Raw genomic sequence first — 288,358 nt, 5'->3', positions numbered from 1 at the left:
ACGGCTTCTCGAAGATGGACCCAAAAGGCAAGGGGCAGTCAGTCACCCTTCACAGGGCGGACAACCAGCACATGTGCCCGATGCGGGCTCTGGGAGTCTATATGGGAGCAAGGGGTCAGGAGGAGCAATGCCTCTTTGTACATGCCAATGGTAGCCACTTGTCTCAGTATCAGTTCTGGGCCATGATGAAGAAAGCCTTCAACGCAGCCGGCGTTTCCACATGCCACCTATCATCACACTCTTTCAGGATCAGTGCAGCATCTGCAGCAGTGGGTATGGGCTACTAGGGTACTGCTATACAGTGATTGGGCCGATGGCGGTCCACAGTCTACTGCAAATATGTACATTGAGAGTGGGGGTGGGTCGCCGCACCATTGCTGCATCGTATCCCCCCGCCCCCCTTTTTCATTCACAGTGTTCTCTCTCCGGTACAGGGGTGAAGTCTCCGGCAAAGTGGGCCAGAGTCTTCGTCTTGGGCCACTCCTTCGTATTCTGGGCCCTCAAATGGACACAAGGCACAGAGCCAGGAACACAGATGGGCCTGGGGTGATGGGCCTCCATGCGAGGACAGCAGGGGATGTGAAGGACCCAGCTGCTGCCGATGCTGTGGGAGTACCTAGAGTACCTAGAGGAGAATCCAGCACCAGATATCCTGCTCTTGCATTTAGGGGGGAATGACATAATTAGTCAGTCAGGTATTTCACTGTCGCAACAGACTGCGCAGGATCTAGAGGTGGTCCTTACTTGGTGTCCAGGCATGGTCCTTCTGTGGGCCGACATCACACAGTGCAGGGTGTGGAAAGGGGCGCTCAGGCAAAACAAGGTGGACAGGGCTAGGTGGGGGGTTAACGGGGCAATGGCTCGCTTCCTGGTCGCTAGGGGAGGTGGATGTATCCCGCATGATGACATCCTATTCTTGCAGCCCGCCCTTTACCAGGGGGACGGGGTCCACCTATCAGCCACGGGCATGAGGCTTTTCATCGATGACTTGAGGCTGGGATTGGCAGTGGTTCTTTTGGGTCTGTGGGGTGCGGGGCATTAAGCTAGGCTAACGCCCACCATGGCAGGTACAGTGTGGTGGGGAACAGCTAATAAAATGGGTGTGGCACCTTAGGTAAGCCTTGTACATCAAGGAGGAGGGGTGGATCCCTTGAGGCTTATCAGATCAGGGATGCTGCTTAACTCCTACCTCTCTGCAGGCGATATCCTTTCCATATGGCTGTGCAGCATTGGAGGGGTGGTGTTTGTTATTGGAGACCTAACCTTAGGTCAGCAAAGAAGGCCCCCCCCACCTTGGAGTGGAGGAGCTACCTGGAGCCAAGGTGCTATTGCCATGGTCATTTAGATGATTGTGGCCACGGACGTGGCTTGCCTGCTAGGGACCTCACTGTAAGCTGGAGGAGAGCCAATCCCAGCTGATACACCTTGTAGACATGATACAACTAAGCCTCAATAAAATGGCCAATTCCATCATAGCAATGTCTCCATGTCTCCTTGAGTCTGGGTACAAATACAGTACGTAAACCCGGCTTCAATGTGTGTGTGAATGGGACCATGAAAACCTAAGGAATGACAGCATGTGTTAGGCCAATGGTCTTCACTCTGGCCTGGTTCACACAATCATTCAAATTGAGGTTTAAAGTTGGCAACCAACATTAGCAGGATTGTGTGAACCTATGCAAAGATTACCAGTGGGTTCACATGATCAAACTAATGTCAGTAACTGACTTTAAACCTAGGTTCAAACAATTGTGTGAATCAGGCTACTGTCCATCTTTTTCTTTTACCTATAGCCAATCAGATGCCCCAGGGACAGACACAAACAGATCAGTTTGGCCGTCTCCATTCTATATTGCCTTGTAGCCAATGAATTTTAATTCTATTTTATCTGCTTCTAACATACATACATTTACAAAAAGTTTCCAAAGATATTTTTGAAAGACACCACTGTGGAATTGAAGCAAAAGAATTATCAGACTTGAAGCACAATCCTTTGGGTTAGAATTGCTGACATTCTGTTGCCCAAATATAGGACACGTGGGGGGTGGGGTGTCTTGGGGTGGGGCCATCTTAGGGGTGGGGCCATCTCAGGGCCATCATTTCTGTACCCATTGGCATGACCCCATGTGGGAACTCCAACCTCTGCACCCCACATTTCAGAATCATTAAAAAAAGGAGAAAGAGAATTCAAATAATCCCACATTGAGCCAAGCTGTAGGCATGCATGCAGAGGAAGCAATCATGGTGGCAGAGGAGACCAAACACAAAAAGAATGCATTCCAAAAAAGAAAGTGCACAGCCACACTCCATACAAGGAGGGCTTTAGGCTGGCCTGGGGAGGGGGTGGGGAATGTGGGAGGGGGGCAGAATCGGCTCAATAATCCTGGGGCTCCATGGCAGGAAGGCAGGAGAGATCGCATGAGACAAAAGGGGCACTGAAGAAGGCCTCCTACTGGCCAGTGACGTAGCCTAGGCATCCAGCCCAAGCCCCTCAGGAGTTCCTGTCCTCGACCAGCCTTCCAACCTTCGGGGCTGCCTGCAGTGGCTGCTGGGGGAGGATAGTGGCCACAGTAGTGGCGAGAGACCTCCCTCACTCTCGCTGCATGGCCCCAACCACCATTCCTGCCTCCCCTTGCCTCCTTTCCCACCCATCCATGCTGCTCCTCCTCCCAGAGTGCAATCCTTCTGTCCTTTGAGCATGCTGATGGTGATGGAGCGTGCTGCCCCTTTAGAAGCAGGCAGCACATGCTGCAGAGCCAAAACACAGGGAGGGGGGATGTCATCCCAAATGGGACGTCCCCTTTTTTCGGGAAGTACAGGATGTCCTGGCTAATCTGGTTCTGTTGGCAACCCTACTATGCGTCTTCATTCTGCAGAAACTCCCACTGAGTACAAAGGTGCTTACTTCAAAGTAAGTGTGCATAGGAAGGTTGCCAAAGGTTCTGGGGTCTGCCCTGAGAGTATGTGAGGCAGCAATCTTGCTGAAGGTGAGCAGGATTGGGTCTGACCTGAGAACTCCATGTATGTTGCCTTGAGTTTCTGCATCAAAGAAATGCAGGATATACATCTAAAAAATTAATTTATATCAGTGGGATTTATATCAGTCACGCCTAAGATCTGGGGTAATGTTTTTATTTTTATCTGAAACAGGGTTTTTGAGGAGCATTTAATGGTTGAAGTGTTTTATTCCCTGGAAATATGCTCGGTAGCACCAGAAAGATGTGAAAGAACATCCTGAACAAACGTTTTGCTGAAAACTGAATTTAAGAAACTATCTGTGTGACAGTTAAGAAAAACATTCTGGGCTTAATCCCATTACCTGGGAGAATATTTGTTATATTCCAAGCACTGACTATTTCTGAAGTGAGCAATCAAGAGAATAATTATGTGCTGTTACTGAACAGATCAGAAGTGGGATGAAAATTATTTATTTCTAGGGTATAGAAACAAAAAGGACTTATTTTTCCTTTGCGGTTGGGTATGATATTCAAAATATTATTAAACAAAAGCCCACTTTACCCAATGTACTGTCTCTGTTGTGACACCTCTGATACCTCAGAGCCGGGCTGATTACTAATATTAGTATTCTCAGGGGCCTCTATTTTTTTGGAACTAGAGTAGCAGCTGAGACACTGAGCTGTGAACTCATAAATTAAGAGGAGAAAAAGGAGGCCAGTACCAAGAAGTGAACCTGACTAGGATGGTAGCTCAGTGAGAGAGTGAGGTGATTTACACAATCAAATCCATGTCCTATGCAGGTTTGGGAGCTGTGTGTGCTCCCAGTTTTTGGTTGTGTGGAAGCAAGGTAGGAGGAAAACCTGAGAAGTGATTGAGGCTATTCCCACGATCCCTGGAAAGTGGGCTAAGGGAGCTTAGCCCGCTTTTCAGGGATCGTGGGAACCGCCGGGCTCACAGAAGTGATTGTGTGGAAGCAAGGTAGGAGGAAAACCTAATTTTTCCTCCTACTTTGCTTCTACACAATAACCTCTACCCCTGTTTTCTTCTTACCTTGCTTCCACACAACCAAAAACTGGGAGCACACACAGCTCCCAAACTCGGGTCGAACACAGTTTTTGATTGTGTGAATGACCTCACTGTGTGTAGTAGGTTTTGCTGCTCCTACCTGAGGTTTGTAGCAGCCTACAGTACATCTGAATTCTGAACTTAAGGCTGCATTCGCTGAAACCGGAGTTGAGGGAGGAAGCTCCTCCCTCTCTCCATTCTGATTGGCTGCCGTGGCTGTCCTTCATGCAAAGGAGGAGGCCCAGCAGTCAGTTCCCCCACCTGCACAGCCATTTCCCTCTCCTCTCTACAAGCTCCTTGACTGCAGTTTGGGTACTGGTCCTTACATCCTAATGCAGACAGGTAAGCTTGTGGTGGGGGTCAGGCAGTATCATGGGTCCATTGGACCCTCAGTTCCATGTTACATGTGAATGAGGCCTATGACTCTCAAGCCCTCTTCAGGCATTAAAAGATGGGATGCTGTGCCTGCATACAGTCTCCCAGAAGCATTCCCACAAGCCCTGCCCCACACTGACACACTCAGAAGCTTCACCCAGACACAGAACATACTTAAAGAGTTTGTCTTCGGAGCAATAGCAATAGCAATAGCACTTACATTTATATACCGCTCTATAGCCAGAGCTCTCTAAGCGGTTTACAATGATTTTAGCATATTGCCCCCAACATTCTGGGTACTCATTTTACCGACCTCAGAAGGATGGAAGGCTGAGTCAACCTTGAGCCCCTGGTCAGGATTGAACTTGTAACCTTCTGGTTACAGGGCGGCAGTTTTACCACTGCACCACCAGGGGCTCATGGTTACAATTCGGAGACAAATGTTGTGAGCAAGAAGATGTGCTCATTCACATGGCTGTTTGGGGGTAGGTTGGAGGCCAGGAGACCTCCTATCCCCATCAGTAGCACATAAGCAGCACCTCCATGTGGGTCTGCAAACCCAGGAAACAGACGAGCAAGACAGCGGCTGGATCTTTCATTGAACTCTGCAGCTTCATATCTCACCCCTCTATGGGAAGACCTCCAAAACCACTCCTGCCTTCCCAGCACGCTTTGCAGTATCAGCAGACTGGAAAGCTTCATGACATCAGCAGCTGTGCTCCCATTGGCCAGGAAGGAGCAGGAGGAAGACGCATCCATACCAAAGCTGCTCCTGCTTCAGGATCATAGAGTGTGCTTTGCAGGCAAGCATGTCCATTGCTGGCAGCCACTGTAGCCACAGTTTTCTATGGTTTCTGTGCAGGAGAAGGCAAGCAGGTTGCCATTCGGCTGGGAAGAAGAGACACGTTAGTTCTCACGACCAAATAATCAAGGTAGGAGGACTATCCTCTCCTTCCCCATCAGTTAAAAACTGGGTGCAAGAGCTGGGTAGCCCTACTGGAAACAAGTGCTGGAGGGATTTGCATGGGTTCCGATGATCATGCAAATGTGTGTAACTCACCTCCTTCCTACCCTGATATTAATGGTTGTGTGAACCCACATTCTTTCGGTGATCAAAAGACTGGCCCTGCACAAGTCTTTTTCATAGGAATAGAGGGAGAGAAAGAGCTCAGTTGAGCCTTATGGGGAACCTTTCCATGTACACACCCTGCAAATTACACATTTGGGAGGGGATGATTCATGTTCTAGGTTACTTACTCATTTACCGCTGGATCCCAACCACTGGGCAATTGGTTCTGTTTCACAGAAATTGTATCTTTTTCACTTAACTGTTCTCTGTGTGAGCCTGCCTGCTTTGAATATGTGGGGTTTTCTTTCTTCTCATCATCATCATTATTATCCCCCACAGTTAGATAACTAGAACTTACATGCACCTGGGAAAGCTAATTAAAGAGATTTCTAGGCACCAGTATCAATAATTCTGGTCCTGGCTTGTGTGAACTTGCATTTCTGTGATTTTTGTGTTCTGCAAATATTCTTACAAAAAATAAATTACTTACAGAAAAATGAATAAAACAGGAAATGAAGCCTTTCAAAGAGGAGAAATATGTCTGAATAGCTGAATGTAAACACTTTTTAACAGTAATTACCCAGCATTAATTATCATAATCGTTTGATCTAATAACAGAACACTCTAAACTTTATTTTATTCCATCTCTCTGAGGTCCAGAAAGGAGTCTTTGTGTAATGCTAAAGATGGGAACTGGACCTTCTGCATTTATGAAGTTCTCAGAAGTTAATCCAATTAGTGACAGCATCCACTTTTGATTTCTCATTTTGTTCTCAAGGCCAGACCAAAACAATAAGCAAAAAACCAAGCATCCATCCAAGCAAAGGTCTGTTTAACTGAGAACAGTGGTGCATTAAGGTTGAAATCCTAGTTTTATTTACTTAGGAGTAAGCCACGTAGACTTTCTGGATAAATGTATATAGGAATGGGCATGATCCTGCCAAAGGAAAGCACTCTAAAGTCCCATTTGTTTTACTGGGAAAATTACATATGTGCTCAATTCCACCCACCCACCCCACCTCCCAGTGAAAGAAATAGGACATTACAATGAGGAGATTCTCACAATCGGGCAAAAGTGGGCTAAGGGAGCCTAGCCCACTTTTGCCCGATTGTCTGCTGCCACAGGAGCCATGCAGCTCCCAGCAGCAAACCCTCCTAATTCCCCCTCCCCATAGACGAGGTTAGCAGAGAGAGTGCTCCACTAACCCCATCTTTTTGATTGTGTATTGCCACTGTGCGGCTCTGTGCCATGGCAACACATGAGGAGACTCCCACTGGGAGGCTGAAACAAGCCTCCCTGGGGGTCTCTCCAGGATACCCCATGCGCTCATGTGGGGCATCCTGGAACTTCCAGGGGCCGCGTGGCCCCCAATCCCTACAGCCCCCGCCAGCTCCATGATGGAGCCAGCAGTTGTGTGGGCAGCTGATCTGGCCACCCAAGCCTGTTTGAAGATTGTCTGCGGGGGGAGCGGGCTAAGCCCACTCTCCCCACAAACCCTTTTAAGGCGGGTCTCACTGATCATGAGACTTGCCTCAATGTATATTTTCACTGGATGTGTAACCCATGTTTAAATATTAATTTGGTGAGCAGTGTGGGTGCAATCCAAAGCAAAATTATATGTAAGTAAATCCCATTAAAATTCATGATATGGTCTTCCAAACAAATGTAGCTAGGAGCTGCATAAGGAGATAGATTTGCAGAAACAAAGTGTCAGTTCTCTTATACAAAGGCAATAAAACCAGTTCATAAGAGTGTGTTGACTATCCATGCTTTCTGTTGCAGAGAAATTACTTATGCTCTATAAGTAATTGAACAGGAAGCAACTTTAAGTAAAAAATAAGAATTTGATGTTTGTTACTAACTAAAACATAGGTTAAGTAAACAATGAACAAACTAATAGTCCCTTGTGCCGGGAGAGGGAGAACCTCTCAGTTTGAATTCAGGACAGCAAATTAGGAGTGGGCGAACAAACCCAGACTCCTCCCCCAAGCCAGTACACATGATAAATTCAAATAGACAAGCATGTCCTATACAAAGAACAGAGATAATGCTATACCAAATCCCAACACCTTCTGTACTTTGAAGCCTTTCCCCTGCTGCACCAGCATTCATTGCATCTGAAGAGGCAAGCATGGAACCTTGGGAGAGTTTTATCCCATGTTCTAGAACCTAGCTTCCACAATGCAGGAAGAAACTCCCTGGGTTCCGCACTCACTCAGCAGAAAGGTTCTGAACACAGAGAGAAGAGGGGACATTGGTGCAGGAGGCGTGGCTCGTCAGTGTTCACACATTTCTTCCTCTACCTAGGTTCAGGTCAGGGCTGGATTTAGACACAAGCTAAGTAAGCTACACCTTAGCGCCTCACATTACAAGGGGCTTCTAAATACCAAAAATTGATTAAATTTCAAGTTTTACATAATTGGTTAAAAAACAGAGAAAGGGGGGGAAAGACTCTAAAACAGCTATTATCGTTCTGATATGACAAAAAATATGTATATGGCTACACAATGGTTTATCATATTGAGTCTATAAATATGGGCCATGAACACTAAATTATTTCAAAATTTTATTAGATCAGGGCCCAGTTTACACCAGCACACATCATGCTTACAGGCAGTGTTTGCCTCTTCAGGCGAGCACTGCTGTAACCATGAGCAGTACAGAATAAGTGCCAGGGCATGACATCCAGCTCATTTTGTAATGCTATGGGGCCTTTTAGCTATGACATAGCTTAGGGCCTCAGTGTGTCATAATCTGGCCCAGGTTCAGGCTGAATGCCTAAATGGCTAATACGGTACAATACCATATTTACCCAAATTGAAGATCACTCTGAATTTAAGATGGCCCCCTTAAAAAGTAGAAGTTAAATACAGGTCATACCTGCATTTACCTGAAAAGAACAGGACTCTGAATTTAAGACGACCTCCTGATTTCAAATATCAAAAAACTTGGGCAAAAATCTAGTCTTGGATTCAGGACAATACAGTAACTAGAGTAATAACACATGGAAACTAATAGCAGCCCATAAATAACGATTTGCCATACCGAGCTCCTTCAAGGAAATGTGAGGCAATGAGATGGATAGATGGGTGGACAGATAAGTGGATGGAGAGGTGACTTATGGGGGGCGGGAATGGAGATGCCTGGGGAGAGGGTGATCAGTGGGGCAGGACAGGAGACTCATCCACTTCAAGTGAACTGTTCAGGGAGTGAATCTGCCAGCCCCGGACGATGCTCTCAGAAGCATTAAACGGCTCCATCAACCAAATTATTCTCTTGAGGGATGAGTATCTGGCCTTTTAAAAGGATTTAGAGGATGCTTTGTAATAGTTGGCCTTACTGTCAATTACCCTGCACGTAGAGATATGGTGATTAAATGAGAAGCTGATTAAAGACCATTTGGACTTGGAAATGTGGTTTCTTATCCAGATTATATATTTATGTGCATATATATTGGGATTCCCAGGAAACCTGAAAGAGTATTTACGGTACTGTTTGTTGCAGTAGTTCTCAACGATGGGCGTATGTATTAGTGTTATGAGTAATTAAGCAATGTATTTCTTCTCTTTTCTTTTTCAGATGCATCTTGACTGTAGTTCTTGTTACCAACAATCCCTTTCCCAATCTTCCCCCCTGTTGCTTCCTCAGCAGGGAAGATTCTCCTAACACAATCAAATTAACTAAAATAAATATTATCTTTCTTTAAAAGCTTCTTCAGCAGCCCTTACATTCTGCAGAATCCTTCAAGTATCTTCTCCTCAAGAACTCTTAGCCTGGATTCTGCTACCATGATTCCAATCCTTTATTCAGACTCATGTGGACTAGAAGATTGGTGTATATTCATCTGTTTCTTGAGGTGCCACATTCTGCTCTCTTCGCCCTTTTGTTGGGAATGGCGACTCACAATAACTTCTACGCTGGGAATGATGGGAGATGTAGTCCAACAACATCTGGGGACCCATATGTTTGAGATCCCCTGCTGTGGAGCAATTGTCTCCCTGCTGGGTGGGTTTAGTGGATTTCTGGTTATTTTGGCTGTTGTTACTCTTCCTAATTTGCTTGATCCTGCTAATTGAGTTGGATCCTGACTTACGTAGACAAATTCTTCCACTCATATAAGGGAAATGGAAATTCCGCCAACTACCACTTCCATCCACAACCCACTCTATTCCTGGGGCTCCCCTGACCCTTGGAATCACTTTTTGGGGGAGACTAGAGGCTTCGGGGGGGGGGGATAGAAAAGCCCAATCCCGTAAATGGCTTATTGATTGACTGAATCCAAACCATTGCTTTTTATTTTTTATGTTTTGCTTTTTTAAAAGTATTGAACTATGCATACAGGATATAATTCATTATGGTAATAAATATTAAATAATAATAAAACATAAATTTCTCACACTGCGGTAGAAGAGACATGCAGTTTTGCCCAGTGTGTGTTTCTTCTGTCCCCACCAGTGTTCCCTCTAACAGGGATCCCCAGATGTTGTTGACTACATCTCCCATAATCCTCAGCCAAGGCCATTGCAGCCAGGGATGCTGGGAATTGTAGTGAACAACATCTGGGAATCCCTGTTAGAGGAAACACTGCTCCCCACGACACATGTAAAATACTGATCTAGGGTCAGGATCCAAACAGCTGCTTCATGCATGCCAAAGTGTTGAAAAGAAGCCCACTTTACATATTATCAATCCTTTGGTGTTGCCAACCCCCCCTCCAAAACAAACAGTTTTCCATGCACCATTGTGAGGAGAGGGAGCTGCTGTTAGGAACATAGGAAGCTGCCATATACCGAGTCAGACCATTAGTCTGTCTAGCTCAGTATCGTCTACACCAGGCCTGCTCAACTTAGGACCCCCAGCTGTTTTTTGGACTACAACTCCCATAATCCCCAGCCACAGTGGCCAATAGCCAAAGATTATGGGAATTGTAGGCCAATATCTGCAGGAGGGCTGAAGCTGAGGAGCCCTGGGGCAGCGGCTTCTCCAAGGTTGCAGGCAGGAATCTCTCTCAGCCCTATCTTGGAGGTGCCAGGGAGGGAACTTGGAACCTAGATGCTCTTCCCAGAGCGGCTCCACCCCCTGAGGGGAATGTCTTGCAGTGCTCACACACCAAGTCTCCCATTCACATGCAACCAGGGCAGACCCTGCTCAGCAAAGGGGACAAGTCATGCTTGCTACCACAAGACCAGCTCTCCTCCCATAAGGATATGTTTGAGAAGGGCAGGCCAGAGTCAGGAGTCAGCATCACTGAGCAGCTGCCAAGTATCCAGGAATATATGAGCCAACTGGGGTGGTTGGTATCATCTGGAGCAAAGTTTCTTAACCGTGGGCCCTCAGATGTTTTTGGACTACAACTCCCATCATCCCCAGACATGGCCTTTGTGGCTGAGGATGATGGGAGTTGTAGTCCAACAACATCTGGGGGCCCAAGGTTAAGAAATCCTGATCTAGAGGGATGAATGCTTACTGTGATTTTCAACTGGCTTTGCAACCCTAGAGATGGAAAATAGGTATAGCATTGCCGTACTTTTAGCTTCCAGTATGTTCTCATGCTTTTCTTGTCCTGACCATCAGGCTTGCAGTGGCCAAATTTGCAATGACATTTTAAAAGCTTTAAAGACCTTTAAGAACACACAAAACTACTATACAATGTTATCCATGTCATCAGAGGAATGGAAATGACAATTGGCAGGAATGTCCTCCAAAGATTACTTCATGGAGAGAGAACTACAATCTGTTCACTGTTACCCTAACCATTTCCTCTATGCAAATCCTACCTTAACCCTTTCTTCTATGGAAAATATGACCACAGTTTTATTTATTACATTTCTATGCCACCTCATACTGGTGTCTTTCGGCAGTTTGCAAAATAAATGATAAAACCAGAATTTAAAAACAAACATTAAAACCGTTTAAAATGTAAAACAATTAAAAGCAACAGCAGAACAATCATAAACCAACTTACAGCTGATCAAAGGTTTGATGAAATAAATGTGTCTTGAATGCTCTTTTAAAACCTGGTAGAGATGGTGACGTTCTGACAACAGGGAACTCATTCCAGAGCCTTGGGGCAGCTGTAGAAAAGGCCCTGCTGAGTTGCCACAAGACGTGATAGGGGCAACCGAAGGCAGACCTCTCCAGAAGATCTTAATAAGTGGTGGGGGTTGTGAAGCAGAAATCACTCTCTTAAATACCCTGGGCCAAAACCATTTAGGGCTTTATTGGTAATCACCAGCACTTTATATATTTGCCCAGAAATGTATCGGCAGCCAATGTAATGCTTTCAAAATAGGAGTAATATTCATTCATTCATTTGTTCATTTGTTCATTCATTTATTCATGTATGTATTTATTATATAGACTGCCCCATCCAAAGGCTCTGGGCGGTGCACAAGAGACATAATATGGTCTCTTTGGGTTGCCCCAGAGACCAATCTGGATGCCGCATTTTGTACCAATTGCAGTTTCTGCACTATGTATAATGGCAGCCCCACATAGAGTGCATTGCAGTAGTCAAGCCTGGGGGGGAGGGTAAATGATTTTACCATAATTGTTTGGGGCTAGAGATAAGCAGACCCTGCTTAGCTAAGGGGACAAGTCACGCTTGCTACCACAAGACCAGCTTTCTCACACAGGATACCTCAGCAAGCATGTAGGAACCAATCCTAGTCCCCACAAAGGAAGACTTTGCACTTGGTCAAGATGGGCCACTGGCATAGGCAGAGGGCTAAATTTGCATGCTCAAAGCTCCAGAGTCAATCCCTGGCATCTCCAGTTAGGGTTCTCAAGTAATCCGGGCTGGGAAAGAAAGACCTCCCCCCAAACCAGGGGTCCTCAAATGTAGATATTGCTAGACTACCACTCTCATAATCTCCAGCCACAATGACCTTTGGCTATTGTGACTGGGGATTATGGGAGCTGTAGTCCAACAGTATCTGCAGGGCCACATTTGAGAACACATGCCCTAAGACATTAATGAGCTCTTGCCAATGATCCAATGGTCCAATAGTCTGCATTATATGTTCATTACTTTCTCAGTTCCTTCCACTTCAGAAACACGGTTGGAGGACAGGCTAGAATTTTTTGAAATATAAGTAAATGAGGAAATAAAATCCACAGCCCCATCTGCTGACTCTTTATGAGCTCCTTCATAAATAACACGTTGAATACCAGGAGTCCTTTTTAAAAAGAGCTTCCTGGAAAAATCTGGATTGAAACTTCCATGGATGTTTGAATTCACTCTTGGTGAAGATTCCATAGGCTTTTGGATCAGTGCAGAGCTGATGAATGAGTATCCAGATGATTCAATAGCTGCATTCGCATGTAACATGGAACCACAGTTTAATAGGCCTACAGTTGCACTGATGTTAAATCCAAATGTGGGAAACCAGAGTCCGGCGCAGTGAAGAAACTGAGGTTTCAGAATTGGAACTCCAATCGGAACCCTCAGGTTATAGTGAGTTTCATTGCCACAACCCGAGGTTCCAGACAGCCTGTGGTATGTCCAGGGCTGCTGTCCCAATCAGAGCTGTTCCTCTCAACTCCAGCATGATTGGCTGTGCAGGCTGTCCTTCAGTAAAGAAGGAAGCCTGCACAGCCAGCTCCCCCACCTCTCTGCAGTCTCAGTGACTGCTCTCCTCTATGTCCAAATTGGGAAAGTGGAGGGAGGGGGAACGGAACTGTGAGTCCATTGGAATAATGGACCCACAGTGGCCAATGTCTTCTTTTTTGTGCTGCACTTTACCATCTCTTACTAGATTTCCCACAGAGCCACCTAATGGTGCAGTGGGGAAGTAACTTGCCTAGTGAGCAACAGGTTGCTGGTTCGAATCCCCGCTGGTGTGTTTTCCAGACTATGGGAAACACCTATATTGGGCAGCAGTGATATAGGAAGATGCTGAAAGGCATCCTCTCATATTGCATGGTAGACAGCAATGGTAAACCTCTCTTGTATTCTACCGAAGAAAACCACAGGGCTCTGTGGTCACCAGGAGTCGACATAGACTCGATGGTACAACTTTACTTTACTAGCTTATCCTGTGCCTGTTGCTTGCACACAAATACAATGGCTGACAACTGGACAAAATTTACTCGAGGAAGTCTCACCAAATTTTAACTTTTTAAAATTTTAACAGGTCTCTCAGACCTGTTCTTTAATGTGCTATGGGATTGCCTTTCCACTACATGACCTGTTGGTTGCCAAACAGAAGAATCCGTTTACTAAGTGTTAGAGGTGTCATGCACAGTTTAGTAATCTGCTAAAGTGGTTTTGGGTAGAATGTAGTCCTTAATGGAGATTCAGTACTATGTGTATACACTGTTATCTGAAGAGAAAATGGGAACTAATGGTCTAGACTGTGCAAGTCGGAGGCTTCATTAATACCTTTTTAATCTTTTTTTTTACCTTTATCTATAAATGGGATAAAGCACACACGTTTGCTAATTCATTATTTAATCCAAATGAAAGATTAGTAAACATTTGCACAGGGCTTTAAAAATACATGCTGACATTTAAAATTTTACTTGTTACTGGGAGGGTAGGGCTCCCAGGTAAAAAGATGCCAGCTAATCAGGAAAAAACCTACCAACCTGAACTATTCTTCTGCCTTTAACAGCACATTAAGGTGCAGAAAATGTAGCAGTTTGAGCTATTTACAGCATTAAAATAAATACTGTCACCTGCTAATATCTGAATGGGAGACAACATGTGAGCACTGTCAGATATTCCCCCTCGCAGATCGGGCCGCTCTGGGAAGAGCACCTGCATGCTTGCATGCAGAAGGTTCCAAGTTCCCTCCCTGGCATCTCCTAGATAGAGCTGAGAGAAACTCCTGCCTGCAACCTCAGAGAAGTCGCTGCCAGTCTATGTAGATAATACTGAGCTAGATGGACCAATGTTCTGACTCAGTTGAAGGCAGCTTCCCATGTTCCTGGCTGCTAAAGGCACAGCTAGAGCACCCAGTTCAAAAACTGGCAATTCTTGGAAGCGTGAACATGCAGGGTGTGGCAGTCTCCACCCCTGACTTTTGGCATTCATCAGAATTTCTGAATTGAACCCTGGTACATCTTTAAAAATACAAAGTCCAAGGATCTCATTCACAAATATATATTGTAAAATTGCTGGCAAAAACAAAGTCTCTTAAAAAGTCTCAAATTGTAGTCAAACTCTTTGATCCCGTAGATTAGGGGTAGGCAATGTGTGACTCTTCAAATGTTGCCAATCTACAACTCTCATCACCCCCCCAGCCAAAATTTGTTACCACTAGGGTTGAAGGGAGATGTAGTTCAGCATCATCTGGAGAGCCACATGCTGCCTATCCCTGCTGTAGATCTTTAGTTCTTTTCAGACCTGTAGGATGAGCTAGACCCATTTTGACCTTGGGTCTTCTTCAGTGGCTTCCTAAATCATCATCATCATCAAACAGTAGAGGAGGAGAAAAGAGGCCTTGAAGAATATATCAAGGACAGTGAAGAAGATGCACTTAAAATGGTTAAGAATGAGAAACTATTCAACACCAATGAAACAAAGCAGGCCTACAAGAAAGAACAAGTCAAGAACCGAGCAGAAAAATGGAGAAATAGCCCCTGCATGGTCAATATTTGCACAATATAAGTGGAAAATCAGACATCACCAAGACCTGGCAATGGCTTAAGAATGGCAACTTGAAGAAAGAAACAGAGGGTTTAATACTGGCTGCACAAGAACAGGCACTAAGAACAAATGCAATAAGAGCAAAAGTCGAAAAATCCACCACAAACAGCAAGTTTGTAAAGAAGCAGATGAAACAGTGGACCACCTAATCAGCTGTTGTAAAAAGATCGCACAGACTGACTACAAACAAAGGCATGACAAAGTAGCAGGGATGATACACTGGAACATCTGCAAAAAATACAAGCTACCTGTAGCCAAACATCGGTGGGACCATAAAATTGAAAAAGTTGAAGAAAATAAAGATGTAAAAATATTATGGGACTTCCGACTACAAACAGACAAACATCTGCCACATAATACACCAGATAACTGTAGTCAAGAAGAAAGAAAAACAAGTCAAAATAATCGACAAAGCAATACCAGGGGATAGCAGAATAGAAGAAAAAGAAATAGAAAAAAATCACCAAATACAAAGAAATCACCATCAGCCAATTACAAAAAGCAGCTTTACTGGGAACAGCCTATATTCTGCAACGATATCTATAACAATTGACAATAAAATTCTGGCATCCCAGGTCCTTGGGAAGGACTCGATGTCTGGATAAAACAAACCAGTCAATAACACCTGTCTGACTGTGTAAACAAGAAATAATTTGATTTCTATACTGCCCTTCCAAAAATGGCTCAGGGCAGTTTACACAGAGAAATAATAAATAAATAAGATGGATCCCTGTCCCCAAAGGGCTCACAATCTAAAAAGAAACATAGGATAGACACCAGCAACAGTCACTGGAGGTACTGTGCTGGGGGTGGATGGGGCCAGTTACTCTCCCCCTACTAAATAAAGAGAATTACCACAGTAAAAGGTCCTTCTTTGCCAAGTTAGCAGGGGGTCCGTGCCATACATGTGCAAAATTCTGTGTAGGATCCATTTATCCCTCTTGAGGAGAGATTTTTCATAGATATTCTCGCTACTTAGTTACTCTGATGGAAGCTTCATGATAACCTCCACTGGGAACGGCTGTTACTGGAACATAAATAACCAGCCAGTCTGTCATGCTCCAGATAATGTCATCTGCAACTGGTTCCAGAGGTCTCCCTGCAGCTGATGCCCACTGAGAACCCTTAGCTCCAGGTATCCCTGAAACACCATGCTTGCAGCTATATCAAGGGCTTGAAACCTAAGTACTGTGATGGTTTCTGGATGTCTTCCCTCTGTAGCCTTAGGAAGGGGGCAGGGTGGTGAGAAAGGGTTCCGGAAACATTGGCAGACCATCTGGATCTGATCTGAAATAGATCAGGGGCTCCAAATCTGTGGTACTCCAGATGTTGTTGAACTACAACTCCCATCATCCCCAGATACAGTTTATTGTGGCTGGGGATAATGGGAGTGGTAGTTCAGCAACATACGTAGTACCACGCATTGGGAAGCTCTGAATCAGAATTTCATGTGGGGCAGATTACAGAAATCCAATTCTTGAGCTCCATCCCATTTTTGGATTCCACCTTATCACCCAAACAGACCCATACAATTTGTTTCTTGCTTCTGGTAATAAATTCAACTTAAATAGCAACAATTCATCAGGCTCCTTTTTTCCCTTTTCCTGGCATGAACTGAGAGGATCCTGGGAGCAATTAAACTATGCTAGTGAGTTCTTATTCTTTGTTAATGGCCAATAAAGCACTCGTGCAGCTGATGGTATTGGAATGCTTTCTAGCAGCAAGGGAGAGAAGCATTACAGTTAATGCCTTGGAGCAGTGCAGTTCAATGGGTTGGCTTGGTTCACAGGAGACTGGTGGTTGCTGGAGGGAGATATCTTATTCTCTTGCAAGCTGGCTTCTCCTTTTCCCATGAACATAGATTGTATTTCCAGGTACAATATGCTTTCCACTCTGTATTATCAAGCTTTTGCAATGGCATGGTAACCTATTTATTTATTTATTTATTAGATTTATATAACGCCCTTCCAAAATGGCTCAGGGCACTTCACAGCATGATAAAAACAATTAAAACAAATTAACAATTAAAATCAAACTATTAAAACACAATAAAACCAATAAAACAGCTAAAAGCCCTGAAAATCAGGGCAACAATTTCAAACAATTTAAAACAGTTAATCATTTAAAACCCTGGAAGGCCAGGCCAAATAGGTAGGTTTTAAGGGCTCTCCTGAAGGATGGCAATGATCTCAAATTACAAATTTCTGCCAGGAGTGCATTCCACAGCCCAGGAGCAGCTACAGAGAAGGCTCGCCTCTGTGTTGCCACCAGACAAACTGGTGGTAACTGGAGACGGACCTCCTCAGATGATCTTAAGGTGTGGTGGTGATCATGTAAAAGAAGGCACTCTCTTAGATAACTCGGACCTAAGCCATTCAGGGCTTTAAAGGTAATAACCAGCACTTTGTATTTTGCCCGGAAACATATCATCAGCCAGTGTAGCTGTTTCAAAATAGGCATAATATGGTCTCTCCGGGTTGCCCCGGAGACCAACCTGGCTGCTGCATTCTGAACTAACTGAAGTTTCCAGACTATGTACAAAGGCAGCCCCACATAGAGCGCGTTGCAGTAGTCGATCCGGGAGGTTACCAGCTGATGCACCACTGTTTTGAGGTCATCTTCTCCAAGGAATGGGCACAACTGTCGAATCAGCCAAAGCTGATAGAAAGCAATCCTGGCCATGGCCTCCACATGAGATACCAGGGTGAGGCCTGGGTCCAGGAATATTCCCAAGCTGTGCACCTGCTCTTTTCGGAGGAGTGTAACCCCATCCAGCACAGGAAGATCTAATTCATCCCTCAGATTCTGAGCCCCCACAATGAGCACCTCCATCTTGCTTGGATTCAGCTTCAATTTGTTCTCCCTCATCCAGCCCATTGCTGCCTGTAGGCAGGCATTTAGAGAATGAGTGCCATTTCCTGAAGATGAAAAGGAGAAGTAGATTTGGTTGTCATCAGCATACTGATAACACCCAGCACCAAATCTCCTGATGACCTCACCCAGCTGGTTTCATGTAGATATTAAAAAGCATTGGTGACAGAATAGAGCCCTGGGGGACTCCATATAGCAGCTCCCGTTTTGAGGGGCAACTGTCACCAAGCTCCACCATCTGGAATCTACCTGAGAGATAGGAGCGGAACCACTGCAAAGCAGTGCCCCCTATCCCCAACTCCCCCAGGAGATCCAGAAGGATACCATGGTCGATGGTATTGAATGCTGCTGAGAGATCAGAAGAACCGGCAGAGTCACACTCCCTCTGTCGATTCCCCGGTAAAGGTCACCCATCAGGCCGACTAAGGCTGTCTCAACCCCATAGCCAGCTCTAAAGCCAGTTTGAAATGGATCTAGATCAGGGGTTCTCAACCTTGTGTCCCCAGATGTTATTGGACTTCAACTCCCATAATCCCCAGCCCCAATGGCCTTTGGTTGGGGATTATGGGAGTTGAAGTCCATCAACATCTGGGGACCCAAGGTTGAGAATCCCTGATCTAGATAATCAGTTTCCTCCAAGACTGCCTGGAGCTGGTCAGCCACCACCCTTTCAATCACCTTGCCCAACCAAGGGCCTGTAACTGTCCATCACTAAGGGATCCAGAGAAGGCTTCTTTCTTTAGGAGTGGTCTAATGGCACTACTCTCAGAATTGTCAACTGAGCTGGCCCCAACTCATTCATCAGAAAGGGCTGAGAACTAACTGAGGCATTCAAAGGACTAATGAGCAAGAACCCTCACTAGTTTATAGCTAAACTGGGTAAATGGCATGATATGAAACTGCCTTATACTGAGTCAGACCATTGATCCATCTAGCTCAGGATTGTCTACACAGACTGGCAGTGGTTTCTCCTTAGAAGTATCTCTCTAAGCCTTATCTGAGAGAGATAAAGCCTCTCTCTCAGCCATATCTTGGAGATGCCAGGGAGGGAACTTGGGACCTTCTGCATGCAAGCATTTGGATGCTCTTCCTAGAGAGGCCCCATCATCTTACAGCGCTCACACATGTAGTGTCCCATTCATTTGGGGTTTTAAAAAAGAGAGGTAGACATTGACTTTTCTCCCACCCCATCTCTTTATTTAACCCCCACATCCCCCCTTTTCCAGTACTGGTAAAGGGGAATACTTACCGGATTTCCCTTTAACAGTATGTCCTCAAACCTCCAAACCTCCCCTACAAACTGGGCTCAAATTCAAGCCAAACTGGGCCCAGTTCAGGTGTATACAAAACTGGACCAAACTCAGTTCAGCTCAAGTCTGGTTCAGCTCAAACCAAACCAGTTTTTTCCGGTTTTGTGCACATCCCTAGTGGCAGATGCAATGTATCTTATTCTTTCATTGATGAGGAAGTTTGGGACCCTGCCTAAATCGGTTTGGCGCTCTATGCCTGTTATGGATTGTTTGATGAGTGTTTTTATTTATCATATTTATTTATCATATATTTATTGATCATATGTTATACCGTCTGATATGTACATCTCTAGGCAGTGTACAAATTTTAATATTAAAAATTATAGATCAAAATACATAAAACACAATAAAAACAATATAAAACAAATTATTAGAATCATTAAAATAAATTCTAATTAAAATCTTGTGAGAATGGGAAAGTCTTGAGGGTCTTGAGGGTTTTTCCTGTTTGCTTTTCCTGTCTGTAGCCTGTGGCAAGTAAGAGGGGAGAGGAGAGTCACAGGGACAACATTTTTATAAGAAGTGTCCATTTCCAATTAGAATGGTAGCTGTCCTGTAGTGTTAGGTGGGTTAGACCCAATGGGATGAGGGATAATCTTAGCCAGTAGTTGAGTATGGCCATCCAAACTCTGGCCACCACTTTCACCATACCTGTCTCCAGATGTAGGCTAGTGTTAAAGAAACACAATGGTTCTTGGAAAACTGTTCTTAGGAATTTGGACTGGACAAGCTCTAGTGGGGCAAAATCAGAAAAGGGGCCACCATAGAGGAGTTGTGCCAGTGGCTTGGCTTCAAACAGTTAAGAGCTGTCAGTATATAGTGGGCTCCTCTTGAATGGAAGAACTTTAGGATGGTTAAAGCATCCAGGTGGCTTTATCTTGGGCAGGTTCAGGAAGCAGATCTTGCTTTCATGTCAGGGCTGCTCAACTTTGGCTCTCCAGCTGTTTTGGGACTACAACCCGCATCATCCCCAGCCAGAGTGGCCAACAGCCAGAGATTATGGGTGTTGTAGGCCAACATCTGCAGGAGTGCCAAAGTTGAACAGCCTTCTGGTGCAGGCAGGCACACACTGAAGTAAATTAAAGAAACCCCTGCTTACACGGAGCTCCCTGTGCTAGTTGGAGCTCCATGTGTGGTGTGTGAAGAAGGTCCTTGATTAGAAGCAACTGACTAGAAACCAACCGGAGCCTTTTGCTCTGTTATGGTGCTTTTCCAGCTTGAAAAATTACCTGGAACTAGTAATTGGCTTTATTCCCCCTCTCCTCCTGGGGGTACTTCTTATTGCTTGGGGGCTTGTCAGAATCTTTTCAAATATCTTCCTTTAATGTAAATAAGAAGCTGTAGGACCTGTCATCTCTGAAGCCTTGACTATAATATATAAACTTTGGGAATATGCCCAAGCTCAGAAACAGATTAATTGGAGTGAAGGATGTGTGTATAAAATATGTACAAAGGGAACTTTCTGAAAAATACCCACTGACAAGAGCGGAACAAAGGCACAGGCTACACTTCCTCCTAAATTATCCATGTTTTCAGCTATTGCTTCAGTCTTTCTGCATGAAACCTGACTATAAGCACAAAGCTTACAGCTGCCAAAAGGGAAGGCAGGCAAAGGAAAACTGGTCCAGGGCAAAGTCTGAAGGCACATCGTCCACAAATAGTCCACAAATGTTGATGGCCAGCATAGCCCACAAATGCTGGTCACCAGTACTATCTCAGGGAATGAATGCACGGGGTGATTTTTGGCAACACCTAACTCCCTAGGGATGAAAAATAGATGATTCAAACATTTCAGAGCACTGTGGCAAACCATGGGATGTTTCTTGCCCTGGACCTTCCACAGATTCATTTAAAAATCCTCCGGTAGAGCTGCCACCTGTCTCCTATGAGACAAAACTAACTTTAAAACCTTCTCTGTTCTTCTCTAGAATCAGGGTAACTCGAAATGTAGAAAAATGCATTAAACCCTCTTTAAAGAGTGTGTAGGCGGAGCACCTTAAGTGGCGCAGTAGGAAAATGCTTGACAAACAAGCAGAAGGTTGCCAGTTTGAATCCCTACTGGTACTATATCGGGCAGCAGTGATAGAGGAAGATGCTGAAAGGCATCATCTCAGACTGCGCGGGAGGAGGCAATGGTAAACCCCTCCTGTATTCTACCAAAGAAAACCACAGGGCTCTGTGGGCGCCAGGAGTCAGAATCGACTTGACGGCACACTTTACCTTTAGGCAGAGCAGGCACTTAGGGAGACAAAATGAAGCATGTTTCCAGCCCAGATCAGGTTTAAAACAATCGAAATCTAGTATATTTATGTAGATATAACAGGCAGGACAGTTTACAGGGAAACAAGGAAAAATGGTTAAAATGCACAAGTGATGTAACTTTCTTGCTGTCTGGTGTTAGACAGGAGGCTCAGTAGATCTTAAGTTGCCATTCAGAAACCAAAAGCTTGCATCATGATGAAATCTACATGTGCCTAGAAGCCATGCAACATGGTTTCAGCTAACAAAGCTAAACTCACACACAAGTTACCTATGGAAGCAGCAATCAAGGGTCCCTCTGACGACAAACCCCACCAAACTATCCTAACACAAAAGCTGCTTGTTTCCTTTATAGGGAAACATTTGCAAATTTAGCATCTAATGTGGAAAAGAGGTAAAGCCAGCTTCAAATTAAGTTCTTCTTCTTGTAGATGGACAAAATATCCTAGGATCTGATTGCTCAGACACTTATTTCAAAAGCTTACTGTCTCCCTTGATAGTAGCAGATTCCTGAGACAATAGGGGGGGCCCATTTGCATCTTGGGTGTTTAAGAACATTTTGAATCATTTCCTGGCCTATGTAGGTTAACTGATTCACCATAGGCTAGTGTGAGAAACAAAATACACAGAACAGCCATGCCAGGCTAAAATGTCTTTTAGAATTGAGGGAAGTTCTGCTATGAAACTTAAATGAGTTTTTACGCTGACTAAAGGCCCATTTCCTTACAGGGACCTTGTCATTGGTTGGAGATAGTGGCTGTCCTCCCCCCGCCCCACCATTTATGAGTTGTGTGTGTGTGTGTGTGTGTGTGTGTTTGTGTCCTAATAACTTTTGTGTTTAGTCTCTGACAACCCAAACTTTCAGAACATGGGAAGGGGTCCTAGGAGACATTTATGAGGCTATTCCCCCCAGCCCTTCTCATTCACCATAATCATTCAAGATGGTAGCCACTCAAAGTATAAGCACCAAACTTTTACAATTCATGTCTTGACAATGTAATGTAAGCCCAAATCACCAGATATCCTGGGATATTCTGATGGGAGTGTTATGGTCCCATTCCTCGTGCTGAAACAAGCTAGAGGCCAAACCAAGTATAAGTACCATTCCTTTAGAACAGTGATTCTCAAACTTGGGTCCTCAGGTGTTATTGGACTTCAACTCCCATAATCCCCAACCAAAGGCCACTGAGGCTGGGGATTATGGGAGTTGAAGTCCAATAACACCTGAGGACCCAAGTTTGAGAATCCCTGCTTTAGAACATGTCATTGAAGTCATTCACTCAATCAAAAACTTTGTTCTACCTGGGTTTGGAAGCTATGTGTGCTCCCAATTTTTGGTTGTGTGGAAGCAAGGTAGGAGAAAATACTACCCAGGTTTTCCTCCTACCTTGCTTCCAGTCACTTCTACCCAGGTTTTTCTCCTACCTTTCTCCCTAGAAATGATGCTACATCACAACGACAACAGCTACTACCATATTTACCTGCATAGAAGATGGCTCCTTTCAAGATAGCTAAAACTCAGATTGGGTTTTCTGGAAAGCTGGCTGATTGATGAGGTAACACTCTTCCCATCAGTTCTTAGTCTTTTTCTTTTCCAGTCCCTCCATCTGACCTATTGATTCTCCCCTACAAACACTGCTCCAACATTGCATTATCTTGGCAAATGCAGAACCGGGATTTTGCGCTTACATAGTCAACACTGTAATTCCACCTGGAGTGTCTTGTATGTTGACTTCTCAAGCAGGCTACATCTCTAATCAGTAGATTGATCAACTGAAGCTTTCACTGACTGGTGAGGGCAAATTTTAATCATAAGAGTGGTGAGGAGGCGGCTCTCATTTCTTGTAAAGGACTGCTTCAATTCTTGTGTGTTACTTTAACAGGGATTGAAAGAAAATCTTAAAGATGGCTTTATAATATTTGTCTTAAACAAAAAGGCAGAAAGTTAATCACACAATATTAAACACAGGTCAACAATAGAGATTAAAATACAAAATACTGAACAGAAGATCCAGTTCTGACCTTCCTTTCAGTAATGCGTAAGAGACGTTTAGGTTTTTGGTTGTTGTTTTACCACTGAATATTACAATGAGAAGTGTTCTAACACTGACTGATGTCCAGATATAAATTATTCATGAATAAACCCATTGAAATGAATGGGACAATTTAGTCCTGACTAACTTGTCTCCTTAATTTCAGTGGGATTACTTATGAGTCTGGCTGTCAGCTCTGTGTTCAGAATTTTTAAAAGGCACCTATATTGAGGTGTTGGTATAATACGATTTAATTTAATTTCAAAAGCATTTTTTCCAACTCTCATCTAATAGAAGTATTTTTCACCCTGCTTTTTCTCTCCTAAAGGTAAACTGTGCTGTCAAGTCAGTGTCAATTCCTGGTAACCACAAAGCCCTGTAGTTATCCTTGGTAGAATACAGGAGGGGTTTACCATTGCCATCTCCCGTGCAGTATGAGATGATGCCGTTCAGCATCTTCCTATAGTGCTGCTGCCCGATATAGGTGTTTCCCATAGTCTGGGAAACATACCAGCGGGGATTCGAACCGGCAACCTCAGGCTTGCTAGTCAAGTCATTTCCTCTACTGCAGCATCAAAAGAGGAATTCTCAGGAGGGAGAGTCTGGAGGTGCCCGGGTTGTATTTGCCATTTGAGATTATATATTCTCATAAACTGCATATACACAAGTTCCTCTCTGGACATCACAGCAGCAGTGTGAACATGTAAATACCAAATCTTCCACATGTTGAGACCCATGTGTTGGTACAGATATGTGAGATTCATTACTTCCATGACATGCACATTGTGATGTCATGAATCAGGTTCATAACTTCCATGACAGACATGTCGAGATGTGCCGGAGCTGTTGGCTTAGAGACCAAACTAGGGTTGGGAGCAACATTTATCCAAAGTGCAATTTTTTTAAAAAAAATCCAAGCTTGCGCCTGGGGAAATTGTTGGAGAATTTTCTCAGATGGTTCACTCATGTCCCCAGCAAACATACCAGAGGTAAAGGTAAACGTAAAGTGTGCCGCCGAGTCGGTGTCAACTCCTGGCGAACACAGAGCCCTGTAATTGTCTTTGGTAGAATACAGGAGGGGTCTACCATTGCCTTCTCCTGCACAGTATGAGATGATGCCTTTCAGCATCTTCCTATATCGCTGCTGCCCAATATAGGTATTTCCCATAGTCTGGGAAACATACCAGTGGAGATTCAAACCAGCAACCTCTTGCTTGACCCAGGTGCATCCTAGTTTTAACAGGAAGCTGTCTGAAGCACTTCCTGATTAGGACATCCACTAAAACACAGATGTATGCATTTCGCTTGTCTGTGCACATTTACCTTCTTGCCTGGAGTCACATTCCATGACATTTAGAAGCTTTCATAGAGTGGGGCAAAACCCTCAGAACTGGGAATTTGACAGCATAATTGCAGTTATGTATTATATTCATTGGTGAGGACTGGGGAGTAGCAGTCGAGTCTGCAGGAAGCATCTTTGGTAGAGGGAGGTGAAATGAATGCAATTGATCAGAATCTAGGCTCTAGAGCAGGACTGCTCAACTTCAGCCCTCCTGCAGATGCCGGCCGACAACTCCCACAATCCCTGGCTATTGGCCACTGTGGCTGGGGATTATGGGAGCAGTAGTCCAAAAACAGCTGGGGGACCAAAGTTGAGCAGGCCTGCTCTAGAGGAGCCTGGACTATCCACCCCACTTCCTCATTGTCACCAATCACTTTTACATCATCTAACATCATGCAACTTTTGCGTGGCTTCAATTTTTGAATGGCACATAATTCAGCTGCTTACTCTGACCCATCCAGGGTGCTGCTTGTAATACAGCAATATCCCCCACACCCATCCCAGTCCCACCCAAAGCATCTGTGTGAACGATCTTGAAGTCTCAGGTGAGAGAATGAAACCTGAGACTATCAGTCTAACAAATAGGAGCTCAGAGCAGAGACAAAGAGATGGATAGGGAGGGGTCCCCAACTTGCTATCTCTACTCCTAATGCCCCGAGTAGTCATTAGGATTTCAGGTGCAGAGAGTTGATGCCCGCTGGAGTTTGTGTCTCCAGCAAATATCTCATGTATTTATTGCTCCAGCTGCAATTTTCTTTTAGATCTGCACGTTTTGGGGGTGGAGCTGCACATTCTCCATGTGGTTGCACGTGGTGCCTGAGACCTCTTCATTGCCCAAGCAGATGCTTGATGCTGCTGCTCTTGTGCCTCACCACATGGAGTAGGTGCATCCAGAACTTCTTTATTCTGGCCCTGGAATCATCTCACATTGATGCATACTCAACTTTTGGAAGAAGAAAAAATAATCATGGAAAGCAGGTTGTATGCATTCAGATTGATTGATTGATTGTTAGATTTATATACTGCCTTTCATTAAAGCAATCCCATGGCGGTTTACAGCAAAAAATTTAAACACAAGATGGTAAAAAAGACAAAATTAAAATATTAAGTGGGGGGAAAATTAAACAAATCTGATTAAAAATTTAAAACAAAAGCATAAAAGCAATACAGACTATAAAGAGCAGCAGCAGAGAATCAAATAAATGCCTGGGCAAAAAGCCAAGATTTTACACTTTTTCTAAAAGCTGTGATGGAGACCAAGGAGTGAATAGCCACAGGGAGAGCATTCCAGAGTCTGGGGGCAGCAACAGAGAAGGCCCTGTCCCGCGTGCACGACAACCGAGCCTCCCTCATTGTCGGCACCCAGAGCAGAGCCCCCTCAGATGACCTTGTCAAGTGGGCAGCAACCCCTGGGAGCAGGCAGTTCCTCGGGTATCCCGGGCCCAAACTGTTAAGGGCTTTAAAGGTCAAAACCAGCCCCTTGAATTGGACCCGGAAACAAACTGGTAGCCAGTGCAGCTCTTTCAAAATGGGTGTGAAGTGCTCCCACCGGGAAGCTCCAGATAAAACCCTAGCTGCCTGTGGATTCAGTGTTCATGACTAGCATGGCCACCCATGTCCTGCTGTGCTGACACTTTCCAGTCAATTGGCCCTTTGGCATTCATATCTGACTGTCTTTTCCCAATTTACTTCAGAGAGACAATTCTGGAACCACTAAGCCATTGTTAGTCTCTTCAAGGGAGTCGCTTTCCTCCTTTGTAAAGTAATTCAGTTGATGTATTGCTGGAGGGATGTTCTGAATCCAGGTAGCATTTGCAGACAGTTTCCTTGAGTAATACCAGAAAGGTTGCATATATCTCATGCCTGAAGGGTTACCTGCATCAGCAATGTACTTTTAATGCAACCTAATTACACAAAATTGTGGGTAGTGAGAACGAGGTAGGAGGAAATGAATTGTGAAAGCCCTGTTTGCAGACAGATTTCAGCTTCACTAGAAAAATAGAGATTAGAATTCCCTAATGCTGGCAAATCAGCAAAGCCATCAGATCTCTTCAGGGTACTTTAAAATAATTTATATAATATTCACATTAAAGAAGTGAGGATTATGAGGTGTGTGTGTGTGTGTGTGTGTGTGTGTGTGTGTGTGTGTGTGTATGCATGCATGCGCGTACATACATTTGAACATAGGAAGCTGCCTCATACCAAGTCAGACCATTGGTCCATCTTATTCAGTTTTGTCTACACTGCCTGGCAATAACTCTCCAGGTTTACAGGCAGGAGTCTCTTCAAGCTCTACCTAGAGATGCCACGGAATGAACTTAGGACCTTCTGCATGCAAAGCAGATGCTCTTCCACTGAGCAATGGTCCCATCCCCTAAGGGGAATGTCTTACAGTGCTCACATGTAGCCACCCCTCCAAATGCAAACCAAAGTGGACCCTGCTGATCAAAGGGGACAATTCATGCTTGCTACACTAGACCAGCTCTCCTCCCCATGTGTTTCATGTATGCAAATAGAAATAGCATTTAGAAATAGAAATAGAATGAAATAGCATTTCTTTCATATATATTCAATATTTAAAAAAAAAAAAACCCTCCAGTTTAAGGTGAGAGTTAAGATGGGCTTACATTTTCACTTGTGCTCTAAAAAGCATGGAAATTCCAATTTAAGTTTCCCATCTTTACTTCCAAGCCATAGAAGCTGTAAAGACTTTGTACAGTCTTGTATATCATGCTGGCTTTAGAAATGAGGCTCCAAGCACCCACACTTTGCCTTGGTCCTTCAGCTGGACATTGGGCTGGGGGAGGATGCATCCAGGCAGACATTCAACAGGTGCAGCTCCCCCAATTAGTTCCTAGAGTTGCCCCTGATGAATTTCTGCCTGATGCATCCCTACAAGGCACAGTGCTACCCCAAAAGGCCATCTATTTACCAGCAGTCCTATAATAATCTTCAATAGATTCAATAGGCTGTTTCAATCCTGGAAACTTGTCATGGTTGACACCAGGTAAAGTCCTGGCAAAGTGTAGGTGCATGGAGCCTCATCTCTAAAGCGAAGCATGATATACAAGACTGTGCAAAGTCTTTACAGCTTCTGTGGCACAGAAGTTAAGGTGGGAACCTTAACTTGCAATTTCCATTTTTTTTTAAAGAGGACAAGTGAAAATGTAAAGCAGCTTAACTCTCATTTTAAACTGAAGGTTTTTTAATGTGTGTGTATGTGTGTGTGCACGTACGCATGCTATTGTGCACACTTAGCAAGAAAAATATAATATCTGTCTATCACATATCTCCCCAAATGCTCCATATATACTATATTAATAATTCTTGCCACCTTATACCTTGTTATAAGGTAGGCCAGGATTACTAGCCTCATTAACAGATTGGAGAGCCATTGGTATAGTGTTCCTTTTCTAGCTTGTGTTTTAAATGGTAAATTGTTGAAAACTGAAAGCCGTCCAATATCTATAGTTCTATATCAGGAGAACTGATATATCAGTTCTATATCAGGAGAACTGGGGTTTTCAGCTTCTGTGAGAATGTTCTTGACACACGGTTTTTTTTAAAAATTACCCACACACAGAAAATGAGTATGTCAAGAATATGTCTAAGCTAAACTCTTTCATCCTAACATGCCTGTTTTCTGTATGTAGTATGCTATATTCAGGAACAATGAACTATGTCTCTCACAGCACTAGAACCAGGGGTCATCGCATGAAACTGATTGCCAGAAAATTTAAGACCAACAGAAGGAAGTATTTTCACACAACATATAATTAATCTATAGAATTCTTGGCCACAGGATGTGGTGATAGCCACCAACTTGGATGGCTTTAAACGGGGCTTAGACAAATTTATGGAGGACAAGTCTCTCAGTAGCTATGAATCCTGATGGCTGTAGGCTACCTCCATGTCCAGAGGCAAGATTTATTTATTTTATTTATTTAGTACATTTATATACTGCCCCATACAAAAATGTCCCTGGGCAGTTCACAATATAAAACCATTAAAACATTAACATAATTAAAACAATTTAAAATACAATTAAAACTCTAAAACCAAAGCTATAAAACTATAAACTAAAACTAAAGCCCTGACAAAACAGGTATGTTTTCAGGTCCTTCTTAAAAACATTCAGAGAAGTGGAAACTCTAATTTCATTAGGAAGCACATTCCAGAGGCCCAGGTCAACTCTAGAAGAGGCTTGGTTTCGAATCGCCACCAATGGAGCCGGTAGCAACCGCAACCAGACCTCCCCAGATGCTCTTAACAGGCGGTGGGGTTGATGAAGAAGAAGGCATTCTCTTAAATACCTCAGTCCCAAACTGTTTAGGGCTTTATAGGTAATGACCAGCAATTTGTATTTCACTTGGAAACTTATTGGCAGCACGTGTGGTTCTTTTAAAATGGGTATACTATGATCTCTTCAGGCAACCCCGGATACCAACCTGGCTGCTGCATTTTGTACTAACTGCAATTTCCAAACTGCATACAAAGGCAGCCCAATGTAGAGTGCATTGCAGTAGTCAAGCCTGGATGTTAACAGCACAAGCACCACTGTTTTAAGTTCATTTATCTCCAGAAATGGACGTAGCTGGCGAATCAGCCAGAGCTGATAGAAAGCACTTCTGGCCATTGCCTCAACCTGAGAAATCAGGGAGAGGTTGGGGTCCAGATGTACTCCCAGACTATGTACCTGATCTTTCCAGGGGAGTGCAACCCCATCCAGAACAGGCAGATATAAACCACCTCCTAAGTCTCATATTCCCACAATGAGTATCTCCATCTTGCTTGGATTCATCCTCAGTTTGTTCTCCCTCATCCAGCCCATTAACACCTCCAGGCGGGCATTTAGGGAAGTTAGGCCATTTCCTGATGAAGTTGACACAGAGAAATAGATTTGGGTATCATCAGCATACTGATAACACCCTGCACCAAATCCCCTGATGATCTCTCCCAGCACTTTCATGTACATGAAATGTTAAAAAGCATTGGCAAGTGGGAAGTCAGTATTTACTTATGTGTAGAATTAGATAAATGAATGTAATTTGAATGTAAAAGCTATTGTAAAGTCCAATACAAATTTTAAATGCAAAATAAAGGGGGGGGGAACACTGGAGACAGTACGGAACCTTGTGGGACTCCAAGGCTCTTGTTTTGAAGAGCAACAGTCTCCAGGCAACACCATCTGGAATCTACCCAAGAAGTTGAAGCAGAACCACTGCAAAGCCATGCTCCCACTCTCAACCCCCTTCAGGCACCCCGGAAGGATACTATGCTCGATGGTATCAAAAGCTGCCAAGAGATCCAAAAGGATCAACAGAGCCACATTCCCCCTGTCAATTCCTAATGGCAAATCATCCAACAGGCCATCTCAAACCCATAGCCTGCCCGAAAGCCAGTTTGAAATGGGTCCAGATAATCCACTTCCTCCCAGACAGCCTGGAGCTGAAACACCACTAGCCTCTCAATCAACTTGCCCAACCATGGGAGGTTGGAGACCAGCCTTTAATTGCTTCGTTCTGAAGGATCCAATGCAAGCTTCTTCAAGCGTGGTCTAATAATTGCCTCAAAATACCAGTTGCAGGGGAGCAATAGCAAGAGAGAGGGCATGCCCTCATCTCTTGCCTGTGGGCTTCTCAGAAGCATCTGGTGGGCCACTGTGGAAAACAGTTTGCTGGATGGGGCAGGCCTTAGGCCTGATACAGCAGGGCTGTTCTTATTTTCTTATTGTCCTCTTAAGCTCAAACCAGCCTCCCTCTCTTCCATAGGAGATATTCCATGCAGACCCTCTTAGGAGGCATATTATAAGGAGCTATGTATTAAATTATCAATCAAATTATCAAAATTTATGTAGCGTCTGAATTTAGCAGTCAAGGTTCAAGAGATAAACACATGCAGAGCTTTTGTGTGAGGGGAAAATATTTCAAGATATTACCTCCCCCCACCTGCAGTGCTCCAAAACTAAAACCAAACGCTATGAAAACAGAAGTGAAGCTCAGTTTTTATTTTCCCAATGAAGACAGTGTAGCTTGCTCAGGGTAGTTTGTTGAAAAGAAATGGAAAACCCTGTGGCAGGATCCTTTATTTAAGTTCTTACACTCACAGGTTATATGTTCTCCTGAGTGTTACCCTTTCCTTGGAAGGGTATAACCTGGGTTTGAACGTGATGTGTTCCAATCTCTTGGACTGAACAGGCAAGCAGTATCCTGGGAATACAACTTGGCCTTTGCTTCAACTAGGAAAAAAGAAAAACTTTTCCTTACTGATTGTCTAAACACAAATTGTGTCTACATCCAAAAGGAAAAAGGAAAAGGCATATCAAGGTAGGTGGCAATAACGGCCAGTATGGACAGGATGGTGGGGCAGTAAATGAGCCACAGGTGCTATTCATTCTTGATCTCCTCTCCTTATTTCACCCACCGGCAGATTAACCCTTATTTGCTTGGTTCCCCAACCCCCATACTGGCTGCTAGTGGAAGATGGATATTACTAGTTGTGACTTAAAAGGGGAAATCCACTGACAGCTTTGAAATTAGGCACCTAATAATTATTAGCACATTTATATATATACCTGAGCCCTGAGGTTACCTTATTGGATCAGGAGGTGAGGCTTTCACAAATGGAATTTATCGGACATTTACGTAAGAATGTACGTTGGGTCCTTCTGAATCAGACCAAAGTTCTATCTAGACCAGCTTCCTGTTGCTCAGGTGCCTCTGGGAAGCCCAAAAGTGAGAGATGTAGGCAAATAGACCTCTCTCACTGGCTGTCATTCAGGGCAAGGAAGCATTGATGCAATGACAGAGCAACCTAACAGAACTTTCGACTAACACTACCAGGAAAGAAAGAAATTGGCAATTTTGACACCCTTCCATTCCCCCGGAAGCCCTCTGTGCCACCGGAAATATGTCCCTGAGGGTTGTATAGCCCATGGGGACATATTTTCAGGTTGCACAGAGGACTTCCTGTGGAATGGCATGACAAAAATGGTTGCTTCCCTGCTACACCAATGCAATGTTGAGGGAAGTTCTGTTAGGCTGCTCCTGGGCTGCCTTGGTGCTTCCTTGATCTGAATGTCAGCCACTATTGCAACTGGCATTCAGAGGCATCTATACCTGTAGGTAGCATATAGTCAGACTAACCAATAGCCACTGACTAGTAGCCACATGAAAGACAATCTACCCTATCCCCTTTTTAAAGCCACGTTGTGCTTTTTCATGTTGTTAGGGTTTGGAACATTCATTTCCCCATGAGCTGAGGAGCAGTCATCAACTAAAACTGATTTAATAATAACCACAATTATTCTTTTTCTGAAAGAACTTCTGAAGGGTTTGGAGAAAATGAGAATTAAGTTTTACCACAAGAAAAGGGTGGATTCAAGCTAATCATGCTCATGAACATAGGAAACTGCCTTATACTGAGTCAGACCATTGGTCCATCTAGCTCATCATTTTCTACTCTGGTTGGCAGTGGCTCTTCAAGGTTTCAGGTAGAAATCTCTCCCAGCCCTACCTGGAGATGCAGATGCTTCTCCACTGAGCTATGGCCCCACCCCCTAAGGTGAATATCTTACAACAGACAGAGCTGACATTTAGTCACCCATCCAAATGCAAACCAGGACAGACCCAGCTTAGCAAAAAGGACAATTCATGCTTGCTACTGCAAGACTAATGGTGCAGCGGGGGAAATGACTTGATTATTAAGCCAGAGGCTGCAGGTTCGAATCCCTGCTGGTACGTTTCCTATATTGGGCAGCAGTGATATAGAAAGATGCTGAAAGGTATCATCTCATACTGCATGGGAGACAGCAATGGTAAACCCCTCCTGTTTTCTACCAAAGGCAACCACAGGGCTCTGTGGCCTCCAGGACTCAACGGCACACTTTACTTTTATCCCAAGACTAGCTCGCCTCCCCGCTGGGGCTCATAAGGCTGCTGTCTTAAGCCTACTCATCTGGAAGCAAGTCACATAGAAATCTATGGGACTTGGTTCCTGTGAGCAATAAAACTGAGAAAGATTAAAGACATGGAGGGGTTGCGGGTGCGGGGAACCTTTCAAAATCAGTAGACAGTCGGGAGAGCTGCAGGAAGCTATCCAGCGTGCTGAAATATCCCCGAAAGGCTTTGAAGCCGACGAAGACGTTTTTGTTTTCACTGCTTCCTCCTAACCGTTTCCGGTTTGACTATGAATCTTGGTATCAATATTATCTTAATCTGGAGTTTGGGTTATATGCATTGGCGCTTTTACATGCAGCGACCAGTTTAATAAATCCGGTAATTCTTACATGATCAAGTTGTCAGATTTCCCAAAGAAGAAGCTTGTCGCACTTTAAAGACAGACACTTGCTTTCAGCATAAGCTTTTGTAGCCTGGAAGTGGTCTCCATAGAAAGATTGGTGGGTGTAAATTGAATTATGACAAACCAGGGACATGAATTGTGTGCTAAAATCCTGCGAATTCCTTCCTTAAACGTAGATTGTAGCACGCACACCCGCGGTCTTTCCCCAGCCAGCTGTACATTCAGCATGTATTCTGGCGAGGTCCTGTCCCCTTGTTAGAAGAACTTCCAGTCCCAGCTCGCAGTAAATCCACGAATGTTTTCTGTTTACCTTAAAAGATGATTTCTCCGCCTGGGTAAATACACTCTGCAGCTGAATCTGAAAAGATTTTAGGGGTCAATGTCCATGGCCCCGACCCGTGCCGTTCACTTACGCTCTCATATTGTTTGAGTATGCCATGAAAATACCGAGTGCACCGAGACAGCCGGTTAAAATCTGTTAGGCTACTCAAATACGTTGCTTGTTTACAGAGCTATTCCTCTTAGACTCTCCACTCCGCACATGCATGTTCTGCTAAGGAGGGACCTCCCCGCTCCTCGCCTTCTCCCCCCTTCCCCAGCCAGTTGCATCCCCTCCCCATTTTGCCATTTATTTACAACTATATTAATAACGATCCACAAGCCTGTGCTACATATGTTTTTGCATTTCAGGCGACTGTGCAGCCCGATTCTGTGCATGTTTACCCCGGATTAACTTGACTGGGTTCAACGTTAACTCCGAATTAACTCCATTGATCTTCCTCCCAAGTGAAGCATACAGATAGGACTGCAGCCTTGCGATCCAGTCCAATACACATTTACCTGGAAGTTTTTCACACGGGTCTTTTAAAACCCTTTAACTCGCATCATTCCAGAATGGAGGGGGTGCGTTCACATTTCGGCCAGATTTTCCCAGAAATCCCTACGAGTTATCGGGGAGCCGTTTACACACAATTCGAGTGTTTTGCTGCGCATTAGAGTAAAGCCCCATGTATACCCGGGATAAACATATCCACTATTTGCGTCGGTTTGGGGGGGACAACCTCGAGTTCGCAGTAAAGCCTCCCAGTAATCTCGCAGTAAAGCCAGCTGTGTTGGAGAGAAATCCCACAACATCCCACGGAGTTTACTTTACAGGGAAGACGATGACCCATCTTTTTAGGGGGGCTTTTAAAATGGCTTGTTTGCAGGTTACACCTGGTGGGCCTTTAATGGTTAACTCTTCAGCTTTTGAATCCAGTTTTAACTGGGTCCTGGTTTTAGTTTAGATTTTTTTGTGCTGTTTTACTAATGTGAGCTGTCCGGAACAGTTTCGCACTGGAGGAGCTGAGTATGTCTCTCTGTCTGTCTTGTCTGTCTGTAGGAAGGAAGGAATCTGGCAAGCAAGCGCTCCAAGATCGCAGCTTCGTGACCAAACCGGACATTCAAAGTCAAACAGCAAAGTGTTAACAGCATTTGTGGACAGGGAGCTTTTATTTCTGTTTCTTTTACTACATTTCTTTCTTTCTCTCGGGGGTCCCGTTTCTATGCCTTTGTCACCCCCACGATCCTTTGCTTTCTTTCTTTCGCGAGCGGGGAAGCAAAACGGTTATTAACGTGAAATGCTACTCTCCCCCCCCCGCCCTGCCCCGCCTCCCCAAAAAACCCGCGCCGCGCTGCGTCCTCTTCTGAATCTGCCACCGTCCGGCCAACCATCACCCACGCGCGGTCCCCAGTGATTCCTGGCGCCCCGGGCTTGCTGTGGGACTCGAGAGGATGTCCAAAAGGGCAGTCATCGGGGGTGGCCGGGAGACGAGAGTGCGGAGGAAAGACTACTCCGGCACTTAACGCCCAGAGAGGGTGGGGGGAGGAGCTTTCCGCTGGGCAGTGAGACAGCCAGACGCCGATGGTGAATCGGCTGCCGCCTGGATAGGTCGCCCTTCCACGACTATGGTGGTCCAAGGTCCCTCCGCAGCTGGCCTTCATCCACTTTCTAACTCTCGCCCGGACGCAGCCTTGAAAAGATTCTCTGTCCAAGGTACGGAATCAGTGGCTGGGTGGCAGCGGTGGCATCTCCATTCATTTGCATGAAAGATCTCCCTCCGCTCCACAGCTTTGCTTGTGGTTGTTTACATTACATGACGGCGCGGTCTCCTTTCCAGTACTCAGCTCTGCCATTCACTCATCCCTTCGGTTGGTCCACATCATGGAAATCACTTCGTTTCGCAGCACTCGATTACCCAGTACTGGCAGTTGAGAGTTTTAGCCCACTCCACTAAAGGAGGAGGAGGAGGAGGAGGAAAAGGGAAATGACCCTGCTCTCCATGATGGGAGATTCCTGGTGGATCCTCCACACATGCAGGTCATTGCAGCTTGAAGTGGCACTCAGTGGCCAAGTGATGAACTTGTATGTGTGAACACAGAGATGTCCTTTTCAACCTGTGGACAGAACTAAGAGAAGCGATCAGACATACAAATAATTGAATGGGTGGCAGAAGGTCCTAGGAGGGTCACTCCCTGGCATCTCTGAGTAGGGCTGGGAAATTCTCCTGCCTGAAATCTTGGAGAACTGCCACCATTCCTACATTCTACGGAATGTAGTGAGGGCAGAGAAAATGCTGGCAGTAAATAAGTTGTTGCCATTTATTAATAAAAACCCCAAAAGTTATAATAGGCACTGGCTGACATCCAAACTGAATTACTTCTGAGTAGTCCTGTTATTATTGTTGTTATGGATATTTATATATCACTTTTCAGCAAAGAAGTTCACTTTGAGAACTTCTAACTAATTGACTTAGTACTTCTAACCAACTTAGTTAGTTGGTACATTTGTATAGTGTCCTATTTTTAAAAAAAGTCCCTGCGCAGTTCACAATATAAATTGTACTTCTTTATAAATTGCACTTCAATATAAATGGTACCTTGTGCTTCTTTTTAGATTGTGAGCCCTTTGGAGGACCATCATCTTCTTTTTTTCTGTGTAAAGACTAACTAACTAACTAACTGTAGACACCAGCAGCAACTGTTGGAGGGATGCTGTGCTGGGGTTGAATAGGGCCAGTTGCTCTTCTCCGGCTAAATATAAGAGAATCACCACTTTTCAGAGTGCCTCTTTGCCCAGATAGGAAAGGAACTGAAATCCATTCTGTTGAAATTAAGCAATCCTTTAGAGTAACTCCTGAGTGGTGCCTTTGAGTAACTTAGTCTGGGTATCAGTCACTGAAATTTAATTCAGTGGAGGATTTTTAATGCTCTGAAAGAGTTCAGTGCATTGAAGGAGCAGAAGGTACAACAGGCAACTGCCTTATACTGAGTCAGACAATCAGTCCTGTCAGACTCCCAGGGGATGAGGTGGGCTCCTAGCCCTTCTTGAACTCCAGAATGACCCCAAAAGGGTCAGCCTCAAGAACAGCCGGGGAGGAGGTTAGCTTGTCACCTGCATCCTCCTCCTGGCTTGCTTCATTCAGCCAGTTCCCTCTCCTGGAGAACTCCTGACTCCCATACTCAGAAGCAGCTCCTCCTCATCAACTGCCTTGTCTTTAAATACCCCAGTGCAGAGCTGACAGGGCTTAAAATCTACTTCCTGCCCCGCCACTTCTTGACCTTGCTTCCTGTTTCCTGACACACCCAACCTACTCATCTTCCTAGAGCTCCTTCCGGCAGCTCTCCCTGCCTTGCTCCCTCAACCCCACTGGGATCCAACCAGCCTGGGCCTTTCTCATCCCCACTCCCCTCTAAGGGAATGAAAGCCAGAGAGGAGGGATGCCATGCCCTTCTCCGGGCTCCACAGGGCTACCCAAGTGACCAGGTAACATGGCATCCTGACAGGTCCATCCATCTCAGTATCCTCTACTGCGTGCTGATTGGCAGCAGTACTCTGAGATTTCAGGCAGGAGACTTTCCCAGCCCTACCTGGAGATGCTAAGGATTGAACCTGGGACCTTCTGCATACAAAATAGATGCTCTACCACTCAGCTACAGCCTCATCCCCCATGAGATGGGGAAAGGAGAAGGCCAGGAGGAGATACATTGCAATGCAGGTGCTGAAAGCATTGCAGGAGTTAAATGTCAGGTTGGAATTTTAACTTAAAACCAGTGAAGGGGTGAAATTCGAGAACAGAGTTATTCATCTCCTCTATAACATATTCCCAGTGCTTTGCACCTCTAAACTCATCTCTGAGTAATAGGCAGGGGAAATAAATTGAAAGCAGGACTGAAATAAAATGCAGCAAAGAAATGAAAGGTAGAAACCAGGGTGGAATTAGGTGTAACGAACAAGTTAAACCCAATACTGTGCACTGATGGGATTAGAAAATGGTAGTTAATTACAGCTCTAGAGAACATTTAGATGTGTGATGGAGGTAATGTTGCCACATGGAAAATGAACTGGGGGGAAACCCCAAACACCCACTAAGGTAAGAATATGTTTTTTGGAATAGTCTCCCAGTTTGATAATGCTCCTGAAATGCATCTTGCCCATTGTGAATGCCTAGTAGCAGTGCCTCCAGAAGGAGCTTTTGCAGTAGTCTTGAGAAAACACTTCTGGGAAGGTCAGATGGGACAGCTCTTGGGGGGAAGAGAGATGGTGACTGTCATTCTCTAGCTAAGCTGCAGTCAGAAACTCTATTAAGTATCTCTCCCTCCCAAGGATCGTGCTTATGTTCCGGTTAGATAGCCTTAATAGTGCTGCCTTCGTTGCTCTGGGGTTTCGCAGTCAAGAGCTTGAGGCATTCAGATGAAGGAACCGTTTCCAGAGTTTTATGGTCATTCAGATGTCCTTGAATCAGCTGCATTTCTCCCCTCCTACAAAAGCTCCCCACCTTCACAAATACCTATAATTTTCTTTTGTATCAAACATTAAAACAAAAATCTCAAGATCACATTTGCAATAGGTTGACTGATTTCCCAAGCTGGAGAAAAAGTCAACAAATATGTCTAATTCATAGCCAGTATTCCTGTTCGGTGATGGGTATGGAGTTTCCCCAAGGCTGTGAGTCTGTGCACACTTATGATCATAGGAGGCTAACTTAAATTGAGGCAAACTATGATGGGTACAAGCCACCTACTGGCACAGTGGGGAAATGACTTGATTAGAAAGCTAGAGGTTGCCGGTTCAAATCCCCGCTGGTATGTTTCCCAGAAACACCTATCTCGGGCAGCAGCGATATAGGAAGATACTGAAAGGCATCATCTCATACTGCATGGGAGATGGCAATGGTAAACCCCTCCTGTATTCTACCAAAGACAACCACATGACTCTGTGGTCGCCAGGAGTTGACATCAACTCCACGACACTTTACCTTTTACCTATGATGGGTCCATCTAGCTCAGTATTTTCTCTTCACTGGCAGTGGCTCTCCAGGGTCCTGGAGTGGGACCTTTCCCAACTCTGCTATCTGAGGCCCAGAGGACCTGGCTCAGACGGAACCTTAGACCATCTGCATGAAGACTGTATGCTCTACCACTGATCTGTGGATCCATCTTGCTTGAGATTTAGCCTAATTGAACCAGTGGGACTTTGGAGTAAACATATTGGGCAGGGGTTTCCAACCTTGGGACCCCAATGTTGTTGGATTACAACTTCCATTATGAAGAGCAAGGGTAAATAACCAAGATCAGAGGTGCACAGCTCGGAATCAACCATGACTTATAAACATCAACCACCATCAATTGGAATCAACCACCACTTATAACCAGTAACCATCTTATTTATTTATTATTTCTCTGAGTAAGTGGCCCTGAGCCATTTTTGGAAGGCTGGTATAGAAATGGAACGCATGACTTAACTGTGAGGGCTAAGGTCAATTTTCAGCACATTAATTATGGCACTAAAATGAATTATTAAAAATATTAATGAAAGTGAGGTGGCAGAGATGAGGGGAAAGGGAATGAGGGTTGGTGTCAGTGGGCTCCATCCCAGAGGTGGAATCAGTAAGACAGGTGGGTTCACCTGGTCTCAAATCACCAATTGCATTGAGTCGCTGCTGATCATCAGCAGGACAGGCCAAGAACTCTTCATGGCCCCTGCTGTGTTGCTGCAGGATATTCCTCCCTGAGGTCCATCAAAAAAGTTCCCACAGGCCGAATCCAGCCCCAAGGCCTTACAAGAGGTTTTGCAGGCTGGACCTAGAGTAATCAGGTAGAGCAGGGGTCCACTCCAACCTTGGGTCCCTGATGTTTTTGAACTACAGCCCTGATCATCCTCAGCCACAATGGTGAGTATGATGGAAGTTGTAATCCAACAACAATGAGGGACAAAAGGTTAATAAGCTCTAAAATAGAGAATTGGGCTGTATGCATGAACAGTCAGTTTCAAATAAGGACAAGGAAGAAGTGGGTGGAGAAGAGAACTGCAGCCTTGTAGAAAATCTTTTCCAGGCACTGGAACACATACTATACAAATGGCTAGAGAGAGACCGTCATCCATCACCAACTGTGAGAGTCCTGGTCTGGGGAAGACCTCGTGGTTGTCAAATTCACGATTGACAAGCAATTGAAAAGCATTGTAAATGGGGGATTATGGGAACCATGGTAGCTAAAAGACCTAAAAATAAAGAACGAATTTCCAAAAAATCATCAGGAATCCCTTTCAATCCCCAATGGACAGCAAGAGGAGTGAGGGGGGACCCCCAGAAATCACCCCCAACCCCCAGAAACTGTGAACCACCCCCAAATTAAAAAAAAAATCTCGCCAAACCGTGGATACTTGGGTTGCAGTCGGTGAGACTGGTCACAATTTCTCTGTCTCAGTCATTCAAAACTGTGATCAGGACTATCATAACCACCTCCTGCCCCCGATTCACTTCCCAACAGCCTCTGGGAAGAGCACAGAGACACCATCCATGCAATGCGTATGCATTAAAACCTGAGCAAGCATGACTCCATTCTTGTCAGCATGCTTCTGGCAACTCATGAGTTGTAGCATAGTGGCTAAGAGACCAAGCTATTGATCAGGACTTCTCTGGTTTGAATCTTGCTGATGCTATGAACTCTTTAGGTGGGCTGATGGTAGGAAAGCTTCTCATTCTCAGCTGCAATATGGTGGTGATATTTTTTACTTTATGGCAAGAGTTTATGGCAACCTTGGGTACCCAGATGTTGTTAGACTACAATTCTCATCCTCTCCAGCCACAAGGCCATTGTGATTGGAGATGATTGGAATTGCAGTCCAACAAAGGCCACTATGGCTGATGGGAGTTGTAGTTCAACAATATCTCAGAACTCAAGGTTAAGAACCCCTCTCTTTCAACAGTCCCTGGATTCTTGTAGGGATGGCTAATGCATTCAAAGTGTTTTGCACACTCAAAAAGTGCTATACAGATATTAACTATTATAATGGTGCCTACATTAATAGAGGTTCTCTTAACTCGGAGGGTGCTTGTAAGGATTACAACAAGGACATTTGCATGAAGTACTTCAAGCACTTGAAAATGCTATACAAATGCTAATATTATGAATCTATTTCAAATTTCTCTCTCTCTCTCTCTCTCTCTCTCTCTCTCTCTCACACACACACACACACACACACACACACACACACACACACAGATGCACCAACTCCACTAGATTTTACCAAAAAGGAAATATTTACTTCGCAATCTACAGTATTTCTTTTGGGGGATTTCACGTATAGTCAGCCTAGTATGAATAGGAATGGCAGGTCTGTACTGCACATTTATACAAATTGAATAACAATTTAACTATCATGGCAGTGACCTAAGAATCCCAGGAATTGTGTTTTTGGTAAGAATACTGCAAATTATTTGTTAGGAATGTTTGTCCCCTCTAATAGCCCTGCAGTTTGTAGGGATTCCTAGTCAAAGGGAATTGCTAGTAATCCAGCTGGCATCTGGTTCCCAGTCTTGCTTAATTGATTTTAATATTTAAATGATAATTGTTTGTAAACCACTCAGAGACAAAAGTTTTGGATGATAAATAAATAAATAAATAAATAAATAAATATTGTTGGACTACAGCACCCATAATCCTCGGCCACAGTAGTTCTGGTATAGATAAGCCCCCAAGTGCTGGGTCTGTTGCTTTTCATTCAGGGCTATTGTGCCTGGGGATGATAGGAGTTGTAGTCCAAGAATCTCTGAGGACCCAACTTTGAGAAATCCAGTGCTAGGCAATGCTGGTGCTCCTGATGTTTCTGAAGCTGGACTGTAAGCTCTTTTGCTGCAGTCCAAGACACTATCGCAAATAGTGCAAGTGGTAATATACTGCGGAAACTGCCCTGTTATCCAAATGATTGTTCCTTAGAAGTTGGTGCTGACGTCGGCTTTTTCATTTCCTGCCTCTCTGATTCAACTGAAAATCATAGCAGGCCCACAATGTGCATTCAGTTTTAAAATGGCTCTCTCCTGCTTTCTATATTGCATAAAACGACACTCACAAGTTATACTGGCAGAACAAAAAAAAAACCCCCAAAACCACCATTCTGAGTATCACTCATCCAAAGCCTCTTTAATTCTGCGAATTCAGTGTTTTAAAAATTTGTGCTGAATGCACTATAAAGAGAAGTTGTTACTTAGTGGTAGCACACATTACTTGCACGCAGAAGGTTCCAAGTTCAATCCTGGCAGCATCTCCAGGTAGGGCTGGGAAAGATTCCTGCCTGAAAACCTGGAAAGCCACTGCCAGTCAGAGTACGTCAGGGCTGCATATCTTTGACCCTCTTGCAGATGTTGAATTACGACTCCCATCATACCTGCTTATTGGCCACTCTGGCTGGGGATTATGGGAGCTGACATCCAAAAACAACTGGAGGGCCAGAGTTGTGCTGTCCTGGTGTAGCCGATACTGAGCTCGATTGGACCAATAATCTGACTCAGGATAAAGCAGCTTTCTGTGTCCCTATGCTGAAGATTGGTGCCAATGTATCCGTAAAGAAGAGTGCATTCCCATTAGTCTGAGCATTCAATTATCTGAGTGTTTCTGATGTCCCCTGGAACATTTGGATGAATGGTGCTGTGCTGTTATACTAATCATGATAATAACAGCACTGAAAACAATTCTGTAATGATGATCTTCACATAAATTAATACTACCTACAGGCCCATTCCCCTGACAGTTTGCCAAAGCAGTTTCTTTACTTACTTGATCAGCTCCTTAGCAAGAAGAGGAAACAGTAGCACATCTCTTAAGGCCCGCTCCGAAAGATGGATTTCATCTGAACAGGCCTGCAAAGCCAGCAGCCCACTAAACCTAATCCAGCAGCTCATCTGTCATGCATTGCAACCTACTGATTCCCGAAAGGCAGCAAAATTAGGAGGCTGGTTGAGCCTATCATGGGTCAGCATGAGTGTTCACTCTAACAGGGCTTCTCAGACGTTGTTCACTACAACTCCCAGCATTCCCAGCTGCATTGGCCTTTGACTGGGGATTGTAGGAGTTGTAGTCAACATATGGGGATCCCTGTTAGAGGGAACACTGGTCAGCATTAGGGATGTGCAAACCGGTTTGATGATGAACAGATTTGACATCGAACCAGTTTGGTTTGATGGCTCGATGTCGAGCCGAACCCCACCCCCAGTTCAGCTTCACATCAGACTGAAACACACACACCCCTGGCCATTTGGGGCGGGGGGGTGGTGGGTGGGTTGGAGCTTTTTCATCAAAATATTTATTTATTTATTTATTTATTTATTTATTTATTTATTTATTTAGTGCTTACCCCCTCCAGGGAGGCTTCTCCAAGACCACGAGGAAGGTCTCCGGAGGTTCTCTTGAGGTACTCCGGGGGTCCCCAAACCAAACCCAGGGGTGGGGGTGAGGGGGTGCCACACCAAATTGGCCTGGTCTGGTTTTGGTACCGTTCGGACTCAAACCAAACCAGGCCAGCCAGTTTTATGCACACCCCTAGTCAGCATCAGTGTTCTCTGTATGAGGGAACCGCCGCTGTTGTTGACTACAGCTCCCAGAATCCCTAGAAGCAGTGGGCTTTGGCTGAGGATGCTGGGAATTGTAGTCAAGAACATCTGAGGTTTTCTGTTAGAGGGAAAACTGGCCAGCATGCATGACTAGTGTGTGGATTTTGGTTTGGTGGCTCACGGATCAGTGGCAGCCGATCTGGGTGGGGCAGAAAATGAGCCACAAGTGTGGCTCATTTCCATTGGCCTCACTGCCTCCTGGTTGCCTTGCTCCCCCTTGTCTCACCTGCCACTTCGTTAACTCAGGCACACTAGCTGGTCATTTCCCAGGTTAAGGAACGGGGCAACTGACCAGCCCACATGCCTGGGGTTAACACAGTGGTGGGTAAGATAAGAGAGACTGAGGCAGTCTGAGTGGGTGAGGAGAGTGGAAACAGGCCACACCTATGAATATGAATACGTATGCAATGAGTATTTCTATACCGCTTTTCAGCAAAAGTTGACCTGGTCTTGTGGTAACAAGCATGAATTGTTCCCTTTGCTAAGCAGAGTCTACCCCAGTTTGCATTTGAATGGGAGACTACATTTGAGTATTGTAAGAGATTCCTCTCTGGGAATGGGGCCACTCTGGGAAGAGCATAGTTTCCATGTTCTTTCCCTGACATCTCCAGATAGGACAAGTTTTTTTATTGAACCAACAAACTACCAAAGCATACAGTACGTTACCAAAGCACAATTACTGTATATACAAAGTGGTTGTTTCTACATCATATATCTACAAAGATTTACACACAAGGTTTTGGTAACCAACAGGGTTATAAAGTATATGCAGGCAGTATTGTAACTTGGCCGGGGGTGGGGGGTGGGGGTGTTACAAGGCACATCAGGTAATGGGGGGCGGGTTACGTCCAACATCCATTTCCATAATTTGTCCCATTGCTGTTTAGAAGAGATACACTTGTCTTTCTGCACATAACCATACACACTTTTCCAGAAGAAATTTACTGTCTCATCATACAGGAGACCTGTCCTCTTTTTCCATATGGCAATCCTAGACTCCTAGTCTGGCATGCTAACAGGCTTTGCATATTTCCCCTGTAAATATATGCTTAGGATGCAATCCTATTCACTCCCACTGAAGTAAGTGGTGGTTACTCTTGAGTAAACATACATGGGATCAGTATGCAAGGATTCTGGCCTTACTCCCCAATCCTAACCACATTTACTCAGAAGCAAATCCCACTTTGTTCTTTTCAAGGAAGCCGGCAGAGAATAATAATAATAATAATTATTATTATTATTATTATTATTATATTTTATTTATTCGATTTCTATACCGCCCTTGCAAAAATGGCTCAGGGCGGTTTACACAGAGAAATAATAAATAAATAAGATGGATCCCTGTCCCCAAAGGGCTCACAGTCTAAAAAGAAATGTAAGATAGACACCACACCAGGAACAGTCATTGGAGGTACTGTGCTGGAGGTGGAAAGGGCCAGTTACTCTCCCTCTGATAAATAGAAGAGAATCACCATGTTAAAAAGGTGCCTCTTTGCCCAGTTAGCAGCCGTTAGTTACGTTGGTGCTTCATGTTCGCATGTGGGCTTTGCATTCTGACTATTTCATGTGCTGGTATATTTGTGCAGCTGTTTGAACATGCTGTGAGCTCTTTTCCACCCACCCAAAAAATACCTCCCCACTTTGCTGTTCTAGGAATAGCTTTTCCATTTCAAAATAGCTGAGCTTACAGGCAGCTGAGGGCTTGGAGTCACGGGTGCACTTCAGCACGCGGATGGTTTCCTTCCACTCAGGGGAGGGCTGTTTCACACCTTGCGCTAGAAGAGGGGTACTGATCCTCTCATAAGGATTTGAGGAGTTTCCCCCTCATTTTACTGGGAGGAGAGCTGGCCTTGTAGTAGCAAGCATGAATTGTCCCCTTTGCTAAGCAGCACCTGCCCTGGCTTAGGTTTGAATGGGAGATTACATATGAGCACTGTAAGGGATTCCCTTCAGAGGATAGGGCTGCTCTGGGAAGGGTATCTGCATGTGAGCATGCAGAAGGTTCCAAGTTCCCTCCCTGGGATCTCCAGATCTGGCAAAGAGAGACTCCTTCCTGCAGCCTTGGAGAAGCCACAACCAGTCTGTGTAGATAAAGGAAGATGCTGAAAGGCTTCATCTCATACTGAGATGGCAATGGTAAACCTCTCCTGTATTCTACCAAAGACAACCACAGGGCTCTGTGGTCATCAGAAGGCGACACTAACTCATTGGCACACTTTACCTTTAGATGGACCAAGGGTCTGACTCGGTACAAAGCAGCTTCCTATGTTCCTACTGAACTCCCTCTACCAAGCCTAATAAGCCATATCTCCCTCCCCAAAATGTCTTTCTTACACCCCTCATCCCCAATTTTAAGTGGGGGCTTGCTCCTCAAGCTAGGGCTTCCATGTGGAAATGAGGTCTCCTGTAACCTGAAGAAATGCACAGAAGAGAGGACTTCAGCAGGTGCCGCTTGTCATGCAGTGGGAAGAAAAGATGCACCTGCTGAAATTCCATCCTCTGTGCATCTCCTCTGTACATCTCTCTGCATAAGAGGTACAGGAGACCTGTCCTCTTTCCCATGTGATAGCCCTACCTCAAGCTTTCCCTCTGCCTGCGCGTTCGTGCACACACACAAACACATACATGCCCTCCTTCAGCTAGAACATTGTACAGAAAAAGAGAAACTGGATCCAGAGGTATTCTTCTGCACGTGCAAGAGCTTGCATGACTTTGGGTGCAACAAAAGCACACAGACTGCTATAGAACCTGTTCTAGTTGCATGCGTGGGCTTTTGTACACGTGTTTGCAGAATAGCACTAGTGCTATTTTTTCCTTCTGTTCACTCTTCCTTGTGGGGTGTGCAGAACTGGTTCGAGTAGAACCAAGTTTGACTCAAACCAGGCTGGTTCTATGGGTTCAAACTTGGACCAGCCTCAGAAAAAGATGGCCAAGGCTCAGGCCCCTCTCTTGGGGCGAACCCATTCCAGGGCGCCCTGCCCTTCACAAAGAGAACTCTCCCCAGGGCTCCTGCTGGTTCCTCCGGGATCGGTTGTGTTACCACACTGGACACCTCGCGGGGCCCGTCTCCGCCACTCCGCCACATTCGTGGATCTGAACCTGACTCCCTTTTGATCGGCCGAGGGCGACAGAGGCCATCACCCGTCCCTTCGGAATGGTGCTCACCTATCTCTTAGCACTGACTGACCCATGTTCAACTGCTGTCCACATGGAACTCTTCTCCTCTTCGGTCTTCAAAGTTCTCGTTTGAATATTTGCTACTACCCACAAGATATGCACCCGTGGCGGCTCCACCCAGGCGCACGCCCTAGGCTTCAAGGCCCACCGTGGTGGCCCTCCTACTCGTCACGGCGTAGCCCCCGTGGCACGCACCACCGGCGATGGCTGGGTATGGGCCCGACACTCCAGCGCCATCCATTTTCAGGGCTAGTTGAATCGGCAGGTGAGTTGTTACACACTCCTCAGCGGATTCCAACTTCCATGGCCACCGTCCTGCTGTCTATATCAACCAACACCTTTTCTGGGGTCTGATGAGCATCAGCATCGGGCTCCTTAACTCGGCGTTTGGTTCATCCTGCAGCGCCAGTTCTGCTTACCAAAAGTGGTCCACTAGGCGGATCGCATTCCATGCCCAGCTCCACGGCAGTGAGCCAGGCTTCTTACCCACTTAAAGTTTGAGAATAGGTTGAGATCGTTTTGGCCCCAAGACCTCTAATCATTCACTTTACCAGATAAAACTGCGTGGGTGGGTAGACGGTCACGAGCGCCAGCTATCCTGAGGGAAACTTTGGAGGGAACCAGCTACTAGATGGTTTGATTAGTCTTTCGCCCCTATACCCAGGTCGGACGACTGATTTGCACGTCAGGACCACTAGATCTCCACCAGAGTTTCCTCTGGCTTCGGCCTGCTCAGGCATAGTTCACCATCTTTTGGGTCCTAGCACATGCGCTCATGCTCCACCTCCCCGATGGGGCAGGCAAGACGGGCCAGTGGTGCTCCCTCTGCTCGGCGGCCTCAGGATCCCACCTCAGCCAGCGTGTGCTGGCCCTCACCTTCATTGCACCACAGGCTTTCGTGCCAGCCTCCAACTCGAGCGCGTGTTAGACTCCTTGGTCAGTTTTCATCTCTCCTTTTGTGAGGAGAAGGGGGCTCTGGGGCATCTTGAATCTCTTACAGATTTGGTGTCCCTGGGTGGGCCTCGATCAGAAGACCTTCTGCCCGGCGCCGCTCCTGTGGGGGGCCCAAGTCCTTCTGATCGAGGCCCACCCAGGGACGCCAAATCTGGAAGAGATTCGAGATGCCCCAGAGCTCCCTTCTCCTCGCAAAAGGAGAGATGCAAAGCCTGGAGATGCTCGAATAGAGCAATACTGGTTCTTGCCAAAGGTTGGCTGTTATGTTCCCTCAAGATTCATGAAATCACGTGGACAAAGAGATTAAAAGGTTAACAGTGTTTATTTCTCACCCAAACCTAAGCGGTTTTCAGCAGGCAGGAACAGCAAACATCTCTGATAGAAAACCAAAGTTAACAGCTCAAGATCAATAATACTTTTCCTGTTTTCTCTTTTTGTGGTCATACCATGTGGTTAAATCTCTCAATTACCTCCCCCTCCTCCTTGCCTCGGGTGAGCTTCGGTTAGTTCCTAATTTTCTTCTCTTCTTCTCTTTTCCTCTGCTTGCCACCTCACAAACCCTAACTTAGTGTGGTGCAGTGACTAGAGTGCTGGACTAGGACCGGGGAGACCTGAGTTCAAATCCCCATTCAGCCATGATACTAGCTGGGTGACTCTGGGCCAGTCACTTCTCTCTCAGCCTAACCTACCTCACAGGGTTGTTGTGAGGAGAAACCTAAGTATGTAGTACACTGCTCTGGGCTCCTTGGAGGAAGAGTGGGATATAAAATGTAAACGTACATGTACATTTGACCGGCCACCCACACATCATTTCTTCCCCACTTTTCCTAATAAGGATTGGCTGAAAGAATCTTGACCATTGATGACCTATATTCCAATTTGTCACCCCCCTTGACATATAAATTTATTGGTCAGGTCCTGAACGTGCGTAAGGGAAACTTTTAGGACCTGCATCATGGATGCTACGACCAAATCATGCAGAACGTTGCGGTGGGCACATTTAATTCTTGACCTTGTTTTCAGCAAAATTGAGGAAGGGGCTCATCTGAAATGGGGAACTGACCTGTCATGCCCCTATAGAAAATATATCCTGACATTTTCAAATCGCAAGATACACCTAAATTTGGTGAGGAGTGTGGGAGGATCTGAAAACTTGTCTGAACATGATTGAAAACAGCTATTTGGAAAGCTGGAAACACCTATCACCAGCTATCACCAGACAGGTCAAGGAACATACCTGCTTGGTGACCCTGAAACTAATGCCAAGCACATAGGCCAATTTAATCATAGAATAAAAATGTCCTCTGCTCTTTCTTACAGCCACTGAAGTCAGTGTAGACCTCCAAAATGGCTGCTGCGCCGGAGGGGGAAGACCCGAACAGGCTGAAGAGCCGGCTGAACGGCTGGTGGTGGCATAAAGCAAGGCTGGTGGGGGGAGGGTGAACCTCCACAGACCACCCCATCTCCAACAACTCCCCCAGAGGGAGTAAGAAAAAAATAAATAATAATAATATTTTTTTTAAAAAAAATTCAAAATGTTCACGAACCCCCCCCACCCCCGACCAAACCGAACTGAGGGGGCAGGGTGTTCTAGCGGGTGCTTGACCAAACTTGCCCAGTCCAGTTTGGGTCCAGACTCAAACCGTACTGGACCAGCCGGTTCCATGCACACCCCTAGTAGACAATACTGAGCTAGATGGACCAATGGTCTGACTTGGTAGATGGCAGCTTCCTGTGTTCTTATAAGCTTAAATAACACATTTAAGATTCAAGCCACTGACAAATTCCCCTGAGCACCCCAGCCGCTGCCCATGTATGCATGTACCAAAGAGAAGGGGAGCTGTTCCAGAGCACTACCACACTCCCATTCAATTTGCTGGGTGCTTGCACAGGAGAACTTCTCGGTGGATTGTGCTCTTAGTGTTCTAGAAAGAAACCAGTTTGTGTTGATAGCAGATGTTGCAGCAGATTTAAAAGAACATTGTTTACCAGAGAGCCACAGGGTGGCGGGGAGATATGGCTGCAGAAACTGCTTATGAATGCAACCTAATTAATAATTGCTTCTGATATGAATTCAGGAGTGGAGGAGGGAGGAAAGCAACCTTCTTGTCGTCTTTCTTAGACTACAAGACAAAAGGCTATATATAAAGCTCAGAGGTCAGGGTTGGGCTGGTTTGGATGTAGCAGAGTTCCACTTTTTAGTTTGTTTTGCTGGGATAACTATAGTCTGCATATTTAAATGTGTAAAGAAAAAGTGCATTCTCAGGATTGCTGTACAATTTCTGTGTAAAATAGATGTAGATCAGGGATAGGTATCACATCAGGTAGCTCTGGGGCTCCTGGTAGCTTTCCAGGCATTTGGGCTTCTTTCTCCCTCCATCCCTTTCCAGCCAACACTGCAAATCTAATGGGCTGGCTGAGAGAAGGCATGGCTAGGCAGTTTTTAATCTTTCTCTCTTTGAGTGACAAGGGCTACTTTTACTTTCTCTCCCAGATAATTTCTCTCCAGCTTCTTCTTCTTCTTCACAAGGCAGCCTCTCTTCCTATCCTGCAGCAAACTTCTAATGGGATTTGGAGAATTTGATGTTAAAATTCCTTGTTTTGTAAAAGTCAATTTTTGGACAAGCCAGACCGCCATTTTGTAACTGACTCCATCTCCCCAAGTCACTATTTCATAACTCCCCAGACCTTGAGGAGGAGGAGGAGGAGGAGAGGAGGAGGAACAGCAGGAGCAGGAGCAGGAGGAGCAGGAGCAGGAGCTCCTAGAAGCTCTAAGTCTGCTCATCCCTAATATAGATGATCCACCAGAAACAGGCCCCCAAACCAAGTCGCTCAACCTGTTGAAATTAGGAGGAGAAACCTTTCATAGCACGGGATAAGTATTATTAACTTCTGCAGACTGAAGATCAAGCTTGTGTTAAAGGCACAGTGTAGGTGCTTTTAGCCAACCCGTGCTGATGGGGGCGGGGAATGCTGGCAGGGCCTAGGGGAGCTGCTGCTGGCCTGCCGCCGAGGAGCTGTGCCGCCGATGCGGCGTGTAAGGTAACCTCCCGCTCACCCCCACCTGCCTTTTTTCCAACCCCGTAGGGTTCCTCTGATACTTGTAAAGTGGAATCCTTACCAGATTCCCCTTTGCAAGCACTAGAACCCAGTCAAACCAGGTTGAACTGGTATGACCCGGTTCTAGGCACAAACCGAACCACTGGCCAGTTCTGATGAACTGGTTTGCTGATCAGGCAGTTCCAATTCAGTTCAAACATGAACTGAACCACCAGGAGTGGTTCTGTGCATACCCCTAATAAGAACATAAGAAGAGTCCTGCTGGATCAGGCCAAAGGCCCATCCAGTCCAGCATTCTGCCTCACATAGGGGCCAACCCTATGCATCACATAGCGAGCCAGTGTGGTGTAGTGGTTAGAGTGCTGGACTAGGACCGGGGAGACCCGAGTTCAAATCCCCATTCAGCCATGATACTAGCTGGGTGACTCTGGGCCAGTCACTTCTCTCTCAGCCTGACCGACTTCACAGGGTTGTTGTGAAAGAGAAACTTAAGAATGTAGTACATTGCTCTGGGCTCCTTGGAGGAAGAGCGGGATATAAATATAACAACAACAACAACCAGGTACACTCGAGGAGCCTGCAAGCAGCAGAAAGAGGGCAACTTCCTTCTCCCATGGTGCTCCCTAGAACTTGGTATTCAGGGACATGCCACCTCTAATCCTGAAGGAGGTATATGGCTATCAAGACTAATAGGCATTGATACCCCTATCCTTCATGAGATTGTCTAATCACCCTTTAAAACCATATCGATTGGTGGTTTTCCATCCTTAAAACCATCCCTGCGGTTTCTACCTTTCCAGAGCTTGCCACAACTACCTCTTTTTGGGGGGAATCCCCTGCCTTGTGTTTGGTTGTTTAGCCATTTCTGCTTTGGTGGAACATTTCCGCCCTACCAAGTGGTTTCCCTTTTTACCCTCTTGACTTCAAGAGAGAGATTCCTCAGTCCTTAATGCCTCGTCTTTATAATAAACCTGGCTCTGGGTGTGCTAAGCTATCCTAACTACCCACACCTATTGATTAAGGCTTAGCTTGTTGATTACTATGGTCAATGCACAAGCACAAGCTGCCACAACATTCCTTCAACAGGAGCAAGCACGGAGCAAAAAGCTGGGAATGCTAAGGGCAAGTGTGTGACTCCATGTAATCTGCATTCCCCCTGAGCTGGAGAAATGTATGAAGAATATATTACATTTTTAGCACATTTATATGCCCATTCCTTCAAGGAGCAAAGTGTGATATATGCTGAGTTCTGGTCCACTCCTTGGGTTTTTTGTGCCCTAGTCAAAGTATGACTTCAGTGCTCACCCCTGCACATTCCATTACATTTATATTCTGTACCATGCAGAATATAATTTGCGTTGAATGTTGCAGGGTCATACTTGGCAGCTGTCTCTGGCTGCTGAAAAGGGGGCAGTGGGGAAGCAGACTATGTGTAAGATGTGCCTCTTTAAAAATGTGTAAGATGTGCCTCCACAGCTGCCTCTTGCTGCTACCCAGCTCCATGCAGAGTCCAGCCCCACCAAGCACTCCGCCTCCCTCCCTCAGCTGTCTGGTGCGCATGCGCAGCGACCATTTGAGGGCTCCGTCTGGCAACATTTTTGACCAGGCTGGCCCCTCAAATGGCTGCTGTGCATGCCCATCAGCTGGCTGAGCAGCAGGGGTGGGGCATGCCCCGGAAGTGGACTCTGAGGAGAGCGGGACAGTGGTGCAGGGGGGTGGGTGGGACATTTTAAAAATGTTTAAAGGTATCATCTGCTTCTGCACTACACCCCTCTGCCCCGACCACTACTGAGAGCTGCAGTGGCTATTCATGGTGGGAGTGGTGATGCCTGTACCTACAACCCCCCAGATTTGGTGGTGTGCATGGACCAGCCCCGACTGGATCCATATATCTTATCTTATCCTCAGGAGAACATGACCTCTTGCAGGTGGTGATGTAAAAAAGGGGGTGATCCGGTAACTAACCTGCTAACTGGACAAAGAGGCACTTAACTTTGTACACTGCCTAGAGATGTCTATAACAGGCAGTATAGAAATATGATAGATAGATAGATAGATAGATAGATAGATAGATAGATAGATAGATAGATAGATAGATGATTCTCTTTATTGAACAGGAGGAGAGCAACTGGCCCAATCCATCCCCAGCACAGCATCCCTCCAGTGGCTATTGCTGGTGTCTATCTTATGTTTCTTTTTTAGATTGTGAGCCTTTTGGGGGACAGAGAACCATTTTATTTGTTTGCTTATTTCTATGTAAACTGCTTTGGGAACTTTTCCTGAAAAGCAGTATGTAAATATTTGTCATAAAAACTTGGCTTTTTATCCAGGCCTTTACATGATTGTTTTATTGCTGCTTCTATGTGTTTTCATCTGTGTACAGTTTTTATGTTTGTATTTTATATATTTTAAATCAGATTTGTTTTCATATTTTTAGCTTAATACTTTTGACTGTCAATTTTATTATATGTGTTTTAACGTTTGTAAACTGCCTTGGGATTGTTTTTAGTGAAAGACGGTATATAAATTTAGAACAATCAATCAATGATAAATAAATAAATAAATAAATAAATAAATAAATAAATAAATCTGTCGTAAACTATCCGATAGAATAGGGGTTCCTTGCCTTAAGTCCCCAGAAGTTGTTGGACTACAGCTTCCCTCATGCCATGGCCATTGTGGCTGGGGGTGATGGGAGTTGTAGTCCAACATCTGGGGACCCAACACTGGGAATCCCTGTTGCAGAAAACACTGCAAACATTCACAGGGTGGATCCATTCTTCCCTTTACTAATGCTGGCTGTGATCATTTCTTTGGAAGGATTTGGGGACAGTAAACCAGGGCTGTCCTGAGGGCTTTTGGTGCCCTTGGCAAAGCACAACAACTTTGGCATCTCCAGAAAGCATTATATTCTGCAATGTACAGGATATAATTTTAGGAACATAGGAAGCTGCCTTATACCGAGTCAGACCATTGGCCCATCTAGCTCAGTATTGTCTGCATAGACTGGCAGCGGCTTCTCCAAGGTTGCAGGCAGGAGTCTCTCTCAGTCCTATCTTGGAAATGCCAGGGAGGGAACTTGGAACCTTCTGCAAGCAAGCATGTAGATGTTCTTCCCAGATTAGACTGAGAGCCTGTTGTAATCTTTAAATAGCACAAGACTTTTTGAGTTTCTTCCTCTATCTCTTTCCCCTTCCGTATAAGCAGAAGGATGTATGTACAGTAAGTCACTTGCCCTCAAGGAAAAGCAGAAGGAAAAAAGGAATGAAATCTGAGCACACAGATGGGGGCAAGGCTTGCAATACTTCTTAATCTGCCTCACTGTAGAAAACACTGATTTGTGCATGTGATTATTGAAGTCTAATTAATTCTACGGGAATCAAGGTGTGCAATCAAATATTCACAGCACTCGCTGGAGAGAGCAGAAGTATGGGTGGTTTCCCACCCTGCTCATTTTACTCTCAATGATGACCTTGAATAAAGCATTTTGCAAGAGGAGAAGTGCCGGAGTGGATTGAAATACCTAAAGAATGTTCCTCCCATCCTGTCCATGGAGCTCAAGATGAGCAATAGCAGTTGTGCATAAAGAGATAGAGCTTTGGAAACTGCCTTATACTTAATCAGACCATTGTTCCATCTAGCTCAGTATGAGGTCATTCATACAACCAAAAACTGTGTTCTACCTGGGTTTGGGAGCTGTGTGTGCTCCCGATTTTTGGTTGTGTGGAAGCAAGGTAGGAGGAAAACCTGGGTAGCTTTTCCTCCTACCCTGCTTCCACACAATCAGTTCCACCCAGGTTGTCCTCCTACTTTGCTTCCACGCAACCAAAAAACTGTGAGCACACACAGTTCCAAAACCTGGGTAGAACACCGTTTTTGATTGTGTGAATGACCTTTATGTCTACACTGACTGGCAGCAGCTTTCCAAGGTTTCAGGCAGGAGTCCTTCCCAGTCCTACCTGGAGATGCCAGGGATTGAACCTGGGACCTTCTGCATGCAAGCAAATGCTCTACAGCCTCAACGCCTAAGGCGGGGTTTCCCAACCTGTGGTATTCCAGATGTTGCTGAACTACAACTGCTGCAATCCCCAGCTATAATTTATTGTGGCTGGGAATGATGGGAATTGTAGTTCAGCAAACTCTGGAGTATCACAGGTTGGGAATCCCTGCCCTATCTCACAGTGCTCACATGCAGTCACCCATCCAAATGTAAACCAAGGCAAACCCTGCTTAGCAAAGGGGCCAATTCATGCTTGCTGCCTCAGGATTGGCTCTCCACCCCAAGCAGCATCCTGTTCAGTGGGAAAAGAGGTGTCCAGGACTTCTTAATCCACTTGATTGCTGCTGCTTTTGGCCACAGAGACCTTGTGACTATACCTGGGAAATGGAGGATCAGAACTGATTTGCTAGATCAGGGATTCTCAATGTTGGGTTCCCAGATGTTATTGGACTTCAACTCCCATAATTCCCAGCCAAAGGCCACTGGGACTGGGGATTATGGGAGTTGAAGTCCAATAACATCTGGGGACCCAACGTTGAGAATCCCTGTGCTAGATCACACCAAGGTCTGTCATGTCCCGTTTCCCATCAGTGGCCAAGTAGATGTAGTTTATAAACTAGACATCAAGATGACAGACACCCACAACATTTGTATACAGTCAGGCACACTAAAGGGAGGGACCTCATCAGAATTACCTCTAACAGAGAATTCCAGAGGTTGTTGATTACAACTCCCAGCATCCCCAGCTGCAATGGCCTTTGGCTGGGAATTTTGGGAGTTGTCAACAACACCTGGGATTCCCTGTTCCTGGGAACACTGGTTCTTATCATCCCATTTCCCCTTTATCCTCAGTCTGGGAAAGCACCTTACAGGCTACTCCTGCATCAGGTATGGCTGCTGGTGCCCCAACATAATGGTGCAGTGCCCCCCAGCCTGAGAGATGAAGCACTTCTCCTCCTTAGCTTGCTAAATGGTACAAGCCATAATCGAGACATTATGTTGCAGGTACATACAAGTGTCTGCAGACATGTACGTGTGGATGACTGCACATGCATTCATTTAAAAAATGAATCTGAGTACAGCTCCCCCCACCCCCTTGACTGCAGGGTACATCTAGGAAATGTACTACTGTGCATGTGTTGGGCGTAATGTGTGATTAACTGGCTCGTCTAGTGACTGAGTAGGCCTTCTCTGTTGCTGCCCCGAGGCTTTGGAATGCGCTCCCAAGTGAAATAAGAGCCTCCCCATCTCTGACAGTTTTTTAAAAAGTATTTAAAGATGCATCTGTTCACCCAGGCTTTTAACTGATACTGTTTTGATTGTTTTTAATGTTGTTTTAGAATATTGTTTTAAAAATATTAAATTGCTGTGTGTTAAATTTCTTGATTTTGATTTTAATTAATATTTTAATGTTTTATCTTGCTGTAAACCACCCAGAGACGTAAGTTGGGGGCGGTATAAAAATATGTAAAATAAAATAAAATAAAATAAATAACTTGAATGTGTGCAAACAGTTATATATGCAGTACACAGACTGTACGTACATTGTTAAACAGAATGTTTGGATAAGATGGGCTTACAAAGTGATGATACTGTGCTGAGTTACTCTGGTAAGTGGTGTGTCTGTATTCGTGGCTGCAACCTCTTTCATCTAAATCAAGAATGGTCATTTTGTTCATGGGAGTTGGTTGGTTCCCTCTAGCCTACTGTTTGGTTGCCCCACCAGCCATTTGGTTTGGCCCACCAGCCAGAATAATATGGAGGCCCGCTTCTAATCCAGCCATCAGGTCCCATCCAACACAAAATTGGAGATTATCCAAGCGACTTCTGTATCACTTGATAAGTCTCTGATGTGATCTGCCATTCGCTGATGGGAGGGGTGTTTGCTAGTTAGAGAGAAGGAGTAATTTGCATGGCGCTTGTGCATTGCTAATCAGGGAACAATGTTAGCCTGTTCCAAAGGAATGTGAAAGATAATGCTGCTTCCCCAACCAACTGACAGCCTACAATGGGAAATAGGAGGAACTGCCTGTTCCACTGTGCAAAATGGGGAATGGGCCAGACACATTGCAGCTAAGGATATAGCCCATGCAGAGTGAGGTATGCAGCCCACGCAGAGTGAGGGATGCAGGCAAGAACTGAATACTGTTCATACAGAGTGAGGAATCTGAGAAAATTCTCTGTTTCTTCTTGGATAAATCCTGAAATTATCCTTCAAATTTCATTTTGGAGAAATTTCAGTTCCAGCTCTGTTTGGCTGTCTTTGAATAAACCACAGTGGGTGTCTGTTCTGATAAACTTCAGTGTTTCCCCTCAGAATCAAGAACTCATTTAACCCATGAAAAGATGTGGGATCTCGGCCTGTGTACTATTTCATTCTGTGTAAGAAAATCATTGGAGCTGATCTTTTTTTATTACAAGCATATAGTAACGCAAACACCAGGCATTTATTTAAATATTTAATCTAGCTCACTCCCAGGCAAAGGGGTAAATTCCCTAAAGCCAAGTAAATGCTTCTTTCAGTCTAATGACTATTAATTAAAAGGGAATGGTTTATAACCAAGGAGAATAAACTGTTCACCAAAATGGATCTCCTCACCTTAATTTGTTTGTCATGATGCCAAGAATGTAATCTCCATGAATATTTCAGCACAATAAACTGTGTTTTCTTTTAAAAGCACACAACTCTCCTGGATTTAGGGGAAATAACATTTTGTGGGGTTTCCCCCTTCTGATAAGGGTCAAATCTTCATAAGCACTGCTGGATCAGTCAATAGGAGAGATATAGGCATGGTGGGGTGTGTGTGTGTGTGTGTGTGTGTGTGTGTGTGTGTGTGTAAGAGAGAGAGAGAGAGAGAGAGAGAGAGAGCTGTAACTGCTTTCTAAGATTTGCTGGAATTTGGAGGAGACCAGGGATGCCAAAAAGTTGTGGTGGGCCCTGGGACCAAAAGTGAATATGGATCTCTCAGCCCACCGCCTTCTTCACTCCCCCCCCCATATTTGCTACAAAAGAGTGGGCTATTTCCCAGTTGGAGGTCCCCTCTCCCTCAGGAGCCCTGGACATTGCCCCTACCCCCAATCAATTATAGCTATGCCCCTGGAGGAGACTGAATATATCCCAGAGGATGAATACATCCCAGCTGAGAACCCTCAGCGCCTAGATCCAACAGATCCTGAGCAGCCAGAGCTTGTTGCTGTCTCTCCTGCTGTTACCTCCTCTTCCTCAGTGTCGAACAGGTTCAGAATCGAAGCTGTTCACATGTCAGCCCAGCCACCAACATCATGACTGAGTCCTTTGTGTGGCGTTGAAGATGGTAGAGGTGGGTGCAGGGAAGGGAACAGACTGGGGTATAGGGAGTAATAAGGTCCAAAAGACTGCGTGAAGCAAGGTCATGGACAGTAATAGGTAAGACTGCGGGATTGTAAAGGTAAGGCTAAGGAATTTGTGCGGGAAGGGAAGTCAGAGAAAGGATCAAAGAAAAGGCTTCCTATAGTGTGAGTGGTGGGAGTAGTGAATCATTCGTGCAGAGATGTGCCAAGGAAAGGCCAAAGAGGGAAAAGGCTGCCATAGTCAAGGCAGGAGATGAACCAGAACCAGAGTTTCAGCAGAAACAACACAGAGGCTGACAAGGATGTACTGAAGCAGTGAGAGAGCAGCCTAACAGAATAATTGTACCAGTGTGGCAGGAAAGTGGCAATTTTTGATGCCCTCCCCTTCCCCAGGAAGGGGCTAGGCAGCCCACTGCGACCTGTTTTGGGGTGCATAGAGGGTTTCCTGAGTCCTTCCACAGTGCAGCGGTGCAGTTAGTTGGGACATTCTGCTGGGTTGCTTTCTCGTTGCACCCGTTCAGCCTTGCTTGGGATGTCAGTCGGAGTTTTTGGAACCTCAGATATTAATGCATTTATTGTGGCCGGAGCTGTCATGGACTAGACCCCACACAGCATCAGAGGCATAGTGTTTTAGCAGAGGATAGAAAAGAATCGGCAGCCGATAGAAAATAGGCATCAGTGGCGGCACCAGGGAGAAAAAAATTGAGGGGGACAAAGAAGGGGCAAAGTTTGTTTATGGGTGGGTGAGCTTTGTCCCACATATTAGATTTCTGAAATAGAAAGGGGGGCGGTGGGGGGGTTCAAAACACTTGGGGGGGTACTTGATGGAGTCACCCTTGATGGGCAGATTTTCACCATGTCGGCTTGCACAGGATTGCGGGGGATGAAGACTTCTCGATGGGAACTCTGCACATGCTCAGAGCTGAAGTACTCTCTAAGATTCTTACTGGACACCGGTCAAGTCAGAACCTTTGACTTGACAAAGTGACTCAAGCTTCTAAGGAAGTCCCTGGTCTGGGTGGGGGTGGGTGGGGGTATTCTCTTGGGGACTATAGCAAAGTGTGTGGAGGGGGGGGGGGCGGGGGGAGACAAACAAACCCAATACCCAAAGCCCACTTTGATCCTGCTAGAAAAGTCACAGTACCGAACTCTGATGGGGAGATGGCGCGGTGGGGTGGAGAGGAGGAGGGGGCGCAGTCCCTCCAGTTCGGAAGAAGCACCAAATCAGCGAGCAGAGCGGCTGCCATTGGCGGAGAGGCGGCTAATCCCGGCAGAGAGGGGAAGTGGCACAGCTCCTTCTTGCCAGCGATTGCCGCCTGCTGCCGCCGCCGCCGCCGCCGCTCCTCTTCTTGCCTCTGCGAGCTCCGGCGAACTGACTGGCGCGCAGTAGAAACAGCGCCGAGGCGAGCAGGCGGTCGCCGCCGCCACCACCGCCGGAGTCTCTCTTCCCAGCCAGCATGCAGCGGGCCAGCGGGACGCTCTCCAGCCCAGACGCGTTCGCCTCCTGGGCGCTCGCTCTCCCGTGAAGGTGGAAATGTGGCTTCATTCCCTCGGGGGCTGGGCAAAGGGTAGGGGGAGTTTGAGCATACAGAAACAACTCCGCTCCAGAGGCGCAGCCCTGTAAAGCCTGCCTTGGCAGATTCTGACTGAGATGCCCCTCGCTTTGGGGCTGAGGATCGGCCGGACTAGATAGAAATCGCAGCTTCCCTTAGCCAGCTTGTGGGTGTGTAGCCGTGTGTCTCTCTGTCTGTGTGGCGGTTTCAGCTCGGACTAGGGATCGAGCAAAAGTCAAGGGAGAATATGGTGTATGTGGGGGGAATCTCCCCAGAGAGCTCGTTTGAGCGCTCCTTTGGGGAGGAGCCGGTCCTCCTGTTGCCCACGGACTTGCCCGATCCTCAGTCCTGGGATAAACTGGGATTTAGGCAGATTGGACCTCGTGTGCCAGTCGCACGCCGTGTGTGTGTGTGTGTGTGTGTGTGTGTGAACGGGTGTGTGTGTGTGTGTGTGTGTGTGAACGGGTGGGCTTCGATTCGAAGCGGAGCCGAGCCATGCACTTGGGCTGAAGTGGCTTCTGGCTGGAGCTGGGAGCGCGGCTTAGATCCCACACCGTCGATTTCGCTAGACTAGAGGGGGCGGGGGTGGGGATGAAATCTTGCTCCTACAAAACACCCTGGACTTTATGGACGGGGGCTGTTCCGTTTCTTTCCACCCCAAATAATCTGGCGCAGCTAAATTAAGGATTGGGCTGTCGGTGACGAGTCAGCAACATTCTTGCTGTACGGCACGATTCTGTGCTGATTACTAATAATAATATTTACTCAAAACCAGCCCCTGCCTGAGGTCAGTGGGGCTTTCTCGCAAGTAAGCATGTCTAGGTTGGCAGCCTGAGTGCTTTGGTCCCCACCTCCAGCGCAGCACCAACTAATGTCTTTTTTTTTTTTTAATCCCATCCATCCCTCCCCTTGTCTGCTCCTCCCCCTTCTTGGAAAGATATGGAAGAACAGGATACAGAGACTGCTGCTGGATTCTGACTCTTTAGCAGCCTGAGCCTGCCTCTTCACTCCCATCTCCGCCTAAACAGACGTCTCATTTTGCCAAGAAACCTGCAAGCCCATGAAAAGGGATGAAACTTCTTGTAACTGGATTACAGGTACGATATTCTCCTCCACCCCCACTTCTCTCCCTTAGGAAATCTTGTCCTTCTCTTCTGTTTGGTGCTTTTGCTTTTTGACCCACATCCCGTTTCTAGATTCATGAGGTCCGGCAGTTTGATTCTCAAATTCTTTTCTGCTTCATGCATCTGATGCAGCAGGCTCATATTGAGTAATGCCACATCACTGAGTCTTCTTGCATTTTTTTTTTAAAAGCCTCTATCAAAGGTAGGCTGTACAAACTACAAAATAAGGAAGCAACTTTCAAAACCAAATTGGAATCAGGTTCTTATGGTTTAGGAGTTAGGTAGGCTTTGGAGTTGCACAGACAAAAGGAGGCAGGTCCAAAGGTTTTTAAAAACCTGGGCGTTCTCATTTTTAAAAACCCAATTTTGGTTGCTTGAAGGGGAAACTTTCCAGGGCTTTGGAAAGTAAGATGCTCACTGATTTAAGAAGGATGGAGGTGGTGATGAGAACAAGGCACAATCCAGCAGCCATTTAGCACTTTTAAATCCCATCCGTTTCAATGGGATAACTTAACATACTGTGCAGCCAGATGCTATGCATGCTTGCCCCAAAATGTCCCACCGAATTAATGTGTGCCTTCCAAATCACTAGGCTGGATCAGGATTGCAGCCATCAGAGTGCTTCATGTGACTTGGTTTGTCCTCAAAGCTTGCTTGGGAGTCTAAATAAGACTCCGTGGAGTCTAGACTAGATGGATCCAGTGGGGAGGCCCCATAGCTCAGTAGCAGAGCACACACTTTCTCTACTGACGGTCCTAGAATTAATCCCTGCGCACCTCTGTTGATGAAAGGGTCACAAGAAGTAGGGCTGGCAGAGACCCCCGCCAGAGGGTTGTTTTTTTTTCCAGACGGAGTAGACAGGGCTAGGTGTGTAGATGGTCCGATTCAGTGCCTGGCTTTCTGTGTCCATAGCAGGCAAGCAGAGATGTGTCAGTTGCTTGTAGGACTCTTATGGCAGTGGTGGTGGTGGGGGAAGAGGTAGGCAATCCTGGCAGATTATGTCATTGCTGCATTCCCACAGGAAAAGGCATTTTTAATTGTGGTGGTGTGTTCTTCCTCCTCTCGCCTGTGACTGTGTTGCTGGCAAGCAGGGTTTCCCCCTTCCTCCCTGGTTGAAATTGCCCATCTAAGGCATACGGTTTAGAAACAGAGGGATTGGAAAGAGTAATATTTAAAAGGCAGTGATGGAGACTGGACTAGCCTTGTGGGAGGAAGCGGAGTGGACCAGTGAGGCTGCCTTGCACAGAGTTAGACCATTGGTCCATCTTGCCCGGGACTGTCAACTCTGACTGGCAGTGGCTCTCCAGGGTTTGCTCACCGAGCTACACGTTATGTCGAGCGCATCAGTGGCTCTTGCATACTTGGCATTTTAGCAGCTGAGGAGTCCAAGATGGGGACCACGGTGAGGAGGAAGGGGGAAATCCACTCTCCTAATTAACACAGAGCTGCTAGTTAGGAAACGAAATCTAGACACCCCAGAGCCAAGGGTGTGCTAAATTTAATACTGAGGGAAGACAGGGAGGAGATCTGCTCTTGCAGTCAAGGTAAAGTGTGCCTCTGGTCGGTGTCAACTCCTGGCGACCGCAGAGCCCCGTGGTTGTCTTTGGGAGAATACAGGAAGGTTTTACCATGGCCATCTCCTGTGCAGTATGAGATGATGCCTTTCAGCATCTGGACATGAATAGTTCCCTTTGTTAAGCAGGGTTCACCTTGATTTGCATTTGGATGGGACTCCACATGAGTGCTGTAAAATATTCCCCTTAGGGCAGCAGTTCCCAAACTGGGAGCCTCCAGATGTTGCCAAAGTACAACTCCCATCAGCCCCAGCTATGGCTGGGAAGATGGGAGCTGTAGTTCAGCAACATCTGAAGCCTCCCAGTTTGGGAACCGCTGCCTTAGGGGATGGGACCAGAGTTCGCTGGAAGAACGTCTGCATGCTTGCTTGCAGAAGGTCCCAGGTTCACTTCCTGGCATCTTCAGGTAGGGTTGGAAGAGACTCCTTCCTGAAGCCTTGCAGCTCTCCTGCCAGTCAGTGTAGACAATATTGAACTAGATGAACCAATGGTCTGACTCAATATAAGGCAGCTTCCTATGTTCCTAGTGTAGCCTGGCTCTCAAGTGGAGGTCTTTCCTATCACTTGCTACCTGATTCTTTTAACTGAAGCCATCGAGGATTGAACCCAGGTCCTTCTGATGCCAAAGCCAGCTGCTTTGCGATGGTGTTGTGGCCTTTCCACCTGTGGGTCACGCTAAAACAAAGCAGAGATTGTCATCTGAAGAAAGAAAAGGGTGAGTTCTCTGGACCATTACACATGTTACACAATTCCTATCTAGAAAGCATTCTCGTGCAAGAATGAGTGTGCATGCGACTTGTGGGTAGTTATGTGTGATGGGTACGCATGCATGAATTTAGGAAGTTGTAGCCAATTTGCATCCAAATACATATGTGCACAGTGATCACATTCATCTGTCTACATGCCGGTAGACAGCAGCTACCTACCCTCATCCCTCCGATGCATTAGGACCCCTGCTAACTTGGCAAAGAGGCACCTTTTAATGTGGTGATTCTCTTTATTTAGCAGGGCGGGAGTAACTAGCCCTATCCACCCCCAGTGGATAGTACTTCCAGTGACTGTTGCTGGTGTCTATCTTATGTTTATTTTTAGGTTGTGAGCCCTCTGGGAACAGGGATCCATCTTATTTATTTAGTTATTTATTTATTCCTCTGTGTAAACTGCCCTGAGCCATTTTTGGAAGGGCGGTATAGAAATCAATCAATCAATCAATCAATCAGTGCTTTCCAGGGAGGAATTTTGTCGCGTGTGCAATGGATCACTGGTTTGGTGTATATGGGTTTGATCTTACCTGAAGATCACGGATGCACCCTCTCACCTGCTTTACCTTATTAATTAAATTAGATTAATTACATTATTATACCGCCCCATCCAAAGGCTCTGGGCAGTGCACGACAAAAGAAGCCCAAAGGCTCTGGGTAGTGCACAACCTTCAAAAGAACACAAGAAATAGAAGCAAAGATCCTTTAGATATAAATGGAGAGTTGGGGAAGTTCGAGTAGCATATGTTGTATGAAAAGATGTTCCTTGAGATTACGTGAGAAGGGAAATACAAAAGCAGCGAGGAGATTGTGAAGAGGTGGTTGAAATGAAATTCTATGAATATAGGAAAGTGCATTGCTCAATTCTGTCTCCCTTTCTCCTACCCCCACCCCACCCCCTGCCCCATCTATCCATGCAGTTCCTATAGCTGATTCTTTGCATGGAGATCATGCATCAGGGATGTCTCAGTGTTAATCCAGCAAAGACAACTGAGAATGGAAGGATATGTTCTGGGGGCTATCTTCCACTTAGAAGCATCCATTTGCTTATCAGTTTCTTTGGAGCTACTCTGGAGTAATAGAGTTGAGGACTGTAGTATATCAGTCATGGAAAGGTGCCTCCTCAGGCACTGAGGGGAGGGGGAGAAAGGACAGCATTCCCCCCCCCTCCCCTCAATGACAGCTACTATATCCACGGTTCTCCCCCTGCCTTGTGTGTTAGTCCAAATTTTGCCTAGATGGTAGGGACATTTATTTACTTAGTTGAATCTTCGTGGTTTCTTGGTTGTATCGCACAGCCACATAAATAGTTTGGATTTATTTCACTTGTTTAAACAAAACAAATGGAGAGAAGTTTCTGATCTAGAGTGGATTAATAAAATTTGGAAGGCAAGGATTATTTAAGAATGTCAGATGGGAGTCTTGTGTCCTCAGTTTGTTCAATGCATCCAAGCTCACTCAGCTGCTGCAGAAATCTGCCTTTCCTCTTTTTCTTTCCAACATGGAAAGGTCTCCCCAAATGTACCTTTGGGGACACCTGGGGAAGGTACCCATACCCCCAAGCAGCCATGCACAAAATGATGCATTTCTCTGGCATTCCCACCATTTTTCTGCTTTAATCAAAGGGCAGTGTAGCTGATGGGTAGATGCCACACAAAGCAGGGCATGAGAGTCGGTCTTGTGGGAGCGAGCAGGAATTGTCCCCTTTGCTAAGCAGGGTTCCCCGTGGCTTGAATTTGGATGGGTGACTATGTGTGAGTGTGATCTGCTGTATGATATTCCTCTTAGGGGATGGGGCTGTAATTCTCTGGCGTCTCCAGGTAGAGCTGGGAGAGACCCCTGCAAGAAACCTTGGAGAGCTGCTACCAGTCTGTGCAGACAATCCTGAGCAGGGTTCTCTCTAATCTTTTTCATCTGTGTGCAGAATGAGTTTTGTTCGGGGTGGCAGTATCAAGGCAGTGTGTGCGTACCTACATTTAGAGTGGGACCTCCCTGATTAAACCTGAGCGGGATCTAAAATTAACTGAGTGGACATCAAAAATTGTGTGAGTGCACACCCAGGGAGTGCTGATCTTGCATGTTGATTAGTATTAGTGCAGATGTGTGTGCTGGTACAGATGTGCGATTGGTGATTGGTACAGATGTGATTGGTGCAGATGTTTGTACTAGTACATACTGCCTGTGTGATCCATTCATCCCCCTCCTTTCTCTGCAGCAGATGGATTGTTGCCCAGGGTATTTCCTGATGATAACCCACAATGATCTCCATGGGGTGGATGGGGGTGGGGAGAGACAGAACATGCTCATACTAGCTGCTCTTCTCTGCTCTGCCATTTGTATGTCTACATGTGTGGCGGGGGGAACTCAGTGTGAATGGTCTTCAAGATGTGACTCCATAGGCATAGATTCTCAAGACCAATAATAACTCCTATTGTCTACGGGGGACATTAGGAGTAGAGTTAGAGAGAGTAGGACTGTCGTTCTCTGTTTGATGTTGTATCTCTGCTCTGAGTCTCTGCTGATTGGTAGACTGATACTCTTAAGACACTCCCTCCTTTTTTGTTCTCTCTGTTCTCTCTTCGTCCCTTCCACCATGATGCAGCTAGTGCAGGGTGCAGCTTTTTTCTATCTAAGTTTGTAACTTCTTCAAATAAACCTTTGCTTGTTTTAGACTTTAAACAGTTGCCTCCAGATCTCTTCCCTGAGCTCTGTACTCATCAGACTGGGTTCCTCTGCTAAATAAGGGATTGACTCAAATCCTCCCCTACAGATGGACCCGAAACTTACAGAGGCATTGAAAGAAGTGTTCTTGTTTCAATTCCATCTTATTTCACCAGTGCGCTCTCCATCCTTCCCACTAGCTCAGATGTGCCAAGAGAGATCCTGGCTTATCACAACCAGGAAACACTTGGACCAATGACTGAGCCAGGATCAGTGCAGCCCATCTTTTTGATCCTTCTCTCTTCCTATGTATTTGCTTATTTGCAGAATATCTTCTATGTCAGGGTTCCCAAGCTTGGATCCCCAAATTCCATTGTGGCTGGAGAGGATGGGGGTTGTAATCCAACAACATCAGGGAATCCAAGTTTGAGAACTCCTGGTCTTTGTGCATGGCAATTTACAAGCTACAAGAAGACTGACCTCTGCCCCGAGGGGCTTACAGTCCACAATGAAACACAAGGTTGATAATAAGGTTGATAATAGAGGGAGGGGAGGTAAATGGAGGCAGCAGCCAATGTGTTTAATTCAGTCACACATACTTAGGCTTAGTTACATTAGGGCTATGGGCTGTGTCAGACATGGAAAATGTGGGTTTTCAGGAGGGATTTGAAGGAGGTAAGAGAGGAGGAGTCATGCAGGTCTTCTGGGAAGAAGGTCCAGGTATAAGGGGCAATTCATTGTGTCATAGGAACATAGGAAGCTGCTTTATATTGAGTCAGACCATTGGTCCATCTAGCTCAGTATTGTTTGCACAGACTGGCAGCGGCTTCTCCAAGGTTGCAGGCAGGAATCTCTCTCAGCCCTATCTTGAAGATGCCAGGGAAGGAACTTTGAACCTTCTGCATGCAAGCATGCAGGTGCTCTTTCTAGAGTAGCCCCATCCCCTGAGGAGAATATCTTACAGTGCTGACATGTAGTCTCCCTTTCAAATGCAAACCAGGGTGGACCCTGCTTAGCAAAGGGGGCAATTCCTGCTTGCTACCACAAGACTAGCTCTCCTTGCATCCTGGAGTTGTGCTGTAAGCAGTGGCAAAGCAGGTGGAGAGCGAGCATGAATTGCCCCCTCTGCTAAGCAAGGTTGGCCTTGGATTGCATTTAGATGGGTGACTACATGTTAGCACTGTCTGCTGTAAGATATTTCCCTTAGGGGATGGAGGTGGAGCTCATTGGTGGAGCATCAGCTTGCATTCAGAAGGTCCCAGGTTCACTCCCTGGCATCTCCAGGTAGGGCTGGGAAAGACTCCTGCCTGAAACACTGCGACTGCTGCCAGTCAGTGTAGACAATACTGAGCTAGATGGACCAAGGGTCTGACTCAGTAGAAGGCAGCTTCCGATGTTCCTGTTTCCTAAATATTTTTGTTACCATTATTCCTGTCTCCCTCCTTCTCTCTCGTACTGCCAGATCTGTCTCAAAGAAGAGACCTTCAGCCCTTGCTCTCCCCTATGGAATTTCCCCGTGGGGCAGTGCAAGGATCACCTATTTGTGCTCCTTGCCTGGGGGAGCAATCTTCTGCTTTCTCCAAGTGTAAAACTGCAAACCTTGAGCTCCTTTGCATGAAAAAAGGCCTCAGTCGCTCCAAATGCCAAAACAGCCCAGAGCTGAGGAGGCTGCACTGTGTGTTGGAGGGAGGAGTGGCTGGTGCCTAAAATAAAATAAGGGGGGGGGAATCCTCCTATCGGCGGCTCCGCAAACAAGTTTTATTTATCTGCCCTGCTTAATCAGAAAGCCGATTCCCTCTGTAATGTTCCCTCGGAAAGGAGGATGCTGCTGGGTTCTGGGGGTGGGGGGTAGCCCTCGAATTAAATACTGCTGTGGAACTCCCACGTATTCTCCCAGCTAAATGGGAAATGTGGCTTCAATAAATCAGAGATGCTCTCCTTGGAAGCCTAATTAATCAGCATCCCACTGTAGTGAAACAGCACTTTGTTCCTAATGGAGCCTTTGAAATGCGCGTGTGGATCCCTGCAATGCCTCACTGAGATTTTGGTGGGAGGGGATCATTCGGGTAGAGCACATGATTGCCTGTCACCCCTGGGTGTCTGCTTTATTTATTCTGCCCCCTCTCATTCTTTGTTTAGGGACGTAGGGAGCTGCCATATACTGAGTCAGACCCTTGGTCCATCTAACTCAGTAAAGTCTGCACTGACTGGCAGCAGCTCTTCAAGATTCCAGGCATCTCCCAGCCCTATTTGGGGATTTCAGAGATTGAGGCTGGGATGTCCGCAGATGCTCTACTACAGTGTTCTCTCTAGTTTTTTTCATCTGTGTGGAGAATTAGTTTTGTTCTGGGCGGCAGCATCAAGGCAGTATGTGCATATGTGCATTGAGAGTGGGGTCTTCCTGATTCAACCTGAACGGAATCTAAAATTAACTGAGCGGACATCAAAAATTAGGAACATAGGAAGCTGCCATATACTGAGTCAGACCATTGGTCTATCTAGCTCAGTATTGTCTTCACAGACCGACAGCGGCTTCTCCAAGGTTGCAGGCAGGAATCTCTCCCAGCCCTATCTTGGAGAAGCCAGGGAGAGAACTTGAAACCTTCTGCTTTTCGCAGAGCGGCTCCATCCCCTGAGGGGAATATCTTACAGCAGATAGTGCTCACATGTGGTCCCCCATCCAAATGCATACCAGGGCAAACCCAGCTTAGGAAAGGGGGCAATTCATGCTCACCACCCACAAGACCAGCTCTTATCCTCAAAACTTTGCTTGAATCTCCCTTTGTCGTCTTCCCCCTTCTCTTGGCTGCGGGAGCACAAACTATGCCTAAGATTTATGTTTGTATTTATTTTACATTTCTATCCTGCCCAGAGCAGCGTAGCTGGTTATGTTTATCCTCACGATAACCCTGTGAGGTAGGTTAGGCTTAAGAGATAACTGAGTGGCGCAGATTCACCTGGTGAGTTTCTTGGCTGAATGGGGATTTGAACTCGGATACACACACGTAGGAGACATTTCCATTTGTTCAGGCTTCAGTTACCTTTGAGCCTCTCCCGCACTGTTTATGGGAGTGTCTGATGGTTGTTAATGCAGAAGATAATGCAGAGGATAAATTTGCCATGCCAATGCGCATTTTGACTGATGTAGGTTGCTCACTCCTCACGCAAACTGTTTTATGCTTTAAACCTTGTGTGAAAACACAAGTAGTATAAAATACCCTGTCAGGTGATGAAACACACAACCCTTTCTCTCAAAGAACTGGAGGTTCTTTTAGAAAAATAAGGAGTTGGCTTTCTTCTGGGAGGGGAGAGCTGGAACATAGTCGAAACTCCTGATTTCTGATACCCACAGAAACACCTCATTTGGTTTACAGATGGAGGCATCATGCAGTACTTGCTGTATGGAGACTGATATCGACCATGCTGTTTGGGCAAAGAGCTATTTACTTGAGGAAGTCACATTGAAATTAAAACAACAAGTTGCTTAATTTCAATGGGACGTCCTCAAGTAAAACAGTTTGTTTTAATTTCAATGGGATTTCCTTAAGTAAATTTAGTCAGGATGTCAGCTAACTTTTCAAGTGCTGGCTCACTTATATGTAGCAGGGGGAGAGCAAGGGGGAGAGGTCTGTCAGTGGCTACTAGTCTAGGGCTGTAGGCCACCTCTAGCCTAAGAGGAACGATGCCTCTTAATACCAGTTGCAGGGGAGCAATAGCAGGAGAGAGGGCATACACATACCTCTTGCCTGTGGGCTACCCTGAGGCATCTGGTGGGCCACTGTGTGAAACAGGATGCTGGACTAGATAGGCTTTGGGCCTGATCCAGCAGGGCTGTTCTTATGTTAACTGTCCCTATTCATTCCAGCATAGCATCTCACCAATTGACATTGCTGGTATCGACTCTGTCTGTGTTTGTTTTAAGACTGTGAGTTCCTTTGCATTAGAGGGATTAATTTCTCATTCTTTCCTCCACTTTTTGTTGAAAAGGCATTTATTATTATTTTTGTTTACACAGTCAGACAGGTGTTATTGACTGGTTTGTTTTATCCAGACTTCGAGTCCTTCCCAAGACCTGGGATGGCTGAATTTTATTATCAGTGTTGTTGCTGTTATTATTGTAGATATCATCGCAGAATATAGGCTGTTCCCAGTAAAGTTGCTTTTTGTAATTGGCTGATGGTGATTTCTGTGGCCCTTATGGTGTTGAGGAGCTCTTCAAGTTGTTTTGGAATTACACCTAGGGTGCTGCTGCTGCTTCTCCTTCTGCTCCTCCTCCTTCTTCATAATAATAATGACAATGATAATAATGTATTATTAAATATTAATTAATGTTAGGACACAGAATGAGAAAGAAACCCAGGTCAGAGATGGCCTCTTCACCAAGAGGGAGAAGGGCCTTGATCTGTAGGAAGAGATGGACTGTAGGTACCTCTGTAAGCCTCCTCTTTTCTCAGACTGCCCATGGAATTGCTATTTGAAAGCTCTTGTGAAACTTATCACTGCTGCAATGAAAGCCAGGCCTTTTCCATTAAGGGGAGTTAATATGTGGTGCAAGAATGCAGCTGTTTGGCGATTCTCTTTTGGTGCTACAGAGCCCGTAACCTTAGTAGCTGAGCTCTTCCTGCCTCACCAGCCTACAGCCTTTTGCTTAATGACGCAGCTCCTGCTCCTTCCAGGAAGAGCAGCCTCACTCTTCTTTTGGTTATGATGTCAGAAGTCTGGCTTGTGCGTCTCTCTTAAGGTGCCTCCAATTTTAAGAGGCCCGGAAGAATGGATTGCATAGGCTGCTTGGCACGAGTGTTGGTCAGGGGAACGGCTCGCTTCTGCGGAGCGTTCAGGGCTCTTCATAAATTGTGCACTGCATCCCAGAAGGGCCCTGCATTTCTTATGAAGCAACTTCATCCATTTGTTTCTCCAAATGCTCTTAGATATGCAAGGAATTTCCTGCTTGCAGGCAAGTTTACTCAGTTTATTTCCTTTACTCAGGCAAGTTTAGGGATGATATATAGCAAGGTTTTAGGAACACAGGTAGCTGCCTTTTACTGAGACAGACCATTGGTCAAATATTGTCTACACCAGGGTTTCTCAACGTGTGTGTCCCCAGGTGTTTTTGGACTTCAACTCCCATAATCCCCAGCCCCAGTGGCCATGGCTTGGGAATTATGGGAGTTGAAGTCCAATTACATCTGGGGACCCACACGTTGAGAAACCCTTGTCTACATGGACTGACCATGGCTCTCCAAGGTTTCAGACAGGAATCCCTCCCAACCCCACTTGGAAATGCCAAGGTCAACCTGGGACCTTCACTTTGGAAATCCCAGGTAAACCTGGGGCCTTCTGCATGCAAGCTTGCCGATGCTGTTCTACTGAGCCATGGCCCCATCCTCTAAGGGGAATATTTTACAGCAGACAGTGTTCACATCTGGAGGCTGTTCTCACCATGAGAACTACTGGGTTCTTCGCAGATCCCATTGGTGCTGTGGCGCTAAGCCCGGCTACAAAGCCTTTAAACGCAGCTTCACCCTGAATCGGGCGCCCAGAATTGTGTGTCGGCATGAGCTGCTTGCAGCTCACGCTGACAAAGAGATGGGTGCCTAGAACGCTTGTCCCCTGGGGAATCCAGCAGTGCGTTGCTCTCGGCCGTGCACTGCCAACAATGAGACTTGACAGTGAGTCCCAGCATCTCTTTACCTGAGCTGCTGGGAGCACTGGTTTTGTGGGTGCATGGCTCACGTGCCACTGGGCTTGGATCAGTCATCTGGGGAAGGTAGGCTGAACCCAGCTTCACCCCACCACCACTTGTCCAACCACCTGCGCAAAACATTTGGATCTCCCATCCAAATGCAGAACAAGATGGATCCTGCTTAGCAACGGGGACAGTTCATGCTTGCTGCCACAAGACCAGATCTCCTCCTTTCTTATCGGCAGAAAAAAAGAAAATTGTCTCTCTTCTATTGCCATCTCTGACCTGGGTTTCTTTCTCATTCTGTGTCCTAACATTAATTAATATTTAATAATAAATTATTATTATTATTATTATTATTATTATTATTAATATTATTAATATAATAAATATGCCTTTTCAACAAAAAGTGGAGGAAAGAATGAGAAATTAATTCCCCTGATGCAAAGGAACTCACAGTCTTAAAACAAACACAGACAGAGTCGATACCAGCAATGTCCATTGGTGAGATGCTATGCTGGAATGAATAAAGACAGCTGACATAAGAACAGCCCTGCTGGATCAGGGGTTCTTAAACTTGGGTCCCCAGAAGTTGTTGGACTACAGCTTCCATCATCCCCTGCCACAGTGGAGTGGTGGATGATGAGAGTTGTAGTCCAACAATGTCCAGGGACCCAGGGTTGAGAACCCTTGCTCTATGGATTGTGTGTCCTGGCAAGATCAACCCGGTTTTGTTAACAGGTGAAAATGCTTCTGTTTTCAAGAGTGTGTTGCTCTGGCTGATGTGGGACTGTTCAGTGTTTTGAGTCTGCCACAGATGTATTTATGGTAGTTTTCGTCCAGCTGGCTCTCTTTGCTTCTAGGCTTGTTTATATTTTTAATGGTTTTTATGCTGTTTAATGTTGTGTGTTGCTTCGAGAGCCATTTGGCAGGGAGCACGGCTTAGAAATATCTGAAATAAATTAGTGGGTGTAGCGTGCCGGCAAAGAGCAGGAGCTGTGATCCAGGAAGTCTTTGGTCCAGATTAGAACTTAATAGCTGGCCTCGGGCAAGCCGTTATCTTTCAGCCTCCCCACTCCCCTCTTGTAGTATGGGAGTGCAGGCCTACTTTGAAGGGCTGTTGTGAGGATGATAGATGGGAAGCACTTTGAACATTAGGGGAAAAAAGAGTGTTGTATAAACGTTAAACAAGGTGCTAGTTTATATGCAAAAATAGCATCTACTTGAGCTTGGAGTTGTTCCCAGCTTTAGCTTGTTATGATAAGCACACTTTCATTCAAGCAAGTTTAATTGAAATGGGTTTGACTTGTTCTCAGGACAGTGTGTTGAGGGTGTGCTAGGCAAAGGAAGTAAATAAACATACAGTATATTCATTCCACCAGCCCTCCAGACATTTGGGTCTCACCTTCTGTCTAAAGCCCTATCCACCCCCAGCACAGTACCTCCAGTGACTGTTGCTGGTGTCTATCTTACGTTTCTTTTTAGTTTGTGAGCGCTTTGGGGACAGGGATCCATCTTATTTATTTGTTATTTCTCTGTGTAAACCGCCCTGAGTCATTTTTGGTAGGGCGGTATAGAAATCAAAGAAAGAAAGAAAAAGGAAAAGAAAGAAAGAAAGAACCTTGTGGGTTCCTAGTCTATCAATGCAGGGAAGTTAAAATGGTCCCCTGAAATCTCAAAAGCTCTGTCTGATGTCTGCAAACAGTAATGAATTCGAGGCAGCCACACAAGCTGCTGTGGGGATTTTGTATAGCCAGTAAATAAAGGTAGTGCAGTATAGCACTGGCTGCCTGTGCTATATACTCTGAAACCTAGAAACTGGGAGTTCTTAACTATGCTAGTCGGAGGGATTTTCTGGCTGAGCAAGAATCTTTGATGTTTGACGTGTTCAGAGCTGGCGACGTGAAAGCTCTTTAAATGTGGTGCTGCAAGAGAGATTTGCACATGTGGATGCGCACTGCAGTGCCATCCTGAACTTGATGGATGCAGCTAATGCAAATGTGCGCAGCCGCATCCAGAGCTCCTCGTTGATTGCGAGAAAGCCTGACCGGCCAGGGCTGAATCGGGACTGAGCAGTTCAGCACACGACAAATGCATGCTACTTGTGTAAGTTAAGACTGTGCCATAGCTCAGTTGGAGAGCTGGTCTGGTGGCAGCAAGCATGACTTGTTCCCTTTGCTAAGCAGGGTCTGCCTTGGTTTGCATCTGGATGGGTGACTACATGTGAGTGCGGTCTGCTGTAAGATATTCCCTGTAGGGGATGGGACCATAATTCAGTGGTAGAGCGTTTGTTTGCATGCAGAAGGTCCCAGGTTCCCTGGCATTTCCAGGTGGGACAGGGAAAGACTCCTGCCTAAAACCTTGAAGAGATGCTGCTGCCCATCAGTGTAGACATTTCTGAGCTAGATGGACCAATAGTTGTACTCAGTATAAGGCAGCTTCCTATGTTCTGCTTACAGGATCACAGAGAGGTAACCCAGGGTATGGAGCAAAATAGGGCCTCATTCTTCACCCCGCGAAATGTACATAACAATAATAATGGTACATTGGGGCCCTGAACCTTGTGGGGTCCAGAGACAGTCTGCCCCATTTTCTATACCCCCCTCTTTTGCTGTTTTGAGGATATTATGTGTTTCAACTATCTGCAGTAGTTTGTAGCGAGGAAAGTATTCTTTCCGATGATTATTGTTTGTTTTTGAAGTGTGGTTATGGGAGTTTTATGGGCACTTATTAAGTGATGGGGAGAGACAGAGAAAGATGTAATGCTGACTCTGCTTGCTCTGATATTTTAGATGCTGGGTGATTTTGCTGCTTGTATCTGCTTGTATCTTGATGCTGTTATTCCTATATTGCTGGGGTTTTAATAAATTGCATTAAATGCATTTATTGTTTTGTGCTTACCTTTTTTGCATTCCACTTTGAGCACCTTTTGGGAAAGTGGCATATGAATAATTAGGGATGAGGCACAACTCCAAGCATACTGTATTTGGTGCCCCTGTTTTTGTCGTCTTTACTTTATTCTTCTTTTTCATTCCACATGCTCACCACAAGTCCAGTGCAGGAGTGTTCAGCAAGGATACCCCTCCTTTGCCTTTCCTATGGAGAGGAGATATTGTGTTATTGTCATTGGTTAAAAAAAAAACTTGCAGGAGCGATCATGGAAAATATGTAATGTGATTGAGACTCCGGCAGAAACACCACGCCCTCCCAACTTCACAATACTATTCACACTCTGCGAAACTGTCAGAGCATTTTGGCAATTATTTAATGTATTTATGTATGTATGTAGTGTTTAGTATTTATTTATGGTCTTTGACCAAGTGATGTACGTATGTATGTATTTATTTGTTTATTGTATAAACTACCTAAATCTAAAGGCAGTATACACAACTTAAACCAATACTGTGATTACTCAAAAACAATTAAAACAATTTGAAATATCATAAAGTCCAAAAAATAGTTTTAACAAAAACACTTTCAAAATGTTTTGCGTCGTATTGCATCGTCAGCATATCAACTAATTTTCAAAATAGTTTTGGCAAAAGGTCTGGGAAAATATGTGTGTCTTAAGTGATTTTTTTAAAAAGTCAGCCAGAGATTGAGAAACTCTTATATTGACAAGAGGTAGGGAGCAAGTGGCGCAGCAGGGAAATGCTTGACTAACAAGCAGAAAGTTGCCGGTTCGAATCCCCGCTGGTACTATATCGGGCAGCAGCAATATAAGAAGATGCTGAAAGTGCAGGAAGAGGCAATGGTGAACCTCTCCTGTATTCTACCAAAGGAAAACACAGGGCTCTGTGGGTACAAGGAATCGAAATTGACTTGACGGCACACTTTACCTTTAGGGAGCACTTTCCAAAGCCCTGGGGCAACCACAGAGAAGGTCCTGTCTCCACCAAACAAGCCGGTGGCAGCCATAACCAAACCTCCCCATGTGATCTCAGTAAGCAGCAGGGTTCATGACAAAAAGCTGGAAGGAATTAGGAGTGTGTGTGTATGGACGGGGGTGAAGATGAGGTGAAGTGCCTGCAGCACCTTGGGCTGGCGGGGGCTTGGTTTGGGCTTCTGCATTATAGGCATGAACTGAAACGCCGACCAGTTTTGCAGAACTGGTATGCGGCCCAGGCAGCTTGGTTCACATCCAGTTTGGACTCAAACCGAACTGCCCGGAGTGGTTCCGTGCACACCCCTATCCATGAGTGCTGGTTCTAGGGTCCCACAGCTGGGAGGCTTATGCTCCAGCTAGGTGTCTGAGCTTTGGACTGGGGCTGGCTGCTCCAGCCTAACAGCTCCCCACTTCTCAGGGTGAGAATACCTTGTACTATTCAGGGCTTGGCTCCTGACTGAGACCATACTTCAAGGCTCCACAACTTCAGGCCTCCTACAGATGTTAGACTACAATGCCCATTATCCTTGGCTCTTGGCTACTGTGGCTGGAGATGATGGGAATTGTAGTCTAACAACTGCCATTTTAATATTTTCCTAGAAGTGTCCAAATCCCTAGAGCAGGAGTCTCAAACTGCGACCGTCATACAGATGCTGTCCTATAATTTCCATCCTCTCTGGCTGCTGGCCATTGTGCCTGGGGATGATGGGTGCTGTAGTCCAACAACAAGAGCTGCAGTTTGGGACCCCTGCTCTAGATGCGTTGAGTGCAAAAGCTGCAATAAAAATCCTGATATCTTTGGAGCAACTTTACCCTTTTTTTCTTTGTCTGTTTATGCCAGATTAGCACCCTCCTCACTGTATTGCAGACCTCAGCAACCTGTGAGCCATCCATCCAACTACAGGTTACTAGCCATTAATTGCTTGGCTGCCATCTGCCTTCCCTCTTTTTTTTTTTTTTTGGCTGCCTGGCACTGCAAAAACGAGAAGGTAGTCCAAATGACTGGCAGACCACATTGCATGTCTTGGTAGCCCACAAGTTGTGCAGTCACTGATGTATTGGTCGAGTAGTTTCGATAACCATGATTCTTACTTGGTTTTCCTGAGTAAATCTACCTCAAATCCTTTAAACTGGGGCAGGCCAAGGGAAATTTACTTAATTATTATTTTGTATGCCTCATATAAAACATCTCTAGGCCAGGGCCTCTCGAACTCAGGGGCAGATTCACCTTTTTGCCTCCCATAGGCAGAAAGGCTTTTGCGGCCCTTTTAAAAAAGAAAAAGCTCCGGAGAGGGGCGGCGAGGGGAAAGTTCCTCCTTTTATTTTGATTTTTGTTTAAAGCAGTAGCTAAGGGGAGGGGGCTGACTGGGTGAGGAGAAATCCCCCCCTTTTGCCCCCTAAAGATCGCTGGCGGCGGGATGGGGTGTGGCGGTGGCGGGGGCTGGCGGCAGGGAGAGTGGGGTGTGTGAGGAGGGGAGAGCCAGTGTGTCCCCCTTTTTAACCTCTAAGCCCGATGAGCTCCTGCAGCAAACGGGCTGCAGACAGCAGAGCCCAGCGGCCGTTCAGTCACCGAGCAGGAGGGGAGGAGGAAGGAGCTTGTTGCTGCCACCCGCACAGTGGGCTTAGAGGTTAAAAAAGGGGGGCACACTGTGACAGGCTCGGACTGTCCCACTGGGCAGCAGGGCATTTTCCCGGTGTGCCCGACGCACCAGCGGCCCGGCTCCCCTTTCCCCCTCTCCCTGTCCGGAGAGCCCCACCTCCTATCCTTCCGATTGGTCGTGAGAAATAGGCTCAGACTGCTCTGCAGGGCCACAGGGCGTATTCCCGATGCACCCTACCTGCCCCACCCCTGCGCCCTGACTCCCACTCTTAATTACCCATTCGGCTCAAAACCCTCCCCATATACATTCCTCTCAGTGCCCCAGTCCGGCACTGCACTGTGACTCTCCCCTCCTCCCCCTCCCCTTCAACCAGCCACTGCACCCCATTCCTCCACCAGCAATCCGTAGGGGGGAAAAATGGGAACTCTCCCCTCACCCGGTCACCCCTGCTCCCCACAGCTACTGCTGCAGAGGCGGCTTTTTAAAAAATCAAAGTAAAAGGGGGAACGTTCCCCTCACCCCCCCCTCCCCGGAGCTACTGCCGCCACTCATCAATTGTGCCACTGTAGGCAGATGCCTCCTCTGCCTCTGCGCTACTCCACACCTGCTCAAACATTAGTCCCCAGATGTTGAATGGTGGCTGGGGATCATGGAGTTCGACACCTGGGGCCTGACGTTTGTGAAGCCTTGCACTAGTTGCTTTGCATACAAATGATAACACAACCATTCCTGCTCTTTTCTGAACTTCTCCTGATTGGAATGCATGTGCTGTGCCTGAGGCTGTAGCTGGGTGGTAGAGCATCTGCTTTGCATGCGGAAGGTCTCAGGTTCAATCCCTGGCATCTCCAGGTAGGGCTGGGAAAGACGCCTGCCTGGAACACTGAAACTGCTGCCAGTCAGTATAGACAATACTGAGCTAGCTGGACCAATGGTCTGACTCAGTTTCCTATGCTCTTGAGCTCTTGGATAAATTACCTTATGAAAAGGGTAATGTTCTTTTATTCAACAGATTTTTAAGGACATTCTCCTCTTTGTCAGCCAAAGGTTGTCCTTTCATTTCTTTTGGAGTTCCTTTTGTATGCCTCTCAAGTCATTTTACTAGCTTCGTGTTACTCATGCTGGCTTCTTAAAAAAAACAACCCTGCTGAGGACCTCCTGCTGCTATTGATTTAATCCCAAATAGTTTAGCATTATCCAAACTACTCAGCCACCCAAACATCTTAATTGCCATTGATATTATGAATGACATATGTAAGATTCTATATTTTGGTGCTGTTACCATAAAGATCTGTCCCGGGAGATAAGGAAAGCAGAGGCAGATCTCCTTTCTGCCCCCTCAAGCCCCAGAAAATACACACCTGCTATGTCTGGTTTTCATTGTGGAGTGAAAGGGGAAAAGGACACCAAATGGCCATTGGCTTCAGTAGGGATGGGTGGAAATAGGCAGGTAGGAAGCTGCCGTATACTGAGTCAGATCATTGATCTATCTAGCTAGGTGTTGTCTACACCAGGGATTCTCAACGTTGGGTCCCCAGATGTTATTGGACTTCAACTCCCATAATCCCCAATTTGGTTGGGGATTATGGGAGTTGAGCCTGGGGATTATGGGATTATGGGAGTTGAAGTCCAATAACATCTGGGGACCCAACGTTGAGTATCTCTGGTCTACACTGACTGTTAGCAGCTACCCAGGGTTGCAGACAGGGATCTTTCTATCTGGAGGTGCCAAGGATTGGAACTGGGATCTTCTGTAGGCAGTGCAGCTGCTCTTCCTATGACGTTGTGCATGGTGTGGAGATAGCTGATAGAGGCTTTTCTCCCTCTCTCATCACACTAGAACCGGGGGCCATCCCATGAAAACTGATTGCCAGGAAATTTAGGACTGACAAAAGGAAGCACTTTCCCACACAATGCATAATTAACCTATGGAGTTTTATGCCAGAGGATGTGGTGATAGTCACCAGCCCTTGGCTCTAAGAGGGGCTAAGACACATTCATGGAGGACAGGTCTATCAATGGCAACTAGTCTGAGGGTTACAGGCCACCTCCAGCCTCAGAGGCAAGATGCCTCTAAATGCCAGTTGCAGTGGAGCAACTGCAAGAGAGAGGGCAAACCTTCATCTCTTGCCTGTGGGCTTCTGAGAGGTATCTGGTGGAACACTGTGTGAAACAGGATGCTGGACTACATAGGCCTTGGACCTGATCCTGCTGGGCTGTTCTTCTGTCCCTCTGTGCTACAATTCCATCCCCAAAGTCACAGGTTGCCTAACACGAGACTGGAACCTGTGATCCTGGGCTCCCTACAACCATTTCATGGTTGCCAGCCACAACAAGCTTCCGAAAAGGCCCAGTAAATGTTGCCCTTTCCATCCCTAACATTGTTCTATTTCTCTGCCTTGAGTTCTGCTTCATCTTAATTCTGATCTAATTTCTAGGGGCCGTGTTGAGTGTGGGGTTGTTTTCATGGCAGACAGTCTTTGACTTGTTATCTTGTACTGTTGCTCTGGAGTGTCTGACACTTCCTTGGCTCCATGCAGACATTGCAGAACTTTGGCACACCTCAGATAAACCTCTCAGCTGTCACCACCAACTGAGCTTGCATCAGTTGCCGAGCAGAGTGGATGGGCTTGGGAGTCCCTTAAATGTCATCTCACTCATCCCCAGAGGCTTATGGCAAACACTTCTGTACATAACGGGCTCTCCAAAAAGGGCCATGTGGCCAATATGTTTCTGTTTTCAAGATCTAAGATGATAGTAAAACAAAGCAGATCATCATCTGGGGACAGATCCATCATTGGCTAGAAGTCCTGGCCTAGCCCCTGACATGGAGGAAATAACGTGAGCTCATATGCTTTCTTTTGCTAGGTTTACAGTGGTGTATCCACCACTGGGCAAGAGGGGACAAATGTCCCTGAGCTACTGGGGTGGGGGGAGCATCATGGTGCCCCCCCCCACTCCCCTAGGGCACCCCCTTTTCCTCCGCCTTCACCCAGTCAGCAAACCAAGTGCTCACTGGCTGGGTGCATGAGGTGAGGTCCCTCTCCCACTCCTTCCCAACTGGTGAGTGAAGGGCCAGCTGGGTGCTTTCTTTTCTCCCTCGCTCACCAGCTGGGAGAGGGACCATGTGGGCCCCTTCTGGGTATAGGGAGGAGAGCTGGTCTGTAGGGAGGAGAGCTGGTCTTGTGGTAGCAAGAATGACATGTCCCCTTAGATAAGCAGGGTCTGCCCTGGTTGCATATGAATGAGAGACTTGATGTGTGAGCACTGCAAGATATTCCCCTGAGGGGATGAAGCCGCTCTGGGAAGAGCAGAAGGTTCCAAGTTCCCTCCCTGGCTTCTCCAAGATAGGGCTGAGAGAGATTCCTGCCTGCAACCTTGGAGAAGCCGCTGCCAGTCTGTGTAGACAATATTGAGCTAGATGGACCAATGGTCTGATTCAGTGTATGGCAGCTTCCTATGTTCCTATGCTGGCTGCGGCCCTGTAAAATCCAAGGGAAAGAGTTGCAAGGACAAGGCAGTGGAGTGGAATCATGAATATTAATAGTTTAATGAAATAGATATTCTGCACAGAGAGGCAAGTGCAGACTGTTTTTCCCTGCTCTTGCCGCTGGCTGTTTTTTTAGCCCCACCACCTACTCTAGGGCTGGAATACAAGTAACTAAAACCACATTCAAAAGCTGGCCTGGATCAAGGAATGGATTGACCAAAAACACCACAAGGCCCTGCGCTGGCATGCTGATGCTGCCACAGGGGATGTAGCCAGCACCCAAAAAGTGGGTTGTGCAGCCCCATCTAGATGCTGTTGGCCACTCCACCTGCGTCTGACACACCCATTTCTTTTTTGTCTTTCAAACGATTGATTGATTGATTAAGTGCCCTCAAGTTGTCGTTGACTCTTAGCAACCACTTAGATAGATTCTCTACAGGATGATCTGTCTTCAATTTGGCTTTTAAGCTCTCTCAGTGGTGCATTCATTGCTGTCGTAATTGAGTCCATCCACCTTGCTGCTGGTCATCCTCTTCTCTTTCCTTCAACTTTCCCCAGCATTATAGACTTCTCAAGGGAGCTGGGTCTTTGCATAATGTGTCTGAAGTATGATAGTTTGAGCCTGGTCATTTGTGCCTCGAGTGAAGATTCTGGATTGATTTGTTCTATGATCCATTTGTTTGTTTTCCTGGCTGTCCATGGTATCCTCAAAAGTCTTCTCCAGCACCAGTGTTCAAAAGCGTCAATACTTTTTCTATCTCGCTTCTTCAAAGTTCAGTTTTCGCATCTATAGAGTGTCATGGGAAAAACCATTGTCTGAACGATTCTAATCTTTGTAGGTGTAGACATGTCACGGCATCTAAATATCCTTTCCAAGGTCTTCATTGCTACCCTACCAAGTGCTAGTCTGTGGCACATTTCTTGACTACTGGCTCTGGCAGAAGCTACCCACCACTTCAATGTCTTTCAAATACATCCATCCATTTGAAGCTGCCTTATACCTAGTGAGGGACCATGGGTTCATCTAACTCAATATAATCTACTTTGATGGACAGTGGCTCTCCAGGTTTTCCGGCAGGCGTCTTTCCCAGCCCTACCCAGAGATGCCAAGAAATGGAACTTGGGGCCTTCTGCATACAAAGCAGATGCTCTTCCACTGAGCTGCAGCCCCGTCCCCTAAGGGGACTGCCTTACAGCAGACAGTGCTCACATGTAGTCCCCCATCCAAATGCAAACTAGGGTGGTCCCTGTTTGGCAAAGGGGACAATTCATGCTCTCTACCGCAAGACCAGCTCCTCCCTTTTTCTTCATTTCCTATTAAGTTAAATTTCTCCCCCCTATATCTGCTAAGGGGAGCAAACATGAAATTAAAGGATTCCTATTTGGTGCTCTCTCTGTAGTGGAGACCTGACAATTTTGCCCTGCTGGGAGCCAAAGTCATTCCTTTTCTTGTGCTATTGTGTAAATGTTTTTAAATAGAAAAGGAAGGATGTGCCTAGGACTTCTAAGTACTCAAACTCCACAGGGTCAGGAGCTGTCTATGTCTCAGGTCAATATCAAAGGATGATCCTCCCCATCATGTTTACAAATACAAACAGGTTTCAGAGCCCTGACAGGCAGTTTCTTTATACAAGGACTTTTGCATGAGCCAAAGTCAGTTGCTGGCAGGTCTTTATTATCTGGAATATTTTTAGCCCATTTTTCAGTTTAAGACTCTCCAGGTGAGAAATAGCATTTAAAAACAATAGAAGTATTAAAATCAAAAAAGGGAAAAAAATGTGGGGGGAAAGCACCCTAAAACAGACTCAATCAGCATCAAGAAATAAAATCAAAGATGATCAACTGGTAGAGCAGGGGTTGGGAACCTTCCAGAAGTGGTATGCCAAGTCTGCATTAAGTGTATTTACTTGAATCGAAGATGACTCTGAATTTGAGATGATGCCCTTAAAAAGTAGAGGTTAAATACAGGTCATACCTGCATTTACTTGAAAGGAACAGGACTCTGAATTTACGACAACCTCCTGATTTCTAATATCAAAAGATCTGGGGAAAACCTAGTCTTGGATTCAGGCAAATACTATGGCAACTTAAGGTTTTGTGTTCCAGTAATACATTTTAAAATAGAAGGTCACTCACATATAATTGTTGTTGCATGTAAAGTAAATAATGTTTCTAAAAGGCTCAATGAACTTAATTTTAAGTAAATTAAAATGCAGAATTTGCCAGTTTAGTTGTTTCTAGACAAGCAGAATTCCTGAGCAACTCCCACTAATAATGTCCATCCTTGGATACAGATGTGGAGAAATTCCAGCGTCCCTTTCTAGAGACAGGGCAGAAGATGATCTAATGCAGGGATTTTCAACCTTGGGTCTCCAGATGTTATTGGACTTCAACTCCCATAATCCCCAGCCTCAATGGCCTTTGTCTGGGGATTATGGGAGTTGATGTTCAACAACATCTGGGGACCCAAGGTTGAGAATCCCTGATCTAGCACAGAACTGGGTCCTGCTAAATTCAGTGGTGCAGCTGTGAGTGCCACTCAAAATCATTTCACATGCCACCTTCAGCTTGCATGCTCTGAGCTAGAGTAAAAAAGCAATATTCATAGGAACATAGCAATCTGCCATATACTGAGTCAGACCATTGGTCCATCTGGCTCAGTATTGTCTACACAGACTGGCAGTGGCTTCTTCAAGGTTGCAGGCAGGAGTCTCTCTCAGCCCTATCTGAAGATGCCAGGGAAGGCACTTGGAACCTTCTGCATGCAAGGCATGCAGGTGCTCTTCCCAGAGCAGCTCTATCCCCTAAGGCAGTGATCCTCAACGTTGGGCCCCCAGATGTTATTGGACTTCAACTCCCATAATCCCCAACCAAAGGCCACTGGGGCTTGGCATTATGGGAGTTGAAGTCAACTAATATCTGGGGGCCAACGTTGAGGATCCCTGCCCTAAGGGGATCTTACAGGGCTCACATGTCATTTCCCATTCAAATGCAAACCAGGGCAGATCCTGCTTAGCAGAAAGGATAATTCATGATTGCTACCACAAGACTAGCTCTAATGTAGTCTGTTTAGCTGAGAAACTGAGAAGTTTGATTGGTCAGAGGGAACCAGATGGCAATTCTGGTGCTCATTGATGGTGCCCCAATAGGCCAGTTTTTAATTCATCTTTATCATCATGAGAGGAGTCTCAACTTCGGATTGGTGCCTAGCAGGCCTTCATATACAGAGCCCAGCTACTGAATTGAACTGGGAAATTGCATGAGGCTCATCTGTTTGTACACACCATTCTGTATCCATGCATGCCTCAGACCCCTTGCTGGATCCGAGCATACTGCTCTTACGATGACCAAAATGTGTTCTTGAGATGGCAGCTTGTCCAGAATGTAGGACAGGATCATTGGCACAGAACCAGTGGAGTATTTAGAACGCAGAAATGTGTGAAAGGGCTTCGTAAAATATTTGAACAAGCACACAGGACAAGCTGACTGCATTATTTAAAGAGTAATAATGTATTTTATTTACAGAATCTTGGGAGCATGCCAAAAATTTCAATAACTTGAGAGGATTGCAAGATCGGAAGTGTCCTCTGCATTGTAAGCATCAAATATTAGTTCTCTCTGCATTATTCATAGTTCTCTTGGAAAGATCTTATGGCCCAGTCCTCTGAGAAGCTGTGCCACACAGATACACACGGCACTTGATCTGAGGTGTAGCAGTACAAAACCATAAACTGAGGCATTTCAGTGGCATCAGACAGTTAGACCCAAGAGGTCATGTGACATCAGACACTTAGACCCAAGAGGCCTAATCCATTAAGAATACAATTAAAACAAGGAAATACAATAAAAGACAATGAAGCTCTATTCATGACCAGTGAGAAGAGCTTCCTTGAGGTCTGCGGGGAGAGCGGGTTTGCTTAACCCTCCCCACAGACAATTTCTTACCCTGCGTTGGTCAGGCGAATTGCCCACCCAGAAGAGTGGCAGCTCTCCTGTGGGTCGCCCGTGACTCACCCAGCAGCTCCGGGGGCAGGCGCAGGGAAGCATCGCCCCACTGTGCCCCATCCCCTGGAGCCCAAATAATGCACCGCGCAAGATGTGATCCTGATATGTGATCAGTGATACTGATATGTGATCCTTCGCATGGTTCACTCACCCCCCAATGAAGTGGTAAAGAGGAATTTGTGATTGCAACTAGTTGGAAAACGGTACTCAAAAAGTGGTCCTCAATGGCTCCCCATCAAACTGCAGGGAGGCATCAAGTGAGGTACTAAATGGCTCTGTCCTGGGCCTAGTAATCTTCATTAAAAAACAAACAAACCAGTGACAGGTGAAGGTGTGGAGAGGAGTCACAGCAGATTTACAGATAACACAGAACTGGAAGGGATTGCTAACACTTCAGAAGGCTGGAATAAAATTCAATATGCCCCTGATAGAATGGAAAATGGGGCTTGAATTAACAAAATGAAATTCAGAGAAAAATGTGAAGTTCTGCACTGAGGCAAACAAAATCAAATGCAGAGGTATAGGAAGGCAGCAGCTGTGAAAAGAATCTCAGAACTGAGGTAGTTCCCCAGGTGAATGTGAGTCAACTGTCTGTTGCAACGGATATAATATATGATAATTGTAGCTCTTAGTCACAAGAAATATTCCACTCGGTTGCATACTGGATAGATGTCCCCTGCAGAACTATGTCCAGTTTGGGGTGCCACACTTTAAGAAGGATGTGTAGACAAAGGTGGATCAGGTTTGGAGGAGGTCTGGAAGCCAAGATCTATGAGGTTGAAGGAACTGGGTGTGTTTAGCCTGGAGAAGGGAAGGGTGGTTGCGGGGAGACATCATCGCACTCTTCAAACACCTAATTGCTGAACATAAGAGAGCAGTGGCTTGTTCCCAGCTGCCTCAGAGGGCAGGACTAGGTCTAATGGATGAGTTATAGGAGGACAGGTCTTAGGCTTAGCTGACCATTAGGAGAAACTTATTGTTAAGAGTGGCTTGACAGTGGAACCAGTTACCTAGAGAGGTGGGGTTAGGAGCATAGGAAGCTGCCTTCTGCTGAGTCAGACCATTGGTCTATCTAGCTCAGTATTGCCTACACATGCTGGCAGTGGTTTCTCCACGGTTACAGGCAGAAGTCTTTCTCAGCCCTATATTGGAGATGCCAGGGATGGAACTTGGAACCTTCTGCATGCAAGCAGGCAGGTGCTCTTCCCAGAGCGGCTCTATCCCCTGAGGGGAATATCTTAGTGCTCACATGTAGTCTCCTATTCAAATGCAAACCAGGGTGGACCCTGCTTAGCAAAGGGGACAATGCATGCTTGCTAGCACAATTCCAGCTCTCCTTTACATGCCACGGCCATAGATGGCTGACCTGAACGTGTCCATAGCTTCCTTGGAGATTTATTTTAGGTGCCGAAAATGCATGGCCATGGGTAGCTCCAGTCTTGTGGCTCCTTGATAGGCTGTCCCTTCATGGAGGGCTTTAGTGAGAAATTGATGAGCTATCAGTTGAAGATGCTGTAACTTGGGATTTCTTGCATCAAACAGAAGGTTGGGTTAGATGCTCTCCAAGGCCGCCTCCCACTCTAATTCCATTATAACCATGGGGAACGCTCTTAAAATATCTCTTTCCCCCACCCAATGTCTTTTGAATATATTCAAAATTTTGGATGGGCCATAGCTCAGTGGCATACACTCTGCATACAGAAGGTCCTAAGTTCAATTCCTGGCATCTCCAAGTATGGCTGGGAAAGATCTCTATCTGAAATCCTACAGAGGTACTACCAGACCAAGCAGAACTAGATGGACCAATGGTCTTTCTTGTTATAAGGCATGTTTGTATGATCAACCCTTCAAGAACTGGCCTTGTAACATAACAAAAGTCCTCCTGGTTCAGGCCCAAGGCCTGTCTAGTCCAGCATCCTGTTTTGCACAGTGGCCCACCAGATGCCTCTGGGGAGCCCACAGGCAAGAGAGGAGGGCACACCCTTTCTCCTGCTGTTGCTCCCCTGCAACTCAGTGGCATCTTGCCACTGAGGCTAGAGGTGGCCTATAGCCACCAAGCTAGTAGCCATTGATAGACCTGTCCTCCATGAATTAGACCTGTCCTCCAAGCCCCTCTTAAAGCCATCCAACCTAGTAGCCATCACCATATCCCATGGAAGGGAATTCCATAGATTAATTGTGCACTGTGTGAAATTTATGGCCCTAAATTTTTTGTTGGTCCTAAATTCCCTGACTATCAGTTTCATGGGATGACCCCAGGTTCTAGTGTTGTGAGAGAGGGAGAAAGATTTCTCTCTGTTCACTCTCTCCACTCCATGCATAATTTTATTCACCTTCATCATGTCTCTCCGTAGTCGCCTCTTTTCCAAACTAAAAAGCCCCAGATGTTGTAGCCTTGCCTCATAAGTAAGGTGCTCCAGGACCCTGATCATCTTGATTGCCCTCTTCTGCATATTTTCCAGTTCTACAATGTCCTCCTTAAGATACGGTGACCAGAACTGTGCTCAGTACTCCAGTGTGGCACCATAGATTTGTATAAAGGCATAATAATATTCACATTTTTATTTTTAATCCCCTTCCTAATGATCCCTATCATGGAATTGGACTTTTTCACAGTTGCAGTGTGACACTTTCAATGAGCTGTCCACCATGACACCAAGATCTCTCTCTGGCCAGTCACTGACAGTTCAGTCATGGCTAAGAATCCCTCCCCCCAATCTGAAATGCACATCTTCCAACTTTCTCCATTGTGGTGCTGATACTATGAATTGATTAGCTCTGGATTTCGCTGAACCTATCCTTGCAGACTTCTAGAAAGTAGTGTAAAAGTGTTATTTACACCAACTTTTAATTAGTTCTCTTTTTAACAGCTCTCTTATCTCCATCTTGAATGTTTTATTGCTTCCTCATTGTGGCAGCGACTAAGATTGTTGGTTTTTCTTTGTTTCTGCTGTTGTTGTGTACTTTAATGTTGCTAATTGAAGTTTTTATTGTGTGATAAATATTTATGTCATTGTACCTCAGGCTAGAATGCCTTTTGGCAAATGGGCAGAAACATACATTATTGAAATGAATAAATAAACTTAAGGACACTTCAGCCATCATTAGCCACATCTTTTGTCTCAAACATTCATGCCTAACTTTGGGATAATAACTCCTTATAACACAATTACAGATAAAAGCCCACATATCTCAATGGGCTTCCGAAGCATAGCAAGATGCTTTAGCCATGTGGTTTTTGTGTGTGAAATTATTGCCCTCAATTCCCCTAATGGCTGGCCATTCATATCTAGGCCTAAACTTCATGCAGGTTGTATCTGTAACACACATTACCTCCCTTTGAGTTGTACATGACCTGAATACCAGCCTTGATTTTCTTCCTACAGGTTATATATAAAATCAGATCATTTTATAATTGTAAGGGACCTTGGAGGTTTTCCAGTCCAACCTCCTCTTCAGCACAGGCAACTAAAGCATTCCCGATAGGCAGCTGTCCAGCCTGTATTTCAAAGCCTCTGGTTAAGGAGAGCCGATTACTGCATGAGACAATTTCACTGCTAAACACCTCTTACAGTTAGGCAATTCCTCCTAATGTCTAGCCTAAATCATCTATCTATCTATCTATCTATCTATCTATCTATCTATCTATCTATCTATCTATCTATCTATCTATCTCTCTAATCTGTGTGTGTAATTTTTACATAGCCGTAGACCCACAAAAAGAAATTTTCATATCACCTAGAGTTTTGAGTATAAGACCTAACATTACCCAAAGACTAATGGTCAATTGGTTATGAAGGTTAGATGGTGGTGGGATGATTAGAGGGATTGTTGCCCTTGGTCTATTGTTCTTTTGTCCCATTGCCATTTCAGGTGAAACAGGCTGTGGAGGTTTTTGAAGTGGTGCTGAAATCTGTTCACCAGAAATGCTGGTGGAATGAGCATTTACACCACAAGTATGGATTGTCTCTACTACGCCATATTCTACTTTCTGGAAAATGATTATCTTTCTCCAACTTCTAACAAGCCTTTATCCAATAGGAAGAAAGTAAAATACATGTAAATAGAGGGTTGCATGTGCATTTTCTTAGACTTAAGGGTTCCCAACCTTGGATCTCCAGGTGGTGTTCAGCTCTAACTTGCATCTTTTCCAGCTACCTACCATCTATCTTATTTATTAATTTATTTTATTTATTTATCTTATTTATCATATTATCATATTTTTATACTGCCTGATATGTACATTGCTAAGCGGTGTACAAAATTTAAAACACAACATATAAAAGAATGGGAAGATAGAGATTGGATCCTGTCTTCTCCCCCTATCTCCCACTTCCCCCCCTCAAATAGATGATCATCAGGAATTTAACCCAATCTGAGACGCCCATAACAACCCTGAGTTGGGCTTTCAGCTCCAAGAACTCTACCACCCCTTTATGATGTGTTTCACCCTATTTGACTGGGTGACATATGGTGAAAATTCCTCCTCTTTCCTAATATAATGGAGAGCTGGTCTTGTGGTAGCAAGCATGACTTGTCCCCTTAGCTAAGCAGGGCCTGCCCTGGTTGCATATGAATGGGAGACTAGAAGTGTGAGAACTGTAAGATATTCCCCTCAGGGGATAGAGCTGCTCTGGGAAGAGCAGAAAGTTCCAAGTTCCCTCCCTGGCAGCATCTCCAAAATAGGGCTGAGAGAAATTCCTGCCTGCAACCTTGGAGAAGCGGCTGCCAGTCTGTGTAGACAATACTGAGCTAGATAGACCAATGGTCTGACTCAGTATATGTTTCCTATGTTCCTAACTGTGAATGTCTTCCTTATCAGTATAAATAGCTAATTCTGTTCTGAATCCTGCTAATCTATTGGTCTCAAGCAGCATTCATAACATTGAGTTCAACATGCTAATTACAAGCTGTACAATGGGGGAAAGAAGCTCTTTTTATCCATATAATTTTTTTTTGCCTTTCCACTTTTACTCTGTGCCTATTAATGTGTGTGTTAAGGGCAAATTGAAGCACTCTGTACCTTCTTGGTATTAGTCATTGTTTTGTTTATCTCCATTATGTTCTCTCTCCTTCATTTTTGTCTTATCTAAAAAGACCAGTCCTTATCATTTGCTTTCTGTGCTGAAGTTTCTCCCACCACCCGAGAAACTGTAATCATTTTTATCGTCTCTTCTTTAATTCTAATTTTTGCTGCAGGTTTTGTGGGTTATAGAGAACATGATCTTCCAAACAACTGCCTGCTAAAAACAATGATTTATATAACATTGTTTTTGACATTCCTCTTCACCCTATTCTTCTGTTTTGCCATTTAATTTGTTTTTGTTCTTTTTGACTGTCACTGAACATTAATAACCGTTTGTTTTGCTGTGTTTTTCATTTATTCTTATGATTTCAGACATATTGGCATTTAAATACGTTCTTGAGCTCAAAGGGCAGGATAGTTCAAGAAAGTACAAGTTTGTCACCATAATTAATAAACATGTTCATCTGATATTGCTTGTGTGATATATTCTCTTATCTCATGCCATTCCAATAGTCCAAAAGTGGTTGCCAATTTTGGCTAAAAGTCTCTGCATTTCGAGTGCCACCACCCCATAGAGATTTGTAGGATGTTATTAATAAACATCACAGTTGATACTTTCCACTTCCACATCAAAGGACATGTGGAGTCTTCCAATGTGTTGTAACCAACATGTGAGCAAGTGCCAGTATTTAATTCAGCATTACATAGTGTTCTTTCTTCTACTGACCTTGCAATTGCTTCAATAATACTATTACTGGATTACAAGAATCTATAACTAATAATATATTTTACTAGGAGGTGAGGCTCAGCGTTTACCGAGCAAAGTCAAGAAATTAAATATATGTCATAGAATTTATTACTAATGTGCTTGCAAAAGGGAAATAAAAGAACAGTTTTAAAATTTGTAGGAATTGAACTTCAAATATTATTCATTTGATGGAATAATTACCATAGGTACTACATTTTAAACATAGTAAATTTGAATCTGGGACAGATCTTCTGTTTCTTTTGGGGCATCATGTCATTCTTGAATTATTAATCTGATTACTTAGTGATAAAAATCTGTTGAGAACAATAACAGTTAAAATGTCACTATATACAGAATTTCTTCAGAAAAAAAATATTCAAACCTTTGACCCAGCATATTATAGTCTAAAAAGGTAGTGCATGTTGCAGAGTGATTACTTATCCTCTGTAAGTAATTGTGAACAAGAAGCCAACTTTAACAGAAAAAACTTACCGTATACTAACAGTCTCTTATGCAGAGAGAGGGAGACCTCTCAGTTTGAATTTAAGTCACCAAGTAAAGAGAAGACTAACAGACGGTGACTCTATTAGGGGTGTGCAGAACTGGTTCAAATCAAACCAGGTTTGATTCAAACTGGCCCAGTTCGAGCTTGAGCTGGACCAGCCCCCTGAAAAGGGGAGCAGTCTGAGTTCGAACTGAAATGGGCCTGATTCAGATTACGCCTGGTCTGTGCTTGTAAAGGGGAATCCTTACCAGATTCCCCTTTACAAGCAAAGGGTATTCCTAGCTATAAAGGGGTGCAAAAGGTGGGTGTGGGATGGGCAAGAGGGCACCTTACTGGGAGTGGCATGTCAGTGGCTGATGGTAGGCCCCTCTAGGCCCTGCCAACACTGAAGTGCTGCCAGTGCTCCCCCAACAATGCAAGCCAGTGGCAGCCCAGTTCCAGCTTCCCTGCACATGCGGAGACCCTTTGAGTGACCTCTGCACATGCACGGAGGCAATTTGTGTGACCATGAAAATGGGTTCATGCATACCTCTAGACTCTACCTCCACAAGCCAGTACATAGAGACAAAACATATAGATGGGCATTCCCCTAGACAAGAACAGAGACAACACCTATCTAGCAAATTCCAACATTTCCCTACTTGTGTCTCACTCTTCAGCCCACGAGTCCCATTGCTTCCAGAAAACTCTTAACCTGGTCTCTGGCTGTCAGTGACAATCTTTTAGGTGGAATTCCTTTATTGATTCTGCTTGAGTGTCTCACTTCTTGTTCCATCTATTGTTTCATTCCGTCTTCACTTGTACGATCTAATTTTCTTCTTAGTTCTTTAGGAATATATGCATGTGCTTTGCATCAAATACTTTAACATGCTTTAAATTTTTGTCCCATTCCATGGTTCAAAGGGTGTTACTCCTTCAGTTTTAGTTGGAAGTCTATTCTGCAAATATGTTGCAGTCATTACAGCTTTCCGTAGCATTTGTTTTCCAGACCTGAGTTAAGAAGCATTGATTGAGTGATTAAGTGCTGTCAAGTCAGTGTCTACTCTTAGCAACCACATAGATTGATTCTCTCCAGGATTATCTGTCTTCAACCTGGCCTTTAAGGTCTCTCAGTGGTGCATTCAAGAAGCATACTTCTAGACATTTCAATCAGTTATGTTTTTTCTCTTTGTCACTCCATTTTGCTATGGAGTATAAGGTATTGTTCTCTCAAGTTTAATTCCATGTTCTTTTAAGTATTGTTCAATATCTTTCGGAGTATATTCCCCATCATTATCTGTGTGCAAAGTCTTGGGTTTTCTTCCAAACTTGTTGCTTATGCTAGCCATATATTCTCTAATTTTTTTGGGCAACACGTCATTTTTCTCTTTGAGTAGGAAAGTGTAAGTATAGCCAGAAAAATCATCTATGAAAATCAAGAAATAGAGATTCTTTCCTGGTGTCTTTACTGGGAAAGGCCCACAAATATCACTGTGAATCAAATCCAAAACCTCATTGGATTGCCTTTCTGTGGTTGATGAATTTGTGCCTAACTTGTAGGTTTCTTGCCAATTGTTCTTTTACTAATTTTGAAATGCATTCCTTGCTTGGATGCCCAAACCTGTGAATCCATAAACTAGGGGTGTGCGAACTGGGTTCGACATTGAAATGCTGTGGTTCAACTGTTCCGAGCTCAAATTGGACCAGCTTTCGGATCGAATCAGTTCGCTCAGTTTGACTAGTACTGATAGTTTGCAAAGGGGAATCTGGTAAGGATTCCCCTTTACAAGTATTGGGGGAACCCTAGGAGTTTGAAAAAGGGCGGTTGAGAGGTCGTTGGTGGTGTGGCTCTTCAGTGGCAGGCCAGCATGGTGGCACAAATGGCCTCCATGCTTGTGTGGAAGCCTGAACTGGACCCCCACTGGCCCATGCTGTTCAGGGGGGAGCACTGGTGGGGCCAAGGGGAGCCACTACCACCCCGCTGCTGAAGAGCCACAACACTGCCATGGCGATAGATAGATAGATAGATAGATACTTTATTTACGGCCAATGGCCAAAACAAAAACACAACACAAACAATAAATTCCAGCATTGCCCTGGTGCTCACTGCCATGGTGGTGAAGGTGGCCTTCTGCCCATCCCCCACCTGCCCCTTTTCAAACTCTTAGGGTTCCCCCAATGCTTGTGAAGGGGAATCCTTACTAGTTTTGCCTTTGCAAGCCTCCTGAACTGGGTTGAACCTGTTTAACCCGGTTCTAGGGCACAAACCAAACCACTGGCCAGTCCTAACAAACAGGCTCACAGGTGGTTGGGTTTGAGTCCAGTTCAGACTTGAATCGAACTGTCCGGAGCGGTTCCATGCACACCCGTACCAAAAACTCGTGCAATCTTTGTGTGCACACTCAATTGCAGCATTAGCTTGCTCTCTTTTGCCATCTATTTCATATAGCTGATTATCTCTCAACGTACATTTCATCAGAAATTTTCTTTCTTTGCAAATTAAACAAGTTGTTCTAGTAAGAACTAGTCAGCCTACTTTCCTTTCACTGTCTCTTCAATTGGACTACATTTGATTCAAATTGAGGTCTACAAGTTAGATCTTGTGGACCTCAAATGTTCATGCATCCATCATCTTGGATTGGGTTGGATGACATCTTTACATACTACGCCATTGAGGTGTCCCTGTGTGTCACTCACTACAACTGTACCAAATTTGGTTCATATTGGTTAGACAGTCCTCAAGTTAGTGCACTTGTGCCTCAAATGTCACACATCCACCATTTTAGATCAGGGTGGATGACATCATCACAAACTACACCATTGGGGCATCCCTATGTGTCCATACAGCTATAGCAAATTTGGTTCAAATTGGTTAGACTGTCCACAAGCTAGTGCACTTGCCTCTCAAAGGTTTATGTGTCCACCATCAAGAATCAGCGTGGATGACATCATCACAAACTATGTCATTGAGGTGTCCCTGTGTGTCACTCATTGCAACTGTACCCAATTTGGTTTAAATGGGTTAGGGAATCCACAAATTAGCCCACCTGCGCCTCACATGTTCATACGGCTGCCATCTTGAGTGGATGGACCATGGAGTGGATGAAACATCACACCATGCCATTACAGCATCCCTATGTGTCCCTACAGCTGTAGTAAACTTGTTTCAGATCAGTTAAATGGTTCACAAGTTAGCCCACTTGCACCTCAAAAATTTGTGTCTCCCATCTTGGATTGAGGTAGATGACATCATCACAAACTACGCTGTTAAGTTGCCCCTACAATTGTACCCAATTTGGTTCATAGTGGTCCAGGCGTTGTGAAGTTGATGCGGGGCGGGGGTCACACACACGGACTCCCCCCCCCCTCTCACACAAACACACTGCTGGGTGATCCCATAAGCCTACTGGAAAGTAGGCTAAAAATGTTCCCTTCTGAAAAGAACTCTACATCCATGCCTTGTGGAAGTTTTTACACTCATTAAACTGTTTTGCAAACTTGGAACATAGTATGCCTCTGGAATACACATTTCATTCACTCTATTTGCACCAAGATTGCACTTCAAATAAACTGTTCGTCTTCCTTCTGCAAAAAATTGCTGCCCATTAGCAAAGGAAAAATTTAGATAGTGGAGCTATATTTGCATAACAAAATATATTTGGAGAGTGGAGCTACTTCATATTTCTTTAATAATTTGCAAGCTTTCTCTTAGATAACCATGGAACATAAAAGTCCTTGTTCCATGCTTATCTAAGATAAATACTATCCACTATCCAAATATATTTTGTTTCTACTTTGACTTGCATCAGCCCTGCAGATGATTTCTTTTGCATCACACATTTTAATCTTTCTCAGCATTATTTTCATTGCTTTCACTTTTGCATAGGCAAGTTTGTTTATTAGAGAGACAAATTTTCTGGAATTTTGCCCGATTCCCTTTTCTCTGCAAACCAGGTTACAGCTGGCCTGGTCTGTCATTTGGGAGGTCGGGGTGGTGGGGGTGGGGGTGGGTTGGAGGAGCCCCTGCCCCCACATCCAATGTTTCCATGCCTGCTTCCATCATTCCTGCTGGTGGAAAACGAAAGGTGAATATTTCCCTCCCCCCCACCTTAGTCCAAGGAATTCCTGTTTACCTGTAAAGGGAAATCCTAGCCATATTCCCCTTTACAAGTATATTCCCTGAGCCAGCTCAGTGATTGGACCGGACCTGGTTCGGCCGAACCTCGCTGAGCCGGTTCGAATCCAGTCTGGATATGAACCAAGCCAGCCATTTGGCCGGCTCGCACAACCCTAATCTCCTGCGGTTCCAACTCTTTCACTTTCCCCCCAAATGAGCACACATGTTTCTGCAAACCCTCTCCCTCATAGGAACATAGGAAGCTGCCATATACTGAGTCCGACCCATTGGTCTATCTAGCTCTGTATTGTCCTCACAGACTGGCAGCGGCTTCTCTAGGGTTGCAGACAGGAATCTCTCAGCCCTGTCTTGGAGATGCCAGGGAGGGAACTTGGAACCTAGATGCTCTTCCCAGAGCGGCTCCATCCCCTGAGGGGAATATCTTGCAGTGCTCACCCATGTAGTCTCCCATTCATATGCAACCAGGGTGGACCCTGCTTAGCTAAGGGGACAAGTAATGCTTGCTACCACAAGAACAGCTCTCCTCTCCCTTGTGTGTTTCTTGAATCTTTTATTACACAATTGCAGCATAAGAGAAACTTGACTATTTGTGATTCTTTGTTGAAAGACATCCTTTAATCTTTCCCACATCTCTCTTGCTGTATTTTTGTCTTCTATATGATAGATTGATCACTTACAGTTAGAGATACTGTATGTGTCCATGGCTTGCTTGTGTGCAGAATCCCATTCTTGCTGTTTCCTTTCATTTTCTGTTGGGCCTTTTTCCCTCCAGAACATAAGATAGTCTAAGTGTATTCAACAACATCTTCACTCTGAAGGACCATTTTCTGTAGTTTGTTTCACTGAGCAGTTCAACAGTGGGATGCCTCCCCACAGATGCAAAAAGTAGTCATCTTGTCCAGCTTTCTTGCCTACAAACTCTTTCTCTTACAACTTATTTAAGCTATTCACATGCGCAGGCAAAATCAGGCTAAGGGAGCCCTGCCTGGTTTTGCGTGTGAGTGTGTACCACCAGGATCAGGCCCAATCCCGGCAGTGCCTTGGTGGCAAACCCACCTCTGGAGCCACTCTCCAAAACGAAGTTAAGAGAGCAATCACTCTCCTGATAGTCTGCCAGCCTCGATGCCAGCAGCTGGGGCTGGCAGACTGCAGGGCTCCTGGTCGGTTTTGGCTTCAGGGAAGAAGGGATACCCATAATGCACTGCACACACGATGTGTGCTTTATGCACTTGTGCAGTGCATTATGGGAGTTCCGGAGGTGGGGCTATGCAGCCCCGTACCCCAGACTTCCACATTGCTGGCAGTCGCCAGCAATTGTCTCAGTGGGCGATCCTCCCACACAAGAAGTAGTCCTTGATCGTCTGTGGGGAGGTAAGCTTTTTATGGCCTCTTCTCCACTAGCTTCTCCACTAGCTCCACTCTCTTGCCTTTTCTCACTGATTGTGAGAAAGGGCTCATTGCTTCACAACAGGGCTCATAACCCAGTGTTGCAGAATAATTACTTATCTTCGGTAAGTAATGGAACAAGAAGCCAACTTTAACTGAGAAATTAGAGTTTGATATTTATTACTTACTAAACATAGGCTAAGAAAACAATAAACAGGCTAACAGTCTCTTATGCAGAGAGAGAGGGAGAACCTCTCAGTCTGAATTTAAATCAGCAAGTAAGGAGCAAACAGACAAACCATGACTCCACCCCTGAGCTCATACATAGAGACAAAACATAAAGACAAGCATGCCCTTAGACAAGAACATAGACAACGCCTATCTAGCAAATTCCAACAAGGCCTTAAGTGGCAGGATTGTGTGTGCAAAATTTGATATCTGTCAGTAATCTGGAAGTATGACTTTATTTTGCACAAGTAAATCGACAAACTCTTTGAGATATATATGCACAGTGCATTGTAAAATATTAAACCAAAACTGCAAAGGTATAGTTTCATCAGATTTGAGAGAAAGTGCCATATGTGGTTCCATACCTCCAACATATATCTGAAGCTTCAGGGAACAGCCTATTTGACTTTTTAGGTATATAATACGGTTCATACAGCGGCTTGGATGCATTTTTTTCTTGGAGATACCTCATATAAGAGCTTAAGAGAGCTAGTGCAGATATTTTGCCATTGCCTTTTATCAGGGCTGGATTATGACTTGCTGAGGCCCTAAACTCTGTGTCAAACTTAAAAGTCCCCACAACATTACAAAATGAGGCTATTCCCACAATCAACAGAAAGCAAGCTAAGGGAGCTTAACCTGCTTTCCATTGATCGTGGGAAAGCCCAGTGCTCCCAAGGAGGCTAGCCCACCTAAAACACGCTCCCCTTAAATTAGGTTAATGGAGCGAGCGCTCCGTTAACCTCATTTTGTTGTTCGTGTGTTGCTGTGTCACACGGCAACACACAAGTAGACCCCCCCAACCTGGAGGCTGCAAGCAGCATCTTGGGCTCGGGGATCTCTCCAGGATGCTCTGCACGCTTGCATGGGCATCCTGGAACTTCTGGGGGCCGGCCGGCCCCCATTCTGTGCCACCCCTGCTAGCTCCGTGACGGAGCCAGAAGTCATGTGGGCGGCCGATCTGGCTGCCCGGGGCTCTGGGCAGGATCGTCTGCAGGGAGAATGGGCTCAGTCTGCTCTCCCCGCAGATGTGACAGACGCTCTCCTCACGGTTTGTGAGAAGAGCTTCAATGAGTCAGAAATTGCTTTAAAGTGGGGAGGAGAGATGCTCTTGTGGTAATTACCATGAATTGCCCCCTTTGCTAAACAGAGTCCATCCTGATTTGTATTTGGATGGATGACTACATGTGAGCACTGTAAGACATTTCCCTTAGGGTGGGGCTCATCAGCTTTGGCCCTCTTGCAGATGTTGACCTACAACTCCCATCATCCCTGACTACTGGGGGCTGGAGCTGCTCAGAGCTGTAGTCCAAAAACAGCTGGAGGCCTGAAGCTGAGTAGCCCTATCTCAGGGAATGGGAACATAGCTCAGTGGAAGAGCATATGCATGCTTGCATGCAGAAGGTCCCCGCTTCAGGCCCTGGAATCTTCAGGTAGGGCTGGGAGAGACTCCTGCCTGAAATCTTGGAGAGCTACTGCCAGTTGGTATAGACAGTACTGTGCTAGATAGACCAATGGTCTGACTTGGTATAAGGCAGCCTCCTATGTAGCCAGTTCAAGTTCCCTGGGGGTAAGAACTAGGGATGTATAGATGTCCACTAGTTAGCTGGACCAGTATTCCACTCTACCTTCCTCCTGATTTAACATGGAGAATTTCTAAAGTCTGGATCAAACTAGGTGCATGCATAGTTTGCTACAGCTTTCAGTTCCTTCCATTGGTTTTCTTTTCTCCTGCCCTCTATCGATACACACAAGCTATCACTGATAAAACAAACCGTGCAGGCCAATTAGTAACTCAGCAGACTCCAGGTGTTCAAATGATCAAACAAGTACCCAAGATTCTTTTTGGTGCTGTGCTCCAGCATTAAGACAGGTAGGGGGAAGAGGAGAACATGTGGATGGGAATTAAAGCTATAGCAAGCTGCATGTAGACACTGGTCTCTACAAAGTCTGTATGCTAAATCAGAATCATGACTGGGGCGGCCCCTCCATGAGGCAAGGTGAGCCCATCACTTCTGGCAGCAGCTTATTAGTGCATTGGTGAGACAACAAAAAGACCTTCTGACCTTCTTGAAAAGGGGGGTAGAGGGAGAGAGATGGGGACAGTATTTGGTGCCCTGCCTCAGGCACACAGAGGTTGTGAGCCACCACTATTCATGGCAGATTCTCAAAGCACTGGAATTGCTTTCCAAGCAAGACTAAGTAATTTCGAACTCCAAAGTATAGAACAAAATAGTGAGGGAGAGAATTTTGTATTTTAGATAGGTGTCCCCAGGATTTCCTCTGTGGAGCACACAGCATTCGTGGGCATGGTACAGACAATTGAAGCAAGGAGCATAGCCCTATTGGCTCAGTCTAGGGCGGGGGGACTGCCCCCCTCCAGATGCCCATGTGTCCCTAGTAAGGATGGGATAAATGCATTATATTAATTCTCTCTCATCTGCCATGTTAGCCGGTTTAAGTTGGTCTCTGGCAACACCACAGATCCCCATTGCTAACTATGATTCTATAGCCTTTTCTGAGAACCCTTCACCATCCAAGGCTGTTGCAAAGAATCTGTCCCCCGCCAGAGACAGCTCTCTTATCATCCTCGGCCACTTCATTTCTGAATTCCTTTGGAATTCTTGGCTGCCCCATGTGGTACTTGTGACATGGCTGCTTATTTAGTTTCCCAGATTTTTCTGTCACCTCTTCTGCAACACCTCAGCAGCTATCAGTAAGTGTATTTTTAAAAGGGTATGTGTGTAGATATTAGTGCCACATCCTCTGCATTGAGTAATGATGCAAATAATCAGCTTTCCCATGTCCACACTGCCTTAAACATCTTTAAGGTTCAGAAGCACAAAGATCATGCAGTGCACCAAAACTATTCAGTGCCTAGCTGGGAATATAGACAGCTTCTATCCAGGAATGGTTGCTACTAACTTCCTGATTCATATCCCCTGGGTATTCACTCCCACGTAGGGTTTATTCACATGTCACTCTGGCAGGACCAGTTTTCCATTAGCTGCTGCTGACTTTGGCTCAGCCTTGGACAGAGTCTGCCATAGGCATGCCAACTAACTTGGGGCCGAATTTGCCAATACGCCTATTGTGTGTTTGGGACCTGTGTGCTTGGCTTTTTCTGATCTAAATAATGTGTGGGAGTCTGATCTGGACTGGGACCACAACAGAGAGAAGGGGGGCTTTGCTCCACCATGGTCCTAATTAAGATAATCCTCTCCCTGACCATGGCTGCTATTTATACCAGGATAAAAGCTTCCATTGGGGCAAAAAGCTGTGGGTGGCCCAATCTGGACTGGGACCATAGTGGGGACAAAAGAGTTAAAGGCTCCCCTACTTCTCTCTCTCTCGCTCTCTCTCTCTCTCTCTCTCTCTCTCTCTCTCTCTCTCTCTCTCTCTCTCACACACACACACACACACACACACACACACACACCACTGTCTGACATACAGAAGAAGGATGTACTGGTGCAATGAAAGCATAGCCTAAGTGAATATACCAAGTAACTGTACCAGTGCAGCAGAGAAGCAGCAAATTTTGACACCATCCTCTGTGCCCACCTGAAAATATGTCCCCAAGGGCTGTGCAGCTCTTTGGGACATATTTTTGTGTGGTACAGAGGGCTTCCTGGGAAAGGGGAGGGCATCAAAAACTGTACATCTGATAATTTTAAAAGTCAATTTTGGGACTAGATCCCTTGAAAATGTAAAGTACAGATCATATGTACTACTGTATGCATACTGAATTTAACATGTGAATGACTATTGTACAAATCAACAGCTGTGTACTTTTGTACACAGATTGTATGGATGTTAGACATAGTGTCTGAATACAACTGAAGTAATAAACAGACATTAAAACATATAGTTTTTAAAATCATAACTCTACCACTTGAGGGTATATTGATTAGACTATTAAATAAGGAAAAATTAAATAACTTTCTGACCTCATTATTTGAAAGTTCTTTAAACAATCAGTTTGCATTGTTTATTAACCTTTAGCTGCATGAATCTTGGCTCTGTGTGTTTGCTAGGACTGTCTGTTCCAAAAAGCAGGGATCTCGATAAACTGAGTCTCTCATTCTGATTTGATATACACTATTGATCAGTCAACTTAAATGGAGTAGAAATCACCCACTAACATTTAGTTAGGCTTAGCTTTGCTTTCCAACAGCACAAGGCACTCAATGTATCAATCTTCTTATCAGGGAAAGCAGGTGGAACTTGAAATACTTTATTTGCAAAATGGGTTGGTGTTTTCTTCAAGCACCTACCTTTCATCAAGGCTTTAGGAGATATAATGAAAATGATTCTGTCCTGTGGTTTCTCGCGTTGGCGAGTGAGTCCCAAATACACTGTAATTTGTATCTGCAGAGTATGGAATAAGAGGTAGCTGTATCCAGTCCTGTGTGCCTTCCACTATTCAGCAACTGGAGCACACAGGCATGAAACTTGGACTTGTCACAGAGGCGAGCATTCTGGCTTAAACAAATGTGTGGTGGTGAAGTCTGTCAATTACTCTTTGCCATGACAGCTAAGTGGAGCTTCCATGTTCAGAGGCTGTGGCTGACATCCAGACAAATGCTGTGCTTGCACAATAAACAAAAGGCTCATTTACACGATCTTCATCTAGGTTGAAGGAACACCCAGCCAAGGTAGAAGAGCCGGCATACTTCTGATCAGCTGTTGCTCCAATGATCAAGATGGGAGGAGGGGAGAGAGATTGTGCAGGAGGTGAGATTTGGATTGCATGGACCTGCCCTACTCAGATTATCTCCCCAGCATTTTACTGAGAATGTGGGCGAAAAGCCATCCTACCCACCTCCGAACGATCACTACCCCCTCCCCCATCTTGATCATAGAGAGGAGAGCTTGTGGTAGCAAGCATGACTTGTCTCTTTAACTAAGCATGGTCTGCCCTGGTTACATATGAATGGGAGACTTGATGTGTGAACACTGGAAGATATTCCCCTTAGGGGATGGAGCCTCGCTGGGAAGAGCATCTAGGCTCCAAGTTCCCTCCCTGGCATCTCCAAGATAGGGCTGAGAGAGACTCCTGCCTGCAACCTTGGAGAAGCTAGGTAGACAGTACTGAGCTAGATGGAACTATGGTCTGACTCAGTATATGGCAGCTTCCTATGTTCCTATCTTTGGAATTTTCATGGCTGCTGTTCGGGAGTACACCCAGCAATCTTACCCCAGATAAATCAATAAAAGATGCGGATTTTGTGAATGCGTCTAAAACTGTGCTAGCACAAGAAGATCAGTCAGCCGCACAATGTCACTGGGATTTTTAAACATGCACTATCACACAAGAGCTCCTTTTACAATATATGAGACATGCCACATGGTGCACCCCTGTTTCGCAAGTGCAAACATGCTAGCACAACACTAGTCTGGAAATGCACACAACAAGCTCAAGCAGCAGCCTGGCATTAGCGCAACACTCTTGCACCATCACAGCATGAGTATGGGTGTCAGCCAGCATATTTCTGAATTCCAGATGCTGTGCAAAACAACTTGCCTCCATGTTTGACATAAGTATCTGACTAGCCATTTGCTGGAAACAAAGTGATGGGCTGTAATCTTTTGACCTGTTCCTTCAGGGGTGGTGAGAGAACCTCAGAATTATTTTTTACAAAACATACAGCACATTTATAGTTCTTGTGCCTGCAAAGACATGCTTGAACATATGTGGGCAATGTCTGGTGAAAGCTCTAAAATGGAGGGATCGAGGGGGCTGATGTTAGAAGTGAGAATTCTAAAGCTTTGCTCTAAGCTCCGCAGTAACCTCTTCTGGCCACTAGAGGCATTATGAGATGTTAATAATGGTGCAGCGGGGAACTAATTTGTCTAGGGAGCAAGAGGTTGCTGATTTGAATCCCTGCTGGTATGTTTCTCAGGAAATGGGAAATACCTATTTTGGGCAGCAGTGATATAGGAAGGTGCTGAAAGGCATCATCTCACACTGCGTGGGCAGTGGTAAACCCCTTCCTGTATCCTCCCAAAGAAAACCACATGGCTCTGTGGTCACCAGGAGACGATACCAACTCAACGGCACAGCTTTACTTTACTTGGTCAGTTAGAACTGTTCAGTTGTTTTGAAGGCTAGTGCCTGTTTGTGTATGTTGTTCTATGGTTCTTCTCAGTATGTGACGTTTAGGTTCTTAATACATCTTTGTTTTTTGAGCTCCACCTAATGTCTAGGACAGGTCTATCAATGGCTACTAGTCTAAGGGCTATAGGCCACCTCCAGCCTCAGAGGCAAGATGCCTCTAAATGCCAGTTGCAGGGAAGCAACAGCAGGAGAGAGGCCATGCCCTCCCCTCTTGCCTGTGGGCTTCCCAAAGGCATCTGGTGGACCACTGTGCGAAACAGGATGCTGGACTAGATGGACCTTGGGCCTGATCCAGCAGGGCTGGTCTCATGTTCTCCAGGTAACCTCTTGGGCTAAACTACTCCAGAGTGTAGAATCGAATGGCAAGAGTTGTGGTATGCAAGGACAAGGCAGTGGAGTGGAATCAGGAATATCAATAGTTTAATGAAATAGATAATATGTACGGAGAGGCAAGAGCAGACTGCTTTTCAGTGCTCTTGCTGCTGGCTGTTTGTTATCTCTGCCTCTGTCCTTGCCACAACCCCTGCTAACTTGGCAAAGAGGCACTTTTTAATGTGGTGATTCTCTTTATTTAGCAGGCAGAGAGTAACTGGCCCTATTCACCCCAGCACAGTACTTCCAGTGACTGTTGCTGGTGTGTGTCTTAAGTTTCTTTTTAGAATGTGAGCCCTTTGGGGACAGGGAGTCATCTTATTTATTTATTATTCGTCTGTGTAAACCACCCTGAGCCATTTTTGGAAGGGCAGTATAAAAATCGAATAAATAAATAAATAATAATAATAAATAATAATATTCCAGTACTGGAATTCAAGCCCCATTCAAATGCTGGCCTGGATCAAGGAATGGATTAACCAAAAACACCACACAGCATACTCTGCTGTGTGATTACTTTATACAACAAATATTAATATACTGCTTTTCAACAAAAGTTCCCAAAGCAGTTTATATAGATAAATAAATAAATAAAATGACTTCCTGCCCCTCAAAGGCTCACAATCTAAAAAAGAAACATAAGACAGACACCAGCAACAGCCACTGTAGGAATGCTGTGCTGGGGATGGATAGGGCTAGTTGCTCTCTCCCTGCTAAATATAGAGAATCACCACGTTAAAAAGGTGCCTCTTTGCTCAGTTAGCAGGGGACAGCCACAATAATCCCCAGCCACAATAAATCATAGCTGGGGCTGATGGGAGTTGTAATTCAGCAACAGCTGGAGTCCCCTAGATCAGGAGCTACTGGTTTAGTGCACACCACTCATCTAATCGGAGCAGAAGGGTGGTCTGAAATCATACGTCTAATTAGACCCAATCCATCAAATCTGTTGACATGTTCCAAAATCAACATTTGGAATTGAGGGAGCTTTCCAGAAAGTCAGCATACTCTTTTGGTTCAATTTAGGTCTACATGGATATGTTACTTGGGGGCACTTTGTTCTGACTTGTGAGTAATTTCAGAGGCGCAACATAAGTTCCACTTCCGTGATTAGCATATAGATTTAGGGCTGCTAGGTTCAAAGATGCCCCCCCCTCAATAAACAGGCCCAGTAGTGATCATTATAATTCTGATTGTGAACTATCCTGAACCACCTTGGATGTATAGAAGCAAAAATATAGTAGTGTCGATCCTCCCTTATTGATATGTGGCGGAATTTCCAATGAATGAATGAATCTTAGTTGGCTGTTTATCATCTGGCACTTTCCAAGATAAAATGATGGACAAACGTAAGAAAACAGATTTTTAAAGAAATGAAAATGACCTCTTATCCCAGGGATCAGGTGGATAGTTGATGCCCTGCATGTCTCCTTGTCATTTCCTGTAACTAGAAGAATATGTTTATGCAAAATAAACAGGGATTAACAAATGACTTAATTTGCATAATGCAGAGGGTTGCGGAATTCTGGATACAGAATTCTCATGGGTTATAACCCAGAGCTGACTGCCTCTGCCTCTGCTGAATGGAGGAATAGCTGTGGGCTTATGAATAATCAGAGATGGAAGATTTTTGCTCTGCTGCCGCTTGTGTTTCATGGTCGTTCTCTTCCCCTGTCTCAGAAACATCCTTTGCCACAGTACATTCACTCTTATGGCTCTAATGGTGCATTCAGAGCTGGGAAAAGCTGTCACTGTAACATTAAAGGGGAGGCCATCGCCAATCTGTGTACTATATTTAACCTGACGCGGTCAGCTTGAGATTCAGTGGTGAGAAAATAGACTGGGTACCTCACTTGTGCTGATTCCTATCCTCACAAACATGTACACTTTTTTTTTCTTGCATGGGAATGGGGAAGAGGAGGAGGAGGAGCAGGAGGAGCAGGAGCAGGAGCAGGAGGAGTCAGGTAACACTGGCCAGCTACCACTTTGTTTCTGACATGGAGAATAACTTAATAGTTAGCTGTCATTAGAGAGGGAGAACATGCGAAGGGCTCTCCATTCAGTTCTCATTAAAACGAATGTTTGATGCCTTGCAAGTAATTTGCCCAGGCTTATCCATGGGGAGTGAACTTAAGAGGCATCTACAAAAGCAGTTTTGACATTAGCAAAGACATTCCTTGAAGAGGAACATCCCACTATTTTATCGGCTTTCAAGCCTCAAATCCGTCACCGTGGGTAAAGAGGAGGGGGCTGCGGTTTTCAAACCACCAAGAAAAACAAAACATTTTCTTCGACAGGGAAAAGAACTGGCCTTGTGGTAGCAAGTGTGAATTCCCCCCTTTGCTCAGCAAGGTCTGCCCTGGTTTGCATTTGGATGGGAGACTACACGTGAGTTCGTTCAGATATTCCCCTTGGGGCCGTAGTTTAGTGGTTGAACATCTGCTTGCTTGAAGAAGGTCTAAGTGTTAAGTTCTTGCTCTTAAAATAACAGCAGAATCTACTCACCTTTTGTAGGTCACCCAAAGGTAGACTGTTGGTTGAAGATCAAGTAAACACAGACTGCGTAGGGAAAAGGAATTAACCTTCAGAACAATCTAAAGGGTGGAATCTTTAGCTCCTTTCCCATACGTTGGATGCTTAGTATTTAACCCTGTAAGTCTACTGCAAACATTACTACACCCAGGTTTCCTCCTTGGCGTCTCCATCTGCCTGTGACTACTACTATGACTGTTTATATACCGCTCTTCAACCAAAGTTCCCAAAGCGGTTTACATAGAAAAATAATTAATACATAAATAAATAAGATGGTCCCCTGTCCCCAAAGGGCTCACAATCTGAAAAGAAACATAAGACACATACCAGCAACAGCCATTGGAGGGATGCTGTGCTGGGGATGGATAGGGCCAGTTGCTCTCTTAATATAAGAGAATCACCACTTTAAAAGGTAGCTCTTTGCTCAGTTAGCAGGGGTTTGTAACTTTGGAGAGCCACTGCCAGTCAATGTAGACAGTACTAAGCTAGATGGATCAATGGTCTGACTCGGTATAAGGCAGCTTCCTTTATCCCCAACACCTTGATTTACCTGTTTGGGGGGAAGTGGGAATGACATTTCTTGTGTAGAATGAGATGCAATTAATGGACTAAAATGTTCTTCCTCTAGTCAAGTTCAGCTTCCTGCTTAGTCACAGTCTCCTGGAGCCATGGAGCCGTGCTGCAAGGAGGTTACAGTCTAAACAAGGGGATGATGGGAGAGATAAAAGTAACAAGGCAGCTGCCTATAAGACGGGGAAGAGGACTAAGGTGAAATCAGTGTCTTCATGGAAGAGGTGGGCTCTCTGGAGGAATTTGAACAATGAGAGAAGTGGTACCCTGCAAGTGTTGGGGTAGGAAATTCCAAGCTTAAGGAGCAGGAACAAGAAAAGATGGAGGCCTTTAAGATGGCAGCAGGGCGTGTAGCTAAGTGGCAGAGCAAACAGTTTGCATGCAGAAGCCTTTGGGTCCTGCCCCTGATTTGTCCAGGTAAAGGAATGAATCTAGAGTAGTAGGACTCGGGAGGTCCGTCTACAGCTCGGCTACTTGGAGACAGGCCTTCTCCATTGCCTCCCCAAGACTGGAATGTGCTCCCTGCCTAAATAAGACCCACCCCATCTCTGACAGACTGATAGAATTTGTCATGGTTTTACTTTGTTTTAAATTGTTTTGATGTTTGTTTTAATCTGTTTTGTTTTATTTCACTGCCCAGAGACGTGTGTTTTTGGCAGTATATAAATATGCTAAAGGTCAGTGTTGACTCCTGGTGACCACAGAGCCGCGTGGTTGTCTTTGGTAGAATACAGGAGAGGTTTATCATTGCCTCCTCCCATGTAGTATGAGATGATGCCTTTCAGCATCTTCCTATGTCACTGGTGCCCAATATAGGTGTTTCCCATAGTCTGGGAAACATACCTGTGGGGATTTGAACCAGCAACCTCTGGCTTGCTAGTCAAGTCATTTCCCCGCTGCACCATTAGGTAGCTCAATATGCTAAATACATAAATGAAAACTTTGCCTGAGGCTTTGGAGAGCTGCTGCCGGCTAGAGCAAGGGTTCCCAACTTTGGGTTCCCAAGCATTGTTGGACTGGAACTGCCATCTGCCCTAGCCACAATAGGAATTGTAGTCCAACTGTCCCAGTTGCCTCTGGCAAATAACCTTTTACACTCCAGTATTCTGATTAAGCTAAATGAGGAAATTGTTGTGTGTAGTTTCACACCAGAAACCCCACCGCAAGTGGGTTCATATTCCTCACAAGCGTATCGTAATTATATTAATTAATATGAGATAAGACCAAAAAAAAACTTCTACAAAAAGAGTAGTTTACTTGTATAGCTTCTGGTGTAGCCTTTATGGGCACATAACATAGCCAAAAGTAAAACATCAAAACATCGTATGGATTACAAAGGGCATTTCATGAAAAATAGTTTCAAGGAGCATTAATTCAAGGCCATTGTACTTGTATACAAGCTGTAGAATAAGAAAAGAGTCAAGTAAGTAAGCCTGCAGGCAACCTGACATCCTTCTAAATTTCCACCTTTTCAATCCTAAACTTTCTTATGAGCAAGCAGGAAATCCTAACTAAGAGCATTAGTCAACATTCCCATTTTGCTAATAGACAGCTAGTGGTCCTGTAGAATTCTCCCATTGTTCTATTGCTACTTTTATCCTTATGTTTGAGAAGCAGGAGCAAATGCAGATAGGTAAAATGGATTAACTTTCCAAAATCTCCAAATAGTGAAACACAAACCTGAAGTCTTAGGTGAAGAGGTTATAGGTTTAAAAAAGGGGTTACAGGTAGGTCATAGTCTCTCCAGGCCTATCTGAATCAAATGAAATAAGGGAAGATTGAGTGCTTTTCTTTCTTGTCTGTCTTTTTGTAATTTTTCAGACAGAATAAACAACTTTAACAAACATACATGAAGATATAAAAACATAACTGATTAAAAATCACCTCTTTCAACATAATGCAATATTTCTCTCTCTCAGCTTTATGTAATATATAAATACCCAACTCATTTCTCAAAACTCTCCTCGCATATAGGTAAACAAGCAAAATAAAACCAAAAATAAACCAAAAGAACAAACCAAAATCAAAGCAAAGAAAGAATAATCCTGATTATTACAGAACAGTCCTGACCACTAATTTCTACAAAAGTATCTTTAACAATGCATACAATTCTAAGTATGGATTCCAAATTTTCTGGAAATTTTCAGGAGCCGCTCTCTTTAAATAAGCCATTTTTTCAAAAGTATCCCAAAACAGTAAATCATAAATCCACTGATTTGTACTTTGCTTTCTATTTCTGAAGTACAAGGTACTTAGCCATGATTGGTGCCTGCAGTAACCGTAGTTATTTAACTCTAGGCAATTTCCAGTACCTTGGAATAAGTCCAAGTATTGCTATAGAAGCTATGAATTTGAAATTAGTACCCAACACCAATAATACCCTTTCAAAGACGTCTTCCAGAAGATGGTAGCAAACTTGCAGTCCCATAAAAGATTTACTAATCTTGCATCTCCTGTACTGTACCTCCAACAGCTGCCAAATTGATGATGTCTTTTTGGAATCCAGTATGATCTTAATAGATTTTTTTCTGGATTTGTCTTAATTGAAAATCCAATGCTGATGTACTAATATGTGAAACTGCCATGGACCAATCACATGGCAGTAAATTCATATTTAAATCTTTACTCAGTTTATGGGTGCTTTCATTTCTAGTATCCATCACACAGCAATATATTGGTACCCAAAGCTGGGAAGCCCTGAGCTAGAGTAGAGGAGTAGACAGTACTGAATTTTCCAGACCAATAGTCTGGCTCTCAATATAAGGCATTCATGTGTAGGAAGCCTTCAGGCAGCTGGAGGGGTGGTGGGGTGGGAGAGTGGCTGGCTAAGAAATGCCAAATGTTGTCTGCTATCAAAGGTGAGGATGTGAAACTGACGAGGCCTTTTCATGTTCAGAGGTGACATGTGTGGCAGGGCCGTGGAAGGGGAGAACTGTGCATAGGAAGAGAAAAGAAATCCATTATATTGTGGGAGCTTCCGTTGCTGCTGACTAAAAAGGGAAGAGTCGAGGGCAAAGGTGTTTGGAGGTAAACAGTTACAGGAGGAACAGGGCAGCAGTGGTGGGGGAGTTCAAATGTCTCTCTTCAATGTAGCACTTCTGTTGCATCCAGCAGCAACAGATGGTCATACATGTATATTGGCCTCAATCAAAGAACTGAGTCAGTGCTCAATTTGCAGGGGAGAAGGCGGTTAACTAGGGTGTTATAGAGGGTGCCATGTTTTGGCTAAAATTGGAGAATCGGGGAGTATGGCTTGTGGATTTCATTGTGGCCTTCTAGCCTTAAATGTGTTAAATGTGCTTCATTCCATTTCTATTTGGTGACGCTGTTGACTGGTGACTGTCGAGGTCCTGGTGAATTTCTGGAATGTGGAGACAGCCTGGGCTATTGACATGGTCGCCCCTAAATGCCCTCTCCGGCTTGGTGGAGCCCGTTCCACTCCTTGGTTCTCCTTGGAGCTTAGGGCATTGAAACAACTCAGACAACAGCAAGAGCAACACTGAAGGAAAACTCATAACAAATCTGACCGAACACGGGCTAGAGCCCATTTTAGGGACTACTCCATGGCAGTGGGAGCACCAGGGTGGTGAAGAAATATTTTTTCTCCGCCTCCATTGCATCTCCCCAGTGTAGGCCAGAGGAGCTGTTTCATGTGGTAAAGTCACTGCTTCACACAGGCCCCTGTGTGGTGAGGGAAGAATTATCAGCAGCCTGCTGTGACCAGTTTTCTTGTCACTTGGCAGATAAAGTTACACTCAACTATGCCGATTTGGACTCCAGGATTTTGGCAGTTCTAGGAGATGTGCCTCAGCAACCATCTGATCCAATTGTGATGGATTTTTTTCAGTTAGTGCAGCCTGAGGAAGTGGACAAGATCCTAGGCAGTGTGCGGGCAACATCATACACTCTGTATCCTTGCCCTTCATGGCTAGTAAAATCTGCCAGGAAGGAACAGGTAGGTGGTTGGAGCCAATTATTACTGCTTCGCTAAGGGAGGGCAAGATGCCATCGAGCCTCAAGCAGGCTGTGGTAAGACCACTATTAAAAAGGCCCTCTCTTGATTCCTGCAACCTTGATAACTATCGTCCTGTTTCAAATCTTCTCTTTCTAAGTAAGGTGATAGAGCGTGTGGTGCCTGTGCAGCTGTTTTGGAGGGTCTTGGATTATAAGGATTATCTAGACCCTTTTCAATCTGGCTTTTACCCTGGGTTTGGGACTGAAACTGCCTTGGTCACCCTGGTGGATGACCTACGCCAGGAACTAGACAGGGGGAGTACGTCCCCGTTGGTTCTGCCGGACTCTCAGTGGCATTCGATATCATCAACTCTGAATGCATGTGTGCCTTGATAAGTGCCTTTATACGGCTGCCCAGAACAAAATTCATTCTGCACACAGATGAAAAAAATTAGAGAGGACTCTGTCCACCTCTGCTGCCAGTAATGTCTGTGGTTCTTGGAGAAAAGGCATGTGAACAGAGGAACATTGGAAGCTGCCTTATACCAAGCCAGGCCTATCCGTCTAGCTCAGTACTGTCTACACCAGGCCTGCTCAATTTAGGCCCCCTAGCTGTTTTTGGACTACAGTTCCCATAATCCCCAGCCACACTGGCCAATAGCCAGGGAATATGCTACTGGCAATGGCCAGGAGTGCTTTTTATCAGCTTTGGCTATGTCAGCTACATCCATTTCGGAGGTAAATGACCTTAAATGACCTTAGTGCATATGCTGATCCCCTCCAGGCTTGACTACTGTAATGCACTCTACGTGGGGCTGCCTGTACATAATCCAGAAAATACAATTGGTACAGAATGCAGCAGTCAGATTGGTCTCTGGGACAACACAAACGGGCCACATAACACCAGTTTTAAGGGAACTGCACTAGCTGCTGATATGTTTCTGGGTGAAGTATCACGTGCTAGTTATTACCTATAAAGCCCTTAACGGCTTGGATCCAGGCTATTTAAGAGAGCACCTCCTTTGTCATGAACCATGCCACATGTTACGACCTTCTGGAGAGGTCTGGTTACAGTTGCCACCGGCTCATTTGGTGGTGACCCATGACTGGGTTTTCTCTGTGGCTGCCCCGGGGCTTTGGAATATGCTCCCTCCTGAAATAAGAGCATCTCCTTCTCTGTTTCTTTTCAGGAAGACCCCCAAGACTCACCTGTTCTTGCAGGCTTTTAATTGGAATTAATTTTAATTTTTTAATAATCTGTTTTAATAAGTGTTTTGTGCTGCTTTTCAAAATTTCTGCTACTGTTTTAATTGTTGTGTGTATTTTAATCTGTGCTGATTTCTTAAATATTATTTGAAAGTTTGTACGCCACCTAGAGATGTACATATCAGGCGGTATAAAAATATAATAAATAATGGGAGTTGTAGGCCAACATCTGCAGGAGGGCCGAAGTTGAGCTGCCCTGGTCTACCCTGATTGGCAGCAGTTCTCCAAGATTTCAGGCAAGAGCCTTTCCCAGCCCTACCTGGAGAGGCCAGGGATTGAACCTGGGATCTGCGGCATGCAAAGCAGATGCTCCACTACTAAGTTCCTGCAGTCCTCTGTAATAACTAAATAATGACTTCACCTATTTTGCATTAAAGGCAGTGATTCTCATTGCCCCACCTGTGCAATGCACTGTAGTATTCCGGTTCTCCCAGGCAGATATCTTTTCCTCTTCCCCTGCCTATTGACACAGCCTGTTTGAGGCAATGGGTGTCTTTTTTTCTTCTGCTGCTGCCTGTGTCACCACTTCATCTGGAGTGTGGGAATGTGTACGCCCAGCGATAATATGTGTGCGGGAGGGAGTGTGTGTTCCTCTGGAATGGGTTCACAGTGGCCTTTCTTTCCCCTTGGCAGTAGCTCAGCTATTTGTTCTCACCTCTAGATCGAAGGTCAAGCAAGCCCGTGTCAGAGGTTTGATGAAAGTTGTGCATTTAGAAATGGGGAGAGAAGAAGGACAATGCCAATGCATACAGGCTGTATAGGCAGAGTTAGTTCTCCTTGGAGAACGTTTTTGAATTTTTCACCCTCTTCCATAACACTAGGGGTCATTCCAGGGAACTGATTGCCAAGAAATTTTCCACACAACGTATAATCAGCCTATGGAATTCTCTTCCATGAGATGTGGTGACAGCCAACAGCCTGGATGGCTTTAAGAGGGGTTTAGATAAATTCATGGAAGAGAGGTCTATCAATGGCTACTAGTTTGGGGGCTATAGACCACCTCCAGCCTCTAAGGCAAGATGCCTCTAAATAGCAGTTGTAGGGGAGTAGCAATAGGAGAGAGGGCATGCCCTCAGCTCTTGGCTGTGGGCTCCCCAGAGGCTTCTGGTGGACCACTGTGTGAAGCAGGATGTTGGACTAGATGAGCCTTGGGGCTGATCCAACAGGGCTGTTCTTATGTTTTTAGAACAGCAGAAGGGTCTTACCACTACTGATGACTCCCCAGAGCAGTATAGAAGCAGATCCTCTGCCAAGCTGTTTGTGATTTTGACGACTGCCAATGGTGTATCTAGAACAGGGCTGGGCAAAACTGGCCCTCTGTAGTTTGTTGAACTAAAACTCCCAATGCTCCCATCATCCCCAGGCACAATTTATTGTGACTGGGGATGATGGGAGTTGTAGTTCAGCAGCGGCTGGAGTACCAAGTTTACCCAGTCCTGATCTAGAATCTTGTCAGTGCTTAAAAATCCTAAATGTTGTGACTGGAATGCCAGATGCACATCAGAAATATGTGCATAAATGTGCTCCTGTTTCTAAATTTTTCATACTTTGTGAAAGAACTGGAGAGTTTGGGTTTGTTGTTGGGACCATAGTGGGGGAGAGCTGGTCTTGCAGTAGTGAGCAGGAGTTGTTTCCTTTGCTAAGCAGGGTATGCCTTGGTTTGCATTTGTATGGGTGGCTTCTGTCTGCTGTAGGATATTCCCATTATGGCAGGGGTAGGCAACCTTGGTATTCCAACTGTTGCCGGACTACAACTCCCATCATCCCCAGCCACAATTTATTGGCTGGAAATAGGGGAAGTTATAGTTCAGTAACAGCTGGAAAGCCAAGGTTGCCTACCCCTGCCTTAGGGGAGAGGCCTGTAGCTCAGCGGTGGAGCATCTGTTTTGCAGCAGGGGGTCCCAGCTTTACTCCCTGGCATCTCCAGGCAGGGTTGTGAAAGACTTGAACCCTGCCTGAAACCTTGGAGAGCTTCTACCAGCCAGTGTAGACCACACTGAGCTAGATGGGTCAATGGTCTGACTCAGTATAAGGCAGATTCCTATGTTCCTAAGAAGGGCGGCCCCACCATGAAGCAGAGTGAAGTTGACCACCTCAAATGGCAGATTCTGGGTCTCTTGGCACAGCAGCCCCCAGCACGCCTCATCATGGATGGCATTTAGAGGGACAAAGGCCAAGTGGTGCCATCTTCCTCTTCTCATTAATCACAATAAATTGTGGCTGGGGTGGTGGGAGTTGTAGCTCAACAACATCTCGAAAGCCAAGGTTGCCTACTCCTGTCCTAACAGGAAGGAAGGAAGGAAAGGAGAAAAGAAAGAAAGAAAGAAAGAAAGAAAGAAAGAAAGAAAGAAAGAAAGAAAGAAAGAAAGAAAGAAAGAAAGAAAGAAGGGGTTGGGGTGTTGTTTTAGTAGTAAAAGGTAAAGGAGAGGAAATGGAGGGGTATCATTTGTTATTCGGCTTTAGGCAGAAAAATGTCACAGACCAGTACTGTGTAAGTGGAGAAGCAACAAAACATAAATAACTGACCTAGGCACAGAGCATCTGTGCCCCTAGTTCTCCCTTCCTCCCCCTCTATTTCAGGGCTCAGCAAGTTTTCCTCCCATCCCTTCAGCCAGTGTCCCTCTCCACCCTCGGCTCTCCGCCGGCAGCTCTCATCCTCTTTGCAAAGAGACTGGCAACCCCATTTTCACTGCCTGTTCGGCTGCTCAAATTGATGCCACTGCCGCCTCCTCCTTGACCTCTCTCCCTCACCAGCTCTTGTCCTCTTCGCGAGGAGCCCGGCGGCCTGTTTTTGTTGGCTGCTCAGCCACTCACAGTGGCGCCACCGCCTTCTCCTCAATCTCCCCCCACCTCCCTCCCTCGCCAGCTCTCCTCTTCCTCGTGAGGAGCTAGCGGCCCTGTTTTCACCTCCTGCTCAACCATCCTTGGTGGCTCGCAATGGCGCCACTGCCTCCTCCTCGGTCTCCCTCCCTCCCTCCTCGCCAGCTCTTGCAAATCCCAGCAGCTGCCTGCGAACTCTTGCAAGAGCTGCCATGCATGGGATTAGCCACGGGTACACCTTAGAGAATTATATATATATATAGAGAGAGAGAATACATGAGAACCACATATTTTAAAGATGTTCTCAGCTATGAGAGCTGGAAACCTATTTTAATGTGAGATTCCACAATTATTATTTTAAAAAATGCCACATTCTGTAACATCGGAGGCTGAATCAATCTTATGTACTTTTGATAGCATGTCAAATGTTGTGACCTGATTGATTAAGTGGTGTCAAGTCCGTGTCAACTCTTAGCGACCACATAGATAGATTCTCTCCAGGATGATCTGTCTTCAACTTGGCTTTTAAGTCTCTCAGTGGTGCATTCATTGCTGTTGTAATTGAGTCCATCCACCTTGCTGCTGGTTGTCCTCTTCTTCTCTTTCCTTCAACTTTCCCCAGCATTATGGACTTCTCAAGAGAACTGGGTTTTTGCATAATGTGTCTGAAGTATGATAGTTTGAGCCTGGTCATTTGTGCCATGAGTGAAAATTCCTGATTTCAATGGGGAAATTCTATATCCCTGTAGAACCTCAAAATATCAGCTTGTTTTTCTGCTACAATTTTAAATCATAAGATGAGCCTTTCCTTTCTTGCTGCTAAGGATACTGCAAGTATCTGTGATTTTCTGCTCCCTTGAGAGAAAAATTAATAATTTTACATTATATATTTAATTAGGAAGAGGATGAATGCACATAAACCCTGTTTGAAAGATCAGAACAGCTCCAGAGAATGCAGGAGTTGGCCATCTGTGTTCAATGATACTGAAAGGGACGACTCCAAATGAAGTGATATGACAATTACAGCCTGGGAGTCATTGTTGATTTTGACAGTCTGTCAAAAAACATTGGAAGTCTTGAGCAAAACCTTTCAAGGACAAAAAAAGGGGGGGAAATCGCTTAATATTCACCCTGCCTTGGTTCTCTGTGCCTTAAACCTCTTCACATTTGTACAAAGAGATTTCAGAACAAATCACATTAGCTTGTGGCAGTATTTTATCTTCACTTTGCACTGAAGTAGAAGTTGGTGCAGAATTGTGACCATGGTGCTTAGGTTAGCAGAGCATCTTATTAGTCCAGGCTTTTGCATGTTTTGAGTTTTGCATGCATGTGAGATGTTTTTTCAGGCAGGTGATAAACATGTCATCGTAGGCTACTATGAATGAGAATAGAAATACTAAATTCTTCTGGAACGTCTAGATTGTTTTCTCAAAGCTATATCAAGAAGCTGGAATGAAGAATAGGAAAAAGGAATAGAAGCTGAGCTGAATGATTTATTGTAAACTCCTCCTGTATTCTACCCAGAAAACCACATGGCTCTGTGGTCGCCAGGAGTCGACACCAACTCGATGGCACAACCTTTCCTTTCCTTTTAAAGTAACTGTGTGTGAGAATGAATATATATTTATATATATTCTGTCATGGGCAAATTGAAAGTCTGAACTCATGGTGGTGTTTTGACATCACCCTGTGTAGATGAATAGATTCATAAATTATGAAGACTGCTGCAGTGGTTAGCAAAGGTTAACTACTTACACCAGGGGGAAAGGAGAGTAACAAATTATGTTACCGTAACTTGGGCATTATTAATAAAATATTAGAATGAATGAAGCGGAGCAACAGTACAACACACAGGATTCTTTTTGCTTGTGATGATGGTTTTAAAAATGACATGACAGTCCTTATTGGGGATTGTTGGGTATGTAATGAGAAATGACGTGTGGAACATTTTTGACATAGAATCAGGAACTGCCCTCATTAAAATTACCAACGATCCTTGCACCTAAACAAAATGCTATGGACTTTCGTGGACTATCATAGAGATTTCAGTATTCTCCCAGTGTCATGAATATATGCAATAACTATGTAGAAATATATAGTTAAAATATATATGTAAGAACTTGCTTGCTTGCTTTTTGTTATGTGATTGATTTCATATAATGGCAAGTTGCAATAAATGAATGAACATACTTGAACCTAAACAGAAAAGTTGAGTAATATAAAAGTTGCCTTGCTGGAGCAGACCAAAGATCCATCTAGCTTGGCATCCTCTTTCACAGATTGGCCAAACAGATGCCTCTGGAAAGCCCAGAACTGGCCCTTTGAAGGCAAATAGTCCTCTCCCACTGTTGCTGTGCTGTGTGAAGAACTGTTTTCTTTAGTTTGCCCTGATCTTTTGCTGCTCAGTTCCACTGGGAGATCCCAGGTTCTAGTGTTGTGTGGTAGGGAAAAGAAATTATCTCCACTTTCTTGGCATCAAGCATTATTTTAAAAACCTCTGTCATGTCTCCTCTTAAACAGGGGTCAGCAAACTTGGCCCTCCAGCTGTTGTTGAACTGCAGCTGTGGCTGGGGATGGTGGGAGTTGCAATTCAACAACAGCTGGAGGGCCAAGCATGCCCACCCCTGCCTTAAGCCCGATTCACACATTATCCTCTATGCATGGACAATCCGATATGGTGTATGTACATACAGATCTGTAGGTTTGATTCATAATCGTCTATACAATACAGATTATTTATCATCATCATCTGCATGTATATATAGTTATCCACCCATCAAGCTGGATAAATGTACAGCAATACACTTCTTATCTGCACTTGCATTTGAGAGAGCCTGCACTCAGATTCATTTTTTTAAATGAACCCATGAGCAGGTATTTACAGAAAAACATGTACACGTGCACAGTCTCCTGTACACATGTACTGTGTAATGTCTGGATAGGGCTTTAGTCTCTGAAATTTCTCTGAACTAAAAAGCGACAAATGTGTGAGCTTTTCTGTATAAGGCGGGTGTTCCAGGCCTCTGCCCCTTTCTGCACCCTTTTCAGTTCTATAATCACCCTATTCCCCATGACTTTGCCCCACTCTAGCCCTTATTTTTCTATATAGTCTTTAACATTCAGTCTTCCCACCTCTCCTGCTCTTCTAAATTGCTCCACCCATGCACTGGGAGTGTACCCTATGTGTTTTTAATGCATTAAATGTAATGTTGAACCATTACATTTTCATGCTAAAAGTGTTTGGGGAAGCTGGAAAGGTTCTTGAACCGACTTCCAGTGTTATCTCTTTTCTAGTTTTGGTTTGCTTCTGCCGTGCTCTGCCACTGTTTCAGCACAGTTTTGGGTTTGTTTGTTTTTTGCCTTGGGAATAGTCACATGGGTGATCCCAGCCAAATGAAGCCACATCATGAATACTGTGGCATAACTGTGCTACGTAGCCAGTTGGATTTGGCTGCATGCTAATGTCATGGCAAACAAAGCCAGTGGAGAGTGAGCACAATGCTTTCTGAATCAGTATTACTCTCACTCTGAATGGATGAACATTTTCACACCCTTTCAGAACTGCCCCTGAAAAATCACCAGTGTGGAAGGCTACTTTTCACCACTGTCCAATTTTATTCTGAAATGTGTTCCCCTCATTTTAGCTCCTGTACTTTAAGAAATAAGATTCAAAATATCAACATGAACATTCACAAAGTGGATGAGGGGAGAAGGGTTTTTATCACAAAAGCATTCAGTAGGTGCCCACATGACCACATCCTATACAAAAATAGCAATGCACTATTTAGGGATGGGGAAGATATGATGTTCCCATCTAGAAGAATTGCTCTCAGAATGTTGGTGGAGTGCAGTAGTTCTACAACAAAACAGCTAACCCAGGGTAAGGTCTGAAGGCATATGTTGCAGCTTGTCTGATACAAGCAACCTTGAGAAACGTGATCTTTCCAGGGTAACAGTAGGCCCTGAGAAAACTACATTTCTGAAATTTATCTGCACCTGGCGCAAAGCCAGAAGATGCCCTATATTTTGTTCTAAAAAACAAGAATTGTATCTTGAATTCTGAGAAACGCTGCAGTGTTTCACATCCCCTTAATATTTTCATAGATGTTTAACATCTCCTTGTTATCATAGATGTAGAGAGTGGACTATTATCTTGCTCTTTTCAGTTCTTTCATTTTCATTTTAGAAAGTGCAAAGGAGTGTTGGGTGGAGGGGTGGAAAGACCCCTCCCCCCAAATCCAATCCAGAAAAAATCCAGAGTAAATGCATTTATTTTCTGTATCTCCAATAGTTAAGTTATTCTGGTTACATCTAGATTAATGTAAAGTTAGTCTAGACGCTGGAGTGGGTACAACTGGACTCCTAGGCCTTGGCATGAGATGATGATATCAGTTCATGCCATAGGCCAGTCTGAAGACCCCGATGTGGCCTTCATGCCACAGAGCAGGCCTTCAAGAATCACCAGATAGGAGGGATGGCAAGCAGAACATTTTTCTGGTGTGATAGCTATGGTAGAGGAGCCCAGAATGCAGAGTGCGGCCCTGAGGTGAGCTGGTCTTGTGGTAGCAAGCATAACTGGTGCCCATTGCTAAGCAGGGTCTGCCCTGGTTTGCATGTGGATGGGAGACTGCATGTGTGAGCACTGATATTCCCCTTAGGGGATGGGGCGGTTCTGGGTAGAGCACCTGCATGCTTGCATGCAGAAGGTTCCAAGTTCCCTCCCTGACATCTCTAAGATAGAGCTGAGAGAGACTCCTGCCTGCAACCTTGGAGAAGTCTCTGCCAGTCTGTATAGACAATACTGTGCTAGATGGACCAATGGTCTGACTCAGTAGAAGGCATCTTCCTGTGTTCTTATGTTAAGAACATAAGAAAAGCCCTGCTAGATCAGGCCGAAGGCCCATCTAGTCCAGGATCTTGTTTCATACAGTGGCCCACCAGATGCCTCTGGGAAGCCCACAAACAAAAGCTGAGGGCATGCCCCTCTCCCTCTCTTACTGCTATTCCCCTGCAATTGGTATTTATAGGCATCTTGCCTCTGAGGCTGGAGGTGCCCTATAGCCCTTAGACTAGTAGCCATTGATAGACCTGTCCTCCATGAATTTATGAAAGCCCTCTTAAAGCCATCCAGGTTGTTGGCTGTCACCATCTTGTGGCAGAGAATTCCAAAGGTTGATTATATATTGTGTGAAAAAGTACTTCCTTTTACTGGTCCTAAATTTCTTGGCAAACAGTTTCATGGCATAACCCCTGGTTCTATGTTATGCAAAAGGGAGAAAAAAATCCTCTCTGTCAACTTTCTCCACACCATGCATGATTTTATTAGACTTCTATCGTGTCTCCCCACAGTCGTCTTTTATCTAAACTAAAAAGCCCCGGGTGTTGTAGCCTTGCCTTGTAAGGAAGGTGCTCTAGGCCCCTGATCATCTTGGTTGCCCTCTTCTGCACCTAATGCAAATCAGTTCCTAATACTGATTTGTATGGAGGGTTTCCAGTTTCCCTTGACGTTCAGGTTAGTTTTGGAAAAAACCCTCTTGGGATCTCACCTGATGCATAAATGTCGCAGCAACCCGATGTTGGTTTCACAGAGCCTTTAAGTGACAATTGTAGAAGAAATATGCATGACCTGACAAATGTGCTAACATCTCCTCCTTTTGAAACAACCGTCACAAATTCTCAGCAACCAATCTTTAAGTTATATATTCTCTTCCCTTACAGATGATGGCATCAGAAGAACTGACAGTGCAGCGGTATAGGAAGGCTGCATTGTCTTCATTCCTCAGGCTGGCTTAGAAGACACCCATGTCACTCTTGATGGTAGCCGAGAGAGACCAGAACTCTGACCCCAGGACTCCCAAGGTAAAAAGTTTAAGTTCCTCTTTGATTTTAACTCGGCAGGCAGGATGAATAAAGATTTCCCTGTTCTCTTCAATTCTTATGCCTTCCTTTGAGGACTGGCTTTTTCACATGTTGTTACAGAGATGGCAGTGAGCGCAAGTAGGAGATCCCAGGAGGACATTACTGGCTTTAAAAAACAAATATTGCACTGTAGCCGTCTCGGAGACAGTATTTTCTTTCCTGGTGCCGTCTTGCATCCCAAAGCCGTGGAAGGAAGGAGAGAGAATGTGCAGCTCGGTAGCAAAGCGAGATGATGAGTAAATAAGGCAAAAAATCAATTACTTATTTTGATGATCCATTTTTCTTTTCCTGTGGGTTGCTCCATTTGTGCGGTTGTGGTTGCTTTGCTAATTAACGAGCTTTTCTCATCCCATTGTGTGCTGCTGAAGACTGCCACCGCCACACTGCAGCATTAAGAGATTACCATTGTTGTTTTATCATGTAATGATTAGCTCACTTATTGCACAGGGCACGTGGATTTGGCCTTGGGGGAGACAAGCACTCCCCCTCCCCCCCACTTTAATTTTAATGCTCTTTCTCTCTCCGCTTCCCAAGTCCTGGAGCATAACTATGCCAGGGGCCTCCCCATATCTCTGTATTACTGTGCAGGGCTTAGTATGGTGAGAGCAGAGGCAAGGCTGAAGTGTGATGAGGCAAAGAGAGATCAGGGTCCTTTTGGTGCTCCGACTAGAGGCTGAGGCTGATACAGAAGCTTTGTATGCGCTGGCCTTATCACATGATCTCCTCTGGCCAATTGCTGTTCTTGTGGTAGCTGGTCTTGTGGTAGCAAGCATGACTTGTCCCCTTAAGCTAAGCAAGGTCTGCCCTGGTTGCATACGAACGGGAAACTAGAAGTGTGAGCGCTTTAAGATATTCCCCTTAAGGGAATGTAAGATATTCCCCTGTAAGATATTCCCCTTAGGGGATGGAGCCTCTCTGGGAAGAGCATCTAGGCTCCAAGTTCCTTCCCTGGCATCTCCAAGATCGGGCTGAGAGAGATTCCTGCCTGCAACCTTGGAGAAGCCGCCGCCAGTCTGTGAAGACAATACTGAGCTAGATGGACCAGTGCTCTGACTCAGTATAAGGCAGCTTCCTAAGTTCCTATGCTGGCCACACCGCTGATACTGACACTGGCCATGCCCCTGATGCCAACATGCTGAAGAGGAGAGCTGGTCTTGTGATAGCAAGCATGACTTGTCCCCTTAGCTAAGCAGGGTCCACCTTGGTTCAGTCTGAATGGGAGACTAGACGTGTGAGCACTGTAAGATAGTCCCCTGAGGAGAAGGAGCCGCTCTGGGAAGAGTAGAAGGTTCCAAGTTCCCTCCCTGGCTTCTCCAAGATAGGGCTGAGAGAGATTCCTGCCTGCAACCTTTGAGAAGCAACTGCCAGTCTGTGTAGACAATACCAAGTGAGATGGACCTATGGTCTGACTCAGTATATGGCAGCTTCCTATGTCCCTGTGTTTCTTCTGTGTTCTGCCTAGCCACCCCGTTGTTCACTTTTAGGGTTAAGGATGATTGTGGGACACTAACTGAATGCCCAGTGCTCTGTCCCTCAGGCTCAGGACCAATTGGGGATCTGAGTTCTGTCAGGGAGTTTACTGTAACCCTATTCAGACATTATGTTGTACAAGTGTCCAGATGCCTGTACACTCATACATTTCTTTGTGTGAATGACTGTACCTGCGTTCATTTAAAAATGAACCTTCTTTTTGGCTGCCCCAGGGCTCTGGAATACATTCCCTGTCAAAATAAGAGCTTCTCCATCTCTGGCTGCTTTTTAAAAGTTTTAATCATTTTACCCTGTTTTATATTTGTATTTTAAATTATGTGCATTGCTTAGGGGTACACATATCAGGTGGTATTTAATATGGTTTTTAAAAAGTTAACCTGGATACAGGCCCCCTCAAAAGTATCCATGGTTCAGATCGGAAGTGGAGGCAAGGCCTGGGGTGGAGGGAGAAAGCTTTGGAGGCAAGGCCCGGGGTGGGGGGAGAAAGTGGGGAGGGCAGAAGTGGCGGTGGGGAGGAGAAGCGGCTGTGCCTGGAAGTGGAGACTGGGGCAGAAGGTGATGGGGGGAAGAGGTAACCCCTGGCCCCAAAGAGCGCACAGATCCTCTGTGCAGGGTTGGCTAGTTACTTTTTAAAGCATGTTAAGGTTTCATTCAGGACGGGTGGCTTCACCATGTCATAAGCACACATGGTCAGAGACAGTCCCTAGTCCTAGAGCTGTGCATTTTGCCTGCCTCATAACTTTCATTGCTGCAATGTCTGAGCATCTAATATAATTAGACAAGGCAGAAAGAAATGTGGGAGGAGAGCAAACTTTGCTCAGAGTCACAATGGGAGGTAAACAGTCAAGCTGTGATTAGAGTTCCCATATCCTGACCTAAGTGACCCTCCTATTAACAAATCACTCTCATCTCTCAGAATCAGGAAGTCTTCATAGCCACCACCTGACCTTGTACATTTCTTTAGGGTCCCAGACAACATAAGCCAATATTGCTTCCACTTAAAATGAGTATTTAAGAACCAGAAATTCAGTAAAATGAGTCTGTGTTCATGTAAAGTGCATGAAGTCGGAAAAGGTCTTTTTAGTCAATTAGCAAGGTGCAGTGGATTCTCGTCACAAATCTGAAACAAGGAAAATTTGACTCTATTGATTTAGCAACAGCTTTTATATGTCTGAGCAAATAATGGATTGGCACAGCCAACTCACATAAATATTTCGTTCATGGTTGGATTCTTCTTTCCTTGCCTCTATCCCCACTATGTGTGTAGCAAACAAGTTTGCTGCATCATTTCTCATGAGCAAAAGCTACGAATTGGTGTGGGTTTGTGGCACTCTGATCTTCCTTTAGAACAGGGTTTCTCAACGTGTGGGTCCCCAGATGTAATTGGACTTCAACTCCCATAATTCCCAACCAAAGGCCACTGGGGCTGGGGATTATGGGAGTTGAAGTCCAATAACATCTGGGGACCCACACGTTGAGAAACCCTGCTTTAGAAGAATGATGACTTCTGTTCACAGTGAAAGATCCAGATCGTCCATGCATGATGAGTCTAGCTGCTTCTGGAATGATGGGGTGGGGAAATGGCGGCTGTTGAGCGTTGAGCCATTATGTGAACTGGCCTTCTGTTTCAGCCTGTGGACTTGTACGTACTTCTTGCTTCTGATTCAACACAGCAGGAAGGGAAAGAACTAGCCACGTGGTAGTTAACATTTTATGCTTGGCTTCACATGACCCCTGGGAGGTCTGATTCCTGGGAACCTCTGTTTCCTAGGGAGTGTGTGCTCCCAGTGGGTGTAATGTCCAGACACGCCAGCCACTGGTTCCTGCACCCTCTGCCTGATTTCCACCCAACTTCCAGAACCAACATTTGAAGTTGGGTGGAGAATGTTGGTTGAAAGTTGGACAGAGGATTCAGAAACTGGTGGTTAGTGGGTTTGGATGACAGTGCCTGCTGAAAGCATGTCCTCACTGGGAACGGACTTCCCAGTGGTGGTGTGAACCCATCCTATGAGTCAGGAACATGTTGTTGGGAAGTGTGGACCGTACACCAATATTATCCTGTTCATTGGCAAAGAGAGCAATACAATGATGTTGGGATGCCATAGACCAGTGGTTCCAAACCTGAGTTCCTCCAGATGTTGCTGAACATCTTATTGCTGTATAAATTGTAGCTGGGAGTTGTAGTTCAGCAGCAGCGTCTGGAGGAACCCAGGTTGGGAATCACTGCCATAGACATTAACTCCAAGCTGAGCTCCTTTGTTGGCCCTTCTGGGGAAATTGCTGAGACAATCGCATCACACTGCATCTGTCGTCTTGCATTTCAGTGAGATTGTGATGTATCAAATTCTGTATCAATTGTACAATTATCTCTTGCCTTTGTTTTGGTTCTTGCTCTCTTAGTCTAACTGACTAAAGTTCTGGATAAGGCCTTCTCCAATTAATGTGTCTGTGGACTGGGCTTTTACAAGTCACATGGGTGGGGTTGCCTGCACAGAATATATGAGGAGAGGCTGCAGAGCTTTTGCTCAGTAGCATAGGGAGCATTGCCAAGCTTGGTCCTCAGCCTCTTGGAGACTGGTGCTAGAAAAATGGTGCTGGAATGCTTTGAAGCTTCCTGCAAGCAATGCTTGATGTCCAGGACTTGGTCACAAATAGTTCTGTGTTTTTTTTCAAATTTCACACAATTTGGATATTTGTTGGATTAAAAATTCCCATGTGGAAAATGATAATTTCAATGTGAAACTCAAAGCTCATACCTATTAGATCCATTGTTTTGTTAATTTAAACACATACAGTGTGCGGTACTTGTAGATTTGCATAGAGTCATATTTAATTTACTGGTTGCTGCTAGATTGCTTTGCACTAGATGTCAAAAAATACCGGTCGTCCCTCTGAAGCAAGAATTGTTATAAAGAGTTTGGGAAATATTACTTGTAATCAAATTAAGAGCTTATCCAAAATCTGAAGACAAATTGTTTTCAATGAATAAATTATGGGCTCAAATTGTGTTTGCGTCTTAAGCATCAAATAGGTATTCAGACATGTAGTTTCTTTCTGGACCTTGAAAGAGTGTAGTTAATCACAAAAAGCCCCCACCGCCTTTATTCATAGTCATTAACATAACAGATATAACACAAAACATTTTGGCTTCTACTTCCTTCAGTTGCTCCGATAAGAAATACTGATATTTAGAAATACTGATATTTCGTATCACAGCAACACACACACACACACACACAGAGAGAGACACGTACAGCTTCAATTAACACATTATAACTGGCTTATTCCTGTATAAGATTTGGCTTTTTAAATCATGAATATTTGTTTCTCCTTTGCCTTCTTTTGTATGAGCTCAAACCCTTGAATTTAATACATGTTCAGCTTGATTTTAGAGGATTTTTTAAAAAAATGTTTTGTAACCTATAACTCAGTAGTTTGTGGATTTGTAAATTTGATGGTATCTTGATATTTGTGCATTTGTACTATTTTTTTAAAAAAATGAATCTTTAAACAAAGACTTGTCTCACCCTGAAGATTTACTGACTTTCTAGACCACTGCAGCAATCCAACAATGTATAAATCTGCATGTCACAATATATTTATTCTTTAAGGTGCTGCAGGATTCTTTGTTGTTTGGGGTACTGCAGAATAAGGTGGTTTCTCTCCTGGAACAAAATAAGTAATGGTTATAGCTTTTAGTGTCATAATGTTAGTGGTTTAAGGAATTCAAGCACACCAAGTTCTTTCTGTGGTCTAGGTATTTGGAGCAAAAATAAGATAAAATCAATTTGTGTTCCTATACATCTAGGCTTATTGCCTTGTCATCTGGTTACTCTAAGAACAAGAGGCAGACACATCACTTCTCAGCTTGCGGTTTCTATTTGCTAGAATGTTTCTGGAGAAAAAAAAGGGTAGCATGGAAAGACATTTTTAAAAATTGTGCCGATTTGCACAATTGACCATGGTGTGCTGAAAATGCAGGAGCTGCTTGGCTTGTGTGTGTGTGTGTGTGTGAAAAATTAATTAATTTCCATGATCTGATATTAATTACAGGAATGATTTGTGAGATCTTGCCTGATCACCATACTATAGGAAGTTTTAGTTGGGTTGCAGGCTTTCTTTTTAGCCTCGGAAGAGGTATCTTTGGTTTAAAATTTTATTATAAGAAGAAAGTGTGTGAGCATTAATATTGCCTCATTTTCTTTGTGAAGCTACCTTATGCTGAGTCAGACCATGGTCCCATCTCGCTTGGTATTGCTCACATGGATTGGCAGTGGATCTCTAGGATTTCAGATAGGAGGCTTTCTCAGTCTTACCTGGAGATGCCGGGAATTTAACCTGAGACCACCTGTGTTCAGATGCTCTCCCACTGAATTATGTTTCCACGCAGTTAAGCATGATCTTCATTAAGCAACTTTGCAGATGATTTTGAAGCATCGTCTACACAGACTCATTCATACATCCATGCACAAGTCTCACTGCACAGTCATCTAGCAGCTGAGCTTGCAACCTGTCTTTATTGATAAGTCTGAGATGCTGATGCAGGGCCTTAAAAATAAAAACCACTGAGAGCAAAACAGGTCAGCTATAGAAATGCTTTGATCCTTTGGTGTACCCCAAAGCCAGGCCTGTGTGTCTGTGTGCTTAAAAATCTGAATTGATTGGTAGTAGGTTCACGACAGGCAAGAAAAGGTGTTTGATTGAGATCAGTAAAGACACAGACACAACGTATAGGGATGGATATATTGACCACAACTTTATTAAAGTAACAGCATAGAAATATTTACAGAAAGTCCCATGGAAGTTTTTCATACCCAGCTTTTAGTTCGCATCTCCTCCGGAATGGAGGTGTGTGTTCACATACCAGCCAAATTTACCTTGAAGTCCTTGTGAGATATTGGAGAGCACTTCACATCCGATTCGGGTTTTTCATTGAGCGTTAGGGTGTAGCTCGATTTGTATTCGGGGTTAAAAAAAATCCACTTTTTGTGTCACTTTTTGGGGGGCCAACATTGAACTCGCAGTAAAGCCTCTCAGTAAACCCGTGGCGAAGCCTGATGTCTGGGAAAGCTCATGGCGAATGCCCTGGAACACAGGAATCTGCCAGCTACTGAGACTGTTGGTCGGTCTAACTTAGTACTGTCTACTTCGACTGGCAGTGGCTCTCCAGGGCTTCAGGCAGGAATTTTCTCAGCACTATCTGGAGATGCCAGGGAGTGAACCTGGGAACTTCTGCATGCTAAGGAGATGCACTACACCTGAACTATGGCGCCATCCCAAATAGGATGGAATAGCTGTCTGCCAGTGTTTGTTTCTTATGCCCCATCTGGAGCTAAGCTACAGGCGCCCCATCTGGATCTAAACTACAGCCCCAGCCTCCTCACAAGATAGGTGCCCAGCTGGAGGTTGCCCTAAGCTCAGACTATCATCACAACAACAGCTGATCTCAACAAAAGCTCCCGAGCTCCACTCCAAAGCCCACCAGCCTTGATGTCATCTAGCTACCCCACCAAGTTGTGACTTTGTGAACAAAAACCTCAATATCCCCACTCAGGGGGACAAGCCCTTTGGGCATTGGGTCTTGTGCTTTTCAATGTCTGAGGTGTTCTGAGAGTAGATCCTCTGGTAGTAAATGAGAGAATCACTCTCATTTCCTACCAGAGAATCAACTCTCAGAACACCTCAGACATTGAAAACATCAAATCCCAGTGCCCCATGGGCTTGTCGTTCTGGGGGTGGTTGGCACCCTATGTGCACTACACCACAACCTGTTCTGGGTCACCTTGGTGCCCCCCAAGTGAAGTTGCTGCTGAAATTTCCCATTATTCCCTATAGGGGAAAAGCTTATAGACGTGCACACTTCAGATAAAAATTAAAAATCACCCCTTTCACCAATTTATTTGAAATCTGGGTGGTAGCAGGCAGCCATTGGGGCACTACCACCTGACCCACTGTTCCTCCCCTGAAACCCCTTTTCTGCCACAAAGACATGCCAACTTAAAAAAAAAAATTAAAAAACACCCCTTTGCCCAATTTCTTTGAAATCTGGTGGTAGCTTCCTTGCACCCATTGGGTACTACCACCCACCACAACCTGCTCTGGGCCACGCAGGTGCCCTCCACGTGGAGCTATAAGGCTGCTGAAATCTCCATTATTCCATATGGGGGGAACCTTAAAGATGCACCAACTTCAAAAATTCTTTAAATATCACCCCTTTCCCCAATTTCTTTGAAATTTGGGTGGTAGCTTCCACCCATTGTGCCTACCACCCAACCCACTTTGGCCACAAAATGGAGGTCCAAATCTTCGAATTTTTCGGTTCTGAATCTGGGTTGATTTGTTTTGCCTACAAATCACCCGAATCAGCCATATTCAGGTGCAAATCATTTTGTACCCGAATTGATTCACACATCCCTAATAAATGGTTGATCATCTTAATTGATAAATTGAATCTCCATATTTTCAGCCACTAGGTCCCAACGACTGGGGAGCAGCAGAATGGAAGGAAGTTATTGTCTTTGTGCCCTTGTTTTGGGTTTCCAGTCTGGCCTCTGTTGGAAACAGGGCACTGGCCTAAATGGAGGTTTGGTCTGCTCCAGCAGGACTCTGCTTAGATTCCTATGTTCAAACAAGAAAACAAAATATGCCAAGGTAACCCAAATACCCTGAGGTGTATAAACTGCGCAGATTTGCATAACACTTCATATCTTTCATAATCCTGTAGTCTCTTGCATAAAGTATTCTTCCTCTGCTAGTCATGGGGAGAAGCAAATAGATGGACCACAATCATGCATCCTTTTAGCTACTGGGAATTTCATTAAGTACCCATCTAGTTTCTAGGTTTCCCCCCACAGCCATTGGTCACACACTTCCAAGCCTGTCTTCACCACCATGAGGGCTAGAAACTTGCTTCTGAAAAATAAAATAACATAAAGATGAGATTTTCAGGAAGCTAAATTTTCCAGAAGGGAAATGAAGCTAAAAAAGAAAAGAAAATGCTGCATGTTATTTGCACAGAATTGCCGATCACCGTGCAGCCGCTCAGTAGGCTGAGTCTTTCCAACATGCCTGCTCTCTCTTTCCTTGCTGCCCTTGCAAGATGCATGAATCAGTGCTCAGCTCCTCCTTCCTCCCCTGGAAAACACACAAATAGCTTGAGGAGTGTAAATCATCGCCCAGGAACAAGAGATCTACAATAGATTGGAAGTGCCAGTTTTTCAGAAAGGGAAAGAGAGACGTGAGACCACGAGAGATCTGAAGAGTGATTGCAGCTTCATTACAAAGGCCGCCTGGCTGCTGAAACAGGTTATTGCCTGTCACAAGCTGTTTTTATTTTCCAGCTGCTGGCTGGTGTGGGTCTTGTCTTGAAAATAAATGCAATCTATCCCCAACCAGCTTTTTGGTAAATCTCATACCTGCTTGGAGTATATAGAGTCCTGTGCATTTTTCTGCTGAAGGATCATCCTGCCTGTTTCAGTTATTACAGCAGAGGGTAAGGAGTCTTAGAGGATTGTGGCAAAGCTGTACTCCAGATTAGATTGCCCATGGGATGGAGTGTGCCCTTGAGCCACAGGCTGATCCACCCTTGAACTACTCAACAGATTTTGAGGCAGGGATGTGCACATTCTCCATTTCATTCCTTTAGTGTTCTATGGATTTGCCTGGCCCTGACTTTCACTCTTTCTGCACTTTGGCTTAACTGGAGCCCTATTCAGTCATTAGTATGAGTGTACAAATGTTTGTAGAGGTGAACCTCAATATTCGCGGGTGGTGGTGGTGGTGTTCCATCCTCTGCAATTACCACAGTTAAGGAAACTGTGAATATTGAGTTATTAGGTCTACGGGAACACGGTGGTTAGATTCTTGGAGGCCCAAAAATTGTGGGGGAAACTGCAAACAAACTTTAAGACGGGCAAAATAAAGTGCTCTACCATGCTCCTCAGGCCTCCTGCTCCCCAGCAATTTATTTATTTATTTATACATACATACATACATTTTATATCCCACTCTTCCTCCACGGAGCCCAGAGCAGTATACTACATACTCGTTTCTCCTCACAACCACCCTGTGAAGTAGGTCAGGCTGAGAGAGAAGTGACTGGCCCAGAGTCACCCAGCAAGTCTCATGGCTGAATGGGGATTTGAACTCGGGTCTCCCCGGTCCTAATTCAGCACTCTAACCACTACACCACGCTGGCTCTCACAATGCCCCCAGAAGTCCGAATTCTTGCATTTCCCCACGGAGGGTGGGGGAGGATTTTTTTGTCCCAATTGAGCCACAAAATGGCTCCAATTCATAAAATGTTGCCTGGACATTATCTCCGAGGACATTTCCAGCTGTCTCTAAGTTTAGAGACAGCCGGAAAGCCGGAAACGTCCTCGGAGATAATGTCCTACCAACATTTTATGAAGAGGAGCCATTTTGTGGCTCATTTGGGCCAAAAAATCCTCCCCTAAATTAATTAATAATAATATGTGTGAATGATTGTAAAGGTAAAGTGTGCTGTTGAGTCAGTGTTGACTCCTGGCAACAACTACCCCGGCCCACCCAGTCAAGTCTCCACTAAGATGCTGCTCACGGATGAAAAGCGAACCTTCACGTAAAATGTTGCTAGGTTCAGTATGGCAGTGTGCAAGATCCGTCAGACTATGACTGCCAGCCCATAACTCATGATTTTAACTACTGACCAATTTACCTTATAGTACATACTAATATGTCTTTTTCAATACTTTTATTATCTTAGATGCTTTTAATTCATGGATAGTTAACTTTTACTCCCATTTTACTAGTCATCCTGTTAGAGTTGTATTTCTCTATAGGCTAATTTTATATACTGTCTATACTAGTTAGTTGTCTTATCAGTTTTATTACTTATCAGTTAACTGTCTTTTATTTTTTAGTTATCTCACTTTTACCCTTTAGTATATTTTATAGTTTATTTTATACTTCTTAGACATTTTTATGCCCATTGATAGTTGTATGCATATATGAATATATGCTATACCAACTTTCAATATGGCTCTATTATCTATTTGACTGTATTATTACCTATGCTGGTCTTTGGCCATAATAAAGTTGATTGATTGATTGACTCCTGGTGACCACAGATCCTGTGATTGTCTTTGGTAGAATACAGGAGGGGTTTACCATTGCCATCTCCCATGCAGTATGAGAGGATGCCTTTCAGCACCTTCCTATATTGTTGCTGCCCGATATAGGTGATTCCCATAGTCTGGGAAGCATACCAGTGGGGATTCGAACCGGCAACCTTTGGCTTGCTAGTCAAGTCATTTCCCTGCTGTGCCATTAGGTGGTTGTAAATGATCGTTCCTGCATTCATTTTTAAAGGGAACTTGGGTACAGGCCCTCTGAAATGCAGGATACAGATAGGAAGTGTGGTGAGTCACACGATCAGTGAGACCCGCCAGAGGGGGTTCTGTGGGGAGAGTGGGCTTAGCCTAAGGGGAGGGCTGCTTTGGCGGGCTAGCCGCCAGGGAACCACCGGGCTCGCCTGCAAGCTTGCTGGTTCTCACAATGACTGGAAAGTGGGCTTAGCTCCCTTATACACGTGAGAATACCCTCAATGTGTTGCTGTACCTGTGTTCTCCATAGCATGTGAATAACTATACCTGTGTACACTATACACTCGTATGAGTGTTGAACTTACTTTCTGAATTGGTCTTAAGAGAATGGTTTTCCTAGGAGAATTTCTAATGTTAATTCTGGAATTGGCATATGCACAATTTGGTGCAGCTCCTGCACTTCATAGAGACAGCGTGGTGTAGTGGTTAGAGTGTTGGATTAGGACTGGGGAGGCCAGAGTTCAAATCCCCATCCATGAATCTCACTGGGTGACCCTTGGCTGGTCACTTATCTCTCAGCCTAACCTACCTCACAGGGTTGCAACGCAGGAGAGAAATCTAAAAATATGTACAGTTTGTACCTTCTTTCCCCTCTATGCAATGAATATAGATATGTACATTTATAAAATGCTGAAAAAAAGAAAAGCACGCTCGATACAATTGAAATTGGGTTGTATCAAGATTGTGTTGTGTGGAGTTTTAATACATGTGCACATGCACCTATGCATTGCTAAAATAGCACCCAAAATGACTTCTGATACAACAGTATGCCCGAGATTGCTTGAGGGGGGCTGCCATATCCTGCCACCTCAAATTTATGTGCATTGGTAACATATATGTGGGAGAATTGATGAAAGAACTGAATGCTGGAACAAACTGCATGCATGGTACTCTGTGCAACACTCAGAAATGAAAAATGGAACAACGGGAGATTCCAAATGTATCATTCCACTTTGAAAGCAAGACCAAGTAATTTTGAACCCTCATAAGGTGAAGTTCAGGAGTAAATGTAGTTTGAATAAAGCCATGTGTGGTGAGGATTTATCAGAATAATGGATGATGTATGCAGGCCCTGAAGAGAAACATGCTCAAAAGAAATCTATTTGGGGAAAACCGATCTTGCTGGAAACAGGACTAGATGGGCCAAGGTCTGATCCAGGACAATTCTTTTGTTCTCATAACTGCACTAGAAATCATTCTCCAGGCTATTGGCTTAGCACCAATTTAGACATTAGCTGTGTGTGTGTGTGTGTGTGTGTGTGTGTGTGTCTGTCTGTCTGTCTGTCTGTCTGTCTGTCTGTCTGACTATCTATCTATGAATGTACTGCAGACATACAGAAAGTGTTAGGTATTCTGATTCACACATGTAAATATGCACCCTTTGATTGCTCCACACTTGATGACCCACAGCCAAATATGAACCAATACCACTGAAAAGTATGTGTTTGAGATTATTTGAAACTTCTGCCTATGTTTGATCTTTGTTGATGTCTCATTCACACATGCGAGCCATCATTGGATGCTGCAGTAATCAAGGGATGAATGCACAGGCGTGAACCGGCACTCTGAAGTGCACCATGAAATAAACATTCAGCTGCATCCAGACATTATGAAAAATGACTCTGTAGACAAGCAGAGCATTCAAAGTGGGTCCAGAAGTCCTACTTGGACCTCACCTTCTCCCTTGTATCACTCATAATTACAGGAGCATTTGTCTGAAGAAGCAACCACTGTAACTTGTGGTGGTAGACATTTCCATGATTGGGGAAGGTGTGTGACAGGCCAGGGTGGGACTTTCAGACACAATTTGGACAGTCTGCTCATGTAGAGTGTCTTTTTTCATAATGTCTGAATGGTGCATTAGAGCAGGGATTCTCAACATTGGCTCCCCAGATGTTATTGGACTTCAACTCCCATAATCCCCAGCCAAAGGCCACTGGGTCTGGGGATTATCGGAGTTGAAGTCCAATAACATCTGGGGACCCAACGTTGAGAATCCCTGCTTTAGAGTCTGTGGATCCAGCTGTGGGACAGGTCAGGTTCAGGCCTTCAGGATTGGGGTCTTTAGATGTTGACAGATGCTCCATCCTCTCAATTGCTTCCTTCAGCCCCCTTTATCACTAGTAGCTGCTGCTACTCACCCTGCCAGGTCCTTGCTTGCCCTCTGGTTCTTGTGGCACTGGCACCATCTTCCCTGCTCCTTCGCCATTTCCCCTTTGCTATGTATGTGTGTGTTGTACATTGAAAGCAGTGTGACATGGAGAAAATGGAAGTGGTTGGACACAGTTAAGAGATGAAGGTACAGATGAGATAGCTGGTTTCTGTGGAAGATCCAGATTCTAGGGCTGGAACCAAAACCTCTCCAAAGTGAAATGTGAACATGATTATCAGGGATTTTCCTGAGGAGAAAAATCAGAGAACATTCTCAGACAGTTGCTCCACATTCCTGGAACATAAGAAGCTGCCTTCTACCAAGTCAGACCATTGGTCCATGTAGCTCAGTACTGTCTACACAGATTGGCAGCATCTTCCCCTGGGTTGCAGGCAGGAGTCTCTCTGAGCCCTATCTTGGAGATGCCAGGGAGGGCATCTGGGACATTCTGCATGCAAACATGCAGATGCTCTTCCCAGAGTGGCTCTTTCCCCTAACGGGAATATCTTACAGTGCTCACATGTAGTCTCTCATTCACATGCAAACCAGGGCAGACCTTGCTAAGCAAAGGGGATAATTCTTGCTTGCTACCACGAGGCCAGCTCTCCTCCTTTAGGGAACCTGCTAGATTCCCTAAATCCAATTTGTGAACAATCCAGGTTTTGGATTTGAGGGCAGTGTGGATCTGTCAGGGTTGCACAACTTTGGCCCTTCAGCTGTCTTAGACTACAACTCCCATCACCCCCAGCCACAGTGGCCGATAATCGGGGATAGCGGGAGTTGCAGTCCAACATCTGCAGAAGGGCTGAAGTTGTGCAGCTGTAATCCACAAGGCCTTCAGATGAAGCATTTGACTTCTTTCCATACAGTAGCAAGAAAGCTGTGTTTCTCCCTTTTTATAAAGTCAGAAGGCACTTGTAATTACCTTTCCATTTCTCAAATCAAGCAGTGTCTGTTAACAGTTTATTTTGTTCAGGACATAGTCTAGAAATAACGAATACAACTGTTTATTCTTCAGTCTGTCTTGCTGTTCTGTTCCCATCCTTCTGGCAGTGCCTAATTCATTTATAATGGGGTGTGTGTGTGTGTGTGTGTGTGTGTGTGTGTGTGTGTGTGTGTGAGATCACGTGCAAAGATCCTCTAGTTTCCATTTCAGGTGTGAGACAGAAGAGAGGGAGGGAGGCAAAGTCAACATAAACTAGGTTTATCAAGGGAGCAAAACTGGATTTATTTCTGCATTTCTTGACTCTATTTCTATGGTTATCAATTCAGTCTCAAAGCCCCAGCACCAATGGCATTCCCATATAATCAGAAGAGAGGCAGGTGAGGGGGTTTATTGGCATACTTACCACCTTTAGCAGTTACATTTATATTTACTACACGCTTTCTGCCAAAGCACTCAACGTGGTCTGCATTTTATAAAAATGACATGCAGCCTAAAAGCAATGATACAAAAGGAAAAAGTAAGAGAGAGGGTAGAAGAAGGCACCAAATCAGGCACCTGCTCCTTCATAATGACCGGATGGAATGGTCACTGCAGGAGGCAATTTGTAGACATGAGCAGCAAAATGGCAGGTTATCTTAAGGGAGACCAGTGTTCACTGTAACCCGGGTTCCCTGATGTTGTTGACAACAACTCCCATCATCCCCAAGGTGCAGTGGCCTTTGGCTGGGGATGATGGGTGTTGTAGTCCACAAGTGAGGGGTCCTGGATCCAGGTTCCTGATAGTAATTGCCCCAGCCATGCCCCAGCCAGGCTAATGGTGGGGGCCATGTTGTCTCCTCTGAGGAAGCCAGGTGCCAGGACTGGAGTCTTGGGTCAGTCAAGTCAGGCACTGGCCTTGAGGCCTCTGCCCAAAAGCGGGCCCACCCAGCCAAGCCCTGTGCTGAATGAACATCCTGTAGTGGCACATGGTTTAGGCATGGCCAGTTGTTAATTGCCTGTGGAAAACACACTTCCACCTGTATGCTCCAGTGTCCGCTGGTGCAGGCACCGCTGGAGGGAGGGGAGCAGGAGGCACCTTTCATGTGTAAATTAGTAGGGGTTTACCTCCCGTACCGCCACACCTGAAAGCCCTTCCAAGCAGTGGCGCACCGCCCAGCATCCACTGCGGTGTAGGATTGACTCCGCCACTCAGCTGGCCGCCACACGTTTGCTGGCCACACAAATGGCCTCCGCCAGCGGAGCTGATCCTCCGCCACAGCAGGTACTGGGTGGTACGTTGCTGCTGGGAAGAGCTCTATCTGTCTATCAAATTTATACCCCACCCAAACTTACATCTCTGGGCGGCCAACAACAATTTAAAAACATATAAAAGTTAAAATAGATCAACATATAACCACACATATAAAAGTTAAAACAATACAATAATTTAAAAACCATAAAATTAAACAAACAGTGTTTTTTTTTTTAAATGAAAAACCTGAAAAGGCTTGGGTTTAAAAAACGGGTTTTCAAATGTTTTTTTAAAAATAGAGATGGGGAGGATCATAACTCAGCAGGGCGTGCATTCCACCATCTCGGGGCAGCAACTGAGGAGGCCCGTCTCTGTGTGACCACCAAACGGGTTGGTGGTAACTGGAGACAGACCTCCTCAGATGACCTCAGTGGGTGGTGGGGCTCGTGATGAAGAAGACGCTCTCTTAAATACCCAGGGCCTAAGCCATTAAGGGCTTTATAAGTCATAACTAGCACTTTGTATTTTGCCCAGAGACCTATCGGCAGCCAGTGTAACTCCATCAGCAAAGGAGTAATGTGGTCTCTCCGAGATGACCCAGAGACCAACTTGGCTGCCGCATTCTGAACCAACTGAAGTTTCTGGACTAAGTACAAAGGCAGCCCCATGTAGAGCGCATTACAGAAGTCAAGTCTGGAGGTTACCAACAAATGTGCCACTGTTTTGGTGTGACAGCTTTCAGGTGCGACAGTATGAGAGGTCAACTCCTAATAATTTACCCTTAAAGGTGCTTCCAGCCACCACATGCTCTTGAAGCATAGTCTCTTTTTGTTTTTAGTGAATGAGAAACTGCACTGGAAACACTGCAATGTGTTTGTAAGCAGTTATGCTTGGAACTGGGTTTGGGAGCCTGTTTTAGCCATAGATTTAATTCTTGCAGTCTTATTTATGAAGGAAAGAAATGTGCACTTAGAGAGTAGATTCATTTCTGAAAATAATGCCTGGGCTTCTTCAATTGAGAGCTTATCCTTGCAGTCCATTTCTTGGGCATCCGCTGAAATAAAATCATTATAGCATCTCCAGGAGATAGATAGATAGATAGATAGATAGATAGATAGATAGATAGATAGATAGATAATATATAAATCACACTCCCACACAAGCAGTCTTCCTTGCTTTATTTTTCATCTTGGGTCCAGGCCAGCTAAATATTCCTGCCGAAAACTCACACAGTGAGCAACTATCACCCTCTCTTTCTTTGCCTTTTTTTTTCTGTGTAACTGTTTTTGATTTTAAAATGTTTCCTGCTGTCCTGGTGGGGATCAAACCTTGTGTAATAAAAGTGGGAAGAAGAAACAACAGGTCTGGGGCAGAAGAAAAAGACGAAGCTTGCCTCCTACAAAGGGCACAGACGGTGAACTTCCCGAATGGAACAATGCATGTGTTCAAATGCAGCACTCTATGAATAGGAGGAGACCAAAAGTAGAGGAGGAGAATCCCACACTAGGGAGAGAGTGCATGGAAGGCAGATAGAAAACGATACATGATGTCAAATATGTCGTTGTCCCTGATATGGCTAAGCTTTTTAAAATTACATAGCATCGGTTTAGGTCCAGGGTACTTAAGAGAGTGCCTTCTCTGTCGTGAACCCTGCCACCTATTAAGATCATCTGCAGAGGTCCGGTCTTCTCTGCGGCTGCCTCAGGGCTTTGGAACACACTCCCTGCTGAAATAAGAGCATCTCCTTCTCTGTTTGTTTTTAGGAGGACCCTGAAGACGTACCTATTTTCCCAGGCTTTTAACTGAAACTGAAATTTTAAATTTGAATGTGTTTTTCTCTATTACGATTTTTATCTCTTTATGTATTTTCAATGTTGTATATTTCACATTATGTTTTAATTCTGTACACTGCCTAGAGATTTCTATATCCGGCGGTATATAAATTTGATAAATAAATATATAAATCATAAATAGCAGTGGGTGGGGTGTATTTGCTCCAAACCAGGACTATGCATAGGGGGTCTTTAATCAAGGGTGTAGCAAGGTTGGCGTGAGCCCTGGAGCCAAATGTGAAAATGGGCCCCTGCCCCTCCTCCTTCAGAGAGGGAGGAGAGGAGAGTGAAGAGAAAGCTGTTGCCCAGCTGGAACCCACCCCCCTCACAGCACCCAAGGGACATTTCTCAGGGACATACCCCACCCCATTCAGTTATGTCTCTGCCTTTAATCTTTCACTCTCCTGCAACCCCAAGCTACATTGGTCCCCTCCAGCTGCTATTTACCCTTAGCAGGAAACTCCTGTTGCTCAGTGGGAATTTCCCTCCAGGAGCAAATAGTCATGGTGGGGCTAATCCAGTTCAGAGCAAAGGGTTAAAGACCCCTTCCCCCACACCATGTTTCTGATTTGGAATGCAACTTTCCCAATCTGCCATTTCACTGATCTTCACTATTTTTCAAGCAGGGACCACTTTGGCAAAAAAAAAAAAAATTAAAAAAAAATCTTCAAAGTAAGAGCCATTTCTCATCCTGCTGACCAGGCAGTACTGTGCTTCTCTCAGTGCTGGGACAGAACTTTAAGAGAAATGGAGCCTTCTCTTAAGAGCTCTATGCGTAAAACACTGGGAAGGGATACACTTCCCAGCACTCCAGGTATACCTTTCAAGATGGTGGTGCAGGGGCTCCAGAGAACTACATTTTCCTTAAAGGAGCCCCACCAGCAATGGGCAAAGTGCAGCACTGCACCCTGGGAATGATAGTCTCTGCATGGTGCCAGGCTGTAGGGTTGCCATATTTTGGCTTTCCAAATCTGGGTGCCTAATTTGCATATTATTTAAATTGACTGGAAAATAATTTCTCAGCAGAATAGTGGCTGCACGTTTTGCTCCATAACTCTGCTTCTACAAGGGCTAGAGCTTAACTTTTTTTTTTTTAAATGAAAGCTGAAATCTGGAAGAATCTTGGTGGGCTAAGCAAGCTGGGTGAGATGCTTAAAATTCAGGTGAAACCCGGAATTTCGGTGGACATGGCCTAGGGCTCCCTGCACTCTCGTGAGCAGGAAGAGCGGGCTTAGCCCGCTCTTCTTGCTCACCAGTAAAAACCGGGTCTCACTGATCATGAGACCCGGTCCTTAGTGTTTTAGAGTCAAAAACAGTGTTTTTTAAAAAAGAGTCATAAAATGGCTCCCGAACTCAAAATGGCTGCCGGAAATGACCTCTGAGGCCATTTCTAGCCACCCCCAGGGTTTAACCCTTTGGCATCCAATCCCAGCGGCACCTTGGCAGCAAACCCACCAAGCCAGCCACCCTCTTAAGTGGGGTTAAGGAGCAAGCACTCCCTTAGCCCCATATTATTTTAATCATTTCCCAGCCCCAAATGCTTACAGCTAGGTCTGGGAGACTGCAGTGCTCTCAACGGGCACTGGGGAAATTTCCATAATGCACTGTGCACGTGTGGTGCATTGTGGGAGTTTTGGGGGCCGGGGTGATAGATCCTAACCTATGACCCTCTGTGCTGCCCAAGGAGGCAGCTGTGCATCTGAGCGTGAGTTCTCCGCATCCAGACCAACAGCGAGGATTGTCTGCAGGGGAGGGAAGCTTTTTGAGGCTTCCTAGCCTACCCCTCATGGATCATGAGAAAGGGCTCGAGGTGTTCTTTTCTTCCCCACCCCCCAAAAAACAACCCACGACTGGTGTCCTCTTCACCCCCTAAACCAACCCTGCCTGTCTTCCATGCCTGCAGACTCCTGTTTACTGTTGTTTCTATCTCTGTGGTTTCACTCCTCTCAGATTATTTCTCTCTCTCTCTTTCTTTCAGCTTTCTTGAAACTGTCCCTATATTTTAGGCAGGGCTAGAGGTTATCTTTGTTCTCCTGTTTGCTACAGTTGACTAATTCTGTCCATGCATGTGTTGACAGTTCTCTCTTCTCCCTTCTTTCAAATTGTCAGAAGCTCTGGCATTCTCTGTGCATGCTTTTAGCTTCTGTTCTCCATTTTGGTGACACCATTTGAGCTTCCTGTAACACAATAAACAGGGACAGGTTGGCACTGAGCATCATTAAAAAGAGCAATGTTTCTTCTGCTCAGGTTTTAAACACCTTTTCTGTGGGAAGTGAGACCTGCTAATTGCAGTAGGTCTCCCTTACAAGTCCAGATGTTTAGGTCCCAGTCCATAGTTTTAGACCCTATCTATATTTCTCAGCTATTCACTGTGCCAGAGGACCAAATAGCCCAGAGCAACAACAAAAGTCTAGGGCAAGCTCTGTCCATACTTATCTTACTTCCCTCTCAATTATATATTTGACTGTTCCTATACTTAGAAAATGTGACTCGGTTCGAATCATATTCGTCTTCAAGCATTCCTTCCGCTTCATTTCTCGTCTCCAGGGCTTTTTTTTTTTTTTTTTTTGCTTCTTCCAAAAAGAGAAATGGAGTAAGCAAGAGTTTTGCCAGGAAAAATCCTCATTTATACAACTCACGCTGGATGGTTCTGATGCTATAGAATTTACAACTGTCATGTAATCCAGGCACTATCAATATTACAGCTAATAACTTGCAAGTATTAATCACCATGCTATGGGCTTGCAGCCAAAGATCTGCTAGTTTATTCAAATCAATATACTATATGAACTTCAGCTTTCCTTACCTCTGCAATTCATGGCAATGTGCACCTCTCTTCTCTATTCATTCCTCCTTTCTATCACACTGAGACTTCTTCTGCCTTTCCCTGCCCTTTCCTTGCATTGCTCCTTCCTAGTACTGTGAGCAACAATGATGATAGGTTATTATAACCAAGACAACTCCTCCCTGTTCTCCTCTCCCTTGCTGTGAGCAACTTGGGGTTGGAGCATAAGAACATCAGTAGTTCTCTCATATGGAGTGAAACCATTGGTCCATCTAGCTCACTATTGTCTACACCAGGGATTCTCAACATTGGGTCCCCAGATTTTATTGGACTTCAGCTCCCATAATCCCCAACTAAAGGCCACTGGGGCTGGGGATTATGGGAGCTGGAGTCCAATAGCATCTGGGGACCCAACATTGAGAATCCCTGGTCAACACCAACTGGCAGTGGCTGCCCAAGGTTTCAGGCGGGAATCTTTCCCAGCCCTGCTTGGAGAGGCCAAGGATTGAACCTGGGACCTTCTGCATGCAAAGCAGATGCTCTACTACTGAACCATGGCCTAATCCATCTCAGAAACACCAAGAACATAGGAACATAGGAAGCCACCTTATACCAAGTCAGACTCTTCGTCCATCTAGCTCAGTATTGTCTATACCAGGGCTGCTCAACTTTGGCTCTCCTGTAGATGTTGGCCTACAACTCCCATAATCCCTGGCTATTGGCCACTGTGGCTGGGGATTATGGGAGGTGTTGTCCAAAAACAGCTGGGGGGCCAAAGTTGAGCAGGCCTGGTTTACAATTGGCAGTGGCTCTCCAAAGTTTCAGGCAGGAGTCTTTCCCAGCCCTGCCTGGAGATGCCAAGGATTGAGCCCACAACATTCTGCATGCAGGCAGATGCTCTACCACTGAGCTATGGCCCCATCCCCTAAGGAGAATAGCTTACAGCAGACAGCATTCACTTGTGGCCACACATCCAAATCCAAACCAGGGCAGACCCTGCTTAGCAATGGGAACAACTAAGAACAGCAGCCCTGTTCACAGGTTATGGTCAACACTCATACAATCTTTGAACTATACACAGCTACAGATCTGTTTGCAGGTGAAGTTATTTTATGCTGAATGCAGGTACAGCAGTACACTTCCTAACTTTACCCTGCATTTCACAGGACCTATACCCAGTTTTACTTCTAAAATGAATGCGGATACTGTTATTAAGTAACAGAGATGAAAGTTTGGGGCGGTGTACAAATCTGATAAATAAATACATAAATAACACACAAACATGTACAAGGGTACAGACGGCCCTCATTATCCGTGATCCTGGCACCCGCAGTTTTGTGTATCTGCAGTTGCATCATAGGAACACAGTTGCTTTATCCGTGGGGTGAGAATAGGGTTATTTTCACCTCTCCACGGTTCTTAACTTTCAGGAAATTACTTCTGATGTTATTTCCTGCTGCCATTTTGTACTACTGAGCCATTTTGTAGCTCTTTTCTGCAAAACAAACCAACAATTCCCACAGGGTTATTGTCTCTTTATTCATGGTTTCGCTAGCCACAGAAATAGGCAGGAACGAAACCCCTGCAAATAAAGAGGGCCTCCTGTACAGGCATCTGAACTCAGGTACAACATAATGCCTGAACAGAGCAGGTTGCATCATTCTTCCAGGATCCAGTATAGTCTATTGACCTCGGATTAAATCAGTGTTTGTAGTAAAAAATGCTAAGTGTTGTTATTAATCTTTATATACTGCTTTTCAACAACAACAACAACAAAAAGGTTCTCAAGGCAGTTTACAAGAAGTTGAAAAAAGTTGGATCTCTGTCCCCAGAGGGCACACAGTATAAAAAGAAATATTTATTTATTTAAAGTATTTATATCCCGTCCCTCCAGTGCAATACTTCTCTGGATGGCTCTCAGCAATAAAATGGAAAAACAGTACTGCTGCCACCCATATTGATATACCACTTTTCAACCAAGGTTCTCAGCACTAGATACAACAAAACAGATAAGCAAAACAGATCAGCAGAACAGATAAAACACTAGAGTATAAAATTAATATATCAATTTCAACAGACCCAATTAAAAATTAAAAACCCATCAGACTGTAGTAAAAGATATTTAAAAGCCTGTCTAACAATTGAGTTTTAAGTTCTTTTTAAAATATCCGAAGGGACAGCAGAAAATATTAACTATGCTGGCATGAACAGACAATTGCTGTCCGCTGCTAAAAAACAAGAGACACCGAGGTCTTTCACACGACCTCTAACTCAGGGCTGCTCAATTTCGGCCCTCCTGCAGATGTTGGCCTACAACTCTCATAAACAGGGGCATAACAATAATAGGGCAAGGGGAGAAAGTTGTCTGGGGGCCCACTGCCTTGGGGGCCCCCTCAGAGGCAAGCCAGAGACTCCCCCAGCTGCGCACCTGCCCGGGCTTCCTTCAGTTGTATTCATCCTCTGGAAGTGATGTGAGTGTTAAGACCTAGAGCTACCAGAACAGCATGTATAGCTAGCGTGGTATAGTGGTTAGAGTGCTGGACTAGGACCGGGGAGACCCGAGTTCAAATCCCCATTCAGCCATGATGCTAGCTGGGTGACTCTGGGCCAATCACTTCTCTCTCAGCCTAACCTATTTCACAGGGTTGTTGTGAGGAGAAACATAAGTAGGCAGTATACCGTTCTGGGCTCCTTCGAGGAAGAGTGGGATATAAAATGTAAATAATAACAATAAATAATAATAATAATAATAATAATAATAATAATAATGTCTTTCTCTACTACCATTAAATGACTTGCATCATCCACAATTTACAAAACCTTTTAAAAAAGAATTTAGGATGATGTTCTATTGTGGCACATAGGTTATATGTATATAAATTTTACTATGCTTTTTGTTACCACTATTCAGCCTCATTTAAGATTTCTTTACTTCATGAGCTAAGCTTCGGTGAAGGGGCACATTTTAAAATCTTGTCTCTGGGCCCACTCCAACCTTGCTACGCCCCTGCTCATAATCCCTGGCTATTGGCTACTGTGGCTGGGGATCATGGGAGTTGTAGTCCAAAAACAACTGAGGGTCCTGAGTTGAGCAGATCTGCATCTAACTCCACTCCCTGGGGTAGCTTCTTATTTATTATTTATATAATAGATATTTTATACTTTCCCATCTAAGTAGCTTTAGGCAGTTTACAACCAATAAAAACGACAATCAGTTAAAATAAGAATCAGTCAAAATAACAATTAAACCATCAAACTTTTAAAATCAACTAAATCAACTTTGGAAAGCCATACAGTGGTAGTTATTAGCACTGGGTGTTTTATTTTTTGTCTTAACATTGCTTAGCACCTGACGAATCCCATTCTTTAAAGAAAACATACAACTTCCTTCCCTTGCTGTATCTTTCTTTGTGCCTTTGCCTCCTGACTTCCCTTCCCCGCCCCCCGCCCGCCCTTCTAGATGAATAGGCATGTTTTCTTGAGGTGTCATTGAAACAGCTGCCGAAATTAGGACAAAACTTCTGAAGTTCTTCTTAGGGCTTGCTTCATTTAGAAAATAGGTTAACGCTTTTCCAATAGCAACATCTTCCCCAGTAAATTTGAGCTACTTGTTTACTTCTTTCTGTCTCAAAATACAGAGATAGCACTATCAGTTGCTCGCAGCCGTTTGTAATTGACACACTTATCAAAATAATACTCTAGAGACACACCATTAAAATGTGTCTTTTATTCATCATTGAACCCAGTGGATTCAGAAGATTAATGTGATAGTGTGTGAAGAAGACACACAGTAGCAACCCTTCCTGGGGCAAAACCAAAGCATGATCAAAGCCCATTGTGGCTGGGGATGATGGGAGTTGTAGTCCAACAACATCTGTGGGCCCAAGTATGAGAACCCAACAAAAAAGTAGCTTCTGATTTAAAGCATGCCTCTTTAACAACGTATTTAGCTGACCATCTGGAGGCCGGGCCTCACTCTCGGCTGGCTCTGGATCTCTGGGCCACCTGCCACAGTGGCTATCATGTGTGCGAGTGGCGCAGTGAAGCAGGGATGTGGCCATGCTTGTGTGGAGGAAGGTAGGTATAATCCTGACTTCCCCCAGACCGCCCCAGCCTCTACACTTTTGGTCATGTGAACAACCTCAATCTCTCACTAGAGGCATATTCAGATGTGACTCATGAAAGTGTACAGCTGAGCTAGTAAGCCCTGTGCTACCTTGACGCTGCAAGAAGTAACTTAGGTGACATAGTTTTGTGCCTTATTGAATAGTAAATGCATCAGACCACTGTCATGTTTTGGATCAGCCATTGCATCCTCCTGGCTCAGTTGTTCCATGTATCTAACATTTGGTTAAGTTTCACATTGCACTGTTGAAAGCTCTGCAATGCAGTACTCCACTGGAGCATAGCATTAGAATAACAGTCACTGACGGTGAGATGCTGCTTGTGGAGTTCAGCTTCCCTGCAGTGGCTTTGAGCAGTGGCTTTTTAAGCTCCTGGCCTCAAAGGCTTTCCATATTGATTGTCTGCTGGGGAACCCTTAAGTATATCTCAGGGAGCATCTGCCAGGGCATCCTTGAATGCTTCAGAAGCTTCTAAGGAATGTTCTAGATACGTGCTCAGTTCATGCCTGGTCTGTGGGAGCAAGAGCCTGAAGCAAGAGCCGCAGAGTCTAAACCCCCAGAAATGGCACTCTCACAGTTCTAGGCCCTTGAACAGCCAGCCCCTCCCGCACTATTGTACTCCCTGATATCCACATGCCAGCTCTGCCAACAGGCTAGGCAGGATTGAGGAGGAGGAGCACCAGCACCAGCACCAGCAGCTAGACTGCAGTCATAGGAAGCTGTCTTATATCAAGGCAAACCATTGGTCCATCTAGCTCAGTATTGTCCACAGTGACTGGCAGAGACTTCTCCAAGGTTTGAGTCCTCTCCAGCCCTCCCTGGAGTTGCCAGAGATTAAACCTGAGGCCTTCTGCATGCAAAACATATGGTCTACAACTGAGCTACGGCCCCAGCCCCAAAAGTGGCATACTTGGGTTTCCCATCCAGGCCCACCACATTCAGGCCTACTCAACTTCAGCAAGGTGGCTGTATCATGTGTCCCTAGACCATGTTTTGGGAACCCACAATTCAGAAGTCTGGCCCTTTAAGGCTTCCACTCTCAAGGCAGAGACACAGAGTACAGGAAGAGTAAGCTGAACTTGGATATTATGAACTCAGTCTTGTCCCGTGGAGCTGTCCATGGTGCTGCAACAGATCTTTCCTTGCTTTTTCCACCTTCCAGCCCTCTTCGGCTTTTGTCTGTGGCATGGGAGAGGACATCTCTAAGCCCAGAGCAATGGTGAAATTTATTCTTAGTACCAGAATTGAGCTCACAGTCCTTTCACATTAAAATCCAGTCCTAGCTTTCCCCTAAACTGTCTTAATTGCAGCAGCCAGATATAGGGTGGAAAGCCTTCGGTTGCTGTTGTTATTAAACAATTAGAGATGGTTGGATCTCTTTCCTTTTCCATTCTGTCCAAACTTGGCACAGTTTCCTTTGACTCCCATTCCTCTCTTTTCTGCTAGAAATCCCTGGGTTCCTCACCCCCATCCATATCATCTTAAAAACCATGTATTTTAAACACATATTTTCATGTGTTTCCTACCACAACAGCTTGTGTGATAATACATTGAAAAATATACATTTAAATATGTGTTTATATGCAAGCATGCTGAATGGTATAGCTTTTATGTGTACTTATAAATAAATACATCTTATAAAATCCATTCTGTTGGGAAGTAAGCAGGGCCCAGAACCATTCAATCCGTCATGAATTTTGGCAAGAACTGAATTCAGTAACATCCCTATAAACAACTGAAAGTCAACAGCCTTGGCTTCTACTGCACGTCACCCAGTGATCTATGAGCAGTAGATTCTGGTCTACCTTTTGCTTTTCCCTGCCCGAGAACATTCCCAGAATTCCAAAGCAGCTGTGCAGTGCAGGGTACAATTAGCAGCAATAGGCAAGCTGTCTTGTAGTGAAACTTACATAGGATCATAGAAAGCTGCCTTATACCAAGTCCATCTAGCTTAATATTGGTGCATCTAGCATAATATTGTCCACACTGACTGACAACTGTTCTCCAAGGTTTCAAGCAGGAGTTTCCCCCAGTCCTACTTGGAGATGCCAAGGACTGAGCCTGGGACCTTCTGCATCAAAGCAGATGCTCCACCACTGAGCTATGGTTGTCCACCATTACTGATGGAGCACTTGAACAACTTTTAAGAAACGCTATATCACCAGGGCATAGTGTTGTTGTTTTTAATTACTGCTTGAAAAAAATTGCTGCACTGTATAATATGAGACTCTTCTGTGATTTCTGCCACTGGCTGAAGTGAGATGAGTGGTGATCTGTGATGTGGTGGCATTCCACCTCTATAACACCCTCCCCTAGCAGGCTTGCTTGACACTGATCTTGTGAGCTTTCCAGTGTCATGTGACAATCTCTTTATTTACCCAAGTTATTTAGCGAGGCTGTTCTTACAATCAGCCAAAACTGGGCTAAGAAAGGCAAGCCCAGTCTTGGCTGATCGTAAGAACCACCGAGAGTCACACAGCTCCCACTGGCTGCACAGTGGCAAAACCACCAAAGAGGCCAAACCCACCAAAGAGGCCAGCCTCTTAAATGGGGTTAAGGGAGTGAGTGCTCCCTTATCCAAGTTTTCTATGGGTCTCCCGGCCAGCACCAGAGGATACCCACAATGCACCGCACACTTTCACGGTGCATTATGAGGTTTCTGGGAACTGGGGTGTCATGTCCCAGCCCCCAACCCTCCGCACTGCCAGGGAAAGCCAGTGTCCATGTGGGTGCATGATCTGCATGCCCAGCATGGATGGGGCAATCATCTGTGGGGGAGGTATATTTTTACAGCCTTCCTCCCCGCACACCCCAAACATGGTTTTTGTTAATTGATAAGTGATATTGCTATTTATTGTTTTAATAATTTTATGTAAACTGCTTTGTGAGGTTTGCTTGCAATGAAACAGAGAAATGCATATAAATAAATCTAATAACCTAGCACGATTCTATTATTAATGTACCAAGAACTATTAAGCATTGGCTTGACTGTCTATGGGTATTTTCAACTACATTTTCTCAGCATCTTCCCTGGACGCAACATAGCCAATTATGAAGATTAACTAGACTAAGTGTTTGCTTAAATTGGCGGGGGGATGTTTAAAATGGGGAACAAAATAATATATCATCTGGGGAGCACATAGTAATTGCCATTTGAGCACTGTCAATAGTAAACTGTTTCTGCAGATATGCAAGAGCATTTTGGAAAGATACCATTCAAATCACAAATGCATTTATGTGGAAATAAGTCCCATTGATTTCTATGCAATATATATTCATATAAATGTGCTTAGGATAGCAGTCTTTTTAGATTGTTTAGGTTTAATACAGTTTAATACAGTTTGGGAATGATAATCATAGTAATGTGAGTTTCCCAGGAAAACCCAGTTTTCCACCATAATGCTTGTATTTCATATTATATATTGTACAATGAATATTTTACATTTGCTGAATGCATGTATTCACGTCAATGCTGACAATCCCAGATGCATTTTATGTCTCCCAAATAACGATGTTTGACATACAACTCGCTTTATTGACACACAATTGAATATTTATAATCATTTGTAGACTATTTTCATAGGTGTTTATCTGAGTTTTTGGACATTTACAAATTTTGTCTGGAATTAATATTAGCATACAAATGTCTATATTCAACAAATTTCTTCTTAACGTTAGCCTGTGAATGTCTGTGTTCACCACTACATATTCACTAACTAACTTAAATACTTAAGTAATCTTAACAGTTTTCCTTCTCCCCCTCATTTTGTTGACATCACATGCAGTATTATAAAAGATTATCAGCACATGTAGCACCAGCAGTGGGGACAGGAAGAAGGGGGCACGTGTAGCCCAGACAAGTAGCTCACCGCCCCCATCCCTCATTGCTAAATTATAAACTGGATGTAAGGATAAGGCTGCAATCCTAAACATGTTTACTTGGAAGTTAACTCCATCAAAATTAACAGAATGTACTTCAGAGGTATAGGATGGGAACATTAAAGTGAAATATGCAGTTATTTCTCGTAAAGAATTCGAACATATGGGACAAACCTTACTCGCACCACCAGAAATACACTTAGGGCTGGTTCTCTGGATGGTGAAGAAGCTCCCAGTAGGGATGTGCGAACTGGCTCAAGATGATGATGATGATGGTGATGATGATGATGATGATGATGATGATTTCGATTTCTATACCGCCATTCCAAAAATGGCTCAGGGCGGTTTACAAAGAGAGATAACAAACAAATAAGATGGCTCCCTGTCCCCAAAGGGCTCACATTCTAAAAACAAAAAACAAGATAGACACCAGCAACAGTCACTGGAAGTACTGTGCTGGGGGCGGATAGGGCCAGTTACTCTCCCCCTGCTAAATAAAGAGAATCACCACAGTAAAAGGTGCCTCTTTGCCCAGTTAGCAGGCGTCAAGCCGGTTTGCCATCAAACCAGTTTGGCTCGAGGGTTCGCCGGTCTAGGGTTCAAAATCTAAATGTTAAGCTCACCGCCAGGTCCAGGTTAACTGCTGCCTCCAGGGGGTGCTGCAATGGACACGCATGAAGGTCTCTAAAGTGTCCCCCCACTGGCTTCCCCCGGTGTTTGTGGGGATGGTTTGGCCCATTTCCAGCCCTCTCCCGGTGGCCATTTTGAAGGCCGCTGCACATGTGTATAAGCTATTTGCATGCCCAGGACATGTGTAGTCAGGGGTAATTTCAGGGGGAGGACCGGAAGTGATAGTGTGCAATTCTGGTCAGGTGACATGGGCAGCTGACATTGGTGATCTGGAATATGATGGAGGATGGAGGCTGTCTGCTGCCCATGCCACTCAACTAATTTTTCTTGTAGCACATGATCACTTCCTGGTCCTCTACCTGATTTTACCCGCAGCCACACAATCCTTTATAGGGAGTGAGCACTCCTCCTGCATCTCAGCTGGGAGCTTTTCTGCCTTCGTTCCGATCATGAGATCCAGTCCTTGGCCCTTCTGTGTGTCCCCCATATTAATCTCTGGTGCTTTTACTGGTGATCAGTGCTAGAACTGAAGGGGATATAGTACCATTGTTCCAGGACTATACCATTCCAGATGCAGAGGTTTGTGTGTTGAGGAGGTTCACGTTTAGATTTTCCTCTATATCAAAACCTACTGTCCATGCTGAGGCACTCTTCTTCTGTGGAACCCTTGTGTACAACACAGCAGCCTTCTCTTCATTCGTCTTAATACACCATTTTAGACTTGCCTTACCCATAGTCTTGGGGATGGGGCCACAGCTTGGTGGTAGAGTATCTGCTTTGCATGCAGATGGTCATAGATTCAATTCCAGGCATCTCCAAGCAGGGCTGGTAAAGACTCCTGCCCGTAACCTTGGAGTGCCACTGCCAGTCAGTGTAGACAGTACTGAGCTAGATGGGCCAATGGTTTGACTCAGAATAAGGCAGCCTCCTACATTCCTATGTCCATCAAAAAATCAGTGTATTTGTGTGAACCTAGTTAGGGTGAATTGTGTGCCTGTCTACCAGAGCGGGCCTGTGTTATTTCTCTGTGCAGATTTCTTTGTGTCTTTGTGTTAGAGAAGCCTCTGCAGGATTCAGGGTTTTAAGTAATGTTTGAGATATGTTGTGTATCCTGCTGCACAAGCAGTTTGGCATCTTGCATAAAGGGTGAGGAGCAGATGGAGAGAGAAGAGCTAGAGGCTTCATGTGGGGGAAAAAGCATTTTCCTCAGAAGATGCTGAGGCCAAATGGATCTTCCCCCTCGATCGACACTAAACAGGCTGTACCTGTTAGAGGGTCATGTTATCACAGGAGGATTTCATCCACCTCCACACCAGATGATCATCTTTAGATATAGTAAGGTCTTGTCATTGAGTTCTAATGCCCTCATTCCAAAAGCTCAGAAAAAGATTGATCACATTCGACTGGATCCCGACTCGAAATAGGAGGGAACATGGGGGAGATGGTGATCTTCCAAGCTGCACCCACCAAATCAGCGTTGCCCAACTGAGTCAGCAGAGTAGGATGCCATGCAATGCCAGATGGTGCAGAGAAGGAAAATGTAAATGAGCTTCAGTAAAGGATGAACTGCAGTAATAGGATTGAAATTGTTTAGCATAGGTTTTCCTTGTTTGGATTTGAGAATGCCTGATAGCAAGGGTGGAGTGGGCACTGGGGCGAGAAGTGAAGATCGGCCCCTGGGCCCCTGAGCTCCCTGCCTCCTCCTCCCTGCCTTCCTTTTGTCTTTGCTGTAGAAGAATGATTATGAGGCTCTCTACACAAGCAGTGTGGAGAGCCGAGGATGGTTTGGCGGGGAGAGCAGGCTTGGCACGATCACTCTGCCCTCCCTGGTCAGCCGGATTGGCCGCCCACATAATTACCGGCTCCATCATGGAGCTGGTTGGGGTGGTGGGTATCAGGGGCCTCCTGGCCCCCAGAAGTTCCAGCATGCCCCACACAAATGAAGGGGCATTCTGTGGGGACCCCCGAGGTGGGGATGCTTGTTGTAGCCTCCCAGTCGGGGATCTACTTGTGTGTTGCTGTGGCATGGAGTCACACTGCGGCAGCACACAATCACCAAAATGGGGGTAGCGGAGCACTCGCTCTGCTAATCTCTTTTTAGGGGAGGGGTATTTAGGTGGGCTAGCCACCGCTGAACCACTGGGCTCTCCCACAAAGAAAACTGAGTCCAGATTTTGCCCCAGGATTTGGGGGTAAGCTAAACCCATTGGAAATTATGACCATGAGATTGCACAACTCCCCTGTGCAATTTTTCCATTTGTGGAAGTGCTCTGTAGTGCAACTTGCATTTGGAAGAAGCAGCAATGTCTACAGTGCACAAAACACAGATTGGACCCTTCACAGTATGTGAGCTAGAAAGGGGAGTGACACAGTACTCTTATGGCATGCAGCTCTTGAGGTCCTTCACACAATCAAAAACGGTGTTCTCTCTGGGTTTGGGAGCTGTGTGCACACAAATAAGGTAAGAGGAGAACCTGGGTAGAAGTGATTGTGTGGGAGCAAGGTAGGAAGAACAGCTACCCAGGTTTGCCTTCTACCTTGCTTCCACACAACCGAAAATTGGGAGCGAACACAGAAACTTTGTTCAACTGAAACTGAATTGAAACTGAATCCAGAGAAGTTAGAGGTGTTGTCTGTCAGGGGCGCTCGAGTCCATGAAGTGGGGAGATATCCTATTCTTGAGGGGGTGGTAGTACCCTAGAAAGAACAAGTGTGTAGCTTGGGGGTACTCCTGGATTCATCGCTGTCACTGGAGGCCTAGGTGGCAGCAGTGGCCAGGAGTGCCTATTTTCAACTCAGGCTTGTCTGCCAGCTACGGCCCTTTCTGGACAAAGATAGCCTGGCCACAGTGATCCATGCTCTGGTAACCTCCAGACTGGACTATTGTAATCCGCTCTGTGGGGCTGCCCCTGAAAACAGTTTGGAGGCTGCAACTAGTGCAGAATGCAGCAGCAAGACTGCTGATGGGCACTTCTGGTCACTTCTGCCACAGAGCCCATTCAAGGTTTTAACATTGACTTATAAAGCCCTGAACAACCTAGCCCCCAAATACCCGAAGGAATGCCTTCTCCCATATAGACCTGCCCGTCAGTTAAGATCTGTAGGAGAGGCCATCTTGGTAGTGCCACTATTGTCAGCCGTTAAAGGAGTAGGGGCACATGAGAGGGCTTTCTCGGTGGTGGCCCCTAGGTTATGGAATTCCCTCCCATCTGAGTTGCGCCAAGCTCCAACATTGTGCACATTCAGGAGAATGGTGAAGACGCACCTCTTTACCCTGGCCTTTGACTAGTAATGTAGTGGTTCTTCCCCTCTCAGGTACTTTTTTTTAAAAACCACATTTTTGCTTTTATGATGTGTTTTAATTATGTTTTATATTGGTTTTATTGTAACTCACTCTGAGAACTTTGGATATAGGGTGGGCTAGAAATGTAAATAATAAATAAATAATTTTATGTATTTTAAAAAATTCATTCATTTATTTACCTATTAAGATATTTAATATACCACCCATTCCACAGACTCAGGGCAGTGTACATCATAAATGTTTATAATAAATAAATAAATAACTGAAATACTAATGTCTGCAAACAACCACTATGCCTCTTACCCCTGCCTTTTCTAGTGGCTTGTTCTCTCATAAGACTAGCTGCCTGTTTGCATTAGAAAAGGTTAAAGCTCAGAATCGGTGCTTAGTAATATTCAGCTGGAATGTCCTTTGAATAATATCTTTTGATTCAGATTTGGGGAAATGACATGGGAGTCAACTGGGCAGTGATTGCTACTCCTCTGAAATGTATAGTGCTGTCTTCTGTCTCATTTAGGACTTTGAGCAACCACTGTCTCTATTGGCCTTCAGACTCAAGGTTTACCCTCAGAGAAATCATCGCAGGTTTTGACAGAATGAGACAATGAGTGTTACTCAGCACAATGAAAAGCCCTCCAAGTTACAGTGACTTCTCATTAGTTCGATATTGCTCAGAAAAGAGCTGGAATACAATAGGAGTTGGCTGATCCTTCAACAGACATAAGGATCTAAAAGCAAGACATGGATATTGCAAGTTTCTGAAAAACAAACACACATAACAATAGATTCCTAAGGTTCATACATTAGTGAAACCAATGGTTCTTTAGGATCAGTAGGCTTTAGATGCATGCAAATGTCCATCACTGCACAAAACAAGTGATCTATGATTTTGGCTGTTTTATAGTTTGCTTACAGTTCACACTCACCTGTGTGATGGGAAGTTCCAGGAAGCAAAGGTTTACAGGGCCATTCTTCTTGTGAAAAGAAGCTATGTAGGAGATATAGAGAGAGGAGAGCTGGTCTTGTGGTAGCAAGCCAGACCTGTCCCATCAGCTAAGCAGGGTCCACCGTGGTTGCATTTGAATGGGAGACCACATGTGAGCACTGTAAGATATTCCCCTTAGGGGATGGAGCCGCTCTGGGAAGCGCATCTAGGTTCCAAGTTCCCTCCCTGGCTTCTCCGAGATAGGGCTGAGAGAGATTCCTGCCTGCAGCCTTGGAGAAGCCTCTGCCAGTCTGAGTATTTAGTACTGAGCTAGATAGACCAATGGTCTGACTCAGTATATGGCAGCTTCCTATGTTCCTGTAGGAGACTTTTTTACAAATTCAACTTGGATGAATTGTAGACCCATAGACAATTAGAGTTGGAAGGGCCTTGGAAATTTTGTAGTCCAGTCCCCTGTTCAGTGCAGGATTCTACAGCACCTCTGAGAGACAGATGATAAACCCCTGTTTGAAAACTTTTAGTGAAGAAGAGCCCAACACTGAAACTTTTAGTGAAGAAGAGCCAACACTGCACGAGGCAAGCTGTGAGGTGGTTCCCACGATCAGTGGGAGCTGCCTGCAGAGGGTTTGCAGTGCTCTCCCCTCAGACAATCAGTCAGTCTGCTCTGGGCGGCCACAGCGGCCACCCACACGACTGCTGGCTCCATCACAGAGCTGGCAGGGGCTTGAGAGTTCAAGGGATGCGTGTCGTTCAGGGCATGCTGGAGAGACCCCTGAGCCGGGAGGCTGCTTTTCAGCCTCCTGGTCGGGGGTTTACTTGTGAGTTGCCATGGCGCGGAGCCACGGCAGCAACACACTGCAGAAACACACCGCAGCAACACACGATTTTTTAAAATGGATTTGCAGAGCACTCACTCCACAAACCCGGTTTAAAGGCAGGGGTAGTTTAGCGGCTTACCCATTTAGGTAGTTTAGCGGCTTACCTGTTTAGGAATCGGCCTAGCATTTCTTCATTAAATGTTTCTTCCTCCCCAATACATCATCAGTAGTCAGAATGTTGTACTAGGACCAGGGAGACCCGAGTTGAAATCCCCGTTTAACCATCAATCTCACAGGGTCTTTCTGGGCCAGTCACTTACCTCTCAGCATAACCTACCTCACAGAGTTGTTCTGGGGATAAACATAAACATAAATATGCATACTGCTCTGGGCTCCTTGGAGGAAAAGCAGGATATAAATGGCAAATAAATGAGAGAGAGAGAGAGAGAGAGAGAGAGAGAGAGAGAGAGAGAGAGAGAGAGAGAGAGAGAGAATGCAATTTTACAGTGTCTCTTGAAACTGGTAGTCTACCCAAGAGTGTCAGGCAATTGGTATGACCATTACTCTAAGAGAAGCTGCTACTATGCCACTACTACACCTCATTGCATGTTATGTACAGTGTGGGGGGATTGTATGTTGGGGGTGTGAAGTTCTTGGAACAGAAAATAATTTGGGAGGCTTCAGAAGTTTCGCTCTCTATTGCGAGCAGGCCTTTTGAGCCTTTAGAATTCTTTTTTGAGTCCAAACGGTGGGGAAATCAATGAGTGGCACCTGTCGTTCAGACCTGTCATCATCCATCTGCAGGCTGAAGTGGGATGATCCAGGAAAAGCTTTATCCCCTGATTCTGCTGATTGAATAAACCAGCCCTCAGCTGGCTGCCCTGGCCTACTACTGAAGCATGCCTCTTTCGACATAAGTGAAGAGGGGGAGATCCTAGCCAAAAAATGGTTCGGCTGAGGCTAAAAATAATGCCTCTGATCTCTCTTCCTTCGGCAAAGGAAGTACGGCCTGTGGCTTTTTGCAGGCAAGGCTCTCTTTGCTGTGTCATCCCTAGGCAGGAAATTCTGAGCAATCTTCCTCAGCTGGTGCGTTTGAGGCTAATATACTATTACAGTGATAATATCTAAGTGAAAGTGACTGAATGCAACACAAATTACCTTTCTTCTGTGATATGGTATCTTGCTGCGAATCATCACTGCGGCATATTTGAAGTACTAGCTTACAGCTCCTCGAGGGCTGGGCAAGGAGATAGGGGAGTCCGAAGGAAACAGAAGGGATATGGACGAAAGGAAGGGAATGTGAATTTTCAGCCTGTAATTTTTCCCTGCAATATGCTACCTTCTGGGAGAAGCTTTCCTTTCTCAATCAACTTTTGTTGAGCTTTGATGGCATCTTACGGATACTGTATGGCTATTGGATTGAAGACAATAAATTCCAACTGCCAAGATCCAATAAATCCATCAGGTTGCTGCTGAGGCTTCATGGAAAAATTTCAAAAGAGCTCACTTTAGGAGCAATTTAGTTGATGGATTGGACAATACTTTATTATTTATTCTCCATTTCTTCCATGGGCCTGATTCAGCCACTCTTGTCACTGTTCATTAGGCAGCTGTTCACTGGGCACTCTTCGAAATAGCTCCATTATTTCCCTGAGATGGCTTGGATATAAATACCTCTGATGATCAGATGCTGGTAGTTAATGACAGGGGATCGATTTTGCCATCATGATCGGTTTGCAAGCCTCACTGAAGCATCTCTCTCTGACAGCTATCACTAGGCAGAATGCTGAGCAAGATTGACTAGTAATCTGATCCAATACAGCCATTTCTCTCTGCTTATATATCTTGGAATCATTTCAAGAGATTTACATTTCCTACTCTCAGTGCAGATGGTCTTGCATTGAAGGAATCTTGGTGGTACCCAGGTTACTGAATTTGGGGGCATCTTCACACACAACAGAAACTGCATTTCTGGCTTTTTGCAAGCAGGATTTTGGTTTTTGTTGTGGTGAGGGAAAGCTATTTGGCATTTGGTCTTACTGGGCTGGAGGGGTGTGATCTGCGATGGGTTGTTGGAAGTGGTGTTTCTGAGTGTATCACAGACCTTGGCAAATTTTATTTGGATTTAGGAGCCAGTCCAAAAATTTAGGAGCCAGACAATGGACACTTGGCATAATTATCAGACATGGTGATGAATGTTGTGAGTGGGGATAAATGGGCTTCTCTTTATTCGCTTTACAAATAATATACTTGGAACTGAAAATTTACAAGTAAAATCCCCTTTACAAGTTATATACTTGGAACAGAAAATGGGCTGCCTGGGACAAATAAATTTTTTATGAAATAACTCTACCTCTGAATATCATAGTCCAAGTGCCATGGTTCAGTTTCTAGGTGTTATGGCTCCCTGGTGCCTGGGGTTTGTGAAGCCCTGGTGTTAGACTGGGAATGACTTCCTGGATTCTGGGAAGCTTCATGTGAAGGAGAGGGCATGATGTGCCCCATATTTAGGGCAGTGTTCTCTCTAATTTTTTTCATCTGTATGCAGAATTAGATTTGTTCTGGTCGGCAGTAACAAAGCGGTGTGATGCATTCACATGCTTTCAGGGTGGGGCCTTCCCGAGTCAACCTAAGCGGGATCCAAAATTAACTGAGCTGGCTTAAAAAACTGTGATCGTGCCCGCGCATGCGTGCACCTTAGAGGGAACACTGATTTAGGGCTGTGTGAAGCTTGGGGGGATTTGGACATGCTTCGGCTTCAAGCACAGTGCTGTTGGAGGGGTGGAATGGAATCAAATTGAAGCAAACCCTTCAACCCCTCGATGCTTTGCTTCACCGCTGCTGGTCCTAGTCAGTAGTATGGGAGTGGGGGCAAGGGAGAATGAAGTGTCATTGTGAGCCACCAAAAGTTCTAGCTTGCAGTGAAGCTGGCTCCCTTGAAGTGGGGCCAAAGTCAGCTGAAGCTCATTGGGGACCCTTTGGAAGCTCTGAAGTGGTCCCCAAAGCGAATTAGCCTCACTTGACACAAGTCTATCACATGGCTGCATGACTTCGGCCCTGATTATCAGTTACTGTTGCTGGAGATGGTGGGATCTGTAATTCAACCACAGCTGGAAGGCTGAAGTTGTGCAGTCCTGGTGTACAATAGTGAAGGATGATAGTAGAGATCTAGAACAGTATCAGAGGTAAAAGCATAATTTCTCCAGTACCTCAAAGGGACTGTAAAAGACATAAGACAAACGAAAAACATGCCTCGTTCCCTGCCCTTTCTGCCACTTGGAACGCCTGTGAGGAGGAAGAGAGAGCAGATGGGAGTCACAATTAGATCTGTGGTCCATTGGACGAGGAGCCCTACCTGCTGTAGCTTTCACCTGGTACCAGCATTTCCTGGTGGGGTTTTGCTCGGGGAGGAGTTTTTTGGAGGATACCAGCTAGGAGCTGGTGTCTCTCTGAGGAGCCTTTAGAAGATTCTTTGGTGGGAGGGAAGACTAATTAATGTAATGGTTGTAATTACATGTTGCGAGGCTGCCTTGGAGGACTGTATGGGTGGAAAGGGAATACAAATGTTTGAAATAAATGAATGAATAGTTGCCACAATACAGTGAAATGTAACAGCTGATGCCAAGAAGGAGCAAATATGATCTCATGTGGGCTGCACAACTTGGGCTCTCCAGCTGTTGTTGGAATACAACTCCCATCATCCCCAGCCACAGTAGCCAGTAGTCAGTGATGATGGGAGTTGTAGTCCAACATCTGCAAGTGGGCCCAAGTTGTGCAGCTCTGATCTAAAAAATGATGGCGCTCTTCTCATGATCAGTGAGAAGAGCTCTGGGGTGGTCTACAGGGAGAGCAGGTTACACTTACCTCCCAGCAGGCAATTGTCCTTCCTCCCCTGGGCAGGCGGATCGGGGTGCTGGGATGCCAAGGGTAGGGGTGCTGGGATGCACTGCCATATGTTGTCCTGCTTCCTGGAATGCCAATAATGCACCACAGTGCATTATCAGGATCCCCCCTTCCCTTCTGAGTGTGCCAGCCATGGCTGCAAGCAGCCGCAATTGACACATGAGCAACTAAATGAGGTTAAGGGAGCACTCACTGCCTTAACCGCATTTCGAAGGGAGGCTACTTAGGTGCCTATTTAAATGAGACTACTTTGCTGCCATGTAGCTGCCTGGATCGGGCCTGATCCCAGTAGTTCACACGGGCGTGCAAAACGGACTGGCCTCCCTTAGCCCGGTTTTGCATACACATATGAATAGCCTTCATGAGGTTATTCTCATGACCGCTGGACAGCGGTCTAAGAGAGCCCAGCCTGCTTTCCAGCAGTTGTGAGGACCACCGGGCTCGCAGGCAAGCCCAGGGGTTCAGCGGCAGCTGGCTCACCTAAATACCCCTCCCCTAAAACGAGGTTAGCGGAGCGAGTGCTCCGCGAACCCCGTTTTGGCGATCGTGCGGCACGGCTTCGTGCCATGGTGACACATGAGTAGACCCCCAACCAGGAGGCTACAACAAGCCTCTCAGTGTCGGGGGTCCCCCCAGAATGCTCTGTGCACTTGCACATGGCATGGTGGGACTTCCAAGGGCCAGGTAGTCCCTAGTCCCCGCCACCCCAGCTCCATGACGGAGCCGGTAATCATGTGGGCAGCCAATCCCGCCGCCCAGTGACAGCAGAGTGCTCGTGGGGGGAGGACAGGCCAAGCTCGCTCTCCCCGCCAGACTAGCGAACTTCAAAATACTGTTTTCCAGGGAGATAAACTCTATAGAAGCTAAATGATACAATACTGCATTCCTTTCTCTCTCAGCATTTTAAAGAAAGAGTCATCGTGGTGTAGTGGTTAGAGTGCTGGACTAGAACCGGGGAGACCCGAGTGCAAATCCCCATTCAGCCATGATAGTTGCTTGGTGACTCTGGGCCAGTCACTTCTCTCTCAGCCTAACCTAATTCACAGGCTTGTTGTGAGGAGAAACTCAAGTATGTAGTACAGTGCTCTGGGCTCCTAGGAGGAAGAGAGGGATATAAAATGTAAAAATATTATATTATTATTATTATTATTATTATTATTATTATTATTTTAAACGAGGGTTTTTTTAACATGTTCATCCTTGTCTGCTCTTGTGGATTTTTAATTTGCAAATATGCTTTTAACTGAGTCTAGTTTTAGCTGTGTTTTATTCACTTGATATTTATATTATATATATATATATATATATATGTGTGTGTGTGTGTTGTTTGGTTGTTGGGAGCCACCTCGAGCAGTATTGCACTGCAGGGGTGGGTTATAAATATTTTAAATAAAAATAAATTGTTTGAAGGCCTGTGTCTCCAGACTTGATGGAAGAGAATGTCCACTCAGCTGCTGTATAATTTTGCCCAAAGCAGAGATGTTGAAATGTGTTGGGAATCATCTGTGAGAACAACATGTGCACCTACTTAGTGTTGCCTGTTGCTTTTCTCTCTGTTGCTGGTGTGTGTTTTGTCTTTGCGACAACGGAGTCCCACTTGTATTTTGAGGATGACTAAAGAAAGCCTCAAGTCTTTGTTGACTCAACCCCTTCTGTGTGTGCTGTCTTTGTGACCCAAACCATCATCTCTAGTGCAAGGAATGTTAATGCCATCAAAAGGCTTGGTGTAAACTTCAGAGGAAGTGTACACAAATAGATTCTGAAGGCCCCCCAACTCCAAACCGTAAACTGCCTCTGAGCAAATGTCCACAGCAATGCAATACCAAGGGAGAAAAATAGCTAAAAATATTGGAGTGGGGAACAGAGTTTCCCCTTGGGAAATGGAATATTTTTAGCATTTTCTGTGAGGCATCATCGGTCTTCCTCTAAAGTGCAGTGACATTCATTTAATGGGTGGATTAAGAAGCAAATTGTTACTGCCTAATCCCGGAGCAAGGAGGAAGCAAGGAGAAAGGAGGGCCTCCAGGAGGCAATTCTGATCAACCACCTCTCTAGGGGTTGTTTCCAGTGAATTAAATGCAATTCTCTTCTTCTTGAGGCTCTACCTAAAAAAAGAAACAGAATCCATCACAGATACTTTTGTACCATACACCCTGGAGGGTCACACAGTTGTTCCATGGGGTAAATATGTGTTCCTCCAGGCCAGATTATATTCACTGAAAGCTCTTTGCCATCACATTTTCTACTCCAGAAACAACCACTCAGATCGCATTGCAGTACATTATTTCAAGCGAGAGCAATCATAAGCACATATAGGTAATATAACATTAACCTTTTTGCATCCTGATGTAATCTTCTGTACAATAGATAAAAAGGCTGTGTCGTGCATTTTAGTGCTTATTGTAAAGCAAAGTGGAGTTTTTAAGTGCTGGTGACATCATGCAAAATGTGTCCTTACATGGCGGGTATTCGACTGAAGCATTTCAAAAATATGCTGTTTAATACTTTCTCGTGAAAACCAATGTATCATTTGCATGGCCCTTTGTATTTAAACACAGAGCTCAACTAGAAGGCATATGCACATGTTGGGAACATAGGAATCTGCTCTATCTGGAGTCACACCGTTCGTCGATTTAGCTCAGCATTGTCTACACTGACTGGCAGTGGGTCTCCAAGGTTACAGGCAGGAGTCTCTCCCAGCCCTAACTGGAGATGCTTGGGAGTAAAGCTGGGACGTTCTGCATGCAAGCAGATGCTCCACCATGGAGCTAAAGCCCCATCCCGTAAGGGAAATATCAATCTTACAGCACTCACTTGGAGTCGCCCATCAAATGTAAAAGGTGGACCCTGCTTAGCAAAGGGGACAATTCATGCTCACTACTACAAGACCAGCAATCCTCCCCAGACCAGCTCTCCAGAATAGCGTTATTCACTGTTCCTTTTCTAGAGAAAGAGGTAAGCATTGTGCTGCCTCCATGTTACACGCTAGGGCTATGCAGACGATCGGGAGGGTGGGCCGGAGGGTGCATGGAGAGAAGGCAGGGAGAAACCTACTTTCCTCCCCTATGATTGTGGTTCCAGGCTTCCGTGCTTCACCACGCGGCTACACAATCCACACTGCTCCAGGTAGCAGCTGCTCTCCGGAGGTGGAGACAATGCTTCCCGGCCTCTGGATATCCCACAATGCACCATGCGATGAGCATGGTGTAGTGTAGGATATCCAGAGGCTGGGATTCATTGTCCCAGCCTCCAGAGATCCAGGCTGCCTGGAGCAGCATGGATGATGTAAGCAGCCCAAGAACACACACTGGGGTTAAGGGCACGCTTGCACCCAGAACCCCGCCTAAGGGCTGACGTCAAAAGTAGGATTAGGTCTGTGGACAGCACCAAGATCTGCACAAATCCTGGTGCTGCAAATGAGCATCCTAACCCAGACTGGGCTGCCCTAGCCGGGGTTAGGCTGCCTGTGATAATAGCCTTCCTATGGCCCAATATAAACGTTGTCTGTCTTAGCAGGAGTGCTGCCAATTCTGTGGTTGTTCCAGTGCTGTTCAGTTTAACGTATATTATCTTCCACTGCATGGTTAAGTTGGATGTTGCTGTTGTGTATGACATTGGCAAGAGCAACACTTCAATCTGCTCCCCACCTCAGCCCAGATAGGGCTTCGTATGGTACAGCAGACAAAACCTGTTGAGGTCATTCACACCATCAAAAACTGTGTTCTACCTGGGATTGGGAGCTGTGTGTGCTCCCAGTTTTCAGTTGTGTGGAAGCAAGGTAAGAGGAATACCTAGATAGCTTTTCCTCTTGCCTTGCTTCCACACGATCACTTCTACCCAGCTTTCCCTCCTACTTTGCTTCCACACAATCAAAAATTGGGAGTACACACAGCTCCCAAACTCAGGTAGGTTCACACAGTGAACCTATTCTCACGAGTGAGCAAAACCAGACTAAGGGAGCCCAGCCCGGTTTTGCTCGCTCGTGAGAACCACCGGACTTGAGGGCAGGCCCGGTGGCTCCACGGCGGCAAGCCTGCCTATGTAGCCACCTCCTTAAATGAGGTTAACGGAGTGAGCGCTCCATTAACTTCATTTTCTGGATCGTGTGTTAGCAGCCGCGGCAAACACACTTGGGGGGGGAGGAAGGGAGGAGGGGGATCCCAGGAATGCATCGCACTCTCACACAGTGCATTACTGGGGCTCCAGGGGGTGGGGCACTGCTTGAAGGACCTTTCCTTCGCCTGACCCCTGGAGCTGCCAGGCGAGGCACTGGCGGCCTGCAGAAGAGCCCCTGCTCATCTGTGTGGGCAACCTGCCCGCCTAGCAATGGGTAAGTTATCATCTGTGGGGAAAGCAGGTCGAATCCACTCCCCCCGCAAACCTCCTCTCTCCACTTCACGCTGCTTGTGTGAAGCGCCTCCGTATTTGATTGTGTGAATGACCTCTTTGAATAATACCTTATTTTTTATTTTTTTATTGATTGATTTGATTTGATTTCTATACTGCCCTTCCAAAGATGGCTCAGGGGGGTTGAAAGTATGTAACATGTGCATTGATCAATGACTCTAATAAAGTCTGTCTACCCAACATATGCATATAGCCAGCAGAAGGGAGGTGAGAGGACAGAATATTTTGACAATGGGGGTCCCAAATCAGTTCCCTGACTACTCTTGTTGAATTTCATTGTGTGGAAGTCAGAGTGGATTCATATGACTGGGAACCATGCTGTAGCTACTTGAACATCATTTCCTGGGAGTGAAGAGGAGCTCACCAGTCCCAACTCCCCTTGGAGACCAGACCACGCTGGTTTGATACGTTCATGGTTCGACACCATGGATCTCCAGGTGGGTCAAGATTATAGAGAAACACCAACCTGGAGGACTCCATGCTGTTGAGCTATTCACAAGCAGCAGGAAGCATTTGAGGCCCTCGGCAGCTACCCAGCCTCCAGACAATTTTTCTACCCTCCGCAGAAGCTCTGGGGATTAAGCTGTGCCTGTCCACACTGCTGCGAGTCAACCAGTTGGGAAGGATCAAAGCAAGCCTTCTGACTTTCCTCACCAAAACCAGCCAAGCCCTCTCAACTGGAAGATATCCAAGAGAGATGGAAGGGGGAAAAAATCATTGTCGTCTGTGAGGTTCCTCTTTTGCATGGTATTGTCTATTACCAGTGACGTGATATTAGCCTCTGTGAATCACTGGATTAATTCTCATAGAGGGGAGAAAGTCTGTGCCTGGGCTTCACCATGCCTGTCTGCAAATGGGGGCTTGCAAGATGGAGTGCTCTCCAGCCATGTATATTCATGCACATAGATAACTAAGATGTAAGGGAGAAGGCCCAGAATACATGGCCCTTTCCTCCATGTCTGATTTTTCCACATGGAAGGAATATTTTGCATGGAGAAACTTGCAATTGTGTGACATCCCCCCTCCCTGCGATCTTAAATGGTACAGCCTGAGCACAGGATTAGCCACCTCAATGAAAGTTAGGCCAGTCTGTTTGTTGGTGCTTGTTTCAGCTAGCGTTGATGCTTACCAGCTTTGCAGAAACATGAGATCAAGGTTGAGAATGAAATGAATTATGGGGCAGGTTGGTGGTGGGAGGGGGGTGTCTCAAAAATGTTCTTCTGATTCATATTTCTTTATAACTTTTTGCAGATTTTAAATCTCTGAATGTTTTCCAGTTATGGTTACTTCTGGATTGTGGCATTTTAGGAAAAAAATTGCTAATGTGTAAATTAATTCAATTTGATGTATTGATACTAGAGCTGAGCTGGATACTTTTGAGTTCCAACACTCCCCTTGAAATGAGCATATCTGAAGCAGCCAAACAAATGACCACCAAATACACATATCGGTGGACATTTGCATTGTTTTGATGCCAGTGCTGTAGCTGAGAGGTTCCCAACCGTGGGACCCCAGAGGTTGTTGGTCTACAACTCCCATCATCCCCAGCCACAATGGTTTGGCCATTGCAGCTGAGACCAATGGCAGCTTCAGTCCAACAACATCTGGGGGCCTAAGACTGGGAATCCCTATCCATAGCATCATTTTTCTAAAATGATAATGTGGTTGTTTCTTTTGTTAGTTTTTATAAAATTGTTTTAAGTTTGCATGTTCTTCACTTGCCCCTGAAGAAAGTCCTCTGGCTGGAACATGGGATTATAACGTCTGCCAGAAATAAAAGCACCTCGACTATCCTATTGAGGATCATGTGAATGATTGAGGAATAGAGCTGGTCTTGTGGTTGCAAGCATGACTTGTCCCCTTAGCTAAGCAGAGTCTGCCCTGGTTGCATATGAAAGAGAGACTAGAAGTGCGAGCACTGTCAGATATTCCCCTTAGGGGATGGAGCCACTCTGGGAAGAGCATCTAGGTTCCAAGTTCCTTTCCTGGCTTCTCCAAGATTGGGCTGAGAGAGATTCCTGCCTGCAACCTTGTGGAAGCTGCTGCTAGTCTGTGTAGACACTACTGAGCAATATGGACCTATGGTCTGACTCAGTATATGGCAGCTTCCTATGTTCCTATGAACTGCCTCATGGTGTTAGAGATGGTGTGAGACAGGGTTGAGCCAGGAGTTCTTCTTGGAGAACACTTTGCTTGAATGAGATGCATCAGGGATTTGGAAACCCACTTGGGCTCATAGCTACTGCCTGCTTTGCTGTGGCAGCAATTCTCTTGGTGATGACACTTCCCCCAGACCACCATTTCTCCTCATCCCTCCAATATTCCCCCTTGTAATGCTGCTGCATCGTTATGTAGCATTGTTCTGAGGGGTACTCTAGGGAAAGTGATGGCTTCTACCAGCCACCAGGAGGCATACCACCAATGGTGAGGCACCACGTTTGCCCCTCCCCTAGAAATTGCCAAAATGGCTCTTCTGGTGTTTTTGGTTAACTCATTTCTTGATCCACACCAGCTTTAGTTACTTTTATTCCAGGCCTGGGGTAGAGGTGGGGCTAACAAACAGCTAGCAGCAAGAACACTGAAAAGTAGTCTGCACTTGCCTCTCTGCACATAATATCCATTTCATTAAACTATTAATATTCCTGATTCAACTCCACTTCCTTGTCCTTGCATACAACAACTCTATCCTTTGGATTCTACAGCTCCATCATTTTTTTCAAACTAGAAATGGGATGGCAAAAAATGGGAGGGGGAATTCAGTTCATCCCTTAATGTAAGTGCCCCCTGAATGTGCTTCATCTATAGTATTTGATATGTATCACTCGTTCACACATATAGTCATCTACCTGATGCCTGTATTCTGAACAACATGCATGTATGAACTAGCCCAAGAACATTAGTGTCAGTTAATTGGTGAAAAATAGCTTCCTGATTCAAAATGCAGTGATCATTCAGATTGTGAGCATGAGCAAAGGCCATCTATTGGGATAGCAGAAGGAATCCAGAGGAATGGATGGACTATAACTCTTAAGGCAAGATAACCATTCCCTAGTTTAATCTGTCCTTAATGCTTCTGATGAAAGAAGGAATCAGAAGCCCATATGGAGGGAAATTCTTTTTCACTCCTAAATCTTTCCTGTTCAAGTAATTCAGTGATCTCATAAATACAGATTTTTAAACATGAATACAGATGAATACTGAGGTGTACCCACCCACGTACACTGCACATTTGACTTCCAGCCTAACCTCTCCATTTATATTTCTTCTTCCTTAAAACAACGATGGGCGGAAACCAGCCAGTACCTTGATTAGCTGTATAATAGAGGTAACTTCAGCAAGTGCACTTTAACACAGAGAGAAGCTTTTCTCACGATCGGTGAGAAGAGCTTCCGGTGGGTCTGTGGGGAGAGTGGGTTAACTCACCCCTCCCCGCAGACAGTTGCCGAGCCAGGCAGCCACCCACACAATTACTGGCTTTGTCATGGAGCTGGTTGGGGCAGCGGGGATCGGTGGCTGCCTGTCCCCCAGAAGTCACAGGATGCCCTGCACAAGTGCACGGGGCAACCTGGGGGGACCCCTGGGACCGGGAGCCTCCTGGCGGGGGTCTCTTCATGTGTCACCATGGTGCGGAGCCATGCAGCAGTGGCACACGATCAGCAACCAGGTTAGCAGAGTGCTTGCTCCACTAACTGGGTTAAGGGGAGGGCTACTTTTGTGGACTAGCCACCAGAGAACCAACGGGCTCACCTGCGAGCCCGGTAGTTCTCACAATGGGGGGAAACCGGGCTGCTTTAGCCCGGTTTCCCCCCATCATGAGAATAGCTTCAGAGTTTAGGAAACTTGCAACTAATTAAATGTACAGGATGAGGCCTAATATGGAGAGGCTGGTTATCTCTGCCTTGGAGTCTAATATTTGTTTGTTGTTGTGAAGACAAGTAGGGGCAAAATAAATGCAAGGAAGAATCAAAAGAAATGAGATGAAGAACCAAAAGGAACAACCTGACACAAGCATTCTTTGGCCTGCTTACACAATTGTTTAAATCTAGGTTTAATGTGGGTTACCAACATTAGTATGATTGTGTGAACCCATGCTAAGCTGATTTATGACCCAAGATGAATATGAAATTCCTGTCTTGGCATTGCACGATTGTTCACATTAGTGTGATTGTTCACACAATCACACTGATGTGGTAAACCTAGATTCAAACCTAGATTCACATTAAACCTAGATTCAAACAATTGTGTGAACAAGGCCCATGTACAGCAAGGGATTTCTCACAAGCTTCTTTAACTAAAGCTTCTTTAACTATTTTTTCTTTCCAAATCGTTTTTCTGTTCTTTGAGTGGGGGAAAATCTAATGGTTGGGGACTCTGATTCCCATAGACAATGCATTTTGTATTCTACTGTATTCATTGTGATGGGATTGTGCAATTACATAGAATTACAAGCCCTCCAGCTCGATATTTTGTGAGTGACATTCTGTGCACTTTGAAAAGCAGTAAAGGACAAACAGCTGAGTGGCCGTTTGTTTCTTCAAATTGCCTGTAATGATGGAGAAAAAAGAGAGGGTGCTGACCACAGTATGCTGTTAGTGTATTCGTCACTCTGGAGTGCTCTATTAACATACTGCTGGGCTGAGACTTGCCATGGTAAAAGCCCAAAGCAATCTAAAGTCACTTCACAAACATTCCAGTAGTGTACACATTGGGAGTCAGGTTCTGCCTTATAGCACGTCAAAATTACTTGGCTTTCAAAGGGGTCAAAATGACCAACCTATTTGAAAAGTAATTAGCTCTTACTAGAAAAACTGAAGTGTTTGAATTATTCTCTGTACCTTATTCATTTATTACAAGGTGACTTCATACAAACTGGAATAGGTGACCCTTTTCCTATGATAGACAATGAGTTTGTTCGCACAAGATGAGTTGCTTGGGTAGAAGAGAGTTAACCCAAGCAACCAATGTTGTCTGGATGATCAGGAGACCTCTTGACCCAGCTGCTGCAGACCCGGGTAGCCCAGATCCTCTACCCAGGCAAAAAGTGAGGTAGGAGTGAAAAGGAGTCCATCCTACTTCACTTTCTGGTCATCTGCAGCACTGGAGCAGTGGAAATGGCTGCTGGAAGCGGCAGCCATATAGTCCAGAGTGCAGTGCAGCCAGAGAGAGGAGCCCTGCTGAATTGGCAAGGGCTGCCTCTCTGCTGCCTGCACTGTATTGTGGGATGTGGAAGGACTTCCTGCTCCTAATCCCATTTTAGGCATCCATTAGGGATGTGTGCAACAATTCGGGTACAAAATGATCTGTACCCGAATCTGGCTGATTTGCGTGATTTGTAGACAAAACAAATAACTCCTGTCCTCAATTGCCCAGATTCGGGTGCAAAATGAATCACCCCGGATTTGGACCCCAAAAATTCAGAGATTTGGACCTCCATTTTGTGTTCAAAGCAGGTTGGGTGGTAGTGCCCAATGGGTGGAAGCTACCACCCAAATTTCAAAGAAATTGGGCAAAAGGGTGATTTTTAAATGATTTTTGAAGTTTACGTTTCTTTAACCTTCTCCCCATAGGGAATAACGGAGATTTCAACAGCCTTATAGCTCCACATGGGGGGCACCAGGGTGGCCCAGAGTGGGTTGTGGTGGGTGGCAGTGCCCAGTGGGTGCAAGGAAGCTACCACCCAAAGAAATTGGGCAAAGGGGTGATTTTAAAATGATTTTTTGAAGTTGGCATATCTTTGGGGTAGAAAAGGGGTTTCGGGGGTAGAAGAGTGGGTCAGGTGGCAGTGCCCCAATGGCTGCCTGCTACCATCCAGATTTCAAATAAATTGGTGAAAGGGGTGATTTTAAAAGAATTTCTGAAGTTTGCACATCTTTAAACTCCCCCCATAGGGAATTATGGGGAATGTCAGCAGCCGCATAACTCCACTTGGGGGGCACCAGGGTGGCCCAGAGTGAGAGGTGGTGTAGTGCACATAGGGTGCCAACCACCCCCAAAATGACAAGCCCGTGGGAAATGACAAGTCCACTACAAATGGAATGCACTGGGAGCCAAAGGATGCTACAAGCTGCATATCTTCACTTGCACAACATGAGGTTTATTGCTAGCAGTTACAAATCCACCTCATTGGTCATAAGGATGTGCACAGAACTGGTATGGATGGTTCAGTTCTAATTCGAATCAAGTTTGAACCAACCTGGCCTGATTCCGCTTCTGGCCGAACTGGTTCCCGTCCGATTCAACCGCTATTAGAATAGATAGTGCAATGCTCTTGCACGAGAGTACGGGTACTCTTGTGGAAGAGCTATCTATTCTCATGGCCTCCACGAGCTGCTCGCCCCAGCTGCTATTGGGGACGCCAGCATGGGATATAGAAGAGGAAAGTTCCCCTCCCTTCTCCCACCCGTAGGGAATTCCCCTTTGCTTGTAAAGGGGAATGGAATTCCCCTTGACAAACATTGCCCCAAATCAGTTTGGACCAGTTCTGTTCAAACTGGGGCTGGTCCAGTTTGAACTCAGACTGGTCAAACTGGACTAGTTCAACTCAAACCACAGTTTGAGTCAAACCAGTTTGCACTGAGAGTACTGCCAGCGCGCTCTGTATGATGGAGATGTGTGCACGCAGAATTGCTGTGCTGCTCGCTCCAATTCTGCACCCAGAAACCGAGCCAAGTTGTTTGCCTGTGCAAGTCCCCACACAGCACCTCTATGTGACGTGCACACAAGTTATAGGTTTTTTTCTTGGCGTCCCCATGAGATTTATTTATTTATTTAGCATATTTCTCTACCGCCCCAAACTCACATTTCTGAATGGTTTACAGTAATAAAGCAACACAAACTAAAACACCAAACCATTAAAAGGATTTGAAAAAATTAAAACAATGTGAATTGTTCTATGTTAATTCTACATCTAATTTATTTATTTATATAACACACTTTTAACTCACTAATAAAAAGCCTAGGTGAACAAATGTGTCTTAACCGCCTTTTAAAAAGTTATCAGGGATGGAGAGGCTCTTATTGCAACATGAAATGAGTAGATCAAGATCTCATATATTAACAAACACCTTTCTTGGATGAATCCCATGCAACGCCTAATCCCAGGACTATATCTAATGCCAGGATTGAATGTGGAGTTGATCTTGTCCGGTTATCTCAGGTCTTGTAGCTTGACTTCAAGCAAGTTTAAAGTGGGTGAGTCACTCTAGCTAACTTGTGTGTGGGGAGGTACTAACTTTATAATACAGACAGCCTGGCCTTTCAGTAACAATCATGAATTGTCCCCTTTGCTGTAAGATATCCCCCTTAGGGGATGGGATTGGAGTGCCATGATAGAGCATCTGTTTGCATGCAGAAGGTCCCAGGTTCAATCCCTGGCATCTCTAGGTAGGGCTGGCAATGATTCCTGCCTGAAACTTTGGAGAGCAGTGTAGACAATACTGAGCCAGATGGCCCAATGGTCTGGCTTGGAATAAGACAGCTTCCTCTGTTCCTCTCTTATATCTCTTTCTGTAATGCATCACCTCTAAAATTATAGCAACTTATTAAACCTGTATTTAAAAGAGATGTAATGGCGCAGCAGGGAAATGACTTGCCTAGGAAGCAAGAGGTTGCCAGTTCGAATCCACACTGGTATGTTTCACAGACTATGGGAAATACCTATATTGGGCAGCAGAGATATAGGAAGATGCTGAAAGGCATCATCTTATACTGCGTGGGAGGAGGCAGTGGTAAACCCCTCCTGTATTCTACCAGAGACAATCACAGGACTCTGTGATCGCCAGGAATCGATACTGATTCGACGGCACACTTTACCTTTAATTGTTAACTTTGTTAACAATTTGTTAAAGGTAACTTTGTTACCTTTAATTGTAAAGCGTTTAATCTGCTTTGTAAACTGCTTAGGTGTTTGTTTGTTATTTAAGCTGAAAAGTAATCAATAAATAATTAGGGTGGCCAGATGCAATGGTGGATACAGCTACTGGCCAGCACCCTGCATGAGGGTACATCAGCCTAGTGCTCTTGTGTTCATGCTAGTTGTAATGGGCTTACTCTTGTGTAATGCAGTTTGCTTGATTTGGGCAGTTGTGCGAGTGTGAACAGAATGACACTGGATTGATGTACCCTTGTGCAGTATGTCAGCCACTGGACCTTTCTTTTTGTTGTTGTTGTTTAGAATTCCAGGAGTTACCAATTTTCTTGCCTCTGCGTCAGAAGCTGTGTATGATGAACACCTTTCTCTGGATCTGTCAAAAGTTCAGAATCCCTTCCCTCTTTTGCATATTATCAGCCTGAATTCAGGCCTCTTGCTCCACTTCTCCAATGTCCAGCTGTGTGCTTAGGCTAATTCAGAGAGCTAACAAAACCATTTTAATTTTCTTCATCATCTGTAATAGCTTTCATTTTGTTGTTTCCGTTTGACTAGGTGCTCAGATGACACTCCTGTGCCTTCATACACTGAGTGTTACCTATAGTTCCCTTGTCTCCACAAATGCAGCAAATATGTTTTGAAGCAAGATCTAAAAATGCTCATTGTTTATGGAATTTTGCAGCATATGGATCTTGGTTAGCAGGGTAATTCATCGCAGCTGGTGCCCGTTGAGTTGTGATATGAACAGTATGTGCTATAACTGACTAATCAAGTGTCTCATTCCAACATGCTACCATTTGGAGGCCACAGGGGCTTATCAAACTGTGTCACAAATAGAGGCGAGAATGAACTTGCCCCATCCAAGACCCCAGATGGTGATGCAGTCTCACACCATGTATGAACACCCCATTACGAGACTGCATTATCAGCCCTTATATCACATCGGAATGATAGTAAGCTTATTTTAGTTGTTAATCTGGCCCTGGGAATAAGGGCTGGGAGGTCTATTCTTATGCGGAAGAAACTCCATGAGGCTAGCTCCAGGTCTTAGAGAGCCCTGAGCAAAATGTCCTCTATGGGGTGGATCCTGGTGTGTATACCAGGTAATGAACAGAGAACTGACTTCTAAATTCCCCCATAATGCCCTGATGTGGCATCCTCTGGACATTGTAGGGGTCTAAAAATGGCAGCTGCAGTGTGCAAGCAGGATGGAGGGGGAAAAATTAGGGGCCCAGTGGTGGTGAGCTCTTGTAGGGTGCTGGGCCCCCAGGATTTGCCCAGGGGTGCTGCATGTTGATACTACTCTTATGACTACAACAAATATTTATATACCACTTTTCAACGGAAGTGCTCAAAGCAGTTTACATTGAAAAATAATAAATAAAGAAGATGCTTCTCTGTCCCCAGAGATATTCTCATTGCATCTAATTGTCCCGCAAAATATCTCTGTAAGCTATTCCCCTTAGGGGATGGAGCCATTCTTGAAAGAACATTAAAGGTTCCAAGTTCCTTCCCTGGCATCTCTAAGATAGGGCTGAGAGAGATTCCTGCCTGCAACCCTGGAGAAGCTGCTGACAGTCTGTGTAGACAATACTGAGTGAGATGGACCAATGGTCTGACTCAGTATATGGCAGCTTCCTATGTTCCTATGTAAGGGCTCACAATCTAAAAGAATTATAAGGCAGCAACAGCCACTGGAGGGATGCTGTGCTTGTGTTGGATAGGGACAGTTGCTCTCCCCTTACTAAATGTAGGAGAATCACTGCTCTAAAAGATGCTTCTTTGCTCAGTTAGCAGGGGTGAGCAGGATAACAGCCCCGAAACTCCTATAACCATCATTGAGTAGTCTTCCTTAGTTCACTTGGTTTCTGTATCCTCTTTCACATTATGTTGAGTGCATATACAATCTGTGTACAGTGTACACATGCATAGATCTGTACAGTTATTCCCACATTCTGTTCAACGCACATAAAGTAGTGCCCTTCCTACCTGGACTCTGCATTGGAGAGGACCTGTGCCTGTGTTCTCTTTTCAAATGAATGCATGCACAGTCGTTCACACGAAAACATGCACAGAAGCAGGATGCCTCTGAATACCAGTTGCAGAGGAGGAGGAGCAGGAGAGGGGCATGTTTTTTTCTCCTGGTTGTGTGAATTCCCAAGGCACCTGGTGGGCCACTGTGTGAAAAAGGGTGCTTGAATAGATAGGCCTTAGGTAGGACCCAGCAAGGATGCTCTTATGCGCTTAGGTGCACATGTGTACAGACATTCATTTGACAAGCATTGTAATCTCTAGACAGGGCTTGTATTATTCTCCCACAGTGGTGGCTCAAGAGGTCTGTGCACCTGAGGCAAGGTGTAGGGGTGTTCCGGCTTGGCTCAAAGGCTTGCCCTCAAACTGAACCAGAGGGGAGCCAGTCCAAGGGCGAGTTGAGCCAAGCCCAGCTCGAAACCCCGCCTGGCAGGCCGGCTCGAGAACTCAATGGGTATACTTGTAAAGGGCTAAATGTCTGTGTGGGGAGAGAAAGACAGTCGTAGCCCTTTCTTAACGTTGACAAACAAACTGCTGCTGCTGCCTCCAGGGGCGGCATCAGTGGGGGTATCGACAGAGGCAGGGGCTTCTTCCACCCCCCATACCGGCCTTCCAAATGACAGACTGGCCACACTGTGGCCCATTTTGGGCCTCGGCACACACATGGCCACCATTATAGTGACCCCTGTGTGTGCACAGAGGCCATTTGCATCACTACAAAGCATCACTGCTTTGCTGGTGCCCCAGCTATCTGCTGCCTGAGGTGATCGTCTCACCTTGCCTCATGGGAGGGCTGCTCCTGTTCCCCCATACCATGTCTTTCCACACTTTCCACAGTGTAGTGTAGAGTCAAGCTACTGAGCTGGAGTTGGCATAATAAGGCAACTAATGTTGCCTTTGGTGCCATTCATCCTTCTCATTCCTTCCCTCTCCAGGCCAATTCACATGTGCTGTGAAAGTGGCATGTAGCAAGTGATAAGCTTATCACTTCCCCTTAACAGCTGATGAGCTCACCTCGGTTGATGGGCACGCTGCCCACCTAACTAGGAAGTTCTCTATCTGTGACCACTGATCTGCAGCTCACAACAGCAAGGCCCATTGCACTGAAGTCGCTCTTTCAGTATATGTTTGCATATAGGAGTGGGTGGCTGTCATCCTGTGCAGAACCCGGGGAGGACAGAAGCTGTATGTGATATTTCTAATCAGCACACAAGGAGTGTAATCCTGTGGATCTGATTACTTAATTTCCACCAATTCTGAACCCTACCATCATTACTATTATGACTTCTAGGCCCTTCATGACTTTTAATTGCTCACCCCCAGGTATCCCGTCCCTAAAAACAGGAAATGTACGGTGGGTGTGGAGGAGTGAATAATGTGAGAAGAAAGCCAATGGTCTCGCTCAGATCTTTTGTATGCACAATACACATTGAAGTGGGATTGTTTCTACTAACGGTAGGCAGGAGCCAAACTAAGTCATGACTACGTGCCCTCAGAGACTTCAGTGCTGCAGTGCTTAATCGTAGCTAACCTAATCTAGATCCTGCCCATCATTTCTTTAAAACTCTACTCATTAAACAAAGAGGCATCTTTGAAAGAAGTGATTCTCTTCTATTCAGTGTTGGAGATGTGACACCATGGGTATCATCACCATAATTCCTGTTGCCTACTAGGGACATTAGGAGTGGAGGCAGAGAGTATAGGACTATCCCGTTTCTCTCTTAGTTTTGTTTCTTTACTCTGATTGGTAGACTGATAGTCTTAGGGCACTCCCTTCTTTCTTCTTCCTGCCACTGAGGTAGCTAGTACAGGGTACAGGCTGTCTACCTAAGTTTGTAACCTCTGAAAACAAACCTATACAAAGTTTTAGACTCTAAGCAGTTGTCTCCACATCCCAAGGTGCTTCACACAATCCATGAAAAAAAAACCATGTGTCGATCAGTTCTTGTTTAAGGGGAGGGGGAAATAGGTGGGCTAGCCACCGTGGAACCACCGGGCTCACCTGCGAGCCTGGTGGTTCTGACAATCACTAGAAAGCGGGCTAGGCTTCCTTAACCAGCTTTCTAGTGATCATGGGAATAGGCTCCTCAACTATCAGCTCTGTTCTCATCACACTGGGTTTCTCTGATTAAAAAGGGGGTTGATTCAAATTCTTGCCTACATTTAGCGTGAGAAGAGCAATTGTCCCTCTCCGACCCCAGCACAGTATCCCTTTGGTGGTGGTTGCTGGTGTCTACCTTATCTTTCTCCTTAGTTTGTGAGCCCGTTGGGGACAGGGAACCGCGTTTGCTTGCTTGCTTTCTATGTGAACCACTTTAAGAACTTTTGTTGAAAAGTGGTCTATTTATGTTTGTAGTGTTCGTAGTGGCAGCCTTAGCAAGCTGCCAGGGCTGCTGCACCCATAAAAGGCAGTCCCTGGACCGGGTCTCACAATCAGTGAGACCCGGTTCCTAGCCGTGAGCAGGAAGAGCGGGCTAAGCCGGATTGGCTGCCCACACGATGGCCGGGCCGAGACGGAGCCAGTGGGGGCTGGGGAGCTCGGGGGCCATGTGGCCCCCAGGAGCCCCAATATGCCCTACGCGAGCGCGCAGGGCATACTGGGGAGACCCCCGAGCCGGGAGGCTGCTTTTAAGCCTCCCGGCCGGGGGTCTACTCACAAATAGCCGCGGCACGGAGCCGCACCGTGGCTACTCACGAGCAGATAGCCTGGGTTTGCGGAGCGGGTTAGCCGCTCCAGAACCACCAGGCTCGGCTGCGAGCCCGGGGGTTCTTACCATCACAAAAATCGGGCTAGCCCGATTTTTGTGATCGTAAGAATAGCCCCCCTGAGTTTTTGCAAAACTCCTTAAAACAAGGGTTCCCAACCTGTGGGACTCCAGATGTTGCTGAACTACAACTCCCATCATCCCCAGCCACAATACATTGTAGCTAGGGGTGATGAGAGTTGTAGTTCAGCAACACCTGGAGTCCCACAGGTTGGGACCCCCCTGCACTAAAACAATGCACAGGCACTTCTTCAGCACTACTTCCTCTGAAAACAAGGAAGTAGCACGACACAAGACAGTGAGGCTATTCACCCTTTAAAACAAGCCGCAGCTACTTGCAGCTCTGGCTGGCAGGACGGGGAGGGGGGATCCCCATAAGGCACCATACACTCACGCAGTGCATTATCAGAGCTCTAGGGGGCGAGGTGATGGATGACAGCGTGTCGCGGCACCCCCACCCTCGGAGCTGCTGAGAGCAGCCACTGGTTGTCTAGGCGAGCGATCCGCCTGCCCAGGGAAGGGGAGAAGATTGTCTGTGGGAAAGGCAGGTTTAACCTGCCTTCCCCACAGCCCGCCTACAAGCCCTTCTCTGTGCTGATGAGAAGAGGCTCAGTGTTGGCCACTGGATTCAGTACGCCACTGCTATAGTTCCTTTGGCCATTGGAATGATGATGCAATAAATCTGTACAACCAAAAAAACCCAGTATAATGAGGCCATCCACACAATCAAAAACTGTGTTCTACCCGGGTTTGGGAGCTGTGTGTGCTCCCAATTCTTGGTTGTGTGTGGAAACAAGGTAGAAGAAAAACCTGGGTAGAAGTGATTGTGTGGAAGCAAGGTAGGAGGAAAAACTACACAGGTTTTCCTCCTACTTTGCTTCCACACAATCACTTCTACCCAGGTTTTCCTCCTAACTTACTCCCACACTAGCGGAAATTGGGAGTGCACACATCTCCCAAACCCAAGTAGAACAACATTTTTGATTGTATGAATGACCTCAATCCGTCCTGTCAGGGGCCAGCATCTGGGATCCCTATAAAAACTGGAAGGAAAGATTCCAACACCGAAGTCACTTTTAGGATTACCAGATTGCAATCTGTCTGATCTGGAAGGAGCCGACACTCGGTGACAGAGCACATACTTATCAGATGCAGTCCCTGGCATCTTCAGGAAGGGCTGGGAAAGATCCTTGCCTAAAACCTTGGAAAGCTGCAACCAGTCAGTGTAGACAATACTTGCCTAGAATGGTCCATCTGATTCAGTACAAGCCAGCTTCAAATTTTCAATCTGGAGATTCCCTCTGTCTTTTTAAATCTGCTGTTGAATTGACAGATGAGACAGCGGCTGCACATCTCCTGCCTGTTTCTCCCTTGCCTGTCATTACTCTCCCTTCCCTACCTGCTGTGTGTCATGTCAGGGGTCCTGCTCATGACAGCAGTGCAGATGAAATGTTCAAGGTGGAGAGAGGTTGGAGCAGCCACAGCTGCCTTGTCTTCCAATCCAGCATCAAGTGTATGGGCAACGGAAGACGCTCCGGGTTGCAGCCCGTCAGCCCTAGCTGGTGACATTTGGGCTCTGCATGTGTTCAGTAGCAGCAAAGGTGCCCTGTGAAACCAAGGAATCCCATGAAGGTCTGCTGTTAGGTTAGAGAATTGTGGGGGTTCTTAGGAACCTAACCCTTGCATATTCTAAGTGGCGGAGATGGGACAACCTGCCATGTCCTCTAATGCCAAATTGTGGGTGAATATCAGAGTCTAGAATAGGCAATCCTCGGCATTCGTGGACCCAACACTTGCATATCCACAGTTGGGTAATTGGCATCCGACCTTGGCATATGTGATAAAAATTGGCAAAAGGGGGTTAATTTTGGGGTATCCGTGAGTTGGGAGTGGGCAGGGTCATTTCTGCCCACCATTTTGTCAGTAGGAGCCATTTTGTGGCTCATTTTGACCAAAAAAGGGGGGGGTCACAATTTCCAGCTGATTTCTGGCCAATTTATGTCTCTTGTGGGGCACTGCAGGACTGCTGGGGACCCACAGAGCGCAGGAGGACACTTGCTACTGCTGCTACTACTACTACTACTACTACTGATATTTATATACCGCTCTTCGACCAAAGCTCACAAAGCAGTTTAAAAAGAAAAATACATAAATACCGTGCTTCGGGGTGGGGAGGTTGGCCATATTTTGCCCCCCCTTATGAACCAACCCCCCACAATTCCATAGCCCCAATTACTCGGTAATTGCAGTTTTGGTATCTGCAGCACTAGCAGGGAACAGAACCCCTGCAAATACCGAGGTTTTCCTGTACTTAAAACAGCACTTGATGTTAAAAAAAAAAAAAAAAGAGGGCCCTTCATACTTCCAAGTAGATCTGTGTGTCCTTGAGAGATTTCCACTCCATTTACTGACCAGACCCAGTGCCTTTTCCCCCTTTTGACTATTGTTAGCTATGCAGAGCTATTACACTCTCCCAAAGAATGAGCTGGGTATTATTCTGACGCAGGAACCATCAGCGCAATTGCTAGCTCAGTTCTAATCACTGGGGCTTTATTGTTTATTGTTGTTGACGAAAGAAGGGGAGAAACAGAAAGCTCCGTTTGCAGCCACTTGGCTGGGCATACAAACGATGGGCAGGTAGAAGGCATTTAACATTCATTTACCCCTGATATTTGAACAAAGAGCAAAGAGGTGATTCTCTCATATTTAGCAGGTGGGGAGCAACTGTTTCTATCCAGCTCCAGCACCGGGTCCCTCTAGTGGCTGTTGCTGGTGTCTACCTTATGTTTCTTTTTAGATTGTAAGCCCACTGGGGACAGGGAACCATCTTAGCTACTTACTATTTTTCTATGTAAACCACTTCGAGAACTTGGTTGAAAAGCAGCATATAAATATTCATACTAGTTGTAGTAGTGTTATGCCAATGATCAAGAGAGCTGCAGCGACGCTGAACCAAAAATGTGATGGGATCAACACATTTCACTCGGAGACATGGAAGGGCCTTTTCACACAACCATTTGGCTCAGCCAGTCTTCCAGTCGTGCTGTGCCGGTCATGTGCATGGATCAGGTCTGGCAACTGATTGCAACATAGGAGCATTGGAAGCTGCCCTATCCTGAGTCAGACCATTGGTTCATCTGACTCAGTATTGTCTACACTGACCAGCAGTAGCTCGCCAAGGTTTTGGGCATGGCCTTTCCCAGCCCTAACTAGAGATGCCAGGGATTGAACCTGGGACCTTCTGCATGCAAAGGAGATGCTCTACCACTGAGCTAAATCCTCATCCCCAATGGGGATTTTGCTTTGTGGTCACAGTGACTGACATCCTCCCTAATGTTGCACAGGCAACAAAGTACCTCGCAGGCATTTAGTATTTCAGAGTCATGCTGTGCGTAGTGGGGGCAGTTTTTGCCAATCTTCTCGTTCCCCTGGAAGCACCAATGCACCATTTGAGATGCCAATTTGTGAAGTGGTGCTGGAGGTCGAGATCTTACTGAGATCAGGTGAATGATATGAACACCTGAGATAGATAGATTTGGCTGGTGGCCTCGTCATGTTCCTCAGAAAAATAGGAACATCATTTTGGTCACCTCGTCTAGTTCTTCTAGCTTAATTCACTGAAATAATTAATGTTTGTTTTTCTTGAAAGTGACACATCCTGATCATGCTTGATATCATTTTTATGATGAGATATGAAGGGAGATGGTTATGGCAAGACCATTTCAGTGACAGAAGAGCTATTAATGCATTGCAGCTGGAAAGACAGATGTTATTAATAACTCTGCTAAACTGCCAACAACCCAGGCTAGAAAATCCATCATGATGTTGTACCTGATAACATTGCTGTGGTAGGGAGAAACGGGGAGAAAACCTTCTTGATGTTGCTACACTCATTTCTATCCATCCTGCAAGCCTCCAGAAGTTGACGGTGTATATCATGATGTTTGGTAGCCTCTTGGGTTCCCAGATCGTTGCTCCACTTCCCTGGGGCACCTTGATGTAGAATTGAAATATGGTGAGCTTGGAGGAAAAAGAAAATTCTCTTCTGCTTTTGTGCATCATCCACAGGATGTCAGTTTGTAATGGATTTTTCCTCCAAGCTCCACAAAGGCCCCACACTTCAAAAAAAGTTATGAGCACCAGCAGCCGTTATAAAGTAGAACAATCCTAACATTGTGATCAGCTAAATTTTTATTCAATTGTGATGAATAGTGACCTACCTTGTCAAGATTGTTCAATGTGTTTGCATATTTGTCTGTTATTTGTTAGCTATCCCACCCAAGATACTTTATGAGACTCGTATGGAGGTTCCTACTAGTCTCCCATGATATCTTGTAAAAAAAATAAAAATAAAGAGTACATAGAGGGATATCTCAGTTTACAGCTCAGTTGTGTTGGATAAATAGATGGAGTGGAATTGAATGACCCAATTTGTTGCTGATTGGATGTTTGCTTCTGCAGGACAAGGATCTTCACTGTCTACCATGAGATTGCATTCTTTATTTCTGGCAAGATTATGCCTGCCTTCTCACATAATGGAGGACCGCAGGTCCAATGGACCCGCAGTTTGCCTCTATTCCCCCCCACACGCTCCCAGACAATCCCAATCTGCAGCCTGGGAGCCTGCAAAGGGGGAGGCACTGTCTGCATGGGCTTCCTTCAATGCATGAAGGAAAGCCACAGCAGTCAATCGAGTAGGCGGGAAGGAGGAGCTTCCTACCCTCAACTACAGTTTGACACAGTGGCAGAATCTGGGCCACACAATGCCACTTCTACGCCTGAGATTTCAGGAGTGAAACTGAGAGGTAACTGAAGGTTCAGATTCAGGTTTGGGGGCTAAAACCACTGGTTTGTGCATTTGGATGACCAAAAGCTTGAAAATCTGGCATGGTTGCCTCCGGTTTCACATTATGTCTGAAGGTGGCCTATGACTAACATTGATCTAAACCAAGGAATAAGAACCAAGATGAAATATTACGTGAAGGGTTAATGTCCCTAGGCAGGCAGGGGAATTGCCAGGAGAACCTAATAACTGATTATTAGCAAATACAACAAGTGGAGAGCCTTGCTGAGTGTCAGTACTGGGGAAAATTGGGAATTGAACACATATCCTAGTTTGGAAATAATGAGATTCTTTATGATCTGAGCCAAAATCCATTTTAATTTGATCTCTTTTTGTTCACGGGTTTGGCCTATTATTATTGTCCCTTCCCTGCACATACCTCTGAGCAGCAGGAGCATGGGGTGTACAAAGGCAAGTGTTAAGATAGATAGCCCTCCCTGCCAACAGAAGGAGCTGCAGCAACAACATTGTCTGATTTGGTGAGAAACTGGAAGCACAGCTGCAGGATACAGATCTGTGTGGTTGCAGCATAGCATTCTCAGTGTTCATTGAGCAGACTATGCACTATTAAAACAGCAAGGACTTTGCCTTGGGTCTCCCTTAGGCCATAAAGCCTTTCCAAGAGGACATTTCAAGTACATGGGGACTGTTGTTAGCTGGAGATTCTGGACCTTTAGTAGGGAGGAGGAGTTCAGCTGTCTCTACTCAATTACCTAGTTTTAAGCATCTATACAAACTGGGAACTGTGACTGTGAGAAATCCATCTAATCCTATTACCTTGTTTTCTCTTCCCATGACATTCATGCAGACATTTCACTGGAGCAGAACTCTCCACATTTGCCTCAAATGTAAGTGTAGGCAATTTGATGGCTCCCCTAGAAGTATATTTGCCCTCTGCCCAAGAAATATTGCTAATTGTACAGAAATCTCCTTTCCACTAATATTACCAGCATTCTTTTGACAAACCTTTCAAGTTTTCATCTTAGCAGGACCATATCAGGTCACTTTATATTTTGCTCCCAGCGAAATTTGGGGGCAACTGTAAGGAAAAAAGCACAATCATGATATGATGTGTTCTGTCAATATATTAGCTTGGGGATGGAGATTGATTGATTGATTGATGGATGGATGTATCTTTTTAGCAAATATGTAGGTGTGCTGCCCAACTTGCATCTCTGGACGGGTTACAGCAAATACACCATAATTAAAACAGCAATTAAAGCACTTTAAAACAAATGCTCCATTTTAAAACCTAGTTTAAAGCCTGGTTAAACAATTTTTTTTTCAAGAGTATTTTTAAAAACTATCAGAAATGGGGAGGCTCTTATTCTGATATTTACTTGTGCATTGTTCCAAAGTGGGAGATCTGTGCTAAGGGCTATATATGGGTGTGCCCTGCATTGCTTATTTAGTCACTGCTGCCCTTAATGGATATATCTGATGAGAATGAAGATGCACATTGCTACCCAGCAGGGGCGTAGCTATAATTGAACAACGGAGGGGGGATGTCCCTGGCTCCCTGAAGGAGGAGCCCCCACTGTCTGGGAGCCAGCTCACATCATATTCATTATTCATTCCTTTATGTATTTATTGTATTTGTGTGCCACCTCAGTCCTAAGTCTCTGGGTGGTTCTTTACTCTTCACTCTTGATGTTGTGTGAATATATGAGACGATTGTAGTAGAGATACATGTTTAAAAATGTTTTTGAGCCAAGGAAAAGTGGACACACATGACTCTGGTGCCCTTTGCATAGGAGTGAGAGAAAGATCATGCTGAAAATGCTTTGTTTTTCACGATGTCCTTCCGAAACAAAGACATGGGAGGAAGGACGCCGTGGTGGGGGAACCAGGGGCCACGTCCTCACTTACGAATATGAATATGAATTCTCATTTTTTTGTCCCAGGGCTCACTCTGACCTTGCTGTGCCCCTGCCATCCAGAGCCACTAGTCAAACATAACTATTTATGTTGCGCTTGAGACCGGTACGTCTGGTGGCGACTCGGAGGCGAACCTTCTCTGGAGCTGCTCCTGGCCTGTGGAATGCACTCCCAGCAGATGTCCGTAATTTAGGCTCATTGTTGGCCTTTAAGAGAGCCCTAAAAACTTACTTGTTTGGCCTGGCCTCCCAAGGTTTTTAAATTGTTTTTAAATATTTTAATTGGTTTTTAAATGGCTCTGAATTGTCTTAAAATGGTTTTATATTGTTTTAAGCAGTGTGTTTTAATGTTGTTGTTGTTTATTTGTTGTGCGCTGCCCTGAGCCTTTGGATGGGGTAGTCTAGAAATGCAGTAAATAAATAACAAATAAATTTGTAACTAGGTTTCAAATAGGTCCTTGGTGTAAAAGATGTATGTGTTGCCTTTGCAACTGAGTATGTGATAGCTTGCCTTTTTATAGAGACTGAAGTCAGCGATAATGCTGCCATTGATTTGGCAAAAGAAACTCTAATTCTTCTTGATAAATAGGTGTGCCCATAATGGCAATACCTCGTTCGAAGATTAAGAAGCATTACCAACACCATTTCTGTTGGGGGAAATGAAATGTAAGCAAAAATCACTGGTTTGGAATTTTGTCCTTGTTGAAGTAATTGGAAGTTTTGATGTTTCATTCATGATTGATACTTGGATTGCTTTTACAACCTTCTTAGCAATCTCTGTGGTGTCAAAATAGACCAGACTCTTTCCTTCCTTCCTTCCTTTCCAGCAGATATCACAATACTCTAAACTCCAGTTTCTCCTTATCTGTAATGCTGTAGTGCTTCAAAAAGCTACAATCAGAGCTCCATTGTGTTGAAAGCTGCACAACAAGACAAGCCACTGTAACCTCTGCCCCCACCATTTAACTCAAGATTTTAAATCTCCAGTAAGAAATTGCTTTTGCAATAAGCGTGACGCTACAATTCAGTGTGTAGGGCTAATGGACAATCACATCACTCCATTTTACTGCAACTCTGATTATGTCTGAGCGGCCAGTATGCAAAGAGGGAGATGTTGATAGACCTTTCTTCCAGTTATTACTACTTTTTTTCCAGAACTTTTTAAGCAACCAGATTTCTCGGATGTCTGCTCATTCATGCATGCACAAACACAAAACCCAGATGGCATGAGATGTGCTGTAACTGCCAGGACCCCAGCCCTAACTAGTGACTCTGAGAGGCTCTCCACATGAGCAGTGGGGACAGCCGAGGAGTGTTTGGTAGGGAGAACGGGCTTGGCCCAATCTCCCCAGAGACGATCACGCTGCTAGCCCTGGGCATCCAGATCAGCTACCCGCACGATAACTGGCTCTGTCACAGAGCCAGTTAGGGTGGTGGGGATCGGGGGCCACCTGGCTGCAAGGATGTCCCAGCATGCCCCGTGCGAGTGCACGGGGGCATTCTGGGGAGAGAGATTTGCTGCTGGGAGCCACGCAGCTCCTCCTGTAGCACATGACCACTGGAAGGCGGGCTGGGCTCCCTTAGCCCACTTTCCAGCAGTTGTGAGAATAGCCTCTGATCCTGAAGAGGTGGGATCAGCAACAGCCCAGTCCCAGGTCCTGAGAAAGCCGTAGGGAAGGAGCCCTCAAGAGAGCCTGAACACACACACACTACCACCAAAGCAATACCCTCTGAACCTGACCCTCCAGAATAGACAATTTCTCCTCTACCAGAAACCTCTGCTCCCAATATCTGCACATCAGCGCCATTAACAGGCAAGCAGGATCGACTGGAGAGGAGAAGGAGGAGTACCAGACTCCAGGCCAAGGGCTGGCCCTTTTAAGGCTTCCACTCTTCAGGCGTGGAGGTGGAACCTAATGGGGTGGACTATGCTCAAAGGTATTTAAGAGCTCAATCTGTCTCTGGCTGTTGTTGGATCAACCAATCCCAGCCCTGCCCATGGTACTGTATCCCTACAACCCTGCCTTGCTGCCTTGCCACATTACCCGCCAGACCTCGTGGGCGCTGTGCTGTGGGACAGGACAGTAGAAAAGTGGAACAGGCTCAAAATATAAATCATATTTATTAATAAATAAATGAATATGACTCATTTATCCAGTATAAAGAACCATGCCATTCAATGCACTTGAAGCAGAAATTATAAAAATGATTTGCACTGGAACAATCTTATAATTATTGAACTCTAATTGAGATAACATAGACTCAAATGCTATTTTCTTACAATTAATTACATAAATGTAATTTACAATTACATAAATGTAAAGATATATATTCAGATCCATAAACGAGGAAGAAAAGGTACTCCAAATAAGGTGTCTAAGGATACGGTACTGTATTTGACAATAATCCAAAATGGCAGTGAAAGATATTTTCCACAGTTAAAACTAAGGATGTGCATAAACCCCTCTGAGAAACTGCATTTATAGAGACTCTGTTGGTTTCTCATGAAAAATCTCCAAGGTTTCTCCTTGGAAGGAACCCTGAAATTCCTTTCAAATCCCCATGTTACAAAATGTTGGTGCCAACTCTAATTGCAACCCCCAGCTGCATAGTAGAAAAGGGAAACAATGGGTCAGATCTGGACTTAAAATTGAGCAACAGTACTCATGCAAGAGATCTTGTCAACCACCACCTCTCAACTGCAACCTTCTGAGCCCCCTATGGTGTAAGTCAGGGGATGTGGATGTGGCTTTTAGAAGGCTGAAGGGAATGGAATGTATCCCCAGAAAATTTAGTGCAAGCACTTTCTATAAGTAGAAGACTGCTAACAGAGGTCGCTTGGAGCAAATTTTTAGCAATTCCCCCATCCTTGAAGCTCTGCATGTTGCAACCCATGCCATTTCCAAAGTATTTATTTTTTAAATATATATGCTACTTTTCAAGTGAACCTCCCAAAGCAGTTTATATAAAAGCTTCAATAAGGAGCCATACATCAAGCAAAGTGTTTAGATAGCTACATGGTGAGCCATTTAGGCTTTGTTACTTCTTTCTTCTCTCCTCCCTTCAGTGCAAGATGGTCGCTGGTCACTCTATGGTGGCAGCTGAGGAGGGAGGAGCCACCTCAGCTGGAACATGGAACTAGATAGTGGCAGTTGAAGTTAAATGTGTCAGGAGCTATTTATGGGGAAGGACTAGGGGGTTTGGAATTGAGAGGGGGCAGGGAATGCCCTCTTTCAGTCATGCCATTGCACAAGCATAAGTTTGGATCCAACTCAAGTTCTGGCCTAAACTGATAGCAATGTTGAAAGCTAACTTTTCTGGTATTCAGACAACTGTAGGCTACTTCTAAGTAGCTAAAAGCTTCCAAGTAAGTCTTCAAGCTCCCCCCCACCCTGAAAATTATTGGCTCCAGTCCTCTAGAGACAACACCAAATCTTCCTTCTTACTCAAAAAATATCTCCACACACAAGGACAGACTGAGGGTATGTCCCGGTCTTCAGGTAAAGAATTGCCTCACACACAGTCCCTGAGGAAAATGGTTTTAACTGTCACCAACTGTCATCCACTTTAAGAATTCCGACCTCTTGGCTCTTCTGTCGGATGCAACCTCATGCAGATTAGCTTGTTGGCTGCTTGCTAAATGATATCATTCAATGAGATAAATTCCAGAGCTGTAGCTGTCTTAGTTCTAGCAAAAACAGCAAAGTGCCTTAAAGACTAACCAAGTTAGTGGACATCTTGTGCTGCTTTAACTTGGTTAGTCTTTAAAGTGCCACGGGACTCTTTCTGTTTTTGCCGCAATTCTGTATACGCTCAAAAAGCACACCTTTATAAAGTTACACACGTTTAAGCCTTATTGATTGCAGTGAGAAAGATGTAAGCGTGTGCTCAGCTCAGCTCAATGATTTTAACCCGCTGAAAATCAATACAATGTAGAAGTATCTTATTTATTTATTATTTCTCTGTGTAAACCACCCTGAGCCATTTTTGGAAGGGCGGCATAGAAATTGGATAAATAAATAAATAAATAAATGCTTAATTTGGGTTTGATAGTACACAATCTCTATAAGTGTTTTTAAAAAAAAAAAAAAAAAAATTTGAAAGGAATCCAGAGGAGACTATTTCTTCCAAAAATAATATTCAAGTAAAAGATCATCTCTTGTTCTATTGTCAGCAACTGTGAGCAAATCTGTCAAACAGAATTTTAAACCTGAACCAGCTATGAGGCTCAACAATTTGAAAATAAATCCATCCTGAAATGGTTTCATTGTATTGAATATCTGACTTAACATTTATTTTCTTTCTAAGCAGGAGGAAGGGGGAGATAAGAAAAGAGGGGGGAAAGGGGAAGATTTAGAGAAGGGTGGGAAACTAGACACTGACTGGCAGAGAGGAGATCACACAGAACGATGGTTACAATGAGACCAGAGAGAGAGAAACTGGTAGCGTAAGACAATGAGGCCCTTCACATGAGCAGTGTGAAGCGTCATGGGGGGGTTGTAGGGAGAGTGGGCTTGACCTGCTCTACCCACACATGATCAGGCAGCTCGCCCTGGGTGCCCACACAACATGATGATTGGCTCCATCATGGAGCCGGTTCGGGCGGCAGAGATCGGGGGCCTCGCAGTCCCTGGAAGTACCAGAATATCCTGTGTGAGTGTGTGGGGCATTCTGAGGAGCCCTCTGATGCTGGAAGGCTTGTTGTAGCCTCCCCTTTGGGGGGTCTACTCGTGAGTCACCGCACCACGGAGCCACGCCACAGTAACACATGACCAGGAAAATGCGGTTAGCAGAGCGTGCGCTCTGCTAACCTTGTATAAGGGGGGCATTTAGGAGGGCTGGCTGCCGGGATCCACACAGTTCCCATTACAGCACATGAGCAGCAGAAACCAGGCTGAGCTCCTTTAGCCTGGTTTCGGCTGGTCGTAAGAATAGCCTCAATAGGTCTTTGTCAGCTAAGGCTGTTTTCCCACCATATTGGGGATGGGGCCATGGCTCAGTAGTAGAGCATCTACTTAGCATGCAGAAGATCCCGGGTTCAATCCCTGGCATCTCCAGATAGGTGAGAAAAACTTCTGTCTGAAACCCTGGAGAGCCGCTTCCAGTCAAAGTAGACAGTGCTGACCTCCGACCAATGGTCTTAAGTATAAGATAGCTCCCTATGATCCCATATCAGTAATGGAAAGAAAACACCTTGGCTATTGGTTGATGAATAGGGTGGATAAAAATCAATGATTTAAAAAAAAATTAAAATTTGAATTTTTTTGATTTAAATCTGATACGTTATAGTCCAAAGGTTATTCATCATGAAATAAGGATTAGTTTTTAATTATGTAGTATGAGGCTGTATATATGCAATGTTTAAATATTTTGGTAAATGAATTCCATTAATCCATTCACAATGTCATGTTCTTCCAGAGGTTTCTGTAAGATTATTTTGGGCAATTTTTCTATCTAGAAGAGGACCAAAAATGAAACCTTCATCTGGTTGTAAATATTAAGATTATACCAGCAAGAATGAGTCTTTATGTAAAAAAACAACAACATGATTTAAATCTAGTCTTACTGACTAGTGATTTAAATTGTGATTTAAATCGATTTGATTTAAATCAAATCCACTCTAGTGATTAACACCAGCTGTGATGCCCCATATTCGGAAGACGTGGGTCTAATCCTTGCATTGTTTCTATGACTGATCCAAATTGCCCCTCCTACAGTTTTGCCACCTTTTTTGCAATTCAGCAAATGTTTGTGGGTGGAGTGAGAAAAGGGGATGACCTGCATCATCAGTGCTGTACCAGTGGCTACTGAGGACAATTTTTTTTCCTATAGTACCCCTGGGAATTACATTATGCAATGATGTTGCACAGCTGTTCCCTGCCTATGGTTGCTGAACTACAACTCGCATCACCCCCGCTACAATTTATTGTGGCTGGGGCTGATGTGAGTTGTAGTTCAGCAACACCTGGAGTACCCCCGATGTAGCATCATTCCCAAAAGACTTCTGGAATATAGCACCTGCCCAGAAAAATACCAGTGCAATGAAACTTATGACAATGAAAAAGCAGATGTGGGGTTGGTTCCGCCCACCACCACTGCTGTTCACCCCAACCTTCTCCAAATTCAAGCCATAAGTTTGAATTTGCTAACTTTCGACTGCAAACTTGCAACTTAGCCTTAGCTATGACCCAAGTTTTAGATAAGTAATAAATTGTTGCACTGCCTAAATTATGCTTTGGTGTCAATTTGATGTACTGAACTGCAAGACTGTGCTGTCAAGTCGGTGTTGACTCCTAGCGATTACAATCCATGTGATTGTCTTGATAGAATACAGTAGTGGTTTACCAGTGCCTCCTCCCATGCAGTATAAGATGATGCCTTTCAGTACCTCCCTATATTAGGGATGTGCACAGAACCTATCGCCCACCCCACCCCACCCCCTCAAGGAACATTAAGGTAAAAAAAAACACCAAAGAACTTTTTTAAAAAATCACAACCCCCCCTCTAGGGTTCAGTCCGGGGCCGGACTGAAGGGGGTGGTTTGGTTCGACATCGAGCCAGTTCACACATCCCTACCCTATATCGCTGCTTCCCAATATAGGTGACTACAAATGTATTTACTAGGTACAGTCTGGGAAGCACACCAATGGGGATTTGAACTAACAGCTTCTTGCATTCTAGGCAAGCTGTTTCCCCACTGTGCCACCACAGAAATATCTAAAATTATTCTCTTTGGCTCACAACTGCACTGTCACACCTTTTAAAATGCCTATAATTGGGGGTGTTTGGGAGTAAAGGAGTAATGTCAGCACCCCACCCCCCACAATTGGGGCTGGATACAGTCCCCTTCAAAATGGGAGAAAACTCTTATTAGACAGTGAGATCATTCACACAATCAAAAAATGTGTTCTATCTAGATTTGGGATCTGTGTTTGCTCCCACCTTTTGATTGCATGGAGGCAAAGTAGGAGGAAAACCTGGGCAGAAATGATAGTGTGGAATCAAGGTAGGAGGAAATGCTACCCAAGTTTCCCTCCTACCTTGTTTCCACACAACCAAAAATTGAGAGTACATGGAGCTCCCAAACCCAGGCTGAACACAATTTTTGATTGTGTGAATAACTTCTGTGATGTACACTTCACATTTCTTTTTAGGTCTCGTTTCCTTTATAAAGTCTGGTTTTAAGTGTTTATGGGAATTAGATTTCCCTCTCTTCCCTTGGAGAAAACTGTTTCACAATTACTGCTATTGCACAGTTCGGGCTACATTTTGCCTTAATTTCATCTCATTGCTATACTCTTTACTCAGTCAGAAGAGGATCCTTCTGTTTCCTTAGTATTACCACATTTGATAATTGAAGCTTACTCACCATCCCCCTCTGGGTCTTTCATTCAGTCTTTCCTTTCTCTTGTCCTTAGCACTCCTTTTCAGTGCCCACACTTTGTCTACCCTTTTGTGAAAAGACACCTAGAAATGAATGTTCTTCTCTTTATGCAACCTCATCAATGTTATTATAGTGAGATGTGCTATTACCTTTCCCCCCCTCCATGATAAAATGTTTCTCTCTATTGCTGCTGACACTAACAAAGTTATTTGCAGGGTATAGAAAGCTTGTATTGATGTCCACCAAGGCTGCACAATTTTGGCCCTCCTGTAGGTTGGACAACAACTCCCATAATACCCAGCCACAATGGGTCAGGGATGATGGGAGTTGCAGTCCAACATCTGCAAGAGGGCTGAATCTGTGCAGCACTGACATCCACTATTGCTTCCTCCCAGGTCTCTTTTCTGCCTCCCTTATTGAATATTTGTTGTTTATTTTATCAAGACATACTAATTTTTCATATGGAATCCTATTTTGTAAGTCCCAAATATTTTGGTAGGGATGTGCACAAACCACAGTTCATGTATTAGTTTGAATATGAACCGGATCATGGTTTGGTGCATCGGTTCATTCCAGTTCAGCCGACCCACAAACTGGTTCTGCGGTTCAAGTACAGCACCAAGGGGAGGGTGGCAAGGGGCATCTTTCAAAGTGAGTATCACAGGTCCTTACCTGTGTGTCCACCACTCCATGCAGCTGCACATCCCTATCTTTTGGCACAATTCAGAAAACTAGCTTGCAGAACTGTGAACTGGGTAGAGCTTAGGTCAAGTTCCTTCCAGTAATTAAAAGCAGTCCAGCTTTTATCAAAATCTAGAGAATGTTCAAAACATGAACCAAGTTTTAAGCTCCCATCACACCAAGTGTTGATTGGTCACAGAAAAGTGTTAGGGGGGAAGGTGAAGCTAACGTTTGCCTTTCAGAGGCTCTAAAGATATGACGCTAGCAATGGGGAATGCAGTGTGCCCCTTTCCTGTGCTCTTAGGATAATGTGAAAAGCCACAGACTTGTCTGTGTCTGTGGCTGATGAAATCCACATGGAAACTCCTCCTCCCCATGCTAGTATTGGCTCAGCTGCTGGGAGGAGCAATGCAGCTGAAGAGAGGACGTGTTTTCAGGGGAGGGTCTCAAAAAGTGCTGCTTCTCTGCTGCATTGGTGCAGTTAGATGAGAAGTTCTGTTAGGCTGCTCTCTCTGCTACAGTGCATCTTTGCTCTGTACTGTATGCCAGCCACTGAATCAAATAGGTCTTGGCATGGTCTGTACCTTGATGGGAGACCCATGTGTGCTTTGGGGATGGGAAAATAGTTCAGTGATGGAGCATCTGCTTTGCATGCAGAAGGTCCCAGTTTCAATCCCTGGTATCGCCAGGTATGGCTAGGAAAGGCTCCTGCCTAAAACCTTGGAGGGCCACTGCCAGTCAATGCAGACAATACTGAGCATGATAGCCCAAACGTCTGACTCAGTATGAGGCAGCTTCCTATGTTCCTATGTTCAGTCTCTCTCTTTCTTCTAAGTGACGTAAGATTTCGGCCGTATAAAAATATGATAAATTAAATAAAAATAAAATTAAAATATTGGCCCTATTCAGAGAGACAGCAACTCATAGAAGTTGAACTCATAGAACTCAAGAAGACACTTTGGCTGAGCAAGCAGAGCTTGAAGTATTCTTTCTACATCGCTCTCTCAAAGCTCTGTGATTGGAAGGGAACAGAGAGGCTGAGCAAAGTCATTGGCCAGCTTGTAGTGTCAATTTCAAAGGACTCTTTCTCCCCTCCACATTTCCCATTTATGGAAGATCCCCCTCATTCTTTCCCTCTTGTAGGGATGTGCATGGACAGCTCGTGCCAGTGTGGGTGGAGCAGGGAGTGATTCCCTTAAGAAGCAGGTAAGCAGGACCTTACCTGCTCCTCTACCTCCCCGCTGCTTTTCCAGGCAAGGCGCTTGCTCTAGCAAAGCCTGCGGCAGCTGCAGCCTTTACTAGAGAGAGCACCACACCCGGAAAAGTAGCAGGGCAGGTAAGGACTTGCTTACCTGCTTCCTAAGGGAACCATTCCCCCACTGAACTGGTTAGCCTGTGTGTACCCAAGCTGGTTTGGTGCTTCCTAAAGGAGGCGCCGAACTGGCTTGTGCACATCCCTACCCTCTTGTCTGTTTAATCAAGCTACAATGTTTGCCACTGGGGAAAAAAAGGAGAAAAAATGCTTCCAAATGGCCTGATAGAAGCTCTCCAAATACATCCAAACATTCCGAATGGCCTGATAGAAGCTCTCCAAATACATCCAAACATTGCTAATTCAACTCAGAGAGATTTGGAGGTCTAGGCATTTTATTATTATTTAGCTATTCAACAGCCTATTCAGCCCGAATCGGAGCTGAATTGAATTGCAAGCCAAAGCTTCACACACCTTTCACGTTCTGGTAACTGTCACTATCTGGATACTGGCCTTTGTGTTTTCCTTACTCAGGGCCCTTCAAATTCAAACACAAACCCTACTAGAGTGTGTCCACCCTCTCTCTGGTCCATATCCTCGCAACTTCTCTGTCTCTTTGCCCATTCCTCTAGTGCCAGTGTCCCTCTCCCTTTTCAAAGCTCTCCAGTGGAAACAGAATTAAATGAGCAGGATTAGATTACCCCCAACGCAAGCTGCATTGTACTATTGTACCCTATCAGGCCCTCATCACTATCCAGAATCTTGCCATTAAACTTTCATTAGTTTTAAATGAACAATGAAAGTTGGGCGGGAATCATTAGAGACTCACTATTCATAGACTCGACTCAAAACAACCCTGGTCTTTCTTCCTGCGTATGAAAAGAACAAGGAGTTACACTGCTTCTGGCTAGAGTGTAATCAAAAAGTGAATTGAAACTTCAGAAGTTTTAAAGATTGGGTATTTTGCCAAATATAATCACTAGAGCAGCTCTTCAGGGAAAACATTACCGAGTCACTGGAAAAAAAGGACGTTTTCCCCGATTCCTTCTCTTTCTGTGTTCTTTCTCCCCCAAGCACATTATCATTTCTTGATTCTTTCAACCCTTCCTCCTTTCTTTTCCTTCTCTTTTTTGATCCGCCTCCCAAAATTTCTTATCCCACCTTTCTGCTACCTCCCCCCCACCCAATGGCATTGCTGAATGTCGGGACGTTGAATTCCGCATCTGCTGATGTCAATCAAAACATCGCATGTTTGCACAGCCCTGTTCTGATCTTTGCCCCACAGATACAAGGCAGAGGAAGCATAAAGGCTATGTACATGAGCAGCCCTACCCAGATTAGGGAAGCCCTACCTGGGGCTGGTGTGCAGTGCCGGGATCAATCCCGGTCCCTGTGCTGCCTCCCCGGCAAGCCTGGATTTTGTACCCATTACCCCAGGTACGGGGTGGTGTGTATGCTTGGGCACCCAGAGCACCTGACTCCGAATCCCCCAATGCACTGTGCTCATTGCACAGTGCATTGTGGGATTCCTGGAGAACAGGGCAACGAATCCTGGCCTCCAGAGATCCACACTGCTCCATGCAGCACAGATCATCTGGGCACATGGTGGCACACCTATGGGACTTTCAGGGATCGTTCGGGGGGAAGGTAGCTTCCTCCCTGCCTTCCCCTGCCCCAGTCTGCCCACCTGGTAGTGGATATAGCCCGGTGGTCAACTAATGTTGGGCAAAAGGGTCACAGGTTTATTGACATGTAACAGTAAATAGGCAGCAGGTCTAAGCACCACCCACTCCAGCATGCTCCACGGCTATGTCCTCTGCTCTGCCGTGCTTGTCTGCGCAGGCATGCACTGAGCCTGGGAAGAATTCTTCTCTTTGTCCTAGAATCCTGGTCAGCTAAGGTTCTAGAATGCGGGAAGAAGCTATCCCCAAGTTCAGTCCTTGTCTCTTCTAACAACTGTTGAATGACGGGAGATTAGGGGTGTGTCCATATGGGGGTGGGGCTTAACTAGCTAGCACACCCCGTTCCCCCCTCTACTTGGATTCAGGCTGCATACCTGAACAGGGCTCAGTTCTCAGTACATATCCAGGGTGCCTGAATATATGAGCAGTTCTAATGTGGTGACTTTGGGCCAGTGTGGTGTAGCGGTTAGAGTGTTGGGCTAGGACTGGGGAGACCCCAAGTTCAAATCCCCATTCAGCCGTGGAACTCACTGGATGACTTTGGGCCAGTTACATATCTCTCAGCCTAACCTACCTCACAGGGTTGTTGTGAGGATAACCATAACTACGTACACCGGTCTGGACTCCTTGGAAGAGGAGCAGGTTATAAATGTTTAAATAAATAAATAAAGCCTAGATTTCTCTTCCTGTGATTGGAAACCTTGTTTTTTAAGAACTCTGAAGTTCTAGAGAACCCTACAGGTATACAACTGTATACACATGTACACCATTCAGACATTCAACTAAGCATGCATATTTTGCATGGGGCGGGGCTACAACTGTGATCCTCTCCCCCCCTCTACATGCATTCATCCTCCCTGGCTACAGTAAGAGAACAAGGCTACTGTTAAGCAGAAAGAGGGATTTATCTTGATGTGCGTTATAGCTGGCTTTTAAACATTAGCCACAGTATCCCTGCCCCCAGCAATCAAATTGTGATTATAGTAGTCATGAGAATGGAAGTAGACTGCTTGCCCTAGTACAAAAAGTAATCATTTGATAAAAATTGTATTCTGCAAATTATCACAAATATTCCTCTACTGCTGTCATAAAACAAGTTTATTATAATTCATATAACAAGTTCATTATAATTATGCTTTTGCTTAGTATTTATGTAGTGCACTTTGCATATATTATCTCAGTACTTCTTGCAGTGAAATTGAAACTGCAAGGATGAGAACTTCATCCTGGCGGTGACTCATTCAGGATAAGTTCATCACTGGTACGGAATTGGACTCCGCCAAAATGCCCAACCTCAACTTTGCCGCCCAGTTTGAAGGCTGCAAAGACACCCCCCCACACACAATTTATTTATTTTTATTTTATTTTATTTGCAGGGATCCCTGTGAACAAGGACAATGTGTCCACCCACCCTGTTTCTGGATAGCAGCAAAACTTCTGCTTTGCCCCATGGTCGACCAACTAATTCTGCATTATCAAAAACTGAGTTGGTAGTCAGGGTGTCACCCTGCTGATAGGAGGAATTGTACCCACTCTACATTGTGTGCTGCATAGTGCCCTAGTGTCATGCAGCCATTTCCATGCAGGTGTACTAGAGACATGATATACCCACCCACCAACCCACCTGGAGATGTAATTTCTAGAGACTCTGGGGAGGGGGATGAATCCTGAAGGATGACAACTCTTGAAACTCAACAAGGTCATCCACATTAAAAACTGTGTTCTGCCCAGGGTTGAGAGCAGTGTGTGCTCCCCGTTTTTGGTTGTGTGCGAGCAAGTTAGGAGGAAAACCTGGGTAGACCTGTATGGAGGCATGGAAGGAGGAAAACCTGCGTAGCTTTTCCTCCTACCTTGCTTCAATAACTTCTACCCAGGTTTTTCTCCTTCCTTGCTTCCACACAACCAAAAATTGGAAACACACACAGCTCCCAAACCCAGGTAGAACACATTTTTTGATTTTGTGAATGACCTCACAATGAGGAAAATTGAACAAGGCAATGCAATGTAGTTAGGAACATAGGAATCTGCCTTGTACCATTTCAGACCATTGGTCTATCTAGCTCAGTATTGTCTATATTGAGGAGCTGGGAACAGCTTCTCCAGGGTTTCAGGCAGTAGTCTTTCTCATCTCTACCTGGAGATACCAGGGGTTGAACCTGAGACCTTTTACATGCGAAGCAGATGCTCAACTGCTAAGCTACACCTCACCCCCAAAGGTGGCATAGATGGATCTCCCATTCAGGCACTGACCACACCAAGTTCTGCATAGCTTCAGCAAGGTTGCTGTGCCAGGTGTCCTTAGACCATGCCCTGGGACCTAGCCAACTTCTCATTCTCTATCCCTCTGAAGAATGAATACAAAATTGCTGTCATCCCCCAGTATGAGATTACATTTAACTTTTGTATGATAATACAAATCATAATTAATAAACATTGCTTATCTTTTGTATGGACATTTCGTCTCTGTTGAAGACATTCCTCCAAATGAGATGTCATCAAGGGAGAGACATTTATGCAGAATCTTTCTGGCTGGCAGAAGATTTAGAGATGCTTATAGAATACAGAGTGTTCCAACCAAAATGCAGCTGCAAAGAATTGTAGTAGTGCAGATTTCTTGCGTGTCTGCAGGGCCTTTTAATGCATTTGCTTCTTGTCTCTGTCTGCCTTCTGAGCTTTTCTCTTCCCCACCGCCCCTGTTTTCTAGATGTGGTTATGGTATTTGAGTTTATACATCCTTTTTTGAATGAATGAAATGGAAAGTTAAAACAGTGTCGTGGCAAGCACTTACAGAGGTCCTGAGGAATTCAAGTCCTTTGTTGTTCAGTGGTGACTAGTTGGATGGCTGAATGCTATCTCAGGATTCAGATTCAGCATGCCTTTGAGTACCAGTTGCTGAAGATCTTCCTCTGGAGAAAGCAATTGCCTTCATGTCCCGCTCATGGGCTTCTCAGAGGCATCTGGTTGGCCCACAGGAAAAGAATGCCGGACTAGATGGATCTTTGATCTGGTCCAAATGGGCTCATCTTGTTTTATTTAATGAGATTTTAAATGTGTGTACAACCTTATCACAAAAACCTCAAGGTGGTGTGTTTTGCATTTCAAGAAAAATGTCTACCAACAATAGTCAATAAAACAATGAAAACAGGCACTAAAACCCACACATCAACCTAGCTAACTTGGCAGCAGGCAAGAGTCCAGTCAGTTTATACAGAGTGGCAAGGGCCTAATATTCCCACTCCATGCCAAAGCACTGTGTAAAGAAAGGGGTCTTCAGCTACCTCCAGAAGGGAAGGAGAGAAAGGATCTTCCTCAGGAGAACATTCCATGTCTCTGGAAGGGGTTCTCATCCTTGGACCCGCAGATGTGGCTGGACAACAAATCCCATCATGCCTTGCCAGAATAGGATCAGCCATTGTAGCAGAGAACGATGGGAGCTATAGCCCAGTAACATCTGGAGACCTAAAAGCGAGAACAACTGGTTTAGGGGCAAAAATTGAGAACGCCCTGCCCTGAATACACAACAGTTGTACCTCAGTCAGCATCAGCATGCAAAAGAGCCTCCCCCCTAAGATGATCTTGTAGGGCACATGGGGTTAGGTGGGAGCAGATGGTCTAATAGCTATCTAGGGCTCAGGCTGTTCTTTAAAGGTGATTGGCACCAGGAGCACCCTAAACTGGACCCATACATCAACTGGCAGCCAGTGCAGCTCTTTCAAGATAGGGAGAACATTGATTGATTGATTGATTGATTGATTGAGTGCCGTCAGGTTAGTGTCGACTCTTAGGACCACATAGATAGATTCTCTCCAGGATGATCTGTCTTCAACTTGGCCTTTAAGGTCTCTCAGTGGTGCATTCATTGGGGCATCCAGATACTCTTTAAGGGCAGCCCCATTGCCCATTGGGATCATCTGGAGAGGTCCGTCTCAGTTGCCACTTCTGTTGCGGTCCCAAGACTTTGGAATCTGCTCCCTGTTGAAATAAGAGCCTCCCCATCTCTGACAGCTTTTTAAAAGTCTTTAAAGATGCATTTATTCACTTGAGCTTTTAAACTAAAAGTGTAGTTTTACAATGTTTTAATGTTTTAATTTTTGTTTTAATTTGTTTTATGTTGTTGTGAACTGCCCAGAGGTGTAAGTTTGGGGTGTTGTACAAATATAATACATACACAAATATAGAGTGTATTAGCTGGGCTGGGCGCAGAGTATCTGCGCCTCCGGCCAGCCCAGCCGCCACTGCTGTTCTCCCCACCACCACGCCAGCATGCCCGGCTTTCTGGCCAGCCACTCCCCACACACACACTTTCTGATGGGCCAGCTGGCTGGCCCACTTCTTCCCAACCCCACCCCACCCCATGCTTTATGGCTTGTGGGCCGACCAGAATGCCGACCTGCCACCTCCTCCTGCCACCTTCCAGCAGGCGGCCAGGCCAGGTCAGCCCGCCGTCACTTCCTCCCGGTGGCCGGGCCAAGCCAGCTTTCTGCCACCTCCGGCCAAGCCAGGGCCAGGCCGGCCCACCGCCTCTGGCCTCCTCTTCCTCCTCCTCCTGGCAGCCGGGCCGGGCAGCTGACTGGCCAGACCAGGTCGGCCTGCTGCCACCGCTGCCATTGTCTCCTGTCCCCGTCACTATCTTCCAGGCAGTTGCTCTTGCGAGAGCTGCCACACATGGGATTAGCAACGGGTACATTTAGGAGAATTAAATAGATAGATTGCAACAATCATATGCTCTTCTTATGCTCCACATACTTGATGGTCAGCAGCAAGCTTGGCCACAGGCCACATTAGAAGGAGGTCAGAAGCCCCATTCTCAACCCATGCATAGACTGCCCCATTGAGAATCCTATTACTTTTACCAGCCTCTTTCACCACCAGCTCACAAATGGGGAGGGAGATGCACACCAATCTCAACATTTCAGAGATGAAAATAGGGGCATGCTTGGAAACCATTCTTGCCAGACCTGCCCAACTCCACTCCACTAGCCTTCCCCCACCCCGTCACATATGACTGAAAGCTTTGGCCTGTCTGCTCTTTTCTGTATTTGTGTCGTTTGCAATAATCTGATCTACACTAACCATGAGCACCGCTCTGGGCTCCTTGGAGGAAGAGCAGCAGAGAAATTATAAATAAATAGATAAATAAATGATAAATATTTTAAAAGTTATTACGCTGTTTGCTCATTTGGCTTACTAGAAAAAAGAAAAATCCTATAATGTGTTATCATCATCAGTTTAAAGCAAGTCTCACGAGGCCATGTACTACAAGGCACCATAATGTTCATGAGTGTGCATAACATTAGAGTCAAGGATGCTACTATTCAGAGATTTATATAGACTTGGGGGGTGAGGGCGAAACCCTGAAGTCTTTACTTACTCTAAGATCTCTCTAGTGAATTTTGTATAAGGCATCCCCCTAAGGCCGTGTTCTTCGCTGTAAGGCCTAGGGGCCAATGGTGGTCCCCATCAACCCTACGTATGGCGCTCTGACTAGTTGTTTATTGGTCCTGTGTGAAGCTACTCTGCACAGTCCCCCTGGCACCATGCAGAGATGACCTTTCTCACCATGCCATTCTGAGCTTTGCCCATCACTAGGGGGCTCCTTTAAGAGAAATGGAGCCTTCTTGAGCCCCTGCACCATCTTGGAAGATGTGCACAGTGTGCTGGGATATGTAGCCCTTTCCAGTGCTTTGCTCCTATAGCTCTTAAGAGAGGGCTCTGTCTCTCTTAAAGGCACTGAGAAAACCACATTAATTTATGGACATTGGCACAGTGAGAAATGACTCTCACACTGAACGTTTTTTGTCAAAGTGACCCCTGCTTGAAAAATAGTGAAGATCACTGTCCTTAGGCAAAAATAGGGACAGTGATTTCCTAGTGATGGGGAATTTCCTAGTGAACAGGGGCCATCGCTGGGGATTAAGGACAGCTGGAGGGGATGGTGGTGCTTTTGAAAGGGTGTTGCCAATTGTTGACCCCTCTAGCTGCCACTCCCTAAATGGGAATTTGCAGTTTGCCTGAGGAGTGGAAGAGAAAGGATGCTCAGAAGTGAGAAGGGCACAAAAAACACTGACACACCCACCCACCTCCCATATTCATGCACACAGTCCCTTACATACAGCTGGTACTTCTACATACTCAAGTAGCTGTGCGCTAGAATACCTAGTGCTCCGTGAATTTTGCAAGGAATAGTCCACTGACAAGAGAGCATCTCCTATAATAAGGCCATATTAGAACAAAACCCTTAAATATTATAGATAGGATGGATGTTCTCACCAGCAGCCTAGCCTGGGCTTGTCTGCTCGTGGAGAGTGCCAGGATCCATGCAGATCCTGGTGCTTCTGACCAGCCAGACTCAACTTCTAAGCACAACCATTAGCCAAAGTTAAGGGCACAAACGCGCCCTTAATGCAGCTGCCAGGATCATGTGTGAGCTCAGGCTGCTTGCAGTCTGAGCACACACAGAGATGCCCACCTAGAGCGCCTGTCTCATGAGGATATCCCCTAATGCAGCATGTTCATCACACAGTGCATTGTGTGATACCCAGAGGCTGGAACACATAATCCTGGCCTCCGAAGATCTGTGCTGCATGGAGCAGCATGGATCATGTTGATTTCCATGCTCCCAGCAGCAATTTCCGATCATTGGGGAGGGGGGGAGGTGAAACTCTGTCCTCCCGCCCACTCACCCGGTCGGTCGTGAGTATACCCTCCATGTCTGAAATGTGCAAAATGCATCAATAATTAAATCTGAATTTTTATACATCACTTCTGATCCTGTTACCAATGTATTTTCCAAGTTTCAGACACTAATGTAGAGAGGGTCTCTTTCTGGTGGTTATATATAATATCAGCTTAAAAATTTGCTTATGGCTAAATCATTAACAAAGTGGTAACACACCTGATTACCACCTACAATACCTTTGGAATTGCTGCTAAAATGGCACAGCGGGAAATGACTTGACTAGCAAGCCAGAGTTTGCCGATTCGAATCCCCACTGGTATGTTTCTCAGACTATGGGAAACACCTATATCGGGCAGCAGCACTATAGGAAGATGCTGAAAGGCATCATCTCATACTGCACAGGAGGAGGCAATAGTAAACCCCTCCTGTATTCTACCAAAGACAACCAAAGGGCTCTGTGGTCTCCAGGAGTCGACACTGACTCAACAGCACACTTTACCTTTTTTACCTTTACAAAAAGTGATAGATGCAGTCAAACACAGAATCGGCAAGTTATAATTTTTGGGACCTCCCTTGGTCTCTCAAAGGTTCTCCAAGGAGATTGCTCTCTCATGCTGTAAGCTGATTTGTATTCATCAGCTCATGAGAAGGACCATTGGGCTGCCATAATAAGGAGTGTGATGAATGAGGTCAAGCCTTCAAAGAATGTGACTGAGTTGCGCTGTTTGCCTTTCTGAAAGATGACAAGTTCAGCAGACAGACATTGATTGCCTCCTAACAGGTATGGCAAAACAATACTTTTTCTATCAAATAAATGCTTCCTTTTAAAAAAGAATAAAGGCCACAGGTCCCTGTCAACAGAATTCCCTAGATGGCAGTGTTTTTGTGAACTCTGCTATCCTAATATCAGGGGTCAAATCCACAGCAGGTCCTGAGCATAGGACCTGTGTGATGTTAGCCAAGGACACAGCCTCGGTTCCATCTTCTTGATTTGACTAAGAGAGGAAATTGTGGGGAGATCATTCAGACCAGGAACCTCTAAAGCACAACAGAGAAGCTGTTCTCATGTGCTCCCAAAACAAGAACTCACTCATCTGGGTGGAGGGGGAGGTGAATTTTCCCAGCCTTCCCACCCACTGCCTCACCCACCCAGTTGTGTGAACGACCTCAGAATGTGTCAGGAGGTCCTGACCAGTGTTCCCTGTAAGAGAGATTCTGCGATGTTGTTGACTACAACTCCCATAATTCCCAGCCAAAGGCCATTGCAGCTGGGAATGCTGGGAGCTGTAGTTAACAACATCTGGGAGTCCCTCTTACAGGGAACACAGGTCCTAACTCCCATATGTAAACTTCCTGGTCAGACTTGCACTGAGAGGGAAAGATTTGGTTGTAGAAGTACTGTAGTTTGGACTAAATACTAAGTACTAAACAAAAATGACAGTTGGGAAGTCATACAAAAATATTAGGGAATTGTGGAATCTCTTGCTCTGGAGATGGCTTTCAAAAAGAGCCCAGAGCATAAACTTCTGGATAATGTATGGAAGGGTAATGCTATATACAAGGTAAATGATAATGTATAGCAAGGGTCCCAAGAGGTCATTGGACTACAACTCCTGTCATCCCAGACCAAATGGCTAAAGATTGGGGATTATGGGAGTTGTAGTCCAGCAATATCTAGTGACCCAAGTTTAAGAATCCCTGAGTAGAGTAAGGACTGGTTTACACATCACTTGATTTCTCTGCACTTGATCATTGCATACACGATCTCTGACTGCTGAACGTCTGAACTACCTGCACACTGCAAATGAGCTGATATGTAAGTTATTCCTGTGGTGTTACTCTGTGATAGCCTAGTCACACATGCAACTCATCAACTTATGTTCCAGTAATCCAATCAGGGAATGGGGCTGTAGCTCAGTGGTGGAGCAACTGTGCAGAAGGTCCCAGGTGCAATCCCTGGCACCTCCAGGTAGGGGTGAGAAGGACCCCTGCTAGAAACTGTGGAGAAGCCACTGCCAGTCACTGTAGACAATACAGGTTGAGTATCCCTTATCCGTACTGCTTGGGACCAGAAATGTTCTGGATTTCAGACTTCTCTGGATTTTGGAATATTTGTGTGCAAGTGCAGGGGGGAGTCACCGTTTTCCTCTCTTTTTCCTTTCCCTTTTCTCATTCGTTTAGGTTTGGTTGGCGTTTGGTTAGTTTTTACAGTTTTCCTTGTCTTTTGTTATTTGTGCCCTTAAAATACATGGAGATTTCTCAGTTGAGAGATGCCCTGAGAGGCTCCCTGTCGGAAGGGGCTCTCTCGGAGGCCGCAACGGTTCCCACGATGCTCCCTAAGGTGCCTGAAGCAGTGGTAGCATCACAGCCGCTCTGCCACCCAAAAAAGCAGCAAAGAAGACAAAGCATTTAAAGGACCAGGCAGGTCCAGAGAAAAAGAAAAAGCATAAGCACACCTCCAGCGGTGCTCCGCTCAGTGAGAGGTTGCAGCTGCAGGCAGTTTTGTTTTTTGTTTTTGTTATGGCGTGGTGTCCGGATTTTGGAGTATTCTGGATTTTGGATGTCCGGATAAGGGATACTCAACCTGTACTGAGCTAGATGGGCCGATGGTCTGACTTTGTATAAGGCAGATTTCTATGTTCCTAAATAACAAGAGTATGAAATCAACACTTTCTTGCCAAACTATAAAGAGTAAGGTTAGAGGCCACTGTGTGTCCTTCCCAGTTCCACAATTTGGATTCTCGTATCTTTCCCAACCTCCCTTCTTCAGTCTCCTTTTAAGATCACGTTGCCAAAGGGGAAGCAAACATGTTCATTAGTGATGCTGTATCTCCTCCCCATCAATAACCAGATGACGTCTCTTTTAGCACAGCCTGAAGGACGGCTCTTTCAATAAGTCCTAATCATACATACATTTATCAAGGAAAGAGGATTTTAATTGAGTTGTCTGTCTAGATTAGCAATACCCTTTATGGTATCCTTGCAAACTGGAAGGTTGGGGCAAGATTTTCAGAAGTGACCTTTGATTTGGGAGGGAGAGGGTGGAGTCTAGGTGCAGAGATATGCAGGGATGTGATTCATATTTGTGGCTCTTATCTGAAGCAGACTTAACATGAATGATCCTCTTTCCATTCTGGAAGGGATTGATGGAATCTTAAAGCAAGACAGAGAAGCAGGAGATATGCTATACTTGTAAGGCATGGAAAACGTATATTCTTTTCTCACATTTGAATTCCCATTTAGTTTGGATTCGTTTATACATGGGAAACCTAGATTCAAATATCTGCTCAGTGATATTCATTCATTCATTCATTCATTCATTCATACTGATATACAACCATTCATCCTAAGACCCCAAGGTGGTTAACAACAAGATAAAAACAGTTCAATAAAAACCGAACAAATGCAGCTAAAAATTTTAAAAGAGCCAAGGATAGTTCATTGGCCAAAAGCATGAATCAAGACTTTGAATGAAGTTTCCTCTTGTTCATGCTTGGATGCTTTGAAGATCACACTCTCAGCTCCTTGAAGGGAGATCAGGATCCTAGTGAAATAAATAAATAAGACAGAGAACATGTGCAAACCAGATTACCTCTACCCCTAAATGCTTGGATTGTGTGCAGTGGGTGTATAGCCCGAGTGCATCCTGAAATGAACGTCATGAAGGTGCAATCTTTCAGTCAGGTCCCTTGCACATTGTGGGAGGTTCTGATGCTCACCTGGAACTCTTGGCTGTGCAGGGATTTCCCATTCACTGCAAATTATCAGGGGCAGTTATATTGTCCTCTGCCCCCATTGCAATGGATAAGCTTTCGTAGCCACACCAAAATGAATGTGGAACTCTTTGGTTAAGACTGTCTATCTTCATTTGTTTTTAATCTGAGATGCTTGCAAAACAAAGAATGATTGGAAAGGTGAGAACCTGTTCTAATCAGGGCTGCTGTAAATCTACATCATTTTCTATTTTGATGAGGAAAGCAGATGTTTGTTGTGCAGATGTTTGTTGTGGGCAAGGGGCTCAAACAGGCAGCAGGTTGAATCTGTGGAAAAGAAGTGGCAACTGAATTTTCAGGTCATTGTGTAATTTAGCCAGCTGAGCATGCAATGCACCACAGTGATTCATATCTGCATTATGCTGCTTACCGAGACGGTTGTGCTTTAGAATGGGGATATTAGGGATTTTAAGCCTATTGCAGATAAAAGACAAGCAAAGTTCAATAGTGATTTAGATATTTTAGCAAAACATACACATGCTTCTACTTCTTCTTTTCTTCTTTTTCTTTGGTGTGTGTGTATGGAATTGATGTCCTCATCACATGACACAGTGTACAGGGACAAGAGCCCCTGAGGTCCGGAAGGCAGTGAGGTGAGGCAAGTCAGATTGCAGCACCATGGACAGCTCAATGGGACAAGTTGCTCTTAAATACCTCTGAACTCTGGTTACCCCTCTGGGATGTTTGATCCTGACCAGGGGCTCAAGGTTGACTCAGCCTTCCATCCTTCCAAGGTCGGTAAAATGAGTACCCAGAATGTTGGGGGCAATATGCTAAATCATTGTAAACCGCTTAGAGAGCTTCAGCTATAGAGCGGTATATAAATGTAAGTGCTATTGCTATTGCTATTCCACTTCCCTACCTGGAGAGTAGAAGCCTTAAAGGGACACCCTTCTGGCTAGAGTCTGGCTCCCCTTCTCCTCTCTATCTGATGTTGCCAACACTGTCATGCATTTAGAGAGAGTGGGATATCAGTATGTGAGAGGGGCTTGATCTTCGGGGGCTCTCATTCCGAGGATACTGTTTTGGAGGCTCAGACACTGAGGGTGTTGTTTCAGAGACTCCAGTTCCAGAGTTCTTTCAGTGTCTGTCTGATATCAGCTCCCAAGATTAGTCTAGTTCTGGTCTGCTCTTCTCAGATTCAGAGTCACTACTCAGGGTAGGGGGTCATGGCAAGAAGGCAGAAATTAAAGTACAGTGCTTTGCAAGCCTAGGTTTAAACACAGAAACATAGGCAGTTGCCTTATACCGAGTCAGACCATTGGTCCATCTAGCTCAGTATTGTCTACACTGCCTGGCAGCAGCTATCCAAGGATTCAGACAGGAGTCTTTCCCAGTTTTACCTGGAGTTGCCAGGAAGTGAACCTAAAGCATGCAAAGCAGATTCTCTGCCACTAAGCTACGGCCTCATCCTCTATGGGGAATCTCGTAGAGCAGAAAGCACTCACATGTACTCTTCCACTCAAATGCAAACCAAGGCAGATCCTGCTTAGCAAAGGGGGTAATTCATGCTTGCTGTCACAAAACCAGTTCTCCATGCCAAGACCAGTTCTCCACTCCATTTTCGCTAGAGCACTCCATGTTTTGAAGTTCTCCATTGAGTTCTTTGTTTGCTTTTTATTGGGGGGAAGCATTCAAACATGCCGCTTCCAGCCTGTGCATTCTGAAATGGTACCATCGTAGGAACTCTGTATCATATGCTGTATTCTGCCTATATAGGTCAAGTCTGAGCACAGGTGAGAAGAGTCTATATAGGCACTAAAGCTTCAGCCTCATACTTGGCTCCCAATCCAGCTCTCCATGTTTTCACTCAAGGCACATCACATTTACCAGCCACCAGCAAGAAGGGAACATTGACTGTTCTCTTCGAAAGAGTATCCACTCTTTGCTCTCCTTTTTTGGAAACAGCTTTCCATTAACTCCCTCAAATGTACATTAGCCGAAGCCAGTCATCTTTGGCTTTTTAAAAACAAATTAGATTTTTAATATGAGGTTGTGCATACAGAGAACGTATGCCAAAAAAAAAAGTATAATTAGATCTTTACACACACCACCCTGCCAGCAAAAGGGGGCCATGACCTAGAACGTTAAACGAAGTCCTGATGCAGTACAGCGCATATCGCTTCTGGGAGGCTGGCTGGCAGCTGCCTTCTTGCAAACAGTTGGGATGTTCTTTGTGACTGGCTCAGGAGGAAACAGTTCGCTGTACCCAAAGCCAGCTTAGTCATTTTCTTTGAAGTTGCATGAGAATACACAGAGGACCAAAGTGAGACTGTCATTTTCTTAAGAGGCAACCTTCCCTGACTAGGTCATTCCCTTAGAGATGCCATGTAAATCCAGCATGATGATGTGATCCTGATTTGTTGTCATTTGGAGTATGGCTCAGGAGGAGAGAGGAGGACAGCTATAATCCTGTTCCAGTGGTTTCTACAGCTTATGATTGCACTACAGCCTGATCTAGCTTTTCCTCTAAGGCTGGTGTACATCATGAGTTCTCAGACCTGTCCCCCACAGTTGTTGGACTACAATTCCCATCATCCCATCATCATCTCCAGGATGATGGGAGTTGTAGTCTAATAACTGTGGGGGCCAAGGTTAAGAGGCTTTAATGTGCATGGTCCTTCCCCCTCAACCCATTCTTATAATCACAGCAACCATGTGAAGTAAATTAAGCTGAGAAATCATAATTGGCCTAAGCTTACCCTATAAGCTTCATGGTGGGGATTTCTATTGAGCCACCTTAAGTGGCACAGCAGGGAAATGCTTGACTAACAAGCAGAAGGTTGCTGATTCAAATCCCCGCCAGTACTATATTGGGCAGCAACAATATAGGAAGATGCTGAAAGGCATAATCTCATACTGCACAGGAGGAAGCAATGATAAACCCCTCCTTTATTCTACCAAAGAAAACCACAGGGCTCTGTAGGTGCCAGGAGTTGAAATTGACTTGATGACACACTTTACCTTTACCTCCCTGATCTATATCAGTTTCTCTCTCCACTACATGGCACAGCAAATACCAGAGTTCATTTATTGTAATATTATGTAATGCAGGGATTCTCAAACTTGGATCCCCTGTTGTTATTGGACTACAACTCCCATCCTCCTTCAAACTTGGATCACCAGTTGTTATTGGACTACAACTCCCATCCTCCTCCAAACTTGGATCACCAGTTGTTATTGGACTACAACTCCCATCATCCTCAGTCATAATGGTCTTTGGCTGATGAGTCTGCAGGAGCCCCAGGGTTAGAGTGTTATGGTGACCATGGGCTGTGCATCGTGTCAGAAAATATAATGTGAAGTTTACCACTATGACAGAAACATGCAGTCAGACCCTTAAAACACTTCAGGAAGATGAATTGATGGTTCGGAGGATCATCTGAATGCAGCCAGTAAATAATTTACTGTTCATAGTAAGGTTGTTCACATGACATTCTCCTGGGCTAGGGAGGGACGGCGGGGGAAGGAGAGCACCTACCTTCTCCCAAGACTATCCAGCAGCAATCCTAGCTGTGCGGTTCACATGGCTGGTACTGGCATGAGCCATGCAGTGTTCTGGAAGACAGGAGAATGTGTCCTGGCCTCCAGATATCTCACAATGCACCACGGACCAAGTGCAGTGCATTGAACTATTCTCCCATGATTTGGGTGCTCTATGCCATGGCTCTGTGTGTTCGGGCTGTGTGTAGCCCGAGCATTCACACAACCCCATACCTGGGTGAAAGGGCATGCTCACGCCCTTTAACCCAGGTAAAAGGGGTTCTATTCTGGGGAGGCAGTGCTGGGATTGGCCTCAATCCCAATGATTCACACAAATAGTCCTACCCAGGTAGGACTGCCCACACCTGGGTAGGACTGCTCGTGTGAATGGCCTCATTGTTGTGAACTTCCTAAAGGTTCGAGGAATTCAGCAATGCAAAAGAAGGTCTTTTTAGCATAAACTGGAAAGGGCAGGCCCATGTAGGGCCGACAAGGTGGGGAGGGAAGCCGGTACAAATTACTGGGGTCCGACTTTGTTGCTTATGTTGAATAGAGCGTCAACACTTTATTCAAATTGTGCAGACGCACTGGAGTGCCTCACAGTTCTCAAGGGCTGTGGGGCCAGAGGGTCAAGCTCAGCGGCCACTTTGCCCGCCACCACCCTAAGGGGATGCTTGGTGGCTAGAATTATTTTAAAGATCGGCGGTTTGTCCTCAGGGCAGTGGCAGCAGTGCGGGGAGGGTGACTTGTGGCAGCAGGGCCACATGGTGGGGCCCCCCAAAAAATTTCACCAGTGTCCGAAGCTGCTCTTGGTGGCCCTGGGCCCATGACAACATTTGCTTGGGGAAAGAATTCTAAAGCTGTACCACCACCACCAAAAAAGCCCTGCCTCTGGTACCTGCCAATCAGATTTGGGTTAAAGTTATGCCAGAGAGCAGGGTTGAAGAGGCTGAGCTCAGAGCCTGCATAGGTTCATATAAGCTTCTACATGAGCTCTGCAGTGTATTCAGTTTCAAATTATAAATATTTATAATTTTGCCTGTGGAAGAATTCTTACTAGTCCCACCTGTGTGATGCCATGTGTGGAGGAATTTCAGATCCCACCAGCCCCGTGATATCAATTATTTAATGATGCTACCAAGTAGACTTTTCTTTTATATGACTGGGTCTACTACAACAGCCCTTACAGCTTTGCAAAAATACCCCCCCCCCCAAAAAAAAAGCTCCTCAGTAGAGTGGAAAGTCTTATAGGTGTCGGATGGAGACAATTAACCAAACTTAAAAATAAATTAATGCAACAAGGAAGTTTACTTTGGAAAAATATATAGTCAATTTAAAGCATTAGCTTTGCTCTCTTTATTTAAAACAAAACAAAAAACCCACAGTTACCATAAGAGCATAAAGGAAGAAATAAAAGGGTTGCGGTAAATGCATCCAACTAACCTAACTCAACTGGTCCCTAATCCAGAGTCCTCTTCAGTTCCCTTCTTTTGTGAGCTACTTGGCTTGTTACTTCTGCACCTCAGGTTTTTGGCTTGTTTACCAACCTGGAGTTAAATCTAGACTGGTGGTTCTGTGTTTTCAGCCCTTCAGAGAGTCTCCACTCATCATAGTGATTTTCAGTTACTGCTTGTGACTTCAGACTCTGAACCACACTGATTCTTCTTCTTCTTCTTCTTCTTCTTCTTCTTCTTCTTCTTCTTCTTCTTCTTCTTCTTCTTCTTCTTCTTCTTCTTCTCCGCACAGCTCTCCACTGCACCAGCTGTGTCTTCCTGACTGATTGACTCTCTCTTCTTAATTCTTCTTGACTCTGACTCTTTTCTCACCTGAACTGTGCTAAAAGCAACCTCCTTTTAGACACAATTTTTTACTTAACAGTTTTTTAAATAATCCAATCAGTGTGACTCAAAGTTCCCTCCAGTTTTCAACACACAACCTATAAAACTGAAACGCCTTTTCCTCCAGAATCAACTCAGTACATTGCATCATCTTTAACTGAACATTGCTTGAGCAGAAGCCATGAATATTTGACTCTATCAGCTCTCTTTACACAGAATCTAGCAGCATTTCACACAGAAATCCTATTTACAATAATGAACTAGTTTAGGAATTATTTATTTATTTATTTATTTAAAACATTTATACCCTGCCCCTCCAGTACACTACTGCTCAGGGCGGCTCACAACAATAGAATAGATACAGAGCCGGGTCTCATGATCCGTGAGACCCAGTTTGGGGAAGTGAGCAGGGAGCCCTGGGTGGCCGGATTGGCCACCCACACGATGGCCGGGCCCGAGATGGAGCCGGCGGGGGCTGGGGAGCTCGGGGGCCGTGCAGCCCCCGGAAGCTCCAGTATGTCCTGCGCGAGTGCGCAGGGCATACTGGGGAGACCCCCGAGCCAGAAGGCTGCTTTTAAGATTTTTGTGATTGTCAGAATAGCCCCAGAATGTAAAATCAAAGTCATAAAATTAACCAAATTAAGTAAACAAGTTAAAAGTCAGGCTAAAACCACAATCAGAATTAAGTTTCAAATTAAAAGTTATTTTAAAAGCTAAAAATGAAGACTTATAAAAACTAAAGAACCTACCAGATATAACCAAAGATGGAGTATTTAATAGCCTCTTTAAAAAGATGTGTTTTTAGTTGTTTTTTAAAAAAACACTGAGGGAGGGAGCATAGCAAAGCTCTTCAGGGAGGGTGTTCCAAAGCTGACGGGCCTCAACTGAAAAGGCCCTGTCCCTAGTCCCTGCCAACAAGTTCTCTGTCAGTGGCAGGGCCATGAGCAGGGCCTGAGATGATGAGAGGAGGGACCTGGCAGGTTCATATGGGCGAATGCGTTCCGACAGGTACCCCGGCCCCAAACCGTTTAGAGCTTTAAAGGTCAAGACCAGCGCCTCAAATCTAGCCCAGAAGTGGACTGGTAACCACTAAAACTTCCGCAGGATGGGAATTTAATGCTAATATTAATGCAATTTACAATATCAGGGCTTATTTACAAAAACCAACAAGTCTGGGCCTCGTTCCTTCACACTGCCAATCAGAGGTGTAGGGAGGTTGACAGCTTTTCTGGGACAGGCTGCCACTGCCTGTCTTTGTGGCGGCCCCCCTCCTGTGTGTCTGCAGTGGCTGTACCCCCTTAGAAGCATGCTGATGCTTAGGTTGTAGCCAGTCCCAGGGCATGGATACGTGGCCCTTCACCCTCTCTCAGTGATACTGATTGGTGTCATTCCCCCTCTGGTGATATTTGTCATCCCCCCTTGTCCGATGGTGGCTGATGGTGATATGTTTCTAAACAGAAACTTCAGATAGACACCAGCAACCAGTCACTGGAGGTTTTGTGCTGGGGGTGGATAGGGCCAGTTACTCTCCCCCTGCTAAATATAGAGAATCACCATGTTAAAAGGTGCCTCTTTGCCAAGTTATCAGGCAAAGAGCACACTTAGATTTCAAGGAAATGGTTTTACTTAGCATCCTTTACACATGTTTAGAGAAACGCAAGCAGAGATTGCCTCTTATATCTAAGCAGATATGATTCTGCAGTGCAAAAAGTATGTGGACCACATTGTGATCAACCATTTTGGATCATACTTCTGGGTTGTGTCAAACTTCTGTTTTAATTGCAAATCAATGAGGTCATTCACATAATCAAAAACTGTGTTCTACCTGGGTTTGGGAGCTCTGTGTGCTCCCAATTTTTGGTTGTGTTTAAGCAAGGTAGGAGGGTAGTTTTTCCTCCTACCTTACTTCCACACAATCAAGAATTTGGAGTGCACACAGCTCCCAAATCAAGGTAGAACACATTTTTTGATTGTGTGAATGACCTCTGTATGTTTTATTTGTTATGGCAACCAATTAGTATATGTGCCTGTTCAGGAAAAAGATGACCCTCATAACAGGAAACTTGTTTTAAATAGATTTTTTTCCTTCTTGGTCTTTTTTCCTGATGATTTAAATCAATCCACCCTGATTCTAATTTATACCTATACTAGTTTATGTGAAAAGAATTCTTGTGTATAAGAATACAAACACCCTCTTCACCCGTTCTTTTCTTCTCTCGTGATCAGCGATATGAAAAGCAGAAGAGAATGCACTGGAAAAACTAGACAGTTTGAGGAATCACTGTGATAGATTCAGGAAGGCATAATGACTGGCCACATCTCCACACATTGTCTGCTCAGTGCTGTCCAGGTTTATGATGTGTTTAATATTGTCTTCCTCAATCACCCTGCGTGTCCTCACCCTGTTGTCTCCTATCAGATGGCAAAAAGTTAATAGCCTTCCTGAGACAGTCAGGTGGCTTGTAGAGGAAGTCATTGCCTCTCCTCCTGCATTCACCTGCTCGACTGTTAGCAGACATTTGCTGTAGGAGTCGTGCTTGCCCTTCAAGCCCAAGGTTAAACTCTCTCCAAAAAGGCCATTGTGGCTGCCGTGAACCGAGTCACTGGAAAGTAATTGAAACTTGGAGGATGCTGCACTGGTTATGTTTGGGCGAATGCTAATGAACTCCGCTTCATCTGCACAACAAGACATTTGTAACAGATACTGAGGGAGCCTCCCAAAGAGATTTTCTATTCCCGTCTGTAGATGTCCTGTGAGGAAGGAACCAATTTGGAGAAAATGAGAGGTCCAATGAATATTAACCTTCACATCAGACCACATCTCTTCCTAGGTATTTATTGATTTATTTGGCTAGCATACCACACAGTGCTATGTATGCAGTGGAATGTAATGTTTATGCACTCACACGAGCAAAAATATTGTGCAAATGAAGTTGCCCAACTCCAAGAGCTGGACTTGGAGGTCCCAAGCACCCTCCCTGGCATCTCCAAGATAGGGCTGAGAGGGACTGCTGCCTGAAACCTTGGATAAGGTGCTGCTTAGAGGTTCCCATATTCTGGGAAACACACCAGCAGGGATTCGAACCAACAGCCTCCTGCTCTCTAGGCAGGTTACTTCCCCTCTGCACCGGTAGAAACATGAAATGAGATCTCCAGGTTCATATGGAGGATTGTTTGTGTGTGACCTCATTGTGTATACTTGAATATCCAAAATAGTATGGTTTAAGTGTTTGTCATTCCAAGGTACCCCTTAGCCCAGCACCAGTTGACTGCAGTTTGCTATAAACTTGACAAAGCAAACCCAGCTTATAGCTGTGAGAAATTTCCAGGTTACTAGCCCACTGGATATTTATTTATTTGTTTTTATTTCCTAGACTTCCATAGTGTGTGTGAGAGAGAGGGGAGGGGAGAATAAAAATCTCTAGGGTGGTACAGAAAAAGAAAGAAATGTTTGGATCTCATTCTTACTCTGTTGCCATGAACTTGCAAGCTGGATGTCATCACGAGCAGAAGCAAATAATCTGACCTTGAGAAAAAGGGAGCAGTTGGGCCAGAAGAGCCAGCCCAAGTCCCAGCCCCCAAGCCCTGACAGCCCCCAAACTCTCTCACTCCCAGATTGGAGCCTGGGAGACTCTGGAATGAGTGTCTACTGAGTCTGAGCCCAAGCCCCTCCGTACAATGAACTAATCTTCTGCACTGAGTCCCCTGGGACTACACAACAGGATTGACAGTGGGTCAGGAGAGGCTTGATGGAGTGAAGGAGCTCCTGGTTGGAGGGCTTCCTCTTTACATCCCTCTGCTCTCCAGGGTAGTCTAGATGGATACAAGACCTCATAAGCCTAGATGGATTTAAGACCTCATGCCAACCCCAGCCCCTTTTGGTAGGGGTGTGCAAACAGGTTTGGCATTGAACTGATTTGGTTTGACAGTTCAGGGGTCGAACCGAACCACCCCTTGTTCAGTCCGATCCCAGACCAAACACCCCCAAATGTCCAAGGGATTTGCGGACCTCTGCCACACAGAGGCCAAGTGCACAGGCGCGCGGGCTGCATAATGGCTGCCAGGTGAAGGCCGAAAACTGGCCAAAGATTGGCCAAACCAGCCAAGGGGGGCATGAGGAAGGCCAGCAGGTGAGGGGGAACCTCTGTGGACCCCCCCCCCACCAACTCCAGGTACTTCCCCAAGGGGAATAAAGGTATAGATATAGATACACACACACACACACTAAAAGTGGTCTGCGAACAACCCCGGACAGGACCGGGGGGGGTCGAGGGGGTGCCGGAACGAACCGGGCCAGCCGGTTCCATGCACATCCCTAACTTTTGGAACAAGTTGTTCACTGGGAGCTCTCCAGGGTGCTGCTATCCCCACTTCCTTGCCTTGCCTTGTCGGTTCCAGATTTCAGGTCACAGGACACTGGGCTTGAGCAAATCACTTTCTTTCTGCCTCAATTCCCCTTCTGTGAAAGGAGAATAATACTGGCCTATCTCACACAGCTCTTGAGAGGGCAGACACATTAAAGATGTAGCCAAAATGGCCTCTGTGGACCATGGCATCTTCCTCCAGCTTTGGCTGGTGCAACAGATATAGCCTGTGTACAGATATCTTCCAGATTATACTAGTGCAATGCGCTGTACATGGGGTTGCCATAAAAAAAAATCTTTTCTGCAAACCAGAATATGGATATTAGGCTTCTAACTGGCACTGACTTTTGGTGACACACTCTCTGCAGCATCAGGAACATTCCTCTTGCACTCTCAGCCAAACCTCTTATAGTGCCTTGGATGAAAGATAGGATGCAAATATAACAAATCAATCTTAGGGATAAATTCATATAAAGCATATTCAATTCATGTCACCCTCCTCCTCCTCCTCCTCCTCCTCCCCCCCTCGAAAGACATATCCATATACTACCTTTCCGGAGAACAAGCCTGGCTGTGACGTTAGCTAAGGTACGGATATACGGTGCCTAGTTAAAGATCCATCAGCACATTCTAATTGAAATAGTGACATGGAAAAATTCCAGTAGTCTAAACATCTGCCAGCAGATATATGGCAGCATCTATCACGGCAACATGTTTATAGTGCGGGGGTGGCCCATAAAACTAGTCATAGCAACACCCACCTAGTGAATCTAATTTTTGAGACATTTCCTGAAGGGATTCATGGCTGAGAAATATCCCTGTGATTGACAATGCTTACTTCTTATGCACTGCTGTCTCTTGGTTTACGATTACCGTATTTTACGGACTATAAGACGCTACGGACTATAAGACGCACCTTAATTTTAATCCTGTTTTTCAGAGTTTTAACATATTAAACTGTTAAAACATATAAGACGCTCCTGAATTTTGGCGGATATTTTTCGAGGAAAAAAGTGAGTCTTATAGTCCATAAAATACGGTAATTAACTCTCCACCTCCCAGTGCTCAGGAGAAAATATTTGTTAGGGCTGAAGGACTTTAACCACATCTTCCCAATACTCTCAAAGTGCCAAAGGAGCTGTATTGCATTGTTCAAAATAGCACTGAACATTGTTCAAAACCATCAGTCATCACCATCGTCATCATCATCATCATCACCATCATCATCAAATGGCCTTTTAATCCAGGCTTTGGCCATTGAGCACCCCCCCGCCCAGCTCTCTTTTTAGAATGCATCTGTACCTGTTTTGTTTTCATGTTGTTTTTATTGAAAGTGTTTGATTGTCTTTCTCTTGTTGTTAACCGCCCTGGGGTCTTAGGACAAAGGGTGGTATAAAAATAGTAAACAATTCAAACAATAAGCTTCCTAATATTAGGGCTGTGTGTGTTGTATCAGGTCCGATCAGCAGGTTGGACCCGATATGCCCTCTGTCAGGCATTATGTGAGAGGAGAGCTGGTCTTGTGGTAGCAAGCATGACTTGTCTCCTTAGCTAGGCAGGGTCTGCCCTGCTTGCATATGAAAGGGAGACTAGAAGTGTGAGCACTGTAAGATATTCCCTTTAGGAGATGGAGCCGCTCTGGGAAGAGCATCTAGGTTCCAAGTTCCCACTCTGGCATCTCCAAGATAGGGCTGAGAGAGATTCCTGCCTGCAACCTTAGAAAAGCCGCTGCCAGTCTATGTAGACATTACTGAGCTAGATAGACCAATGGTCTGGCTCAGTATGTGGCAGCTTTCTATGTTCCTATGTTCTATGTTTGTTTGTGCATTCAGTTTGCCCTATGGCCACAAAACAACCCCACTACCCCGGAGGCTCCCAGAAATACCAAAAAAAAAAAAAAAAAGCCCTCTCTGTTTTATACTGAGGATGATTACAGCCTGTATTTGCAGCAGTAATATTGTTATTAATCTCTCTCCCTCCCCCAATACCATCTCCATTAATTTTTGTACAACAATTTGTTCGCTATATAATATTCTACATGGCTGAACATCTGTCCACTTTCTCCTCCTTAAACACCGCTTTGCTGCTATAGACTAGAGAGGCACTATCAGAATACATAAGAGGAAGGGAATGGAAACTATTGTATTTGCTGAGCTTTTCACGGGGGGGGGAGGGTGAGTCTTCCGAATGCCCTAGAGATGCCATCCCTCCAGAACTGGCTCGGTGTCTCCATGAATTAGTATCAGTCTGCAGGCGGCAACTGAAAGCAATCCTGTAGATTGTAATGGCTTGCGATTGTAAGCAATATTGGAAAAGAAACCTCCAAGAATAGCTGCAGTCAGAGTTGGTAGCCTTGTACCCCTTCCACCTTGGCAACCATAGCCCTGCACTAATCCCCAACGGAACCAGGAATTTTCTCTATGCAAAGCAGGTGTTCTTCCCTTGAACCACAGACCCTCTCCATTACTACCAATGCTTGAATTGGTGGTATACCAAATGTGTGGAAATGTTGCTGCTGCTGCCAGTAATCCAAAGCCTACTGTATATAATGCAATTTCTTGTTGGCAGCCCTAATCTACCACACACCATGTGGATGTTATACATATATGCCTAAATATAATTAAACTTGCTTAGATATAGTGTAGGATACACACCCTGACCCCTTTCTCATGATTATATGAGAGGGCTTAAGGGCGGGCGGCAGGGAAGGCACTTAAAACATACCTTCCCCACAGACGATTCCTCCATCCTTGCTGGATGCACTGATTGTGTGCTCACATGGCTGCTGGCTGCCCCCTGTAGTCCGGAGGGCTGGAGGTCTGGAAAATGCACTCGTTCGGTGCATTTTGGGGATCCCCGGCACTGGCCGGAAGCATAGGAAGCTGCCTTCTACTGAGTCAGACCACTGGTCCATCTAGCTCAGTACTGTCTACACCAGGGCTGCTCAACTTCAGCCCTCCAGCTGTTTTAGGACTACAATTCCCATAATTCCCAGAAACAGTGTCCAACAGCCAGGGATTATGGGAGATGTAGGCCAACATCTGCAGGACGGCCGAAGTTGATCAGTCCTGGTCTAAACAGATTGGCCACGACTTTTCCAAGATCACAGGCAAGAGTCTCTCTCAGCCCTGCCTGGAGATGCTGCCAGGTATTGAACCTGGGACCGCACAGTGCTGACACATGAACACTTTCCCGGAGTTAAGGGTGGCCTCGCACCCTTAACCATGGCTAAGTGGTGGGCTCCCTAAGCAGGTTTGCCACTCCTGGGATCGACTTGCCTCCTGACGGTTCACACATACTGCCAAGAGTGGGCTTGGCTCCCTTAGCCTTCTCTTGGCTGAACATGTGAACAGCCTCCCTGTATATAATGGATATGTCTTGATTCCTAACCAATGTTCCCTGTAACAAGGATTTCAAGGAAGCGGTTCTTACAATCAGTGAGACCCGCTTTTGCCAGGTTAGCGAGGAGAGCGAGCTAAGCCTGCTCTCCCCGCAGATGAGCAGGACGAGAGCCCTGGGCGGCCGGATTGGCTGCCCACATGACTGCCGGCTCCGTGATGGTGCCAGCGGGGGCTGGGAGGATCAGGGGCCATGTGGCCCCCGAAAGCTCCAGTATGCCCTGCGCAGGGCATACTGGGGAGACCCCCAAGCCAGGAGGCTGCTTTTCAGCCTCCCACCGGGGTCTACCCATGAGTAGCCATGGCTACTCATGATTTTTAAAACCGGATTTGCGGAGCACTTGCTCCGCAAACCCAGGTTAAGGGGAGGGTTACTTTGGCGGGTTAACCGCCTGGAGGCCACCAGGCTCCCTTGCGAACCCAGTGGTTCCCACAGTCAGGAGAAATCGGGCTAGGCTCCCCTAGCCCTATTTCTCATGATCATGGGAATAGCCTCAAGATGTTATTGACTACAATTCCCATAATCCCCATCCAAAGGCCATTGCAGATGGAGATGATGGGAGTGGTAGTCAACAACACCTGGGAATCCCTGTGCCAAGGAACACTGTTCCTAACCCCTACATTTGTTTGAAGGATAATTTTCCAACTTTGAAGTCTACATTTTCAAATTGGAAAATTGTACTTAGAGGCAGAGTGTGAAAGGCAGGGACAGGAGAGGACCAGGAGAGGGCAAGGACCAGGAGAGGGCGATAGGGGAGAGGCAGATGTGTCCTGAAGCCACTGAAAGGGGGGAAACGTGTGGAAATCAACATTCATAGCAGGTGTTAACTGCTCTCAGGGGCTCTGATTGGGCTACAATTAACCCTTCAAAATGTCTACAGGGAAATGCGACAAACCAAACCGAGCAGCAGTTCTTTAAAGTGGTAGCAGGGGATACAAACTGACTAACTGTGACTGACTGGAAAATACCTATAGCTTAGATGGAAAGTCAGTGTACCAGAATGGCTCATAATGGGAGCTGTGCATTAGGGAAGACCTTGTTCGATTATCCCATCAGCCTTATGCTTCAATGTGGCTTTAGAATAAAGTGGGGGTGGGGAGAGAGGGGGGCGTATTTTAAAAGTTACAGACATAACAGACTCCTGCAGGATATTTCCCAATGGCTATCTAGTCCAGTGCTAAGCAAACTTGGCCGCTCAGCTGTTGTTGGCCCTCCTTTCAGTTTAGACAACATCTGGAGGGCCAAGTTTGATCAACCCTGGACTATAGGCACACAGAAGGCGGCTTCTCACATAATTGTGGAGGGGAGACCAGAAATGGAGCTTCCAGAAAGAGTTGGGGGGGCGCTATATTTGACACCCCTTTTCTGTGTTCCTTTCCTCCTACCGCTGCTGTATATGTTTACTCAGAAGCTAAGCTGCAGGCGTTTTTTAATCAACCTTAGTCCGTTGGTTCTCAGTCTAATGCAAATAACTGCTCAAGGGAAACCGTGTTAATAGGGTCAGAGATTAGAACTGCGGTCTTGAAAATGAAAGCGCTTTTTAAAAAATGAAAGAACACCACTGCACAGAATGGGAAGTGGAGTTGAAGCGAGATGAAGTATATATCGACGAGGCCTCCCTAATTTGATTTTTAGCAATTCAATTAGGAGGCTGTATAGGTTTAATGACTCTTTGTTGACAACCCGCCTCCCTCCCTTGGACATTAGTTTTCCAGCCAGCGCATAACATCAGCACCTAAATAATTAGGACGGGTTTCAGTAGCTTGGAAGGGCAAATAAGCTTAAGGCTGTGGCATATGCTGGTCATGGACCACCATCCTGGGTAAGCCACAGTCATTAGCTCATTTGCATTTGGAGCTGCTACAATTTAGGTGTAGTTGGGTGGCAACTTTCCATTTTTGCCTGAAGCGAAATTTTGAAGCGAGTTTTCAAGGGAAGCAGAAACAGTTTTTATCATATTAGCAACATTTCCTGCGCGTGGGAAGCAGGTTTCTGCATATCGTTAATGCACATACAAAACTGAATGTTGGTATATGGCTATTATCCTATGGAAAGGAGGTTCCTTTCTAAGTGTTGTTTCTCTTATACTTAGCCCAATATAGGTAAGTAATTCAACCCTAGCACAACGTCCCTTCAGTGGGTGTTACTGAGGTATGCTTTTTATTTCTCCCCTACCCCCCACCTGCTGGAAGCAAGCTCTTTGGAGGACAGGGAACCATCTTACAGGCAAACTTCATTATACGCGGACACTATATCCATGTTTTTGCATATTGGCAGGTGTATAATTGACACCTGATTTAATTACCCACAGATACGCAAGGTTTAAAACCCACGTATCCGTGGATCCTAGAGGGCCAGAATTCACTGCAGACATCATTTCTGGCCACCATTTTGTCAGGAGGAGCCATTTTGTAGCTCATTTATATGTTTAAAAAAAGCAATTTCTTGCCATTTTCATAGGAGAAATGGGGAATTTCAGCCAAGGGGAAATCATTCCTGGACACTTGGATACCAGCAGAGCATGGTAGGGGACTTTTTCCACATTTTTCCACATTTTTGCCCCCCCCCTTTGCCCATTTTCCTGCTTCCAGGAACCTACCCCCTCCCATCCCATAGAGTCAATGCCTTGGTATCAGTGGTTTCAGCATATGCAGTCCCCTCCCCACCGCCGGAGGAACGGAAACCCCACAGATACCAAGGTTTGCATTATTATTTTTATTTTATTTTATTTTATCTATCTATCTAGCATATTTGAATACCGCCTGATATGTACATCTCTAGGTGGTGTCAAAATTTAAAATATTTAAAAATCAACACAGATTAAAATACACAAGACACAATAAAAACAATATCAATAAGTTATTAAAACAAGTTATTAAAATTATTAAAATTAATTCTAATTAAAGGCTTGCAAGAACAAGAGAGTCTTCTTTCTTCTTTATTTATTTACAGTCAGTGACCAAAAGAGAAATGTACAGTCATTAATAACTCAAAATAACATAAAATCCTTAAAATAAGAGTGTGTGTGTGTGTGTGTGTACACACACACACACACACATATATATACACACACACACACACACACACATACATACACCTAAAAATGGCAGTTGTTTTTTTAGTATTGAGAGTATTGAGGATCTTCCTGAGAACAAACAGAGAAGCCCTGGGACAGCCACAGAGAAAGCCCAGTCCTGGGTCGCCACCAAACTGGTGGCAACCATAACCGGACCTCTCCAGAAGATTGTAACTGGCATCAGGGCATGACAAAGCAGGCACTCTCTCAGATAGCCTGGACCCAAGCTGTTAAGGGCTTTATAAGTAATAACCAGCACGTTGTATTTCACCTGGAAACATATCGGCAGCCAGTGCAGTTCTTTCAAAACCAGTAGTATATAGTCCCTTCATGTTGTCCCAGAGACCAATTTGGCTGCCCCATTCTGAACCAACTGTAGTTTCTGGAGTATGGACAAAGGCAGCCCCGTGTAGAGTGCATTACAGTAGCCAAGTCTGGAGGTTACCAGCATATGTACCACTGTTTTAAGGTGTTTTATGTACCACTTCTAGAAATGGACATAGCTGATGTATCAGCCAGAACTGATAAAAAGTGCCCCTGGCCACTGCTTCAACCTGAGAAACCAGGGAGATCTTTGGGTCCAGGAGCACTCGCAATTTATGTACCTGATCTTTCAGGGATAGTGTAACCTCATCCAGAACAGGCAGATCTAAACCATCTCTCGGTTCCCTACCCCCCACAGTCAGTACCTCTGTCTTATTTGGCTTCAACTTCATTTTGTTATCCCTCATCCTGCCCATTACCACCTCCAGGCAGGCATTTAGAGAATATCTGCCATTTCCTGATGAGGCTTACATGGACAAGTAGATCTGGGTGTCATCAGCATACTGTATTGATAACACCCTGCACCAATCCTCCTTATTATCTCTCCCAGTGGTTTCATGTAAATGTTAAACAACAACAACAATTTATATACCACTTTTCAACAAAAGTTTCCAAAGTGGTTTATAGAGATATAATAAATAAATAAATATGATGGATCCCTATCCCCGAAGGGCTCACAATCTAAAAAAAACCCCATAAGATAAACACCAGCTGCAGTCACTGTAGCTGCTGTGCTGGGGCTGGATAGGGCCAGTTACTCTCCCCCTGATAAATAAAGAGAATCGCCACATTAAAAAGGTGCCTCTTTGCCCAATGAGCAGGGGACAGTATGGAACACTGGATGCAGTATGAAACCTTGTGTAACTCTACACTTTAGTTCTTGCTTTGCAGAACAACAGTCCCCAAGCGACACCATTTGGAATCTACCAGAGAGGTAGGAGCAGAACCACTGCAAAACAGCGCCACCCAATCCCATCTCCCTCAGGCAGCCCAGAAGGATACCAAGGCTGATGGCATCGAAAGCCGCAGAGAGATCAAAAAGGATCAGCAGAGTCACACTCTCTCTGTCGATAGCCATTTGGAGATCATCCATCAGGCTGACCAAGGCAGTCCCAACCCCATAGCCCACATGAAAGCGTGTTTGAAATTGGAATATTTACCTAAATGCAGGTAAATAAATATTCGTTGTAATACCATATTTACCTGACTACGTTAGCAAGACTAGGTTTTTTCCAAGTTCTTTGCTGCTAGAAATAATCTTTTGTGTGGTAAATAGCCACCTAATAGCGCAGCAGGGAAATGACTTGACTAGCAAGACAGAGGTTGCCGGTTTGAATCACCGCTGGTATGTTTCCCAGACTATGGGACACACCTATATCATGCAGCAGCGATATAGGAAAATGCTGAAAGGCATCATCTCATTCTCCGTGGGAGATGGCAATGGTAAACCCCTCCTGGATTCTACCAAAGACAATCACAGGGCTCTGTGGTCACCAGAAGTCAACACTGACTCGATGGCACACTTTTCTTTATATGGTAAATACAGTAAGCATTTATTTCCAATAGATTGCAGCTGGAGATGATGGGAGTTGTAGTTCAGAACCATCTGGAGTACCCCAGGTTGGAAACTCCTGATGTAGACAGTGCTGAACTAGATGGTCAATGGTCTGACTTGGTATAAGGCAGCTTCCTATGTTCCTAAGTTCCTAGAAACGTGGTTGCCAATCTTGGGTTCTCAGATTGCAACTCTTTAACTAGAGTTCTAGACCAGCGACATCTGTGGACCCAAGGTTAGATACCCCTGTTCCAGAATGTATTATCAACATTTGGAGTGCCCCAGGTTGGGAAACCCTGATCTACACCAGAGGTGAGCAAAGTTTGCTCTCCAGCTGTTGTTTAACTAAAACTTCCATCATGTGACTCTCCAGCGTTTCAGGCAGGAGTCTTTCTCAGCCCTATCTGGAGATGCTAGGGACTGAATCTAGGGCCTTCTGCATGCAAGCAAATGCTCTACCACTGAGCTATAGCCCCCTCCCCGAAAGGGAATATCCTATAGCAGACAGTGCTTGCATGCCATCACCCATCCAAATACAAACCAAGGGGAACTCTGCTTAGCAAAGGGAACAATTCATGCTTGCTACCACAAGACCAGCTCTCCACCTGAACAATGTTCAGGTGTTATACTATTGATCAAAAGGTCAATCTATTTTTGAAAAGATGTCATCTTGCAGTTATTTCTCATTGTACCTTTATCATATCTGAAAGTACATTGGCCGAAGCCCAAAGCTACAAAAATCTCCCAGTATAGTTCACTCAGCTCTCTGGACAGGTAATTCTGACACTTTCATTCTGGCGTATCCAGCCATGACATCTTAATGTTGTGTTTGCTATCCAATGGTAAAAAAAGAAGAAACCCTATCCCCATCTTTTCCGATGGCTCAGCTGCAGGACAGCTGTGTCAAACAAGCCCAGTGTCTCTAGTGGAGCTTGTAATTTCCACAATGTTAACAATCAGCATCAACAGGCCAGCTTTCTTGATAGGTGTAAAATCCTCCCGCAGTCTGAAATGTTGGAAAGAGTGGCTTTGGAAATATTGAGGCGGGAGGCGGGGAGCTGGATTTCTTTCCCTTCAATTATAAATAAAGCTGAAATCTTTAACTGAAGAATTGATTGGCTTAATTCTGTGGTCTTCACTATTTTTCAAGTGGGGGCTGCTTTGACAAAAAGCCTTCAGTGGGAGACCCATTTCCCACTGTGCTGACTTCCATACAGTACTCCATTTTTCTCAGTGCTGAGAGGGTCCTTTACAAGAGACCCTAAGAACTCTAGGAGGAAAGCACTGGGAAGGACTACACTTCCCAGCATTCTGTGCATGGCTTCCAAGATGGAGCAGGGCTAAAGAGGCCTCTGTTTCCCTCAAAGGAGCAGCCCGACCAATACTGGGCAAAGCATAGCATGGCATGTGAGAGTGGTCATCTCCACATTGTGCCAGGGGGACTGTGCAGAGCATTCAGCTTTGGCTGAAGCTTCACACAGGCCCAATACAGAGTTAATCAGGGAGCTGCATTTAGGGTTGATGCGCCCTATAATGAAGAACAATGGCTTAATTGGATGAAAGCCTTTCAAATGAGCTGAAAAGCGATCCCTGATTAATTGGGCCTCATATTTTTAAAGGTATCATGCAAATACTTATAAAGCTGCAGGCAGTTTCTTCGACTATGTCCCCTTCACTATCACAGGTTAGAATGTCTCTTCAAGGATGGTGCATCCTACAGGAAGTTCTAAGGATAACTCATGATGCCTGCTTTCTGCATCTTTTGACGTGGTGACTCTTACCTAGCACTCCCTCCCATGAGCAATGAATTTGGTTTCTATCTGATTGTCAGCACAAGAATCAGAAAGAGATGTTGGCTAGACTTTGAGTGGCTGCCATTTTGAACCAACATGGTAGATCGGTGAAAGAATACCACAGTCAGGGTCTCCTGGTGCTCCCTTCCATGTGCTGTTAATATGGGTTGTCTCAGGTTGTAAATGCAGAAATTATTACACACACACACTGGTCTGAGGAGAGCTGGTCTTGTGGTAGCAAGCATGACTTGTCCGCTTAGTTAAGCAGGGTCCACCCTGACTGCATATGAATGGGAGACTAGAAGTTGTGAGCACTGTAAGATATTCCCCTCAGGGGATGCAGCTGCTCTGAAGAGCAGAAGGTTGCAGGTTCCCTCCCTGGCTTCTCCAAGATAAGACAAGATTGTTATTTTTTAATTGAACCAACAAACTACCAAAGCATACAGTATGTTGCCAAAGCACAATTATATACAAAGTGGTTGTTTGTACATCATATATCTACAAAGATTTACACACAAGGAATTGGAAACCCACAGGTTTATAATCCTGGGTTATAAAGTATATGCAGGCAGTACTGTAACTTGGGGATGGGGGATTACAAGGCACATCAGGTAATTGGGGGGGGGGGGTTACGTCCAATGTCCAGTTCCATAATTTGTCCCATTGCTGTTTAGAAGAGATACACTTATCTTTTTGCACATAACCATACAAACTTTTCCAGAAGAGATTTACTGTCTCATCCACATGAACCTCTTGGTCGTGTCTTCCCTCCCTATTCCTATGCAGGAGCATTGCATAAATGACATACAGGTTTACTAACCTGATTACGAGAAGGGAGACGTTCCAATTCCCTAGTATGAGGGCACCGGTTCCATCCGATTTCCTTGAAGGTTTCTTTCTGGGACCTCAAAAAGAGGTTCTATCGCTCAAACCCGAGGTTAGTTCCTCCCAAGTCTGTTTTTCCAAATCAGGCCACTCTAACTAACAACTTGCTTACTCCCTGCCATACTCTTTTGGCTACCACACACTCTTTTAAAAAATGTGAATGGGTTTCCCTGAATGTCTTGCCTAGCTCACTAGCTTTCTGTTTGCAGGTGATGTTAGGACACTCTTGCTGGTCCTCTGGGAGCCATGGCTTGGTGGTATAAATGCCACCTCGTTTCCCATAAATGGAAAGGGACCTTTTTTCCTTAAAGAGAGCGATAGGGTGATCAGGTTGCAACAAGTAGCTGTGAAGACAATACTGAGCTAGATAGACCAATGGACTGATTCAGTATATGGCAGCTTCCTATGTTCCTAGGCATGTTAATTCCATCAACCTTGAGAAAGTAGGCTAAAAATGCACCAAAAGTGTGCTCTTCAAAATTCTTCTTGAAGAATTTCTTCAAGTTCTTCTGAACTCATATGCCCCTACCCCCATCTTCAACCCATTCACAGGCTGCAAAAATGGGAGGGCATGTTTGGTAAATTTTCAGAGAGAGAGAGAATTGGTCAAACCTATCACAGGCAGCGATAACTCTCAGCAGCCACTGCCTGGCACCTGCCCTTCCCCCCACAGAATGCCCTCTGCATATTGCTACATTATGGCATCATGTTGTGCAAAGGGGGCTTCTGAAGAATAATGGCAGCCAGTGGCCATTGGCCACTGAGCGGAGTGCAGGGGCGTATCTAGGGTAGGGCAGGCAGGGCACGTGCCCCGGGAGCCACTTGAAGGGGGGCGCCATTTTTAAAAATTAAAAAATTGATAATAAATGGCCACCGAAAACAAAATGGCCGCCACGCATGCTCAAATGGCCTCTGTGAGGCCCTAGGCCATGTCAGGCCTCACAGAGGCTATTTGAGTATGCACGGTGGCCATTTTGTTTGCAGCAGCAATCTTAAAAATATATTTTAAAAAACGGCCACCACACATGCTCAAATGGTCCCTGCGAGGCTGTAGAGGCCAGCAGGGGGAGGGGGAACTTTTGCAGATCCCCGCCACAGCCTTTACGAAGCCCCCTGAAGGGGCTACAGGGTTTTTTTGTGTGTGTTTTTTAAAAATTAATATATATAAGTCACTGTACACATATTTAGTTTGGCACTATGTACAGAGAATCAGGGTTTGCGAATACTGAGCTGAAACTTATGAGCTAGGATTGTATTTATTTGCTCTTACTTTGCTTCTTGTGATAAGTGAGTTAAGTGAGTCTTAATAATATGGCTATTAATGGTGAGTTTGTCTTTGAATAAGTATGAAATCCTTATTATTAAGGCCACTGGGAGTTTCTTGCTCTTTTGCTCTCATTTTAACTGTCTTTCTGAAATACTAGAATATATTCCAAGCAGTGACACAGTTTACTCTGCATATCCTTTAATTATTTTCAGAGTATCTGGGAAAAGTCAAATTCTCCATTTATTTTTAAAACTTATGTAATAGTGATGCTACAATGCATATTAGAGAATTAGACAGGCACTTCTGTTTAGTTTTCCAAGTACACCTCCACATAGTATTTGGGTATTTCATGAGCCCCAGCATACTGAAATTTGTAGTTTTCCAGCATTTTTTGGTCTGGCTACGTCCACTGCTAAATATTTTTTGAAATATTAAAAGATTAACGAGCTTGACTTGTATTTTTCAGCTGATATTATGGTAAAGTCATCTGAAAGATGGGTGTCAGATGTCTGGATGGGGACGCAATTTCAGTGCTTGCCCTAGGCGCTATTTTCCCTAGATACGCCTCTGGCGGAGTGATGCAGCCCTGCTGTGGTCAGTTTGGTGCAGACTTTACACAGGCTGCCTGTGGAACATTTGGTGTGGGGGACAGAGTGTAAAAGGAAGTTACAGTTGTCTTTTAAAATATTTTGGAGACCATGGTCCAGAAGTTAAATCTGATCAAAGGAATAAACGTAGAACGAAGGTTTTCAAGAGCACATGATTGGCAGAAATCCAAGAGTTCTCTATGATCTTGAGAAGAGTGTTGAAGTGTCACGGGGGTAAGCAAGGGGGACTTTGATGTAAAGTGGGATTGAGGCATTAAGGAAGGTGTGTGTATTTCTTGTCTAGCCCAAGGCGGAACAACATCAGCCTCCTGGCTGTGTTTGGACTACACCTCTCACCTTCCCCATTCACAGTGGCCAGTCATCAGGGATGATGGGAGTTGTAGTTCAACATCTGCCAGAGAGCCCAAGGTGTGCAGCCCTGATCATGCCAAATTTTTGGCTACCGATACTGATAAGTAACAAAAGTAGACTTACAAGAAAGCTCTCTGAATGCTGTGCTACCTATTGCACAACTAAACCACTAACAGATGAAGCAGGCAGGACATTATTCTTAAAATCATTGTTTTGTGTTTATTGCTGGGATTTGTGGAGTTAGATATGTGAGCAAATATTTCCTGAGTACATTTTAATACATTTTAACAAAGATTTGAACAGTGTGTTTATCTCAACTTGAATGTGAGGGGAACCTTTTGCAATTTTATGGACATTTTCTTGGGCTGCTACTAGAAGCGGAGGGGAGGAATACAACAGAACAATGTTGGATATACTTCCTTTACGTTATCAAAAAATGCTGTGATAACTCTTTGCTATGGATAATTCCATTTTATGCACTGAAATGAAGTTGCACACGCTTATGGGAACATATGCAAATGTTTCTGGGAGAAGCTGTTCAACTTCCAAAAAGTACAATATTCACAAAACAGAACTCACAAAAGCCTGTTAGGCCTGTTATTAGTTTTTGAACAACTGAAAAACAATGTTAGATAGAATCCCCCAAGGTTCCTCTGATGGTGCTTCAAGCAAGAAAGAATTCCTCTGGAAACTCATCAAGAGTTCTGTGTAGCTCAAAAACCTGCTACCCTCCCAACACAGATCAATAAGAAATTATTATCTGAATCATTGGGGATCCTCCCTTTCCTTGTACAAGGCCCAGAAGTAGAAATATATTTTCCCAAAAAAAATGAAAACATGGATTCTCAGGAAACTAGATGTTGCATTTGATTACAATTTCCTTGGAGTCTGGTACACATACAGATTTTCAGAATTCAGACTGCTGTGGGATTGGTCCCAGTTTCAAGTCTTAAATTCATCATTTGTCTGCTTGCCTAGGACAGATTCTGGCTTTCAGTCCTAGACAGAGGAACAGAAGCACCCCTTATTTGCATGCTGAGGGCTTTTAAGAGGAACTTTAATCCCGCAGAGTGGGTGAGAAACACCTTTGGTACTTTTAATTCCTAATGACGCAGCGGGAAGTAACTTGCCTAGGGAGCAAGAGGTTGCCAGTTCGAATCCACGCTGGTATGTTTCCAAGACTATGGGAAACACCTATATTAGGCAGTAGTGATATAGGAAGATGGTGAAAGGCATCACATCATACTGTGTGGGAGATGGCAATGGTAAACTCCTCCTGTATTCTACCAAAAGAAAACCACAGGGCTCTGTGGTCGCCAGGAGTCAACACTGACTCGACGGCACACCTTAACCTTTATTTTTAATTACCTGACAGGGAAGAGAATAGACCCAGCGTTTCTAGTCTCTGAGATACCAGCTTCTGCTGATATGGGACAGGACATCGAGTAAAAGGAATATGCATTGGCATTATTTAAAAACATTGATTCAGCAGTCCTTCTGCAAGATGTTTGCTGTAAATTGCATCATCTGAAATAAGGCCAAGAAAATTGATGTTGCAAGGGACTTTTTAAGCTTATTGTACTACATTTATCGTCTGCTTATCTTCCAGCAAGGAATACAACACACTGCACAGAGGGTTCCCGGGTAGTCTTCCATCCAGAACCAACCCAGTTTAGCTTCAGCAAGGTTTCTGTATCATGTACCTTCATACCATTCTTAGGGAACAATCCTAGCAATTAGGCACTGAGCACGTGACAGGTTCCATCAGATCTTATTCTTGGTAGCTGAGGTTGGTTTCTGGCAGAAAAGGAGTGCAAATGGGAGATTCAGTGGATAAGGAAGGCCCAAGTCAGACAAAAGAGGCTGCAAGATATGAGAAATTAGGACTAATCACACTATTATCAAAATTAAGGTAGGAGGCAGTAAACCCAGCTATCAATACTCATAAGAACCCACACAAATCCCTCCAGCCCAGCTCACTCAAATGAGGGTAGCCCAACTTCTGTACCTTGGGCTTTTTTTAACCAAGGTAGGAGGCAGAGAGTTCTTCTACCTTTCTGTTTTGATTGTGTGGGTGCATACTCTGGCATTCCAAATCCGGGTACCTAATTTGCATATTATGTAAATTAGCCTGAAAATAATGTTTGATCAGAATAGTGGCTGCACATTTTGCTCCATAACTCCTCTTCTACAAAGGCTAGAGCTTCACTTTAAGAAAAAACCAAAAAGTGAAAGCTAAATTCCGGGCGAATCTGGGTGGGCTAAACAATCCAGGTGAGATACTTAAAATCTGGGTGAAACGCAGAATTCCGGAGGGCATGACAACTCTAATCTAGTCTAATATTCTGTTTCCAGCAGTAATCACAGTCTGCTCACTAACTGGGCATGAAGGTAAAGCCACCAATTGTTTGTTGCCCAAAATAATTTGTTCTTCGGAGATATACTTGGAATAAAACTCTTTATGCTCACACCTGGACACCCGAAATGTAGGCACAGCAGACATTTTATCAGGGATTTGTCTCTTATCAGTTTGTCTAGGAGGGAGATAAAAAGCAAAAGGAGATGCATTTTTTGTTTTTGTTCATCACCTGCAATATCTCTCAGATGAAGTATATAATTAAGGCATTTTCATGGTGACTGGCTTGCTCTTTCTGCCCTTCATGAGATTTGAAGTCTATTGATCTGTTTTTCCCCCCCATCTATGTTGTCTCTGGGAGGATTAAGCCACTGTAGTGATCAGTGCAGGTAAATGATCTGGAACTCCACAGGAAAAAAACATCAATTATGAGACACTTAATAATGCACCAGTGCAGCCTTTCAGATACATCGTTCTACCTTTCTAATTTTGCTTTTCATTGTATGAATAACTATATCTCTGGAGTGGATGGGAGGATTTAAAACTTTTAAAAAGTTGGAGACACTACAGAAAGTGTTACTGCTTCTGATGAGGATAAGCAAACTTGCATCCCCAGATATTATTGGGCTACAACTCCCATGACTCCCATTCCTTTGGCCAGTGCAGTTAGGAATGATGGGATTTGTAGCCCAACAAAATCTGGGGACCCCCTGGAATGGGGAAAGAAAAAGGAATGCAAGGCGGGACTGAGTTAAATTAATGACCAAACTAAATCAGCTGTGGATGGGTGGTCCTGAAGAATTCTAGAAATCAGGCCCATCTCCCAAATATCAAAGCCAAATTCAAATCCACATCTTATGTGTGAACATTTTAAATTCAAAATCCTAATGTTTCAAGTTTGCTGGCATCTGTTTTAATGATGTTAGGCTTCAAGAAAGACATATAACATGCAGTCAGCAGCTGTCAAATAGTAGTAATGACTATTGCATGTTTTCTAACAAATGCTATCAGAATGCTATCACTCCAGGGCTAAATTAGAAGAAATAAACAAACAACACATGCCATCCATCACATGCTTTCAGATACATACTGATGCCTTTCAGATTATTTGCCTGGGGGACACTGGGATCTTGGTAGGAATCCTGCCAAGGATTCCTCACAGAGAAGGACATCTGGAAGACAACTTGCCCAGCACTACGTAACTGATATTTCTCTCAGTAGTAGAGCATCTGATTCGCATGCAGAAGGCTCTAAATTCAGTCCCTGGCAGCATCTCCAAGTAAGGCTGGGAAAGACCTGGAGAGCTGCTGCCAGTCTGTGTAGACAATACTGAGCTAGGTGGACCAAGGGTCTGAGTCAGTATACAGCAGCTTCCTATGTTCTATATTCCTAAAACGTGCCGATGCCTGGATTCCTTCATACACACAGCTCCTGAAATGCAGAGTGGGATATTTTCCCTTGATGTTTCCCATCAGCCACAAATGCTGCCTGCATCTTATCTTACCTCCTACTTATGGATGCCGGGTAGCAGAGAGAATTGCTGCTTGGAAACCCATCATTTCCAAGTCATACCTTGTGAAATGCGCCTGCCTTGAGACTCATGCTGGGAGCGTGTCCTCAGCAAAAACTGCTGGTTCGCAAACCATATGTGCCGCCATGACATGTGGAGCCAGCCAACGTGGATTCCAAGCACCGGCATCCCTGTTGCAGGTACATTTAGCAAAGCAAGCCACGCAAAGGCTACCCAGAATGGAGCTAAGTAAGCAGCACCGTCCAAGGATGCATTATTGCAGCTGCCTGCTGTCCAGCCCAACTCAACAGCACAAAAGCCAGGGGAATAAATTGCAAAGGAACCCATGCAGTTTTATGACACACTTCATTTGCAAGTAGCTGGCCCACTGCCGTGCCTCTTTACCAAGGAGAGAAGAGCAGGTGAATACAGATTAGAGTTGTAACCCAGCACAAGATGTATGGGTAGCATTAGGGAAATGACACTTGGAGCTGAACATAATAAAAAGCATCGCGCCAGGGAGGCTGGCTGGGCAGCTTTATGAAATGCTATTACCATGCGGTTTATTCCACTCATTTCAATGTATGTGTAAGATTTGGTGGACTCCCCCCCCCCCCCGCCTTCTCCTGGATCTAAATCATAGGAAATGAAGGGGGACAAAGACCAACATGGATAACGCCTAAGATCAGAAACATGGGGATGGTTGGTGTGTGTGTGTTTGTGTGTGTGTGTGTGTGTGTGTGTGTGTGTTACCTGGCTGAATACTCTGCATCAGTAATCCCGTTCACATGTTATGTCCAACATACAATACAATCTAGCCCTATTCAGACTTTATACTGCATGACGTCTGTGATTTTGCGTGAACGACTGTCCATGCAAGCCCTATTCACACATTAATTGAGTAGTACAAATTAATCAGATTTGTTTTATATTTCTATCTCAGTATTTTAATTGTGTCTCGTTTTTTACAGTTTTGTTTTTAAAATTTGTTTTTAAATTTTGTTTGTAAATTTTGCTGTAAACCCCCTTGGGATTGTTTTAATAAAAGGCAGTATATAAATTTAACAATAAAACTAAACAAAAAAATTATGTTCAACACATGTACAATCTGCACAATATAGGCATGTACAGATCTGTGCACACATACAGTTCTTCACATGTCATCTTGAACACACATAAGCAGTACCCATCCTATCTGTACCACGTATTTGAGAGGGTCTACACAGGTCCACTTTTAAAGGGAATACATACAATCGTTCATACCGAAACATGTAGGTAGCAAGCATGAGTTGTCCCCTTTGCTATTGATTGGGAGACTACATGTGTGAGCACTGTAAGAGATTCCCCTTAGGTGATTGGGCTACCATAGCTCAGTGGAAGGGCATAGCCTCTGCATGCAGAAGGTTCCAAGTTCCCTCCCTGGCATCTCTGAGGTAGGGCTGGGAGCGACTCTTGCCTGCAACCTTGGAAAAGCCACTGCCAGTCTGTGAGCTACTGAGCTAGATGGCCCAATGGTCTGATTTGGTATAAGGCACCTTCCTATGTCCCTAAGCACATGTAGGATCATGTCTAAATATGACTGTGTTCATTATACAACTGGGCACAGGTTCCTCAAATCCACAGGACAGAAATGAAGTGTACTACTAAATGTGCGTTGAACGAAATGTATGCAAATATGCATACGAATCTGTACACACGAATACTGTGCATAGTCTCTGGATGCACTGAACACATTATGTTCAATGCACATATAGTAGTTGTAACCTGTACTCGAAGAGACTCATATCCACATTCACGCCAAAGCATCTACAAGTGCCGATGATGAGGGAGTCTCATCTGTCATGCACACAGGACACAGCCTTCTAAGTTATTGCACCCCTAGGCTTTGGAATGCTCTCCCGGATGGCATCCACTCCTCAGTCTCATGACAGCTTTTAGGGAGCAAGTAAAATCATGGTTTTTTTACCCAAGCTTTTATATGAGTGTTGTAATCATTGTTAATAATAATAATTAATAATAATAAAAACAACTTTGTTAGCCACCCCATAAAATTGTTCCTGGGTGGCTCACGACACATTAAAAAGCATCCAATAAAAACACATAAAACACAACAATACAAAATACAATACAACATTTTAAAAAAAACTTTTTTAAAAATAAAATTTTAAGAGTCTGAGTAAAGAGAAAGGTTTTCACCTGGCATCCAAAAGAAGAAAGTGACTGTGCAAGGTGGGCCTCACTGGGGAGGCTATCTCATAAACAGAGTGCCGCCACCAAAAAGGCCCTCTCCCTAGTAGCCTCGCCTTGTTTGGCAGGGGCACTCAGAGCAGGGCCAACAAAGAACAGCTTAAAGTCCAGGTCAGGACATAGTCGGGAAGATCTTAAGGTCCAAGTCATTTTCTTGTTGTTGCTGTTGCTTTTGTGCAGTGTTGCAAGATTTTACTGTGTATATGGTGTGGGTTCTTGGGGGTAGTGCCATCTCAGAAGGAAGCTGCATGCAGCGGCACAGCAGGTAAGGACCTGCTCTCCTCTTTTTTAAAGAACCCACTCACTGCCCTCCCCCCGTGGTGCCGAGCCTCCGTTCGTGCACATCCCTAATCTCCACACTTGCATCTGAAAAACTGGAGTCTGAATAGAGCCCACAGATGCACCAACTGTACATGCATAGAGTCTCCCATTGTACACACAGAGCACATGCACATGCAAGCGTATGTGTCTGACTATGCTCAGTTATGGGGGCGGGGCTTGGGGGGTGAAACGAGGCCGTTGAAACTGCCCCGCCCTTCGTTGCCATTTTCACCATCCCCACCTCTTTTGTGACAGTGCTACTTCCAGGAGCTGTTGACTGGTCGCATTTTTCTTTCCCATAAATTCCCAGATTTTGCTATTGGTTTTTCTGATTTTTTAAAAAAATGTTTGCCCTACCTTTCTTTCAACAAAACTAAAGGCAGCTCCTAACAATACAAGTTTTTTTTAATCAACATAATAAAATACAATAAAAACATAAGAACAGCCCTGCTGGATCAGGCCCAAGGCCCATCTAGTCCAGCATCCTGTTTCGCACAGTGGCCCACCAGATGCCTGCCAACCACATGCCTGCCAACATGTCCCTATTTTCCAATTCAGGTGAATGGGGAAATAGGGACATGTTGGCAGGTATGTTAACAAACAATGTTGGGCAAAAAAGGTGAAGAGCAAAAGCAGAAATAAAACTAGTTCCAGGGAAAATAATCAAAAAATGTGCCTCTTAGCCAGCTGTCAGAATACTCCCCCAAAAGGGGACTAGTCAAACCTCCAGGGGTGGGGAGTTCGAGAGGACAGAGGCATCACTGAGAAGGCTTTCTCTCATGTGGCCAGCCTGTGCTCCTCCAAAAGGGAAGACAGGTGTTAACATTATTTTAAATACAAGTACTTCCCTAACTGTAGATGGCAGACACCTGGGAGAGGCATGCCCCTTCTTTCTCACATTGGGGGGAATAGCTCTTCTACAATGGTGCCTGTTGGAACCCAAACATATATCATTCAATTATGGACATGTTTCCCCCCCTGCACAATATTTGTTTTTATTTGAATGAACACAGGGGTGTTGCTAGTTATTTAAAAGTTGGGGGGGGGCTGGACCCACAGGATGGCAATCCTTGCTGCCCTCTCTCCAAAATAATCACATATGATTTTTTAAGTTTTGGATATTATTATAATACAGCATGTATAAAGCTGGAAGCAGCAGAGAACTAGAGCTAGATGAGGCTGGGAATTCTTTCCTCTACTCTGTGCAGGTACCTCCACTGCTTCATGTCCTTTCTGGGAGAGGTCATGGAGGAGAGAGGTGGCTGATGGAATTTGGGCCTTTGAGCAATTCTTTGAGGGCCTGTGTGGCACCCCGTGGACCACCCCCTGATGATACCCCTGGATGCACATCAACTCAGATTTCTTTTTAATCCAGTAACATGCTTAACATTTTAGATCATGTTTACAATACAGTTGAAAGACTGAGCCAGGGGTGTAAGTATAATAGGGCAAGGGAGACAGTTGTCTGGGGGCCCACTGCTTTGCCCCCCTCGAGGAAAGTCACATGACTGACTCCCCCAGCTGCGCACCCTCCCAGGCTTCCTTCAGTTGTATCCATCCTCCGGAATTGATGTGAGTGTTAAGACCTGGAGCTACCACAACAGCATGTCTTTCTCTAGTACCATTAAATGACTTGCAGCGTCCACAATTTACAAAACCTTTAAAAAAAATTAGGATGATGTTCTATTGTGGCACATAGGTTTATACACACACACACACATGCACACTTGTCTCTGGGCCCACTCCAACCTTGCTACGCCTCTGGACTGAGCCCTCATCAAGACATAATTTAACACACATTATAGAAGTTAGCTTGCAAGCTAACCTTTTCATAAGATATCAAAGGTACCTGTTGTCATCCAACCAAATACTTTCAGGGTTTGGGGTGTGTTTTTTTTTTTTTTTTTTTTTTAAAACTTTTCGTTCCATTCCACACAATATAAATGAAGTGAGTCATTGGACTTAAGCATTAATCATTAGCTATGGAATAGATCTTCAAACAGAATGTCCTGGCTCTTACAAAGTGTTCAAAGTGAGCCTGATGCTAATGCTTTTTGAAACCAGTAGACTGAAAGTAAGCTAAAATTGGATAGTAAAGAAATGTGTATGAAATGCTCAGAGTATTAAATCTGCTTGCGCACAGCTGAGAGCAAAACTATTCACTTGATGCCTTAAATGAGTTCACTAAACGTGCAGAAGGTGAAGAAAGATCTAATATACTCTCACTTGTAGGCCCTGACTACTCAGCACTAGGGATGTGCAAACCGGCTCAGCCTCAAGCCGTTTCATCACCGAACTGGTCTGGCGCAAGGGCTCAAGTGTTTTTTTTGGTTTTTTTGTTTTAATGTTGACATTAGAACCACCGAACCAGCTCGAATTCGAGCCGGGTTTGGAGTCGGGGGGGAGGGGGGCGAACATGCTAGGTTCTGTTCCAGTTTTGACTCAAACTGAACCGGGCAAACCGAATCAGGTAAGCCAGTTTTGTACACACCCCTACTCAGCACATGGGACAGCTGTTCAGAGAGCCATTATTACCCAATTCTAGTGTCAGTAACCCCTGACATTATCACAATTAAGCCATTTTAAAAAGAACAAGCAAAGGTTTATCTAAGAAGAATCAGCAGCTGATCCCCTAAAGCAGGGGTTCCCAACTTTGGGTCCCCAGATGCTGTTGGACTACAACTCCCATCATCCCCAGCTGCAATGGCCTTTGGGTTTGTACTCCAACAACCCCTGCCCTAAAAACACATGGAAAGTTGGAAGATTGTTCTTGTCGGAGGAGGGAGAAGCAAAGATGAATATCAGGATTAAGCCAATCTAGGAAGGAGCGGTCTGGCACAGCAAAGCATAGGAAACACAGGACATTGCCTTATACTGAGTCAGAGCCTTGGCCTAGCTCAGTATTGTCTACTCTGGCTGACAGCAGCTCTCTAGCATTCACAGCAGGAATCTTTCCCAGTCCTCCCTGGAAATGTCAGGGGTTGAAACCTGAGCCTTGTGCATGCTAAGCAGATGCTCTTCCGCTGATATAAGGTGCAATGGAAGGATCGACATAGTACAGGCAGTTGCCAGGGTTAAGTTTTAGAGGATGGGGCCACAGCTCAGTGGCAGGGCATCTCCTCTGCATGAAGAAGGTTCCAAGTTCCCTCCCTGGCATCTCCAAGTTAGGGCTGGGAGAGACTCCTGCCTGCAACCTTGGAGAAGCCTCTGCCAGTCTGTGTAGACAAAACTGAGTTAGTCTGACTTGGTATAATGCAGCTTCCTATCAACATAAGAACAGCCCTGCTGGATCAGGCCCAAGGCCCATCTAGTCCAGCATCCTGATTCACACAGTGGCCCACCAGATGCCTCTGGAAGCCACAGGCAGGAGTTGAGGGCACGCCCTCTCTCCTGCTGTTACTCCCCTGCAACTGGTACTCAGACACATCCTGCCTTTGAGGCTGGAGGTGGCCTTTAGCCCTCCGACTAGTAACTGTTGATAGACCTCTCCTCCATGAAGTTATCCGAACCCCTCTTAAAGCCATCCAGGTTGTTGGCTGTCGCCACATCTTGTGGCAGAGAATTCCACAAGTTGATTATGTGTTGTGTGAAAAAGTACTTCCGTTTGCTGGTCCTAGATTTCCTGGCAATCAATTTCATGGGATGACCCCTAGTTCTAGTCTTATGTGAGAGGGAGAAGAATTTCTCTCTAATTTCACTTTCTCCACACCGTGCATGATTTTATAGACCTCTATCACGTCTCCCCGCAGTCGTCTTTTTTCTAAACTAAATAGCCCCCAGTGTTGTAGCAGGTCGCAGATTTGCACCATTTACTGAACACATGCTTTGTTGCAATGTCAGCCACTGTTCCATTTCTTATAGAGGGTGGCAGCAACACAGAGAAGCAAGAGGAACATAGGAAGCTGCCATATACTGGGTCAGACCATTGGTCCATCTAGCTCAGTATTGTCTTCACAGACTGGCAATCACTTCTCCAAGGTTGCAGGCAGGAGTCTTTCTCAGCCCTGTCTTGGAGATGCCAGGGAGAGAATTTGTACCTTCACTTCTCATGCTGCAAAGAGGCACCTTTTTAAAGTGGTGATTCTCTTTATTGAGCAGGAGGAGAGCACCTGGCTGTATCCACCCCCAGCATAGCATCCCCCCAGTGGCTGTTGCTGGAGTCAATTCTATGTTTCTTTTTTAGATTGTGAACCCTTTGGGGACATTGATCCATTTTATTTATTGTATTCGTATTTCGTGTTTATTCGTATTTATTCGAATACATTTTATTGTATTCGTATTCTGCATGCGGCTCCATCCCCTGAGGGGAATATCTTGTGGTGCCCATACATGTAGTCTCCCATTTGTATGCAACCAGGGTGGAACCTGCTTAGCTAAGGGGAGAAGTCATGCTTGCTACCACAAGACCGGCAGGGCCAATGGGCTCCGGGGGGGCAAACGTGCAGTGGACTCCTTGCTGGGGACTGGGTCTAGAGAGACCCTCGCCAGTGCAAGACTCTGCTGCCAGCCCTCCTTAATGGCAACTCAAAGCTGCCTCTCAGAATGACTGCCTCACTAGGCAACCTTAAGGCGTCACAATCTGGGAATGTGGTCCGGTGCCACTAGGGGTTTCTTTTAAAAACAAAACACACACACACAATGAAATGATATCTAGACTAGGACATTGCAATAAATAAAAAGGAATTATTTTGGATTTTTGTTTGTTTGTTGGAAGGAAAAAACAAAAAGCCTTTGCAGACCTGTTAAGCTGTGGCCAGCTTTTGTTATTACAGCTGCAGTTCAGCTCTCGCTTATTTACAGTTCCATTGAACAAAGATAGAGGGAATAAAGGGTCCCTTACTGTTCAGCTCATAAAGATGAAAGGCGGGAGGGATGCTAGGAATGAATCACCTGTTATTGAATGCCTGCCTTGGCCCTGTACCATGAGGCTCACGCCGACATTACTGTACAGCTTCAAGACTTTGATCCAGATTTTAGACCAGCGCTGCTGTATTAAGTGAATCCTCTTATCTTTCCTGATGCCTTTCTCAGTGCCTGTTTTCTCCTTTATCTTTCAGGATTGTCCTAATGCATTTTAAGAAAAGGGATCTCATGCATGCTTAGAAATGCCTGGTGCTGTTACAGAATCACTGCAGTTTCTAAATATAGAAGTGAGGGGCAGCTGTCCAACTTTGAAATAAAATCCACCAATTTCTTGTTTAGATACAGAGATATTCTTTTTTCATATTTGATTATTCAGGGGACATGTGTGTGCAGGGGGGATTCCCTTCCCCACTGAGATTTTTTTTCTCCAGCTTCCACACTGACCTGGTCTACATGCCATGGCAGGGGCAAAAACTATAATTGGACAGACATGTTCCAAGAACACAGGCTGCCCACAGTCACCTTGAGAGGAGGAGTTGCCGAGGACCCTTCACCTGTTGTTGCTCATGGTGTTTGTACATTTTATTCTTTACTCTTATTTTGTGGCAGCCACTGCTGCCGCCAACACAACCCCACCCCTGCAGTGCCTGGCCACTGCCGCTTCTCCTCCTGCTGCTCACTGCCACTTAGCATCCCGTGCTTGCTGCAGTACTAGGGAGAGGGCCTTTCCAGTGATGGCACCCCATCTATGGAATAGCCTCCCCAGTGAGGCTTGCCTGGCATCATCAGTTTGATTATCAGTTTGATGACTCCCCTGATAACTGAGCAAAGAAGCACCTTTTTAAAAGTGGTGATTCTCTTTATTGAGCAGGGAGAGAGCAACTGGCCCTATCCAGAATGAATGAATGAATGAATGAATGAATATCCAACCCCAGCTTAGCATCCCTCCAGTGGCTGTTGCTGCTGTCTTTCTTATGTTTCTCTTTTGGATTGTGAGCCCTTTGGGGACAGGGTGTCATCTTATTTATTTATATTGATCTGTGTAAACCTTCTTTGAGAACTTTGGTTGAAAAGCAGTATATAAATATTCGTCGTCGTCGTCATCGTCGTAGTAGTATGTTGTTCTTTTAGATGCCAGGTAAAGACCAGTTTCTGTTTACTTCGGCTTTTAAATAATGATTTATGTATTTATTTATTTAAAAAGGTTTTAAAATGTTTTGTACTTGATTTTGTATTTTCTATTTTAATTTGGTTGTTTTGTGTTATGTGTTGTAATTGGATGTTTTTATTGTGTTGTTGTGAGCCTCCCAGAGAACAATTTGTTATGAGGTGGCTAATAAATCAAGTTTATTATTAATATTAATATTATTACCTCATTATGCCACTGTGCCATGATGAAACCACTGGGGTTTTAGGAACACAAGAAGCTGCCTTGTACCGAGTCAGACCACTGGTCCATCTAGCTCAATACCATCTTTGTCTCCAGTATGTGTACTTCTTCCTCCCCATCCTACCACCCTTGTGTGCTTTGGTGCCACCCATCACTTTGTGGTCCATGATAATAATTTGCTGTTATATCTGAACTTCACAAGCTAGGGGTACTGCAAACCACCGTTGTTTGCTTCCAAAACAGGACTGGAAATCCATTTCAAAGCATGATTACCAATTCTGCACTGGAGGCAAATGCTGAGTTTCGGTTACCATATACCACAGTTTGCCTGATTCAGATGTAACAGCAAAGTATAGTAACTGCAAAGCAGAAAGTGAGGGAAGGAAATGGAGAGTGCAAAGGAAGGAGGGAGGGGGTGAGCCCAAGGCATGGCCCCAATGACCAAACCATAATTTGGCCATGATGGGCCTTTGTGTTGAAAGATTGGCAGCAGAATCTCAGTGGAGAAAGTTAGGAATGAGAATTATTTGGTTCCAGTGGGAAGTTTTGACCTGAAAGCAGGAAATTTCACTTCCACTCTGCCCAAACTCTGGGGTGGATTGTGATATCGGAAATGAATTCCACAATCCAGCCCCAACCCAACCTGCCACCCCCACCACAGTGCTTGGGGCAGGTGATGAGCCACTGCTCACCCTCTTTATCCCCATCTGATCCCCCCAATCTCCTCCCCACTCCCGCGGTGTTAGAGTACGCCACTGATTTTCCTCCCCCACCCAGTCTCTTTCCCACTGCTACCAATTCCCCCCTTACTGCCCAGTCTCCCCCACCAATCCTTACCAGCTAGCTATGGCGGCAGTGCCTGCCACTGCTGCTTCTGTTCCTTATCCCATCCTGCCATTTCAAAAAGCAGAGGATGGAGAACACAGTAGCAGGAAGTCAATTAAAGACCCCTCTGCTCGGCACCCCCCTCTGCTTGGTGGTGTGTGGGGGGGGCTACATTTGACAACACAAATTTAGTCCTATTCAACAACAACAACAGCAACAACAAATACTTATATACCACTTTTCAAAAAAAGTTTCCAAAGCAGTTTACAGAGAGAAATGATAGATAGATAGATAGATAGATAGATAGATAGATAGATAGATAGATAGATAGATAGATAGATAGATAGATAGATTACAGAGAGAAATGATAGATAGATAGATAGATAGATAGATAGATAGATAGATAGATAGATAGATAGATAGATAGATAGATAGATAGATAGATAGATAGATTACAGAGAGAAATGATAGATAGGTAGATAGATAGATAGATAGATAGATAGATAGATAGATAGATAGATAGATAGATAGATAGATAGATAGACAGACAGACAGACAGATATGGCTCCCTGCCCCCAAAGGGCTCACAGTCTAAAAAGAAACATGATAGACACCATCAACAGTCATTGGAGGTACTGTTCTGGGGGTGGATATTAATGCAGTTATTATGTTGTGCATGCATACAGGTGTCTGTACACATGCCTGCAGTTTTGCATGAATGACTGCACATTCATTCACTTTAAAAGTGAACATAGTTACAGGGCCCCTCAAATGCAGGCCAGAGATAGGAAATGTACTATCGTCTGTGCATTCAACACAATGCATGGGTCACTCTACATCAGTGTTCTCCATTGCATGGCCTGTGGGCCAATGGAAGCCCACACAGTCCTCAGTGGCAGCCCCTGGCTTGCCACTCAGCTTCCTCCTCCTCCTCCTCCTCCTCCTCCTCCTCCTCCTCCTCCTGCCACTGCAAGCCCCCCAGCTTGCTTGTGTTAAGGGAGTTGATGCGCCTGGCTCCTCCTCACCTTTTTCCTGCCTCCATCTCACTTCCTGCCAGCATGCACAGTGCTGCAACTGAAGGAACCCTTACAACTCGGGGCAGAATGAGCACCAGGACTTTCACCAGGGAGTTCATGTGCCCCTGCTTGCACCACCCCGAATGGTAAGGGTTCCTTCAGACATAGTACTGAACAAACTTGCAGGACGTGGGGTGGGGGCAGGAAGAAGGCAAGGGGGAGCAAGAGACAGAGAGCAGCAAAGGAGTCAGCCCCAAGGGAGCTTGTGCTGGCCTAGACTACACAGCAGTGAGGTGGAGTTCATGGAGCCTTGAGAGGCTAGAGGGCTTGGAGGGGTGTTGTTGGGCAGGGGGCACCCTAAGAATTGGCAGTGTCACCCCCCAAAAGGGGGTGCTTCCTTGGGCATCTTGGCGGTAGTGGCCCCCACTTCAAAAATTGAGAAGACCACTGCTCTAGTTGCATACTGATCTATATGTGCCTGCACTGTGTACAGATTGTATGTGTGTTGAACATGGCGTGTGGATCAAGCTTTCGTTTCCACTTGTTCATACTTAAACTGTTCATCTTTATATGGGAAAAGAGCTTACACCTAAATGACACTGGGCCATTGAAGTCACTACCATTCCTGTCCAAGACAAGATAAGGAAGTGGGTGCAGTGAGAGCATGCCCATCATGATATCTACCATGGATGCCCCAGCACTCTCCTGTGACATCCCTTTATGGCATTGGGCGGGGGGTGGGTGGGCTGGGGCTGTTCATCCAAATGGCCCCTCTTCATTCATTCCAAATACTTCTCTAAACATATATTTGGAGTGGCCATTCAGACCAAGGGCCTCCTCCCATGTGATAAAAGGACACGCTTGGAGGGTATCAGGACTTCTGCAGAGGACATCCGTCCAGTGGGCATGCTCTTGGCACATCCCCTTCCTAACTAACAACAACAACAACAAATATTTATATACTGCTGTTTAACAAAAGTGTCCAAAGTGGTTACATGGGCAGGGATGGCATTGTCTGTAGCAGCCCATAATGTATGAATCAGACAAAGAAATGGCAGCAGTGTGTTTATTCCAACACTGAATAAGTGTGACAGTTGAGAAGAATAACGCTGGTTTCCTGGTCTGCACAACACCATGATTATGTGAGTGTCACTTTTACATGCAATGCCAACAATGCATTCGTCATCCCCATGGGCCTCATCTTGACTTCACCCACATTGACGAATGCTGAGCAGAGCCTCATATGACTCTGCTATTGAACAGCATTTTTCTGCCCCTGACTGTCCATGCCTTTTTATAAGGTGAGAAGGAAACTGTAAAATCAGAAGCAACCTGAGAAGCAGTTTCAAAAGCAATGTGTATGTCTGGATGTTAATCTGACCCAGCCTGCTGCCTTTTTATTGAAGCTGGAGGCCCGTTCGGAAATGCATCCAACAATGTTTTATTACTTAGCCCTTTGGTCACCAAAGAGAGAAAGCGGAGTGGAGAGAACAAATGTTTCAAGAGCTTCGGAGAGCTATCCGCGATAAATAGGGCCAAGTGACTTACAATATTGCCCCACAGTTGACTGGAGTTCAGCAATTTCCCCCAAGTGTTGTATTTTGTAGGTTAGAGTCTCTCACTGATAAATCATCTGTTAAATTACAGCGATAAGTCATCTTGCAAAATAGAGCTGTGGTTGGATGCCTTTGCCATCTGTTGGCTATTTCAGAGCAGGTACTGGGAGCCTTGTCCCTACAGGGGAGGTGTCTCCATCCCAACCATTGCCTCAAAGGGCATTAATTTGCCCCTCAGCTGGTAGTGTCAACAGCCTGGCCCAGTGCTCCAATATGAGATCTTCTTTGCCTCTCGACTGCCTCTTTTTAAAAAAAAAAAAAAAGTGTTGTGCAGGTTTTGATAGGAATGTAAGGATTTTGCATTAGCACTCTCCTGCTGAATATCGCTTGAGGAGAGGCTAATAAGGCTGTCACAGTGGCCCTGTGGTCTTCATTGATTTTGGAGTGACAAATTTGCAAGTGCATTCCAGGATCTCCTATATGCCACTGCTTCGGAACGCAGAGAGTTTAATTAGTGCCCTTTGTACTGATACACAAAGTTACACCCACTCGGAGAAACCTTGCGTGAGCTGCAGGGGAGCATGTTTTGAAGCAAGCTGAACAACATCCAGGGGTTGCTCAAGGCTCTGTGAATAAATATGCCCTCCAACATTTCGCCAGTGAAAATAGGGACATGCCTGTGAACGTGTAGGGCAGTGTTCTTCATTGTAAGGCCCAGGGTACAGTGGCGCCCCACATCAGCCCTAAGTGCAGCTCACAGACTAAGTTGTTTATTGGGCCTGTGTGAAGCTTTGAACAACGCTGAATACTCTGCATAGTCCCCCTAATACCATATGGAGGTGACCCTTCCCACCATGCATTGCTGTGCTTTGCCCAGTGTCGATGCGGGGGGCGGGCGGTTTCCTGTGAGAGGAAAAGTCCTCTTGAGCTCCTGCACCATCTTGAAAGGCGTGTGCAAAGTCCTGGGAAGAGTAGCCCTTCTCAGCGCTTTCCCCATAAAGCTCTAAAGAGAGGGAAATGACTCAGCACTGAGTCAGAGCAAAAGGCCCTCCCAGCACTGAGAAGAACACGGAGAGTGGGCAGAGAAACATGTTTCTCGCTCTCTGACAACAGTAGAACCATGGGTCATCCCATGAAACTGAAGATCGGGAAATTTAGGACCGACAAAAGGATTTTTTCCCCACACTGTGCATAATTAATCTAGGGAATTCTTTGCCACAGGATGGGGTGATGGCCACCAGCTTGGATAGCTTTAAATGGGGCTTAGACAAATTCATGGAGGACAGGTCTATCAATGACTACTAGTTTGGTGGTTATAGGCCACCTGCAGCCTTAGAGACAACACAAGATGCCTTTAAATACCAGTTGCAGGGGAGCAACAGCAGGAGAGAGGACATGCCCATAAGGCTTGACTGTGGGCTTCCCAGAGGCATCTGGTGGGCCAGTGTGTGGGACAGGATGCTGGACTAGATAGGCCTTGGGCCTAATCCAGCGGGGCTTTTCTTATGTCTTTATGTTCTTGTAGTATTGTGCAGAGGGCAGCACAGTGGGAAATGGCTCTCACGTTGCCAGAGTGGCCACTGCTTGAACAATGGTGAGGATCACTGGTGTAGGGGGTGTGGCCAAGTAACCTCGGAGGTGTGGTGTGCAATTCTAACTATAAGCATGCCAAAAATGGAAAGCAGGTAATGGAAAGACAGGCAGAGCACGTTATTCCAGATTACCCAAGCACATGATCCAAGTCCATACCCTCCAGCAGGAACACATTCGTAACAACCAATCCTCATGCAAGGGATTACTGCACACACACATGCACACACACAGCCTGCTACTATTGCACAATGCTGAAGACTGGATTCCACCCAGAGACACAATGCATCCATCCATCCACTGTGATATTCAATTTCTAGGGACTCTGAGGGGGAGCTGAATCCTGAAAAATGACAACTCAGATTAAAAAAAGGTTGAACACAACAAGAGCAAAAATTATGGACATAATAGGGACAATGATGTGCCAGGAACAGATTCCAGAAAATAGAAACTGTCTCTGGCAGGAACGTCATTAGGGGGTAGTCTGTGGGGCATGGCTCCCAATGAATGACTCAGAGCCCCGAACCTCATCAGCCACCTTCCTCCTCTATGACCTCTTCCAGAAACAGTGTGTAGCAGTGGAGGCATCTGCACAGAGCCTGGAAGAGAGCTCCTATCCTCATCTAGCTCTCTGCTGCTTCCACCTTCACAGGTGCTGTATTAGAGGCTTTGAAAAATGTGTAATTATTCTTGGGGGGCGTATGATTGAGTTTAATTATCAAAAGAGAAGCTGTAGGCCCAGGACCAGTGTTCACTCTAACAGGGATCCCCAGATGTTCTTGACTACAACTCCCAGAATCCCCAGCTGCAATGGCTTTGGCTTGGGGATTGTGGGAGTTGAGGTCAACAACATCTGGAAATCGCTAGTAGAGGGAACAGTAGAGGGGAACAGGATATATTAATACCATAGACAACATTTTCTTCTTCCTCTTCTTTGATTTGTGCCTTATTCTGTATGATTATTTAGTGTGTCAAATAACATTCCACGCAGTAGTGTTGATTATTTAAGTCCAATGTATGTTCAATCTCATTTAGAGGAAGAAAAAATGCCTGGAGCTTTGACAAAATGTCTCTTCTCCCTTCTGTTAGCAACACAGCAGCCAAATCTTTACCAGAAATGTTCCTTTCCAACAACCCTAAACCCTGTGGCTATTGCCTCAGCCTTAATTGAATTTTGATTTTTTTTAAAACCAACCACAGAGAAAGAGAGACCAAGCAATTGAATCTACATCAGCACTGCAATGTAATAATTAAACTTAGAATTTATGTGGTGCTTTCTGAGCGTTCCAAGTGCTTCACAAACCCTTGTTTTGGTAACTGGTGCAAGAATTCAGTATGATTGTTCCTGAATTGCATAGGAGGAACTGGGGCTGAGAGATAAAGAACTGCCCTAAAGGCCACTCATGGTGAGAGGCACTCTTACCCCTGGACTTTGCCAAAATCCAGGGCCTCCTCCACACCCACTGGGGACCCCCAAATAATTTTTTGTCTGTCCTGGGGTGTGTGGTTTGTGCCCTCAAGAACTTACGTGTTAAAAAAATGATGCTTAACTTGCAGCAGGGGACCCTCCAAAGGCCTTTAGGTCCAGGCTCCAAAATTACCTAAGTGCACCTCTGTTCATGACTAAGGCAAAATTTGAACCCAAAACATTCTAGTTCACACTTTAAGGCTGCAATCCTAGCACACTCTGCTTGGGAGTGAACTCCCCTGAACTCAATCGCACACGTGCCTGAGTAAAATATGCATAGAATTGCACTGTGTGTCACTGCGCTATACTAGCGTGGATTAGGCAAATAAAAATGTTTGGATATTAATCCTTGGCTCTGTCTTTGCCCCTTGCCGTTGTGAATAGTAATATTGTTTACTGTCTAATTATGGGATTCTTTATTATTTACAAGGATATCCATTTAGTGCCTTAGTTCATCAGGAACTGCAAATGACTTTGCAAATGTGAAATATGCTGTCCCAATTACATACAAAGGCTTCACTTCTTCCATTAGCGAGATGTGGGTGCCTCTTGGGGGTGAATTATTACACCTGCTGCTTAATAACTCTGTCTCTGAACCTAGGAAAGAGCACGGCAGATGAGAGACTCAATTAGAAAATGCAGCATGCTCATCCTCAGCTAGGGAGCAAAACCCTATGGCGTGAGATGTTGTAACTGAGTCAGATGGCACCTATTTGGCAGGGTTAGAAGAACTGTTGCAGGGCTTTTAGGAGACAGAAGAGTGATAAACACTGTCATCACCTGTGGGGTGTATGTGTGTGTATGTTTTGTATGCATGTTACATGTGGACAGGTAAGTTTCAATAAGATGTTAACTTCCATTGAGATCTGCTGCATCATCCAGTTTGCAGGCTTTATATATTGAAAAAAGTCCTACAACCATGGTTCCTAACCTGTGGCCCTCCAGACCTTGCTGAATGACAATTCCCATCATCCCCAGCTATAATTTATTGTGGCTGGGGATGATGGGAGCTGTAGTTCAGCCATTTCTGGAGGACCGCCAGCTGGGGACCACTGTCCTAGAACTTGGGGTTGGTCCTTCCATTATGTATGATCTTCCCTTCACAAATATGGCAAAGCCTTTCTAGTCTTGAACAGATCTCCTGTGAAACATTGTGGGATCTTAAAAGCACAAGCCCTGTGATAGATCACAAAGATTATCTGTTCTGATAAATTTTGAATTTGAAGACAACCCCTTACTATATGGTTGTTTTGGCACAATCCCTCAGGGCCAAAATAGTTGCTTCATTTTAGGGTTGCCATATTCTGACTTTCCAAATCTGGGTGCCTAATTTGCATATCATGTAAATTGGCTTCAAAATGATTTTTGAGCAGAATCATGTCTGCACATTTTGCTCCATAACGCCACTTCTACAAGGGCTAGAGCTTAGCTTTTTTCTTTCTTCTTTTAAAATAAAAGCAGAAATCCGGGCAAATCTCCATGGGCTAAGCAATCTGGATGAGATGCTTAAAATCCGGGTAACACCTGAAATTCCGGGGGGCATGGCAAATCTACTGCAGTTTTGTTTCACTTTTCATTCTGTTAGTTGCATACAGGAAGAAGACCAGGGAGGCCCTTCTTAGCTTCTTGTTATTAACAGGTTTTTTAAGTTGAAAGGTATTATATAGTTTAAAAACATTTATTTATTATTTATTATTTATTTAATACGTTTCTATACCGCCCCAAATGCAAGTTCTCTGGGCAGTTTACAAAACAATAAAAACAGCTAATAAAAGATTAAAAGATTTCAACATTTAAAATTAAAAAGTTAAAACTATTGAAACACAATTAAAACAGTATCTAATTAAAAGCCCGGGTGAAGAAATGCATCTTGACTGCCCTTTTAAAAGTTGTAAGAGATAGGGAGGCTCTTATTTCAGCAGGAAATGTGCAGGATACTTTCCCCGGGATCCTCCTCCCCTCCCCATATCCACCCTGAGCCAGACCTCCCAATCAAAGGGATCACTCCTTTTGCAGTGGGTTATTGCCAACGGTGCCAACGTATTCCTAGAGATTGTTTCCCCCAGTATTTTCCCCAGTATCAAGCCATTAACAATAATATCAATAATATTAATCTCAGCTTTTTAAAACTTGTTTTTAAATTCTTCTGATTATTTAATTGTTGTTTTACGATGTTTTTAATTGTTAATTATTTTTTATGCTTTATAATTTTTGTTTTAATTATTAATTGATTTTAATGGTGTTTTAATATAAACCGCCCTGAGCCTTTTGGAAGGGCGGTATTAAAGTTTTAATAATGAATGAATGAATGAATGAATGAATGAAATCATATCAAACCATCTACAAAATTGCTTTCAACAGTCACCTGGAGACTGGTGCTGATTTCTGGATATTCCAGGCCAACCCTGGATAGCTGGCAACCTCACAGTGGGTACATGTAGATTTATTATACTCTGGGCATCAGGCATCGGACCACCAACTTACTGCGGCATCAGAAAATTTCTTCAAAGGGACAGGAGGTTACTGACCCCTCTGTTTGTTTTAAAGCATTAAATATGCTCTCCGCTTTGCACAGCTCAAGGTAGCTCACGAAAAAGCGATACTATAAAATCAGCAAAATCAATAAAGCAGAAGCAGCAACGAAGCAACAAGAATGAAACGCAGGAGTCCAAGGCCTCCAAGAGAAGTAGGCTTTACGTCCCTTCTGGAAAGGAAGCATTGCAGGCCAAAGATTTAGAGATAGTAACCAAATAGTAATGATTTCCAGGTTTTGGCTGTTCCTGACAACTGTTGATACTGTGCTAAATAGCTCAGTAAGTGGCACAGAATAAAGCTAGAAGCTTTTACTAAAGGGAAGGTCGAAAATGCAGTCAGTATCGAAACCCATAACATTTCTACACAAGATGCAAAATGTAGCCTTTAAAGTTCATGAAATGACGTAGCCTTAGCAGAATATGAATGGATACAACTTTAGAGGTGGGTGAACAGACTGCTAAAGTAAAGTAAAATGTGCCGTCAAGTCGGTGACGACTCCTTGCGACCACCCACAGAACCCTGTGGTTGTCTTTAGTAGAATACAGGAGGGGTTTGCCATTGCCATCTCCTGCGCAATATGAGATGATGCCTTTCAGCTCTTCCTATATCACTGCTGCCCGATATAGGTGATACCAGCAGAGATTCAAACCGGCAACCTCTGTCTAGCTAATCAAGTCATCTCTCCGCTGTGTACCCCAAAAGTGCTTAGGGGTTCCAATCACATACTCAGAAAGCAATCAAATACTCAACTGAACATCCGAAAAGCTTCCCCTGCCTCTCCCTGCCTCAAAGCAAAACAAAACTAAAAAACCCTTATCCTGTGAAAGGCTGAGACAGGAGTAGGGAGGTGAGGGCTCACATTGAGATTTTGGACCTTCCAGGATTGGCCTGGAGCCTTCAGGAATTGGCCTCCACCTCCAGATTATTATCATTCATTCATTTAATAATATTATTTATTTATACTCTGATCTTTAAGAGAAAATTTCTGAAAACAGTTTACAAAGAAAAGAAGGATAATTGGAACGGGATGGTTCCCTATCCCCAAAGGGTTCACAGTCTAAAAATTAACCCAAGGGAGACACCAAAACTAGCCATTTAGCAGAGGGTTCTTCTGATCTATGGACCACAATAAATGGATGGATGGATGTAGCAGGGAGAGCCACTAGGGTGATGCTGTGCTGGGGCTGGATAAAGACGGTTGCTCTCCCCCTGCTACATAAAAGAGAATCATCACATTAAAGGGTACCTCTTTGCCCAGTTAATATGGATTGAGAGCAGTTCTGGATATTTTGGCTTGATATTGTAAAGAATATTTAAGGAAACTCCAGGAATAGCTTCAGTCAGTTGGCAGCCTGCACTCCCATAGATGTGGATAACATATTTTTCTGGCCAAAGAAAAGGTCTTTTCTTTGGAACCTGCTAGAGCCTTCTTCTTATTGGGAAATTATGTTCAGAGTGTCATCTCCCACTGTGGGACAAGGAACTACAAATCCCAGGATTTGTAGTGAGGAAAAGATGCTGCATATGAAAGTCCCTGCTATTGCTGCTTTCCCTGCTTTCTTTACCTTCCCCTTCTCCTAAATTCTGTGTTTTGCTGGTGGATAGGGTGCAGGGAGGAGAATCAGGGTGAGTTCTGTGTCCACTCAGTTTTGCTCACTTGAATGTAAGCAAGGGTGCTCACATAGCTGGATATTTCTGCATCCCATTCTTGCCCAGTCCCTATGGTGTAGTGGTTAGAGTGTTGGACTAGGACTGGGGAGAATTTTCTGAATTCAGAGACTTCAGAAATTTTCTGAATTTTTGAATTCAGAGTTAATTTCTGAATTCAGCATCAAGTTTCTGAATTCAGATGTTTCTGAATTCAGAGTTCAGTGACTCTGGGCATAACACTCAGCCTAACCTACCTCAGAGTTGCTGTGAGGATAAACATAACCATGTACTACACTCTGAGCTCCTTGGAGGAACAACAGGATAGAAATATATACAAATTATTTCACAAATCTTTAGCAAAATGCAATTATTACTTCTTTAAGCAGAGAAGAAAGAGAGAGAAGCCTTTTCCACCTACTCATATCAGATGTCTGGATAGAGAATTATGTTGCCATAATTCTGGCAACATAATTATGCCTCTTAGTGGGTAAAAGAGCAGGGTCTGACCGTGTGTGTTTCAGAAATATTCGCTAAGAGCCCGCTTCCCCAATTCTAAGCATTTTGCCTCAACTTCTAAACATTCACATGTGCTATTTCTAAGAATGCATATATGTAAAGGAAGCAAAACACAAATGGTGAACGGTCACCTAGTTCAAACCACAACCTAATTAAACCCAAACATTGTCCTTGTTGCAGAGGCGTGTTCTGTCTTGTTTATGCTGATGCCAGTATTGGACATGGTCCCGGATCACTTGATGCTCTGAGTCTCCCTGACCTAAGATGACTGGGCTTGTGCACAGCTACATACAGCACTAGCTGGAAACAGTCAGGGGCTGAATCAGTCAGAGAAAAGAGAAGGTGATTAGTATTGCTCTTATTAGATCCTCTGTTCATATAACAGGAACTCAGGGAACATTAAATACTGGACTTCGGCCATAGGATAACAGGAGGGAGAGAAGAAAAGCCTTAGACATCCTCAGGAATGTGTACACTTGGCTCATTTCTATCAGGCCTTTTAAAAAGGAAAATTCAGAACTGCACAAGGGCATGTCATTCACACGTGCAGCATGCTCCACTACAATGCACACCTGTGTGTATTTGTCTGAGCTGTGCACACACATACCATGTTGCCTAGGGAGCCCTTTGACAGCTCAGATTGGGAGAAAATCCTCAGAACTTTGACAGCACGATTGCAGAAGAGTGTTCTATTCATTGGTGAACTCTGAGGCTATTCGCACACACGTGCAAAACCAAGCTAAGGGATCCTGGCCCGGTTTGACACGTGCATGTAAACCACCGGGATCAGGCCCAATCCCATCAGCACCACGGTGGCAAACTCGCCCACAGAGCCACCCTTCAAAATGACCTTCAAGGGAGACGGTGCTTCCTTCACCTCATCTTTTTGATTGTGTGTCGGCCGCGGCTGTAAGCAGCTGTGACGGGCAGACTCCGGGAGGGGAGGAAGGATCCCCATAATGCACTGCGCTCTCACGCAGTGCATTATTTGAGCTTTTTTAAAAAAAATTGCACGTTTGATGTCTGGTTGCACATTTTAAGGAGCTCTGCAGGGGGGCTCTGCTGCTTGTGACCCACATTCTAACTTTGTACAGTGAAGGTTCAAGCCAGCAGACAGGGCATATCTGAAGCTGCCTTATGCTATGCCAGACCATTGATCCATCGAGCCCAGTGGCTCTCCAGGCTTTCAAACCAACAGGGTTATTGCCAACCCTGCTCCTTTGGATGCTTTAACTGAAGATGGCAGCGACTGAACTTGGAAACTTGGAAAAAGAAGATGCTTGGCTACTGAGCTGTGGTCCCTTCCCCAGGTGATCAAGAAGAGTCAATCACCTCCTGCTTTCTTATTTAAAAACAGCACGGCTGGCTTTTGCTTTTCTGTCTGAAAATCAGAACGAGCAAGCAATTTGACTGCACTTAAGCATGTGTCTGTCACATCCTTTGCCAGTGCTTACATATATTGGCTGGCATCCAGAATAAATTACTCCCGAGTAGTCTTACTGAAATTAAGTGCGGATATGAATACAATGAATATTTATATACTGCTTTTCAGCAGAAGTTCCCAAAGTGGTTTACATATAAATAAATAAAATGGCTTGTTTTCCCAAAGAGCTCACAATCTAAAAAACAAACCAGCCATAAGATAGAGACCAGCAACAGCCACTGGAGGGATGCTGTGCTGGGGGTGGATAGTCCAGTTGCTCTCCTCCTCCTCAAAAAAGAGAATCGCCATTTTAATAAGGTGCCTCTTGTTCAGTTGGCAGGGGGTAACTGCTAAGTGCTAAGTAGTCCTTCAGAGTAACTCTTGAGTAGTAATATTCAGTAAAGTTAGTCTGGATGTCAGCCACTCATTTCAGTGAATGAGGCAGGGGTATAGCAACGTTGAAGTGGGCCCTGGGACAAGAAGTGAGGATGGGCTCCTGGGGACCCCCTGCCACCTTCTCGCTGCCCGCCCCATCTTTGCTGCAGAAGAACTCTATGGATATGATGAAAAAGGCAACCTTTCTGGGCATGCCCTTTCTCTCACTCATATGCAAATAACCACACATTCCCCACACTTTGATCAGGGGGCAGCAGCTTGCCACTGAGTCAGGGAGATTGGAGGGGAAGGGAAGAGTAGGCTGTTTCCCAGTCAGTGCCCCCCCTCCCTCATGGGCCCAGGAACATTCCCCCCCCCTCATTCATTTATATCTGCACCTCTGCTATGAGGATCTCCATTGCTCTAATCATCCTTGCATTGCTGAGATCATATTATACTTACCCGCAGAGAAGATGACTCTGAATTTAAAATGAGCCCCTTAAAAACACAGATTATGCAGCTAATCTAAATTAAATACAGATTATACCTGTATTTGCCCCAAAGAAAGAGGACTTTAAGCTTTAAATTTAATCTTAAATTTAAGATGACTCTCCAGTTTTTAACATCAAGGAATGTGGGGGGGAAACCTAGTCTTATCTGAATCTCAGATAAATACAGTAGTATTCAGCATAATCTACATATGGAGGTATGGGAGATTCTTCCATGATACACACTAACACGTGAACAGTATTTTAGTGTGAGGAGCACCAGTTCTTGTTAGGCACTAAATATAACCTTCACACAGAAGATAAAAATATAGCCTCCCACATGATTTGGATGCATCTGTCAGTCCCCTACGGTGCCAGATTCAACACTCCTAGCATCTTGGAAAACTTTTTGACTTGCAAACCTAACCAGAACACCGAGTTCTTTCTTGACTGCATTCTTCCCTCTCTACCCTTCTGTCTTGCTCACTCTCATTCTCTCCATTTCATTCTCAAAAGCAGATGGGCTATTGAGAGCCACAATTCTTTCGTGCTCATAGAACAGAATTTTCCTTCTGATATTTCATTGAGGATCTAACTGTTAAGAATGGAACCAACAATCAAAACACAGCTGGTCAATTTGAATTTTATGCCTACAAAGCCTTATAGAGTTTCTGGAGCATTGTAGTGATGTCCTATGGGGAATAGTCATTCAGAAATTTTACTAATCAGGCAGAAGAAGGTATACTGCATGCTATTTTCCTCGGCCTCCTCAAATGACTACATTAAGAGCAGATGAAAGAAATGCAGCTGAGAATTGCTGCTAATCTTTCTGTCAAGTCAGTTTTATTGTTTATAAGCATAGATCGCAGCAATGGAAATGTGAAATCACACTGTGAATAGTGGTTGTTGTGGGGGGAGGACATATTACAAAGTGCAAATCAAATACTCAAACAAAAATGCAGAGTCATTTGGACATATGAATGGAAAAAGCAGGGGGAACCAGAGCTCCCAGCAGTTAGGATCTGGTGCCTTACCTCTTGTGCCACCAGCATTTAGCAAATCTTACTGAAACTCTTTTAGCTCCCCTCAAAAATACCCAGAGATGCGTCATCTGAACACAATCCTCCAAATTAACTCTTAATATTGGCTGAATCCAGACAGGCACATAGCTCTAATAAGGGAGGTGGTGCAGCTGCACACGGGCCACCAATGCCTGGGGGCCACCCTCCACCACCTGCCTTCAAGGCCTCCGCTGGCTGCCCGGCTGCCCACCTGCCGCTGCCAGCCCACCATCTTTATGGGCCGTGATGCAATCAAATGATGTCACTGCACCAGCGCCTGTTCTTGTGGGCAGCATGCTCATGCCAGTGCGGTGATGTCATTGGACCGTTACAGGAGGCAGGCTGGTGGTGGCGGTAGTGGAAGTGGGTGGAGGCAGTTGGGTGGCAGGGGCTGCAAAGGCAGGCAGCAGGTGTCACCTCTCACCCCAGGGCCACCCTTACTATTGCTGTGCCACTATATGCAGACGAATGAAGCACATGCGCCAACGTGTTGCCCTAGTGCAAGGCTGCTTTGCTAGCTAGTGGCACTGTCTGGGGTTTGTGTTCCAAGCGAGTGTTGTGCAAGCTGTGGGCATCCTCATCTGTTGGGCTAGGAACCTTTGCGCAAAAGTACTTCTGAAAATCCCCACAATTCTTTGCACAGCTACACAATCTTCGTGCGCTGGCACAACTTTTTTCATTGTGCAGGTGCATCCTTAAGGCACGGGAGATGGTCTTGTGGTTGCAAGATTGACATGCCACCTTTGCTAAAGCAGGGTCTGCCCTGGTTTGCATTTGAATGGGAGACTACATGTGCGAGGACTGTGGGAAATTCCCCTTAGGGAATGGGGTGGCTCTGGCAAGAGCATCTGCCTGCCTGCATACAGAATGTTCCAAGTTCCCTCCCTGGCATTATCTCCAAGATAGGGCTGAGAGAGACTCCTGCCTGCAACCTTGGAGAAGCCACTGCCAGTCTGTGAAGACAATACTGAGCTAGATAGACCAATGGTCTGACTCAGTATATGGCAGCTTCCTATGTTATTATGTTAGGCGATAATCAGTGGCTAATAAAATAATAAATATAAATTAAAAATAAAATAATGTATTAACGTAAATAAAGATCTGCCTATAACTCTGAACTTTAGGTGAACCCAAAGACTTTGTGCTCCTCTTCAAATCTGACTTTGATGCAAAATTGACATTAATTTAGTGATATCTCCATGGAGTAGTCCCGGCTTCTGGGAAAGCCCCCAAAATAAAGAATATAATTTGGACTGTCAAACTATGATTAATTATTCATATGGCTTACATCATGATTGTCAGCTAATTTATGGGGCTAATTCTTGGTCAGTAGTTTGTTTGTAAGCAGTTGTGAATTGCAGGCTTGCAGAATGTGAACTGTGAGTCAGTTGGGTAGGAAACAAAATATATATTTTCCCTCTTACAATCTAATTTGAAATTGGTCTGATGACATTTAAGAATTCAAAGTTTGTTTCGCATGAGTAAGATTATTTGTCCCCATAAGATGTGCTGTTTCCAATAAACACTGATTTATTCTCTAGAATTTTTAAAATAGAAAACGGAGTGCAATTCTGCCATACATTGTTTTTGTAATGGTGTATCAGACTCAAAAAGCACAGCAGCCAAACGTTATTTCCAGATTTATTTTAAGCGTGTGTTTCCCCTATGCTTTTGGAGGTATGATTGTTACTGACTTGTGCAGCTAGGATTAGGGTTGAGTCAAATGTTACCCAGTGAACCTTTTTTGTTTGAAAACAGGGTGCTTGGGGGAGGACCCAAAAAAACCCAAGATCTTAACTTCTTTGCAACTATTCAGTGGTGTTCACTGCTCTGGTTGGATTATACTTGGGACATTTAAAAAAAACACCCAAAACCCTTTCTTCCTAAAAACAGGGATGTTAGCACATAGCCACCCAGATTTGGCTACAAAATATCTGAATTCCTAGAAGGAAGAGGGACAGTTTGAATGGGGGGAAATAATGTGAAGCTGCATCCAATTGGGGCTGCCGAGAGGCTCACAGTGGAGCCATTTCCTGAATGCTGGGTATGGCGGGCGGGGGATGTAGTGTATGAGCATATGATGCTGCCTCATACCAAGGCAAACCATTGGTCCATCTGGCTTAGTACTGTTTGCTTTGAGTGGCAGCAGCCTTCCAGGGTTTTAGGTAGGGTCTCTGTATGTCATTGAATGGCGCAGCAGGGAAGTAACTTGCCTAAGAAGCAAGAGGTTGCCGTTTCGAATCCCTGCTGGTGTGTTTTCCAGACTATGGGAAACACCTGTATCAGGCAGCAGCGATATAGGAAGATGCTGAAAGGCATCATTTCATCCTGTGTGGGAGACGGCAATGGTAAACCCCTCCTGTATTCTACAGAAGAAAACCACATGGCTCTGTGGTCACCAGGAGTCAACACCGACTAGATGACACAGCTTTGCCTTTACCTTTCCCAGCCCTACCTGGAGATGTCAGGGATTGAACCTAGGACCTTCTGCATTCAAAACATGTGCTCTACCAATGAGCTGTGGCCCCAACCCAATATAGTATTGTACATCTAGCCTAATATTTTCTACAGTGGGTGACAGTGGCTCTGTAGGGCTTCATATGGGATGTTTGCCAGCTGTTCCTGGAGATACAAGCGACTGAAATGAGGATCTTCTGTGTGGAAAGGAGATTCTGTGGCCCTTAATGTTTGCCTCATAGGAAACATAGGAAACTGCCATATACTGAGTCAGACCATCGGTCTATCTAGCTCAGTATTGTCTTCACAGACTGGCAGCGGCTTCTCCAAGGTTGCAGGCAGGAATCTCTCTCAGCCCTATCTTGGAGAAGCCAGGGAGGGAACTTGAAACCTTCTGCTCTTCCCAGAGCAGCTTCATCCCTTGAGGGGAATATCTTGCAGTGCTCACACATCAAGTCTCCCCTTCAGATACAACCAGGGCAGACCCTGCTTAGCTGTGGGGGCAAGTCATGCTTGCTACCACAAGACCAGCTCTCCTCCCCTAACGTGTATATATGAGGTGGTGGAAGAGAACCCGAGTATACACCATGGAGACAATCTTCCCACAGCACCTCTCTTTCCTATTAAAACAGGGGGACACTTTTCCTGAGATAGGAGTGCAGTTTCCGCAAAACACCCTTGCTTTGGTTTGAGCTCAGAGATAAAGCTTGCAACAGCTGGTACTTTAAATCAGAAGAGATCAGGGGCAAAGAAGGAGGTTGGGTAAGGTTGGAGGGAATCTGGAGATTATGTGGAGGCAGGAAAAGAGACTGGAGAGAGATGGGAGGAGGTTTGGGTGGGAGGGAGTAACCCATTCATGGTGGGCATAGCCACTCTAAGCCTAGATTACTTCACAGGGTTGTTGTGAAAATAAAAGTGGAAGAAGAACCATGTGCACTGCTTTGAGTTAATTGGAGGACAGGCAGAATATACATACAAGAAATACTGCAGACCCTTTTTATTAACGGGTTCTCTGTCTGCAATTCCGCATATCCGCTGTCGGGTCATAGGCACCCAGTTTCTTTATCCGTGGGGTGAAAATAGAGCTATTTTCTAGAAATAGAAAATAGAGCCTATCTACAGTTCCTGAGTGGCTGGTAATGACTTCATTTCTGGCTGCCATTTTGTAGCACAGAGCCATTTTGTGACTCTTTTCTCCACATACACCAAAGCCCCAAAATTATAGGATTTGGGGCGTCTGAGGGGCATAGCCGGAGAGCAAGGTACTGTGCTTATTTCTACTCCCATCCCCTTTTTATTGTGATTTCAGCACACTTCAGTGTGCTTAGGAACCTAACTCCCAGTCCCTATAGGGTTAAGGTATCTTCAACAATCACAGTTTCATTATCCATGGAAACAGGTGGAAATGGAAGCCCTGTGGATAAAGTGGGCCTCCTGTAAATACAACTTTGCTCCACTCTGCACGTTGATGACAGAGTGCAAAGGAACGCCACCAAGTTCTCAGCCTCACCTCTTTAACAGGAGGAGGGGAGCAAAAGATATCTGTAGGTCCATTTGATAAATGAGAATGCGCTTCCCTCTCAGCTCCTCCATACAAAACTAGATTTGGCAAAAGAAGCAAGAGCTGTTATAGCAAGTTTTTCACATATGTGTTGCCTTGGCAGTGACAGGAGCAAACACAAACTCATCTAAGCTGCTATATTCATCTCCCTGTGGGGAACTCTGACTGTATCTTCTCTGTGCTTTGACAGAGACAAATTGTAAAGCTGGCAAAATTAAATTGTTCATTTAAGCACTTTCCCATTTTCCTGACGCCTGGTTCACACAATAGATTGTTTTTCTCCATGCAGGTAGTCCAGCCCTTCGGATACTTGGAGAAATGCACTGTGTGAAGACCAGGGCTGGCGTTCAGGGCTCCTCCATGTGAGTCTACTCTGGCACAGTATTTCCCCAAAATGCTTCCTTTACTCAACCACTTGTTAAAATTGCTTTTAGTATCTATTATCAGCCACTGGTTGACATCCAGATTAAATTAGTCCAAGAATAACTAGAATATTTAAGACAAATCTTTCAACCTTGGGCAGGGGGTCACATATTTCAGTCCATATTTGTTGTTGGACTACAACTCCCATCATCCCTGGCTGCAGCTTCCTTGTGGCTGTGAATGATGGGAGTTGTAGTCCAGCAAAATATAGGGGGCTAAGGTCAGGAATTCTTCCTCTAGGATGCAGAAAATAGATACGCGCATTAGAATTAGATGGTCTCTTTGCATCTTATCTCTGGTTTCTTTCTTTCCATTGCCCTTTTTTTTTCTTTGTACAGTAAGAAAGGCAGCATGCTGGGAGTCACTTATCCCAAAGTTCTAAAAGTGCATTGAATCATGGGAGGAAGGAAAATATATCATGCACACTATCCATTTTCTTTTCCGGCACTTCTTTGATGTCCCCTGCTCAGGATGTGGGTGACTAAAAGCAGGGAACAGTGAAATATTATGTTTTTAAGTTAACCAGCTTTGTCGATGGCATTACATGCCTTGCTGAGGTGCAGGACAGCTTGCAAAGCAAAGATTTGTTCAGTTTTAAAAATAGAGGTTTGTGAAAGAATAAACGTGGCTATATTCCTTTTCCCCATCGTGTAACTTAGGGCTAATTATTACAGCAGCATTGCCTACGCCACATTGGTTCCACGACCTGGTTCTTAGAGTTGTTTTATATATTACATCAGGGTTTCTCAAAAGGATCCACGATTCTTGGACTTCAATTCCCATAATCCCCAGCCACAATGGCCTTTAATTATGGATTGTGGGAGTTGAAGTCCAAGAACAACTGGAGACCCAAGTTTGAGAAACCCTGTATTGCATTGAATGAGGTGGTAGAATTCTGGACTGCACCACTTTACACGACAACTGGGACACCACGTTAAACATTACATGTATGTGGTAATAAGCTAGCATTTCAGGGAAAGGACCACGTTAAACTTTCCTTTCTGGTGAACTAGCATACCACACACAGGGTTTTTTTCTTTCTTTCTTTCTGGTGGGCTACTTAACCACACACAGGGAGGTTAGTCCCCTCCTAACTAGCACAGAGGCACCTTTCAAATTCAATTTTTATTAATTTTAACAGTAGTAATATTATCATTCATAGGCACCTTTCAAAGTGGCTATTTCAAAGTGGCACCTTTCAAAGTGGCTGTTTTCTTAATACTTAGCTGGAAGAGAGCAACTGGCCTTATTCAGCCTCAGCACAACACTTCTCCATTGGCTGTTGCTGCTGCTTCCCTTGTGTTTTCTTTTTAGTTTGGAAACCCTTTGGGGACAGGGAAGCGTGGTGATGGTGGTGGTGGTGGTAGCAGGGGCGTAGCTAGGGGAGAGGGGGCCCATGTTTACCTCTCTCCGCAGGAGAGGTGGCCCCTTGGAATGAAGGAGATAGTGAAGAAAATAGGGAGGGGAGGAGCTGGGGGACCTGGGTTGTTTGAGCCCATCCACTCAATTATAGCTACACCCCTGAGTGGTAGTAGTAGAAAATTGCAAAGTGGTTTATGAAAGTATGCATGGTTTGAGAATGTGGATACGGAGACGTTCTTCCCACACTAGAACCAAGGGTCATCCCATAAAACTGATGGCCAGGAAATTTAGGATTCACAAAAGGAATTATTTTTTCCACACAGCACATAATCTGTGGACATCAGACAACGATTGATTTGTCCGTTTATGATCAGGTTGAAAGGGCAACCTGATGAGACTCTTGTACCATTTTTACTCTCTGCTAAAGATGCAGCGGTTTCTTGTGCAGTAGCCAAATTTTGTTATCTGGTAACAATATTGCATAGCTCTTTGATTAGTGAATTGGGAGGTTGAGACTGTTTAAAAAATTAGTTGTGAAATTGTAGTGTAGTTGTATTTTACCGTATTGTTTTTTAATTCACTTAAACAGTTAATTTATTTTATTTTGTGTGTCATTGTTGAATGTAATGTTTTGGTCAATGACCATAAATATAATAAACAAACAAATCTGTGGAACTCTCTGCCATGGATGTGCTGATGGCCACCAGCTTGGATGGCTTTACACAAAATTCTTAGACAAATTCATGGGTCTTAGACAAATTCATGGAAGGCAGGTCTATCAGTGGCTACTAGTGTGGTGACTATAGGCCACCTCCAGCCTCAGAGGCAAGATGCCTCTAAATACCAGTTGCAGGGGAGCAACAGCAAGAGAGAGGGCATGTCCTCACCTCTTGCTTGTGGGCTTCCCGGAGGCATCTGGTGGGCCACTGTAGGAAACAGGATGCTGGACTAGATAGACCTTGGACCTGATCCAGCAGGGCTGTTCTTTTGCCCTTACATAGCAGAAGAGGAGGATTTTTAAAAATGTAGGATTTGAACTATGAGCCCCATTCTGTAGACTGAAATGGTACAGTGGTGATGGCCATCATCTATACAGAGTATAGATCAGCACTTAGAAACCACACCTTCTTAAGTGAAACATCCAACTCTGTGCAAAAGCTGTGTCCTTCATAACCCAAGGGCACACATCCACAAAAGTATCCAGAAGCACTGGTGTTATATTTATTTATTATTTATTTATTTAGCATATTTTTATACCGCCCAAAACACATGTTCTCTGGGCAGTTTACGAAACAATAAAAATAACCAATAAAAAGATTAACATATTTCAGCAATTAAAATTTAAAAAGTTAAAACTATTAAAACACAATTAAAACATATCGAATTAAAAGCCTGGGTGAACAAATGTGTCTTGACTGCCTTTTAAAAAGTTGTAAACGATGGGGAGGCTCTTATTTCAGCAGGAAGTGTGTTCCAAAGCCTCGGGGCAGCAATGGTGAAGGCCTGTCCCCGAGTAGCCACCAGACGAGCCAGTGGCAACTGCAGACGAACCTCTCCTGATGATCTCAGTGGGCGGTGCAGTTCATAGCAAAGAAGACGTTCTCTTAAATACCCAGGGCCCAAGTTATTTAGGGCTTTATAGGTTATAACCAAAACCTCTGCCCGGAAACATATCGGCAGCCAGTGTAGATCTTTTAAGATAGGAGTGATATGGTCTCTCCGAGATTACCCAGAGACCAACCTGGCTGCCGCATTCTGGACTAACTGCAGTTTCCAGACTATGTACAAAAGCAGCCCCACATAGAGCGCATTGCAGTAGTCAAGTCCAGTGAATATTTGTCCATATTTGTCCAATGAAATCAAGTACAAACGAGTACCTGGTTAGGTTTGTGCCCGAGGATTAATGTTTTGTTTAAAAATTAATGGAGCCAGATATGGGTGGCCAGGTTTTCTATTAGTAACTGGGAGTGTGGAAATACCACCATGGTCACTCTGCTCAATATATGCAGAAGGAATGTACTCTGTCTCCAACATTTGTTGGCTGATTATGGACAAATTAGATTGGTTTAACTCAGAGCTTCACAATTTCAGCCCTTGTGCCAATGTTGGACTACAAGTCCCATCATACATAAAAGAGCCCCTGGTGGCGCAGTGGTAAAAAAACCCTGCCGCCCTGTAACCAGAAGGTTACAAGTTCGATCCTGACCAGGGGCTCAAGGTTGACTCAGCCTTCCATCCTTCCGAGGTCGGTAAAATGAGTACCCAGAATGTTGGGGGGCAATATGCTAAAATTGTAAACCGCTCTGGCTATAAAGCGGTATATAAATGTAAGTGCTATTGCTATTGCTATTGCTACTTCACTATTGGTCACTGTGGGAGGTAAATGATGGGAGTTGTAGTCTAAAAGCTCCTGGAATGCTCAAGTTGTGCAGCCCTGATCTATTGGTTGCTATGCTTTTCAACCCAAAAAAAGTTATCATAAGAACAGCTCTGCTGGATCAGGCCCAAGGCCCATCTAGTCCAGCATCCTGTTTCACACAGTGGCCCACCAGATGTCACAGGAAGCCTACTGGCAGGAATTGAGGGCATGTCCTCTCTCCTGCTGTTACTCCCCTGCAACTAGTACTCAGAGGCATCCTGCCTTTGAGGCTGGAGGTGGCCTATAGCCCTTCGACTTGTAGCCGTTGGTAGACCTCTCCTCCACGAAATTATCCAAACCCCTCTTAAAGCCATCCAAGTTGTTGTCACATCTCGTGGCAGAGAATTCCACAAGTTGATTATGTGTTTGCTGGTCCGAAATTACCTGGCAATTAATTTCATGGGATGACCCCTAGCTCTAAAGTTATGTGAGAGGGAGAGGAATTTCTCTCTATTCACTTTCTCCACACCATGCATGATTTTATAGACCTCTATCATGTCTCCCCGCAGTCGTCTTTTTTTCTAAACTAAATAGCCCCAGGTGTTTTAGCCTTGCCTCATCAGAAAGGTGCTCTAGGTCCCTGATCATCTTGGTTGCCCTCTTCTGCGCCTTTTCCAGTTCTACAATGTCCTTTTAAAGCAATTTACATTACCCCTCTCCCAGAGAGGTTCACAATGTAAAAGGAACGACAAGCAAGGCACCAGCAACAGCCACTGGGAAGGACACTATGCTGGACTGAGTACGAACAATCACTTTTCCCCACTAACTATGTGGGAACCACCAATTTCAAAGGTGCCTGCCTTTTGCCCAGTTAAAAGCAGGCTATTGTTGTTATTATTCAGAGTATTTGTTTGTTCGATTTCTATACCGCCCTTCCAAAAATGGCTCAGGGCAGTTAACATAGATAGATAGATAGATAGATAGATAGATAGATAGATAGATAGATAGATAACAAATAAGATGGATCCTTGTCACCAAAGGACTCACAATCTAAAAAGAAACATAAGATAGACACCAGCACCAGTCACTGGAGGTGAATATCGCATTTCAGCAGCAGCAACAAGTCTCAAAGCAGTTTGCATAGCTCCCAAAATGGGGGAAATCATTGTTTCCTGTCCCAAAGGGACTCTCAGTCTAAAAAGAAACACAAGGGAGATACCAGCAAAAGCCACCTGAAAAGACCCTCTAAGAACATAAAAGCCCTTCTGGATCAGGCTACTGTGTGAAGCAGGATGCTGGACTAGATGGGCCTTGGGCCTGATCCTGCAGGGCTTCTGTTATGTTTTAATGTTATGCTCACTTCACAGAGTGACCAGCCAGGTACATCAGGGCAGCCTGCGAGCAGGGGAAAGATGGCAAAGGCCCACTCCTGTTGTCCAGGGGCATGGTCCCTTTGATCCTGATGGAAATATACAGCTATCATGGCTAGTAGCCATGGATAGCTCTATTCTCCATGGATTTGTCTAATCCCTTTTTAAAACATTATGGATCAATGGCCATCGCCACATCTTGCAACAGCAAATTCCATAGTTTAACTACATGTTGTGCAAAGAAGTTGTCACTTCTTTTATTTTATTTTATTTTGTCCGTCCTGCATCTCCCAGCACTTAGATCCAATACATGACCCTGGGAGGTTCTAATATTATGGGAGAGGGAGAAAAACCTCTCTCTCCACTTGATCCACTTGATCCTGCATAATTTTATACACCTCTATCATATTCCCCCTTACCCACTTTCTTTCTAAACTAAAAAGCCGAAACATTGCAGTCTTTCCTCTTGGGGGAGTCACTCCAGTCCCCTGATCATTTTGGTTGGCTATCTATGCTGGGCTGAAAATGGACCGTTGCTACCCACCTGCTAACTATAAAAGAGCCCCCTTCTTTAAAAGGTTCCCTGTTGCCCAGTTAGCATGGACAAGGCCCACACTGACCTTTACTGGCCATTTTCACACCTGCAATTCAATTGAATGAAGGGGGGGGCTGCGAAATCAAACCCTTCGTTCAGTACCTGAAAAGAGCAGACTGCATGCTGGGCTTCCTCTGTGGGGTTTGGAACCCTGAAAAGGGAGGGTTCCCGATCATGCAAACCATAGCTTCCATGGATATGGAGACGTCAGTTAGTTTGGGGCAGTATAAAAATATGTTAAATAAAATTAATTAAATATAGCTGTACGCTGTTCAAGCACTGAATGAGCATGTGCAGAAGTGGCAGCGCCTGTCTCCTTCTCCCTACATGTGCTCATTCAGTGTGTGACATGCATGCACATATGGAAAGGGCTGATGAGATAGTCTCAAGGTATTCGTACTTGATGGTCACAGGAACATAGGAAGCTGCCTTCTGCCAAGTCAGCTGCCTTACGCTCACACATGTAGACTCCCATTCATATGCAACCAGGGTGGACCCTGCTTAGCAAAGGGGACAAGTCATGTTTGCTACTACCAGACCAGCTCTCCTCTCGTAATAAGTTTTTTTCTTCAGCCATAACTGACTGACACACTTCCTGTATATCTTGCCATCAGGATACATAGTACCTTAAAGAGTTACATTGGCAAGTTTATGACGCCAAAGAGCTTACAATTCAAGATTAGCTTTCTTTAAGGAAACTTCTTAGCAGTTTAGCAAGGCCTCGTCTAGGAATCAAAAATTAGCTCTGCAGCCTTATTCACCGTTAACACAGCACCAAAAGGTTACATATTCTCTCTCCCTTACCCTCCCTCTCTCTCTCTCTCTCTCTCACACACACACACACACACACAAACTCATGTTAATGTCGAGTATACCTATATTTACCCCAAGTGAAGGTGACCCTGAATTTAAGATGACTCCCTTAAAAATATGGATTAAATATGTTATACTGTTTACTCAAAAGCAAGAGGACACTAAATTTAAGACTGCTCTCCCCCCCCCCCCCCAGTTTCTATCAAAGTATTTGGAAAAAACTAGTCTTGAATTCAGGTAAATGTAGCATTTCTTCTTCTGTTAAACCTTTAACACCTTTCCTGAAATAGCTAATACTCTGACTAACCACCTTTCATTTTTATTTTATTTAATTTTAAGGAATCACACAACTAGGTTAACTTTTCAACACATTTTGAAAAAAGAGAATTCAGCAGTTAAATATGAATGAGGAACATAGTTGTACTTCCAAGCAGTAGTGCTTTTTAACAAGATGTGGCTGTGGAGGATGTTATCTCAACAGGCCTCCCGTTACATGCAATGAATGGTTTTCTGCATTATAAAAGTAAAAATAGCCCAAAGAGTCCATTTAAGGACAGGCCAGATTGGAGCTGGCAGCAGTATCAAATGCACAATCTTAGCACACAACTGAATGTGGAGGAAGCAACAGTGAAGGAACAGAAATGGAGATAACGTGGGGTGAGGGGATTTCCACATGGAATATTGTTGCATTCTATCTGGTAGTCATTTATGATTCATTGATTAGAACTTTGTCCCCGTGGTGATCCTGTAGAGAGTGTGTGGGGCGGAGGGAGGGGGGTCAGAAAGAAAAGGGAGGGAAAGGAACAAAGGAAGCTGCCATATACTGAGTCCAGCCCTGGATTAACCATAAGGCAAAACAAGCACGTGCTTAGGGCATCAAGGGAAGGGGGGCACCACAGAGTTTCCCCCCTAGCTATCATGGCCTTAACTCTTTCACTGCATAAGAACAGCAGTGTTGGATCAGGCCCAAGGCCCATCTAGTCCAGCATCCTGTTTCACACAGTGGCCCACCAGATGACGCTGGAAGCCTACAGGCAGGAGTTGAGGGCATGCCATCCAGGTTGTTGGCTGTCACCACATCTCATGGCAGAGAATTCCACAAGTGGATTATGCGTTGTGTGAAAAAGTACTTCTGTTCGTTGGTCCTAGATTTCCTGGAATCAATTTCATGGGACGACCCCTGGTTCTAGTGTTATGGGAGAGGGAGAATAATTTCTCTCTATTCACTTTCTCCACTCCACTCATGATTTTATAGACCTCTATCATGTCTCCCCGCAGTCGTCTTTTTTTCTAAACTAAATAGCCCCAGGTGTTGTAGCCTTGCCTCATCAGAAAGGTGCTCTAGGTCCCTGATCATCTTGGTTGGCCTCTTCTGCACCTTTTCCAGTTCTACAGTGTCCTTTTTTTAGATTTGGTGAACAGAACTGTAAGCAGTACTTCAGGTGTGGCCGCACCATCATTTTGCATACAGGCATTATAATACTAGCAGTTTTATTTTCAAACCCCTTCCTAATGATCCCTAGCATGGAATTGGCCTTTTTCACAGCTGCCGCACATTGAGTAGACACTTTCAACGAGCTGTTCACCACAACCCCAAAATCCCTCTCCTCGTCAGTCATCAACAGCTCAGATCCTATCAGCGTATACTTGAAGTTAGGGGTTTTCGTCCCAATGTGCATCACTTGACACTTGCCAACATTGAAGAGCATTTGCCATTTTGTCGCCCACTCCCCCAGTTCTAGAAATCCTTTTGGAGGTCCTCACAATCCGTTTTGGATTTCACTACCCGAAAGAGTTTGGTATCATCTGCAAATTTGGCCACCTTGCTGCTTACCCCTACTTCTAGATTATTTATGAATAAATTAAAAAGCACCAGTCCTAGTACAGATCCCTGGGGGATCCCACTTCTTACTTCCCTCCATTGTGAAAACTCTTTTATCCCTACCCTCTGTTTCCTGTCTTTCAACCAGTTAGCAATCCACACATGTACTTGTCCCCTTATCCCATGACTGCTAAGTTTCCTCAGGAGTCTTTGATGAGGAACTTGGTCAAAAGCTTTTTGGAAGTCCAGGTATACTATGTCAACTGGATCACCTTTATCCACACACTTGTTGACACTCTCAAAGAACTCCAAAAGGTTTCTGAGGCAAGATTTCCTTTTGCAGAAGCCATGCTGGTTCTCCCCCAGCAGGGCCTGTTCAATGTGCTTTACAATTTTATCCTTGAGGATGCTTTCCATCAATTTGCCTGGAACAGACGTTAAGCTGGCTGGCCTGTAATTTCCCAATCGCCCCTGGATCCCTTTTTGAAAATCGGTGTTACATTTGTTACTTTTCAGTCCTCCAGTACAGAGCCTGATTGCAGAGATAAGTTATATATTTTGGCAAAGAGGTCGGCAATTTTACATTGAGTTCTTTGAGGACTCTTGGATGGATGTCATCTGGCCCTGGCGATTTGTTACTTTTCAGTTTTTCCAGACAGTTTAGAACATCATCTCTTGTCACTTCTATCTGACTCAGTTCTTTAGCCTCCATCCCTGAAAAGTCTGGTTCAGGAACAGGTATATGCTCTGTATCCTCTGCCGTGAAGTTGGACATAAAGAACTCATTGAGCTTCTCTGCAACCTCCCTATCCTCCCTAATAATCCCTTTCACTCCCTCATTATCTAATGGTAACAGCCTCCCTGGCAGTTTTCCTACTTCTGATGTATTTATAGAAGTTTTTATTATTCCCCTTGATACTTTTAGCTAAATGTTCCTCAAACTCTCTTTTCGCCTCCCTTATTTTCACCTTGCATTTCTTTTGCTACCTTGCATTTCACTGCCACACTCAACTTTAGTCGTTTTTTTGTAATTGTTTTTATCTGCCATGTTCGACTTTACTCTGCATCGTTAAAAAAACATTTTCTTTGGCTCGGTGAGCAACTAATGTTTTCAGAAACTACTAAACTATGTATTTGAAGTAAAAAGTCATTGATTTGCAAAAGATTACTGTAAAGAGAAGTACAAAATATTGATAAAACTTCACGTAAAAGATGGTCGTATGTTATGGTGTCTGACCTTGAAGATGAAATATTTTTCTCAATCATTCCTTCTGTTGCAGCTATTTATATGAAATTATAGGCAGTGGAACTGTTTTGTTTTACCTTAAAAAATCTAGAAGAAAACTTTTAAAAATTTAAAAAAATATTAAGGTATAAGTAAATAATTTGCTTGAGTTTTAATGTCTGGTCAGTTAAGCAATGGAGGGGGCCGAGGGGGGCACCATTGTTGTGCTGTGCTTAGGGCATCAGTTGCCCTTAATCCGGCCCTGACTGAGTCAGATCATTGGTCTATCTAGCTCAGTATTGTCTTCACAGACTGGCAGCGGCTTCTCCAAGGCTGCAGGCAGGAATCTCTCTCAGCCCTATCTGGAGATGCCAGGGAGGGAACTTGAAACCTTCTGCTCTTCCCAGAGCGGCTTCAGCCCCTGAGGGGAATATTTTACAGTGCTCCCATGTGGTCTCCCATTCAAATGCAGCCAGGGCAGACCCTGCTTAGCTAAGGGGACAAGTCATGCTTGCTACCACAAGACCAGCTTTCCTCTGGAGATGGAGAAAACGGAGTTGTTCCTGAAATAAAGTATTAGCTAAACAAACTAAGATTATTTTGTATTATGAGGGAAGCAGCTATAAAACAAATATTTATTTATTGGACTTTTATTCCACCTGTCTCCCTTTACCGAGGCACCCAAAGCAGTTTACAGTATTAAAAATAAACAAATTACATAAGTTTTACAAAGTTGTGTTATCTCAGGCTTTTGAAGACAGCAACTCCCTGGCCTGGGCAACGTCTTTCTTGACTTCCTCTCAGGGCACATAAGGACATAGGAAGCTGCCTTATGTGGAGTCAAACTATTGGTCCATCTAGCTCAGTATTGTCTCAGGTCCAAGTACTTCTCAGCCCTCTCTTGGAGATGCCAGGGAGGGAACCTGGAACCTTCTGCACAAAAGCATGCAGATGCTCTTCCTAGAGCAGTCCCAACCCCTAAGGGGAATTTCTTACTGTGCTCACACATGTAGTCTCCCATTCAAATGCAAAGCAGGGTGGACCTTGCTTAGCAAAAAGGACAATTTGTGCTTGCTACCACAAGATCAGTTCTCCTCTTTCTTTCTGTCAGTACTCCTGAGGAGGTGTAGGGGAAGCTGCCCCAACAGTCCTCAAAGACCAGGTCTCCCTCCTACCCAGCAGCTGAAGGAGGTAGGAGGAAAAGCCCTCCAAGCTTGTTTTTAATTCACAGATGAGCAGAAAACAGGAGTGCACACAACTCTCCAATTAAGGTAGGAGGCGTCCCCTACCCTGTTGAGGATTGTGAGAACAGTCGTAATAGCTAAGGCAAGTGTACTCAAAGGGAGACAAACTGCTGTTCTGTTTTGATTTGTGAATTTGAAAAAGCCACAATGGGGCGGGGGGGGGGGCAGGATCCGATTTCATTTTGTTAGCAATTTTCTCCAGCTCTCATGACTGAACGATTGGGAGACTACTGCCTGGTGCAAATATGTACATGAAAGTTATTGCTCTAGACAAACAAGACACACACAAGCTCAGTCAACTATTGATTATACTAACCCTTACAATGTGTCGCTTAAATAAACACGAAGACAAAATTGTCATGGGACTAGACAGACAGAGGGTGAGTGGTGTGCATTTATTTTATTTTTAAAAAATCTAATTGTGGAGAAGGTCAGAAAATATCCTTAGTTCTCATGCTATGGACTTATTTTTTTTTTCAGTATTATAAATGTCTGGTTCAACACACACTTTGCAGATTCACTAGACTGGCCCATACAACTGTTAAAATTGGGGTTAAGGGGTGGGATAAGCTGACTTGCATGATAATCAGAACCCATTCCTTGAACTCCAGCCCAGGCTGCTCCCAGCAGGGTTACCAATCATTTGTATCCAGCATTTTACCAAGGGTGGAGGAGAGGAGAGATCTCTTCCCATGATTTTCCAGTCATAAGAACCCTCATACCTCTTCTACCCAGCCACCAGCACTCAGCACACCCACCCCCCTGCATGGATACCATAGAGAGGTGGGCATACAGTGACTGCCAACCATGGACACACTAGGCTGCAAAGCACACACTATGATCCTGAAGCTGGAGCAGTTTTGGCAGTAGCAGCTTGGCTGGGTTCCTACCCACCTCAAGACAGTCATGTGAACAAGCCTGTTAAAGAACATGGTGAATGATTCCATCAGCAAGTCCCTGGTAATGTTAGCCTTGCTAGCCAAAACCCATAGACTAAGGACTCTAAAATGCCTCATGCTCAGCATTAGTCGTGCTACTAGGGTATTTAAAACATGTAGAAGAGTTGAAATTCAATTTAATTGCAGCCTCAGTTTCTACAATTAAATGTAAAGCAGTCACTAGTTTTAGGGCGTATTAATAATGTAGCTACTGTGAATGAAAAAAAGAAGCATATACACAGATAACATGGCTCTATGAATATTCATATGCCTCAAAGGGACTATGATATTTCAGAGTTCAGGAGTCCCAGGAATTGGGGATGGGTAGTAGAAGTGTTAAGAGTGTGTAGGACCACAGCATGGTTCAGTGGGTAGGTTCTGGACTTGGATGTGGGTGTCTGGGTCCAAATCACTACATGGCCAGGTGTACCACTGGCCAGGTGCTAACGCTGAATAATTCAGCCTGAGGCTATGCTCACACAAGCATGCTCATTACTTGGTGAGTGGAGGAAGCATCAGTTGATGACTGTGAAACTGAAAAGGCATTGCTAGAAAAAAGACGAGGGAAAAGAACATAAGTACAACCCTGCTGGATCAAGCCCAAGGCCCATCTAGTCCAGCATCCTGTTTCTCACAGTGGCCCACCAGATGCCACTGGAAGCCTACAGGCAGGAGTTGAGGGCATGCCCTCTCTCCTGCTGTTACTCCCCTGCAACTGGGACTCAGAGGCATCCTGCCTTTGAGGCTGGAGGCGGCCTATAGCCCTTCAACTAGTAGCTGTTGATAGACCTCTCCTCCACAAAATTATCCAAACCCCTCTTAAAGCCATCCAGGTTGTTGTCTGTCACCACATCTCGTGGCAGAGAATTCCACAAGTGGATTATGCGTTGTGTGAAAAAGTACTTCTGTTTGTTGGTCCTAGATTTCCTGGCAATCAGTTTCATGGGATGGCCCCTGGTTCTAGTGTTATGGGAGAGGGAAAATTAAAATTAGGGATCGTGTGAGACTCTGACAAGGAGAGCTCAAAATGCAGCCCTTCCTCAAATCAAAAAGACTGTTCCATTTTGAACCAGTCCAGTATCATCCAAGCTTGGCCAGACTCAGAATGGTGCTCTCACCCTTCTTCTTCCACTCTCCTGCCTCTCTCATCCTGAATGGAGTCCTCTGTCACCTGACTCTTTCCTGTTTTCCTCAAGTTAAAGCTTTTTCCCCTCAGTGATGTGGGGGGCTGGCTGGGAAGGGGGAAAGAAGTTAAATGAGACTTTTCATGTGTCCAAATCGGAATATTATTTTTTTTAAAAAAAAACTTCAAGAATTATTCGAGGATTTGACTTGAAAATTCAAAAAGCCCAATTAATTTTCACAACAAGCCAGAGACAGCACAGACATCCCTAATTAAAATGATCACTTGGAACAGCTTCTTCATGAAGAAAAGCTAAACCTACAGTGGGCTTTTAGTTTATAAAAAAGAAGAAAACAACTGATGGGATGACATGACTGCATGTTATAAAAGTGATCAACTGTGTCCATGTACAGCACTGGACGTTCATGTTTGGGTGGCATGGATGATCTAAGGTATTTCAGTGCCTTGAGCAGGGCACCTAATACTGCCTTGCCCCATGCCCCTAGCGGGGGCCAGCCCCCTTTCAAACCCAAACTTGCAAGCTTTGAAAGTGGCACAGGAGATCAGGAGCAGGGAAGGTTGTCAGCAGCCTCTCTCGGGTTCCCTGGGAGAGAGCCGCCTTCTGCATGATCCCCACTGCACATTAAGGTCATCGGGAGAGGTCCGTCTCCAGATGCCGCCAGCTTATCTGGCGGTGACTCAGGAGTGGGCAGGAGTGGATTAAGCTTTTTGCTCCCCTTTCACTTTCTTGAGAAAACTTTGCTGCGTGGCGGGATGGGGCATGGCAGTGGCCGCGGGGAGGGCGGGCAAGGGGAAAGTTCCTCCTTTTGCCCTCCGAACAGCACTGCTGCTGGCAGCAGGATGGGGTGTGATGGCTGCGGGGGGTGAGATGGGGTGAGAGTCTCCCCTTTTACTTAAAAAACACTTTAAATACTTTCTTTTCACTTTAAAACAATGCTGTGCGGTGGGATGGGGTGGTGAGGGTGGCGAGCTCCTTCCAGCTCTCCCCTCCTTCGCACATGCGGAGGAAGGCCCAAAATGGGCTGCACTGCAGAGAGGCCCGTTCGGTCACTTGGGAGGAGCGGAGCTGGAAGGAGCTCGCCGCCCTCATCCCGCCGTGCAGGGTCATTTTAAATGGTAAAAGGGGGAAATCTCCCCTCCTCACCCCCCCCATCTTCCCCACAGGTGCCACTGCACCTCATCCCACCACTGGCAGCAGTGTTTTTTAGAGGGCAAAGGAGGAAACCTTCCCCTCGCCCCCCTCCCCACAGTCACTGGGGCCACCGCCATGGCCCAACCCACCACACAGCAGCTTTTTTAAAAAAAGGTGAACGGGGACTTTCCCCTCTCCCCCCTTCCCGATCTCACTGCAGCAGCTGCCACCAGAGAGGGGCAACAAAATTTGAGGAACACAAAATTTGCTGGTCCTCAAATTTTGCTGCCGTAGGCAAATGCCTATTCTGCTTCTCTGTTAATCCACCACTGGGAGCGGGCCTTTTCTGAAGTCGTGCTCTGAAATGCACTCCCTATAGATGGTTGTGGTCTAACATCTTTAAGTAAAGTAAAGTTGTGCCATCGAGTCGGTGTCAACTCCTGGCGACCACAGAGCCATGTGGTTTTCTTAGTAGAATTCAAGAGGGTTTACCATTGGCCTCTCCCACGCAGTATGAGATGATGCCTTTCAGCATCTTCCTATATTGCTGCTGCCCAATATAGGTGTTTCCCATGATCTGGGAAACATACCAGTGGGGATTCGAACCGGCAGCCTCTGGTTTGCTTCCCTGCTGCACCATTAGGTGGCTTTACCAGCCTTTAAAAGAGGCCTTAAGACACATATTTTTTTAGCCAGGCTTTTAGTAATCTCTGAATGTTTTAAATTGTTTTAACAATTTGTCTTATTTGTTGTTGCTGTGTTTCTTTTTGTGAACCGCCTAAAGCCTTTGGAGTCAGGTGGCATGTAAAATGAATAAAAATAAAATAAATAAATCTTCTCTCCTCGTGCTTCTTGTAAGCTTGCTAGGAGTGTAATGAGAGGCTCTCCTTGCATAGATTTCAGGGGTGAGATTGGTCTCAGAGCTGCTCTGATGGCAGTGACAGGAGGCACTTCCCAGCACAGCAAGTGCCCCAGTAATCTGCCACCTGAGGTGACTGCCCCACTTGGCTCTTGTTTGGTGCATTTCAGGAAGGGACATCTGAAGCCTTCTAAGGAATTTCATTCTGTTCAGCTCTTTTTAGCCTCCATGGAAATAACTCGTTCCACCACGGCAGGAACCTCTAAATTCACCCCACAGTTCACTTAAGGCAAAGTTTGGTAGCAGCTGTCAAAGTAAATGTAGTAAAACTTCTCAGGAATGTGGCTGCAGTTCCACATTTATGAAACCTGTTTAATTAATTTCAAGTTCACTTTCCCATCTCTGCAACAATTCACCTGGTAAAAACAAGGAAGGGCCTTGCGGTGACCCTTAAAGCCTAACGAATTGATCATTGCTTCTGTGGATTACAGTATACTCCATAAAAGCTTATGTCCCAATAAATGTGTTAGTCTTTAAAATGCCATAAAATTCGTTATTGTTTTTGCCACAACAGACTAACATGGCTACACTACTGAAAGAAATGACCTAATGGTTCCTAGATCAAACCCAAGGGCGTAACTACTATTAGGCAAGGGGAGGCAGCTGCCTGGGGCCCCCCACGCCTCGAGCCCACCCCCCAGAGGCAAGTCACATGTGAAGTGTGTGTGTGAGTATCAGCGAGGGGCCCGTTTTAAAATTTCGTCTCTGGGCCCACTCCAGCCTTGTTACGCCCCTGATCAAACCAAATTATTTTAGCTGGTCTCTAAATATCAGTCTTCAGATATGCTTTGCCATTCTTTTGAGTAGTGATTCCCCCTAAAATAGCACTGTGGCCATTAGAAGTCTCTGCTTAAAGGGAAAATAGTGAGTTATACCTCTTTTAGCTGTGAAAAATATCTTCCCCTTGTGTGGATAGTCCATATATTGCGACCTGAAATGACAATCTGCTTGAGTCAGCAGTCCCAATCTGCTTCTGCCTTTTTGGCTTTTTCCTCGGGAGGTCATAGGAGGCTTTAATATTGTATATATATATATTCCTGACAGCATAAGGATCTGTAGCTCAGAGGTAATGGGGTGTTAGGGATCAATTTTGTACTTGGCAGCAAAAGAACATTTGACTGTCAAGAGGCTCTTCATTCAAGCATTATCTGCTTGGAACCTGGAATTGTTCCATCTAATTATTATTATTTTTAAAGTCACTCTTTTGGTGATATAACCTTGCTCAATTGCTAACACACATTACAGGGAACCATTGTATTTCCTTTTTCAGGACGGAGAGCTGGTCTTGTGGTAGCAAGCATGACTTGTCCCCTTAGCTAAGCAGGGTCTGCCCTGGTTGCATATGAATGGGAGACTTGATGTGTGAGCACTGGAAGATATTCCCCTCAGGGGATGGAGCCACTCTGGAAAGAGCATCTAGGTTCCAAGTTCCCTCCCTGGCTTCCCCAAGATAGGGCTGAGAATGATTCCTGCCTGCAACCTTGAAAAAGCCACTGCCAGTCTGTGAAGACAATACTGAGCTAGATAGACCTATGTTCCTATCTGCACCTTCTTACTGTTTGGAGGTTAATACAGATGGTTATGATATGTTGTGGTAAGAGACCTCATCTAGGATATTTCCATCCCTTTTTTCCTGTATCCAACCTTCCATCCCTATTAGAACTCTCTCAGTGTTGCATCCCACTAGGGGTAGCAATAAGGGAAAGGCTCTATAAGTGCATAGTTAAGGACTATAGTGACATCAGCAGCACATAGGCCAATCCAGGAACCTATGCCTTCTACCGGATATTTCATATTGAGCTTTAAACAGCAAACTGGACCATGCCACAGACTAAGATGCTGCTGAGTTATAGCCAGTACCTAGTGATATTGTCTATTGTGGAATGCCAAGGTTACATTTCTCCAGACTTGGGGGCAAACAGCCCCAGCATATTCTACCGATACCAGCACAGCATTAGCCCAACTTTCAATTCACATTCCTGCCATTGGGTGAGCATCCCACAAATGTAAGTGCTAACAGCTCCTTGTTAGCCTGGCTATATTAAAATTGCCACGTCTGCAGATTTGATCTACAATAATTTCTGCATCAGTCATCACATGAACCAATTACAGCCAATTAGAACAGCAGTGAGCCAGCTGTAATTAAGTGTCATGCAGTTCCCCAGGCCCTGTAACTGGATGGAAGGCAGTTAGCTCTGACACAGGTACTAGCCATCAGTTAATCGACAGACTCCTGGGAATATATATTTTGCATCGTTTGTCTTCCCACCAGAGGCATAATAAATGTTTGTTCAGCTAATGTTATACAACTGTGAATCATCATTTGCTGATTCCAACCACACACAAAAGGTTTGTTTGCTGTGACCTTAAGGAACCCTGCCATTAGCAGATGGCAGCAGTAGTCAGAAAATGCCAGGGTCATGGAAGCCTTCCACACCGTCAAGGATCCTGTAGGAAATGCTATACTCTTTAGAGCAGGGTTTCTTAACCTTGGGCCCCCAGATGTTGTTGGACTGCAACTCCCAGAATCCCCAGACATGGCCTTTGTGGCTGGGGATTGTGGGAGTTGTAGTCCAACAACATCTGGGGGGGGGGCCAAGGTTAAGAAACCCTGCTTTAGAGCATGACACCAGGGAGGGAAAATGTGAGGCAGGGCTTACAGGGGATGGGGCCATAGTTCAGTAGTAGAGCATCTGCTTTGCATGCAGAAAAAAGTCCCAGGTTCAATCCCAGGCATCCCCACATAGGACTACGAAAAGATCCTACCTGAAATGCTGACTGCTGGTCAGTATAGACAATACTTAGTGAGATGGACCAATGGTCTAACTTAGGGGTTCCATTTTATCTATCATATCTCTCTCTCTCTCTCTCTCTCTCTAAGGCATACCCATCGCTAATCCCATGTGTGGCAGTTCTCGTGAGATTTCGCGAGCGAGGGGAGGGGGAGAGGAAGGCGAGGGCCAGCAAGAGGAAGCAGCAGCCAAGTCAGCCGTTAGGGGAGAACAAACTGGGGCTGAAGGGAGGGGGGAGAACAGCTGAAAGGAGGGGGGAGATAAGGAGAACTAGGGGCGCAGATACCCTGCGCCAGGTCAGCTAGCATATATTTAATTCTCCTAAACGTACCCATCGCTAATCCCATGCATGGCAGCTCTCGCAAGAGCAGCTGCCTGGGGGTCAGCAATGGGGACAGGAGACAATGGCAGTGGCGGACCAGCCTGGCCTGAGCCGGCTGCCGGGAGGAGGAGGTGGGAGGAGGTGACATGCTGGCTTTCTGGCCAGCCTACAAGCCAGAAAGTGGGGAGGGGAGAAGCGGGCGGGGGGGAGCAGAACCCGGGCATGCTGGTGTGGGGTGGGGAACAGAGGCAGTGAGTGGGCTGGCCGGAGGCGCAGGTGCTCTGCGCCCGGCCCAGCTAGTCTCTATGTAAACCACGTTGGAAACTTTTTTGAAAAGTGGTATATAAATATCCATCATATTTGTATTCTTTCCCAACCAGTACTCCTCCAGATGTTGCTGAACTACAACTCCCATCATCCCCAGCTACAGTTTATTGTGGCTGGGGGTGATGGGAGTTTCAGTTCAGCACCATCTGGAGTACCACAGGTTGGGAATCCCTAGTCTAACTCAGGATAAGGAAGGTAGCACACTATGTCCCTAATGTGAAATAGCCCAAAGGATATCTATGGATCTGCATCATCACATCTGCCCATAGATGGACAGTAAGGCTAATCCCTTAAGGAGTCTAGTCCTATCTTGGCTTACTCGAAAGTAAGGACCAAGCTACACATTAGAGTAAGTGTGCCATTGGCCCTTCAGTGTTTGGTTTTCATTTGCGAGCTAGCAGTTGCAGGGTGGTTTGTTATCAGAATTGGGTGAGTGGATTTCATCCTTCAGCCTCCTGCCACAGTCCAAATTTTGACATGTGCACACACACACAGCCTCTATTTGTCCTGGGAGGGAAGCTGCCATTGGTACCAATGTTGCTCTTTTGTTGCTTGAGGAACAAAACAAAAACTATCCAGACCTGGAAAGGTCTGACTAGTGCTGAAGTTGTGCCTAGGGCAATATTTTTCAAATCCCCCAAAACCATTAATCAAGTGAACAAGGGATATGGAAACTCCCTTGAAAAAATGTTGCTCGTGTTAATAGCCTTTTGGCTTCTCTTGGCATTTCTGAGATGTTTCACTTGAGGAGGAGCCTCCAGATTTTCTTCAGATTTTGCTTGAGTTGAAATTTCAGTGGCATCTCTGACGTGAGCTTCTCTTGAAAACCCAAGTAAGACAGTAGAATCTGTATAGATCTGGTGGCTGAAATCCTGAGGGTTGTGCAGCCCTCAGGGACATATTTTCAGGGGATACAGAATGATTCTGGGTGAAAGAGTGGTCACTGACATTCTCCTCCTCCCCCAGATGAGTGCCACTGACTGCTGAGTCCACAGTACCACATCATCTCATGATGCACCAACACTTCATTAGTAAGGATGTCAGCCTCTGATCTTAGGAAAACTTGAAAGGAATTATACATTTTTAATGGCAGGGTTTTGAATCTGCAAAACTCTCTAATCCATGCATTACAGCTATTGACCTTATAGCATTATTGATTAATGCCATCAAAGCTGCTAATCCTTTGTGGAAAGTGTTTTGTAATTACTTGATGATGCATCTGGAATAAAAAAAATATATCTCTGAACAGGGACTCACAAATACAATCACTAGTGGCACCTAGAAATTCAGGTTAAGTTGTTGTCAGTGCTTTTACTTTCCTGCTTTAGAGTATTAAGCTCAGTAACTCTTAATTTTGTTTTAGCCCGGTTTTGCACACGCATGTGAATAGCCTAATAGAATACTGGTTAAATGGCTTGCCATATTAACATCTTAACTCACTGTGACTCTAGTGTTCTCCTAGTATTACGAGGTCTTACTGTCCAAGTTGTCCAATGGGAGAATTTTCCCTCATTTTCTGGGACTTTAACATTTTGTTGGTTTTTTTTTTTTTTTCCCCCATAGTCTGGGCAAGGTCTGGAATTTACCTGCAAGAACGATATGTTTCTATGGCCCAATTCAGATGTAGCGCCAAACCACAGCTATACGTACCTGAGGTAGGTGTTTCTGATCATCCAGTTGTCTGAAGCCACAGTTCCATCACCAACTGCGGCTCCATTTTCGCCCCCAAACCTAAATTTGAACCCTCAGTTTGGATTGAGTTTGACTGCTGAAACTGGAGGTTCCAAGGCATCATCGTGTTGTCCGAATTCATCGTGATTTCCGCAGACAATCATGCCCACAGCCCTGGGCAGCTGGATCAGCCCCCCACACCACTACTGGCTCCATTACAGAGCCGTTGGGGGCTGCGGGGATCGGGGGCCACCTGCCCCCCAGAAGTCCTAGGATGCCCCGCACAAGTGCATGGGGCAGTTTGGAGAGACCCCTGGGGCCGGGAGGCTTGTTTTAGTCTCCCGTGGGGGTCTCCTTGTGTGTTGCCATGGTGTGGAGCCACGCTGCGGCAACACATGATCAACTAAACAGAGTTAGCGGAGCGCTCACTCCGCTAACCCCATTTAAGGGAAGGGGTAGTTTGGGTGGTTTGCTGCCAGGAGCCCCACAGCTCCCATGGCAGCAGACGACCAGGAGAGAGCCGGCTAGGCTCCCTTAGCCCGATTTTTCTCCTGGTTGTGGGAATAGCTTCATCATGTGGCAACCAATAAGGATACCTCTCTCTGCATATGTAGCATTATTATATGAACTCTCAGGCCTAGTTCTTACTGAAGTGATAAAGCTGTGCATGGAGTGTACCACTTTAGAGTGCAAACGGGTTCACGTGACTGAATGCTGAATGTTCCTCTTTCAGACAACGCTGGTGTGTTGGGGAGAAGGCTAGGCCCAACCCCTTTCTCCCGGACATCTAGGTATCAGTGTGGAGGACATTTGGGGTAATCATACAGAAAACAGTCCCTGTTTTCTGGAGCCGGGGTAAACCACTGCCCTCGTTTTGTCCCTAGTTTGGTCTCTTGAGGAGACCTTGTTCCGTTTTTCTCATGTGAGTGGCTAGAGCTGTCATTCTTCAGGATTCAGCTCCCGCCCCAGAATCTCTAGAAATTAAAACCCAAAATGGATGAGTGGATGGGTCATGTCTGTAGTGCACCTGCATGCCAATGGGTTCACAACGCCAAGGGCCTATGCAGTGCACAGCCCCTAGCAGGTGGGATCCAGGCTTCAGCAGTGTGTGATAGCTGGAGGGGCAGGGCCTTGGCAACAACAACAACAACAACAACAAATGTTTATATACCACTCTTCAACCAAAGTTCTCAAAGCGGTTTATGTAGAAAAATAATGCATAAATAAGATGGCTCCCTGTCCCCAAATGGCTTACAATCTAAAGATAAATATAAGGCATATACTAGTAACAACCACTGGAGGGATGTTGTGCTGGGGTTGGATAGGGCCAGTTGATCTCCTCTTGCTAAATACAAGAGAATCGCCACATCTCTTTGCTCAGTTAACAGGGGTCAACTGCTAACAGAGGAGAGCTGGTCTTGTGGTAGCAAGCATGACTTGTCCCCATAGCTAAGCAGGGTCTGCCCTGGTTGCATATGAATGGGAGACTTGATGTGTGAGCACTGCAAGATATTCCCCTCAGAGGATGAAGCCACTCTGGGAAGAGCAGAAGGTTTCAAGTTCCCTCCCTGGCTTCTCCAAGATAGGGCTGAGAGAGATTCCTGCCTGCAACCTTGGAGAAGCCGCTGCCAGTCTGTGAAGACAATACTGAGCTGATAGACCAATGGTCTGACTCAGTATATGGCAGTTTCCTATGTTCCTACATTCCTAACAGTACTCCTTGGTACAAGAATTGGTTGTTTCAAGTGTGTATCCCTAACTTTTTGTGTGAAATGTTGAAGGGCATGGGCTTGGCTCATCTGCTCAGCTCATCTGGAATCCTGTGCTCTTTATGCCTTTTATTATTGCTTTCTATCAGCAGCATTCTTGTAGTCAGAATTGTATGAAGCACCTCCCAGGATGGTTGACCACACCCGCTACACCTTCACAAGCATGTCCCTATTTTCATCAATAAAATGTTGGTGGCTATGCAGTCATATTTGCCCCCATGTGGAATCTCAAGTGGTACAGGCAGATACAGGTTTCCCATCATGATCTAGGCTTCACCTGTCTCTTTAAAATATATTTGTCCAGATGCTGCTTGTACCTCCCTGCTTGCCTTGAACTTGATGATTGCCCTGGGACCAAACCCGTGACCTTTCTTGAGGGTTCCACAAAGGCTATGTCAGCCTCTGACTGCTATCCTCAAAAAAGGTCATGTCTTTACTTTCTCCCAATATCATTTCTTTTTGCAAACAACTTTTAAATAAATTAGGCTTGAGTTGATAATTGGGAGCTCTGTAAGTTGGAATAAGGATGTGTTTCTAACACTTTCCCCCGTTCTTCATCTTCACCTCCCGTGTTTCATGGCGTTGACATCAGCAGTCCTGTCAGTGGCCACTGACTTGCTTCTCCTTTCCCCATAGACAACGGAAGCCTCTTTGTATGTCTCTACATCATAGTGTAGCATCTTGCAGAGGGAGATATTTGGGGAAAGGGCTAACTTCAAAGCCTGGGAGATGGGTCCATATATCTGTGGTAGAACGTATGCATTGCATGGTGAAAAACCTAGGTACAGTCCTGGACATCTCCAGGTAGGGCTAGGAAAAGCCCTGATCTGAACCCAGGAGAGCTGCTTCTAGTCAGTGAGCTAGATGGGTCAATGGTCTGACTCAGTAGGCAAGGGGCTGCAGTTGAGTGGAAGAGCACACCTTCAGGTTCAGTTTCTGGCATCTCCAGGAACAGCTAGGAAAGGTCCCTGTCTGGAGCTGGAGAACTGTTGCCAGTCAGTGTAGGCAATGCTGATCTAGATGGATCCATGGTCTGACTTGGTAGAAGGCAACTTCATTTTAGGACAGGGGCTGCAGTTCAGTGGTAGAACACAGGCCTTACATGCTGAAAGGTTCTATCCCTGGCATCTCCAGGTAGGTCTGGGGAAGACCTTATCAGAAGCTCTGGCGTACGACTGCTTGTCAAAGCAGTGGGGAAACAACTGATCATTTTGTCTATGATCTGATTGAGAATAAGGCAGCTTAAGATGTTTATATATTCAAAATCAGACCAAAGTTTCTGAGCAGAAGGAGTTAGCATTTCAAGTTCTCCCCATTCAAAGCTTTATAGAAGAAGGGGAAAGCATCTTACCCTGAAAATATATTGGCCTCCTCTCGTAACTTGGGGGGAGCGGGGGTGCTTGTGCAATTTTTCTTCAGTGCTTTCAATAATCTGCTAGGGGATTTTTCCTTCCTTTCTTGAGGATTACAGATTATTTGTCTCATCACTCTCCTTCCTTAGCCCCTTCTCGGAAAAAGGCAGAGAAATAATTACAGTGAAAATTGATGATTCATGTCGTGAAATATAGACTGCATGTGTCATCAGGTTAGAAGGCAAAAGACCAATTTTTGCACTCAGGTGGTACGTAAAATGAAGTCGTTTTGCTTTGTTTATACCAAGATGGATGAGCTTTTCTTTCCCTTCTGTCATTTATTAGAAATGGGGGAAGAAAAACAGGATTTAAAAGAATGGCTCTCTCATGGAAAATTTGGGGGAAATTTCTGGTTAGACATTTTTACTGCCTATAATCCCTTGAACAACAGAGTTGCAGAGAAGCAGCTCTTTATATTTTAACAGCTGCATAGCAGGCAGATCTCAACAGGTAAAGCTTCATTTATCTCAGCATTTCCCTATTGGGAACAGCCCCAATTGTTGATTTCTTCCTCTTTTGCAGCTGTTTAAAGGCACAAAATACAAATGGCAAGCACCTCTCAAGCACAGCTTATAAGTAATGTATATGCAAAGCCTGTGTAATTCCATTGTGTGATATTGATTCACAGGAATGAAAAAAAGCATGCTATATATCCACAAGGCAAAACTATCTACTCACCTGTCACCAGTATATCAAAATTTATATTAGTATTTCAACTTTTCTTTGAATAATCTATTGATGGCTCAGGCTGCATAGGCAGGAGTGCTTTGAAAAATGAATGCAGAAATGATTATTCCAAGGGAATATGAAGTGCAGCAAACCCCACTATTTTGATTCATAATAATGTATTGTTTTACTAACAATGATTGACATCCTGACTAGTGCAGCATGGACGTGCCAGGAAGACACATCTGCACTGCAGAGAACTTCCTTAGCTGCTCAGTATCAGGCATGGAGTGGGGAGGAGCAAATTGTGATGATCTACTTTGCCTCCAGAAGTGCCACTTAAAATATGTCCCTAAGGGTTGCATGTCCCTCAGGGACATATTTTCAGGTGACACAGAACACTTCTGGAGCCAGATCAGATAGTCAGAATTTGCTCCCCCCACACACTGCACACAGAAGCGTAGCAGTAGCCATCTCTCAGTGATGGAATGCATGCATGCAGAAAGTCTCAGGTACAAACCAAGAGTTGCTTGCTGTCGGTGTAGACACTGCCAGGCTGGAAGGACTAGTGGTCTGACTCAATATAGGGCAGCTTCAAAGTGTGTGTATTCATATATGTTCTGTTCTCAGAAGGGATATTTAAGCTTTTGGCTTTATGAAATAGTTAATTGCTGCATGCCACTGTTCAACAGTTGCAAACCAGCTGTGCAGATGTTTCGTTGGCACACTTTCAGTACTCTGTACAGATGTATTGGGACCTCAACAAAATTCTGCAATGGGTACATTTTTGTTGGAAGAAGATGGAGCACCAAGTCTGAAAAAAGCTGCTAATGGTATCATAAATAAGACATACTAGTACTGTCCTACTGTATTTTTATTGTTTTCTTCATTTTTGAAATATATGTAAACTGTTCTAAGAGGCTGCAGCCTGTAGAGTGGTATATAAATTAAATATTAACTGCATAATAAATATATACTCACTTTACTAATAATCATTTGAGGAATGGAAGCAACATCCAGAATCAATTCAGGCAATGTCAGGATATAAATGTTATTATTATTATTTGTTTACACAGTCAGACAGGTGTTATTGAATGGTTTGTTTTATCCAGACATCGAGTCCTTCCCAAGGACCTGGGATGCCAGAAGTTTATTGTCAATGGTTATAGATATCGTCGCAGAATATAGGCTGTTCCCAGTAATGTTCCTTTTTGTAATTGGCTGATGGTGATTTCTGTGGCCCCTATGGTGTTGAGGTGCTCTTCAAGTTGTTTTGGAATTGCACCTAGGGTGCCAATTACCACTGGGATTATTTTGGTCTTTTTCTGCCACAGCCTTTCAATTTCAGTTTGTAGATCTTTGTATTTTGTGATTTTTTTCTATTTCTTTTTCTTCTATTCTGCTATCCCATGGGATTGCTATGTCGATTATTTTAACGTTTTTCTTTCTTCTCAGCTACAGTTATATCTGGTGTATTGTGTGGCAGATGTTTGTCTGTTTGTAGTCAAATATCTGCCACACAAACATCAATAATAATAATAATAATTATTATTATTATTATTATTATTATTATTATTTCCATCACTTCTGTATACCAGTGAAATCTTGGCTGAAATATCAACCTATTGGATCAACACTTTGGAGAGTCAGAAGTATACAGTGCTTCATAGTACTTTTGAAACTCTGCAGTTACATCCACAGAGGAAGTACCAAAGCCTTGATATTTTTTTAATAGGGTATATTAGCTGCTTTTTGTCTTCTCTTTTTAATATGTTGGATAATGACCAGTCCATTTTATTTGCTTTTTCAGATAACCTTTGCTTAGCATAGCTTAATTATTGCCCTTTTTAATTGATATTTTACTTCCCTTTTACTTTACTTTTATTTTGGATCAAAGCTTTGAAGCAGGCTTCTGCTCAGTGGCCTACTGTGACTGCTCTTCCCTCCCTTCTGAAGTCATCAGTTGTCACTGAAAACTTGTGGGGAGGTTTCCAAACCCCCTGCCTTCTCACACACACAAAGGCCATTCATATGGCCATAAAAGCGGGGGCCGGGGAGGGCTGGGAGGAATGGAAGGTTCGTTCCTACCTTCCCCCACATGACCATGTAGATCACTTGCCCACACACACGATCATGTTCTGGAGGATGGGAAAACAAAATCTGGCCTCTAGGAATCCCATAATGCACCATGCAAGCAGTGCAATGCATTGTAGAGATGCTAGAGGCCGGGTTACTCCTTCCTCTGGCCTCTATCATTTCCATGGCTTCTGACAGCCTGAAAGGAGCTGCCAGCAACCCGGCTGCCCACATGATCAGGCAGTAAGGGAGGAGAGCATGCATGCACCCTCGAGCCTAATTTTTCGCTTGGGTTTAAAAAAAAACCCTGGGATATCTGACTGAAGAGCACCAGGATTGGTCCCAATCCTGGCGGTTCTCACAAGCAGCTCTGCCTGGGTAGGGCTGCTCTAGCCCATGAGAAGGACCTCACACAAAAAGAGGGAGAATTGCCACCAACATTTTGAAGTTTCAAAACTCAAGACAAAACTCTAGAGATCAGAAAAAATTCAAGACAAAACTCTAGACACAAAACTCTAGAGCTGAGAAGTCATTTCTCATGATTTGTCAAGACAAAATTCAAGACAAAACCTTAGGTGGAACTTCCTTCCCTTGAAGTGCCTACAGAGGGTCAACCAAAGGGAAAGTTGGTGGGGGGGCCCCTCCATTTTAACCTTGCGTCAATGGATAAAACAAAGTTGGCTTCAAAGCAAATGCAGTGAAGTTTCATTTTCCTGGCTGTGGAGATGTTTGTGCCCCACCTGCATTGTTTTGTGGCATGTTTTGATTTGTAGTGAGATAGCCGGGATTAATAAAGCTGTAGGGAAGTTGTGTGTGCATGTATGTGTGTGTTAAAATGCTAAGAACATTTTGATAACACCTGGAGAAACCAGGAGACATTTCAAAGGGCCCTTTGGAATTTTAGAGAAAATTTGCAGCCGGCTGATAGGATAGAAGAATTTCCTCTGATAGCTCTCAAAAGTGGTTTGCACTTTTAATAGCCCAGCCTGGCTCCCCTAGAGGATGGAAGACAGTGCAAGTATGGTTTGAGTCAACAGCCCTCCAGCACAGAGCATTACCAAAACGCTGCAGAATGGAATTTTGCATCTACATTGTTTAATGATTGGTCTTGTATAATGGGGTGTGTCTCTGTGTGTGTGTTTGTGTGCGTGTGTGTGTGTGTGTGTGTGTGTGTGTGTGTGTGTGTGTGTGTTTTAAAGGAAAACATTATGTCCATGCTTCTTTCACCTATTATTCAACTTATATTTAGTATTTTTTATGCTTAATCCATAGGAAATTAAGTGCACTGAGGTCTCACAATCATCATAGGGAAATAAAGGATTAATTTAAGAGCCTTTTTGACTTCTGGATTTTCAGTTGCTCTCTCTCATCTTTTCTTGGGCTCCATTTGCAAGAATGAGTAAACCAAATGCCTCACTGTCTTTCTCTTCTTTCTCTTTCCTCTGCAGGTTTAAATGATATTTTACCATCAGTTCCCTAGATGCAGACATGAATAACTCAACGAACATAAGCTATTTGGAGGATGCAATGGTCCTTGCGAGTCCTTATAAAACTGTTGAGGTAGTCTTCATCGTCCTTGTGGCTGGCTCCCTCAGCCTAGTGACCATCATTGGGAACATCCTGGTTATGGTCTCCATCAAAGTCAACAGACACCTGCAGACTGTCAACAATTACTTCCTTTTCAGCTTGGCATGTGCCGACTTGATCATTGGTGTCTTTTCCATGAACCTGTACACACTTTATACAGTGATTGGCTACTGGCCATTGGGACCTGTGGTTTGTGACTTGTGGCTGGCTCTTGACTATGTAGTTAGCAATGCCTCCGTCATGAACCTTCTCATTATTAGTTTTGACAGATATTTTTGTGTCACCAAGCCTCTGTCTTATCCTGTCAAGCGGACCACTAAGATGGCGGGCATGATGATTGCAGCTGCATGGGTGCTGTCTTTCATCTTGTGGGCACCGGCCATTCTCTTCTGGCAATTCATTGTGGGGGAAAGGACTGTTGCTGATGGAGAATGCTACATCCAGTTCCTGTCCAATGCGGCTGTCACCTTTGGCACAGCCATTGCAGCTTTCTATCTGCCTGTTATCATCATGACTATTCTCTACTGGCAAATCTCTCGTGCCAGTAAGAGCAGGATTAAAAAAGACAAAAAGGGTGGTGGGCACAACCAGGATCCAGTTTCTCCAAGTTTGGTCCAAGGTAAAATAGTGAAACCAAACAATAACAACATTCCCACCAGTGAAGATGGGATAGAACATGGCAAAATTCAGAATGGGAAAGCCACTGGAGAACCAGCTATGGAAAACTGTGTTCCCACAGAGGAGAAAGAGAGCTCCAATGACTCCACTTCTGTCAGTGCTGTAGCTTCCAACATGAAGGAGGACGAAGTCATCAAAGAGGAAACCAGGGCTTCTGTCTCCCAAGTCAATGCCAAAGTGGAGAACTCCAAACTGACGTGCATCAGGATACTCACAAAGTCCCCTAAAGAGGACTGTAGCAGCTCTGCCAACACCACCGTAGAGATTGTAGGCAGTGATGAGCAAAATGGAGACGAGAAACAGAAGGTTGTAGCACGTAAGATCGTCAAGATGACGAAGCAGCCTGCCAAAAAGAAAATGCCTCCTTCCAGAGAGAAAAAAGTGACCAGGACTATCTTGGCTATTCTCCTGGCCTTCATTATTACCTGGACACCATACAATGTCATGGTACTCATCAACAGCTTCTGCGCATCTTGCATCCCTGCCACTGTATGGACGATTGGTTACTGGCTGTGCTATATCAACAGCACCATCAACCCTGCTTGCTATGCGCTCTGCAATGCTACCTTCAAGAAAACCTTTAAGCACCTCCTTATGTGTCATTACAAGAACATAGGAGCCACACGGTAAAATGATAATAATGGGGGAAAGGGAGTACCAAGTTTTATTAAAAAACAAACAAACAATGCCATAGCACTTTAAGCTCTAGTAGGAATTCAAGAAGCCTAGAGGTGTTGCTGACAGTGGGCAGGCACTCCATCGCCAACAATGGCACTTCCAAGATCACAACTATTCTGTCAGTGAGTCATTAGGAGGGCAGGACAAGGTCAGTTGAGGATACGAACTTAAGGCAAGTTGAGGATATGGATTTGGCAACACTCCCTGCTCTCCAACAATGTCATGCAGAAGGGCTTTTGAATCTCTTCTTGGGGTATGATCCCTGGGAAGTTCTTCTATGCAAAGCTGATTTGTGTTTGCTTTGCTGCAAGGATGGGAAATGCGCAAGAGCATCAATATGCGGTTTCAGTGGGCAGGAGAGTTTGGTGAGGGGTTGTGCCCTTTGTCAGTTCCCTTGGTATAACACTTACCAGTTTGTTTGTTCATTTATCCATGTGATCATTTGAAAATGAGGGGGGAGGGAATCTGAGAAAACGTCGACATAAATATCCTCCATACAAAGTGCAAATGACCAGAAGAGATTGACATAGGAGCAATCCAATTTGCTTCATTGTTTCCATAATTAGAAAAGGTGGTCTTGCGGGGAGGGGGAGTTTGATGCTGAAAGTATTACCATTGAATCTTACCTCTCTCAGAAAAAAAAAGTACGTTACCTCAGAATGGACAGTGTTTGAGTATATGCTAGACTCTCTCCTTTTAAAGCCAATAGGACAAAGTCCTGGAATTTGGCTACATTGCGATCATCACACACAGTGATCAGTTAACAGGTATCCCATGTTTATCTGTTCTTCCTTCCTGATTGGGTCAGCTGTTGGAAAGCATTTGTGGGCAGTAAGTTAAATAAAGATGTAAATGGGAACAGGGTAGCCCCTTTATGACTAGATGAACCACAAGGACCATCTTAAGGCCTTTGAAGCTGGTGCCCTGGAGAAGGGGGTTAGCCCATCCATACCTCAGACTGTGCTCAAGACAAATGCTGAAGGGTGGTGTCTACAATGGCTGACATACTGCACAAGAGTACATCAGTAATACCTTGTTTTCACAGTTTAGTTGCATGACTTGTGCAAATGCAAAATTTGCACAAATTGCAGTACACAAGAGTAAGCTTTCCCAATGGGCTTCCTTTTGTGCAACAGAATTCTTGTATTTGCATACCTTACATAAGTGGCACAAATGTGACGTTACTAGGCTGGCATATTCTTGCACAGTATGCCAGTCACTAGCATTCAAAAATCTGGCATTGATTTACAGACCGATATGATTATGCAAATGTGAATGATTAAGAGAGTGGCTATATTTCTCATGCATTAATATGCTCACCCTTCCAAAGTGCTACCAGAGTGGAACAAACTTTTCCTTGGTTTCTTAAATTCCTGTTTGATGAGTCAGCTGCCTCATCTCCCAAGGTGTCAATTTAAAGGTACAGCAAGGAAGTCATCAGGTTGCAATATGGCATCCTATTCTGCCACTACCACCCTGCTAATATGTCTTCTGCCTCATGAATTCACATCCAAGTCCAGAAAGTCAGAAGAGCGCCCCCCCGGCCAAAAAAAAACCCAAACAAAAAAAACTCCCACCCTATTGTTATTAGGAGAGTGTGTGTGTGGTTCCATCTTAATCACCCAGAAGTATCTCATCCAGAACCTTCCCCAAATCCTTACAACTACAAACATTGATAAATAGAAACTAAGCTTCCTAAAGATGATGCATTTGTGGTTTCTTTCACATTTCACCCCAGTTGTCTGCATTTTGATATGATACAACCCTCACATGTGGACTCTGTCACTACTGTTTCATCTGGGAAGGTATTTGTCTGGAATTACCCTTATATGAAAATCATAGAACTCAATATGCCAGCGGGGGAAGGCTAGTTTTCAGTATTTAGATTGGGAAGTTTCATAGATTGAAATGTGTGCTTGGCCACTGACGACAATACAGACTAGTAATAAGAATTCTCTAATCTTGCAGACATTTGGCTGGATTGTGCCTAACGACATCTTGGAACACCTATCCCTATTCAGACATTATGGCTCAGGGCAGTTCCAAAAATGGCTCAGGGTGGTTTACACAGAGAAATAATAAATAAGTTGGATCCCTGTCCCCAAAGGGCTCACAATCTAAAAAGAAACACAAGATAGACACCAGCAACAGTCACTGGAGGTACTGTGCTGGGGGTGGATAGGGCCAGTTACTCTCCCCCTGCTAAATAAAGATAATCACCACGTTAAAAGGTGCCTCTTTGCCAAGTTAGCAGGGGTAACTGCAATCTAGAGAAGTCAATTTCTGTGGAGTTAAAATGTCTGCCTTGCTAAGGGTGGTTGCATTTAGGAACATAGGAACATAGGCAGCAGCCATATACCGAATCAGACCATTGGTCCATCTAGCTCAGTGTTGTCTACACAGACTGGCAGTAGCTTCTCCAAGGTTCCAGGCAGGAGTCTTTCTCAGCCCTCTCTTGGAGGTGCCAGGGAGGGAATTTGGAACCTTCTGCATGCAAGCAGGCAGTTGCTCTTCCTAGAGTGAGCCCATCCCCTAAGGGGTATAGTTTACAGTACTCACATCTGGTCTCCCATTCATATGCAACCAGGGTGGGCCCTACCTAGCAAAGGGGACAATTCATGCTTGCCACCACAAGACCAGCTCTCCTTTGTGTG

At 44.9% G+C, this 288,358-nt stretch overlaps 1 protein-coding gene and 1 long non-coding RNA gene across 6 annotated transcripts; both read left to right on the top strand.

Annotated features, from left to right (window-relative positions):
* Positions 1–7,698: 7,698 nt before the first annotated feature.
* Positions 7,699–9,180, top strand: LOC128326459 (uncharacterized). Its single transcript, XR_008308054.1, has 2 exons — positions 7,699–7,809; positions 9,048–9,180. It is a non-coding gene; the product is annotated as an uncharacterized LOC128326459 (long non-coding RNA).
* A 49,886-nt stretch (positions 9,181–59,066) lies between these two features.
* On the top strand, positions 59,067–287,404 carry CHRM2 (cholinergic receptor muscarinic 2). 5 transcript variants are annotated; one of them, XM_053255277.1, is made up of 5 exons: positions 59,067–59,214; positions 60,177–60,336; positions 119,385–119,525; positions 276,731–276,822; positions 284,210–287,404. In XM_053255277.1, exon 5 carries the CDS (start codon positions 284,250–284,252, stop codon positions 285,654–285,656), a length of 1,407 nt encoding a protein of 468 aa, XP_053111252.1. In that variant the 5' UTR covers positions 59,067–59,214; positions 60,177–60,336; positions 119,385–119,525; positions 276,731–276,822; positions 284,210–284,249; the 3' UTR covers positions 285,657–287,404. The 5 variants fall into 5 exon arrangements, with proteins under 5 accessions (XP_053111252.1, XP_053111253.1, XP_053111254.1 ...); XM_053255278.1 differs by lacking the exon at positions 276,731–276,822 and adding an exon at positions 210,297–210,381; XM_053255279.1 differs by lacking the exon at positions 276,731–276,822 and adding an exon at positions 83,542–83,610.
* The last annotated feature ends 954 nt before the right edge of the window (positions 287,405–288,358 follow it).

The sequence above is a fragment of the Hemicordylus capensis genome, chromosome 5 (assembly GCF_027244095.1).
Source record: "Hemicordylus capensis ecotype Gifberg chromosome 5, rHemCap1.1.pri, whole genome shotgun sequence".
In the NCBI taxonomy this organism is placed as follows: domain Eukaryota; kingdom Metazoa; phylum Chordata; class Lepidosauria; order Squamata; family Cordylidae; genus Hemicordylus; species Hemicordylus capensis.
This window is presented reverse-complemented; position numbering and strand designations above follow the sequence as displayed.

Coding starts and splice junctions, on each gene's coding strand:
- CHRM2 (XM_053255275.1), top strand. CDS start 284,250: ATGAATAACTCAACGAACATAAGCTATTTGGAGGATGCAATGGTCCTT.